Source organism: Musca domestica, unplaced genomic scaffold (assembly GCF_030504385.1).
Source record: "Musca domestica strain aabys unplaced genomic scaffold, Musca_domestica.polishedcontigs.V.1.1 31, whole genome shotgun sequence".
Lineage (NCBI taxonomy): Eukaryota > Metazoa > Arthropoda > Insecta > Diptera > Muscidae > Musca > Musca domestica.
In genome coordinates, this window is record NW_026712309.1 from 1,584,817 (window position 1) to 1,873,174 (window position 288,358).

The 288,358-nt window shown below is 35.7% G+C and overlaps 9 protein-coding genes across 15 annotated transcripts; 5 read left to right on the forward strand and 4 right to left on the reverse strand.

Annotated features, from left to right (window-relative positions):
* Positions 1–1,331: 1,331 nt before the first annotated feature.
* LOC101899502 (RNA-binding protein fusilli) lies at positions 1,332–124,491 on the reverse strand. Of its 4 annotated transcripts, none has more exons than XM_005191417.4 (13): positions 117,244–118,282; positions 89,660–90,136; positions 45,566–46,030; positions 31,208–31,484; positions 31,046–31,135; positions 30,828–30,882; positions 24,644–24,754; positions 21,838–22,108; positions 21,459–21,773; positions 20,323–20,469; positions 20,016–20,256; positions 6,558–6,829; positions 1,332–2,609 (listed from the first exon to the last, which is right to left on the reverse strand). In XM_005191417.4, exons 2-13 carry the CDS (start codon positions 89,786–89,788, stop codon positions 1,845–1,847), a joined length of 3,138 nt encoding a protein of 1,045 aa, XP_005191474.2. In that variant the 5' UTR covers positions 89,789–90,136; positions 117,244–118,282; the 3' UTR covers positions 1,332–1,844. The 4 variants fall into 4 exon arrangements, with proteins under 4 accessions (XP_005191474.2, XP_019895149.2, XP_011295857.2 ...); XM_020039590.2 differs by having other exon boundaries at positions 2,488–2,609; positions 6,554–6,829; positions 117,244–118,436; XM_011297555.3 differs by lacking the exons at positions 1,332–2,609; positions 6,558–6,829; positions 117,244–118,282 and adding an exon at positions 123,920–124,491 and having other exon boundaries at positions 18,858–20,256.
* A 3,185-nt stretch (positions 124,492–127,676) lies between these two features.
* Positions 127,677–135,913, reverse strand: LOC101899327 (mannose-1-phosphate guanyltransferase alpha). Of its 2 annotated transcripts, XM_059125002.1 has the most exons (7): positions 135,819–135,913; positions 133,591–133,680; positions 132,762–133,529; positions 132,230–132,366; positions 132,039–132,159; positions 131,831–131,974; positions 127,677–127,939 (listed from the first exon to the last, which is right to left on the reverse strand). In XM_059125002.1, the coding sequence occupies exons 2-7, from the start codon at positions 133,628–133,630 to the stop codon at positions 127,839–127,841; spliced, it is 1,311 nt and encodes a 436-aa protein (XP_058980985.1). In that variant the 5' UTR covers positions 133,631–133,680; positions 135,819–135,913; the 3' UTR covers positions 127,677–127,838. The 2 variants fall into 2 exon arrangements, with proteins under 2 accessions (XP_058980985.1, XP_005191473.2); XM_005191416.4 differs by lacking the exon at positions 135,819–135,913 and having other exon boundaries at positions 133,591–133,728.
* A 1,178-nt stretch (positions 135,914–137,091) lies between these two features.
* Positions 137,092–143,343, forward strand: LOC101899154 (importin-11). The gene is made up of 3 exons (XM_005191415.4): positions 137,092–137,199; positions 137,331–139,425; positions 141,754–143,343. Exons 2-3 carry the CDS (start codon positions 137,350–137,352, stop codon positions 142,771–142,773), a joined length of 3,096 nt encoding a protein of 1,031 aa, XP_005191472.2. The 5' UTR covers positions 137,092–137,199; positions 137,331–137,349; the 3' UTR covers positions 142,774–143,343.
* A 2,262-nt stretch (positions 143,344–145,605) lies between these two features.
* Positions 145,606–149,615, forward strand: LOC101900697 (protein Cep89 homolog). The gene is made up of 2 exons (XM_020039586.2): positions 145,606–145,936; positions 148,211–149,615. The coding sequence occupies exons 1-2, from the start codon at positions 145,661–145,663 to the stop codon at positions 149,534–149,536; spliced, it is 1,602 nt and encodes a 533-aa protein (XP_019895145.1). The 5' UTR covers positions 145,606–145,660; the 3' UTR covers positions 149,537–149,615.
* A 3,112-nt stretch (positions 149,616–152,727) lies between these two features.
* Positions 152,728–154,114, forward strand: LOC131803593 (protein Cep89 homolog; the record flags this gene model as incomplete). The annotated part of the gene is made up of 1 exon (XM_059124979.1): positions 152,728–154,114. A coding segment is annotated over one exon (1,332 nt), but the record flags the coding sequence as incomplete, so codon positions are not given.
* A 16,456-nt stretch (positions 154,115–170,570) lies between these two features.
* LOC101898979 (PRADC1-like protein) lies at positions 170,571–173,645 on the forward strand. The gene is made up of 3 exons (XM_005191414.4): positions 170,571–170,792; positions 170,871–171,123; positions 172,700–173,645. The coding sequence occupies exons 1-3, from the start codon at positions 170,708–170,710 to the stop codon at positions 172,992–172,994; spliced, it is 633 nt and encodes a 210-aa protein (XP_005191471.1). The 5' UTR covers positions 170,571–170,707; the 3' UTR covers positions 172,995–173,645.
* A 1,997-nt stretch (positions 173,646–175,642) lies between these two features.
* Positions 175,643–176,217, reverse strand: LOC105262461 (uncharacterized). The gene has a single exon (XM_011297553.3). The coding sequence runs from the start codon at positions 176,146–176,148 to the stop codon at positions 175,741–175,743; it is 408 nt and encodes a 135-aa protein (XP_011295855.2). The 5' UTR covers positions 176,149–176,217; the 3' UTR covers positions 175,643–175,740.
* Positions 176,218–182,182: 5,965 nt separating this feature from the next.
* On the forward strand, positions 182,183–185,556 carry LOC131803625 (uncharacterized). The gene is made up of 2 exons (XM_059125047.1): positions 182,183–182,869; positions 185,457–185,556. The coding sequence occupies exons 1-2, from the start codon at positions 182,362–182,364 to the stop codon at positions 185,459–185,461; spliced, it is 513 nt and encodes a 170-aa protein (XP_058981030.1). The 5' UTR covers positions 182,183–182,361; the 3' UTR covers positions 185,462–185,556.
* A 318-nt stretch (positions 185,557–185,874) lies between these two features.
* Positions 185,875–201,528, reverse strand: LOC101900519 (uncharacterized). Of its 3 annotated transcripts, none has more exons than XM_011297551.3 (6): positions 200,752–201,528; positions 190,707–190,763; positions 190,449–190,606; positions 189,942–190,341; positions 186,651–186,803; positions 185,875–186,560 (listed from the first exon to the last, which is right to left on the reverse strand). In XM_011297551.3, the coding sequence occupies exons 1-6, from the start codon at positions 201,268–201,270 to the stop codon at positions 186,087–186,089; spliced, it is 1,761 nt and encodes a 586-aa protein (XP_011295853.2). In that variant the 5' UTR covers positions 201,271–201,528; the 3' UTR covers positions 185,875–186,086. The 3 variants fall into 3 exon arrangements, with proteins under 3 accessions (XP_011295853.2, XP_058980984.1, XP_011295854.2); XM_059125001.1 differs by lacking the exon at positions 200,752–201,528 and adding an exon at positions 191,008–191,326; XM_011297552.3 differs by lacking the exon at positions 200,752–201,528 and having other exon boundaries at positions 190,707–191,001.
* Between the last annotated feature and the right edge of the window lie 86,830 nt (positions 201,529–288,358).

Below are 288,358 nucleotides of genomic sequence, written 5' to 3' on the forward strand. Positions count from 1 at the left end.
TTTAACGATTCCATCTCTACCGTTCTCTTAAAACTCAAATTCTAATAAATTTAGTACCATGTAGTACACATAAGTACGACACTCCATCAGTAATTTTATTTCCAATTTTTAGGATACTTGCTCTGTTGGTTCACCCAAATCCAAATTGTGCAAATTTTAGTACCATTTTGTAAACATAAGTACAAATTGTCATAATTACCTACTCATAAAGACCAATCTTTTTTTTTCAAATTTCAAGATTCCAAATCTACTTGTTCTCCCAAAATTTAAATGTACTAAATTTAGTTCCATATAGTACACATAAGTACGAATTTCCAAAACTTCCGATTAATATGGCCTCCATCTAACAGTACGCCTTGATTTTATCTCAACACTTTTAACTCAATTTCAACCTGTAATTTGCTAATGATATATAACTCCCTTTATCTCTTCAAGCCCTTACCACAATTTTCAGACGACTTTGATTTGATATCGGACGGAAAGGGTAAACCCCACTTTTAGATTGGTACTGTTTAACGGTTAATTAGAAATGTGACATAGTTTAAAACTCGTTTATAAAAAAATATGTGTATATATTTTATTTATTTATTTAAAAAATATATATTTAAAAAACAATCGATTTGACAATAAAAACAATTTTGATACAAATATATAAAAAAACGTTACTAAAAATTAAATTAAAAATTCATTTAATTAAATAAATGACAATCTGTTGTGGTGTCGTGACAAGAGCAAAAAATACAGCAAATAACAATTTTGTTTATTTGAAAAAATTACAATAAAAATTAAATTGATTTATTTGAACAAATGACAAGTTTTGTTGTAATTTACTTTGATTATATTTCTCATTTTTATTTTATATTTTTTTACAATTATTTATGATAAACAAAATTAAATGTGTGTACGTACGTATATGAAGACAGCAAAAATAAAACACTCACAGATATACAAACATAAAAAAAATTATATAAATTTATAAATAATTTTACTATTGACTAGGGTATTTGTTTGTTTGTTTGTGTTGGTTGGTTGTTCAACATTTATTGGTTATAGTTTTTTTTTATATTTCACTAGATATGTATGTAGGTAAGTATGCTTGTGTGTGTGTTTTGGGTGAGGGGAAGAGGAAAAAGATCCTAGAATATTTTTGAAATATTTTGATCTCTCCAGTTCTCTCTTTCTCTCAACTGATGTCAGATTCTGTTTGACTTTGATTTTAATTGCACTGGTTTCCAATGTTTGTTTTAGCAGTTTCTTTGAGGAAGTTTTGGAATAGGGTTTCTTAAATTATTTTTTTTTTTAATTTTTTACTAAAAATTTTATTTTATTTGTTGTTATTGTTTCTCTCTATTATTAAAATAATATCAACATTTATTTATTATTGGTTTATTCTTAAAATCTTAAATACACTTTGTCTGTGGCAAACTTGATTTTGAGGTTAGGTCCCAAGGAAATACGTGCAGGTAAGGGGTGTAATAGGACCCATGAACCTGGTTTCTTTCAGCAGCCTCAAAGTTTGCCCTCGAAATATGAAAAAGTGTCTAATGTTGTGTAGCCTACATTCGAGATTCGTTGAATGTCAAAAATGGTTTATGGTTCAAATTTTTAAAAACCACTTTGGAGAGGAGTAATTTTCTTTTTTAGTGAATCCCTTCTTCTGGCAAGATCAGGAATTGATTATAGCTAGACGAATATAAAATAAATAATTTTAATGTTTTTTAATTTTATTTTTTTTTTTTTTTATAAAAAATGTCCACTTGGTGATTGCTTTAGTTTGTTCGTTTGTTTGTTTTGTTTAATTTTTTCGGAAAATTCTTTAGAATATTCCATTGGCCTCAGGCCTTCTAGGCTGTGTACAATTCCACACAACGATTGGTGGTGACCAGGGATGGTGGGGCAGCAGGTGGTGGTGGCCCCACACCATTACTGGTGCTAGCTGTTTTTGAATTTTTGGTTGTAATTTTGGTTATTTTTACACTGGCTTTAAGGCTGCTGTTGCGTTCTCCGGCTGCCGGTGTGTTTGTATCGATGGCAAGTAATGGCTGATTTTGGACAACTGGCGTTACTGCATTGTGGCTGGGCAATGGTGTGGTTGGGCCATTCACAATGACAGGAGCATTGGCCAATGCAGTAACAACGGGAGCAACAACGGCTGTTGGTGACTGTTGTGACAACGTTGTTTGTGGTACCACTGCTGTTGCTGGTGGTAGTGGTGGCGGCGGTGATCCATAATGTTGATGATGATACGTATTGTTGTTGTGGCTTGAATGTACAGGTGTTGCTGCAGCCGTAATTTTTAATCCCGTTGGCTTATTTTTGTTGTTATTGCTGTGTACATGTGGAGGATTATGATGATGCTGATGATGATTGTGATAGTTATTGGGACTGATTGCACCAGCGGCCACAGCTGTTGCTGGTCCCTGCACCACTGCCGCTGGATATTGTTTTGGTGGCACCAAAGTCATTGGACCACCACCACCTTTACTGGGTGACAGTATAAGGCCGTTGGTGGCATTGGCTGGAATTGCAACATTTGGTGGACTGAGTGGCGATGGTTGTGGATTAGCGTAATTTGTTGGTGGCACAGTGGTTATATAATCGAGAGAATACTGGAAGGAGAGAAAAAGGGAAAATTTGTACTTATTATTTTTGAACAAAATCAATTTGAAAGTAGCAATGAAAACAGTTAAAGGGAACAGGTTAAAGAGTATAAGTCATTTTATTCGACAGATATATGCCCTCAGCTTATGAGGGTATTATAAAATATATTTTGACTTGATGCTTTAAAGTGGAGGAGGAGTGCGCAAAAATTTTCATTTTCGCTTATGCCAGGTTTGGACTACATTAACTACTTCCTCCGCTTTATTTGAAATAGTTCTAAATATTTTTTATTTTATTCCTTATTTATTTATTTATTTATTATTATTATTTTATTTATTTATTTTTTTTTTTTTTTTTTGTGGATAATATTAATATTTTTGTAGGGCGTGGTAGAAAGAGTGAACCGATGAATTAAAATGGATAATACTAATACTGATAAAAATATTGAGATATGCAATAATTACTTATTTCCAATTTTGTGGCATTAATTGGAAATCAACTTTTTTTTGTTTTGGAGCTACCACAAGGAGAGCACCAACATACCGAATGCCCATTTCCCGTTTTTAAAAGCTTCATGGCTATTCAAAATTTTTACTTGTAGTGGAAAAGGTTTCAGTAGGATGAGGCCGATATCTACCATATTCACATCAGATCTTGTATTAGTGTGGAAAGCGTAGGAGTGTGAAAAGCTTAGATTGAATCGGATGGTTATTTCGTATTTTATGAGAACTTGGGTTATTCCAAATGTTGACCCTTTGTGGGGGAGGTACCAGAAGGAGTTGTTCGATATATTCCGTATTCACGCTAGATCTTTCGTTGGTACAACTATTGGGATGTGCCGAGTTTGAATAGATTCGATCATCATTTATAAGATTCGTGGTTATTCAAAGAATGTTGACGTTATGGGAAAGGTACCAGAAGGAGTTGTCCCATATATTCCGTCTTCACACCAGATCTTGTGTTAGTAGAAATATTGCGATGTGCGAAATTTTGATACAATCGGAATCTTATTTCACATTTTATAAGAGTAACGATTATTCAAAATTTTAACCCTTTGAGGGGGAGGTACTTGATGATGTGGACGCTGATACAAATATTAGGATTTGCCAAGAGTTGAACAAAGTTGGATGATCCTTTCTCGTTCTATGAAGTAAATTATTTTCTATGAAATATTGAGCTTTTGTGGGGGAGGTGACAGAAGAAGTGGACTGATATTGCCCATCTCCGACGTCGAGATAAGTTTGCTAGTAAATTAATCCAAGTTTGGATTAAATCGAATCAGATATGGGGGAGGTAGGAAATCTGACATGGAACATTTGGCAGGAAAAAGCAGGTAATGTGTTACTCCAGTTCCATTACGTAACTAGAGCCTAAGACAGAAAATTGTCTGTGCAGGTCCACGTCTCAGTATAGCCCCCATATAACGGTGCCTCTCCATTATTTAGTATTTTGATGATTTTAGCGACATTATTTACCGGAATTGCTTCAAATTTGGAATTTGAAGTTCGTAATGGATATTACAGTCTAAGACAGAAAATTGTCTGTGCAGGTCAACGTCTTCGTATAGCCCCATATAACGGCACCTCCCGATATTCCGTATTTTGATGACTTTAGCTACATTGTTCACCGATTTTTTTTCAAGTTTTGCAATTGAATGTTGCTAATGACAAAACTTGCCTGTGCAGATCCAGGTCGTCGTACGGGCTGAAATATATCGGCTACTTTCGGTATTTTAAAGATTTTAACAGAATTTTTAACGGAATTTATTTATTTGGAAAATAGGTCCGGCCTAACTTACAGTCTTTTACTTGTAAAACATATTATGTAAAAATGAATAATTTGAAGGAAATGACAACTTACGTGTAGCTCTATTAACGTTAACAGAGCTCTGTTATCTTCTATGTTAAATATGTGGTTTGTGTCTTCGTACTTAAATTCGTAATTTATCGTAAGGTTCCATAATGACTGGACCTACCTACATTGTGTCCAGGATGGTAGTATTGAAAATGTGGTATAGCGGTCCACATTTTCATATAGCCCCATAATATGGAACATACCAATATTCGGTGTTTTGATGATTTTAGTCACATTTCTTCACTGAATTCTTTTTAATTTGGTATCGAAGTTTGTAGTGGGTTCTACCTCTAATAGCTGAACATAATTTTTGCAAGTCCACGTATTATTACCGTACCTTCGGATATTTTTTTATTATTTTTTTTTTTATTTTTAGAATTTGGTATTTACAGTTTGTAATGGGTTTAACCTTCTTTGGCATACTATTGTCTATATAGGATCACGGTTTCCTAGAGCCCCCATACAACCGTACCTGTTGTTTTTTACCAAATGGTAGAAGTTATTAAATATATTGATTATTTTTACACTTATTTTTAGTTTAAAAAAAACTCTAGAACGCCTAAAAGTATGCTAAGAAATGCTAGAGATATTTGAGTCACATGGCCAGACTTCCCTAAGGCTAGTATACACATTACGTTACATTCCTATGTAAAGTTACTTTTTCTACATTTCTGTTAGCTACTTTTATACATATAGACCCATTGTTACTTTCATAGGATCACTTTCTGAATCGATTTATGCATGTCTGTCCGTCCGGCCGTTTGTCCATGTATTTTTGTGAAAAATATGCAGTTCGCATTTATTATTCAATTGAAATGAAATTTTCCAAACATTTTTTTTGGCCCTACTGAAATTTGTGCGAATCGGTTCAAATTTAGATAAAGCTCCCATATACATCTTCAATCGATTTCTGGTTCTTCGTGCAACAAATGGCCAATATCATTCCAAATTACTTGAATTTTGACACACCCGACCGAATTCAGTGTAGAAGCAAGTACTGCAAATTTAGTAAAAATCGGTTCAGATATAGCTATAGCTTCCATATATATGTTTGATTTTTAAGTCCTCACATGCGTAATATACACTCCCCAAGAATGATATTTGATACCGGACAGATACTGCTCGAAAATACCACTGTCAAATTTTATCGATTTGGATATAGCTCACATATATATCTTCTACCGATTTCGGGTAATTGTGCTTCAAATGGCCAATATCCTGTATTTTAGTACATTCAACCGAATTCAATCTAGAAACAAGTGCATTGAATTAGGAGAAAATCGGTTCAGATATAGATATAGCTCCCATATATATGTTTCATCAGATTTGGTGTTTAAGTCCCTCACATTCGTAATATGCACCCCACCAAAATTATGTTTGGTATCAGATTTCACATGCAACCCAGCACTACCTCTGCCAAATATCAGTCCAAATGACTTGAATTTTGTTACATCCGACCGAATTCAGTCTAGAAGCAAGTACATCAAATTTGGCGAGAATCGATATCAAATATAGCTATAGCTCCCATATATATGTTTCATCCGATTTGATGTTTAAGTCTCTTACATTCGTAATGTGCATTCGACAACAATGATATTATCTACCAGATATCTTAGAGAGCTCGAAAATTCCTCTGCCAAATTTTACCGAGAACGGCTAAGATTTGGATATAGCTCCCATCATCCCAAATGGAGTGAATTTCGGGACGTACGTTTACATTTTGCGGAACTCGGGTCCGATTTATATTATTTAATATAGTCCTTTTCGAAGTGATATCATGCACTCTATAGTAAACTTTTACGGCTCAAAAGCCAAATGTTGATAGGTGGTATGATCTACTTTAAATAAATTCTTTTGTTACGGGAGCTCTACTAAATATGCATAGTGGTGTAAGATATCATATAATCGGTCCCGCCCGACTCCTGACTTTTCCTTACTGGTAAGTTTAAAAAATCTGGAACGTCTAAAAGCATGCAATGAAAATTCTAAAAATAAACTAGTCACTTTGACTCTAATGTTATACATAATCTATTATATCTATAGTATAATAAGTAATAAGCGCTCATTCTGAAAAGTATACTAAAATATCAATATTTACCTACCATAGGTGGCCCATGATTACCAGGAACATGAGTGGGCGAATGGGTCGGTTGATTGAAGTAAGTTGTTGGTGACACTGGAGGACTTGGATATGGCCAATAGACAACTGGATGGGGATAAAATGCGGCTGCATGTGGTGGTGGTGGGGGAGGAGCTGCGGCTGGATGGGCAGGTCCATGTGGATGATGAGCACGATGGGGCGCAGCTAAGATTGGACCCGGTGGTGGTGGAAATGGACCAAAGTGACCAAATGGAGGTCCCAGAACAGAGGCACCTAATAAAAAATTAAAAACCAATTAATATATGTCCACAAAATTGAATAATAAAAAATTAATAAAAAACAATTTTAATAAATTTTGCAAATATTTTTGCTTTAATACAATTTTTCTTTTAATTTTGGTTAATCTGATATAAAAAAGGAAATCTAAAATAGAAGAATGCGGTAAGTAACAAGTGATATGTTTTTCTTCTTTAGTATAGTTTTATTTGATTTTTTTCAATTTCTTCATCTTTTCTTTAGTTATTCTTTTTTTCTTCTTCAAAAACAAGTTAATTTCGGAAAAGGGTTATGTGTTAGAGCAGATAGAGAGAAAGAGAGAGTAAAGATAGAGTGTTGGATAGACAGAATAATAGGTGTGAATATAGATACAAAGAATAAAATTAAATAAATGTATATAAAAAGCACTCACCGTAGCAAATTTTTATTTTAGAAAACATTTAAATAATTTAATTAAATATTTACCAGTGACCGACCCACCATGATATAGAAGTCTGAATTGCAATTTGCATTGGATTGCATTTCGAGTTTTTTTTTTTTAATTTTATGCCACCAGCACCACCAATAAGAGTAGAATTACAACTGACACACTCTGGACCAGAGAAATACGAACGATGATGAATTTGTTGTTGGTTGTAGTTTTTTGTTTATTTTTTTTTTGTGGAGTAGTAGTAGTAGTGGTAGGAGTAATACTTAGTTTTTAGTAGTAGTAGTTGCTAAAGTTTTCGATCTATCTAACAAATTTAACGGACACAATGGAAAATAACACGCACATACACTAGAAGGAGATAGCTGCCCCGTGATGAAGGATCACCTTTGTTTTAGTTTCACTTGTTTTACTCATTTCCAATAAGCCTTTTTATGTGAAAAGCATCCCTAAACTAGCTGTGATGGGTGCCATTTAAAATATTATTAAAAAAATATTTATAATATTAAACGTTACATGGGTATATAAATAATTCAAAATAGTTCTGAAGAATTTCTTCCTCGGCGAATAATGTAGCCATTAGGGGATCAATAGCAATTTTAACTGAAAGATTTTAAAAATGTACTAGCTGAAATAAAACATATCAAGTTTTTCTGCCTTATTGTTCCATATATACAATCAATAGGTCCGTACGATAACTCAATAATTTGCAAAAATTATACAAATTATTATGGATGTTGTTCCTCAAAGTCTAGTATGTGAGAGCAAGAGCAAATTGTTGTCGTCAATTTTGACAGTTGAGTTACTGAGAGTTTGCAAATGCTGGAAAAGTGATAGTGAAAAATTTTGAAAAATTGGATGTTTTAAATATTTTTTGAAGAATTTTGCATACTTTAAAAAATATGCCTAACAAAATGTCCTTTTTCCCAAAAATATCTAAAAGCTTTCCGTTACTGATATTATTTTACTTGTGATTACTTTTCCTACAAAAATTGTCCAATAATTTCACAGAGTAATTTATTTCTCAGAGGTAACTTTATTCTCGTTTGAAAAATAATTATGTTTGCATTAACTTTTTTCGATAACTTGAACAAAAATAAAACGCCGGACAATTTAAAACACGCTGAAAAAAGTTTTTAGAAGAAGAACATTTTGGTAGAAAGAATTTGCTGTAACAACTGTGAATTTAAAGTAGCTGTGTTCCTGGTCATTTTCCAAATCTGCAAAAACTAATAAAACTCTTCGTCAGAATTACGATAATATGCACAATCATACAATTCTCTCTTGCCACTTTTTGAACCGATTTTCACCAAATTTGAAGTAATTATTTCTAGGATGAATTCAGTCGGAATTGCAAATATTCAATTCATTTTGACTGATATTAGCCTATTGGGACACAAGAAACCTGATATCATATAAAGATATATATGGGAGCTATATCCAAATCTGATCTGATCTCGATAAAATTTGGCAGAGATATATTCGAGCTTTATATGATGCCCGGTATCAAATATTCTTCGTGTGGAGTGCATATTACCTATGTAAGGGTAATCCCAAATCGGATGAAATATATTTATGGAAGCTATATCTATATCAGAACCGATTTTTACCAAATTTGAAGTACTTGTTTCTCTGATGAATTCAGTCGAAATTGCCAAGATTCAGTTCATTTGAACTGATATTGGGCACCAAATTAACCCGAAATCGGTTGAAGATATATGTAGGAGCTGTATCTACATAAACCTATCTGAACCGATTCTTACCAATTTCAATACGGTTCATCCTTGGGACAAACAAATATTATTTGGAAAATTTCATCTCAATCGCATAATAAATGCGACGTGCATTTTGTTAAGACGGACTGACATGCATGAAACGACTCATAAAGTTATTCTATGAAGAGCCTCAAAAGTAACTAACTAAATTTATCATTATCATTTGGGATGCGCGAAGTTTGCAGAAAATCTAAAAAAATTTGACTTTTTACCAGAAAAATTCTTATTCGAAATATTTAAATTTTGAAAGGATGTACGAGAATAACTGGACTCATATTATCCATGATCTCTGCTGACCTGAAGTTAATACAAATACTACCATGAACCGAATTCGGACCATATCGGGTACTCGAGCATGAGATTTCATATGAGATATATGTATGAGCATTTGTTTTTTTTTTTTTTTTTGAAATTTGATCTATGTACGAACATATTGCGTTGTAAAAAAATGGAAGAAAATCCTGTCCCGATTTCAAATATTACGAGGGTTATTAATATCAAATAAATAATGTCCATTGTGGGGAAGGTCCATTTGTATGTTTGTTTGTAATTTATGGACTCGAAAACAGCTAAACAGTTTTTCCTGAAAATTTCCAAGTATACTGCAACATCGCCTGAAAGTAACATAGGCTATATAAATTTTTGAAATTCCACTTGGATCTGGAGATATAGCATCAGAATCGGAAGTACCTCCCAAAAATTTAGATTTTATATGCACATATATATTGATACATTACAGATGCAGTCTCCAAATTTGGAATGCGTAACGGAATTTCAAACAAAAACAAATTTGCCAAATTATATTGAAATCGGTTCAGATTTGGATGTAGATCCCACATATATTTTCGTACGATTTCATATATTTGATACTCCAAACACGATACGCATGTCCGATTTCAATGAAATTCAGTATGAGTGACTAAATTTGGTACAAAAGTAAATTTGTCAAATTTCATTGAAATCGATTTAGATTTGGACATAGCTCCCACATATATTTTCGGCCGATTTCATGTATTTGATGCACAAAACACGATACGTATATCCGAGTACAATGAAATTCGGCGTCAGTGCTGGATATAGCTCCCATATATATTTTCGGATGATTTCATATATTTGATACACCAAACACGATACGCATGTCCGATTTTAATGAAATTCGGTATGAGTGACTAAATTTGGTACAAAAGTAAATTTGTCAAATTTTATTGAAATCGATTCAGATTTGGATATAGCTCCCATATATATTTTCGGCCGATTTCATGTATTTGATGCACAAAACACGATACTTATGTCCAAGTCCAATGAAATTCGGTATGAGTGACTGAATTTGGTACAAAAATAAATTTGTCAAATTATATTAAAATAAAAATTATAAATTAGGTTAACAATAAAAAACTACACAACAATTTAATTGAGGATACGATTATTACGGGAAAGTATGTTGCTACCTCGACTTCTCTAATTGCAATAGAAATTCCACTCAACTTCTAAAGATGGAAGTTTCCTACATGCTTGACATTTGCTATGAAATTAATAAATCCGAAGGATAAACCCTTCGCATATGCGGACAAAATTTGGCATGTTCCTGCTTTTCAAATGGTCAGCTGTTCCTGTCATGTTCACGCGTTGGTAGACCGAGCTATTTGTTTATTTACGCATTAAAGTATTACAATACTTTTTTTATTTTTGAATCTTCTGAATTTGAATTTTCGTTGAATCTTAATTCCAAATGAGGTTGAAAAAAATTTGGATAGAAAATGGCAATTCATAAATGACATATATGAGAATTAGCACCAGTTACCAAATTAACCAAACCAATGTAACGTTTAATATTATAAATATATACTTATTATTAACACTTAACTTACAGTTTCGAAAAAGGAATGTTAACACCAATCTAAAAACACTCAAAAGAGAAAAGAATTCTAAAACTAAAGGTAGAAATGTGGCTTTGATTTTGTTCCAATGACGCGTTTTGTTTTTATGAAGCACCCAAATTTGGTTGTAGAAAAGGCGGCACCAGCCCCCTAAGTCAATTCGAACCATCTCACCAAAATGTAACCATGTAAATTTATAGACAGCCATGGCGTGTAATCGTTATTTTTTTTTTTCATTTTCTTAAAGATATTAATGTGACCGGACGCTACAAGACACACACATACATATACAAAAGTAAATAATCATGATCAATTAAATAGCAAATTAACACCTAAAAGTAGACTAGTAAAATTTTTTGTATTAAAGCCACCAACTGAAACCGGATAATTTTGAGCGGCAACCACCACATTGTTGTTGTTTTTTGGTTTTAGGTTAAAAAATGAAAATTATCACACATTACGACGTTTGCTTTGCAAAATAAGAGTAGAAGAAAAATAAGTAAAAAAAGGACACACACATTTAAATTAAAAAAATGCTAAAAAAAATTAAAGATAATGAAAATGAGATACCCTCCCAACGATACCATTTTTTTAAAAAAATAATAACTATGAAAGAAAGTTATACACAGACACGCAAACAAAACTAAATTTTGAAGAGATTTTTTTGTTGTTTTTTTTAATGAATGTATATTATTTTTGTTGTATATATAGAGTATGTAAAAATGTTTAAAGAAGAAAAAACACTATGCTAGTATTTTGTTTTAAATATATATAAAAAAAATATTAAACTAAATAATAATTGTCAAAAAAATTATTGTTTTTTGTTGTTGTTGTAATTAATAATATCAAATGAAGACTTAATCTAAAAATGGGGTCAACCATAGTTTTCTTAAAGACAAAGATTTAAATATATACCCTCTTCCAAATTCCAATACACAATAAGACCCCAAATACGCTGTTGGGTTTCTTGGGTCAAGCAAAAGGATTTGAGCAAAATTTGCAGGATAATTGCAATACCACTGTGGCTAAAACTAAAAAAGCAATCGATCCTGTTTCAGGGCACAATCCAAACCAATCGCATTTTTTGTGCACTTCCAATGGTGACAGAATATATGAAATACCACCAAATGACACAATAAATATTTGCACATATCAAAAAAAATTATAATATTTTAAAAGCATTTTTACAATTAAATAAATTTAAAAATTTTTATAAAATTTATTTTAGAAAAAATAATAAATATTTTTTTATATTCAAACATTAAATAATTAAGGATAAAATCATTCAACAAAATATCAAAAAAATTGTGCAAATACGGTTTGTGTCTTTAAAAATCAAAAATCTTAAATTAAACACATTTATACCAAAGCCCAAAAATAATAATGCCATTATTGTGTATTAAAATCTAGAAGAAGGAAAATATTTAAAAATAAAAAAATGCATATAAATCTTAATAAACTAAGAAAAACCAAAGTGTTTTTAATTTTTGTTGAACTAAATTCTAATGTTAATTACTCTATTGAAAGCATTTCCGTGCTGTTCCTTTCATAAATTCTTGTTTTTTTAATTTTTTTAGTTCTTATTTTCTAAGATGTACTTTAAGTACAATTAAGTTAACATTTAAGTAAATATGTTTTAATGCCAATGTCTGTAAAACATACATACACATACGCAAGGATTTTTGCGAAAAATAAGAGAATAAAAGAGAGAGCGGCAATATTTTATAAAAACCGAAGCAAATTATTCAGTTTTATAAATTAAAATGTTTTGTCACAAAATCTATTAGCAACAAGTCAAAATGACTCTATAGAGTTTTACGAAATTGTCCTGGAATAGTAAATTGCAAAATATTTCTTATCTGTTTTCACCAATTTTAATATAGATAAATGTAAAATTTTCGGAGAAAGGGATGGTGACAATTTGCACTTCAACTTTGCTGTGCGTCCTTTGAGCTTTTTTAGCAAAAATGAATTTTAAGAGAAAATGCGTCATTCCTAATAAAAGTTCGGTAATAAAATATTTGTTTACTGGTAACAAATATTTTATTACCGAACTTTTATTAGGAATGACGCATTTTCTCTTAAAATTCATTTTTGCTAAAAAAAGCTCAAAGGACGCACAGCAAAGTTGAAGTGCAAATTTAAAATTAATACCTATTTAAGTGTATATTTCAAAAATTAAAGCAAAAATATTTAAAAACTGATTCAAAAACCGAATGATCCAAAAACTGAAAACCCCACGACATCATCTATAAAAGAAAAACAAAATTGGCAAATGGAACACTTAAGCATGACACCGACGATATGCAGATTTATCTTGGAAAAAAGCGATGTATGTTGATTTTTTTAGATTTTTATACACAAATGGGTAAAAATATTTTTATTTTCTTAATTAAAAAAGTAAAAACTGAAAATTCGCAATTCCAAAATATTTTCGAAAATACAATTTATCTTCTCAAATACATTTTCTGTGTATGGGAAATCCAATTAAATATTTTTGTGGAAAATAACTTCAATTCGGACACTGGCTTTTGTATGTCATGATTGATTTTAAGTTTTTACGATTTCCGATTCCTAAAAGAGGGGACTGACAAGTTTCATATTCAAAATGGAGATATTTCGAATTATTATTAGTTGAGTCCGCTATGTGTAAATGTTCGATAGATCTCGTTTTTCCACCTTATAAGATCCATATATCTATGGGTTTTACGTTATTGGTATTGAAGGGATAAAGCAGGCGTAGTGCACGCATATATATTCCCTATACAGAGCAGAACTTATAAGGGCAATAATACGATGGTAACATAACTAAAAATGACCATCTTGGACAAATATGAGAAAATATAGAAAATATATTAGTTGGATTATATTTCAGAAGATATAATCGAAAGCGTCAATATTTTGAAAAATGGTTTGATAGATATAAAGTTAAACGCTGGTCAGGTTCTGGAATCATCCCGTGCAGAGTTTCCGTACGTAGCAACCAGATAGATGGGGAACTATTTTACATGGCTGGTGCGTTAATAAAACGGTTGGAGTTTGCACAAAACTGATGACGAATACTGCGATCAGCATTGAAGTGATATATCAATCTTTATACCAGATCTTACTTAACAATGGTATTACGACTTTTTAAAATATTGACCTTTTGTGAACGAAAACCAGATAGGAAAGCTCAAAAGTCGGGTGGGACCGACTATATGATACCCTACACCACTATGCATATTTAGTAGAGCTCTCGTAAAAGAAAGGTTTATATTGGGAATTTCTGAGCTCTATGATATATCTGGTACAATATATGATTATGGTAGAGTGCATATTCCGAAAATTGGAGATTTAAACACCAAATTGGATGATACATATATATGCTCGGAAGTGCAACTTTTCACTCACTTTGATACACAAGAAACATAAAATCGAACGAAGATATATAGGGAAGCTATATTCAAATCTGATCCGATGTTGATAAAATTTGAATCATGTATTGGTAGGCTGAATCTAATATCTGGTACCAAATATCATTTCTATGGGGTATATATTACGAATGCATGGGAGCTATAGGTATATCTGAAGCGATTTTCACCAAATTTTAAGTATTAACTTCTTGAATGAATTCGCTTGGAAGTGTAACAATGCACTCACTTTGGGAGCTATATCTAAATTTGGACCGATTTTCACCAATTTCAATAGGGTTCGTCCTTGAGCCAAACAAATGTTATTTAGAAAATTTCTTCTCAATCGAATAATAAATTCGACCTACATTTTTTTACAAAAACATGAACTGACGGACGGACGGACATGCATAAAATATTATTCTATGCTGATCACCAAAATTAACTATGGGTCTAACTCGTTTCCTTCTTCATATTACAAACAAATGCACAAAGACATAATACCCTTACCACTATGTGGTGTGGACTGATATTTTGAATTTTGCATGCTATTTGCAAAATTTTGCCCTTTTTGTGCGTGAGACTTTACTTTACTTTTTTCACCCTAGACGAGTGTCAGGCAAATGCAGGCCTCGTGCCTTCAATCATTTTAGAGACATATTTTTTTACACTTTTAGAGAGATCTCATTATTTAAAATATGGAAGGACTACCTCGATATTGTTTATTATCCCACGTGATAAAAGTGTGATTCAAATACCGCGGGCTCACTATTCATATTCATATGTGTTTTATTATTTTTCCAAACCCATTTTTGTAGGAGGTATTAGAAGGATTGGAACGAGATATCCCATTATTACCCTAGATTCTATGTTAACAATAATATTTAAATGGACGAAGTCTAAAGAAATGTTTACCTATGAAGGGGGAAATGTAAGAAGATTGATATATCTCATATTCACTCTTAACCTAACTTTAAAAGAACTCGTCATATGCGAAGTTTGAAGAAAATCAGGGAAATATTTCAAATTTTCATCTTCAAAATGTTGATCTTTGTGCCGACCTATATTGTCGATTTGTTCAGCCTAAGTCTTATGTAATATGGGAACAAGGGAACTGGTGAGGATTGGTGGCTCTTTCCGAAACCTAGGTATTCCTTGCCGTACTGCCTGGTAATCATTACCTTCGTTCTCCACTAATAAACAAACGTTGTTTTTATAAAAACAACAGTAATGGGATTAAGCCTGAGCATTTTGCAACAACAACACTGTTCTATTAATAGAAAACATTTTAAAATTTTTGACATATCAATATTCCCAAGCGTTGATGCATCTACCTATACTCTTTTACCATGAATCTAACATTATGAGTATATGAGGAGAGGGGAATAATAGACCCAGTAAAATACAACTCTGATTCAAGGCGATTTGCATTGTGTAAACACCAGGTAGGAACGGGAAATAGTTATATACTACATAACTGGAGGGCAATTTCGAATGTTCTTCTATTGACAGATACAGCTTTCATACGAAAAAAGAAAATTTTCCTCTAGCCAGCAAACACTTATTAAATCTTTGAGACTAATTTAGAAAACGTAAAAAATATGACAATCCCTTTACTGAACCAATCTTATTGAGTTAGAAATTGTAGTGTATCAACTTTTAATTGGTTGGTATTGGTATTTTCGATAAAATTTACTAATTTTTAATTACCAAACTCTCTGATAAAAGTGGTTCTCTCAACGAGAATTTCATATTTCCCACTTGTACTAGTTATGTCATTTAACAAGTACCGAACACACAACTTTTAATAACTACTTAAATAAGGAGTAAATTAAAGTTATTGACATGTAAACGTGCTATAAGATATTAATGAAATAGACTGAGATCTTCTAACTTTAATCAAGCTATGAAACCCAGCAAAGAAATTGTCACAAAGCTATTTTACAAGTGTCTAACTAAAATGGTGAATTTGAATTAGTGATGACGAGACAAACACATTGAGATAGGAATAGATATAAGACCATTATTTCGAAATAATCAAACACATGGACAATTTTGTGACTAACACCATGAGATAGTTGTTTTTTAATGCATTTTTTTAGGAATGATGGGAAAATTGTGCCATAAACACAATGAAAGCGACAAAATGTTCTAATGATCTAGATTTCCTTGAACATTATGGCGCCGTCGATATATTTACAGCATTATGCGAGTATGTATGTATGTATGAATTTAATTATAATTTTTTTTAAGAAAAGGGTTGGATTTGAGATGTTTAAGTTCAAATTTATTAATGGGCTTATTTTCACAAAGTTTTAAGGATTTCATGTATTCATGAAAAACTAATGGTTCTTTTCATTTTATTTATTTTTTTTTTTAAATACGTTATTTTTTAGAAATCATCTTTTAAGAATTATTATTGATATTGTCATTTTAAATTTAAATGTCATTACTTTGTGAAAATAAACGCAGATTTTGTATTAATTTTAATTAAATTCCATTTCATTAATTCATCTATTCTAACCAAGTATTAGTGGAAGACGAGCAGAAGGAGGAAAAGAGATAGACACAGACATGTTACAGGAAAGGTTTTCAATAGAGAGTTACCACTATTTCTTTTGTTTGTTTATAAAAGATCAATTATATGAAAATGTCAGTTTTCATATTTTTTTCTAAAACTAAGGCAATTAATAAAAAATTTAAACAATAATCATGATTAAAACTAAAAATTTTAAATGAATTGTTGTATTCTTTTTTTAAATGAGTTTTTTTTACAATTTTGAAATAATTATTTGTTTAATTTGACTTTTTTTTCATTTAGCAACACGTGATGCAAAGGCCTCCAATTGTTTTATGATATAGTATGCACGAAAACCATTTTAAATAACCAAGTTTTTAATTTTTTAAGCCAACACCAGACGTTAATCAAACACGGTTTAACATTTATGGGGAGTTTCTATCAATTTAACAATAATAAAAAATAATTTAGTATTTTTAAAAAATACTAAGAATTGCACAATTTTCTGAGTTTTTTTTTTAATATGGAGGGATTTTTAAAAGACTTGAAAAAAATTGTTTGTTAAACAGTATTTGATTAACGTTAGCCTCTTTCTTGTGTAATAGTTTTTAAACCAATATCTTTTTAACCCATTCTTCAATTTTTGTACCCATATGGTCTTAGCTGCCACATACTATGTTGGTTGTTTTTAGAAACAATCATAGTTGAAGGTTAGCTTTCAAACAATGAAAAAAATAGTAGTTGTAACATTTCTTGGTTTTGTAGTTTTAAAAAAAAAGTTTGTGCAAAATATTTATCTTTTTTCTAAGTTTTCTTTTTCTTTTCTAAAAACAAAAATGTTTTACTTAAATCTAATCCAAAAATCTAAGTTAAAAATAATTCAAATATTAAAAAAAATATATTGTTTTTTTTCAAACTTAAAAATTAAGTTAAATATAGTAAAAGGTTAACCCAGGGTTTTAATAAAAGGTTAAAGTGGGAAATTTTAGGGAATGGGGGATAAATGTTTTCAAAATCGTAAAATGTTTTTATAAATAATTTTGAAATATTGCAATCATTTTTGGAGCCCTCTTAAGCTGGCTTGAGGCATACATTTTAAGTATCATGGAAGCACTTATGTATATTTATATATAAATTGTAATGGAATGTATTGAGCAAAGTAATGGAGTTGGGGTTTTTTGTTTGTTTTGAAACAAAAAATATTTAAAAATTGTTTTTTTTTTAAATAATTTTTTTTAAGAACAGCTGCTAAGCAGTCTATAAACTAAGGGATGCTAGACAATTTGTCTCCATCTAAAGTTAAATATTCGATATATGTTTTTTTAAATATATATATTTTTTACATATATATTTAGTCATATAAATTTAAAACCAAGGGGAGCCAAGGATATTGAGCAAATCTTAGTGAGGAAGATAAATTCTCAAACTGGTAATAGAAATCGAATACACTGTGCTGCAAAAAGTAACTCTAAACCTATGGATATTCTAAATTAGTGACATTCGTTTAATAATTTTGAGCAATTTTGGACCAGAACGTCATCTTTCAAAACCTTAAACTGAATTTATTTTATTTTCTGTTTTTTTTTCAGGCTCGCAAAAAATCAGAATTTAAACTGCAAAACAAAATTTGACTGACGGGGAAATTCTCAAAATGTATATACATATATATATATATATATATATATATATATATATATATATATATATATATATATATATATATATATATATATATATATATATATATATATATATATATATATATATATATATATATATATATATATATATATATATATATATATATATATATATATATATATATATATATATATTTTAAATAATATATATGAAATTTTTTTTAAATATATGTATGAAATTTTACGAAAAAAAAACCATAGAAGTTCTCGCAGGGATAATCGGAAATTAAAAACCCTGATTATAGAAATGAAAAATTTTGACCGGAGATCTGGTCAATGCTTTTTGAGAACATGCTACTTTTGGAGGATTTTATTTATTTTATTAATTTTTATTTGTAGCACAGTGTAATTTGCTTTCCATAGGATTTTTCTTCTTGCGGAAGAATCGGAAATTAAAAATCCCGAAATAACCTCCTCTCTAAACCCCCGGATTATAGAAATGATAAATATTACCCGGCGGTCTGGTCAAGGCCCTCTTGGCAGCACTGGCTGCAGCATTGGCCTCATGCTGAAAGGCGTTTTCATAAGAGCGTTTCATCGAATGTGGCAATGAACCAGCAGCAGCTGCTGCAGCATTTACTGCCGCAGCATAACTACCACTACTGGCAGCTGCGGCAGCAGCAGATTGTGGCGTTTGTGGTGGCATCATGCCAGCAGCTGCAGCAAACTGATAACCCTGTTGGGCCTGCATATAGCCCAACGGACTAAAAGTCTGGAAATACGGCCTGGGCATAAAGACAAATTGTGGCTGACCCGCCACTGCGGCAGCAGCAGCTACAGCTGTGTGTGCGCCTGCGCCACTTGGTCCAGCCATGGTAGCAACACCAGGATGCTGCATAAACAAAGGATTTAGATTTGCATACAACTGCTGATGATGCTGTTGCTGCTGCTGTTGTTGTTGTTGTTGCTGCTGGTGCTGATGATGCTGTTCAACAGCGGCCGCAGCAGCAGCTTGTTGGCGTGCCATCAAATTATGCTGGGCAATGAATTGAGCTTGTTGTTGAGCAATTAAGGCTGAATTGTGGGCAGCTGTGGCAGCCGCTGTGGGTGGTGGGGGTAGGGATAAATTAAAGGGGAAAGTCATGGCAGCCTGGGGGCTAACAGCCGAAGCAGTGGCTGTGTGTACCGCCAATTGATTTGGTGGCGAGGCAAGAGAACCCACAGCGGCAACAGCGTTTTGAGCTGCAGCCGCAGCTGCCACGGCCGATTGAGCCAAGGACGGATGTTGGACACTTGTATGGGCTGCGGCGGGTGCAGTCATATATGGTGACATAGCACCAGCTGCTGCCAATGGTACTGGAGGTGCTGCCGTCGGCACCGCCACATGTTGTGGCTGTGCCAATGCTGCCACAGCAGCAGCTACCGAGGGCTGTGATTGCAAGGCATGAGCATGGGAATGAGGATGGGAATGGGCATGGGCATGGACATGAGTATGAGCATGCGTATGAGGACTAATAGCTTGTGCGTTGGCCGGCGGTTGTTGTGCTAACATACCCGGTGATAATAATGATGGCTGCTTGCCACCCGCCAAATGGGGATGTGGATGGGCGGCAGGAACTGGCGATTGTAGTCCCCCGTTAAGGACCATGTTCATGTCATCACCCGAACACTGGAAGACCTCAATGTAACGGTATTTCTTGCCAAACACCATAAATTGATGGTGTTTACGTTGGGCACACAAACGAGCCGATTCCTCGGAGTCCATTTGTATAAATGCTTCACCACTGGGCTGGCCCTGGAAAAGTAAACGACATATTTTAATAAAATCTATTTAAAATTATAAAAATTATTTTAAACATACCTGGGCATTTATCACCATGTGAACACCTTGGAAGATAATATGCTTGGCAAAATCATCCAGGAAATGTAGAATATGTTCCACCAGGGCCTCATAGGGTAAACCACGCAGGCGTATGCAATTCTTGGTGGTGCCAGATGTAATCAAATGCTGAAAAAGGGTATTAAAAAGTGCAACATTAGAATGTGGTGCGGAGGTAATCAAATTCAAAATTAGTTTCGAAGATTATTTTGGTTCCGCATTGGGCGCCATTTTTGTAATTTAAAATCTTTTTCCTTTATTTTAAGAAAATCCAGTGCTCTAATTTTCTTTAGAAATATATGACAGAATAAGGGTCTAATGATTTGTTGGATAAAGAACTTAACATAGGGTATTGAGGAAAACCGAAATATTGGGCGCCATTTTATCTATCTACAGAACTATACTACTCGAGAACAGAGTCCAACGCTTCTTATTATTTATAATTCACCAATGGTCGTCATCTTTTGAGGTATTTGGTTACGAATTAATTTTTTTTGAGTCAAAGGTTGCCGGTTACACTAAGATCTCACGTCCACGGTTTCCACAAACTGGTAATTCTGATAGTTCTCTCTGTGGCGGTAAACTGGTAGCATTACTAGACATACTTTGTAATGACCCTTTGAGAATTTCGGGAATACTGTTAGCGATTTATTTTGAGCGCTCTTGATGAAAACAGATATTAATAAAAATTAAAACATTGGGCGCCATTTTGAGGGGTTCCAATCTTTTCCAATTACAGATATGATATGGTCTTTGAATAAAAATATTTTGTCTTTGAACCTTGTCCCCAAAAATGTATTCACATGAACTTGTCTTCACGGAAAACGTCAATATTTGGACAAGATTTTTTTAAAATTTCTGATGGTATAGCTACATCAATATCAATTAAAATTGTACTAGAAGGAATACTGAGATCTAGGAACTCCTTTCCGAGACCTATCTATGATACCAAGGTTGTCTTTTTCAAGAAATTCAAAAGTAATGCTAAAAAATAGTCATAAAATCGGTTATTGGCCAAAACTGAAACGTTGGGCGCCATTTGATTGAAAGATATTTTTTAAATTAATAATTCTGCCTCCACCGTCCCCTCCCATAGTTAATTTGTTTATCACACTCACCTGTGGCAACAATGACAACTGCATTGGTGGCAATTGAGCAATCAAAGGCGGCTGATGATTTGGTTCATATGTCTTCGGATCCAATGAACGATTAAGAACCTGTTGCACTTCGGCTGTTGTTGATCTAAACAATTCGATGTAGCGTTGACCAATCGATTCACGGTGACGTGACAATGCCTTGGGGGCATCACTTTCATTGGCAAACAGAACAAAAGCATCACCTGTGGCACGGCCATCGGGTTTCTTAACGAAGAGGACACCTTCACTGCTGTCCAAGACATTGCAGGGCTGATCACCGGTTGTAAAGAAATCCAACTGGAAAGAGAAAAAAGTTTTTATAAAAATCTTCAGATATGGAAAATTTTTGCTCAACACTCACCACTTGTTTGGCTGTACAATCATAGGGCAAGCCACGCATGCGTATTATAACCTGGGCACCTTTTGAGAGGAAGGCCTGCGCCTCATTTGAAGCCCCGCCAGCCACCGAGAGAAAATCTTCTCCAGTTGCCCGATAGACTTCGATGTACCGATTGCCTATATGATGTTTGTGACGTTTCAAAGCCATGTCGCGATGTTCCTGGGATATGAAACGTATTAAAGCTTCACCGTTACGTCGACCCAACGGCGATAGGCATAAAGCGACGCCGCCTCTGTAGAAAATAAAAAGAGAGTGATAGATAATATTAGAATAGAATCTTAGATGGTTGGAAAATATTATTTTGATCAATATCATTCTAAATTCTTTAACAATTCGAGTCATTCGTTTGTATTTTGTAATTAAGAATGGTTCTGTTCACTGAAAGGAATGGCTCAACTAGGCAGAATTGTACATCCACTTACACTGGCGAATACCATTTCAGGTTTCACCTTTTTAAAAAGTATTGTCAGAAACTTTAAGATATCACAAAACCTCTATTTTACGCAAATAAATTGTTTTCCTCTTGGGCGCCACTTTTACAATTGCAGCAAAATGCATTCTAGAGAAACTTAAGTGACATAACTGAACGTTTCAAACCCAGATAAATGTTTATACCTCTACCATAGCATGGAGAGGATATTTAGTTTGTTATTCCGTTTGTAACACCTCGAAATATACATTTTCGACCCCACAAAGTATATATAATTCTGATCAGCATAAACTTCTATGTCGATTTAGCGGTGAGCGTCCGTCTGTGGAAATCGCTCTAGCTTTCGAACGAATTGAAGTAGGTTGATAAAATGTTTCTCAAAAGGGTGTTTGGTCAGCAGGACTTTTGGTTTTGAAAATATATCGGAATTGCTTCAAATCTTGTATTTGAATTTACCAATAGGTACTAAAGCCTCTGATAGAAAATTGCCTATTCAGGTCAAGGTTTTCGTATAGCCGGTACCTGCCTATATTAATGGTATTTTAATGTTTTTGCGACATTATTCACAGGTAACTCCCTACATTCTGCATTCTTAAAATTTTAACAGAATTATTAAGGGTAAATCAAAATTCGGCCCGACCGAACATAGTGCCTTTTTACTTGTTTTTATACCCTACACCATACTATGGAGGGTATATTAACATTGTCATTCCGTTCCTCGAAATACTCACGCCAGACCCAACAAATGATATATATTCTTGATAAAGAGTAAAATTCTAAGTCGATTTAGCGATGTCTGTCTGTCTGCCCGTCTGTCTGTTGTAATCACGCTATCTTTCGAATGAATTGAGATAGTTGGCTAAAATGTTGCACACATGTTTATTTTTACAGTAGGCCGGTTAAGTTCGTAAATGGGCCATGTAGGTCCACGATTTCATATAGCCCCCATATAACTGTACCTCCTGATATTCGGTATTTTGATTATTTTAGCGACATTATTCACCTAAATTGTTTCAAATTTGGTATTTAAAGTTCGAAATGGATACTACGATGGATTGTTGCAAATTTGGTATTTAAAGTTCGTTATGGGAACTACAGTCTGTGACAGAAAATTGTCTATGCAGGTCCAGGTCTTCGCACAGCTCCGTATAACGGTATCTCCCTATATACGATATTTTGATGATTTTAGCTACATTATTCACCGTTTTTTTTTGAAGTTTCGAATTTAAATATGGTAATGGCTTATGACAAACAATGCCTATGTAGGTCCACGTCGTATAGTCCAATATATAACGGCTATATTTGGTATTTTTAAAATTTTAACAGAATTTTTTAAGGATTTAATTTTTTGAAAATTTCCAAACTCGTTCCAAATAATGGAGGGTATTTAAAGTTCGGGCCGACCGAACTTAGTGCTTTTTTACTTGTTTCTTTCCAATTATGTCGAGTAAAATAATTCCCTTGTTGGACGCCAAGTTAAGTTCTTTGCTCCATTCGAAATTTTAAATCTAAATATCCTCCAAGATTTCACTAATGACTTGATACTCCAAGTACCTTTCTAATAACCAATCACAAAACAATCAATGCAATTCATCTCAATTACACCACCGAAATCGGAAATCTAAAAAAACCAAGAAAATCAGATTTCTATGCCGATACCAGTGCTGCTGATAAGGTGTCGACTCTAGCCGATGAATGAAAACTGTTCTAATAAAGTCACTTTTTAGAGAGCGAGCTCAAATTTACAACAAACACGTATCATTCGCTTTTCTAATAGACCATGGCATAACGAATGTTCGAATCTAATGTAAAAATCAAAATCGTTTTATCAGTGCGTAATGCGACCCGTGGTGGACTTTTTCGTTGTTTTGGTCATTGCTATTGTTTCAAGGAAAAATAAACACCGAACGGCTGAGAGAGAAAGAAAGAGAGCGGGAGTACACAAAGCTGTGGCGCTACAACGTGAGTAAGGCAAACAAACAAATGCATTCGTTGTTGTTTGAAAACCCAAAATCAATTTTCTTTGGCGATCAGTTTCTGCAGCAGCAGAGACTGCATCCGCAGCCTTTCCATTATCATACAAAATGTAAATTCTACAGTTATACCTAGCGTAGAATACAGTAAATATGTATGGGTAAAAACATGCATCCGTACATATTTACATGAAGAAGTAATGTAAATGAAATGTCAGTCTGATCGTTCGGATTATCAGTGTTTCAACTGAAAAATCTGAATAATTTTTTTTATTATATATCAATCATGCAAAAATTTCATTCGATTTTGTTTTGCAACATCATTCGAATTAATTTGAAAATTTCTTTTGTTGTTGTTACTTACTTGGCAACGTTGAGACCACGAAAGAATTTTGCTATATCCTGATCACTGCTCTGCCAGGGTAAGCCACGAGCTCTTACAATACAATTGCCATCGATTTCATCGTCAATTGAGCTGTAACGAAAAAAATGGGAGGAAAAACAAAGAAAATTAAAATCGGTATTGGTTTTCTATAATTCAATAAAGCTATTCGAATCAAAATATTTTCTATAAAAATAAATGACAGAGATCAAACTTTCATGACCTTTGCTTATAATTTGACATAATATATATTATAATCATTTCAATTTATTTCAATTAATTAATTTGTTGGACTAGAAACAAAAGACCCACACGTGGAAACAGAAAAAAGGGCAGGTCCGAGATTTAATAATTTTAAAAAAAAATCTGGAAATTTGTAGAACCGAAGTTAATTGAAAGTTAAGTGCATCCATGGAATATGTAACATAAATATATAATAAGTAGGAACATATATACAGGGTGAGATAAAAAAAACTGCAACAAAGTCAAAAGCACAATTCTTACTTTTTTTTAAATTTTATTGAATGAAAGCAAAAAATGTCGGAAATAGCATCAAATTTTGGAATAAGTTTAGATTTATTCGAATTGGTCAACTTTGGCACTAATTATGACCTTCAAACGGCCAATGAAACGTCACACGCTGCCCGAATGTTGCTCAACGGTATTTTGGCCCATTTCCGGCGAAGCGCTTGCTTTAGGTGATCGCCATTTTGGTATTTATTAGTGCCAACCTTGCTTTCCAAAATACTCCAGACACAATAGTCCAACGGATTGGTATCCGCAGATTTTGGTGGCCATTGAGCGCTGGAAATGAAGCGAGGAACCTCATTTTGTAACCATTCTTGGGTAGCCATGGTGCTGAGTCCTGTTGGAATGTTCAAGATCTGCGGCCAAAATGTTTGCGTGCCCAAGGCTTTGATACACCCTCCAGAATATTTTCGCGATAATATTCGGCATTTATTCCGATACCACGGTCGATTAATACGGGCGGAGAGCGACCATCGGACCATCGAAAGGTAGGCCCATGAAGACAATTTTCTATCAGAGAAGAAAATACCTATTGTCAACACCAAGTACCAACTTTGAAGTAATTTCGTTTAACAAAATACCGATTATAGAGAAGTTCCGTTATACGAGAGCTATACGAAGACGTGAACCTGTTTTGGCAATTTTTCTGTCGTAGAAGGTAGTAACTACAATAGATAGCTAATATGAAACAATTTCAGTGAAAATTTTGACACAAATGTTCATAATACCGAACATATGGAGGAAAAATCACATGGGGTTTATACTAAAACTATATATATCTCTACAAGGATATTTTCTACATATTCGGAACAAACTGTTTAATTTACTGCAAGTTTGCTTTAAAACTGTCACTAAAAAAAAAACAAAACAAACCTGAATTCTGCTGGCACAGTTATATGGGATCTATACCAATCTGTAAACATATATAGATTGATTTTCAATACCAATAATTCTGGGGACCTAATATGCATGAAATTTTGTCCAAGTACTTCATGTTTTTCCACAGATGGACAGACAGGCATGGAATCTAAAATGATTATCCCGATTACCTTTCATATGACTAAGTTCTGAGACGTTTGTCATTCTGTTGATGCAAACTAAACAAAACAATGAAATAAATATATTATAATCTTAATCTTATCTGCTGAGAAAATTCCAAGCTAAATAGTTGTGCCTATATTCATATAAAAAGATGAAGAAATTTATACTAGACAGCTTACAGAATCGGCACACGAAGATCACAAATAGTGAAAATAAATAAATAGTGGAATGATATAAAATGTAAAAATCCTGTTAACTTCACAATATTCTAGTATTGTTCCATATTTTTTCTTTAAATAAATAATTTGAAATAGTTTCAAATTATTATTACTTTTAATTATTTTTGTTTTTGGTAAATTCTCCTTTAAGCAGGGCTCAAATGGCCCAATAAAGAAAATATTTTTTCAAAATAAACAATAAAAGAAAATATCCAAACAAACCCACACTCACTTCTGCAAATTCCCATTAACTGGCAAAAAAGCTGCACACGAAACAAATTTTTGCTTTGTAAGCTCGATTTGTGGCTGCAATTTTATTGTTTAAAAATGTTTTGTTTTAATTTTATGTGATTGTTGCATTTTTGTTTCTGCTGCTTTCTGCAACGATGTCGTATTCTTAACAAGAATTCAAAATGAATTCCGACATTGTGTCACAAACATTTAGTAAAATTATTTATTTATTTTTTATTATTACTGTTGTTGCTTTGCTGTTGCTTATTTTTAATGGTTGGTGGAAGATATTTTGTTGTTGATTTTTTTTGGTTTGTCTTAGCAGCGTATCCGATAACAAATAATCTGTTTTGGATTGATTATTAACGTGTTGTCGTTGTTATGGTTTTGTGTTCGAATTTTAATTAATTTTTCATGAGCTCTCGAAAATGGAATCTTTAAATCTTCCTCCAAAAATACTACGAACAAATCAAATCTATATCGTCTAGCACCGTTTAAATAAAAATTGCTACTGCCATACCAAGAAGTCATGTTTAAACAGAGAACCAAAATTTTAAATCAATACTGAATTATGGCTCCCTCACAACAATTTGTTCGAATTTCGAAATTCTAGTTCGAGTGGAAATGCTCAACGAGGCAAGAAAATCATACTATACGATTTGTCTTAAGGTGTTTGGTGTGCTCTTTCTCTCTTGCTCTCTTTCAGACACTCTTTGGATTTTCTCTTCAACGTTTTATGAGTATCCGTATCCCTTGGCTGTGAATTGTTTTGAGTGATCTTTAAGTGTCAAATTATTTCAGTTTTATTGTTGTTGTTGCTATTTTCTTTTTTTTTTTTGTTTTTTTTTTTGGGATTATTTGTAGTTCACTGATTTGTTTACATTTTCTGTTTCCAGCGTGATAATGATCGCTTAAAACACACACAAGTGGTTTGTTCGGGGATTTGACTTAGTTTCTAGCGTCCATCTCAGCGGAAAGGGAGACACAGCCAGTCAGTCGGTCACTTCTCCACATGCTACAGCAGAAGGAACTGAAACATGCAGCACACACAAACACATGGAAGACTAGTTGTTGTTGGCTACTTTAACCTCTGGCGTAAGTAGATATCACTTTAGTTCTGAAGATAATCTTGTTGGAAGATACATTTAGAACTGAAGTGTCATTCTTATCAGGTGTCAGTTGTTGGTGTCACGATATTTTTGTGATAAATATTTTTTATGGCATGGCTCATAAATTATAAGACACTGGAGAAATTTTTATTTTGCGGGGTGAAATGTTGGTTTTTGAGTGAATTTTGAGAGAGGGAATAGAAATGTGTTTTAGAAGGGATAATAAATAATTTTTTATGAAATTCTTACCAAGCAAAATAATTTCTAATTCAAATATACAGTTAAACAAATGAGTACAGAGAAATCGGTCTATTGTAGAGAGGCAGAGTCAAACTAACCCATTGGTCTTTCAATGATGTTTCTGTAAGTAATACCAGAAGAAGTGGAGCAATATAGACCATGGGAATATAATAATACCAATTTCTGGACAGAAATATTTGAAAATTATTTCAATTGAACAGTGTTGGATTGTTTCTTCGGGATACCGTAGAATTTTGTTTTTGCAAAATGGTCAGGCTTTATCCCTTTATTGTTGTTGTTTTTTAATAAAACCAACGTTTGTTTATTAGTGGAGAACGATGGTAATGTTTACCAGGGGGTGAGGCAGGGAATATCTAGGTTTCGGAAAGAGCCACCAATCCTCATCAGTTCCCTTGTTTTTGTCTGGGATATTCTCCCCAGAAGATATTTTAAAAATAACTTCTATGACAGAAACATTTTTTACCCATGTGACGAGATCGTAAGCTCAATAGAAGAGGAACCAAAGAATTAAATAAAACTAAAATTCTTTTGGAAAGTCTTCTAAATCTTACAAACGCACTTATAAACATTTACAGAATATCCCAGACAAAAAACAAGGGAACTGATGAGGATGAGGCACTTGGGGGTGGATGAGATATTTGGCTTCAAAAAAAAAAGTATCAATGTGTCCTATAATTGTATGAAAAGTACAAAATAGTACTAATTTCTGTATTGTGTGAAATGTAGGGCTGGAATCCTCAAATTTAATATAGATGTCGCTGTTGGTGTCTGTGGTAAAAGTATGGAGGTAGTTTTGGAAATGTGTACCATAATTGTACAAAAAGTACTTAATAGTACTAAATGTGGTATTGGGCGAAGGAATGGAGCTGGAATCCTGAATTCTGATATAGATGTCACTGTTTGTATCTGGTGGTGGTTTTGCAAACGCATACCATAATTGTTCGAAGAGCACTAAATTTTGAATCACTGTTGGTGCCTAGCATGGAGAGATGAAAATTGTTTACGTTTTTGATAAAATGTTAAATGTTATTGGGTAAAGGGATGGATCTGAAATTCCGAAATTCGATATTGAGGTCACTGTTAATTTCTAGGGTTTGCACATTGAATGTCTGTAAATTTAGTACGATATATGAAGTTTTGGTTAACATTTTTTTGTCAAATTGATCAAGTCGTGCATTGAAAAGGCCTGAAACGAACTGTTGGAACGAATCTAAAATATTAATCTAAATCTAAAATATTAACTTGTTAGTCTCACATAAAACGAATTGAATTCCCGACAAAGTCCAAATTTGACCCGTTATGGAAGGAATAGTCCATCATTGTCCATCTTCACAACAAATCTTGAGATGATAGAAGTATTCGGATGTGCCGAGTTTGAAAGTAATCAGATGCTCATTTGGGATTTAAAGACGATCGAACCCTCATTTCACATTTTATAAGGGTTATAATGTTTAGACATTTTGCCGCTTTGTAGGGGAGGTAATTGTTGGAGTGGATCATTATTGTCCATTTTAGCACCTGACCTAGGACTGGCAAAAATATTGGAATGTACAAAGTTTGCACAAAATCGAATGATCCTTTCTCTTCCTATGAAGTAAATTATTTTCTTTAAAAATGTTTCCGTTTTGTGGTGAGGTATCATCCGCCCATCTCCGAATTTTATCTAAGTTTGACCATAATATTACGATAAAACAAAACCAAATTGGAAACTCCTTCGAGATTTATCGGGTGCACCAGCCAGACAGGCAGACGGACGGACGCACGGACATTTCTATATCGACTCCAAATATCCTGAAACGGATTTATCCAAAGAGATCTTGGGTCTAAAACCGTTATTTCGATGAGGCACGTTTTGGCCGTATCAAATGATATGTAACCTCTGTACCCAATATGACTAAGGGTATAAAAAGATGTAATATAAAACCAAGGAGTACCCGATATAGACCAAACTTAACATGTGAAAATATAAATGTCGTACAAGAATGGATAATTCCTTCTTATTTAGGTCTAGATCTTGATTTTTATTAATAAGAACCTCCTTAAAATGGGGAATTTCTTCAAAATTTTTGGTCTCAAAATTTTGGTAGAGTATCAGAACATGGATAATATTGCCCACATGTTTCTCGTATATTAATTTTTAGGAGAAATGATTGAATATTGATCGGATTATTTCATAATAAAGGTATATCAAAGTCTAAAGTAATCTACCCCGGAAATCTGTGGATGACAGGAAATATTCATAAATTAAGCCCGAAAACATAATATTGAACTGTCATACTAAAACCATAATAATTGTAATGCTATATGGATAAATAAATATATTAAGCTATTCAGGCCCTCTTTCAAAATTAAAATCCTCCACATGTCGCCTGCTTATCAAAAAAATCGATTTTTAACCATTACTTAACAAAATCGTTTTCACGCCTAAAAGTATGCCCAACAGTTTGTTGCTCTCATACAACTTTTTTCCCTTGATTCCAAAGATAGCGCCAGTAACAATGTTTGCTGCCATATCAAGGATATAGTTTCACATATTTAATCCTCGTAGCATAAATTGTGAACCTCAATTAAATGTTACCTGGGCGCTTTTATCAACCGATTTTTCAAACTATTATAAAATTGCACATATCTTCAATCGATAATTATTTATTGTTTAATAATTTTTCTCACTTGTAACAAACAATTCTTAGAATCTACCCATTTAATAAGACAACTTATAATTTTTTAATTTATCACATAAATTCTTCTTAAATTACAGATAATTTTTTTATGACTTACCAAATTCCAGGTTCTAAAATTAAACTAACAGTTTCGCTGGCTGTAAATTTATGACCTGAAATTGTTTCAAAAACAAATAAATATTTATTATCGACAAATATTAAAAACGAATTAAAAAACAGCAGTAGCAGTAATAACAACAAACAAACTTGCATTACATGCAATAAAACAATTAACACAATCTTAGAAGAAGAAAAACAAAAACGAATCAAAATTACCTGATCTGAGTAGATGTTGAATAACTGTGACCATATCACGAGATTCACGAATATAAAAATCCGTTTCTTCGACCGATGTCAGGCTTAGGTCTAAAAGAAGAAAAAAAAAAACAAATTGTTGAATAAAAAGTTCTTTAATTATATTTCCAAAGGTCTTCCTACCGCTCATTATTTCACCAATGCTTTGCACCATTGGCACCACCGGCATTTGCAGCATTTTCTTTACATCCTTCACCGGCACCAGGGCCCGCGATAAATCACCCGACTTGTAGTTGTTGTATTCCTTGCGCAAATCACTGAATTTGTTGTAGTACGAAGGCAATTCAATATCCTTGACACAGGCCTCACGATGCAAACACTGACGCAGGGGCAATTGTCCGTCGGTAATGATTTTAAAATCCGTATCGAACAAGGATAGCGAACGTAGATATTCATCGAACTGTAAAGAGCATAAAAATTAAAATATTAGCAAATATTGTTCAAGTATTTTAAAACTGGTTTCAATATTTTTATTTATTTAGTAAAATGAGGGGATTTTTCTTTCTTTCTTTCTTTAACCCTTTCAGTGTTTTTGTCAAATATATTTGACATTTAAAAGTACTCTCTTTCTTTGCCATTTTTTGTTTTTCTTACGAACCGTTATTTTTGATATTTTTTAATAACAGACACGTTCGCTATTTAAAAATATTGCAGTTCTATTCTATTAGTTTCGTTTTCGAATTTCTGAGCACATTTTAGTAAATTAGTACCGAATTTCAGATTTTTATCTCGACAAAAATTTTCATTGACACTGAAAGGGTTAAAAACTGCGTTTGATTTAGGCTGTTAAAATTTCTGTTATTCAACCAATAGAAATCGTTGTGATTTTCAAGTTTTTTTATTACCAAGGCAGTCGTTATAAATTGGGGTCGGGTAGAGAGTCAGACCTTTGTGTTCTCCCAATTTTGTTTCTCTCTGATAACATTGTAATTCTATGGCTCTGATAGGCCTGATTGGATCTGTTACAGATTACCAGGAAATAAACCTTCCACATGGCCAGCAGGGTCTTCTGAGAGATGACGAAAAGGGTCTCTAAAGTGATGGACAGAATTTAGTGCACAAAGAGAGCCTTTATGGTCAAACTAAATAGGGTATTTAAAGCGGACAAGAGAGGAGTCTTCATAGGCGGCTAGAAGGCCGACGAAAAGACAGAAGATAGAGAATAGATTATATATCAGAAGGATTATATACCAAAAGGAATCCTTATTAGAGGAGTTGAATAAAATTGAACAGGGGAGTGTGATCTGAGTTTTTAATGACGATCGGAAAAGAGCCGAATTAAGCCTTAATAATCAGGAGGAGCTAGATGGAGCCTTTATCGATAAGAAGTATGAATTTTTAAAAAGACCAAAATTGAGTCTTTTTTTGACGACTTTATGAAGAAATGATTCTCTTATAGAAAAGTAGAGGACACCTCACAGAAAATTCTGATTCTAATAGAATACCGTGAGTCTTTCTTCAGGAATATCCTGAGGGCTTCACATTGAGAGCGTGAGGTCTTCTCGATGTAACTGCTTATTTCCGTAGATGGGCTTCACGCTTTTAATACCAGTCTACGAACTCTTTTCAGAGAAGAGCCTGAGGTCTTCTCATAGATGACCCTGAGGTCTTCTCATAGATAACCCTGAGATCTTCTCATAGATAACCCTGAGGTCTTCTCAAAGAAGACCCTGAGGCCTTCTCACAGAAGATCCTGAGGTCTTTTCATAGAAGACCCTGAGGTTTTTCATAGAAGAACCTCAGGACTTCCCATAGAGGACTTTAAGGTCTTCTCATAGCAGACCCTCAGGAATTTTCATAGAAGGACTTTAAGGTCTTCTCATAGCAGAAGCTCAGGTCATCTCATAGAAGACCCTGAGGTCATCTCATAGAAGACCCTGAGGTCTTCTCATAGAAGACCCTCAGAACTTCTCATAGAAGACCCTCAGGACTTCTCATAGAGGACTTTAAGGTTTTGTCATGGCAGAACCTGAGGTCCTCTCCTAGACTTTGAAGTTTTCACATGGAAGACTTCTCATAGAAAACTTTAAAGCCTTCTTATAGAAGACTTTAAGGTCTTCTCATAGAAGACTTTAAGGTCTTCTAATAGAAGACTTTAAGGTCTTCTAATAGAAGACTTTAAGGTCTTCTTAAGGGAAGACTTTAAATATTGCTGTGTAATATAGTTTCATAAAGCGGATTTATAATGCAGATTCCATCTCTGCTCCCATCATACCTCTTCATAATTCGTATTCATAAATACCAAACCGACATGTTATTAGCAAACTGATATTATCTCAAATATTTTCAGCTACATCAAATCACTCAACAGCGATTACTGATTAATTTGTTTACACCTCAAGATGATATTAAATATGTTAAACTCAAAAACAATTTCAAATATGCAATGCAAAAACAAAAACGTACGGCGTTTAATTCCATGTGCGAAGACAGACGCCAATCGTCTAATGCTCATCATGCCTCTGACTAGAATTTCAAAGGCGGCTAAATGAAGCACAAAACCGAATGCTGCAACAACCTTGGCATCATAATTCCATAATGGTTTAGATAAAATCGTAAGCCCACAAATCGAGTGGAGAGCATAAGTGTCTAGGGATGAATAAGTGCTTACCAGCACTCAATGCATAAAAGCATTAATGCAATGCAATTTATGAAAAGTAGGTTTCCTACGTTATAAAGTATCTGTGTTAACGGATACCAAAACAAATCTGTTGATCCATCCTCCCCTTGACTAAAACAAATCTCCAATCAATTAGAAACATTTGTATTTTTTTGTATTTTCGCTTACGAGTATTTGCCAAGATGTTATTTCCCTTGTTGCCAGTTTGCAATAAATTTAGGTAAAGATTTATTTAATCACTTTGCCCAACAAAACAAAGAAAACTTTAGAAAAAAGATGCCTAGCTCTGCAAACAAATAAAAATGTACTTTATTTGTCCGTTTGCAAAGCTGTTTTTTAATTTGTTGACATTTTAAGTGCACTTGCTACGCTTGCGCATCGTTTGAAAGCGTGCACTTATTGTAGGCTTAACATGAAAGGGAAATTAGAAAAAATACAATTTTAAAGTGTTCGTAGAAAATCAAATATGTATAGACAGCTATACGAACATTTTGATGTTATCTCAAGTTATAAGCCAAAAATATGGCTCAAAAACATGAAAATCCCCCTAAAAGACAATCTATCGTTAGGTCTATTAAAAATCGAACACCGTGCCAAATTTAGAACATTAATATATATATTTATAAAATCTTCCTCATATTTTCCATGTTCTCTTCTACTGGCAATTGTTACACTGTGTTATGAATTTGAATTACTGGAAATGTCCAGCAAAGCAACCCCCTCTTTCGCATTTTTATTTTTCATTTTGGAATTAAGATTCCTGTGTATTTTAGGTACATATTGACGTCCACACAACAAGAACTTGAAATGCCACCAATTGGCTAAATTAAATGGAAAATGTGACTATAATATAAGAAATACCTGAAATCATCACCTACCCATATAAAAGATCTATACCAAAAAGTGGACTAAAATGACCCATTTATTCTCTATTAAATTTCAATACGCAGTTCACAATATTTGGGTCTCTTTGAATATGGTCTTAAAAAGTTTGGCCTCTCTGGAATTTCACCTACAAAGCGGATTTTATTAAATCCACTTGGAATTTTCCATAACCCTGACTGGCTATTAGAGTGTAAAATTATAAGAAAATTTACGGCGAATTCGGACACAGTGGTGCTGGATAGCCAATTATGCTTATTTAGGTACCCATTACACTGTGGTTTTTGATATACCCAGAATTTTCAAAAGTTTGAAAAAAAAAAAACGTCAACAGATTTTAATTAATTTTGGGTTCCGAATACAATATATACCTATTCGGGAAGATGTTACACATTTATAGCGCAATTAACATGAAATCGCTTAAAAAAATAAAAATGGCAGTTGTATCTAAATCGGAACCGCTTAACACCAGTATAGTTCAATCCCAGAGCAGCGGGTTCTACGATACCGGTTTTACTCGAAACAACAACATCCCCATTTCGGCCAAGGGCTGTCACCCCAATGAATACATGTCCATGTTTGTTTATTTTTCTGCTGATAAAAATTTTTTTACCGTGCCGGAATCGAAGAAAACTCCGGACTTTGGTTCTGTTCGGTTTGTCAGAACGTAATTCACCACAGATCTGTTTCAGTGCGATGCAATGGATGCAGAGAATGGGTGTACTTCAGAAAATTTTCCGGATTATGTTGGTAACGCGACTACTGCGGAAGAGATTATTCTGCAACGTGCTACAGCAACGTAGTGCCCAGCGAGTCCACATCTCCGTCCTCCTCTTCTGAGTCTTCGTCGGAGTATAGAACTTCACTGCAGTCTTCGAACAGCTACCTATACCGCAGCATCTTATGTCACATGTTGCTGTTCCGACTCCGGATTGTGCATCTTTCTTGCAATTTAATTGCAACGGGCTCTGAGACAAAATGGAGGAGGAATATTTTGATTGCAGCGGTGGAGGAAAGCAAGCTCAATAAAAATTGCAGCCTAAAACATTGTTATGGTTGCAACGTACTGAGGAAGAATCGAACCAGAAGTAGAGGTGGGAGATTAGCGTTCCTGAATTCAGAGAGTTCACCAACCATCGCTACATAGTACTGTTCAACCATTCTGATGCTCGGGCAGGAAAATTGATATCCCGAGACATCATTAGACATGCAGCCACTCGCTATATACCTGTCGAGGTCGAGGAATACCCAAAATAACACACAAATTTTCCAGCAGAGGCAGCGGGACCAACAAATGAGCGTGAGGGTCTCCATCGCTCTAACCCTAAAGATCCCAGAATCAGTGAATTAAAGGTGAAAGTCAATCGGTTGGTTCAGGAGAAAAAGAAGAAAATGTGGCTAGACCATCTGAAGTTTTGCAACATTGAAACTGATATGAGTAAGCTATGGGTGACGGTTAAATCGCTACCGAACCCTAAGAAAAAGGGTGAAAGAATCTCAGTCATTTTTTTTTTTTTTGATACAGTCAGAGATTAGAGAATGTAGAGAGAACTACCCTCCGACCAAGTTTGAAACGTTAGATAATCAACTAAATGTGTGGGCGCCAGTCGCAGGTAGAATTCCTAAACAAGAAATCCGAAATAGAGAGTTCCCCAAGGTGGGGTGATATCTGCGGAACTGTTCAACCTCTCCAAGGTGGGGTGATATCTGCGGAATTCCTCACCCTCCAGTGATCCTTACGTATGCAGATGATTGTATCGAGGGGGTGTTCATGAGGAGCTTGCCGCCTACTCCCACTCGAGGAATATGAAAATATCCTCCACTAAATCAGCGGTCACACTCTTTACATAGTCTCTAGAGAACAGAGCTAAAAGTTCACGTCGAGGGAAATATATTAAAAATCACGAGCGATATCAAGATCCTAGGGGTGCGAACATGGAAACCTTGTCAGCTATGCGGCCATGTGAGGTCTGCTACGCAGTGGAAGAATATTCAGACCTGTCAGAATGCTGTCTTGTGAATTGCAACTGGGTGCCTCCTCATGACACCAGTGGACCATCTACATGAGTCCCGTGCATCAGCATTACCATATGCTTTCGTTGCAGTACCTGCTTGGGTTTTATCTTGAGAGTCATTCAAACCATCATATGTATGTATGATATGGCTTGTCAGGAAGGACATTCATGATCTAGAGAGGGAGGTCTTACGTTACAAGAGAGCATCTAGATCAAGAAGTCCATCAGGCAGGTCTGAGAGGTTTTCATACGAAAGGAGTCATAGATGCCATCAACAATAGTACCATAAATGCCGTTCTCGGAGTCCAGACAAACCAGGGTAGTTTTGGGGCAATTGCATTCAGGATGGTGCAGTCAGTCGCCTCAATTCGTATTGGGCACAAATTGACGAAGTTGTGCTAAACGTCTGCCCGACGTGTGATACCTGCACAATACCTCCTTAATTGATACCTCTTTAATTGCCCTGTCAAATATACCCCAATCACTCCCGAAGACCACGGGTTACAGCCCAAAGTAGCAGAATTTTTGAACCTAGAGTTAGAAACAGATTTGGGCCAAGTAAATGAACTGTGGAAAATTGTCACAATTATGTATGAAATATGAAACCGATTCAGATTTGGATATAGTACCTATATATATGTTCCATCCGCTTTCATATTTAAACTGCTTTGCAACCATAATCTGAATCCAATTACGAAAGTCCCCTCTATCTTTCCTTACTGGTTTCGATTTAAATAGGGAAAATTCTACAAAGTGAAATTTCTCCCAAACTTATCTCTCAATATTAATGCTAGTTATTAATTCCTCCAACCACATTATTTAGTTTGCATTCTCTTTTTTGAATTATTATTGTCGTAGATTTCGAATTGAATATTTGTTATGGCTGGGTGGAAAACGCGTGCCAAGCACACGCAAAGCAATGGATTTTTGCGTGACTAGCTAAAATTGCAATGAATATCACTGAGATTTTGTGTTGAATTATTGTTTTGACGTTATTGGACAAATAACGAAAACAGAAACTCAAGTCGAGCGGCAACACCTCCTTTGCCTCCCAGCCAACTACGGACATACATACCCACACACTTACAACTTAAATGCAGCTATCATAATCGTTTACAACCTCAACAATTCTAGCAGTGTCATCATTATGTCTATATTTACCCATCAGAATATTGTCGTCGTCGTCGTCGTCGACAACAAAACGTCGGACGGCAACAGTAATGGCAACCACACACGTTGATACGATAGCACTTCATATCATTACGCCATACTAGCCGTAATATGGCCATCATGACAAAGGGAAATTTTAAGGGCTGTGTGCCTTTCAACTCCGTTAAAAAATGCATCCTCCTCCCCCCGGCGTATTCACCAAACATTTGACAGCACATCAACCTGTTGCAAAGTCAATAATTTGACAAAGTCACATTCATTGTTTATTATTGGCATGTGAATGGCTATGTTTCGCTACACATTCGTTGTGCCTTAGATTTTCCTGTTTATCTCGTTTGTGGCCGGTCTGATGCGTGAAAAAAACGTCATTACATACTCAACTGTATTTTTGATTTCCTTAAAAAATTACCCGACGACTTGAAAAATTTACTTAATAATTTATTTAATAATTCAAGTTTATTTTTGTCTTAACATTTTGTGAAAATATTTGCCAAGCTTAAACGATTTTATTGCTAACAACGCTGTCTTCCGGAGAAAAGATGCAAATGTGTGTGTGAATTGGGAATTTATAGTTTTTTTAGTATTTATTTAACAAATCAATTAGAAAAATATCAACATCTGACAGCATCATGCATGTTTGAAGAGGCCCATTGTCGGGTACTGTTGGTTGTTGTTATTGTTGGATTGAAATGAATTGTGATAAAAAGTTTCAATTGACGTGTTGATAAGTGATCGTTTCAATAGACAATGGAATTTATAATAAAGGGTAACAAAGAGTTCCAGGAAAATTCAGTGTAAATAGATCTCACTCAGAATTTCCGGACAAAAAGTTTAGTCGAGTGAAATAAAGGTTTGAGCTCGATTATAGAGACTAGCTGCAGCTTGTCTAGAGAGAGAGAGAGAGAAGGAGAGTAGAAACTTGTCAGCTCGCCTAGAGAGACTCATTTTCAGCTCGTCTAGAGAAACACGCTTCAGCTCATCAGAGAGAGAGGTAATTCCTTCAGATACTTTTTTAGCTCAATAGCGATACTCCCAAAAGCTCGTCTGTTAATAAAGGCTTTCTTGCATAGAAACTATAGATTCCCTTCTCGGTAGTCTAGAGGGACATGTTTTAGGTCACAGAGAGACTTTTTTCAGCTTGGCTAGAGAGACTTCCGTCAGACCTTACGGAGCTCCTATCTAACTCTATAAAGAGAATCCATTTCAGATCGTCAAAGGAGACTCGTCTATAAAGTCACGTTTTAACTTGCCAAGAGACTCCGCTTCAGCTCCGTCTACAGAGACTCCCTGTCAGCTCGTCCACAGAGACTCCCTGTCAGCTCGTCTACAGAGACTCCCTGTCAGCTCGTCTATAGAGACTCCCTGTCAGCTCGTCTATGAAGACTCCCTGCCAGCTCGTCTATGAAGACTCCCTGCCAGCTCGTATATAAAGACTCCCTGCCAGCTCGTCTATGAAGACTCCCTGCCAGCTCGTCTATAAAGACTCCCTGCCAGCTCGTCTATAAAGACTCCCTGCCAGCTCGTCTATAAAGACTCCCTGCCAGCTCGTCTTTAAAGACTCTCTGCCAGCTCGTCTATAAAGACTCCCTGCCAGCTTGTCTATAAAGACTCCCTGGCAGCTCGTCTATAAAGACTCCCTGGCAGCTCGTCTATAAAGACTCCCTGGCAGCTCGTCTATAAAGACTCCCTGGCAGCTCGTCTATAAAGACTCCCTGGCAGCTCGTCTATAAAGACTCCCTGGCAGCTCGTCTATAAAGACTCCCTGGCAGCTCGTCTATAAAGACTCCCTGGCAGCTCGTCTATGAGACTTCCTTTCGCTCGTCTATGAGACTTCCTTTCGCTCGTCTATGAGACTCCCTGTCAGCTCGTCTATAGAGACTCCCTGTCAGCTCGTCTATAGAGACTCCCTGTCAGCTCGTCTATAGAGACTCCCTGTCAGCTCGTCTATAGAGACTCCCTGTCAGCTCGTCTATAAAGACTCCCTGTCAGCTCGTCTATAGAGACTCCCTGTCAGCTCGTCCATAGAGACTCCCTGTCAGCTCGTCTATAGAGACTCCCTGTCAGCTCGTCTATAGAGACTCCCTGTCAGCTCGTCTATAGAGACTCCCTGTCAGCTCGTCTAAAGAGACTCCCTGTCAGCTCGTCTATAGAGACTCCCTGTCAGCTCGTCTATAGAGACTCCCTGTCAGCTCGTCTATAGAGACTCCCTGTCAGCTCGTCTATAGAGACTCCCTGTCAGCTTGTCTATAGAGACTCCCTGTCAGCTTGTCTATAGAGACTCCATGTCAGCTTGTCTATAGAGACTCCCTGTCAGCTCGTCTATAGAGACTCCCTGTCAGCTCGTCTATAGAGACTCCCTGTCAGCTCGTCTATAGAGACTCCCTGTCAGCTCGTCTATAGAGACTCCCTGTCAGTTGTCTATAGAGACTTCAGCTGTCTATAGAGACTGCGCTTCAGCTCGTCTATAGAGTCTCCGCTTAGAAAGACTCCCTTTCGCTCGTCTATAGAAAGACTCCCTTTCGCACGTCTATAGAGAGACTCCCTTTCGCTCGTCTATAGAGAGACTCCCTTTCGCTCGTCTATCGAGAGACTCCCTTTCGCTCGTCTATAGAGAGACTCCCTTTCGCTCGTCTATAGAGAGACACCCTTTCGCTCGTCTATAGAGAGACTCCCTTTCACTCGTCTATAGAGAGACTCCCTTTCGCTCGTCTATAGAGAGACTCCCTTTCGCTCGTCTATAGAGAGACTCCCTTTCGCTCGTCTATAGAGAGACACCCTTTCGCTCGTCTATAAAGAGACTCCCTTTCGCTCGTCTATAGAGAGACTCCCTTTCGCTCGTCTATAGAGAGACTCCCTTTCGCTCGTCTATAGAGAGACTCCCTTTCGCTCGTCTATAGAGACTCCCTTTCGTTCGTCTATAGAGACTCCCTTTCGCTCGTCTATAGACACTCCCTTTCGCTCGTCTATAGACACTCCCTTTCGCTCGTCTATAGGACTCCCTTTCACTCTTATATAGTAACCCCCTTTCCAAAATTCTCTTAAGATTTCCTTCGAGTCATCCATCAAAAGTATGCAACTTTTTTTGGGGTTAATCAAATCTTATCAATGTTCTGGCCTTTATTTAACGGCCATTTCAGTCTTCCAGCGTGCCAAATGTTTTACCAAAATGCATGAAAATGGATTAAATCGCATATAGTTGTCAGTTCCTAATACCACCCATTGAAGTTATTTTGTTTCGTTTCGTTTCCGCCTCAAGTACATTTGATACGTCGATAATTACGGTTATAATAATTTTATTTGTCCAACTGCTACCGAGTGCATTGATTAATGTTGGGTGGCGGGAAACCGTAGCAGATAACAGAATTGAACAGGTTTTTCGATGCTGATAATAGATTGGTTATTGGGAAGTTCAGACAAGCAAAATATATGTTTGCACCGACGAGAAAAACCTTACCTGGGCTGAATTACCGTTTTCCAATAAAATAAGAAATTAAATTTCCTAAAATCCAATTTTTTTTAACGAGAACCATTTCAGTTTAGCTGAATTGAGGTTTAACCTTCAATATACATTTTAGAGCTCTAAAATTGATATTTTATCCTCAGTTAGCTAATAACTTGACATTTTACTTGAATTTATATCATCTGAACTTGGATTTTCAGGTTACAAAAATACAGTTCAGGTGGTTTTCACTGAAATAAAACAGCTGATTTATTTTTTTATTATAAATGGACTTATAGGACCGGCTTTAGTTCAGGAGATTCTATTTAGCCTAATGAAAATAAATGCCAGATTTTAACATTTAATTAAAATTCGGCTGATTTAAATCTAGAATTTAATAAATATTTTTATAAATAACTGTCCAGTTATTTCAGCAAAAATGTATGTTACCTCTTAATGAAATTCGCCAATAAGTTTCACTATATGACAGTTTTAGGTTTTTAGCTACCAAATGCAACGATAATCATAAAAATATCACGCCTTGAAATCAAATACTAAACAAATTGGGACAAAAACAAAACAAACCCAAAAAGAAGCTATTCATCGTAAACCGAAAGAAAGCAAAAAAGTCTCATGGACGCCGTCTTATCGCTGGAGATTAGATTAACGAATACAAAAAGCGTGGAGCTCCAGCAAACTATATCCAAAGCATGATTGCATACCCTGTTGGACTTTGAAATCCACAAATAATAGGTAATAGAACACCTCCAAGCAGATTAAATCTAGCCAACTCACGAGAGTTTCAGTTTTACGCCGAGCAAAACAAAACAAAAATACACTATTGATAGTTGGCAATTAGACTGCTCCAGAACTTACCAATAATTGGACGGCTATAATTTCCGGTATAATGGAAAAAAAATCAATTTTGCAAATTAAGAACATCTATTATTCAAATTAAACTAAATCAAGAAACTGGTTCCTGACATATTATCGTAGACATTAAATACAATATTTATATTGATTTTTTTCCTAATTTAAATTGACAATTAAATTGAGTTCCTAGGAAAATAATAACTGAAGTGGATATATAAGGGGAAAAATTAACTTGCAGCATATAAATAATTTAGACAGAAACTCGATATAGATGACAATAGGAAAAGAGACACCCATTTGGTAGGAGTAGGGGTTTTACAAGCGTTGTAAAGAAGGCTAATAGGATTAGAGTTGGTACCCTCAATAGAGTTCGAAAAAAGTTCGTTTTAGATTAGAAGAAAGCCCCCTGTATAAAGACTTGAAGGCAGAGATGGTACGAAGTGTGCCTTTAAAGCAGGACCGGGCAGAGAGTTGCACTTTTATATTCTCCCAACTTTATTACTCTCTGATTACATTGTATTTCAATGGTTCTGGTTGTAAATGTGGAGAAAATAACGCTCACTGAAAGGACAAGTACTCCATTTACCTAGCACTTCTTTATAGGCAACGAGAATAGAGTATTTGTAGAGAACAAAAGAGATCAGAAGAGAGTCTTTTAAATAACCAAAAGTGAGTGTCAATAGACCCTGGCCCTTTTAGGAAGCCAGGAGATTTTAAACGCAAAAAGAAAAGCGTTTATTAGACTATCATATAAAGAACCTGTAGAGTCTTTATCGATGACTTTATATGGGGGTTTTTCCATAAGAGGCTAGGCTTCAGAGACAACCAAAAGTAAGAAGATATAGAAGCCAGAAGGAAGTTTTTGTAGCAGGCAGAAGATAGTTTTTACGGACAACGAGAAAAAGAGAGACAGATAGAATTTTGTATAGACGAGAAGAGTCAAATTATCAAAATAGTTTAAAAGCCAGCATTTATAGACAAGTTGATATTGAATCTTTAAAGACAGGCTGAACGAGAGTCTTTGTAGTCCCTACAAACTAGTCTCTCTAAATGAACTAGAAAAGAGTTTCCCTTGACAAGCTGGAAGGTATTCTCCCTAGACGGGCTAAGGGGAGTCTCTCTCTCTGTACGAAATAAAAGTTAGTCTCTCTTAATGAGCTAAAAGTGAGTCTCTCTAGGCGAGCTGAAAGGGTGTATCTCTAGCTGAGCTGAAAGTGAGTTTCTCTAGTCGAGCTGAGAGGGATTCTCTCAAAACGAGCTAAAATTCTCTTTAGACGAGCTGAATGTGGGTCTCTCTAGACGAACTGAAAGGAGTCCTTCTGGCCGAACTGAAATGTAGTCTTTATTGACGAGTTAGCAGGAATTCTTTATAGACGAGCTAGCAGGATGTCTTTCTAGACGAGCTGAAAGATAGACTCTCTAGACGAACTAGAAAAGAGTTTCCCTAGATGAGCTGGGAGGGATTGTCTCTACACGGACTCAAGGGAAGTCTCTCAAGATGAGCTGCAAGTATGTCTCTCTAAATGAGTTGAATGTGAGTCTCCCTAGACGAAATAAGAGCGAGTCATTATAGACGAGATGGGAGCGAGCCTTTATAGACGAGATGAGAGCGAGACATAATAGATATTATGCTCTCTCTACACGAATTGAAGGGAGTATTATTTGACGAGCTGAAGGGAGTTCTCTAGCCGTGCTAAGAGCAGTCTTTATAGCTAGAGGGGGACATTATGGACAGAGGGGAAATGGTTTTATAGATAACCAGAAAAAATGATTTACAGACAAAAAATGCTATTTTTCGGAAGACAGCAGTCTTCAGAGATGAACAGGAGAAAATGTTTTTGGAAGTCAGAAAAAGATCCTTAGAAGATCAAAAGGGAGTTTTTTGGAAGCTCAGAGAAAAATCTACATATGCGAGCAGTTGCAAGTCTTCAGAGACGGCGGAATGAAATGTATATGGCATCCAGAAGAAGATCTGTAAAGTAGCCTAAGGAAGTCTTTATTGCAGAGGACAAGAAAATAGTCTAAATGGACGACCCGAAGAAAGTCTTCATAGATGAAGGGTAGAAAATATTTTTGGAAGACAGAAGGGTGTCTTTACGAACGAACGTTTAAAAACACTAGAACAACCAGTTAGATTTATGGAAGCTTAAAGGAAAGTCACAATGTGCGAATAGACGCAAGACTTCAGAGACGGCTGAATGAGGGGTCTATAGCATACAAGTCTTAAAGTAGTCAGAAGAAAGTCTTTAGAGCAGACAAGAAGGGAGAATTTATATACGACCTGAAGAGAGTCTTCATAGATGAAGGGTAACAAGTATTTTAGCAATCAACAAGGGAGTCTTGACATACGAACAGTTGGGTGTTTCCTTGAAGTTTTTTTTTTAAACCAGAACAGATAAGAAGTTATCTTTGGTCACCTGGAAGAGAGTTTTAATGGACATCCAGAAAAATGTCTTTATACATAACAAAAAGAGAGTATTTAAAGAGGACAAAATATTGGTCTTTATGGACAAAATAAAAGGTTTTGACATAAAAGACCAGAAGGATGTATTCACAGGGAGAATATGTTTTAGGAAGTTAGAGGGAGCCTTTCTAGACGAAAAAACAAATTGTTTTGTAAAAAAGGGATCACACATTATTTAGATAGGAACTGAAGAGTCTTTATACCAGCCAGAAGAGATTTTATATAGCAGCGATAAAGATTATTTATAGCAGACCTCCGAAAAATCGCTCGAATTTCAATCTTCATTCGAATTCGAGTGGGAGTAATCCTGGGAGTAGAAAACATCGAACATTCTCCCTATTTCGATGTCGCTCGAATGAGAGCAAGCTTTTTTCGCTCGTTTTAGAGTGGGCAAAGTTGCAAAGTGCAAAGTTCGCTCGGAATCAAACGCATTCTACTCATGCCTAACACTCTTTTACGTGTATTTCCTCAATAAACAACGGTAAACGAAATAAAAACAACTACGCCGATGGGTAGACTCTGTATAAATATACCACTCTTCAAGCACTCCCGCTCGAGAGCAAGTTTCACTCCCAAGTGATAACGAAGAAATGTGTGCTATAATTTACAGATAACAAAAAGAGAATACGTATTTAGGAAAGAGTAGTCTAAAATCTTGACTCTAAATACACATTCACGATGAAGTTGTTAAAGATTATCAAAAAGTAAAGTTTATAGGAGACCTGAAGCAGGTCTTTTGGGGCGATCAAAAATAAATGTTTAAAAGGAGAGCTTATATACTGTTCCCTAGACAATACCCTACATATATACTTCACGAAAAGGGTAGACCATCCAAAAGGAAGTATTAGAGTATCCGGAGAAGAATTTCTTGAAGATCAGATAGGAATCTGTTTCAGATGTGAATCTGTTAATTTCAAGGTATTAATAAATAGCCAACAAATTTCTCATTTTTAAAAATTTTCTCTTGAATTATCCCCTCAATAAAAAAAAATTCTATAAAACTGAAATAACCACTCACCTCTTCGATGGCTTCCTGTAGAGGCTTTCCAGCAGCCTGAGCCATGGCAATTGGCAACTGTTCGATGATATCGTTTGTCAGCGTTGCTGTTGGCCCATTTGTGATGTTGTTGTTGATAATTGTATTATTATTATTGATAGTGGCTGTCGCACTGTTGTTGTTATTGTTATTATTAATAGATGGTGTTGATGTTGTTGTACAATTGCTTAGTGAAGTATTTGGCGATGTTGGCGTCGAACTATTATTTGTGATGTTTAGTGAGCTGCTGTTGATACTGTTGCTAGTTGAGTTTAAGTGATTACTGCTGCCGCTGCAGGTGCTATTATTGCCCGAATCCTGAAACGAGGTATTCGCCAATGGCGGCGACGAGGCCGCCGTATGTGATGTATCCGATGATGTTGAGGTTGTACGATCCTTGACAAATGTACCATCGGGACGTACTAATATCTGTTTTGTGCCGATTATCTGTGGAAATAAAAAAATAAAGAAAAATGAGTAGGGTAAAATAAAAATAGTCACAGATATATTTATTTACTCAGATGACAGAAGATAGATTTAGAAAGAAATGTTCATGGACGACCAGAAGCAAGTCTTTAAGTCGAATAGAAGAGAGTATTAACGACGACATAAAATAATCCCTTAAGACAACTAGAAGGGATACATTATAAACAACCAGAAAGAAGTTTATATAAAGACTAGACGGAAGTCTTTAAGACATCTAGAAGAGAGTCTTAATGGACCACTGAGCAAGAGACTCTGTAGAAACCAGAACTTAGTATTTGTATCCGCCTAAAAGGGAGTCTCTTTCGACGCCGTCAATTTGTGACCAGAGAAAATCTTGACTTAAAGATGAGAGAACGAAAGTCTCCCCCTTTTATAGGCGCTTTAATTTATATTGACGATCGTAATAGGAACAATAAAAACTGATCGATGACTTCTAACAGTTCGATCTCAAATTTCCTTTCCTTTCAAATTATACCATTTCCGTTCATTCTATGCATTTGCTTGACAACAGAGCCAATGTCTTTCATTGGTCAATGGTGTGTTGATTTCACCTGTACCTATAATTCGTTTACTTTGCAACATTTTCGCTGGTCAGAAATTTCATTTTTTTCTTTTTTGCCTTTTTATTTTTTTTTCCTTTTCCTAGCATTTCTTTATTTCTTTTCATTGCCATACTTCTGGTGATCATATAATTCTTCGATGAACTCAAGAACGACCACATTGCGACAATAACACATATACGTTGTTTCTTTTGTTTTCTTCACTTTCTATAATGGATTCGTACAGGTTTTAACCCCAAATCCGGGGACACAAATGAAAACGAATCGACGGCATGGTACTCTTCATTTTTTGTCGCCATCGAGTTTTATTTAATTATTTTTCTTTCAAGTAAAGCTTATAAATATTTCATTGCTCGATGTATTTGTTGTTGGAATTTGCAATTGCTTTGTTAATATTTTCGATTCGATTTTATTCTTTTGTCAAACACCAACAACGATGAACGAATATTCTATTGTGATTTTGAATTGGTTATTCGTTATATCTGCATATGTTCTATGGGTGAGAAAAATTCGAGTACTTGATAAGTAATCGATTGAAGGGGTTGAAATGAATAAACTTTGGAGAGGAGTTGAAATAGATTTTCTACAGAAGAAGAGAAAAAAAGTCAAACTCATAATTTTTCCATTTTTTTTTTAATTTAATTGAATGAAAGCAAAAAAGATCGGAAATAGCATAAAATTTTAGAATAAGTTTAGATTTGTTCGAATTGGTCACCTTTGACACGAATTATGGCCTTCAAACGGGCAATGAAACAGTCACACGCTGCAGGAAAGTTGCCGTCATTTTCGTCGAAGCGCTTGCTTGAGATGATCGAGACTCTTGTATTTTTTAGTGCCAACCTTGCATTCCAAAATACTCCAGACACAATAGTGCAACGGATTGGTATCCGGAGATTTTGATGGCCATTGATCGCTGGAAATGAAGCGAGGAACCTCATTTTGTAACCATTCTTGGGTGGCACGTGCTGAGTCCTGTTTGAATGTCCAAGTTCTGCGGACAAAATGTTTGCGTGCCCAAGGCTTTAATACACCCTCCAGAATATTTTCGCGATAATATTCGGCATTTATTCTGATGCCACGGACGATTAATACGAGCGGAGAGCGACCATCAGCTGCTATAACGGCCCACACCCACACCACCACCATGGCCGGCGCTTGAGTTCTGGTGGCCAACCGAAGGTGCACTTTTTCAGCTGACCTCTTTGGCAAGTAAACACGATCATTTTATTTGCTTGCAAACTGCTGAACAACGAAATGCTTTTGTACGCTTGTAAACAATATAATGAGCTATCACTGGAGTCTTAATAGACGAGTTAAAGCGGAGTCTCCATAGACGAGCGAAAGGGAGTCTCCATAGACGAGCGAAAGGGAGTCGCTATAGACGAGCGAAAGGCAGTCGCTATAGACGAGCGAAAAGGAGTCGCTATAGACGAGCGAAAGGGAGTCGCTATAGACGAGCGAAAGGGAGTCGCTATAGACGAGCGAAAGGGAGTCGCTATAGACGAGCGAAAGGGAGTCGCTATAGACGAGCGAAAGGGAGTCGCTATAGACTAACAAAAGGGAGTCTCTATAGACGAACGAAAGGGAGTCGCTATAGACTAACAAAAGGGAGTCTCTATAGACGAACGAAAGGGAGTCTCCGAGCTGAAAGGAGTCACCCCAGACGAGCAGAAAGGAATCTCTATAGGCGTGCGGAAGGGAGTCCTTATAGACGAACGAAAGGGAATCCTTATAGACGAACGAAAGGGAGTCCTTATAGACAAACGAGTGTTTATAGGCGAGCGAAAGAAAGTTTTCATAGGCGACCGAAAGGGAGTTTTCACAGACGATCTGAAGCGAAATCTCCATAGAAAGACGAGCTAAAAGGAGTCACCCCAGACGAGCTGAAAGGAGTCTCTATAGACGCGCGGAAGGGAGTCCTTATAGGCGAGCGAAAGGGATTTTACACATATGAGCTGAAGGCATTCTCCATAGATGAATAGAGAGGAGTCTTTATAGACAAGCGAAATCTCCACGGGCGAATTGAAGTGGAGTCTCCATAGACGAGCTGCAAGGGAGTCTCCATAAACGAACAATGAACGGAGTCGCTACAGATGAGCTGAGGGGTTTTCTCCATACACAAACTGAAGAAAGTCTCCAAAATCGAGCCGAAAGGTGTCTACAGAGAGGAGGTAAAGGGTGTCTTCTTAGACAAGATGAGAAGGAGTAAAAGAGACACCCTGGAGATGTCAATTAATTATTGAAATTTATAATGATTTTATTTGTAGACTTGGGTAAATTCAGTAGTTATTATACCCTACAACACTATGTGTTGGGGGTATTATAAGTTTGATTGGGCCAAAAATTATGTAACACCACGAAATATTGATTTCCCACATAGGAAAGTATATATGGATCTTCCTATCTCGTCGAGCTGAGTCGATCTAGCTATGTATGTCCGTCCGTCCGTCTTTCCGTCTGTCCATCTGTCCATGTTAATTTGTAATCACTCTACAGGTCGCAATTATGGGGTTGAAATGGACCAAAAACTGAAAAAATTCCTGATTTTGCACTTACTCTACAGGTCACAATTATAGACCAATCGACGCGGAATTTCGCATGTAGCTAGAGTTTAGTGCTGGCAAGAAGCCTACCCATTTGGGTGGTCATCGGATAATATTTAGCGGGTAAAATAGACCATATCTTTTTTGTTGAAAAAATTCAAAATTTTTCATTAAACCGCGAATATTTTAAATCCCGGCGAAATCACAAAGCCATGACAAGGTAATTCTGATCTTTACATTGATGTTAAGATCCAACAAAACGGATATATAGCAAAATATGTGCGATATATATGTTTATCAAAGAAGATATGCTTGAAAAATCTCTTATATGTCGAGAACGGCTGAACTGATTTCGACATTTCTCAATAATTCAGAATGGCAGGAAACATAAAACGTCGAAAAAAATCGCATAAAATATCTCTCTAAAGATGAAAATATTGATTTTGTAAAATTTTCTCATATTTTTTTCAATTTTGTCATATTTTTGGCATATTTCCATTTTGAATTAAACATTTGCTAATATTTCTACAGCTAACAAAACTAAGTAGTTAGGATATCTGGATATCATATACAGAACGCATTTATGGCCCGATCCTTACGAAATTTTGCATGGAGATAAGGTGAGGGTTAGAATAAAAGCCTATTCTTTTTGGAGATGATCGCCATATATTTAGGGGTTGAAATGGACCAAAAAACTGCAAAATTGTCAGCAGGTTGTAATTATGGGGGTTACCGGACATTGCAAAAGCCAAGCAGTTTTGGATGGCCATCCAAAAATATTCAATGTGTGAAGGAGTTTGCCAACTTTTATAGACAAAATACGAAAATGTCCATTCCAGTGACTTTTTGGAGAAAGACGCGCTTCTGACTATTTCGTTAACGCTGATTTCGTTGAAGAATATAGTCAAATGTCTGTATCTCATATACCAATAATAAATGTTAATCTTTTGCCACTTCTGAGAGATTATAGGTCTTTGGGAAATATTGGTTCCAGATCTAGGAAGACCATTTAAGTGCAACATCTACCAATAAATTAGAAATGAGCAAATTAGTTTCAGTTGCTATTATTCGAAAATTAGAGAACGAAACCTGATGGGTTTCTTTTATTATTTGTCACAATATCTTGTGGAATTCTTTCGAGTATCTCGCCTATATAAACAGTATCGTTTATTATAGTGTTGTAGGGTATTCAACGGTCGGCCCCGCTCGACTGTAGCCTTTGCTTACTTGTTTTATTTATATTTTTATGTGAAATTAATAAAAAAAACTTAAATAATTATTAATTAAAAATTATTCATTGTAATTAATATTCATATAAAATTTGATATTTAAATTGAAAATGTAATCCTCAAAAAATCAACGGTAGCATGAAGATCCAAAAACCTGTCCGTACAGGGAATGTATTTTTCAAGGCCAAATGATTTACTACTTTCACCTAAATCAGCCCAATCAATTAATTCTCTTTATTTATAACAAGTACCCGTGAGCGACTTTATTGCTGTTGGGTTTCTTTCAAAATTCCTTTTTAGTGAAATAAAGAATCACTCCTTACAAAAATACCTTGTACGGAATTTCGTGCTGAGGTTTCACAGTGACGCATCTTGTCATAAGGCTCTTCAAGATCGAAATAATTCATCGCCGTATTAGAAGGTCCATGAATATTGTAATAATCCCCAATCTTCGTTTGTTTTCAAACCACTGTCCATCTCTGTGACGTTAATCTTCAAAGATCATGATGTTGAACTTGTGTTGGGTTATAAAGCTTTTTATTCAGTTTTTTTTTTACGACTTCAAGCATTAACTTCAACAAGTTCAACTTGAAAATGTTAACAAATGATATTATAACAATGCAAAAACTCACTTAATTGCGTGTTGAATTTATCATTTTTTACGGCTGCCCGTTTTTTTTTTTTTTTTTTTTTGTCAAATGAGAATAGAGTAAAAACCAAATTTGAAGTAACCTTAAGTACCATAAATATCTCACATCAGAATATAAAGTTAAAAAGGTTAAGGGACAAAATCTGATAAGTTTTAAAACCGAAATTTCCTATTTTTAGGTTTTCATATTTGACTTCCTAATATTTGTACAGCTGTCATAGTGAACTGATCTCGTCTATTAGTAAAGCGTAGCTATTAAATAATAACATAATATATCAAAAATAGCTAGTTTGTCATTATTTACTTTATTCCAGAGTTATTAATTGACGAGTTCGAATTCTTACCTACACATTTAAATGAGATCGTTTTACGCTTCAATGAATCCATAGCAAATACGCACATAAACATTTGAATGAATACAATGTAGCTGATATCTCGAGAGCTTTTCAAGATTTTTACTCTTTAACAAAATATTGAAGTCAATTTGGGATACCTCAAAATACTGTTTAACCATTTTTTTTTTTGTGGAACTGGATCTATTTACAGGAAAAGAAGAAGCACGGTGTAGCATTATCACTCTACGGGGTGAGATAAAAAAACCTGCAACAAAGTCAAACGCCATAATTTTTACTTTTTTTACCTTTATTGAATGAAAGCAAAAAATGTCGAAAATAGCATCAAATTTTAGAATAAGTTTACATTTGTTCGAATAGGTCACCTTTGGCACGAATTATGGCCTTCAAATAGCCAATGAAACCGTCACACGCTGTCCGAACGTTGCTCTGCGTATTTTGGGCCATTCCCGGCGAAGCGATTGCATGAGGTGATCGACACTTTGGTATCTTTTAGTACCAACCTTGCTTTCCAAATTATTCCAGACACAAGAGTCCATCCAAAGATTTTGGTGGCCATTGCGCGCTGGAAATGAAGCAAGAGCCTCATTTTGTAATCATTCTGTCCTGTTGAAATGTCCAAGGTCTGCGACCAAAATGTGTGCGTGCTCAAGGCTTTAATACACCCTCCAGAATATTTTCGCGAAAATATTAGGCATTTATTCGGATGCCACGGTCGATTAATACGAGCGGAGAGCGACCGGCGCTTGAGTTCTGGTGGCCAACCGAAGGTGCACATTTTCACCTGAAATCTTTGGCATGTAAACACGATCATTTTGTTTTTTTACAAACTGCTGGACGAACGAATGTTTTCTCATCGAAGAAAACCAAATTCGGCAGTTCACAACTTTCGGCCAAGCTCTTTTGAGTCTATTTCCTTTCTTGCACTTTTTGGAATTTCAATGGCTTTACCCCTAGCTCTCTGAAGTAATTTTGCCAGATTTGGAAGACTTACACAAGGAATCTATCCTCATTAAGACCAGCGAGTTTTTAATAATACAACCTAAACTTTTATCAACCAACTTGGAATGCATTATGTGGGATATTACAGTATTTTAGTAGTTTATGACGTCTTATACATTTTCTACGATTCATACACGTATATTACATTTACAACTTTTCGACAGTAGGAAACCTAAACAAGTAAAAAAGCTGTAAGTTCAGCCGGGCCGAATTTGGCAATTTTCAAAAAACTAATATCTTAAAAATACCGAATGTAGCCGTATATTTGGGTCTATACGACGACGTGGACCTGCATAGGTAACTTTTGTCATAAGCTATAACAATATTCAAATGCGAAACATACAAAAAATATTTTTGTAATGTAGCTAAAATTATCAAAATACCGAATATAGGGAGGTACCATGGGGGTTAGAAAACGTGAACCTGCACAGACAATTTTCTGACATAGGCTGTTGTATCCATTACGAACTTCAAATACAAAATTTGAAATAATTTCGGTACATAGTGTCGCAAAAATCATCAAAATACCGAATATCAGGAGTACCGTTATATGGGGGCTATACGAAGACTTGGACCTGCACAAACAATTTTCTGTTAGAGGCTGTAGTATCCATTACGAATTTCAAATGCCAAATTTGAAATAGTTCCGGTAAATAATGTGGCTAAAATCATCAAAATACCGAATATCGGGGACTACCGTTGTATGGGGGCTATACGAAGACGTGGACCTGTACAGACAATTTTCTGTCGCAGGCTGTAGTATTCATTACGAACTTCAAATACCAAATTTGAAACTATTCCGGTAAATAATGCCGCTAAAATCTTCAAAATACCGAATATCGGGAAGTACCGTTACATGGGGGCTATAGGAAGACGTGGACCTAGAATGACCTATTGTCAATGCCAAAAGTCCAGCAGACATAAAACACATTTGGGTAAATTTTTATCAACTTACTTCATTTCGTTCGGAAGCTAGAGCGATTTCCACAGACGGACAGACATTGCTAAATCGACATAAAATGTTATGCTGATAAAGACTATATATACTTTGTGGGGTCTAAAATGTATATTTCGAGGTGTTACAAACGGAATGACAAACCTAATATACCCTCCATACTATGGTGAGGGTATAAAAAGTATCAAGCAGCCCATCTCTGCTCATGTCAGACGATTTAGCGATACCCGTTTGTCTGTTGTATGCACTCTATTTTTCGAACGAATTAAGATAGAAGGCAACAATTTTGGACACAGGTGTATTGTGCCAGTAAACAAGTTAAGTTCGTAAATGGATCATATCGGTTCACATTTTTGTATAGCCCCCGTATAGCGGCACATCTCAATATACGGCTGATCTTAGGTGCTTTTTTACTTGTTTGTTTCTTTTTTAAGGTGCTTGTATTCTTACGTTGAAAGCATGAATCATTTAGCATCGTAAGTAATATTTGAGATATCTGCTTTTTTGTGCAGTTAAACAAAGTTGTGCCTCCTCACAATGCCTAAACAATGTCATTATTAGTTAATATTAGTTTCTGTCTAGCTAAAAGCTGAACTAGCTGCAGAGATCTTTATCATCTTGACCAGTTTGTACATTCTATGCGTTCCAACTAGACACAATCGTTCTAAAATTGCATCTGTTTTTTTCTTATTTCTTTTATTCTCCTTAACACACACATATTAATCTGAAACAAAATGATTCTTGTTGAAATATTTGTATTTTTAATTTGACTTAAATTCGGTATTGTTGATTTACTACTTCGCCAGGTGAATTCGAGTTTTGCTTCACAAGTCATTAACTTGATTTGTTTTGTTTGTTTGTATTCGCCTTGTGTTAACCAGAAAGCCTATTAACTTGTCTCATAAACGTTTTTTTTTTCTTCAATATTTGCATAAACAAATAAGACAGGTTTTTAAGATGTTTTTTTGTTTGTTTAAATTTTACAAGACTTAAAGTCTTTAAGTATTACAATTGCAGTGAATATGGATTTAGCAAGGTTTGTAAAATTACAAAAAAAATTGGTCGGAAAATTGTGTAAAAAGGATTTTAAAAATTTCGTTATCATTTCCTCTTAGTATAAGCCTTGGAATCGAGCAGATTTTCATACTTATATTCACCTATATTTAAATTCAAAATTCAAATTAGTCTACTTTTTAAAAACCCGATTCTACAAATGAAATAATTTCTTTGCAAGGGGATTTTTTAACCTCCATGAATGCCGTAATAAAGACTTCGTTAAGCACCATGCAATATTGTATTTTATTAACTTCATTTAATTTAATTTATATAAATTTCATTTAATTATTATAAATTCAAACATAAAAAATATCAACTCATCTTGAACGAAACAAGTTTTTGAGTGCCTTCGTTCTTGGTTGAATAATTATAATTTTAAATTAAAAAAAAATTAAGATAAGTTTTAACATATAATTGCTAACAAGTCAAGGAGAAAGTTTAGAATGGCTTAAAAAATATATGAACTGAAAATAAATGTGTTAGTGTCGGGCGTTCCTCTAGTAAAAAGATAATTTGAAGATTCATTACATCCGTCCATTTCACTATAGGAAATAACGAAAGCATTTTCTGATTACTTTATGTTGTGAACCTCTCGGAGGTGAGTTTCAGAGGGTCTCCTGTTTGAAGTCTTCTCTTTTTAGTAGTTCTCCTGAATTTTCCATTTTCCAGTAAATGGGAATATTTTACAGCTTAAAAATAAGGTGAAAATGATGACCCTCCGACTCTTTTCAAACTCTTCACAACCCAATATTTCTATAAATTCTGGTGTGAAAATGGAATACATCGGTCCTCTCCATCAAATACCTCCCCCACAAGGGGTAAACATTTTGAATAAGTACAAGGCTTATAAATAAATATAAAAGAAGAGCCCAATATTTTTACCATATTTTTATTCCGTATGAAGATTGATGGATCAGGCCACTCTTTCTGGTACCTCCCCCACAAAGAGAGAAAATGTTGATAGTCATAACCCTCATAAAATGCAAAATTATAATCTAATTCTTTTCAAACTTGGCACATCACAATATTTTTACCGATTCTAGATCAGGTGTGAGGGTGGTTTAGATCGTACCGCCCCTTCTTGTACCTCCCCCACAATGGATCAAAATTTTGAATTTTGTTGGTCATAAAAAGCGAAATGACTATCCGATTCCTTACTAACTGCACACATTCACAAATTCTGGTGTAAAGATGGAATATATCGATCCACTGCTTTAGATTTTCATCTCTATCACTTCCTCATATACCAAATTTAGTACAATTTAGTATTTTTTAGTACATATTTCCGAAACCATCTCCACATCTCAATACCACCTCACAAAAAGTGACCCTTATACCAAATTTCAGATATCCTGCTTTATCCCTTCTACATATTCCAAGCTTAGTACCATTTAGTACTTTTTGAACTTTTTAGTACATATTTCAAAAACAACCTTTAAATCTCAACTCTACCCACAGTGACCCCAATATCAACATATTAAATTTCCAGCGTTCACCACAATCCAAAATGTACCAAATTTAGTACCATTTAGTTCAGTTCTTACACTTAGTTCACATTTTCAAAAAACCACCCTATATCAACCCTACCTCCCAAACAGGACCAAGTTTCAAGATTATACCTTTATCCTTTAAATTATTCCAAATGTTATAAAATGTAGTGAAATTTAGGACATTTGAAACACTTATTTCCAGAAACACTTTAATTCGTTTATCCTACTCATCATCAAAGATCCTAATTCCAAATTTCAGATTTACAGCTCTATCCCTTCCTCATATAACATATTTAGTAGAATTTAGTACTTTTCGTACTTTAGAGTACATATTTCCAAAAACAACTCTATATCCCAACCCCACATCACAAAATATGACCCCAAATATCAAATTTCCAGATCTAAACCTTCACCAAATGCTAAAGTTAATAACATTTGGAAATTTTCGTACTTTCTGGTACGTTTTTCAAAATCTACCTTCATATATCAACCCCACCTCACAAAAAGATACACTAATACCAAATTTTATATTTCCTTATATTCACCCTAGTTTCCCAACCTTAATTCCCATACCAAATGCCTACATCTTTACTCTAGCCGTTCACATAATACCAAATGGAACCTAACATAGTGTTTTTAGTATTAGTATATTTTAGTACTTTTAGTACACTTAGAGAATTAATAGTACCCTATGTCTGTCTTCATGCTTCAATCTAACTCACTACAATTTTTCAGCTATATCGGTAAAGCCGATCTTGAAATAACTCTGTTATCTTGGAAAATATTTATTTTATTATTTTTTTGGATTGAATACCACTTGAATAAAAAAATAATCCGTTTCATCTCTAGGCGTCTTTTCTCCATAACTGATCCTCCGAACTTTTCCAATATATAGAATGGTAGGTCCAAAATCTTGTTTCATTGATATTTACGTTTTTTACATCTCCCATAATCTTAACTAATTTGGCAATCACATGACATTCTTTCAAACCCTTCTCCATTTGTTTTTTATTCTCTCTTATTTTTTCGATCGACATTGAACAACAAAATATATGCCTACATCCATTCGAAAATATGCAAATTAAAACAACAAAGTTAATATCCATTCCTTTTGTGTGTGTGTGCGTGTCGCCACAAGAAATTCTCCCACCGGTACATCCGTTTTGTGCAAACATTATCATCGCTGTCTGTTTCCTTTTGGAAACATTTAATCGGAAAATTCCAATTGAATTTGCATAACTTTATCTTTGATATTGAAAATCGTCACTATACGAACGAACGAAAGAACGGTTAGAGGGAAGGAGGGGTAACAAACGCATGAATAATTCCGCTAGAATTAACCAGTTGCTGGATGGCAACATCATGTAACGCTATGCTAATTATTCTGATTGTAAGTGGTGATTAAGTGTGGCCGAGAGAGGGAGGGAGACAGAGAGAAAGAGCGATGATTATTTAAATGTTTGTGGCTTCATAACTGGCCAGTCTAGCTGGCAGACCGACAGACAGAATGATTGCGTATGCAATTGACTTGAATTCTTTGAACAAATATTTAAGTATGGAAATTTTATTTTTTATCGGCCTTTTTTTGTGGAAAATTACAACTAAAGTCAATTTCAAGATCATTCACTAATTTCTTCGAAGAAATAACCCTACAAAAAGTCTTAATGGAGAGAAGAGACACAAAACATTACTGCGGGCCTTTTATATATAAGTCTTTAGGCGATAGACAGTTATATGTCTTTTAAGGAGCTGGAAGACCTCCAGTAGGTATATTATAGGTAGAGAACTGTCAAAGGAGTCTTCTGTGTAATGAATAACTTCTTAACATCTGTTATGTCTGGTTTTCTGTGTAAAGAAGACCCACGAAAAGCCCAAAACATTCAAGAGAGTTTTTTTTATATATAATACCTTCGGAATACCTCCTAGGCGAAGAAGGATTTTCTATGTATTGATGACCTCAGGAAGATTTTCCTTGTTAAGAGAGTGCCAGAGAGTTTTTTTAGAACTCCTAAAAGGAGAGGTCTTTAGAGGGTCCTGAGATCCTTCTATCTGTAGAAGACCCCAGACGATATTCCTTGTATAGAAACCTCTAAAGGGTATTTTGATTATAGAAGGCCTTCAAGATTAAGAAACTCCTAGAGGGTTTTGTAAGGGCCCTTGACCTCCAGAATACATCCAGAAGGTCTTTCAGAAATTGTGCCCCAAAGGCCCCATGAAGGTCTGATGTATAGAACACTACCAGAAGGACTTCTGTTTATAGAAGGTTTCCAGAAGGTGCTCTGTCTAGAGAAGACCTCTAAAATGTACTGTGTCTACAGAACACCTCTACAGGGTATTTTTGAAAATCCATACGAAATGGTACGACACAGATCGGTGAGAGCTGGGACTTGAACACATGTCGCTACCGGTGTAGAGTTAATATAAGGTGGAAGTTTTGGTAATTCGCACCTCCAAGAACGCAAAGTTCTAAAATGTACACCTTTTGTTATATGCTATCACAAAGAGCTCGACTTTAGAAATTTTCATACATACAGGGTAAGATAAAAAAACTGCGCAAACACCATAATTTTTTAAAAAATGTAATGAATGAAACCAAAAATTGTCGGAAATAGCATTACATTTTAGAATGAGTTTAGATTTGTTCTCCATTGGCACGAATTAAGGCCTACAAACGGTCAATGAAACAGTCACACGCTGCCCTGCGGTATTTTGGCCAATTCCCGGCGAAGCGCTTGCTTGAGGTGATCGACACTTTGGTATTTTTTAGTGCCAACCTTGCTTTCCAAAATACTCCAGACAAAATAGACCAACGGATTGGTATCCGAAAATTTTGATGGCCATTGTGCGCTGGAAATGAAGCGAGAAACATCATTTTGTACCCATTCTTGTGTGGGGCGTGCTGAGTGCGATGGTGCTGAGTCCTGTTGGAATGTCCAAGGTCTGCGGCCAAAATGTTTTCGTGCTCAAGGCATAAATACACCCTGATGCGGCCCACACCAACACCATGGCCGGCGCTTGAGTTCAGGTGGCCAACCGAAAGTGCACATTTTCAGCTGACCTCTTTGACAAGTAAAAACGGTCATTTTGTTTGTTTACAAACTGCTGGACAACGAATTTTTTCTCATAGGAGAAAACCAAATTCGGCAGTTCACCACTTTCGGAAGCAACTCTTAAGCTATTTTGAGTTTATTTTCTTTCTGTTGCGGTGTAAGTTCTTGCACTTTTTGGAATTTAAATGGCTTTATCCCGAGCTCATTTTTCAATATTTGCCGAATGGAATATTGCGACATGTTCAACTCACGAGCCATTTTTCGTCTACTGCCACGGGGGTGCCGATCAAGTTGCTTCTTTACTTTTCGAACCATTTCTACTGATGTTGCTGTTTTCTTCCGTCCACTTCCTTGACGTCGGGCTACGCTACCAGTATCGCGGTAACGAGCGATGGTACGAGACACAAAATATTTATTCACATTTAAATGCTGGAGTGCTCTAACGATAGCCACTTGTAGCTTTCCAGCCAAATATAAAGAAATCACACTATCACGCTTGAATTCCATCACGAATTCTCACGAATCTGAAAAATTCGCACCAAAATGCTTTTGTACGCTTGTAAACAATATAATGAGCTGTCACTGGAATAATTTTAACAGCTTTCGGACGAGTGGCTTAGAAATGACAGCAGTCTGAAGTTGGTTGCAGTTTTTACATCTCATGCTGTATTTTAATACCCTCCATCATTTTATGGATGGTATATTATCTTTTTCATTCCGTTTGTAACTCCTGGAAATATTCTGGGTCAGCAAAAAATTCTAAGACGATGTAACGATTTGCGTCTGTCTGTTGTAATCACGCTATCTTTCGAACGAATTGAGACAGAAGGCTAAAATGTTGCATACATGCATAGTTTACCTGTAGGCAGGTTAAGTTCGAAAATACGTTTACGTATATCACCCATATAATGGCACCACCCGATATTCGGAGTTCTGATGATTTCAGCAACATTATTCACCGGAATCGTTTCAAATTTCGTATTGGAAGATGTTAATGGGTACTAAAACCTCCCGATTCTCGGTATTTTTAATGATTTTTGCGTCATTATTCATCGGAATTGTAACAAATTTCGTACTAAAAATTCGTAATGGGTACTACAGCCTATGGCAAACATTCTTCGTATATCCCCCATGTAAAGGTACCTCCCGATATTCGATATTTTAATGATTTTAGCGACATTATTTACCGGAACTGTTTCAAATTTCGTATTTGAAGTTCATAATGGGTATTAAATGGGATAATGGGTATTAAAAATTTTCCTCGTATAGTCCCCATATAACGGGTTTCATTTAAATAACAGTTTTCAGTTTTTTTTTGAAAATTCTCAAGTTCCTTGCAAATGATGGAGGGTACTTAGCTGCCTTTTCACTTGTTTTAATATAATCCTTTCCGAAGTTATATCATGTACTCTATAGCATTGGTATTTGCTACGAGACAAATTTGGTGAAAATCGGATCAGAATTGGATATACCTGCAATTTATGAGTTCCCTCTAATTCCAAATTATATCTGCTCTAAAGTCATAATACGCTTTCAAATAATCATTGGTATTATTTAATTCCCATAAATTTCTAATATAGTAACTCATATGCATAGTGGCGTAGTGTCAACCCCGCCCGAATTTTAACCTTTCTTTCCTGGTTTTTAATTGTTATACCTAACTAGTTATAAATAAGCACGGGTTATATCAGAATCTAAATATTGATTAATTGATAATCAGAATATGTCCCTTTTTTATAATCGTTAATTCTAACTGGGTCTTTAAATATGTATTTGAATGGACCTTTCTTGACCCATTTCATAGATTAAAATAATTTCCATACTTAACGAAGCCATTGGTTTCAGATAATAAATAATTAAAGAAGTCATCGATTTGAACTCTTAACTACCGTTTGAGGTATTTAATGCAAGTTTATTTATAATATTATATAATAAAAATACAATGTTAACTATTTTTTCTGCACCCAAATGTACGCTTATCGCGTTTAATGCATCGACGTAATAGTTCAATGATAGCCAGGTATTAGTTGGTTATCTATCTGGCAGAGCCAGTTGTGTTAATTGTTATTGGTTTAACACTAAAATTGGAGAACTTTGTAATGAAACGAATAAAAGAACCACCAACCATGGATTTCAAGTGGTCCCCTTGGCCTATCAACTTTATAAGAAATCACAAAAAAATGCAACAACAAAAATATTGTTAAAAAAAATGCAATTGAAATGTTGAAGAGGTTTTTCATTTGTGGTGGTGCCAAAAAAATATTAGTCAATAAAAACAAAAACAAATGCCATAAAATTTTCAAATCCCATTAAGAAAATCCACAAAGCTTAAGAAATCCAAAAACAAAACTAAATTTGACCAAATGCTTGGATGGCTGGATGTATGGATCGAATACAATGTGCCATTGTCCGTCCGTCCAGCCAACTGCTTAACTTGGATGCACTTGCTGCTCACACGCTGCGTTGTGTGTTTTATAACTGTCCATTTATATGTTTGTTGGCTACTTGGATTGTTTTTTTTTTTTTTTGTATTTTCTGTTTCTTTTGTTGTTGTTGTCGTCGTTGTTTTTTTTTTTTCTTTTTATTTTAAGTATAACACAAACATCACTTATGATAATTACTTTTAATTGTTGCTATTCAAGTCATAACTATATAATAATTAACTACCAATTATTAGCCATTTTCATATCAATTCGAAAAATGGCACACAGATCAGAAATGGAGAAAAATTATCTCAAATATACTCATGTACATGTGTGTGTAAGTGCATACATACATATGTAAATAGCTGGGTATGTTTTTAGTGTGGTCATTTTGCATTTGCTTGTACAATTCACATGTCACAACTAATGCGTTAACATTTTTTTGGTACTTGCAGCGACATGGATGGCGACTAGTTCAATTGGCGTTCACACCATCTGGATAATAACAAAAAAAAAAAAAAAACACGCAAAGAGGAAAATAATTTGCATTTTTTTAAGTTTCACACAGATTGAGATTTTTTGGTATAAATTAGTAACGTACAGTGCCTTGAAAGTAATTCCTTAACAGGGGTACGAATGGGTTCTTTTTATACCCTCCACCTTGTTTGTAACATTTGTAACATCCCTAAATATTCGTCCTAGACTCCATAAGTCTGGGATGGTTGGTATTGAAAATGGTATCGGTCCACGTTTTGGTATTGTCCTCATATAACGGTACCTTTCGATATTCGGTATTTTGATGATTTGTAGGTCATAATGGGTTCTAGCTCGTGTGGCGAAAAATTGTATGTACAGGTTAACGTTTTGGTATAGCCCCCAATAGTAACCCCCCCCCCCCCCCCCCCCGGGAATCCGGTCTTTTCATGATTTTTGCCACATTTATTTTCGCGGATTTGTATAAAAATTGGTATTTGTAGGGTATAACGGGCTTAAGCTTTGTATGTATAGGTCCACGTTTTGGTATAGCCACCATACAGCTGTACCTCCCGATATTCGGTATTTTAATAATTTTAAGAAGATTTTATTTTTTTAAATTTTTATTTAAGAAGATTTGGTAGATGACAATCCTTGAAGTATAAAATTGTCTAAAGAGGTTCCCATTTTGGTACGGCTTTTAAGGGCTTTTTGAAAAGTTGAGCAGTATTACTTGTTAGTACTATAAATTTTAATAATGTCAGCAGGATAAACCATATGTACCATATGTCAAAGTAAAGATATTTTTAGTCCCTAATATCCATGTTTTTAACATATACTACCGCAAGTATAATTTTAAACTATTAAGGAAAGGCCAAAAGTCGGGCGGGCCTACACCACTATTCGAATTTAGTAGAGCTCCCGTACTCTGAATCAATTTTTAACAAATTTACAGAGGCTTTTGCACCTCTAACACCTAATAACATGGCTGCATATTGCATGATATGAATTCGATAAGAATTACATTAAAATATATTTATTGGAGCAGTAGATACACCGGACGGAGTTTCACCAAATGGTAAAATTCGTTGAATATGAAAAAATCTATCTAATTTGTGCTGATATTACACATACAGGACGAGATGAAAAAACTGCAACCCACTTCAGAATGCTGTAATTTCTAATCCACTCGTCCGACAGCTGTTAAAATTATTCCAGTGACAGCTCATTGTTTACAAGCGTACAATTTTGGTAAGAATTTTCCAGAAAAAAAAGTTATTCGTGATGGAATTCAAGCGTGATAGTATGATTTCTTTATATTTGGCTGGAAAACCACAAGTGGCTATGTTTGGAGCACTCCAGCATTTAAATGTGAATAAATCTTTTGCGTCTCGTAACATTGCTCGTTACCGTGATACTGGTAGCGTAGCCCGACGCCAAGGAAGTGGACGGAAGAATACAGCAACATCAGCAGAAATGGTTCGAAAAGTAATAAAGCGACTTGATCGAAACCCGCGTCGCAGTGGCCGAAAAAGTGGCTTATGAGCTTAGCATATCGCAATATTCCTTCGGCAAAAATTGACATTCCAAAATTGTGCAAGAACTTACACCGCAACAGAAAGAAATTAGACTCAAAAGAGCTAAAGAGTTGCTTCCCTTTGCCGAATTTGGTTTTCTCCGATGAGAAAACATTCGTTGTCCAGCAGTTTGTAAACAAACAAAATGATCGTGTTTACTTGCCAAAGAGGTCGGCTGAAAATGTGGAACTTCGGTTGGCCACCAGAACTCAGGCGCCGGCCATGATGATGGTGTGGGCCGCCAGAACAGCCGATGGTCGCTCTCCGCTCGTATTAATCGACCGTGGCATCAGAATAAATGCCGAATATTAGCGAAAATATTCTGGAGTGTGTATTAAAGCCTTGGGCACGTAAACATTTTGGCCGCAGACCTTGGACATTCCAACAGGACTCAGCACCATCGCACTCAGCAAGCGTCATCCAAGAATGATTACAAAATGATGTTCCTCGCTTCATTTCCAGCGCATATGGGCCACCAAAATTTTCTGATACCAATCCGTTAAACTATTGTCTTTGCAGAATTTTAGAAAGCAAGGTTAGCACTAAAAAATACCGATAACCTCAAGCAAGCGCTTCCCCGGGAAGGGGCCAAAACTACTCAGAGCAACATTCGGGCAGCGTGTGACGGTTTCATTGGCCGTGTGAAGGCCATAATTCGTGCCAAAGGTGACCAATTCGAACAAATCTAAACTTATTCTAAAATTTGATGCTATTTCCGATATTTTTTGTTTTAATTCAATAAAATTAAAAAAAATAAATAAAAATTATGGCGTTTGACTTTGTTGTAGGTTTTTTATCTCACCCTGTATTCAGCATTAACTTCATATAATTTTACCTCCCGATATTCGGAGTATTTATGCCTGTTTTCAGACACTATCAAAGCTATGATTTTGACATTGTGGTTTTTGAATACCCATTTTGATGGACCATCGGGGACTTCATCAAAGCTATAATCGGGGATTTTTCAATCAAAGGTATGATCGTTGACTTTTTAATAATTATTTTGAAAGGAATTTCAGATATATAATCTTCCGCAAAATTCATTTTTAAAGGACAATCCAATCTTGGACTTTACTAATTTTTAAAGGACTATCATAACTGTAATCGGGATTTCTTCAATAGACAGTTTTAAAGATTGGAAACGTTTGTTATACAGACGGTTAAGTGCTAGGGGAAGAGCGGGACTGAGACTTTTTATGAAAGAACCATATACCGTAATCTCCTCTCCGCTTGACCGATCGTAATAAGATACTTCAAGCGGATGTTCGGGCGATTGCAGAGTGTCTGAAATGGCTTATTGCCAACACGAGACCGGCTACCATTAACGTCCTGGCGGACAGTAAAATCGCTATAAAAATATAAATTCAAAAACTGTATTGGAATGCATAAATTCAATCAACAACTATTCCCAACACGGCTTAGTACGTATTATATGGGTACCAAGTCATGCGGGAATTAGAGGTAACGTGATAGCGAACTCTCTAGCCAAAACAGGCAGGGAATTTGCAACAGTAACCAATACCGCTAAAGTTAAAGACATGCACAAGAAACGCTCATATATCCCTATGGAACAATGTAGGGAAAACCACAAAGTTCATATGGGGCGACCCCAAAATGAGATAAAAACGAAGAGCCTTTTATTACAAGGTAAGAAAGAGATTAGTGGGGGAACGGGCAACCTTACGGGTCACCTGGGCCTACAAGCTCATTTCTACAAGATAGGATGTGCAGAGAACTGCATTTGCAGATCATCCGGGGAAGATGATGAAACATTGGAACACTTTCCCTGCCGATGCCCAGCATTTGCAAGTATCAAACCCAAATTCTTAGGGAACGACACCAGTCCAGACCTAAATCAGATCATGGTTTATGAAATGAGACAGTTAAGGAATTTTGTTACGGCTACTGAATTTCAAATATAATAAACTGTAAACTGCTCGTCTTCTTTCAACAACCCCCTAGTCTAGAGCGCACAACAAGCCTTTACTGGCTTAAGTGTATGTCGCTCCTCTTTTCAACCTTAACTATTTTTTCCCTTTTCGTGATTTTATATGTATCGGACATTTGATGGCAAATCATCGGAGTTAGTACAGTAAGGACCTCAGGGCATCCTCGATAGATCAATTAGTATTTTTTTATAAATGGTACTATATTGAGGTGAAGGGCTTTACGATACAACCCAGTGTCTTTTATCTTCTTTGCCCTTTCTTTCTTGGACCAAGAGCGGAATTTTACCAAACTAAAGTTATTTTTAATTAATAGCTGAAAGCTATTAAACTGACATGGACAGCTTAATTATAACTTTATTCGGTAGCACTATCGACCAGCTGTCAATCAATAACTTTTACTTTATTTTACATAAATCACCTGAATGCCTTTTCTTCTTCAATTTAAATAAAGCACTTCACAACAAAAAACAATTTTAAACAAAAAAAACTACATAAAAAGTCTTCAAATATGAAAAATTCGCCGGTGTCATGTTAATTGCTACCAAAAGAGAGGGAGAGAGAGACTAGGTCAGCTATGAATTCTGAGAATTTTATAAAGCTATTTTTCGAAAAATTGAATACGATTCAAGTAATTAAGAAATTGCTTCTATTTCCATCGCCATTCTTAATTTCAAGATCTATTTCAGGTGCCACAATAAGTCAATTTATTTTTCTTTTTTGTGGTTTGTTGTTAAAAAATTTTAACAAAACTAGTTTCTTTTGTTTTATGGGTCTAAATCATGTGCCACATAAATGGTATTTAATGGCCAATGTTTTCAAAAAAAAAAAAAACAATAATAAAACAGCTGTACACAGAGGCAATTAGTAATTGAACTCTACCATTGCCTCCCTCCTCCTATTTGTCCCCCCATTGCACCATCAATTTAAATGTTCAAAAGAAAATTAAAACTTCAAAAATAAAAATTGATATTTCAAAATTGCCAAAACTATCACCACTGCTGACAGGGCTATCATCGCATCGCCATTATTATCAACGACATCATCATCATCATTAACCCTTTATAAAACCATAAAAAAAGAGAAACTCTCTTCTTCCCCTGCCCCAACACACTTCCCATTCCATTGCCACCTCACCCCCATCCCCTCCCTTCATGCCAATCAAAATCTTTTGTCTCTTTTTCTCTGTTTTCCATTATAAAATATTATGTTTATTCGTGCCACAGAGTTCGGACATAAAGTTATGATGTTAAAACCGCAAAATATATAAATTTTGACATAAATACACGGTTTGTATGATGTTACACACACACATGCACACACAAATAAATATGACTTTTCCAAACATGTCAAACAAACAAACGAATGAATGGAAATGGAATTGAAAAAAAAAAACATCTCAAAAGCCAAAGCCATTATTAACTCATTTAATGAAGCGATTTATGATAAACATTTTATATTTGTTGATAGTTTGTAATTACACGCACACACACACGCACATGTGTAAGGACCCAACATACCAAAAATACAATAGAGCTTGAGAACAATATTATTAAAATATAATTTTTCAACAATGCTTGAGGAACACTTATGTTCCACAAACATTTCTCAAATCTGTCCCTTGTTGACAAATTAGTTTTGATTTTTTGTGGAAATTGTCAGCAAGAAATTATTTTCTTTGGCAAAAAACAAAATCATGCGAATTTAGGACCCATTTCTGGACCGAACCCTTAAGGTATGGATGAATAATAAATCCGGGAATCTTTCACATAAATTATTCCAATCCCATTTCAGATTGGAAGCATCAAAAAAGTTGAAGGAATTCAATATGTGTGTAGTCTTAGTGGAAGAGATGCAGAAGTTCAAATAAGGGAGAAGAAAGCGTCAGGGTATCAAGGCCACATGAAGGAGTGACTACTGGGATGTCCATCAAGAAAAAAAATGTGAAAAATGATTAAAAATTAAAAAAAAATAATATTATATACTATTACAAAAATAAGCTTATTTTAATATTATTTTTGTAAGCTTATTCTACAATTTCAAGTATAAGCTTATAAATAAGGGTTCCGTTTCGATTATTCTATACTTGTTACACAAACATTTTTCAATGTTTTCTCAAGATTTTCTCAAGCTTAAGGCTTATGTTCATAAGCTTATTGTAATATTATTCTCAAGCCATTTTGGTATGTTGGGGAGGTACACACACACACACATCTACCTGCCAGCAATCAAAATTATATTATGCTTTAATGCCAACACTACATATGAAGACATCACAAGGAAACCGACAAATGAAACATCAGAAATTGTGAGTGGCCTCCACTTCAAGGGGGCCTGTCCAGATGACATAGGGAAAGTCATTTATAAAACAAAAAAACATTCAACAGATTATAAAAAACCATGTTGCTAAACCTTTTAAGCACATCACCCACCACTAGGAATAACTAAAATCTTGAGAAGTTTACGAAAAGCGCTTAATATAACGGGATCATATTCGACCATATATTCGAAATTCGTTCTATATTTAACAAATTTTGAAGTTTGATTATTGTGCAATTTTTACACAATTTAAGAACATTTTCCGAGAAAAGTGTCACTCAGTTTAGATGAATAGTGAATTATCTTAAATGTGACTATAGAGGGTATATACGAGTATCATTTGATACGGTCAAAACGTGCCTAGTCGGAATAACTGTTTTAGACCCTATGTCTCTTTGGACAAATCCATTTCAGGACGAGGTCAAATTTTTGAATAATTATAACTCTTATTAAATGTGATGTAAGTGTTCGATTGTCTTCAAATTACAGACATTAGAATATTTTTATCTGGTGTGAATATGAAATATATCGGTTCACTTCTTCTGGTACCTCCTCCCCCACAAAGGGTCAAAATTTTGAATATTCATGAAGCTCATAAAACACGAAATTAACATCCGATCCCATTCAGACTTGGCACATCTCAATATTTCCATCAACACAAGATCGGTTATAAAGATGGTAGAGATCGGGCCATTTCCTCTGGTACCTCTCACACATAGGTTCAAGATTTTTTTCAAAGAAAACTAGGTAAGCATTCAACTCTCTTCAAATTTCACACACACAAATATTTGTGCTAACGCGAGATCTGTTGTGAAGATGATATATATCTGCCAACCCCTTCTGGTACCTCACCCGCAAAGGGTCACAATTTCCAATACTTATATCTGTCATAACTTGCGTAACAGTTCTTGCTATATCTAAATATTTCTCTTAACCTGAAATTTTACTTATCGAATTTATCGAAATTTATAATTTGGCATAATATTGGATATAAAAGTTCGATTTTCTTCAAATTTTGCACATACCAATATTTTTATCTGTATTAGATCAAGTATAAAAATGGAATATTTCGATCCTCTATATCTGTTACCTCACGCATATTTCCACATTTTCCAAAAATTTGCACATATCGCATATAAAGTATAGGAAGTAGTCGATACAGTCCAAATCTGTCACGTTGTAATATTTATATATGTCTTAGGTCAGATACGAATTGGTCAATAGGTGTCTCACATACTTAATATGCACTCCACAAGAATGATATTTGCTACAGGACATGAGAAATACCTCTGCCGAGTTTTATCGAGATCGATTCAGATTTTTATATATCTTCGATATACATCTTCATCCTATTTTACGGTTATTGTCCACCATACATGTAATATCAGCTTAAATTGAATAGATTTGTTTATATTCAACCGAATTTCACCATTTTTTTACCATGAAACTCGGTCCGGTATATCTATTGCTTCAATAAATTTGTTATAATATAATCGAAGTCATACCACCCGACTATTGACCTTTCCTTACTGGTTTTGTCTTCAGTTTTAAGAACGTTTTTCAAAGGATATTTATTTTTTGGCTTAACTCCAATTTTGTTCTTTCTTACCGATTAAGATATTAACATTGGAAAAAAAATGACAAATGAATGGGAGCAACGAAATCCTTTCACTTTATTGATTTATTAATCACTGTCTTTGGAGATCTAACCCCTTTGGGCTCTGCAGATACCTACGTTAAAGAGTGGTTCTATATTGGCAATTTTTGTAGTTTTAATGCACTGAGAACAAGAAAACAAAAACTGGGAGACAAAATAACAAATAATACGTTTATAAAAAACTCCATCTGAAATCCTCAAAATACCTTAAATTAGGGCCTATATAAAAGTGGATCTATTTTTGCTAAATTTTGCAGGTAGATAGTAATATGTATTATTCGGAAGTGCTATTATATAGGGTCCATACATAATAGTGGACCTATCTTCAGTCAGCTCTGAACTCAAAATGTTAAGTTACTCATGATTGGGTTTAAAATTCTGCTCGAAACCTTCAAAATAATGGAAATTAGGAGGTACAGTAACATGGGACATATACCAAATAGTGGGACAATCATACCAAACATACTGGTGATAATATAAATGTCTGAGCAAAATTTTCAAAGTGATAGAATGCTTCCCTGAATTAATCTCCGTTTTGAGAATATCACCCCACTGTGCGTCGGTGCGGGTAACAACAGAAGATTGGCCATTGGATAAGACTGAATGCTCAAAACCAATAACGAATATCAGGATTTATGGAACTGTAGTTCATATGTTCTCTGGAAAATATTGTGATACAGATGCTCCCATGATTTGGGAATTAACGAGACAAGGACTGTTAAATTTATCGTATGTTCGAAATTAGGCTCAGGGTTTCGAAAAGTATCACTCAGCTTAGATAATTTGTGAATTAATTTAAATTATTTTTATTTATTTATTTTTATGTATTTATTTATTTATTTTTTTTTGTATTTTTAGGACTCACCAACAGTTAAAACTTATCATGACTTTCAATAAATTATTTATCTTACCTGAAAAAGAAAGAAAAACAATTTAGAAAAATTATATTTATTTATTTCAGAATATGCCTTGTTATTTTTATCTGCAAAACATATATGTAACTACATAAATCTCCCCCTCAAGTAATAAATTATTGCAAATAAATTTAAATTGATTTTTGTGACACCAAATATCTATTTCAAATGTCATTCATGACAGGGTGTTAATAATAAAATGAATTTGTTTTACTTATATTATCGCTGTTAATATTGATTATAAATCAAATAATAGATTACAACAAAGGGAAGAGTAAATGTATGTTTCGACTGGAAAATTATTGAAATTTCCAATGAAAAAACTAAATTCAAAATCATATAGGTCTTTTTTTATTGAAATTGAATTAAATTGACCTGAAATTACAAGCGCAAAAAAAGATGGAAGTGAGGGAATTGGAAATGGTGTAATGGCATGCCAAAGTAACCAAATAAATCCCATCGAAGTTAGCCTAGAACCAATCAGATGATATCTATCCGTTTGTGATTTTAAAAAAGGTCAACACTATATGGGTGAGTGACCGAAGAATTGGACCTATATTTTTTTTCTTTTTACAACAGACCTGCATTCAATAGAAAATCTCGATGTTCGAATTTTGAATCAACAGAGATATTCCCTTGATTTTTTTTTTTATAAAATTGGGATTTTTAAAACCCTTCATTTAATTTTGGTAAGGCTACTGACTAGATGAAGGTAGTTCTGGCGAAATCGGGGACTAATTACAGTTATTATGAGATACAGGGTGAGATGAAAAAACTGCAGCCAACCTCAGACTGCTATAATTTCTAAGCCACTCGTCCGATAGCTGTTAAAATCATTCCGATGACAGCTCATTATATTGTTTACCAGCGAACAAAAGCATTTTGGTGAGAATTTTCCAGAAAAAAAGTTATTGGTGATGGAATTTAAACGTGATAATGTGATTTCTTTATATTTGGCTGGAAAACCACAAGTGGCTATCGTTAGAGCACTCCAGCATTTAAATGTGAATAAATCTTTTGTGTCTCGTACCATCGCTCGTTACCGTGATACTGGTAGCGTAGCCTGACGTCAAGGTTGTGGACGGAAGAAAACAGCAACATCAGCAGAAATGGTTCGAAAAGTATAGAAGCGACTTGATCGAAACCCGCGTCGCAGTGGCCTAAAAATGGCTCGTGAGCTGAACATATCGCAATATTCCATTCGGCAAATATTGAAAAATGAGCTCGAGGTAAAGCCATTGAAATTTCAGAAAGTGCAAGAACTTATACCGCCACAGAAAGAAAATAGACTCAAACGAGCAAATAAGTTGTTTCGTTTCGCCGAAAGTGGTAAACTGCCGAATTTGGTTTTCCTTGTCCAGCAGTTTATAAACAAAAACAAAATGATCGTGTTTACTTGCCAAAGAGGTCAGCTAAAAAATGTGCACCTTCGGTTGGCCACCAGGGCTCAAGCGCCAGCCATGCTGATGGTGTGGGCCGCCATAACAGCCGATGGTTGCCCTTTGCTCGTATTAATCGACCGTGGCATTAGAATAAATGTCGAATATTATCGCGAAAATATTCTGGAGGGTGTATTAAAGCCTTGGACACGCAAACATTTTGGCCGCAGACCTTAGACATTCCAACAGCGCCACCCAAGAATGGTTAAAAAATTAGGTTCCTCGCTTCATTTAAAGCGCACAATGGCCACCAAAATATCCGAATACCAATCCGTTGGACTATTGTGTCTGAAGTATATTTTGGAAAGCAAGGTTGGTGCTAAAAAATACCAAAGTTTCGATCACCTCAAGCAAGCTGCGCCGGGAATGGGCCAAAATACCGCAGCAACATTTGGGCAGCGTGTGACGGTTTCATTGGCCATACCATACTTCGTGCCAAAGGTGACCAATTCGAACAAATCTAAACTTATTCTAAAAATTGATGCTATTTCCGACATTTTTACTTTCATTCAAAGAAATTTTTAAAAAATGTTAAAATTACGGCATTTGACTTTGTTGCAGTTTTTTTTATCTCACCCTGTATTTGTAATTTTGCCGAAAACACTATATACTCAAAATGAAGGTATTTCAAGGAACCTAAAACCGAAATTTTCAAAAAGTGTTTGAGAGGGGAGAACTTTTCCCTTTACTTAGGTTATTTTGCGAGGTAAACTTTCAAAAAGGCCGACGGCACATGTTTTCTTTTGTTAGCTGTACTTTCATAATTTTCTGGATTTTTTCCAGTAATTATTGAAAAAATTAATGTTGTCGCCAGAGTTATTTAATGTCTGTAAAGAATTTTAAGACGATTAACCCATCTCCGTCTGTCTGTTTGTCATTCTTTTAATCGAAAGAGATCCTATATCTTTACAATTTCGCTAATGATCATATTATGTCTGAAAGTTTTATGGCATTGAAATTGGGGCATAAACAGCCATGTTTTGCTTTAGACCCCTTATAGTTCGATTTTAGGTGTTTTGAAATTTAGACCACATTCTCCAAAGAAATTAAAAGTAAGTCGGTATTTGGGATTCTAATTAAGAAAGATTTTTGCAACTTTTAGGAATATTTATAAGAAACAGAATAAGATATTCTACAGAGTTGAATATCGTAATCGGTATACTTTAATGTAAGGTCCAAACAGAACATTTCCCAATATTTAAATTTTTTTAGCAGTAGGGTATTAAAAATTGTGCCAGGTGGACTTTGACACCTTTCTTGTTAGCTTTCTTATAAATGTTCCTAAAAGTTGCAAAAGTGGTAAAAATGGTTAATTCTTCAACGTTAGGAAAGAGTCAGAGAAAGAGATTAAAAAATATATTCAAATATCCAAGCTATAGCTCACGTCCACAGTAGCAACTTGCCAAAACTGAAATTTGAAATTTCTTTTCTGTTACTTTTCAACAGCGTTTTTTTCCGTTTTCTATTTCAAAAACACATCATTAGGCGTTTTGATTTCTGATTTTCTTTTAACATCTGTCCCAAAGACAAAAGGGTTATGGATAAGGTTTTGTGTTTCGACAAATGTGGTTGATATTCAACAAACATCAGCAGATTTCGCCTTTTGTACGTTTGTCTGTCCGTCTGCGGCCATAAGGGTCATCTATGGCTAAAAATTTGTTTGGTTAATTAATCTTCTTTTTTGAGATGTTTTTTCGATTTTGTTTTTTTTTTTTTTTTTTTTTTTTTTTTTTTTCTTAACAACAGTGGGGGCATTGTTTGGATTTCCCGTGTTGGCCAAATGTTTGCTGCCATAATTAAGACTGAAACAAATTAAATTTTCATATGCATGTGTGTGCGTGCGTGTGCGTGTGCGTGTGTGTGTGTTTGGTGGTCGTGCCTTCACACTTATAATAGATTTTTAATTTTTTTAATAAGGAATTTTTTGCAAGCTCCGCTTACAAACATATGCAAAGTAATACCAAAAACCAAAAAAAAAACAAATCAAACTTTCAAATGACAAAAAAACAACAGCTACCACGGCTAACCGACTAACACACATAATAACATAATGATAACTTCTGTTGTTTTGTTTTTTGAACAGTTTATGCAAATTTTGAATAATCAATGGAAACATTTTGTCATGGGGGGATTCACCGTCGCGTTTAGGGTCACTGCACGCAATCCACTAAAGCTAGTGTGTGACCAAATGAAAGTTATTAGATGAAAAAAAATATATATATATATATATATTCATAAAAATAGTATTCATAAAAAATAATTTTTTAGTTGATGATAATCAATCTTTTCAAAAATCGGAGACGGGGAGGCATAGGGGAAGAAGACCCATGGAAATGCACATTAATGATGGGTTAAACCAGATGGCTTAACTCCAGCGGCCAGCTGGTGTTAAACATTGTGGGAAGATGTTGAGATTTCCCCCCATCAACATCTGGTCGTAATTATAATGGTAATTATGTTCAATATTAATTAACCTGATTGTGTGGTGTCAAGTCTGGGCTAATGTTTGGTCAGAGTTTTGTTCCACTGCAAAAACTTTGGCCAAAAATTAATCATCTCTTGATGAGAAGTTAAGGAAATGGCAGCTAAAAATAAAAGTTTCAATTTTACTTTGTTGCTATTTTACTTTCTCCATAACCAACCAATTCGGCAAATAACTTTGACATGCCAACAAGGTGAGTGAATTTCTTAATCACGTTTTGTATAGCATCGCCAAGGTCCGAAAGATAAAAATTCTAACAAAACGAACAGAAAAAATGTGAATGCAGTACAGTTAGAATTATCCAAAAAACTAGTCGAATTTAGTAGCTGGTCAAGTATATCCCATAAAATATTTTGACCTAATTTTTGACTAGCTTGGACTTAATGTATTCATTATCGTATCGATTAATATTTTGGTAACACTGGTCGACAAAATTAATTCTTTTTCAATAATTGCAAGAAAAATCCTGCAGATTATGAAAATAGAGATGAAAATAGAAGATACATGAAAGTTTAAATAGCAAAGTAACCAAAATAAAGAGCACAAGAGAATGGGGGCCTCTTCCACATTTTTGGACCTTTTTTGAATTAAGATTCCTTGGAATCCTTTCATTATAGGTGACTTCGGTAATATTACATATAAAAATACAAGAATTCTTTTGGTCGAGCATTTTAACTCTCAAGCGAACTACCAAAGGGGACCTTTTTGGGTCTTTTTTCAAAATGGTGTTAAAAACTTTCCTTTAAAAGGGATCGTAGCAAGTCAAAATATTTATAAAATTCTACTAGTCTAAGTCTTACCTTAACACCAGGATTTCATATTAATATATATATTTTGGGGTTAAAACCGAACCTTATGTAAGTTTATTCTAAATACTTCTACAAAGAATATTTTTAAAAGGTCAACGTCAAGAACAAAAATATTCTCCATCAAATTCTACTATTAGTCACTAAAGGAAATAAATCTCTATTTCCATGGTATATAAAGAAAATATTTGCATCAATGTTGCAATGTTGTAGTTTTTAAGATAACTTTATAGGAAATATTTTACTGTTCATTTAAAATGTTTTCAATTTAAGCCAAATCTCCCATAACACTTAATTTTTTGGGGAAAGTTTCGGAGGAAGAATTATTCCAGGTTAAATTTACTATAAGTCACCAAAGAATAGAAATTTACATTTCCATTATTTTCAAGAAAATATTTGCATCAATGTTGCTAAAGAACACAAAAATTTTACCTAATTTTTTGTTCAAGTTTTTCTCCGTCATTTTTCGAGCTGACGCCTAAAAAATCTTTCTAAGCACTTAACCCCTGGAAGAGAAATGCCTATTTAGGTCCACGATATCCTACAGCCCACATACAACGGTACCTCCCTTTATTCAGTATTTTGATGATTTTAGCGACAATTTTCACCGGAGTTGTTTGAAATCTCGTATTTGAAGTTCCTGATAGGTACTACAGCATGTGACAGAAAATTGTCTATGAAGGTCCAGGTCTTCGTCTAGCCTCCCCATATAGGTATTTTAATGATTTTGGCTACATTATCCACCATAATGGTTTCAAATTTCATATTTCCAGTTCGAAAAGCCTGTGACGGAAAATTGCCTATGCAAGTTCTGGACTTCGCATAGCCCCCATACAGGGTGAGATAAAACATTTTTACTGTTTTTTATATACATTGAACGAAAGCAAAAATGTCGGAAATAGCATTAAATTTTAGAATAAGTTTAGATTTGTTCGAATCGGTCACCTTTGGCACGAATTATGGCCTTCAAACGGCCAATGAAACCGTCAGACGCTGCCCGAATGTTGCTCTGCGGTATTTTGGCCACTTTGGTATTTTTAGTGCCAACCTTGCTTTCCAAAATACTCCAGACACAATAGTCCAACGGATTGGTATCCGGAGATTTTGGTGGCCATTGTGCGCTGGAAATGAAAGGAGAAACCTCATTTTGTAACCATTCTTGGATGGCGCGTGCTGAGTCCTGTTGGAATGTCCAAGGTCTGTGGCCAAAATGTTTGCGTGCTCAAGGTTTTAATACACCCTCCAGAATATTTTCGCGATAATATTCGGCATTTATTATGATGCCACGGTCGATTAATACGAGCGGATAGCGATCATCGGCTGTTATGGCGGCCCACACCATCACCATGGCCGCCGCTTAGGGTGGGGTGGCCAACCGAGGGTGCACATTTTCAGCTGACCTCTTTGGCAAGTAAACACGATCATTATACCCTACACCACATAGTGGTAAGGGTATTATGTCTTTGTGCATTTGTTTGTAACATGGAGAAGGAAACGAGATAGACCCATAGTTACTTTTGAGAACCTTCATAGAATCCCTTTCTGAGTCGATTTATGCATGTCAGTCCGTCTGTCCGTCTGTCCGTCCGTCCGTTCGTCCGTCCGTCCGTCCGTCTGTCCATGTATTCTTGTGAACAAAATGCAGGTCGCATTTATTATCCGATTGAGATGAAATTTTCCAAACAATATTTTTTTGACCCAAGGACGAACCCTATTGAAATTGGTGAGAATCGGATCAAATTTAGATATAGCTCCCATATATATCTTCATCCGATTCCGGGTTAAATGAGCACCAAATGTCCACTATCAGTCCAAATTACCTGAATTTTGGCACACCCAACCGAGTTCGGCCTAGAAGCAAGTATATCAAATTTTATATCAAATTTTTATATCAAATTCCGATTTGATCTTTAAGTCCCTCACATTCCTACTATGCACTCCCCAACCGTGATATTTGGTACCAGGTATTAGATGGAGGACAGAAATAGCTGTTTTAAATTTTATCGACATCGGTTCAGATTTGGATATAGCTTCCATATATATCTTCATCCGATTTCGGGTTAATTGTGCACCAAATGGCCGATATAAGTCCAAATGGACTGAATTTTAGTACATCGGACCAAATTCAGCCTAGAAGCAAGTATATCAAATTTAGTGAAAATCGGTTCAGATATAGATATAGCAACCATATATATGTTTCATCCGATTTAGTGTTTTAGTCCCTTACATTCGTAATATTCACTCCACAACCGTGATATTTGGTACCAGGTATTAGATGGAGCACAGGAATAGCTGTTTTAAATTTTACCGAAATCGGTTCAGATTTGGATATAGCTCCCATATATATCTTCATCCGATTTCAGGTGATTGACCACCAAATGGCCGTAATAGCATCAATTTTGGCAAATCCGACCGAAACCAGCTTAGAAGCAAGTACACCAATTTTAGTAAAAATCGGTTCAGATATAGCTATAGCTCCCATATATATCTTCATCCGATTTCATGTTAATTGTGCATCAAATGGCCAATATCAGCCCAAATGGCATGACTTTTCGTACATAAGACCGAATTCAGTCTAGAAGCTAATACGTCAAATTTGGAGAAACCCGGTTCAGAGATAGCTATAGTTCGTAAAATGCACGATAGAATTAGATAGATTTTGATTTTGTACCAAATATCTCATAAAGCTCTGAAATGCCCTGTATAAACCTTTTTACGAGAGCTCTACTAAATATGCATAGTGGTGTAGGGTATCATATAGTCGGCCCCGCCCGACTTTTGAGCTTTCCTTACTGGTTTTGTTTGTTTACAAACTGCTGGACAACGAAGGTTTTCTCATCGGAGAAAAGCAACTTCGGCAGTTTACCATTTTCAGCCAAGCGAAGCAATTCTTTAGCTCTATTGAGCCTATTTTCTTTCAGTGGCGGTGTAAGTTCTTGCACTTTTTGGAATTCCAATGGCTTTACCTCGAGCTCATTTTTCAATATTTTCGACCTCTGCCACGCGGTTTTCGATCAAGTCGCTTCTTTACTTTTCGAACCATTTCTGCTGATGTTGCTGTTTTCTTCCGTCCACTTCCTTGACGTCGGGCTACGCTACCAGTATCACGGTAACGAGCGATGGTACGACACACAAAAGATTTATTCGCATTTAAATGCTGGAGTGCTCTAACGATATCCACTTGTGGCTTTCCAGCCAAATATAAAGAAATCACACTATCACGCTTGAATTCCATCACAAATAACTTTTTTTCTGGAAAGCTCTCACCAAAATTCTTGTGAACGCTTGTAAACAATATAATGAGCTGTCACTGGAATAATTTTAACAGCTGTCAGACGAGTTGCTTAGAAATGACAACAGTCTGAAATTGGTTATTGATCAGCGTAAAATTCTAAGACGATTTAGCCCTGTTCGTCCGTCCTTCCGCCTGTCCGTCTGTTGTTATCACACTAGAGTCAGAACAAATAATAATAATAATAATATTAGCGACATTATTCACAGGGGCTGTTTCAAAATTGGTATTTGAAGTCCGTAATGGATACTACAGCCTGTGACAGAAAATTGTCTGTACAGTTCCACGTCTTCGTATAGCCCCAATACAACTATATTTCTCCTCCCTATATTTGATATTTTGATGATTTACATTATTCACCGGATTTTTTTCAAGTTTCGTATTTGAATGTTGTAATGGCTTATGACAAGAGTTGCCTCTGCATGTCCACGTCTTCGTATAGCACTGATATAACGGTACCTTCCTATGTTCGGTGTTTTGATGATTTTAGCGACATTATTCACCGGAGTGGTTTCAAATTTCGTATTTAGAGTTCGTAATGGGAACTACAATCTATGACAGAAAGTCGTCTGTACAGTTCCACGTCTTCGTATAGCCCCAATATAACGGTACCTCCCGATATTCGGTATTTTGATGATTTTAGCTACATTACTCTTCGGATTTTTCTTTCAAGTTTTATATTTGAATATTGTAATGGCTTATGACAAAAGTTGCCTATGTAGGCCCACGCCTTTGTATAGACTCCAATATAACGGCTGTATTCGGTATTTTTAAGATTTTAACAGAATTTTTAACGGATTTTATTTTTTGAAAATTTTCCAAACTCGTTCCAAGTGGTGGAGGGCATTCAAAGTTCGGCCCGGTCGAACATTTTACAGTTTTTTTTTCAAGTTCTGTATTTGTAATAATTTTGTAATGGCTTAAACGGTATTTTTAAGACTTTAACAGAATTTTTAACGGATTTTATTTATTTATTTATTATTATTATTATTATTATTATTATTATTATTATTATTATTATTATTATTATTATTATTATTATTATTATTATTATTATTATTATTATTATTATTATTATTATTATTATTATTATATTATTATTATTATTATTATTATTATTATTATTATTATTATTATTATTATTATTATTATTATTATTATTATATTATTATTATTATTATTATTATATTATTATTATTATTATTATTATTATTATTATTATTATTATTATTATTATTATTATTATTATTATTATTATTATTATTATTATTATTATTATTATTATTATTATTATTATTATTATTATTATTATTATTATTATTATTATTATTATTATTATTATTATTATTATTATTATTATTATTATTATTATTATTATTATTATTATTATTATTATTATTATTATTATTATTATTATTATTATTATTATTATTATTATTATTATTATTATTATTATTATTATTATATTATTATTATTATTATTATTATTATTATTATTATTATTATTATTATTATTATTATTATTATTATTATTATTATTATTATTATTATTATTATTATTATTATTATTATTATTATTATTATTATTATTATTATTATTATTATTATTATTATTATTATTATTATTATTATTATTATTATTATTATTATTATTACTATTATTATTATTATTATTTTATTTATTGTTTTTTTTTTTAAGTTTCTAAATTCGTTCCAAATGGTGGAGGGTAAGTTCTGCCGACCAAACTTGCTGCTTTTTTACTTCTTGATTCCTTCTCTTTTTTGAAATTTTCTGTCATCGATATTATTTCAGTTTTCATCAAGATTTAAAATAAACTTTCCGCTTCATTTGTTCTTTTATCAGTTATGTTAATAAGACTAGACAACAAATGCACGAGTACAAACAACAATAAAAAATTAGACATTTTAAGGCTCATTACGTGCATTTCTTTTCAAAAGATTTTGATTTATTTTATTGGCCAAATTATTAATAACAAAAAAACAAAAGTCGACTTTTGCCCATCGTTTAGCGTTGAATCCGAAGAAATTTTATTTGGGGCAAAATTTTCAACGGAACTCCGTCTGGAAAAACCAGTTTGCCGAGACACAGATCAAAAATTTGCTGTTTTATGTTTTTTTTTTTATTATTGTGTTTTTTGCAAAAAATATGTTAAACAGAAAGTCCAGCCAGCCAGGCAGCCAAGCATTCAAACGAACTTAGAGATTGTATTAATTTATATATTTTTTATAGCATATGAAAAAATATTTTGCAGAATGCCTAATGCTGTCATGGCAATTTTTTGCATGGCTTAGTGTTTTTTATAAAATGATGAGCAGCATTTCAGCAACTGCCTTACATTGTTCAAAAAATGCGATTGGTGGTTGGTTCATCGTTGCCACGTACATATATATATATTTTTTTTTGGTATTTAGCTCCGGCCACTTAAGTCATCCGCGCGAATTTACATAAACCCAATGAAATCACCATACCTTTCCCTGACTGAGTGACTGACTGGGCCTTTGCATTTCTGGAAAATTATGCGATATTTGACCTAGAGGGTTAATGTTATACAAAAATATACATATTTTTTGCACGCGAAAAAATTGTTGTTTTTTTTTTTTTTCTTTTTTTATTTGTTTGTCAAACTAACTGAATGTCTATTTGGACAAAGAAAGACAATGAAAGAATGTCTTGCAAATGACTGAGTTTAAATTCAATAATTTTCCCAAGCGAATTAGAATATTGAAATGACTTTGAATAAGGCAAAAAAAAAAGATAATGAAAACCCTTCTGTTAAGTAGTATGTTTTTAGTAATTATTCCTAGGTACTGGTCATGAGGAATGATGAAATCGATTGTTTCTACTTGAAACTATATGAAGAAATGCTTTAAACTGAAAATCTGTTAAAATTCACAACAAATTTATATGATAGCCCAAAATGTCCAGATCAGAACAAAACAAGTAAAAAAGAAGCCGGGTCGAACTTTTAATACCATTCACAATTTCCTAGGAACTTGAAAATAAAAAAAATACCTCGAAAAATATCCTTTAAATTAAACCGTTGTATGGGAGCTATACGAAGGCATGAACATGCATACACCTTTTTTTAAATAAGACCACTAAGACCTTCAAATACAAAATTTGAAATAATTTCGGTAAATCGTGTCGCTAAAATTATCAAAATACTGAATATCGGGAGGCATTTTTTGTCATAGGCTGTAGAATCCAATGAACAATGAAGCGAAAATTATCAAAATACCGAATACTAAATCGACATATAATTTTATGCTGATCAAGAATATATTCATTGTGCGGTCTAAAATTCATGTTTCGAGGTGTTACAAACGGTATGAAAAACTTAATATACCCATCATACTATGGTGGAGGGTATAATAAATCTTCCAATACGAAGACCAAGTGAACTCTGATCACAGTCAGCATAAGTAGTTCCCATACGACCTAGTTTAATTAAAAATTCTCTAAAAAGAACGTATAAACTAGGTCAGAAAAACACGTTCCGTTAAATTTATTTGAGGCGAACCAATGAACATAGTGAACAACTGACTAAAATATCGAATGGACTAAATTGGAGAACTTCTTAAAATTAAAGCAACTACAAGAACCAAAATTAGTGGCAATGTTTCTTTCGTCAAAAGAAAACGATGAAAGAACAACTTAATTAAATAAGGACGATAAACAGTTAACAATAAATTAATGTTATGCGCAAGAAAATCCTCTGGCAATTCCGAAATAATCTGAAGATATTACTGTTATTTTTTACTGGCCTAGACGGAATTAATGTGTTTTATACCCTCCACCGACATAGTATGGAGGAGGATATAATAAAACCGTCAAACCGTTTGTAACTTATCGAAAGCCGAAAAAAATGTAACCGACTTTAGACTTCTGTTATTTGCAAGCCACTCGTCCGACAGATGTTAAAATTATTCCAGTGACAGCTCATTATATTGTTAACAAGCGTACAAAAGCATTTTGGTGAGAATTTTCCAGAAAAACAGTTATTCGCGATGTAATTCAGGCGTGATATTGTAATTTCTTTATATTTGGCCGGAAAACCACAAGTGACCATCGTTAGAGCACTCCAGCATTTAAATGTGAATAAATCTTTTGTGTTTCGTACCATCGTGTGTCTCATACTGGTAGCGTAGCTCGTCGTCAAGGAAGTCGAAAAGTAAAGAGGCGACTTGATCGAAACCCTCGTCGCAGTGGCCGAAAAATGGTTCGTGAGCTGAACATATCGCAAAATTCCATTCGCCAAATATTGAAAACTGAGCTCGGAATAAAGCCATTTTCCAAAGTTCCAAAAAGTGCAAGAACTTACACCGCAACAAAAAGAAAATAGACTCAAAAGAGCTAAAGAGTTACTTCGAAAGTGGTGAACTGTCGAATTTGGTTTTCTCCGATGAGAAAAAAAGTCGTGTTCCAGCAGTTTGTAAACAAACAAATGATCGTGTTTACTTGCCAAAGAGGTCAGCTGAAAATGAGCACCTTCGCTTGGCCACCAGAACTCAAGCGCCGGTCATGGTGATGGTGTGGAGCCGCCATAACAGCCGATGGTCACTCTTCGCTCGTGGCATCAGAATAAATGCAGAATATTATCGCGAAAATATTCTGGGGGTGTATTAAAGCCTTGGAAACGCAAACATTTTGGCCGCACTCAGCACGCGCCCCGCAAGAATGGTTATAAAATAAGGTTCTTCGCTTCATTTCCAATGACCACCAAAACCTCCGGATACCAATCCGTTGGACTATTTTATCTGGAGTATTTTGGAAAGCAAGGTTGGCACTAAAAAATACCAAAGTTTCGATTCATCAAGCGCTTCGCCGGCAATGGGCCAAAATACCGCAGAACAACATTCGGGCAGCGTGTGACGTTTTCATTGGCTATTTGAAGGCCGCAATTCGTGCAAAAGGTGACCAATTCGAACAAATCTAAAGTTAATGCTATTTGCGACAATTTTTGCTTTCATTCAATAAAATTTAAAAAAAAAATGTAAAAATTATGCCGTTTGACTTTGTTGCAGTTTTTTTTATCTCACCCTTTATCACGCACATTTCAACATTTTCTGAAAATTTTCACATATTTCATATAAAGTGAAGGAAGAACAAATACTGTCCAAAATATATCATATTTATTTATATCATATTTATGATATAATATATATGAAAATAAACAAGTAAAAAAGCTGTAAGTTCGGCCGGGCCGAACTTTTAATACCCTCCACCATTCGGTACAAATTTGGCAATTTCCAAAAAAAAAAAATCCGTTTAAAATTCTGTTAAAATCTTAAAAATACCGAATACTTAGACCTCCATAGGCAACTTTTGTCAAAAGGTATTACAATATTTAAATGCGAAACTTGAAGCGAAATCTGTTTATAATGTAGCTAAAATCATCAAAATACCGAATATAGTGGGTACCGTTATATGGGTTCTATACGAAGAACTGTACAGATAATTTTCTGTCTTAGGCTGTAGTATCCACTACGAACTTCAAATACCAAATTGGAAACAATTCCGGTGAATAATGTCGCTAAAATCATCAAAATACCGAATATCGGGAGGTACCCTTATATGGGGGCGATATGATAACTTGGTCCTACATGGCCGATTTACGAACTTAACCTGCCTACTGGCAAAATATACATGTGTGCAAAATTTTAGCCTTCTATCTCAACTTGTTCGAAAGATAGCGTGATTACATCAGACAGACAGACGGGCATGGCTAAATCGTCTTAGAATTTTACGCTGATCAATAGAATATATATACTTTTTTGGGTCTGACATGAGTATTTCGAGCAGTTACAAACGGAATGACAAAATTAATATACCCTGCATAGTATGGTGGAGGGTATAAAAAGGTTGGATTAAGTGAGGAAGGCTCTGATTAAATTGGAGATTTTAGAAATTGCCTCCAAATAAGATCCTACATATCGCATCAATTATTTCAAATAACGTCCTTTATACTTCATCTTTAATAAGGTTCGCAAGGCATATGTGTGGGTGTGTGTTTTTTTTTAATTTTGTTTTTGGTATTGTCAGTAAAAAAGTGGTATTGCCTATAAATGTGTTGATCTAAGAACAAGTAAGCAATGGCTATAGTCGCGCAGGACCAGCCATGTGATACCCTGCAACACTACAATATGTTGCAAGCCTCCTTATGTTCAAATCCATTTTGGAAAAATTCGTTTTGAAATAATGTCATAGAACCCTGCCCGAATGCTACCCTTAGGTTTTTTTACCGGGAGCATTTGTCCAATATTTACGCACTCCGTGGTGTTGTTAGTTATTCAAAACAATTTCATTCGAAAGTCGTGGCCCATTTTAAATCTAAATAGAATCCAATTGTCATTCAAAATGCTATACTTCTTTTCTGCATTAATTATCTTTTCTCGTGTCGATTGGTTTTCAACTGTGACCTGTAGAGCGACTGCAGTCAGGAAATTTTTAATTTTTTGACTCATTTGAACCCCGAACATACATTTTAAAAACAGTATACTATAATCATATATGTATATATGTGTTTATTAAGTACCACGAAATATGTAATTGAAAATAAAAAGAATTATGAGTATATTACTAAACCCTTATTATTTTGCTCTTTATTCAATTCCGGCTAGATTTACTGAAAAGTTTAACAACTTTTATATTAGGCCTTGATAATGTTATGCCAATTTTTGGCAATAAATCCTAATCCCTAACACAACAACAACACAAAAAAACAAACAATGAGATAAAGTTGTTTTGCATTTAATTGCGAATAATTATAACAATATATATTTGACAACATCGTCTCTTTTTAAGATGGGACAATAAAACCGGTCTCACAAAAAAAAAATGATCATAGCAGACCAATACTACAGTTGTTGTTTTAGCCACTGTTTCTGTGTGTGTTTTATCATTGATTTTCGCAATGAAGAAGAAGAAATCGTCGAAATGAAATTTTTCGCCAAACAAAAAAAATAGACCAAAAAATTGTCAATGCCCTCTTAATGGCATCATCGCATATTTGCAACTCGAAACCTCGGTGCAGTGAAACAGAAAGAAAGCGAACAAAAACGAAATCGTTTAAAAAATTAGTGGTAGCCGTAAAACGGAGTTTGTTGTTGTTGCTGTTGTTACCATTTGAAATTGGTTTAATATTTGTTAATTTTTAAACAAATAAATTATTTGTTTTCGTTTAGCGGACAATACAGAAAAGTAAGTCCAGTAAAACAAGTAGGTGAAAACTGGAAACTGGTCAATTCGATATCTTTTTTTTTTTTTGTATTTTGCGGTTAAAAGAAAGTAATATTTATATTTGAAATAATTTATATGATCTCTTAATGGATTAATAATAGTAATTTGCATCCAGACAGTGGAAAAAATGGAAGTGCAGAAATGGACTCGAAACTCAGGGAACTAGAAGAGATTGAATGTTATTTTTCTCAACTCAATTTAAGGCAATTTTAAAAGGAAACAACAGAGTTTTTCGTCACTTTATAGGGTAGGGAAAAGAACTTCTATACTATTGGCTTTTTAATATTTCGTTGTATAGAATCAGTTATTAACTGTGAGTGTATTAAAAGATGTTCTCAACGCATTCAAAACTATATTTTGAAAGAAAAACGGGGTCGTTCTATTCTAAAGTTACGATATGTCGCTGATAACTAGCGCCATCTATAATTCAATTTAAATTGAATTATTCAAGCAATATAAGTTTTAAATATTGACATACAATAGCAACTAATTAAATTTATTTTTTAAAGGTTAACTTGAAAAAGAAGGACGAAAAAATGAGAAATATATATATAAAGCTCTCTAGAGTCACTCTTGTTTGAAAAATTAGTGTGGGACAGAATCGCTCGAAATAGATTACAAAGCAAAAATACTACTTTGTAGGTTCAGATTAAGGACAATGTTTTTCAACGTGTTTGGTTTGGTTTCGTTTACTGCTATGTTTTTGTGAAATTACACATACATACATAGAAATACAACAACGGTATGACAATAATTAAAAGAGTGCTCGGCAAGAGTAGAATCTGCTTGTTTTCGAACTTATTTCTTTAAAACGAGCAAAGCATGCTCGCCCTTATGCGAGGGAAACCGAAAAATTAAGTTTGCTCTTATTATCTTCTCTATTCACAGAAGTGCTCCTGCTCGACTTTGAGCGAGTTTCGCTTTTTACTCGAATTCGAGCTAGTTTTTCAAAGGTCTGGTACATATACTACAAATGCCAGCCTGTCATATGTTTGGTTGGTAGAGATAGGCGACAATGCTCTCCAGATCATTCGGCTAGAGCAGTATCTCCTCAATTTGGACTCCCACAAAATGCACTTTTTCATGCATATTTTTTTTTTAAATCGCCTAGACTGGCTGACCTAGAATCAACGCCCAGACGAAACGGCCGAAGCTAGAATCTTAAATTTTTGCACGAGGGTCAGTCTCGATGCGTAGGCATGTGATAAGGCTGGGTTTTTTTTTTAAATTTGTACTAAAAGAGAACAAAAAGTTATAAAATTTACTAAAAATTGAATTCATTATATTGGACAAACGGAATGAGCTAGAACTTTGATATTCAGAATGAGAGTTACAGATGAAGTGCAGGATAGATGTACCAAAAGTTTATAAAAAGTTCTAAAATAGTACCATTTGATATTATGAGAATCAAGGTTAGAAAGTAAATATAATATATGAAGGTGGTGGTCTCGGACTTTACCAAGCAATCTTAGTGAAGTTCCTTTCTGGAAAGACAAGTGGTCAAAAAATCCAATGTGAACGGCTTAATGGTCTTGCTAAATGCGGAATGGTTGTAAAAAGTGTCAGGTAGTTTTAAGAGACCAATGAGTTTTTATACCCTCAGTTTTATGGCTAGAGAGGGTATATATCATTTGATACAGTCAAAATGTGCATCGTCGAAATAATGATTTTAGACCCTAGGAGTCGATCTAGCGATGTCCGTCCATCTGGCTGTTGCGTACGATAACTCTCGACGGGAGGATACGATTTGGTACAAACTTGGTACGTCGTAATATTATTATCAAACATAAATCGAGTTCGGAGATGGTCCACTACTTCTGGTACCTCCCCCACAAAATGTCAACATTTTCAAAGAAAATAATTTACTGCACAGAAAGAAAAAGCATCATTCGATTTTGCTCCAACTTTACAAATCCTAATATTTGGATCAGTGTTAGGTCAGGTGTGAAAATGAAAATGTTCCACTCCACCAAGTAAATATTTCGGTCCACTCCTTCTGGTACCTCCCCCACAAAAGGTCAACGTTTTGAATATCCATGAAACTCATAAAACGCGAAATTAACACTCGATTCAATTCAGATCTGGCATATTTTAACATTTCTATCAACACAAGATCTGTTATAAAAATGGTAGAGATGGGATTCCGCGTGGTAGCTCCCCCTTAAAGGGTCAACGTTTTGAATAACAAAAACGATCATAAAATCCGAAATAAACATCAGGTTCTCCTCATATTTCACACATCCCATTATTCCTACTAACACAAGATCTGCTGTGAAGATGGAATATATCTGTCCACTCCTTCTTGTACCTTCCCAACAAAGGGTCGAAATTTTGAATATCCATGAACCTCATACAAGGCGAAATTAACATCCGTTACCATTCAGACTTGGTACATCTCAATATTTCTATCAACACAAGATTTGTTATAAATATTGTAAAGACCGGAACAATTCTATCGGTAGCTCCCCCACATAGGGTTCAAGATTTTGAAAAACAAAACGCTCAAAGAAAAAGGAAATACACTTCCAACTCTCTTCAAATTTTACATATACAAACATTTTTGCGGACCCCTTCTGATACCTTACCCAAAAGGTCACATTTTTCAATGCTTTTATTTGTCTCAATTTGCCAAAACAGCCAGCGATTCTCTATAACTTCCAATGTCTAAATATTTCTCTCAACCAGAAACCTAAGATGAATATGGAATTTACGATTTCGCATAAAATTGGATATAAATGTTCGATTTTCTTGTGATTTTGCCCATACCAATGTTATTATCTGTATCAGGTGGAGTATGAAAATGGAATACTTCCGTCGAGTAACTCCTCGAAATACTCATGTCAGGACCAACAAAGTATGTATATTCTTGATCAGCATAAAATTCTAAATCGATTTAGCGATGTCCGTCGTCTGTCTGTCTATCTGTCTGTCCGTCTGCTGTAATCACGCTATCTTTCGAACGAATTGATATAGAAGGCTAAAATTTTGCACACATGTTTATTTTTCCCGAAGGCAAGTTAAGTTCATAAATGGGCCATGTAGGTCCACGTCTTCTTATAGCCCCCATATAACGGTGCCTCCCGATATTCGATAGTTTGATGATTTTAGCGACATTATTCAACGGAATCGTTTCAAATTTGGTATTTGAAGTTCGTAATGGGAACTACAGTTTGTCTATGCAGGTCCACGTCTTCGTATAGGCCCCATTTTTGGTACAATACCCACCGAAATTGTTTGAGATGTCGTATTTGAAGTTCGAAATGGATATTACAGCCTGTGACAGAAAATTGTCTATGCTGGTCCAGGTCTTCGCACAGCTCCGATATAACGGAACCTCCCTATATACGATATTTTGATGAATTTAACGACATTAGTTTCGAATTTGAATATGGTAATGGTATACATCTGTAATGGCAACAATGCATCTGTAGGTCCACGGCGTATAGACCCCAATATAACGGCTATATTTGGGTTTTTTAAAATTTTAACAGAATTTGTTAAGGATTTTATATTTTGAAAATTTCCAAATGGTGGAGGTGCCCGATTCTTATGTGAAACTAAGCAATCTTTTTGGGTATAATTTGTGATTATAAGTTCCAAATTTCAGGTTTTTAAATAGTGCATCATGGTATAAATTGTTACTGTGAACTATTTCCAAAGCCATATTCGTTTCGTCTCTTTCTAAAACAATAAATGCTATGCTATCTCTGGGCCGACCAAAGGCCATTTCATGTTCTCTGCCTAACATATGGGTTCATACATATGTGTCTATGCCTTCACATGTTGTTTTTTAATTAAGACCTTACAATACGAAAAAATGGCGATTTCCTCCATTGTATTGAAGCAAAAGTAGGCGTTTCCTAATGAAACCCAACAAAAAAACTTATAGAAGCAAGACAAAACGAAGAAGAAAAAAAAAACATTTATAAATTAAATATAAACAATACAAATGTACAAAACGAAAACAATAAACAAAAACAACGAAACCAAATACCACAGTAATTTAATAATCAATTAAATTGCCAATCGCTTCCATTCCATTGGATGAAAAGATCAATTGTTTTGCAAATAAATGGAGAATATGTAGCCAAAATGGCTGGCTGACTTGCTTACCTGTCCCGTTGCCGCTTCCAAAATCACATAGACCAGCAATATGATTTCTTTTTCATCCGAGCCCAAACCGGGTCCATTTTGTCCACAGGTTGCCACATAGAATGACACAACGTGGTCGGGAACCTGCATTTTTTCTGCTTTCAAACCGTTTCGATTGAGGGGGTAGAAAATTTGATTTTTGTTGTTGTTTATTTTTAATAAAAATTTACTAACTAAAATTTAAGTAAATTTTGTTGGTGTTGTGTGTACGTGTGTGCGTGTGCTTCTTTAGGATGCCAAAACGTTGCAGTTGTAGAGGACCTTAACGTTGCGGCTGCAGCTGCTATTATTCTTGTTCTGATGATGTTTTTCTTGTGTTTTCCGATAATGATTACAAATCATTTGGACTAAATTTGTTTTTGTAGTTGTTGTGATTGTTTTAAGTGTTAATTTTGTACTAAAAGTACCAATTATGGTTTTGGTACATTATGTCATTATCTGTAAGAAAACAGAAAAAAAATAAATGAAATAAATATATTAATTAAACAAATTATAAGAAAAGAAAAAAATAAATAAATATGTTTAATATAAAATCAATGTTTAATTAAAAAATACATAAGGAAAAATAACAGTTATAATTGAAGAATTTTGGTTGCTTGTCGGCCAGCATTGCAGTCCCAATACCAAAATTTAAATGCCAACTTATTTACCATAACAAAGTATCCCAGTATGACGTAGATCTAACCAAAATAACAAACTACATTCGCATTTGCTGAATTATAAAATATTAATTTTATTGCTTGGGATTAGAGTAAACAAGGTTTCGTTTTTTAGTAAGTTCCAGGTAACAAATTGCCCATATTTCCGGTACTAAATACCGGCGGTCGTGTTTTGAAACAGTATTCTGCTTTGTATTTTCAAACGTTAGTATTAGAATAAAAATATTTAAAATGAGAATCTTTGGATTTTCTGAAGTAAAAATGGTCTCCTTTTTTATTGTTTTTTTTTTTTTTCTTTTTTGTTTTGATTTTTCAATGGAATCGTCTGAAATTCTACGCAAGGAGTTCTTCGTGACTACTTTACTTCCTGTAGGAGAATTGTCTATATAAGTCCACGGTATCGTATAGCCCAAATATAACTATACCTCCCCACATTTTTCAATGGAATTGGCCTTAAATCCACATGGAGTTCCTTCTGAGTATTTTCTATATAATTGCCGCTGGCAGAATTCTGCAGCGTTTTAATATACTTGTAGTAGATAGCGAATAGCCATATGTTTATTTTATTCCTAATTTAGCAGTAAGTCACGCTGTATAGATTTTAAGTATTTTATCAATAAATATGGCCTTAGGCAAAACGGAAAAAAAAAAGTATTTTCTATATAGGTCCACGATATCGTATAGCCCCCATAAAATGATGCCAACCGATATTAGGTATTTTGATGATTTTAGACACATTTTTCAATGCATACGCCATAATTTTCACATTTTTTTTTAATTTTATTGAATGAAAGCAAAAAATGTCGAAAATAGCATCAAATTTAAGAATAAGTTTAGATTTGTTCGAATTGGTCATCTTTGACACGAATTATGGCCTTCAAACGGCCAATGAAACCGTCACACGATCCCCCAATTTCGCTCTGCGATATTTTGGCCCATTCCCGGCGAAACGCTTGCTTGAGGTGATCGACACTTTGGTATTTTTTAGTGCCATCCTTGCTTTCCAAAATTCTCCAGACACAATAGTTCAACGGATTGGTATCCGGAGATTTTGGTGGCCATTGTGCGCTGGAAATGAAGCGAGAACCTCATTTTGTAACCATTCTTGGGTGGGGCGTGCTAGGTCCTGTTGGAATGTCCAAGGTCTGCAGCCAAAATGTTTGCGTGCCAAAGGCAGAATATTTTCGGGATAATATTCGGATTTTTTCTGATGCCACGGTCGATTAATACGAACAGAGAGCGACCACCGGCTGTTGAGGCGGCCCACAACATCACCATGGCCGGCGCTTGAGTTCTAGTGGCCAACCGAAGGTGCACATTATTAGCTGACCTCTTTGACAAGTAAACACAATTATTTTTATACCCTCGACCATTCTGCTTGTAACTCCTCGAAATATTAATAATAGACCCTACAAAGTATATATTTATTTTGGATCAGCGTAAAATTCTAAGACGACCTAATGTCCGTCCGTCTGTCTGTCTGTTGTCTTTCGAACGAATTGAGATAGAAGGCTAAAATTTTGCATAAATGCATAGTTTACCAGTAGGCAGATTAATTTCGTAAATGGGCCATGTCGATCCACATTTTCGTATAGCCCCCACAAAGGGCACCTCCCTATAGTCGGTATTTTGACGATTCCAGTAACATTATTCACCGGAATCGTTTCAAATATCGTATCTTAATTGGTACTTCAACTAAAAAAAATCGTATGCTGGTCCACGTCTTCGTATAGCCCCCACATGACGGTACATCCCGATACTCCGTATTTTCATGATTTTTGCTACATTATTCACCGTAATTGTAACAAATTTCGTATTTGAAGTTCGCAATGGGCACTACAGCCAATGACAAAGAAATTCGAATGCCGGGCCACGTCTTCGTATAGTCCCCATATAAAGGTTCAATTTTTCAAGTTCCTTCGAAATGGTGGTGGGTATTAAAAGTTCGGTCCGGCCAAACTTAGCTGCTTTTTATACTTGTTTTTGTTTACAAACTGCTGGACAACGAGTGTTTTCTCATCGGAAAAAAACAAATTCGGCAGTTTACCACTTTCGGCCAAGCGAAGCAACTCTTTAGCTCTTTTTAGTCTATTTTCTATTCTGTTGCGGTGTAAGTTCTAGCTCTTTTTGGAATTTCAATGGCTTTACTCCGAGCTACTTTATTATTATATATTTGCCGAAAGGAATATTATTATAATATTGCGATATGTTCAGCTCACGAGCCATTTTTCAGCCACTGCGATGCGGATTTCGATCAAGTCGCTTCTTTACTTTTCGAACCATTTCTGCTGATGTTGCTGTTTTCTTCGGTCCACTTCCTTGACGTCGGGCTACGCTACCAGTATCACTGTAACAAGCGATGGTACGAGACACAAAAGATTTATTCACATTTAAATGCTGGAGTGCTCTAACGATAGCCACTTGTGGGTTTCCAGCCAAATATAAAGAAATCACACTACCACGCTTGAATTCCATCACGAATAACTTTTTTTCAGGAAAATTGTCACCAAAATGCTTTTGTACGCTTGTAAACAATATAATGAGCTGTCATTAGAATAATCTTAACAGCTGTCGGACGAGTGGCTTAGAAACGACAGCAGTCTGAAGTTGGTTGCAGTTTTTTCATCTCACCCTGTTTTATATAGTTTTTAGTTTCTATAGTATATTGACTCTTTAAAGCCTAAAAATATTTTTAAGCGCTTAAAAGTAAGCCACAAAAATTCTAAATTTATGGTGAGAAAAATTCACATATGGTTTAAACTTCATGTGTCAACAAGTCTAAATTAAATAATAATATTTATACATAACATGGACGAATTGAATGACAACTATCGAAAATATCGAATGGGAAGACAATTAATATTTTGCTGGCACTTCTCTACCATCCCATGAGTCACAGCACATAGTTGAGAAAACAGCTCGACTTTGAGCCAAAGCTTTATCCATGATTTGAACACATCAAAAATCCAGATTCAAGATAAGAGATATTTAAATGTCTACCTTTGGCATTTTTCATAAGATTTTAATTGTTTAGGCATTTGAATGTACTTGCTCATATTCAACATAGGCCCAATTATAATACATTCTTTCAAATTATTTCAAGTTGCAAATCTAAATGTAACGATGACATTTAAAACTAGCAAAGTAGTTCAGTAAATCATTTTATTTATTTGTTTAAAAAAACACGTGCGAAAATTCAACGATCTGAATGAAACTGTTTGAGTGGTAGTAGACATCAATCTAATCGCTGATGAGGGCGACGATGGTGATTCAACATTGGACGAATAAAAATGTAAAAGTAAATAGCCAAGAAATGCGCAAAGTCATCGTTATATTATAAAAAATAAAGAATAATATTTTAAATTGAAATGTGGATTAGCAGTGTTTGTAATAAAGGAGAATAATGTGGTCATAAAAGCACTTAATTTTTAAAATAATTAAGTGAAGAGAATGGAAAAGGGTATTAGAGAGAGAGGGAAATCTCAGGCTGACATTTGAGAGACATTACCTCTATACAAAGAAAAGAGAAATTGATTACAATTGAAATAGAAAAACTTCATTTTTATTTTTGAGAGAGAGAGAAAGAGAACAAACGAATTCCTAATTCTCATTCCATGAATATATTAATGATATTATTTATAAAATAAATTAAAACAAAAATACTTTTCTCCATTTCCTCATTTATGTTTCAGTGGAAGAGTCTTAATATTAGCTATGCCCAGACAGTAGTTCAAGGAAAAGTCAAATAAAATGCATTCAACATTCAGCCACATAAAACAACTAAACCAGAGCTGTTTTCCGGGGTTAGAAGTTTGTTTATGTTTGCCGCCGCTTAACATTTGACCCCCTCTGACCATTGAACGGTAACATCCGGAAACATATTATACCACACACACACACACACATAAACACAACATGTGTGTGGCATGCCAGCCTTCTCTGTTTCACGAATATGTTGCAACTTAATTACAATGCTTGTTAATTTTGTTTTAAGATTTCTTAACAAAAAAAAAAAACTTTACAAAATTATGAAAGTCTTGTTAAAGTTTCCTTTGTTTTTCCATTGTATTTTTTTATTATTACTTTTTTTTATTTATTTATTTTATTTTTCCTATGTCATAAGAAATGAAAACACGAAAACAATAACAACACACCGAAGATTTAATGTCCATGAATGATTTTTATAAAACACAAAATTGTAATGATGATGAAAACATGCCCAGAGCAGTAGCTGGCTGAAGTAGCAGCAGCAACAGTGAAATCATAAAGATATCTTGATGTACTACATAAAATAAAACGAGGTGGGCGTAATAATTGAGGGAAGAAATTGAAGAATTGATTTGATGATTATGAATATTTTACTCATCAAATTTTGAAAAATAAAGAGAGTATTTTATCTACAACGTTGATATACAGGTTGAGATAAAAAGCTGCAACAAAGTCAAACCATAGACAAATAAAGGTATAGATTAAAAAGGTTTAAAATTTTCCCTTCCGGCAGATGTCACTATTGTTGATCTTGGGCCAATCAAGTCACTCAGAGCTGGTGAAGTCACTCGACTTCGAAAACAATTTATTCATTTTTCTGCTATTTTAGTTATATATTTTTATATTTCACGGCATAGTTATGTAATGTCAATGTAAACAAAGTCACTGTTTCATTTTTACTTGATAAATAATAAAAAATCATAAAAATATTCAATATTTTGTATTTTGAGAGAATTGAGTGAGTCTTCTGAACCTATCTCACAGCATGAACGACATCTATTGAAGCACTTTTTTCAGAGATAACAGATGAGACAACTTTTTAGTCTATACCTAATTTGTCTATGGTCAAACGCCATAATTGTATACCCTCCACCATACTATGGAGGGTATATTAATTTTGTCATTCCGTTTGTAACTCCTCGAAATACTCATGTCAGACCCAACAAAGTATATATATTCTTGTTCAGCGTAAAATTCTAAGACGACTTAGCCATGTCCGTCTGTCTGTCAGTCTGTCTATTGCAATCACGCTATCTTTCGAACGAACTGAGATAGAAGGCTAAAATTTTGCACACATGTATATTTTGCCAGTGGGCAGGGCAAAGTTCGTAAATGGGCCATGTAGGCCCACGTTATAATATAGCCCCCATATAACAGTACCTCCCAATATTCGGTATTTTCACGATTTTAGCGACATTATTCATCGGAATTGTTCCAAAATTGGCATATGAAGTTCGAAATGGATACTACAGCCTAAGGCAGAAAATTGTCTATGCAGGTCCACGTCTTCGTATAGCCCCCATAAAACGGTACCTCCCTATATTCGGTATTTTGATGATTTTAGCGACATTACTCACCGGAATTGTTATACATTATTTGAAGTTCGTAATGGATACTACAGCCTAAGACAGAAAACTGTCTGGTCCACGTCTTCGTATGATCCCCATATAAGGGTACCTCCCTAGCGACATTATTCACCGTTTTTGTCTAAGTTTCGCATTTGATTATTGTAATGTATTGCATTGACCCTAATATAACGGCTACATTCGGTATTTCTAAGATTTTAACGGATTTTATTTTTTTTTTTTTTTTGGGAATTGCCAAATTCGTTCCAAATGGTGGAGGGTATTTTTTTTTAATTTTATTGAATGGAAGCAAAAAATGTCGGAAATAGCATAAATTTTAGAATAAATTTAGATTTGTTCAAATTGGTCACCTTTGGCACGAATTATGGCCAAATTTTGCTCTGCTGTATTTTGGTCCATTTCCGCTTGCTTGATTACCTCAAGCACTTTGGTATCTTTTAGTACCAACCTTGCTTTCTGAAATACTCCAGACACAACAGTCCAACGGATTGGTATCCGGGGATTTTGATGACCATTGTGTGCTGGAAATGAAGCGAGGAACCTCATTCTGTAATCATTCTTGGTTGCACGTGCTGTGTGCGATGGCCCTGAGTCCTGTTGGAATGTCCAAGATCTACGGCCAAAATGTTTGCGTGCCCAAGGCTTTAATACACCCTCCAGAATATTTTCGCCATTATATTCGGCATTTATTGTGATTCCACGGATTAATACGAGCGGTGAGCGACCATCGGCTATTATGGCACCCCACAGCCTCACCATGGCCGGCGCTTGAGTCCTGGTGGCCAACCGAAGGTGCACATTTTCAGCTAACCTCTTTGGCAAGTTTGTTTCTTTACAAACTGCTGGACAACGAATGTTTTCTCATCGGTGAAAACCAAATTCGGCAGTTCACCACTTTCGGCCAAACGAAGCCATTTCAATGGCTTTACCCCGAGCTCATGTTTCAATATTTGTCGAATGGAATATTGCAATATGTTCAGCTCACGAGCCATTTTTCGGCCACTGCTACGCGGGTTTTTTCATCTCACTCTGTGTTTATCCACATTGTAGTTATAATTAAATTTCCGATTCTTTATTAAGAGATTGTCCCCCTGAATAAGCCCTACCACAATTTCCATACCACCCTCCATGATTTTCCCTTACTTTGAATATGTCGCCATCTACATATCTATCGACAATTACCATCAGCACTCATTTGTACCGGTGACGACAATGTCGATGATGGCGATGCCGATGATGATGGTGTTTGGCAAGGTGCCTTAATTATACTTCTGCCAAACGCCATATCTTAGTAAGTATCTGTGTCATTTAGTCAGGCTGATAGTAATTTGTGGTATGTTTTTTTTTTAACAAACCTCGATCTCTCCTCTCAGCACTTTTCCCAGCTCATGATTAAGTAATTTTCGTATTTTTTTTCTTCTTATTGTTCTGGCATCACCTAAATTGGTGTTCGTAGGTAATTAAAATCCCTCCATGTATTTATTTCGAGTAGCAATATAACTCTAGAATCACACTGCCTCTTATTTTTTATTATTTCCATAAACTTGGTTTAGTGGTTGGCTGGCTGGCTGAATGGTTGCCGCTCGATTAACCTAAGCACCTCTAAACTTGACCCTTGACCATTGAACGCTATTGAGACGTCAATAAAACGTCAGTACAAGTACCCGGGGCTGGCCAGCACAGAGCTTTGGTTTTTTTAAACGTTGAGCGTCGTTAATAAATCCAACTTTAAAGAATACAAATATTTACGTATTTTGCATTTGTTTGGATTTTTTTTTTGTTCACCTGACTGTCCACTTAAAGATGTTATTAAATTATTATTTTTTTTTTGTTTTAATTTTTTGTTCGATATTTTTTACGTATAATGCAAAACCGGTATAATATAAGGCTCTAATGAAAATTACACACCACACTGTCATACATACAAATATCTGAATTGCAATAATATCTGAATAATTAGCTGCGGTGTGAGTTAGTGTGTTTGAATGTAACATTTCCCTTGGTCTGAAGAAATTTCTTAACGTATTATCTTAAGAAGTTTTGTATTAATTTTTACAGGGGCTGAAATCAAAGAAAGTAAAAATTGCTTTGGGAGTGTAATTGATTGATATCCCTCAGCAGGGTTTGCAGTCATTAATTTTGAGTTCCTTTCTTTGGAGAAATTGTTAAGCCACCGAGAACATATTAATCATCTCCAAATATTTATGGTGACTAATAATACGTTTACAATTAATCAGCTTTAGTAAGTCCAGTGGATTGATATTACCAAATAAATCTTCATAAAGGAAGTTAATCCCGTAAAAAGCTCCAATGTAAACATACCATAATTATGATTCTGTGTATTTACCACTGAGAATAATTAATAAAACCGTCCCAAAAAAAAAGAAATACACTTTCATCTAACGCTTTAGATTATGGCCTATGTGATCAAGGCTGAAAATAACCAAAATGTGTTATTCAACTACCTGGGCCAAGATAAAACGAAGCGATACGACGCACTGTTGTTCAGTTTCATTACCATGATGCTGTAATAAAATTAGGAATTTATTATGGATCCGTTAGTTTTGCTTGTTCGGTGGATGTGTCATCTTTGGAAAAAATCATATTTTTGGTCAAAAAACACTACGTTATATGAAACAAACAAACAAGCCCTGACAAAGATACTAAAGAGATGGGGAACGAAACCATAAATCAAAGAGCATCCCAGCAAACAAATAAACAGAAATTCGATTAGGCGTGAGCAAAATGAAAAATAGATTAATTAAGAAAAAACCAATAATACGATTTTCGAAGGTTTCTTGATTGATTTTAAATTTATAACAAGTAAAAATCCGCGCCGTGCCAAACATTTAATACCCTCCAGCTTTGGGTAAGAAAAATATGTTCTTTATAAAAGTTCCTGAATTCAAACGTGTTCCACTTTAAACTGCAAATACCAGTAAGACCGTTTGACTAATACTGTTAAACTTTTAAAAAAAAAACATAAAGTGGGAGAGGCCGTTGTATGGCAGCCATACGAAAATAGGAACCTCTATACACAATTTTATACTTCAAGGATTGTCTTTTACCAAGTCTTTTTAAATACCAAATTTGAAACAATTTCGTGGGTAAATGGGATTATCAAAATACCGAATATTAGTGGGTATCGTTATGTGTGCGCTATATGAAAATGTAGACTTTTTAATTCGATGTTCTGCCACTAGAGCTAGAACCCAGTATGCTACTAATACCAATTTTTATATAAATTGGTGAAAATATGTGACAAAAACATCGAAATACAGAATAATTGGAGGTACCGTTATATGGGGAATGTGCCAAAACGTGGATCTACATATACAATGTTTCGCCACCGGAGCTAGAACCCATTATAACCCACAAATACCAATTTTTAGAAAAAATCCGTGAAAAAATGTGGCGAAAATCATCAAAATTCCGAATATCGGGAGGTACCGTTATATGGAGGCTATGCGAAAACGTGAACCTATACATAAAATGTTCCGCCACGGGAGCTATTAAGTACTGCAAATACAAATTTTTAGACAAATCCGAGAAAAATATGGCAATAAATACCCAATATCGGAAGATACCGTTATATGGGGACTATACCAAAATGTGGACTCTACATCAAATAATGTGGGATGTATCGTGATTTCAACAGTGAGACAGACAGACGGACATTGTTAAATCGTCTTAAAATTGTATGCTGATTATGAATTTACATATACTTTATGGGTCTACGATGAATATTTAGGGATGTTACAAATGGGATGACAAAGTTAAGTCCAAGGTGGAGGGTATAAAAAATAACTTCTATCGTTGTATATTATTTCTTATATGAAAATGAAAAGTCCATCAAAAATCTATGATCTCAAAGTCGAAAATCGATTCTACAAAATCAACTACGTTTTTCCAAACCACAAGTCGATAAAGCCGTTGATCTAAAGTAGTTTTATTTATACCTAGCTCTGTTCGCCTGCAACTAGGGAAACATAGTCTTTAATTAGACGCCGATTTTTAGATCTTTCACCTTTTAACCAACAAAAATTTCGACTAGAAAGTAGATTTTCCGTTTTGACTTTTCAAACCAACGCTCAGGTTGTGAGATCTTCAAATTGGAGATCCAAATTTGAAGAGAATTGCTGAATTGTGTGGCAAATTATGACAGATATAAATATTGAAAATGTGACAATTTGTGAGAGAGGTACCAAAAGGGGTAGACTGATATCTATCGAATTGATAGACTGATATCAATCGGCCTTTTATTTCACATTTAATAGGAGTTATAATTGTTCAAAATGTCGACATTTTTAAGGGGAGTCACTTGATATTAATTTCCACAACTCAATTAGCACCCATAAAATATTAGGATTTGCAAAATATAATATATGGATGACCTTTTCTTGTATTATAAGGCATATTATTTTCTGTGAAAATATTGACCTTTTGTGGTTAGGTTGAAAAGAGGGGCGAAACGATGTCCTGTGGACATACATCTAAGCCAGTATAGGCCTGTTGTGCGCTCTAGACTAGGGGGTTGTTGAAAGAAGACTGGCAGTTTACAGTCCATTATATTTGAAATTCAACAGCCTTAACAAAATTCCTCATCTGTATTATTTCATAGACCATGATTTGATTTAGATCTAGAATGAAATCGCTGGACATTGGCAGATAAAGTGCTCCAACGCATTTATAGGGATTTTACTGTCCGTTAAGACGTTTACGGTAGCTGGCCTCGTGGCGGCATTAAGCCAATTCAGGCACTCTGCAATTGCCCGGAACTCCACTTGAAGGATCGTATTATGATCGGGAAAGCGGATAGATATTGTATGGTATGTCACGTGGCCTTCATACCGTATTTGAATATCTACTGGGTGTACATATAAAATACGTACACGTTGCCCAGCATCTATGAACTTGGATGATGATCTTTCTTGGATGTAGCCTTCCCAATTAGGTTTCCTATCTATATTCACACCCAGATATTTAACCAGTTTATGTTTATTGTCTTATTAAGCAAGACTGGTTCATCGAAGACCTCTTTAGAAGCACTTTATATTTGCAGAACATAAAGAAACAGATAGCTATTTCAAAAATTCCTTTAATTTTGCAATTAATACTTATCAAATTAAAAGCCAATCATATCTCTCTCTCTCTCTAATCTAAGACAGCAATTTAAAAAAACGATTCTGTGAGGCACCTAGACTGGATGGACACTAATACCCATAATTCTCACTCTACAATTATAGATATTAAAATTACAGAAAAAATTGATAATAATTTATTGCGACCTCTGCGGCAGAAAGGTTCAATGTAACTGCTGCTACTTCTAATTTAGCTTTAATAAAGTTGATTATAATTTAGAATAAGAAAAAAATATTAAAATAAATAATGGATTTATACAAGTTTTTCTGATATGCTGTTTGCGTTTTCTAAGCCATAGAAATTTTATTTCATTTCGCATATTTTTATTTGCAAACAGCAACTTGATGTGAATGTTTCGCAGCATCAAGTGTTTGCAAGTAAGAGGAGGAGCCATGTTTGTTGCTGTTAAAATGAAAAATGGTTTATGCTATTCATTACACTGGTGAACCAAGTTTTGAGGATCTTAGATTGAAATTTTTTACGAATTTTTCCAAAGCGGATTTGCTACAGCTAGTTTTTTATTGTATATTTTTATTTGACCGATTTTCAGGGTATTGCGAGTTATGTTTGTGTAAAATTATGAAACCCTTCATTTTTGACCAACCGATTTGTGGGTCGAGCATAGCATTAAAGTGTCTTCAGGTTAGAATTTTTTGTCTGGCATAAGTCATCTGCTACCTTTTTCGTAAAAGAACAAAGAAACGTAGACAACAAATGTTCTGAGTCGAAAATATTCTTTGTAAAGGTTTGTAAATTTGATCAGTTGTCTATTAATCAGCTGTTTGTGATGATTGTTACTCTACCTGTGTCACTAGATTGGACCATTCGGCTGGCCTGCGGTCTCAGGATCTTAGTTCTTAGCCGTCCACTCTAGTGCATCAGGACGCACACGAAAAATTTGAATTTAAACAAATAAACAAACCATTTGACTAATATCCACCGAACCTGCTTGGATAATGGAGTATTGGTGTCATTACCCCAGCATTTGCCCGCCCTTCCATGGCCCCAACGGGGTCGAAACTGAACTAAGACAACAAATGTTCTTATTCGCTAATTTTTCTCAGTAAAAGTTTGATCAATAGTTTATTAATCAGCTGTATTGTTAAGGTTGTTACTCTCATCATAAGACGGCGCTCGATTGGACCATCCGGCTGGCCTGCGGTCTCAGGATCTTCGTTCTCAACCATCCAATAGAGTGGAGTCCATAAACTCTCTATGGGGTTTATGTCTGGACTCTGGGCTGATGTATCCATGAGGTGGGGACAATTATATAGCTGCCATGACCGCACTTTATTAGCCTTCTGTTTCGGATCAGTGTCTTGATAAAAATAATAATTTTCGCCAAGGTCGTATCCATGACGTGGGGACAATTATATAGCAGCTATGAGCGCGTCTTTATAAGCCTTTTGTTTCGGATCATTGTCTTGATACAAATAGTGATCTTCGCCATGGCCGAGCTTTTCCTTATGGAGTGGCAAAATTTCTTTAAAAATGTTAAAGTACATAGTCTGATCCATAATACATTCAATAAACTGCAATACACCAGGTCCAGAGGCTGAAAATGAACCCCATATCATTACTGTACCACCACCGTGCTTCACTGTATGCTTCATATTTTTTACAATGAGCGCTTCATTTGGCTTTCTCCATAAATAAGTCTGCCATCTGAACCAAAAAGATTGAATTTGTTTTCGTTCGTGAACAGCACATTCTTTCAAAATGAAAAAGCTTTTGATATTTGCTCCTAATGTCTAGCTCTTCTTTCATTGTAATTCGACTTATGCAGTATATTTCTTATTGTTTGAGGGCAACATACTTTTCCCAAATCTATTCCAGCAATTTTGAGAGCTTCGATGTACTCAAAAATAAATCCTTTGAGATCTGCCGTAAAATATACTTCTCATCACCCAAGGTAAATATTTTTTTTTTTTTGTTATTTACCGTTTTGGCTTATTTTCTACACATCTATCTGTTTTGAACCGTTTTATGATGTACTGAACTGTATATCGGCATCTATTAACAACTGAACTGTATATTGGCATCTATTAACAATTAGCGAGTTCTAGTACCCTATACACTAGCAAAAAGTATAGGTTTCTTCTGGTAGTCAATTTGATAACAATCATATATTGCATGAAAGAAAATTGTTTGCTAAGTTTACGAGTTTCGTTTGGAGCTACTGTATACCCTCCTAAAAATGCAAAATTATCACCATTTTCTTAAATATCCCAATATATTGGCATAAATTTTCAATGGCATTACCACTTCCACTAAATGGCTGCCTTTTCAGTGTTGATTGAATGGGTAACTCCTATGTTTAGTGAACACAGATACAAATTGATTTGGATCTGGCAACGCTTTTCATTTCCTTCATTCATTTAGTTTTCCGGGTCGCACGGTCAGCAAAGGCCTCCAACCTGCCTTATTATAAATCAACATTCAGGCAATAAATTTATTTTTATATATTTTTTAATCCAGGACATATTTTCGGTTAAGTACGGAACGTAATTTATATTTGTATTTTTCAGTTGGAAAGTGCCGCTTCACATTTTGTCTGCCGCCTAAAACCACTACGCAACAAAGTACATATAAACTGGAATTACCCAAGGTGGGATTATATCTCCGGAACTGTTATACCTTTGCCTTTCCGGAATTCCTCGCCCTCCAGACGGCATAGAGATCGTAATGTATGCGGATGATTGTACGAATATGGCGTCCGACCCAGTGGTCGATGACATATGTGAAAGGTTGGATCCCTGTATCGCGAAGCTTGCCGCATACTTCCACGCGAGGAATATGAAAATACACGACACGAATTCAACGGCCACACTATTTACCACATGGTTTGCAGATATGGGAACGCAGTTTAAAGTGCAGGTCGAGGGAAATTTAATACCGACCACGAACTACCCCAAGATTTTAGAGATTTCATTCGACAGCATGTTCAAGTCGACCGCGCAAGCCACAACTAGCTGCGACAAGATGAAAAGTAGGAAGACGGTCCTCAAGGCGCTGGCCGATAGCACTTGGGGTGCGGACAAGGAAACCTTGTTGATATAACGCGGCGCAGTGTGCCTCCTCATGACACCAGTGGATCATCTACATGAGGAGGGGAAAGTTCTTCCCTTACGTCAGCATTATCGCATGCTTTCGTTGCAGTACCTGCATGGGTGTTACCGTGAGAGTCATCCCAATCATCATATAGTGGATAAAACTCCGCCACCCAGGCGTGTCAGGGAGGACATACATGCTATAGAGAGGGAGGTCCAACGCTTTAAGAGGGAATCTTTAGATCAAGAAGCCTATCAGACAGGTCTGAGTGGCATTCATACCGATGCAGTCGCAGATGCTATCAGCAATTACAGGATGACAGCTCGTTAAAGTAGACGAATTTTTAAACCTGTAACCTGAACCAGATTAGCAGAATTCAACCGCTCACTTGCTACAACAACGGAACAAAGTAGCGAACAATTGGGAATGTGTTTGGCGGACAATTCTTTTCTGGATAGGCTTCGCTGAATGATAACTTTTTCCAATATTCGAACGTAAGAGGGCCAATTCAAAAAATGCTTCTCAGCTGATTATATCTCAAAAATTTTCCAATCCTCAGTTCTCCCGAGTATGTGCCTCTCTGACATTGACAAGAAAAAATTGTTACACTGTGTTGTTGCAATTTGTTTTGATTTTGTATTTCTTCACCTCCATAAATTGCATGACTAGAATTATTGATGCGAGAGTGAAGTGAAGGGCAACTTTAACTATGGCATCTTGAACAATTTTTTGAATACCAGCATCCATATTTCCGCCTGAATTAACAGATTCCAAGCTCATTCCACAAAGATAAAAAGATGTAACAATTTGTTGTTAATGAATTATTTTCGCTCGCAATTCGAAAGGAAAATCCCAAAAGCAAAACTTGAAATCCTTGTTTTCTGAAAGATTTATTTAAATACACAATACAAAAGATAAGACACAGGAGTGCACGTTATATTTGTTGTTCTTTGTGAATTTATTACAAATTAAGAAAATTTAATTATGGTAATTAACTTCGATGCCAAGTGGAGATGGAGGGAGAAAAGTCAAGCGATTTTGCTGAAATGAGAGTGGATTTTTTGAAAGATGTCAATACTTGAAGTCTAGTCTTGTTAATATTTCGTGGGGATTGAACCTGTTTTTCAGACTGGAGGAAGGAGCCGGCTCTGCTAGACCGCAAAATGAATATTAAACTTGAAGTTATATATAAAGCAATCATGGAATAGTACTAAAATTAATAAAAGCAATAAATAACAAAGTTCGCTTTACGCCGATGCCCAAAGTAAACGTTTTACGAAGATTCGTCATTTGTGTGACGTATAATCAATGGAATTGACAATCTAAATAACGAGCTTTATAAAAAATAAATATATATAAATAAGGCTTTTACGCTTTAGTCAGAATTACATCAATTTTTATTGTCATAACCTAGATGAACTCCAATAACAGATTTTATTCGCAGAAATTCCCAATAACCTCGACATTAACTTGCTGAAATTGTTTTTAAAAAAGTTCCTACCAAATCGAAATACAACAGAAACTTGCATTTTTTTATGATATATAAATTAACCAGGAACTAAATATTTGAAAAAATACACTTCATATAAAATAAAATATTTCCCCGTGATAATTTTAGTACCACTTAACCTCTGAAGTCACTCGTCATTGTCATTAAGAAGGCGCACTATAAATATCATATTCCTCCACACTTGTAACACTTATAGAGGCAATCGTTGTGTCTCGGGGTCAAGAACCTTGTAAAAAAAATATAAAATAAGAAAAAAAATAACATCAATAAAAGTGAGATTAACAGCCAACAGGTGTGAATGCGTCTAGGCAGTAATTAAAATAAGCCATTCCAAATAATCAGCAGGGGATGACATTTACAGAAAGGTACTAAAAATTATGATTATTATTTATAATTAAAGGTGATCTAAGTGATTTCACACATCTACAATTGCTGGCAGGGTAAGGACTTTCCCTATCATGACAATAGGTCCAGAGATCGCAATTTTGGCTACAGGAAACTGAAACTTTCTACGGCTATAGAAGTATGGAAAAACGACTATTCAGGATAGAGAGGATATTGACAGAAGAGCTTGCGAGCGAACGATGTTCTCCGAAACGCCATGCAGTCTCCTATACCTAGAATTTATTCCGAGAATAGGGGTCCTCATAGCCTTTCGACAGACGGAGAAGGTTGCATCGTACGTAAAGCCCTGAAAGGTATACAACTCTCAAGGCTGAAATTGACGGGCGGACAGAATTATCGAAGAAGCAATTTCGGAATACGAGACAGTTCAGTGGATTCAATATCTCAGTGAAATCCTGGTTAATGATCATATGTTCGAAAGGGTTAAGGTGGACGTGGGTATTATTTGCTGTGACATAAGCCCAGATCTCATCGATAATAGTGGGCTCAAGGCAGTCGGATTTAGTCAAAATACAAATATGTTAGCAGATGTTGTTCGAGGACAATCCGATGCTACTTCTTTTAGCAGTGCTGCCCAAAGTGGTTTAAATTTTTACGCAAAATCCTGAAAGATATAAAGCACTCAAGGCGAAAGGAGTGGATTTAATATCTCATTGAAATCCAGGTTAACAATCATATGTTCGAAAGGGTTAAGGTGGACGTGGGTATTACTCGCTATGACATAATCCCAGATCTCATCGATAATAGTGGGCTCAAGGCAGTCAGTCGTATTTAGCCAAAGTACTAATATGTTCGAGGGCAATCCGATGCTACTTCTTTTAGCAGTGCTGTCCAAAGTGATGTAATTTATACATAAAATCCTGAAAGGTATACAGCTCTCAAGGCGGATTTAAATACCTCATTGAAATTCAGGTTTTCGATCGTATGTTCGGCAGGGTTACGGTGGAAGCAGGTATTACAAAATCCCAGACCTTATCAGTAATAGTGGGTTCAAGGCAGTCGTGAAATCTGCTAATATGTTAGCAACTGTTGTTTGAGGACAACCCGATGCTGCTTCTTTTGGCAGTGCTGTCCAATGTGATGTAATTTATAATACGATGTCGGACTGGAGAAATTTGCCGATAACTTAACTACAGAACGAATTTGTCAGTCTCCGTTGACGGATAAGGAGAAGATGTCGATAGACCTCTTTTAAGAAGATCGAATTTGGGAATGGGAATGACCTGAGGGAATCTTAGATTCTCCGCGGACCAAATTTAACTATGAGAGTGTTGCCCTAAAACAAAAAAAACTTGAAAGGGGAAAAAACCAGAACCAGCGGGCGTGGTTGATCTGCCCACGAGTCACCGTCCGTCGCGATTCAGCGATAGTGGGCAATCTTCTACAGACGTGGGCATCTTGGCATTTCCAGCAGACGTAAGAGCTACAGGCTTCTGGCTAAAACAGTGAGGACTATAATGAGGTGCTCAGGGGATGTTTAAGATCGTCCCAGCCTTCAAAAACAGGATTTGATTCCGGAAACTAGCTCAAATGAAGCAGTAGTTGAAATCCCCACAAATGAGGATGTCAACAAAATCATGGACAAGTTAAGCCAAGGTATTGCAAAGCTCGCAACAAACAGAAAGAACCTATCCCGGCGCAGGACTTAATTTCGGAATAATAAGAACACACATTTAGCCTTTAAGGCAAGAAGAACATCCAGAGCCCTTCATTTACTAATTTAAAAGCAGGAGCCTATCCCGATGCGGACACGTAATTTCACTATAATTCGAAGACGTATTAAGGATTCAAGACAGGAGGATTCTAAAAATATCCAGAGAACTCCTACCACTTCCTCAGCACCAGGAAAGAATATTAGATCGTCGAAAGAGCAAAATGCTATGAAGCCCTCAAAAAAAGAGCTTACCGTCATTCAGTATTACGGGCGAACAATTGTGAGCTCGGAAATTAAACAAAGATTCGTTAAAAACCGAAGATCACGCCAATAAAATGATATTAAATATATCCAGCAAGACGAGGATCCAATATGCTTAACGAACTTCGAAATAAATGGCAACATGAAACGATAACCTTCAAAGGCAAGAAGAAATACTCGTACCGTAGCGTTAGACACTACGCATTTGGAAAGGAAATTTTCCTAAATTCAAATCCTATATGAAATCCTATGCAAAATAGCGAATTTGAATTTGTTAGGCATTTTGAAATTTTGGATGGGAAGCTCAGATACTAAAAATTAAACTTTGACATCGCTTGGCAACAAATCGGATTTGCGTTGCATACATATTTCATCAATCGGAGATGCACAAATAAATACAGTTGATTTAATAATAATTCCAAATTATTAAACAATATAACTAATTAATAAATATTCCATTTGTTTCGGAAGGGTGGTGCAACGATTTTTGTATTAATATCTGATATAAATTATACATTTTGATTTGGCTATTCCCAAACCGCAAATATTTGTATTTTACAATGGAATTTTATAATCCATTTTTGTTTTCGATCATAAAATATAACAATTAAGCTTAGATTATTCATATACGAACGACGCATATTTTAATATTTGCAGTTCCTTGACCCAAATTAGCACTTAGATTTTGAAAACAAGAGAAAGAAAAAAACAAACAATGAAGATGAGGAGATGAATGGAGGTAATATGCCTCGAACCAAAAAAAAACTTCCTTTAACTCTTATAACATGTATTGTCGTTTATCTAGATTTGAGTTTAGTATCTAGGCTTGAGCATTAAACCGATGTTCCTATCTTTCTCGGCAATCAGCTAGTCTAAGTCATCCTAGTCTTCAAAATTGTTAAATATTTGTTTAGTTTGGTGACCTTGAAGTTATGACATCATCTCTCAAATTTCTCAAGTAAAATCATATTTCAATTTTCCTTCCAAGAAGATTATCCCTTTTTATAGCACAAGGACAAAACAAGACCAAATGACCATAACCACAGGCAACAATTTCAGCTACCATCTGACTGCTGAGTGGATGATAAATGTGAGCATCAAAAAAACAACCTTAACGAAAATCAGCCTTGCTTCCATCGCTCCAATACAAATGCGTTTATATCCAAATATATTTAAATATTTATTTTTGAATTACGTTTCAAAGCAATTAAATATGAATTAGTCAAAGCCGCAAGTAACCAAACAAAAAAAAGAAATATTTCAAAAATAATCGTATACATACTACAAATTTTCAAAAAACCAAACAAAACTGGTACGCATTCAACAAAAATGGGATAACGTAACTCCTCAAATGAACTGACTGACTGACCAGTTATGCAGATTTCCAATTAAATTTCTTTTTATAAAAATAAATTAATAATTACTGGGGAAAAAATTATGCCAGCTTTTAATTGCATCAATGACAAGATTCAATTTGCAGTCATTTAAGGCATTTATCGGTAGAAGTTTCTGTAAGTATTTATTTATGGAAAAGCCTATATACAGGGTGAGATAAAAATACTGCAACAAAGTTGAATGCCATAATTTTTACATTAATTTAAATTTTATTGAATGAAAGCAAAAATGTCGGAAATAGCATCAAGTTTTAGAATAAGTGTTTGAATTGGTCACACGCTGCCCGAATTTTGCTCTGCGGTATTTTGGTCCATTCCCGGCGAGATAATCGACACTTTGGTATTTTAGTGCCAATCTTGCTTTCCTAAATACTCCAGACACAATAGTCCAACGGATTGGTATCCGGAGATTTTGGTGGCCATTGAGCGCTTGAAATGAAGCGAGTAACCTCATTTTGTAACCATTCTTGGGTGCTGAGTGCGATAGTACTGAGTCCGGTTGGAATGTCGAAGGTCTGCGTCCAAAATGTTTGCGTGGCCAAGGCTTTAATACACCCTCCGTATGGAAAGGCGGATTCGGTAAACCTTTCATTTCACGTTCGGTCAATCGGAATAAATTGTTCTGGCTTGCGCTTACGTGTGAACAGTACCAACTCTGCCTTTGTTATGTTGACCCCTTAGACATCGCGACAGCTTTGGAAGTGCATTCTGCATAAGCTCTGATACTGTGAACAGGATTTCCCCGTAATTAACAGCAGCATGTCATCAGCATAGGCGAAAACTATGGTACTTATTTTTCCGAAGACCCTTAAAAAAATATTAACCACGGGAAGCCACAGCAGCGGCGATAACAGTCCTCCTTGTGGTCTTCCTCTGGTTACTGATTTCCTAATGAATACCTCATTAATGCTGGAATTAATGATTCTCCTGCTAAGGATTGCATCAATACAGCTCATTAGCGTATCATGAACATTAGCGCTGGCTAAGGCATTATGTATGGATTTGAGTTCCACATTGTTGAAGGCTCCTTCTATGTCAAAAAACAGTTCTTCTTCTCCTATTTTTAGATAAATGACCACCTCTTGAAGAGCAGTTTCAACAGACTCTTTTTATATATACTTACAGCTGCTCACCAGTGAATATTTCAGCTGCGTTATTATATCCAGGTCTATAAGTCTATCAAGGGTATTTGAAAGAAAGTATGATAGGCTAACCAATCTTTGGTTATTTCGAGCAGTGTGACTTGGCTTAGCCGACTTAGGTATATAAGTCACTGTAACCTCTCCCCATAGACGAGGTATGTGTGAGTGACACAAACAAACTTTATGTATCGCTTCCAGGATATCATTTACGATTTATAAGGTTGAAAGGTACCAATCGCCCTCTTGAGTCTGTTCCTGTTAATTAGTCTGTCAAGAAGATTGTCATAGCCCTCTGATCTGAGTGGGATTGAGTTGCTCCAAAAATAGTCTAAAGGCGTTCAGTCGCGCCTTTTAAAATTCCAGACGCAATTTTAGAATCTCAACTGAAATTGAACAAAAACGTTGCGGAACGGGTGAAAAATTCTTTATTGCACTCTACTCTAGCAAAAAATACAATTGAAAACCGCTAGGGACACTCCTGCCAATATACACAGCCGGTATATAGCTGTGGTTTGGCCCATCGTTCCGTATGGAAGTCTTGTCTGGCGGCACTTTATAATAGGTAATGCTAAAAATCGCTCCGGTCGAACTAAAGGTGAAAATTCATAGAAGGATTTTTGACTGGCTTAAGTTATCTGCTGGCTTCTTCGTAAAAAAAGCAAGGGCGCGTAGGGTAAACAAGTAAACATAACGGAGCGAAATTGATCTAAGTCAACCTAAAACTCCTTTGTTCTTTTACGAAAATACCAGCCCATGACTTAAACCGGTCAAAAAAGCCTCTACCTTTATCACATTTACTATACAGTAACAAGCTGCACGACAGACAAGGCTGTCCGAGCAGAATATGCTGCATACTACATGACATGGTCATGCCAGCTTGCTGCACTTTCGAAGAGCTGAATTAAATTTCAACCCTTGAACGGAACAGCGATTACATATCTCTAGCCATGGGGTTTGACAGAAATGAGATATTGATTCCAAGCAAGGAGGTCAGCCGATATATACAGACGCATCAAAGATGAAAGAAGGCACGGGAGCCAAAGTCTTCTGTGAGCAACTAAGAATGGCCTTATCCCATAAGTTGGATGGAAAAGACTCTGTTTTTCAGGTAGAAACGATGATGAAAGCGGCAAAATTGATTAAAATTATAGAGGATGAAATAACTGAACCGGTGATTATTTATGGGGATAGTCAAGCGCCTCGTAAAGCTATTAAATCTTCAACAATTAATTCCCATGGAGTCCTGTGGTACAGAACTGCTCTGAGAAATCTGCACACGACTATCCTGCTTGACTGTGAACAAGCCTTATGGCCTCGTAGTCAACAGGCCTTGAATTTGCCCACACCTAAAACTCCTCTTTGTCATTTGACCAGGGAATTAGCTTCAATTTCAATTGTAGCTACACATCCTCTAAACTAACCTAGATTATTTTTTGCAGGGTTATGTTAAAGTTCGTGTCAATACAGGCGAGCCCAATTCAATTAAGGCATTGCAAGACAACATTGAAGGATTTCTCAGTGGGATAACGGCCGAAATGTTAAAAAGAGTATGCCAAAATTGAACAAACCGGTGAACCATTTGAGGCGTAGTCGACCGCGACTTGCATGAAATAACCTTCAAATATTAAATTGTATGGACCGTACTATCAATTCAAATAAAGATTTCATGCTTTTATCTGAATATTATTTGTTGTTTTTTCTTAAAACTTTCCTGTAGCCCTTAAAAAATCGACCTGTATATCTATCACTTAGAGATATAGATCCGTTTTTAAAATCTGCGTTCAAAGGCAAAAACGAAAATGGGGATAATTTCAACTGAACATGCAGCACCAATTCAATGGCGAGGGAGAATCGATGCCTTTCATCAAAGGCCAATGCAAAAAATGTATGGTATTCCGTAAAAATGTATGGAAGTCCTCGTGAGGGTACTCCGTAAAAATGTATGGAAGTCCTCGTGAGGGCCCTCAATGCTAAGAGATCCCATAGATATCTTGCTTTTAACAACGTTTCAAATATTCCTGAACAGAACACTTCTCACGTTTTCTCTCCGTGTACTCATATCTATTCTCTCCGAATTACTAAAATTCCACAAATTCTTCTTCTTCTTGGCCCAGCAACATCGACGAAACACACAAGATGCCTTTGGAGTTGGTTGTTCAAACCTCCCAACAAGTCAGTCGAATACATAAATCTATTAGGAAATATTCGATAGAAAAGGAAATCGACAATAAACTGCATGCTTGGCGAATACGACAGAGCATGCAACAAATATAACAACAATGACAAACTACTAAAACAAAAAAGAAGACTTCGACTACAACGACGACGACGTCGGATGCAACAATTATCATCAATGTTGTAACAAATGTGACGTTTACATTGTCGTTCATTTATCGTCCAGGTGACTGAGTGTCGAGTGTCAGTCGTTGAGACGTTCTGGCTGGCCATCAGGCATTGTTGGTAGCTTGCATTGTTTTTATGGTGGAGTTGTCATGGATGTATGTATGCGCACATGTTTCATGCAACAGTTGTTGGCTGTTGTTGTTAGGAGCTAAGCTTAACACCACCTCTCTCGGCAACAGCTACGATCGTCTTCGCCAACATCGGCGAACAACATCAACAAACGATAACTCAGTCATGGTTTTATTTTATTATTTTGGTATTATACCGTAAACATTATTTTTGCAAAATTAAAAACAACAACAACAGCTAAACTTAGTTTGTTGTTTTGGCCATTTGTCCAATAATACAATATGTACCCAACACATTGTGGTAAGATAGTCACTGCGTCTATCTCAGCCAATTGACCACCACTACCACCATAAAAACAGACAAATGTGTTGTTCGGATTTTGGCAGCAAACAGCGGTTTAACGAGTTTTCTTCTTCTTCGTAATTTTTTAAGTTTGTTGTTTCTTATTTTTTAACATTTTTGTTGTTAACAAAAAAAAAAAAAAAACACGCCAACAACAAGAGGCCAAACCAAGACATAATAAACAACAGAAATAGAGTAGAGCCCCCTCTCTGGAGACAGGGGGAGGATGCAGAGAACCCAATATGGAAATAAACAACAGAGAGTAAATGAGAGAAACTCTCTGGAGAAATCAAAACAAAAAAAAAAGATGGTTCCACGCATCATCTACCATTAATGTACGTGGTCGCTACTGTCATTCCCCATATGTCGCTCAATTTCTCTCATCCGATCTCTGGTATAAATGATTTTTTTTTTCTGGGTTCTTTGATCACAATCCAGAGCAGCAAAGAGAGCCTGGCTTACATGAGTGAGTATAAGCGCCAAACCGTTGCAGATAATTGCGAATTGTTGGTAAAAACACGAAATGTTAATGATTCTTAACATACAGTTATGTGCAAAAGTATGTGATGATTGGCTTAATTATTAGAAAACCATTAAATATTTAAGTTAGATAAGAAGAAAACTTGAGAGCCACTTGAGGAGAATAACTTATTACTTACAGGGTGAGAGAATAACTTATTACTCAAAGGGAGAGACGAAAAAACTCCAAACCATTTCAGATTGCTGTCATTTCTAAGCCACTCGTCCGACAGCTGTTAAAATTATTCCATGACAGCTCATTATATTGTTTACAAGCGTACAAAAGCATTTTGGTGAGAATTTTGCAGAAAAAAAGTTATTCGTGATGGAATTCAAGCGTGATAGTGTGATTTCCCTATATTTGGCTTGAAAACCAGCATTTAAATGTGAGTAAATCTTTTGTGCCTCGTACCATAGCTCGTTACCGTGATACTTGTAGCGTAGCCTGACGTCAAGGAAGTGGACGGAAGAAAACAGCAACGTCAGCATATATGGTTCGAAAAGTAAAGAAGCGACTTGATCGAAACCCGCGTCGCAGTGGCCTAAACATGGCTCATGTGCTGAACATATCGCAATATTCCATTCGGCAAATATTGAAAAATGAGCTCGGGGTAAAGCCATTGAAATTCCAAAAAGTGCAAGAACTTATACCGCAACAGAAAGAAAATAGAAAACATCCGATGAGAAAACATTCGTTGTCCAGCAGTTTGTAAAAAACAAAATTATCGTGTTTTCTTGCCAAAGAGGTCAGCTGAAAATGTGCACCTTCGGTTGGCCACCAGAACTCAAGCGCCGGCTACGGTGATGGCGTGGGCCGCCATAACAGCCGATTGTCGCTCTCCGCTCGTATTAATCGACCGTGACATCAGAATAAATACCGAATATTACCGAGCCTTGGGCACGCAAGCAATTTGGCCGCAGACATTGGACATTCCAACAGGACTCAGCACCATCGCACTTAGAACGCGCCACCCACGAATGGTTACAAAATGAGGTTCCTTGCTTAATTTCCAGCGCACAATGGCCACCAAAATCCCCGGATACCAATCCATTGGACTATTGTGTCTGGAGTATTTTAGAAAGCAGGATTGGCAATAAAAAATACCAAAGTGTCCATCACCTCAAATAAGCGCTTCGCCGGGAATGAGCCAAAATACCGGGCAACAAAAAACAACATTTTAATTATGGCGTTTGAATTTGTTGCAGTTTTTTTATCTCACCCAAATGCGACCTGCATTTTGTTAACAAAAATACATGGACGGACGGAAGGATGGACAGACAGACGGACTGGTAGACATAAATCGACTCAGAAAGTGATTCTATTAAGATCCTCAAAAGTAACAATTTGTCTACCTCGCTTCCTTCTCCATGTTACAAACAAATGCACAAAGACATGATACCCTTACCACAATGTTGTTTAGGGTAAAAAATACTAAAGAAAATATCCATAACAAGTTAAAAAGCAATAACTTCGGCCGGGCTGAACTTTGAATACCCTCCACCATTTGGAACAAATTTAGAAATTATCAAAAAATAAAATCCGTTAAAAATTCTGTTAAAATCTTAAAAATGGCAAATATAGCCGTTGTATTGGGATCTATACGACGTGAACGCATTGTTTGTCATAAGGCGTTACCATATTCAAATTCGAAACTAGAAATAAACGGTAAATAATGTAGCTAGGGAGGTACCGTTATATCGGAGCTATACGAAGACCTGGACCTGCATAGACAATTTTCTGTCAGAGCATCCATTACGAACTTCAAATACGACATCTCAAACAATTTCGGTGAGTATTGTACCTAAAATCGTCAAAATACCGAATATAGGGAAGTACAAATATATGGGGCCTATACGAAGACCTGGACCTGCATAGACAATTTTCTGTCACAGACAATAGTTCCCATTACGAACTCTAAATAGGTAATTTTAAACTACTCTGGTGAATAATGACGCTAAAATCATCAAAATACCGAATATTGGGAGGTACCGTTATTTGGGGGCTATACAAAGACGTGGTCCTGCATAGACAATTTTATGTCATAAACTTTAGTATCCATTACGAACTTCTAATACCAAATTTGAAACAATTCCGGTGAATAATTTCGGTAAAATCATGAAAATACCGAATATAGGGAGGTACCGTTATATGAGACGCGGACCTGCACAAACAATTTTCTGTCTTAGGCTGTAGTATCTATTATGAACTTCAAATACCAAATTAGAAACAATGCTAAATCATCGAAATATCAAATATAGGGAGGTACCGTTACATGGGGGCTATACGAAGACGTGGACCTGCACAGACAATTTTCTGTCATAGGCTGTAGTATATATTACGAACTTCAAATACCAAATTATAAATAGTTCCAGTGAATAATTTCGGGTAAATCACTAAAATACCGAAAATATGGAGGTACCAACGTTGACCTACATGGCCCATTTACGAATTTTACTTGCATACTCGCAAAATAAACATGTGTGCAAAATTTAAGCCTTCTATCTCAATTCGTTCGAAAGATAGTGTGATTACAACAGACAGACGGACATCGCTAAATCGACTTAGAATTTTACGCTGATCAAGAATATATATACTTAGGGTCTGACATGAGTATTTCGAGGACAAAGTTAATATACCCTCCATAGTATGGTGGAGGGTATAAAAATATGTGTAAATTTTCATTATTAACGTGCATAATTGCTTTTATAAAAGTCGTCATAAAAATGACAAAATTAAGGTAAAAATATTTCAAAATAAACATAAAACTATATCACCTAACCGCACATATTCAATATTCAAAGATTTATAAATACACCCCAACTGTAACCTCAAACATTCAAGATTCCTTTTCTGTTCCCTATTTTGTTTTCTTTGTCGGGAATTTCTATATTTTCGAAGTCTTTGCCGAGTATGTCTAGCTTTTACAAGTCGGTAACATTGTAAACAATATAATATATTGTGATATCTGATTGGGAACATTGTTGATGAAAAGACTTTTGTTTTTGGTATCCCTATGAACATGGTATAATTATTAAAATGTCACTTCAAGTTCTCTCTTTAAATAAAATACGCTCCCCATGCATTTCAAAGCTACACACTCAAACTTTTGACCCCTACTGTTCTTCTTGGCTTGCGGATCGTTCTTCTTCTTCTCTCTTATTTTTACAAAAGAAAATTTTTCTGGTATTCTTAATGTTGGTCGTTACTTTTAACTGTAAATTTCTTTTCACTTCACAGATCATCAACAGTCAAGTCAAAACAGAAGAAGAAAAAAAGCAACAACAAGAAAATCAGGAAAGAGATGACGTTTTGAAACGAAACGTAAGACAATAAATTGTAGAAAAAGAAGAAGTTGGCAGCCCATTCAGGAATAGCAGTTTGGAGTATTTTTAAACTGAGTTTTATTTCTTTTAAATTCGGAGGAAGATGAATGGAATTCGAATGTAGGGGGTAAACAATGCAATAAATTTTTGGGAAATCGTATTTTATTAAATGAGTCTATTTTTTGATATATGTGGCCAGCTATGTGTGTAGAAATGCCTATAGTATCATGTTGGTTGATAGATCAGATTCATAGGTAGATATGTTGGGGGGTAAGTTACGTAGACATGTAAGTAGGCAGTTTTAAGTGGTACTTACTTTAGCACTGCACTTGTTGCACGCATGAAAGCGTTTTGCGTGTTGTTGGATTCAGTTGTTGTTTTTGTTGTTATAGAAAAATAACTTTTGATAAGTTACAGGTGGTTGTGGTGGTGGTTGCTGTTGTAAAATCGTAAATAAAAACACTGAATGTCACTATTTTTGCTGATAAAGGGAAGAAATGTTTTAATTTACGGTTCCCAATGGTTCGACTCTGATTATTTGCCAGATGGAACCTGGGGGGGAAACAATGTTTGTCCAATTTCTATTTTTAGTCTTGTGTTATATTTCTAAGCAGGTTTTTAGTTTTACTGACAAGTTTTTTTTTTCTATTTTTGTTCGTTGTATCCACAATTTTCCTCCAGCTTTTCCACAACTTGGAAAATCAAAAAAAAAACGTACAAGTTTCAAGATTTCCGTTTCTCCAACAGGTTGTAGATAATTACCAATGGCTGGCTGAGTGGATGCCAGGCAGAAATGTTCAAGTAACTGGATGTTTGGCTAGCTAGCTTGGATTTTCCCAATCTGTTTTTTTTCGTTTTTGAGCTAATGGAAACTTTCAATATTGATGCAAGTGTTATCTTTTTTTTCTTAATTTTTTGTTGAGCACAATTCACAAGTTGTTGATATCTGTCCGTCGAAAAAATATTTGTTTTTCTTTCAGGCCTTATTTGTTTATTGCACTTTTTTATCTTAATTTGTTTTAAGATGTCATGGAAGAAAACTAGTATCACTGATTTGTTTTGAGGTTTTTTCTAGGATTTTAATTTTTTATTATTGCAAAAATCAAAAGATATTCCTTAAAAATGTTTGTTTAAAAAATCCGCAACTAATGTTTGGGTAAAGTTTTCAATATTTTGCGCCGTCGCTTTAGTCCGAGGTTATCCGTTTAGTCGCGCTCTCCGTTAGATGGCAAGACAGCAACTGGTGATTTGTGGTTTCCACTGTGTGTACGAAAACCTGAACAATCAACCAACCAAGCGGCCAACTAACGAGCGTTTCGACTTTTGTATTTTGTTATTTTTTCAATTCTTCTCCTTCTTTACTACACCTATGCATATATTTTTTGTTTTTGTGAGTATATCTGGTCCCCAATTTCCAATTTTAACAAAAACAACAACCAAGTCAAACCAAATCGTGTTTCTTTTGTTGATTCTGCTTGTCATTCATTCATTCAGTAACAGAAAAAATACACGTAACTCTTGCCACAACTCATTTAACCAGGTGTTTATTGTAACAGTGTTGGTGTTAAAATTACTCTCTCTCGCAACTCTCTTGATTTTTTTCCAAATACATTATCAAGATATTCCATTAAATACCCATGGTGGAGAAAATTTCTCTCTGCTCTCTTTTAGCAGTTAATATCGTGTTCACCTTTATGGTACTTCCATAATGATCCAGAGAAGAAGAGACAGAGAGAACACAAACCCACCAATACTGCCTCATTTACACCTTTACTCACCTGTATTACCCACACTAACTCTCTCTTGCTCCCTCTCCCATGCACCACTTTACTATATCTCTCAAAATACTGTGGAGCATTGAGATGCCTTCACGCATTACCTTTGCTTCGTAATGAATAACCGACGGCTGAAATGGGTTTTGTTTTTTTCTTTTCCTGTGGCATCTATCTCAGTGTACCGTAAACCACTATCTGAATTAATCTGAGATCCAAGATAAACACCTCCAAAAAAAGAGAAAAGAGATTATTTATGACTTACGAGTTCTATGGATAGATATCTGACCGCCTAACGGACTACTACCTGCAAAAAAGAGTCAACAGTTTTATCGGATTAGCAAGGCTTATCCGAGTATTAATGAATTGTTATGTTTTTGCACAATTTTGATGTTTTGAAGCCGAACAAAATATTACATACATTCCAATGGTTTATATAGCTTCTGAGAATTGCTATTTTTAAATGAAGCATAACTTCCGATTAATCGACTCTTTTTATTAAAAAGTCAAAAAGTGGCAATATTTTCACATTGAAGTGACAATTTAAGCTTTGATTTCTTTTAGTCTTATAGGTAAAAATACATAAAACGTTTTTTTGACTGGCTTAAGTCATCAGCTGTCTTCTTCGTAAAAGTACAAAGAAACGTAGGGAAAAAAATTAAATTATGGGTCGAAATCGAACTACGGCAACATAAAACTCCAGCCGATGACTTAATCCTTGTCAAAAACTTGTTCTCAGCATTCTCACCTTCAGACTCCTAGCTTATTTTTAGGGCAAAACTCATGGTATAAACATTACACGTAACTATAACAAATATATAGAGTTATATAAGCACACTTTTAAACGTTCTCAAACCCTATTGCTATCGATGCACTCATTTTTACTAGGGAGTGAAACGTGCTCTAGAGCTGGATTTCTCGAAGAGAGCGAGTTTTATATGGAGTTTACTACTACTCTTTTGGACGAGCTCCCGTGTCACTCCTGTTTGAAAATTAGAGTGGGAGCCGAATAGCTCGAAATAGAGAGAGAGTTTACTCTAAGAGTTTGTTCGCTAGTTTGTGTCTGCGTGTGTGCATAACAGCAAACCGGGTTTGATGTTGCTGTGTACTGTGGCAGAGGTGGGTGTGATCGTCTTCAATATCAAAGAATAGAGTAGAAATAGTAGCAGTAGAAGCAAGGGGCCGGTGGATTTTGGGTACAAAAGCAACAATACTATCATATGCTTTATTGGATCAGATTAGCGACAATGTTTTTCAACGTGTTTAGTTTTGTTTCCATTGCTGCCGTGGTTTCAGAAACTACACATACATAGAACTACAAAAACGGTATGACAAAAACTAATAGAGTGCTCGGCAAGAGTAAAATTAGCTTGTTTCTTAACAAATTTTGCTCAAAAAAGAGCAAATCGTGCTCTACCTTACTCCAGCAAAATCAGAAAAGAGCATTTGGCTCCTTTTGTTTTTCTTAATCCCACTAGTGCTGCCGAGCGAGTTTCACTGTTCTCTTGAATTCGAGCGAGTTTTTCGGATGTCTGATTGCTATATAAACAATTTAACTCATGCACGTTTCGTGTTTTGTTTCACTGTCAAACCTATTTAGCTTGGTATATAATTTAATTGACTTAAAAAGGTTACATGTCCAGCATTTCACTGGCATCGTCTCCCTTTCGATTGCAAAGAAAGTCATAAAAATTGCATATTTGCTGGGCATTTCGATGTCGGTTGCGATAATTTGCGACATTTTGTTGCTACCAATTTGGGATCTTAATTGTATGACATTTCCACAGGATCGAACAATTCCTCACAAGCATCATTGATTTTTTTTTTTGTGCAAAAAATGTGTTCGCTGCGATGTGACATGTGAAAGCAAAATTAATTGGGCGCCATTTTAATCGGAGTCAATGGTTAATTTCAGGCGCTTTAAGTAAAACGAATATTTTGTTGAAAGTGACTTTGACTGCATTCTATGATGAGATTAATGGGTACCTCTTCAAAATATTTTTTAATCGAAATATTTACCTCGCAGGTTATGAGATAAATGCCTTCTTCCTTAAATTTTCAAATGGTAATAATTTTAAAAATGTTAAAGTATAATAACAAGTAAACCAGTAAAGCTAAGTTTGGCCGGATTGAGCTGTTAGTACTTTCCACCATTTGGAAGGAACTTAAAAATGTCAAAAAAATCCGCTCAAAGAAAAACCTTTAAATGGGGGCTATACGAATACGTGGTCCTGCAAAAGTAATTTTTTGTCAAAGGCTGTAGGATCCATTAGGAACTTTAAATACGAAATTTGAAACAATTCCGGTGAAACATGTTGCTATTATCATCAAACTTGAAGCAATTCCCGTGAATAATGTTGCTAATATCATTAAATTACCGAATATAAGGAGGTGCAGTTATATATGGGGTATATGAAGATGTGGACCTACATAGACAATTTTCCGTCATAGGTTGTAGCACCAATTACGAGCTTCAACTGCGAAATTTGAAACGATACCGTTAAAAAATTATGTTAAAAATCATCAAAATACCGAATATCGTGGGGGTACCGTTGTATAGGGGCTATACGATATCATGGACAATTTTCTTCCAGGGGGTTAAGAACTCAGAGGGAACTCCTTGTGTGGATTTTCAGAAAATTCGAATGAAAATGTGGGCATCTGTGACCGATGTGGGCATCTGTGACCGGCTGATCTGTGCAAAATTTTAGCTTTCTATCTTTATTCGTTTTCGTTGACTCTAGCGTTATTACAACAGACGTCGGACAGGGCTAAATTGCCTTTCAGTTCTCCTACCAGGCGTGTCCCCACCGATGAATAGGGAAGATCGATGATCACACTATTTTTCTCCAACTAGGGCGTCATAGTTACGAACTGATTGGAGCGGAATAGTGTGATCACCCGTCTCTGGGGATCTTCAGATTCCCTGCAGATAAAAAACTGACTATGAGAGTGTTTCCTAAAACAAAAAATAAAACATGGAAGAAGAAGAATAAAAAAGTTACACTGCTGGGCCTAAATAACCTAGGGTGCTTGTGATTCAGCCAAGAGTCACACCTCGCCATTATTAAAAAATTGTGAGCAAATTTCTCCCGGAGATGTGGGGAGTATTGCTACGTTCGACCCAGCCTTCAACGACAAGTAGTACCTCAGACTCCCAATCTGACAGCAGTAGAAAAAATCCTACCGGAGAAGGAAGAAAAAGTGAGCGACAGATTGACGAAGCTCACAACTAATACGAAAATTGTCTGGGGCTCAACGGAATGCTAAGGAAGCAACAGACGAGAAAAAATGCAGAGTCGCAAGGATGCTCCAAAGGGGGCTACGAGTACCCTCTTCCCTTAATGTCAGGAAAGAGGATCAAGTCCCAGAACCTTGCGAACCCGCCGAAAAAGAAAAAGGAGCTTCCCAACTACAAGTACTCCGGGAAAACCCAGTCAAGAACCCCGCAAAGAAGACTGTAATAAAAATTCTTTAATCGAGGGCGACGAAGTTAGCTCAAATTTGGTAGGTAGTTAGATTGCCAGTTTGTGTTCCCAGAGTTTAGAAACCATCCATGCAAGGCACCAAATTTAGGTATAGCTTCATATTTAAAAGGCCAAAATTGTTGAATTTTATAACCACTTTTTCAAAAGGCGATAAGTGTTGGTGAACTTTTCGATACAGACCCAATATAACATTAAATCCTCATATTCGATATTTTATAAGCTTTGACTATGCCTTTTAATATTGTCTTTGTGCATATTTTTGTAACATGCACTTCAGATGAATGATATTTGGTACCGGACATCAGATACTGGTCGAAAATTCCGCTATGATATATTATCGAGATCGGTTCAGATTAGGATATAGCTTCCATATATATGTTTCATCCGATTTGGTTTTGAAGTCCCTCAAGTTCGTACAGCCCAGAAATACCTCAGCCAAACTTTATGGAGATTGGTTCAGGTTTGGATAAAGCTCCCATATATACCTTCAACCGATTTCGTGTTTATTGTGCAAATAAGGGCTAAAATCAGCACAAATGGAGTTAATTTCAGGACGTACATTTTCATTTGGTGGAACTCGGCTCCGATATACATATTTTTAATACAATCCTTTTCCAAGTTATAGCAATGTTATTTGGTATTAAAGATAAAAGTGTATCCGTCAGATTTAGTGAAAATCGATTCAGAATTGGATATATTAGTTCCCTCTGAAACCAAATGATATCTGCTCTAAAGCCAAATGTTGGTAGGTGGTATGATCTACTTGATTGTTACGGGAGCTCTACTAAATACCCGCCGAAATTTAACTTTTCCTTACTGTTTTTTTTTTTTTTTGTTCTTGTTTCAGGAATTGAAATGTGGGAAAATACTACCTTTAATACCGGAAACAATGACTATTAGCACAACAACAATATAACCATTTGTCAAGTCATTTGAAAGAGCTCAAGTAACATTTTTCACTGTTGCATGATGACACAAATTAAATTGAAATCAAACAGTCAGTTACCGGTCTTTTCATACGGCCTATGAAAACAATAACCAAGAGATACCTATATTTTTCAAATATAAACCATTAAGAAAACAACAACATTCTATGGGCCACAATGAGAATGAGAAAACTAAACTACCAACAATGACAGCCAAGTTCTGCTCTCCTCCATAGTACTCAGGAACAGTGAGAGAGTCCAACAGAAAAGGGGAGATCATAACAAAAAGGGACAGCCATTAATGTTGTTTTGTTACCTGAGTACAGAGAAATGATTTTAACACACATACACACACTTTGACAAAGTTAAGAAGAAGCATGCACGAAATGTTGGGAAAACAGACAGACTGATCGAAAACATCATCATCGCCATCAAGAGCGGCAAATGGTTATAATAAAGACAACAACACCAATGTTACATACAAACAAGTGTGGTATGTATGTATTAACTTTTTTAAACTGTTATTAACCCCTCACTTGCAGCACGGCACAATGGTGGCTCACCGTATGACTGGATACCCCCAGACATGCCATCAACAAACCAAGCAACCAACCATCCATAGCCACAAGCACGCAACCTGATGCATTCCCATAATCGTGGAGAACAACCGATATACCCTGCATTCTCATTTGCCATGCTTACTGCCACCGCCACTGCTGCTGCTGACAACAACAAATAATTCGAATTCTCTTTTGGGCTGGCAAAAAGACAAACACAAACAACAAATTAACTGCCTACATTCATACCTGTTCATTTGGTCGTCTCTCCCCTGGGGTGTTTCGTCTTCGGTAATAGCAGATTGTTGACGTTGTTGTTTTTGTTGGCTTATAATTTTGTACAATGACGATCATAAACCTGGGTTGCACTTGTAGATCCTCTTAATTAAAGGTTTCTTAGGAAAAAACCTTAATTCGTTTGTTTTGTTGTTGACTTTTTTTTTACAATTCTTCTTTTCTTTAACTTGTTGTACAATAACAAGTGGATTGGATCTTTTCACTTCTATTTTGGTTGAACACAATTTTCACCACATTTTTGTTTCTTTTTGGCAAACAAATTCCAACACAATTTGGTTTTCTCCTATAGCCACTACAGAATTTATTTCAAATTGATTTTAGTAATCCGATATAATTCTATATATCAAAAACCCGTCAGCATGCAATATTTAAACGTTTTCTCTATTTTTTGTTTTTTTTTTCTGTGTTTCTTCTATACACGATGTTTAGATTTGTTAAAAAGCCCAACACTTGGTGACTTGATAACTCCACGAACTCTCTTCAATAACTGAACACTGAGTGCGAGAGAAATCATTAACCAACCAAATCGTTTAACGTTTACCTTTCAAGCGGCTACTACTACCCACAACAATATCTACCTGTTGAAGTACTCACACACAAACATTGTGAAAACGTATTTGAAAAGCTAGTAGAGACATTGAAAATGTGCGTTATCGAGATAAGAAAATATCAAGAGAGAGAGAGAGAGAGAGACACTAGAGAAGAGTTCCAATTGAACTCTCTCCTTATAATAATGCATTTTTCAATTGCACACTCTCTTCTTATCAACAGGTGTAGTGGGAAATAGGTAAGTGTTGTACAATTTTCGCCGGTGTTTTGTTTATCTCACAAAATATCACAACTAGTGTTGCCAACCTTAGATTTTGATCAAGATAAATTTGTTGTTGTTTCTCATAATGGTATGTTTACATAAGGACTTTTTGCCAGATTAACATTATTAACAACTTGGTAGTTTAAATCTACTGGGCTTATTAAATCCGGTAAACTATAAACATGCTATAAGTCAGGATACAATAATTTCCGTCATTATACTCTCAGCCATATGGCTAGCGAGTGTATATATATCATTAGATACGGCACAAACGTGCCTCATCTAAATAACGGTTTTATATATCATTGGATACGGCATAAATGTGCCTCATTTAAATAACGGTTTTAGACCCTAGGTCTCTTTGGACCAAATCCGTTTCAGGACATTCGGAGTCGATCTTGCGATGCCCGTCCGTCCGTCTGTCTGTCTGGCGCGCGATAACTCTCGAAGGGAGTATACGATTTAATTCAAACTTGGTACATCGTAATATTATTATCAAACTTAGATCCAATTCGGAGATAAGCAATATCGATTCACTCCTTCTGGTACCTCCCACACAAAATGTCGACATTTTCAAAGAAAATAATTTACTGCACAGAAAGTGAAAGGATAATCCGATATTGCTTCATCTTTGCAAATCATAATATTTGCATCAGTGCTAGGTCGGGTGGACAATATCGGTCCGCTCCATGAAGTACCTCCCCCACCAAGGGTCAAAATTTTTAAACAATTATAACTCTTATAAAATGTAATGTAATAATCCGATTGTTTTCATATTTCATATATCCCAATATTTTTATCAACCCAAGATCTGTTGTTAAGATGGGATATATCGGTCCGCTTCTTCTGGTACCTCCCCCAGAAAGGGTCAAAAATTTGAATATCCATGAAGTTTATAAAACGCTAAATTAACTACCGATTCCATTCAGACTTGGTACATCTCAATATTTTCATGAATACAAGATATGTTATAAAGATGGTAGAGATCGGTCCATTCCTTCTGGTACCTCCCACACAAAGAGCCAATGTTTTGAATAACCAAAACGATCGTAAAATCCGAAAGAAGCATCCAGTTCTGTTCAAATTACACACATTAAAATATTTTTATTAACCACTCCTTCTGGTACCTCCTCCACAAAATGTCAACATTTTGAGTGTCCATGAAGCTTATAAAATGCGAAATTATCATCCAATTCCATTCAGACTTGGTACATCTGAATATTTCTACCAACACAGGATCGGTTATAAAGACGCTAGAGATCGGATCATTCCTTCTGGTACCTCCCCCATACAGGGTTAAAGATTTTGAAAATCAAAACGCTCAAAAAAGCGAAGTAAGCATTCAGTTCTCTTCAAATTACACACATCTCAATATTTTTAATAACCCAAGGTCTGGTGTGAAGATGGAATATATCGGTCCGCTTCGTCTGGTACCTCCCCCGCAAAGGGTCAACATTTTGAATATCCATGAAGTTCATAAAACGCGAAATTAACATAGATTCCACCCAAACTTGGCACATTTCAATATTTCTAAAGCACAAGAACTGTTATAAAGTTGTTAGAGATCGAACCATTCCTTCTGGTACCTCCCCCACATAGGGTTAAAGATTTTGAAAATCAAAACGCTCAAAGAAAGCGAACTAAGCATCAAACTCTCTTCAAATTTCACACATACAAACATTTTTGAGAACCCCTTCTGGTACCTATCTAAATATCATCTAAATATTTCTCTTAGCCAGAAATCTGATATGAATATGTTATTTATCGAAATTTATGATTTCGCATAATATCAAGCCTTTAGAGGTTATAAAAGTCAAAAAAACTCATTAACGTCATAAGTCGTTTAAGATTTGATTGGGAAATGGTTGAATTTTGTTTCGAAGTATAAAGTCGACAATATCGCGGCTTGTTTTGCTAATACTTCGAATTAGTCTTTATTCCCGTCGAATTGGTCTTAATTTAATTGTCGGAAATTGTCAGTGTAAGAATTCAATTTGATACAGGATCCATATTGCAGGTGTTGTGAGTGGCTCAAATTTAAAATCGACTGGAGAACAAATTTAACGAAGGTGAATCTTGTTGTTTATGACCTCTCGTTTAAAATGCCATTAATATAGAGTGCATGACTTTTGACTTTAAGAATGCTTTAATATAAATTTGGGTGGACCACCTTAACTGTATCTGACACACATCCAAAAAATACGACCTCTATTTTGATTACAAAAATGGTATAGAGTTTAAAAGTAAAGAGGACATTATGGGATTCAAATGTTAATTGATCTCCTAAAAATATGCAATAAAAGTTAAATATGTATTAAAATGTAATTGCTCTATGACTAATATTTGATCTGTTCCAGATATGGCAGAATGTACAAGTTTTCACAACGTAATAAATGTTAAATGTCAATTTCTTAGCGTATATGTCAAATACTATCCACTGGATTTATGAATACGATTTACGCTATGAAGTTGGCATTTCAAATCGAGTGGATTTTGTAGTCTAAACATATTCTAAGCATAAACAACTAACCGAAGCCTTATTTTGTTCTAAAAACACTCTCACGACCGGATTAATTTTAAACCCGGTTTAGAATCTAAATACTTACGGAAATCATACAGCACTCATATACGTAAACACACATCAGCAAAGCTGAGAAATTCACTATTAAAGTTTCGTTATTTCGTTTAAAACATTTTGGAAACGCCTAAAAGCATGCTATAAAAACTGTGGAAATAATTTTGCGTAGAGCAGTAGGATTCTCTTAACCCGCTTTTGAAAACTCGGTCAAATGTAAAATAAAAACTTTTATAAAGGAAGGAAATTATAAAGAAAATCTTCTTCATTTCAAATTTTCACAGGAGAGCTCATCTCGAAAGAGAAATTAGTAAAACAAGAAATTATATGATTTTTATTGGTAAAGTTTATTATTTGTGTAAAATATTCAATACATTATAAAATTTAATTAAACGAACTATAAAAAAGTGCACAATAAACACAAAACATAAGTGTAAGCGGTATAATGGCAAATAAAAATAATAATAATAGTAGTTGTTGTCTTTTTACAATATAATTTCATTTTTAAAACTACGACTCAGCTCTTTGTGCGGCAAAACAATGCTATTTAAAAGTATCTTTTCCGAAGGAACTTGCACGAAACATCCTGAAAATAAAAAAAAGAAACAAGGAAATAGTCATTTAAGTGGAGAACAATAATAATTAATTAAAAATTATACAACTTTGCATTTTTTTGGGATATTTTACACATATACGAGTTATATGTACTTTATCACTTTTAATGTGTTATTCAATGTATATTACATTACATTCCGATATGCTATAAAATTAACATAAAATTGAAAAAAAGAATAACAAGTATTCAAAATTTAGGGCAACACCCGCATTTAAATTTAATAATTATTATAGGAATTTTTAATACCATATTTTTTATGTATAAACAACTACGCAACAAAAATGTTGATAAAGAACATGTTTAACTTTTCTAACCTTGAATATAGCCATGAAAGAGGATTAATTATTATGAGTTTATATGTGCAGAATATAACTTAGTAATTTCGAATAATCGGCTATATACAATGCTACCACACATATATATTTAGAAAAGTCGAAATTAAATTTCTCTTATTTAAAAAAAAGAACAAAGAAAAGAAAAATGTAACATTTTAGAAGGTACATAATTGTAACTTGGTTGGATTAGGGAAAGTTTAAACATCCAAAAGTTGAGTTGCAGAAAAAATGTGATTATGGCCGTATTCCGAGTACGAGTATGAACCTTTGTCAAACCTGTATATGACAAAAAGATTACATATTTTCAAAATATATGACAGTTTTTCAAAATCGACATATCATCCTATCGGAAGCTGGCAGTCATGCTACTATTTTCAATTTTACCCATTTGGCTAGAAAAACCTTTAAAATGTAGAACTCCTTCGTTTTGTTTTGCCGTAAAATTGGCTACAAGTATAAATAATTCCACGATCATAAGAACAATTTTATGTTAAAAATGGTCGAAAATGGAAATGTATTTCGTCGATCTTGGACATTCTGGAACGGAGCTATATCATATTATCAGCTTTTTATTTAGCCAACGAGATTCCCTTACCAGTAGACGGAGTTTGAGTTGTTACGTTAAAGCTTTGCAATAGCTTCAAATAAGCTTATTGCGACACAAACATGAAAGGAATTTGCCACGACATTCAGAACTATCATGCACAACAGTCCACCTTGGTCACCTCCCTTGAAAACTCGGCTTTACATCAACAAGTTAAAAAGTATCAGTCGGTTTTGCCGACAGATGTATACCCTCAGCCAATGTTCTATTATTTAAATATATTTTAACTTCTTTTATGATTATTCAAATGTTTGAACCTCTATGAAGTAGGTTCCGAAGGAATGGGTCAATATTGTCAATTTCGTATCGAATCTAAATAAATATGATATAAATATTGCGACGTTCCAGGTTTGAACAATATTGGTTATTTCCTTCACTTTATATGAGATATGTTATTATTTTTAGAAAATGTTAAAATGTGCGTGAGGTGCCAGATGTATAGTCAACCTAAGTATTCCATTTTTACAATTCATCCAATACAATAAAAAATATTGGTATGGGCAAAATTACAAGAAAATCGAACGTTTATATCTAATTTTATGCGAAATCATAAATTCCATATACATCTCAGCTTTCTGGTTGAGAGAATATTTAGATATATCAAGTTGTAAAGAATCACCCTTTGTGGTTCCGGTACCATCAGAGGTTCGCAGATATACAGGGTGAGATGAAAAAACTGTAACCATCTTCAGACTGCTGTCATTCCACTCGTCCGACAACTGTTAAAATTATTCCAGTGACAGCTCATTATATTGTTTACAAGCGTACAAAAGCATTTTGGTGAGAATTTTTCAGAAAAATAGTTATTCGTGATAGAATTCAAGCGTGATATGTGATTACTTTATATTTGGCTGGAAAACCATATGTGGCTATCATTAGCATTTAAATGTTAATAAATCCGCGTCGCAGTGGTCGAAAAATGGCTTGTGAGCTGAATATATCGCAATATTCCATTCGGCAAAAATTTAAAAAATGAGCTCGGGGTTAAGCCATTGAAATTCCAAAAAGTGCGAGAACTTTTACCGCAACAGAAAGAAAATGGACTCAAAAGAGCTAAAGAGGTCAGCTGAAATTGTGCACCTTCGGTTGGCCACCAGAACTCAAGCGCCGGCCATGGTGATGGTGTGGGCCGCCATAACAGCCGATGGTCGCTCTTCGCTCGTATTAATCGACCGTGGCATATGCCGAATATTATCGCGAAAATATTCTAGAGGGTGTATTAAAACCTTGGGCAAGCGAACATTTTGGCCGCAGACCTTGGACATTACAACAGGACTCAACACCATCACACTCAGCACGCGCCACCAAAGAATGGTTACAAAATGAGGTTCCTCGCTTCATTGGCAGTGCACAATGGCCACCAAAATTTCCGAATACCAATCCGTTGGAATATTGTGTGTGGAGTATTTTAGAAAGCAAGGTTGGTACTTGAAATACCAAAGTATCGATCACCTCAAGCAAGCGATTCGCCGGGAATGGCCCAAAATACCGCAGAGCAGCGTGCAAAGGTTTCATTGGCCGTTTGAAGGCCAAAATTCGTGCCAAAGGCGGCCACTTCGGACAAATCTAAACTTATTCTAAAATTTGATGCTATTTTCTACATTTTTTGATTTCATTCACTAAAATTAAAAAAAAAATGTAAAATTATAGCGTTTGACTTTGTTGCAGTTTTTTTTTTATCTCACCATATACTTATCAGGTTTCTGGTTGAGAGATTATTTACAGCTAAATAGGGGTTTATAGATATATATCATTTTTACAACAGGTCTTGTGTTAGAAAAACTGTTTCTATGTGTAAAATTCGCTTTCTTTGGGGGAGGTAACAGAAGAAATGGTGCGATCTCTACCATCTTTATAACAGGTCTTGTGTTGATGGAATGCATGTTTGAATAAAATTGGATGCAAATTTCGCGTTTTGTGAGCTTCTTGGATATCCAAAATATTGACCCTTTGTGGGGGAGAAGGAGTGGACCGATACATCCGATGTTCACAGCAGATCTTATGTTAGTAGAAATGATGGAATGTGTGAATTATGAATAGAACCGGATGCTTATTTCGAATTTAATAATCATTTTGGAATGGAATATCAGAAGGAATGGTTCGATCTCTACCATCTTTATAAAAGATCTTGTGCTGATAGCAATATTGAAATGTGTGAAGTCTGAATTGAATTGGATGTTAATGTTTTTATGACCTTTATGGATATTGAAAATGTTGACACTCTTTTGGGGGAGGTAGCAGAAGTAGTGGACCGATATATTCCATCTTCACACCAGTCCTTGGGTTAATAAAAATATTGTGATGTGTGTAATTTGAAGACAATCGTACGTTTACATCACATTTTATAACAGTTATAAATATTTAAAATGTTGATCCTTTGTGGGAGCGGTACTTAATGGAGTGGACTGATATTGTTCATTTTCGCACCTGACGAAGCACTGATGCAAATATTACGATTTGCAAAGTTGGAACAAAATCGGATTATCTTTTTGTGCAGTATTTTTTTTTTAAAATTTCGACCGATATTTCCCTTCTTCGATCTCGATCTAAGTTTGACAATAATATTACGATGTACCAAGTTTGAACCAAATCGGATACTACCAGGCAGCCAGATAGACGGACGGACATCGTTAGATCGACTCTAAATTTTCTGAAACGGATTTGCTCTTAAGAGACATAGGGTCTATAATCGTTATTTCGATGAGACACGTTTTGACCTTATCAAATGATACACATTTTCTAGCTATATGGCTGAGGGTATAAAAAGCTACATATAATACCAAAGCATATTAAATATAAGAAATCTTTGTTGATAGAAAAAATTGTAAAAGCGTTCATTCTTTGCTATAGATTCCACATTACAGAGATTCTTCAATCCGATTTCATAGAAGTTAATTTATATTACTTTATACTATCACTCACCTAAAATGGTTATTGAGGGATTCAATTTACCCTCCTTGTTAAACAATGGTGGATTTTCCATTTTTGCAAATGGTTTATTTGGATCCGGATCGCTGGGTGTACCCTCAACACGTGACCATTGGCCAATTGTTGAACCACGGCCAACTAAAATAAAGATAAAAGAATATGTACACAACAAACTAATTAGCTTCATTCGTATATGACTCACCAATCGAATGTAATATCAAGGTGTGATCTTTAATAATGGCATTTTCCAAAATAATTGATTCACGTATTCTAACACCAGGACCGATTGAAACACCTGGGCCAATTGAAACATTCGGCCCCAACTAAAATAAGAAAAATGTGTTTTATTACACAAATTTTCAATAAAGAAAACTCGTTTTTATCTTATCTTACCACAGCTGTATGATGAACGGTGGCACTGGGATGTATGTGTACATCTGGATATATTGTACATATAAGATTTCCATCACCTTCAGCCTGTTTCACGCCGGCATTTGCCAAACGCTCTGGGTGGGTTTTTCTATATAATTCTGCAAGTAGATAATTGTGTGTTTTAGGTAAGGCATGTTTGGTTTAATAAAAGCTAATATACGTCATTAAGTTAGTAATCAATCAGCTGAAAGACTGTAGAATTGTATTTACTCTATGTAAATACCAGGACAAATCGTAGTTCTCCCAACCATGCCTTGCCTTTTCCTGATAAACAATAATTTGTAACTAACGACGAATCATTGTTCAAAATGAGAATCGAATGTATAAACGGATTCTTTAGGTTAAATGCTTTCGTAGTTGTTCACCCCGACTTACAAATTTTAGGAAGCAAGTTAGAATATTTTTTAATTTGTTGTAATCAATATAGAAGCAGTATCCCCAACTCTCAACATGATATGTTACAAAATTCTTTTTCCTAAATTCAGTGTCTTACCTAAATAATGACGATTAGCATAAATCGCTGAACCAGCTGTCTTCAATTGTGACCACCAATTTGGCACTGGCATTGCATACAACTTATCCGTACCGGCCAATGGTGTCAAGACCTCCTGCTCCCACTGTATGTGACCCTGATCTTTACCATTGCCATTGCTGCCAACAATTCCCACATAATTTGTTCCATTATATTCCTGAACTCTGGAGTGGAATATCTCCGCCAATTTACCAAATATGTCCATGGAACAGACATAGACACCACAATTGATAAATGTCGATACATATGAACTTGGCTTCTCCACATAATGGGAAACTGCACCAGTTTCACGATCAAATACCAAACAACCATAGTGTACAGCTTGCTGACGTGTTGCTTCTGTACTCATAATTGTTACTAAAGCTGAATCCGGACACTGCCGATGAAAGTTGTAAAGCTCCTGCAGTGGGAAATCGGCACAGACATCACCGTTTAGAACAAAGAATGCCTTTGGATTACCAGCCCTGATTTGATCGCGGAAATGATACATGCCTCCCGCCGTACCCAATGAGGTGAACTCTTGTAAGTATCGGATATTTATGCTATACAAGTTCTGCATGTCAGCCACAAAGTTCTCCATTTGGGTTTGTGGATAATAGCCAATGATGAGAATTTCTTTCAGTTCCGGTAGTCGCAAACATGCCTCTATGTGGTGCTGAATAATTGGACGTCCGGCTACTGGAAATAGCGGCTTAGGTGTGTCCAGAGACAAAGGACGAAAACGAGTACCTAAAACAACAAAATATTTGTAATGTATGTCTTTGAGTGTCTGGCACTGGAGAATATTTACCTTTTTGTGGCCCTCCAACGAGTATTACAGCCTTAATCATTTCTATATCTTCTGCCTTCTTTTCTAAGAATAGGGTGAAATATTTGTGCTTCTCAGATACGTGGTATTAAATTAAATATGGCAACACTGAAAAGAAAGACAGCACAGAGAGAAAATCGAAATAAAGATGGAATCAAAAGGGAAAGGCGGACAACACAAAAGGAATCAAAACAAAACGGCCGACAACACAGCAACAGATGTTTATTTATTTGTTTTGATTTGTGACGAGTAGGGATATGTAAGTCGACTAACGATTTATCGGTTTAAAAGCACGGTGCACACTGGCGAATACGTATGACTGTCCTTGTTGTTCTTTAAGCCCGCGTTCACACAAGACAATCGAGTTTGTGCATGGCACAAGGACAGCGTTTTGCAGCAAATTTTGCAAATCAGATTAAATTTGTTTTTTAGGACTAAAAGGTTTTTACCACATTTGGTCAACAAAGCCTTCTCACTTTCTCACTCATCCTTTAAAAACAAATGGGCTCTACATCTTCATCGAGTTGTGCGTCCCCTTTGGAAACATTTAAACCACGAATTTGTAAGAGTGGAAAACTCCCCAAACGGGAGTTTTGAACATACACAAATCAGAGATGGGAACATATTTTCTTTGCAGTGAAATTTGACAAGGTAAATTACAGAAAATGCCGAGATGGGAATGCTTATTTGAAATGACTTTACCTTCTTAATTTTACCATGGTTTATCATTTGTACTGTCTTTTGCAATGTATTTAGAAATTGGATGGGCCTGATAGACGACCATAGAATTGGTCCATGAATTCATGCATCAATTGTAATAATAAAATTTTTTGTCCCCAGCTAAATTGAAGTTAGGTTAGATTAAAGATTTTGCCGGTGAAATACAACAACCACCCCACTCGGAGATCTGCTGGTTCATTGTGTTCATCGTAAAATTTAGAGAAAAATAGATCGAGAGAGACAGAAGAAGAAAAAGATAGAGAGAAATGATATTTGATCCACGAAGAGATTAAGGTGTAGTCTTTAGCCACTTTAGACCATGGTACAATGAAGAGAAGGTAGGCATTTAGCCAGTTTTGTTAAAATTTCCCTGATGTTTATGACTCACTTGGAAAAAGTGACACAAGTGTGGCTTCACCGATTTTTCGATCCCCAGATCGATTGACTCGGATGCACGTCTTGCCAATTCATCTACTTGGAACCACCTGGAACCAAACAAAGCTTAATGCACGAATTAACTTTTTCCAGAGCATTCCTACAATTGCAAACTGCCAAAAATTTAATGGTACATCAATTTATTGCTTTCAGGGCCGGTTGACTATCGACATATACAAAGACCTAAAATGGTAAAGACTAGACAAAATGCATTTTGAGCAAATGGTTTGTGTCTACAATACATAGAGTAACAGCTCATGGCAGAGACATGTTAATATAAAAACCACAGTTACAGAAACGAATAACCAATAAAAATTTGAAAAATCCAAAATTTTGGTTTCGAAATTTTATTCCATAGACCTTTCCAAAAATTTGCATATTGGTTTAGCGGTTGAAATCAGTTAACATTGGTGACTATGTAGTTATGATATCGTAACAACAGAGGTATTTTCACAGGGTTGCCATGTTTTGACTCTGTCTTGTCCTATCTTTACACTTCTATGTCTTTGACATATATAGTCACCGGTCCGGTCCAGTTCACTGTTTCTGTTTACCAGCAGATCTATGACTTTTTTGATCTCTGCCTGGAATACGCAGTAGTAGTTGTTAAGTTTGAATAAGTTTCTGATCTTCAGACTTTCGTAAAAGAATCCCGCACCAGCTCCACTCTCCATCTTTGAAATATCGGTATAGACGGCTATACCATTAAAAGGTGGACTGTTCTAGATGTTCCTGTTAGGTATATGGATAACCAGTGATTCAAAGTTCATCTAGGTGATATGAAGTCACGGGCTTTGACCCGCCTTCTATGTTTGCCATTTAATCTCTACAAATAGATTCAAAGAATTTAAGTTAAGTAGCGTGACCAGTGCAGATTGGGATCTGCTTCTAAATGCACATTTAGTCAGAAGAGATACTGCTCTTTGAGCTTTATCAATGTTTCTCTTGTAAGATGTTTTCCCTAGCGAGTGTCACCAAACGAGCGTTCCATACGTGAGAGTCGGACGGTCAATTGACTCATATATCCATGTTAAAATATGGCGTTCTACCACACAGCTCTTTCCTGTAGAGGGCAATCGCACGCTCCTCGATATTCCTCCTTCTGGCAAATCTCTGGGAGTATCCACTTGAAGTTATATGATATGTTTGGCATCATGGCATGACACATTAATGTTAAATTATAGACTAATGATGCTGATGCTGCTTATATCAAAATTTAGAAACGAAATATTTCAATATCGGTTGCTAACAGATGTTTGAACAACAGTTTTTGAATAGATTTGAATAGGTTTATTGAATATTTTTCGATGTCGTTATGCATGGGACAGTTTTCTATTCCAATGCACCATTTACAGTTTATAAATCTCTTACAGTGGGTAATGCCATGTTTACGTTAGAACTTTTTGTAGGGTTAACCTACTTTGAGAGGATTTATTTGAAGTAAAAGTAATGGATTTAAATCCAAATCCAGTGGGTTAACACTCATATATATAAACGTACTATAATATTTTTAACATTTTTAACTTCTATATATTGACTCATACTCCTGAAACGGCATAGACGACATCTGCTGATTCGAAATTATTCGATGATAAGCGGTGGGAGCATTTCTTCGTCTATATTTTCATTAGTCTATGATTGCGTTATAATAGGTCACCTAGACTTCCTTATCTACTCTCTCACAGTTGTTTCAAAACTTGTACCCTCTTTGGATTTTATCACAAAAAGCTGGGGTATGTCAGGACGGGTTGAATAGATAAATGTAAGATTTATGGACCTATTCATTCAATAAAAGCCGCCTCTTCGCTACACATGCAAGATACAAGATAAGACAAAATCAAAACATAATCGGGGAAAATTATCATCTCAAGGTTGTTTTTTCTTAATATATTGCTCAGTTTCAGATCCTGCAAGAATTACCCAGTTTACATTTTTTTATTTCATACTATTTCAAAATATTCTTGCAGTTCTGGAACATACATATATTTATTTCCGCAACCGCTGCAAATCTGGATTTTAATTGTAACGAAATTTAAAAAATGAATGTCAATGCATATACAAAAAATGTGCAGATTTTGTCGCTTAACGAGCACTATGAGAAAAATTGTATTGGATTTTAACACGAAAATTAAGAACACCTTGAATTTATAACTATACCGATGTGCAATTGGGAAAGAAATAAAGCAAATCTAAAGCTCGTGTAAACATGTTGTCACATAACCGTTTTTTAAGATTACCAGATGAAAATCGATATTTGCACAATAGAAAACATATCGATACTTCTGCCATCGATTGTTTACCAGCTCTGTTGCACTGAACATACCCACTTGTTCGCCGAGTAGCTCTGCATTTTGTCAAGAAATTTGACATTCTCACGATTTTACTTCAATTTTTCATTTTCAATAGCTCAATCAATATAACCGATGTTGAAAAAATGTAAGTCGCCTCCACTGTAATGTCCTTTGTGAAATGTGTGCGAAATATTTGATGTTATAGCCACACCTTCCGGTTATTGATGCATTACGTTCGTCTTTTTTCTTTTCTTCTTTCGTTTGCAAACTTTGTAGCATTTTGCCATCCATCATAATGGAGCAAACACCGCCTCTCTCACCAGAAGTTATGGTATGTCAGGCCTTGCGAGCCGCTACCGATAGCAATCATGAGGTGGTACGCAAAGCTGAGGCCCAGCTGGTAGAATGGGAAACACAGACAGGGTTCTTTCCAACGTTGACACGTTTGTGTCTGGCCGCAGTAGCCGATCCGAATATTATCCAACAGCTGGATGTCAATGTCCGTTGGATGGCTGTGGTTTATTTGAAGAATGGAATAAATAAATACTGGCGCAAGGGAATGCGTCAGGAATTGTCACCGGAGGAAAAACAGCAAATTCGGGATTTGCTATTGATACATTTCTCGAACGAGCCCATTCCCCAGGTTTCATTGCAGATAGCGGTGCTTATGGCTCGTATTGCACGCATAGACTGTCCCCATGACTGGCCACAATTGATGCCTGAGCTGTTGAAGCGTATACAAGCATTCTCCGCCTCGAACACTGCTGGCTGTGAATCACTTAAAAGCGGAGAACAACAACGGGTACTCTTAACGCTGCATCATGTGATTAAAGCGTTGGCATCACGCCGCCTCTGGGCCGAGAAGAGAGTATTCGAAGAACTGACCAGTAACATCTATGAATTTATCTATCAAATGTGGGACACCTATTGCACACTGTTCTTCCATCAGCTGAAAGATGCCCAACCGATGTTGGCCAAGCCCACATTGGAAATTGCCGTGTTGTGCACCCGCATTCTGAGAAAGCTTACCATTTATGGTTATATGAAACCACAAAACTCACCAGTTTGCTTACAGTTCGCGGAGAAACTGTTTGAACGTTTGAAACAATGCCTGAGTGTTCGTTACGAACTGCGCCAATTGAATGCCGATGAAAATTTGGTTAGCTTGCTGGAAAAGTTAATTTTGAAACAGATGAAAACTTTGTTGGAATTCCAAGAGACACATGCCGTGGCCTTTAAGAATTTTGTGCCCATGGCCCTGCAGTTCACCTTTGACCATGTCTTCCATGTTAGTGCTTATCTAATATTCACCGATAATGTCATCAACTTTCGCCAATTTGCCATACACTGTATCAACTTGATGAAAGGACTTATGTCGCCATTCTATTGGCAAAAAATCGATAAATTCTTGGACAACGACAATAGCCAAGATTTGGAAATACGTTCATCCTTGGAGACTTTCTTTACGGAGGAGCGCTTGAGTTATATTTGTGAGAAGATTATAACACATTATTTTATATTAACACAAATCGAATTGGATTTATGGCTGGAGGATCCCGAAGAGTTTGCCCAGGATGATAGTGGTGGTGATACATGGAAATATGCTTTGAGACCTTGTGTTGAGACGCTATTCTCGGTGTGTGTTACCAACTATCAAGCTCAAATGTCAGCAGAAGTTGTGAAGTATGTACAGAAAGCCCAACAGATTCAGTTGACGGCTGACTCCGATCTTAAAGATATTCTGCTCAAAGATGCCATTTACAATGCGGCGGGGCAGGCATCACTACATTTGTTCAATGAACTAGATTTCGATGCATGGTTTAGTGGCCAACTGTTGAATGAATTGAAAATAGAAGCACTTAATTTTCGTATTTTGAGAAGACGTATTATTTGGTTGCTTGGCGAATGGGCTGGTGTTAATTTCTCACGCAATCTACGACCACTGGCCTATGAGGCGTGCTTACATCTGCTACGACCCGCTGAAGATATGTCCATACGTTTGGCAGCCTCCAGTACATTATCGATTCTAATTTCGGACTTTGATTTTGCTCCCGAAGCCTTCCTACCCTATTTGGAGCCATCGTTTAATGCTCTCTTCATTCTGTTGCGTGAAGCCAAAGAATGTGATACCAAAATGAAAGTGTTGGCTATTATGTCATCTCTGGTCGAGAAAATGAGTGACAACATTGAACCCTATGCCGATAGTTTAATATCATATTTACCCCTGCTATGGAAAGAGAGTGAAGACTACAGCATGCTAAGGTGTGCCATTATTTGCACACTACAGCAAATTGTTAAGGCGATACGTGACATACCGGAGAAAATGCGTCCATTTTTGTATAGTTTGATTGCTTTGAGTACCGATCTGCAGGTAAGAAAGGGTGATGGCGATTACGAATTGGGATGACAACAATAACAATGACGTAATCCGACAGAAAATTAACAATATTTGTTCAATGACTAAAGAAAGATGCCATTCCCAAAAACAAGTTTAGTCAAAGCTGCCATGAGCTGGGGACTTAGCAGCATTGAGATTATACCACCTGAATGTTTTTTTTTTTAACCCAATGAGGAAAATATCAGCAAGATTAAATCGATGTGTTAGGAATAAACATATCGGGACAGCAGGTTTAAAATTTCTATTTTATGCTTTTTTTCTCAAATTGTTAGACAAGCATATTAGGTTGTCTATACAGAAAAAAATTACATTTTAGATTTTAGGAGAAAACGAAATTAAGTTACGCGCCCAACTCAAATCGTAACGTCCAGAGAAAGTCCATAGCTTATAGAATTTCGTTTCCATTAATAATAATAACAGAGTTAGTTCGGCGAGCTTTCGAGAACAACGAAACGATCTAGGAATAACATATCTTAGGTATGAAACATAGCAACATAGTGGGGACCGAAGTGGCTGATGAATTGGAAAATTGCTCTGCGGTATTTTGGCCCATTCCTGGCGAAGCGCTTACTTGAGGTGTTGGACTCTTTATTGCCAACCTTGGTTTCCAAAATACTCCAGACACAATATTCCAACGGATTGGTATTCGGAGGAACCTCGTTTTGTAACCATTCTTGGGTGGCGCGTGCCGAGTGCGATGGTGCTGAGTCTAAAATATTTCGCGATAATATTCGGCATTTATTCTGATGCCATGGTCGATTAATATCGGCGGAGATCGACCATTGACTGTTATGGCGGCCCACACCATCACCATGGCCGGCGCTTGAATTCTGGTGGCCAACCGAAGGTGCACATTTTCAGCTGACCTCTTTGGCAAGTAAACACGATCATTTTGTTTGTTTACAATCTACTGGACAATGAATGTTTTCTCATCGGAGTAAACCAAATTCGAAAGTTCACCACTTTCGGCCATGCGAAGCAACTCTTTAGCTCTTTTGAGTCTATTTTCTTTCTGTGGCGGTGTAAGTTCTTGCACTTTTTGGAAATTCAATGGCTTCACCCCGAGCTCATTTTTCAATATCTGCCGAATGGAATATTGCGATATGTTCAGCTCACGAGCCATTTTTTGGCTACTGCGACACGGGTTTCGATCAAGTCGCTTCTTTACTTTTCGAACCATTTCTGCTGATGTTGCTGTTTTCTTCCGACCACTTCCTTGACGTCGGGCTACGCAGCCAGTATCACGCTAACGAGCGATGGTACGAGACACAAAAGATTCATTCACATTTAAATGCTGGAGTGCTCTAACGATAGCCACTAGTGGTTTTCCAGTTAAATATAAAGAAATCACACTATCACGCTTGAATTCCATCACGAATACTTTTTTTCTGAAAAATTCTCACCAAAATGCTTTTGTACGCTTGTTAACAATATAATGAGCTGTCACTGGAATAATTTAAACAGCTGTCGGACGAGTGGCTTTGAAGTGACAGCAGTCTAAAGTTGGTTGCGGTTTTTTCATCTCATCCTGTAGGTTCTATCAACATCCACAAGTTTGTTAAGAACATTCCCTTGCTATGCAGACTACCGTATTAACTATACTTCTCTCTATAACTATTTCTTCTCTTCCTCGCTTCTATATCTTTCCTATATCCAAATTTTCTTATATCTTCCCAGAATGAACACGATGGAACAAAGGTTTCCCATCCTTAAATCATCAAACAAACCTTGGTATCAAAATGTTTGGTTAGAATATTTTCCAAAGAATTCTTATTGTATTGATTGGTTTTTGTTATTTAGACTATGAAAAATTGAGAAAACCACTACTAAAGTGTTGATGACGCAAATTTCAAACATGCCATCATCAAATGTTTTGGTTTAGAGTTTAGTCTATAAATACAGATGAGTCAGCAAATTCAGTCTCGCACAAAGATTTACATCAATAGTTTAGTTATTTGAACACTTACGCACCTCTTTCGTAGAGTGATACTTATTCATTGTGGAAAAATACCCATCAGTAGTGGTCTGGCCTTGCAAATGTCATGAATGTTATCATCAGATCGCAATGGTTTGATTTGAATCAAAAAAAGCAAGGTTCAAATATACTTATCGAAGTTCAAATCAATCGATGAAAATCTTTCAACACTGCTGTAGCTCCTTATGGTACATGAGAGTAGGGATATTACCCTACACAGCGCCTTCTCCCATAATATTCGTCGATATTGCTTTTCGAATTCTTTTTCTATTGTCCTTTAGCTCTGAATCTAACCAAATAATTCTTCATTTCATTTTACTTTCCAGGAACCCTCTCACATTTATCTCATCGAAGAAGGCCTATCCCTATGGGTAGCTGTTGTCGAAAATTCCACAAGCATTTCGGCACCACTCATCGATCTATGTCGAAATATAATGCCAATAATTGAAATGTCATCGGAAAATCTTCGAACTGTATTGGTGTTAATACAGGCCTATATATTGCTCGATGCCAATGCCTATTTGGAACGATATGGACGTTCATTTGTTGACTTTTGTAATCGTATGTTTGACGACATACGTCCCGAGGGTATAATACTTATGGTAAAAGTATTAGAAATCTGCTTAAAAACGGACACAACAAATGGCCTGGAACTGGTGAGACCAGTTCTGCCCTATATCTTTCGACAAGTGTATAGCAATAAAGACTTCCCCATGCTTATGGGCATGTACCTGACAATGGTAGCCCGTGTCTTGCTCATAAGTCAACAAGTTTTCATGGAAGTCATACAGGAGTTGCAGCAACCAAATGCCTTGGAAACCATTCTAGATGTGTGGATCACGAAAATGCCTTTGGTCACCGAGTTAGAGAAAATCAAGCTATTCTCCCTGGCCTTTTTATCGATATTTTCCAATAATCCCATACTGTTGGAACGTTTTCCCGCCATTATGCAGAATATTGGTGATGCTCTGTTCGAGGTGATGCGTGAAGATGACGATGGTCAGCAGTCACTGACCGATGATCCCAATGCCCCACAAGAAAATAAACCCATTAAATATTGTGATTCGTTGGTGTTTGCCGATGAATATGATTTGGATACCAGTAGTTACTGTACTATGGATGATTTTGATTATAAAACCTATCACTATGATCGTTGTCGGCAGTTGTCTCTAAAGGATCCCGTACATAAGATTGCTTTACCGCAATACATCGAATGGCAGTTGGGAAATTTACGCACCCAACTTGGAGATGAAGGCTATCAGCAGTTAATGCGCACGGTTTATCCAGCCGTTTTGGAAAGATTTTCTCAATTTGTTAATTTACAAATCAATTTTCCCATAAACTAGCAGCACTGAACTCTGGGGTGTTCATTATATTTTACAACCGAGAAAACACCACCACGACACTCCCCACTAAAAATTTTAAGGTCTTCGTCGTGTACAAGAAAGCTACAAACTAAGGGAATCTATACAGTTTCTAATGGTAGCTATGTTAAAGCGTTTGTCTGAGATAGTCATTGGCAAGTTGATTCTAACACCATCTGTTGGTTAATGTATAAGTTACTATTCTAATCAGTTTTTGATACCAATGTAAATTATTTTATGTCATTTTAATTATTATTTTTTAATGCTATAATTTTTTTTTTAAATAATATTACTTACTATATTTGTAGAGTATGTATGTATTTAACAAGATTATGTTTTGATGATGATGATTTTTATAAAAATAAAAAAAAACACAAACAAGGAAAAACCATAAAACGAAAATAATGAATGAAAACAAAAATAACAAGAAAAAAAGGAGTTTTAAAATGTTCTCCTTACACTGCACTTCTAAAATCTAAAATCGAAATTAATTCTTTTTTAAAAAAACAAAATTGTTTTGTTATAATGGATAAATAAAACAATAAAAACAAACTAATTATTGAGTAATGATTTGGAGAGATTTAAGAGTATGGTTTAAACAAAAACCTAAATCAAGACAATAAAAGAAAAATGTCTAATAGAATGGCATAAAATTATAGATACACTGTGCTGCCGCCAATCGGTAGGTGAACATTTTCAGGCATGGTAATAATCTTATGACAGTAGATAGTTGTAGGTTGTCAAGATGAATCTTTATATATAACATTGTTGAAGACAAAAGGATCCTAAGTAACATATGTATGAGAATTGCAGATTTCGATCACTTCTAAAATCGTTGGCGTTAAAAAAGCTATATCTGTTCATGTTTTCGTAGAGGTTGGAATTGTTTTTAGATGTTGGAGATGTGACTGATCAAAAATCAATCCTAATGGAGACTCAAAGGAGAATAAGTCTAAATTAAGACTAACTGAATTAAAATATAAGTACAGGGTGAGAAGTAATAAAACTGCAACCAACTTCAGATTGCTGTCATTTCTAAGCCACTCGTCCGAAAGTTGTAAAAATTATTCCAGTGACAGCTCATTATATTATTTACATGCGTATAAAATTTGGTACGAATTTGGTTTTCTCCGATGAGAAAACATTCGTTGTCCAGTAGTTTGTAACAAACAAAATGATCGTGTTTTCTTGCCAAAGAGGTCAGCTGAACCTTCGGTTGGCCACCAGAAGTCAAGCGCCGGGCAAGGTGATGGTGTGGGCCGCCATAACAGCCGATGGTCGCTCTTCGCTAGTATTAATCGACCGTGGCATCAGAATAAATGCCGAATATTATCGCGAAAATATTCTGGAGGGTGTATTAAAGCCTTTGGCACGCAAACATTTTGGCCGCAGACCTGTTGGAGTGTACAACCAACAGGATCAGCACCATCCTCGCTTCATTTCCAGCGCACAATGACAACCAAAATCTCCGAATACCAATCCGTTGGACTACTGTATCTGGAGTATTTTTGAAAGCACGGCTGACACTAAAAAATACCAAAGTGTCGATCACCTCAAGCAAGCGTTTCGACGGGAATGGGCCAAAATACCGCAGATCAATATTTGAGCAGCGGGCATTTTAAGGCTATAATTCGTGCCAAAGGTGACCAATTCGAACAAATCTAAACTTATTCTAAAATTTGATGCTATTTCCGACATTTTTTGCTTTCATTCAATAAAATTTTAAAAAAATGTAAAGATTATGACGTTTGGCTTTGTTGAGTTTTTTTATCCCACCCTGTAGGTCCACTATATGGTATAGCCCACATACAACCCCCCGATATTCGATATTTTGACGATATTAGGGACATTATTCGCCGAAGCTGTTTCAAATTTCGTATTTAGAATTCGTAATGGGCTCTACAGACTTTTACAAAATATTGCGTATCCAGACCCACGTCTTCGTATAGCCTCCATATAACGGTACCTCCCATTGATTTTTTTAGCGACATTATTCACCGGAGCTGTTTATTATTAGAGTTCGTAATGGGAACTACAGTCTATGCCAATCTATGCAGGACCACGTATTCGTATAGACCCCAATATAACGACTATATTCGGTATTTTTAAGATTTTAACAGAAATTTTAACGGATTTAATTTATTTTTTTTTTCGAAAATTTTCAAATTTTTTTTCCAAATGGTGAAGGATATTCAAAGAATTAAAAATTAAATTAAAATAAAAATTTCAAACAATCTTCGGAGACCTACTGGTCCATTGTGTTCATCCTAAATCATGTTTTAGTAGAGTTAAGGTTCGAATAATTCCAAATAAAAGTCAATTAACTAATACGTTCAGAATTCTTTAAACATCTAAACAAATTCAAGGCAAATTAGAAGTTTTAACTTGCCGCTGTTCGCATGTGTCTACTTTTGGTTAAATTTAAACCGTACCAGGCAAACCTCTTCCCCACAGTAGCAACCCTTGTCCTAACATTTAGTTTAGGGATGTCAAGTGACGAAACCATTTCGATTTCAGAGGTAAATACCCCTTTTGTGACAATGTTAGGTGCTAACCAAAAGGATAATTAAGGAATTTTCCACAATTGTTCATACTTTTTTCTCGAATCCTAATTAACATATCAGACAAGGGGAATAGTTCCTGTATTTTCTATTCTACTTCCAAACAGAAGAAAATTACCTTTTTTCCCCAATGACATCCCTATTTTCCGTTAACGCGCCAATATCTAGTCGAATCCATTGCCATGACAACGTTGAATTTTAGAACTTTTAATCCACCACCCTTCCTGACACAATCAGTTTATATAGACAACAATAAAGGAAAACATATTTATAAATAAAAAATATAAAATCTTTTGCTTAAATATAGAATGTCAACAAATACCACACGCCGTAATGTTATCATAACCGATTTGGATCAATCGGATAATGAACAGCGACAAATGGAGGAGAATCATCGTAAAGCTGTTTACAAGAAACGCTCAAGAGAAAAACAATTACAAACATTGTCAGGAAATTTTACACGACGCTCCCAGAGTGCTGAATGCAAGCCACAGGAAAGACTGACGACAGCAGGAAAGGAAAACACCGGAGGTGGTGATAGGCCAAATAAAAATGTGAAACATGTTAGCTATTTTCATGATTTGGTAAGTTACGAGCACACTTATGAAGTGTTTGGCATCTGCTCCAGCCATGGTTTTTCCCAGGGAGTTGCAATGGTTTCAGTGTTCATTACATTGAGTGGACAACCTATAATATTTTTTGATTCGTGGAGATTTGTATAGACCCTCTGCTGTGTTTTAATAAAACAGTCAAAAGAAGACAAGATAGATACAAGGTCCATATAATGATTTACATGGAATCTCATTCTAAGTCGATTTTTACATGTCCATCCGTCTCTCCATATAATGTTGTAAACAAAGTACAGTAATTATTGCCCAATTAGGATGAAACTTTGCACAGTTCTTTTGTTTTGCTTAAAGGCGAACTCTTTTGAACATGATTTCCTGTTTTTTATAAACCTAATGTGTAATATCAGCCAAAATAGGATGCATTTTGGTGTATATGATCGAATTTTGCTTGGATGCTAGTATGTCAAAGGGAGTTATACTGGATTTTCAAGCAAGACTGATATTGTAGATTGATTTTACCTGGTACATGTTTTTGTATGATGAGTGCTTAAGAAAAACAACATTCCAAATGTTGTTGAAGATGGCCAATTTGATCAATTCGTATCTGACCTAAGACTGATAAAAATATTACAACGTGCCAGATTTGGACAATATCGTCTACTTCCATTATTTTTTTGAGATATTTTCCAAAGTTTTGGGAAATGTGGAAATATGCATGAGTTACCAGATATAGGAGACCGATATAGGAAATAGAACATTTGTATCCAATTTTATACGATATCATAAATTCCGATTAATTATGTATTCATATCAGATTTCTAGCTAAGGGAAATATTTATGTAGAGAAAGTTGTATAGAATCACCGACTTATTTCACAATTATGCAAATATAAATATTAGAAATTGTGACCCTTTGTGGTTGAAGTAACTGAAGGGGTTGGGAGATATCTATCATCTTCACAACAGATTTTGCGTTAGAAAATATGTTTGGATGTGTGAAATTTGAATAGAGTTGGGTGCTTATTTCGCATTTTGTGTTTCAAAATGTTGAACCCTTTGTGGGGGAAGTATCACAAAGAGTGCGTCGATATATCCCACAACAGATCTTGTGTTAGTAAAAATAATTTCTTGTGTGAAACTTGAAGAGAATCTGATGCTTATTTTCGGATATTGTCACCCTTTTGTTTATTAAAAATGTTTACCCCTGGTGTTGGAGGTACCAGAAGAAATGGTCCGATCTCTGCCATCTTTGAAACAGATCTTGCGTTGATAAAAATATTGAGATGAGAATGAAATCGGATGGAAATTTTACGTTTTTTGAGCTTCATGGATGTTCAAAATTTTGAATCTTTGTGGGGGGAGGCACCAGAAGGACTGGGCCGATACATCCCAACCTCACAGCAGATCTTGTGCTAGTAGAAATAATGGCATGTGTAAAATTTGAAGAGAACCGGATGCTTATTTTGGATTTAATAATTGTTTTTGTTATTCAAAACTTTGACCGTTTGTGGGGGAGGTACCAGAAGGAATGATTTGATCTCTACAATCTTTATAACTTTATAACCATCTTCTGTTGATAGAAATATTGAGCTGTGCCAAGTCTGAATAGAATAGGATATTAATTTCGCGTCTTATTAGCTTCATAAATATTCAAAATTTTGGTCGTTTGTGGAGGAGGTATATTCCATCTTCACACCAGACCTCGGGTTAATAAACATTGTGATGTATGTAATTTGTAGATAATCGGACTCTTACATCACATTTTATAAGGGATATATTTATTCAAAATTTCGACCTTTTTTGGGGGAGGTACCAGAAGGAATGGACCGAAGCTTATCTCCGAATCCAATCTATGTTTTATAATAATATTAGGATGTACCAAGTTTGCACCAAATCGGATACTCCCTTCGAGAGTTATCGTGCGCACAGGCCAGCCAGACAGACGGACATCGCTAGATCAACTTCAAATGTCCTGAAACGGATTTGGTCCAAAGAGACCTAGGGTCTAAAACCATTATGTTGATTAGGGACGTTTTCGAATTCGTTTTCGTATAGTCCATGGCCCATATAAGGTCGGCCAAGAAGACCTTATATAGACCTTGGTATTGTTATACAATAACATGCTCTTATTTTTCATACTGTGGGATGTATTCCGCTAAGCGTCGTATTAAAGGCTACCGTTTAAATGTTGAACCAAAGTTTTACATTAAGATCCATTTGAAGAAATATTTAGCAAGATTTAGAATGTTGTACATTCTCTCAATTCAAATAATATCCTCCTTTTTTCAAGCTCCAGTCAAAGGATCAACAAATGGAAAAACTCCTTCAACGTTTGGCAACAGTGCATAAATTTAATGAACAATTTGCCGATGAAAATCAACGTCTTCTCAACGAGGCCAAAACGCTGCAACAACACATATCCCATTTACAACAACAAATAGCCAATTGTGACAAATGTCAACGTCTGGAAAACGATCTGAGGAAAAGTGAAGAGGATAATCGTTTATTGTCTGCCGATGTAAATATGATGAAGACCCTAGTCTACCGTTTAAATGTACAAATTGAACGTTATCAAGATGCACTGCGCCAAACGAAATTAGCTTCCGAGGAAACTGCAAAGACTGTAACCACCTCCGATCCAACGAAATCTTCTTCCATTTCTCAGTGGCAAGAGGAGCCAATACGCAATCATACATTGGCGCCTCTTTTACAGTCGTATGATGAAATGATACGAGACAAAGAAGATTTAATCCAGCAATATACTCAAGAATTTGAACACTTTACCGGCGAATTGAAAACCGTTTTGGAGGAGAATAATCGGCTACAGCAACAGGTGGACTCGCTTAAAAGAGATGGCGGCAATTGGCGTGAAGAACGTGCACGACTTCAGGCCCAGCTAGATATTTGCCGGCAAAAGGCTGAAGCCCAAACGCGCAAAACCGATTTGGCCAAAGAGAAACTTGTGGAAGTAATGCATTGTTATGAGCAGAAAATACAAACATTGGTCCTGGACATGGAACATTTACAAAATGCCTACACAAGATGTAAAGCCGAATTGGTGTCTCTAAAAAGTATAGCTGCCCTTCCCCAAGATACCATTGCAAATTCCCTCAAAGAATGCAAAGAACTCTTGGAACAACTACGACAACAACACAGTAAAGAGAAATATTCGCTGGAGCGAACAATTGGTGAGTTAACCGAACGACATGCTGGCGTCGATCATCAAGTGCAAAAACTGAGAGATGAAAATTCAAAATTAAAACAAGAACTGGAACAACACTCAGCTCAGACGGAAGAGTTGCGCAAACGCAATGTTTCACTTCAACGCAGCACGGAGAAAGTGAAAAGATCACGTGATCGTCTGCGAGCACGTCTGCGTATAGCGTTACAGTGGGCTCAAAAACTGGAAGAGGGTCAGGCAAATTTGCAAAGTACATGGGATGCTCTCAAACGTTTGGAAACCATTGTCAAACACAAAGAGTCTCAAGTTCGGGGGTTACACGCACGCCATCTGCAAGAGATCGATAAAATGGAAAAGAAATTGGCACAAAAGGAGGAAACGATACGCACTATTTTAAGAGATCGTCTTAATGTAAATTCAACGGAACAGCGATAGCAATAGTTCCTGTTTCATGGAACATATTATATATAATTCTAGTCAATTGTTAGTTTATGTTTATAACGTTTTTCAGTTTTTTAATTAAAAAAAATATATAAAATGCTTAGAATGATGATGTAATACGATTATATAAAATATATAATTATATAAAATCTGAAAGTTTCTATATTAAATATTTTTTGGGAGACTTTAACATTTAGAAACCGCAATATCAAATTTCAGCTGATTTGGAGGAAATTGGGACAAAACCTCCGAAATGCCAAAAAACAGTAGGTGCCGTTAATTGGGCGCTATGATATGGAGTTTCCACTGCACTTGCCTCAGTCTCCATTCTTTGTTCGACCCATGCACAGTGGTACGAAGCCAATAAAAAAATCCTGAATACAATAAAATTTACCTTTATCACTGCAAATATTCTGTTAACATATCAAATTTTAAAATTCCAACAAATTTTTATTAGCTTTTAAGCCGCAACCCAAAGCAGAGATTGTTGATTTATTTTCTTATGATTTTGGAGAAACTTGAAGTACTCATTGCAGTATAGTCAGTTATTTATCTATCATTTTTATTTTGAATGTTAAGGTGAGAATAAAACGGATTTTTGAGTGGCTTAAGTCATCGTCTGGCTTCTTCGAAAAAAAGGAGAGTAGGGCCAAAATCGAACTAATTCAACCTGAATCTCCTTTGTTCTTCTAAGAAGAAGCCAGTCTACGACTTAAGTCAGTCAAAGAAGCGTTTTATTCTCACCTTAACATTCAAAATAAAAATGATAGATAAATAACTGACTGTACTGCAAAGAGTACTTCAAGTTTCGTAGAGGAAACAAGTAAAAAACATTAAATTCGGCCGGGCCGAACTTTTAATACCCTCCATCATTGGGTAAAGAAAACATTTTTATATAAAAGTATCTGAATTCAAACGTGTTCCATGCTGTTAAACTTTTCAAAAAACATAAAGTGGGTTAGGCCTTTATATGGACGCCATACCAAATCGGAAACCTCTATAGACAGTTTTATACTTCAATGATTGTAATCTACCAAATCTTCTTAAATAACAAATTTGAATCAATTTAGTGGGTAAATGTGACTAGGATTATCAAAATACCGAATATCAGTTGAAATCGTGGACCTAAATATTCAAAGTTCTGCCGCCGTTATGAACAAAAATACCAATTTTTAGGCAAATCCGTGGAAAAATGTGGCAAACATTATCGAAATATCGAATATCGGGAGGTACCGTTATATGGGGGCTATACCGAAAAGTGGACCTATATATATTATGTTCCGCAAATGGCACTAGAACCCATTACAAACTATAAATAATAATTTTAGACAAATCCGTGAAAAATTTTTGTAAAAATCATCAAAATACCGAATATTGGGAGGTACCGTTATATGGGGGACATGCCGAATCGTGGATCTATACATATTATGTTCCACCACTGGCGCTAAAACCCATTACAAACTACAAACACTAATTTTTAGACAAATCCGTCGAAAAATGTGGCGAAAATCTTCAAAATACAGAATATCGGGAGGTACGGTTATATGGCGGCTATACCAAAACGAACCTATACCAAATATGAACCGAAATTTTTGAAGCTCTACGTGAAGTAATGTAGGCTGTATCGTGATTTCAACAGACAGACAGACGGACATCGTTCAATCGACTTAGAATTTTATGCTGATCATGAATATGTATACTTTATGGAGTCTACGACAAATATTTAGGGATGTTACAAACGGAACGACGAAGATAATATACCCTATTTTTCAAGGAGTAAGGTATAAAACCTGTAAGAATCTACTACTTTTTCATTTTTTTTTCGATATCATAATTGGGAAATCCGTTATCGTAGTAAAAATTCAAATTCAAATTTTTATTGAGTTTTTTTTTTTTAACACGAAAATTTACAATTTTGAAGTGAAGAAAGAAATACTTAAAACTATAATGTTTTGTTTTAATGACTAAAGCGTATTTTCAGCGTCTGGCTTTACAAAAATTGATAATTAGTGTTTACCATGGTACAATGATATCAAGGTAGGGCAAAGTTAAAAAATCAAAGAAAATACAACTCTCTACGTACGGCTAATAATGTCACACGATGACAAACGTCAGTAGCCATAGACACAAAACTTGTTATGAAAAGAATTTTTTGTTTTGTTATTGTTATTTTTAATGAAATTTGTTATTTTTAACGGAAGATATTCATTCATGAAAACGCGATATTTGTAAAATTAATTGTTTTGTGAAGTTAAATAAAACGTTATGGTTAATTCAAGAGCGTTGTGTTTTTTTTTTAATAGGAAGGAAATTTTTTTTTTTGACCAGCCCCACTCCTATTGAATTATTTTTTTACGAATTCTGGTAAAATTCCCAAGAACGTGTTCTTAACAGGCATTCAAAAACCACAAAATATGTGATACGTGGAAAAGAAGGGCCCACTTGTGTTATATTAAGATGACTGTTTCAAGATGAATCTGTCCATATTTAGGCGTGCTCGTCAGTCTGTCTGGCTCGTGCGCGCGATAACTCTTGAAGGGAGTATCCGATTCGACCCAAAGTTAGTACATCGTAATATTATTGTCAAACTACTTTGGAGAGGCAATATTAGAGTCAATGTTATGCCAGGGGTGAAAATATGCAATATCGGCCCCAACAAATGGTCCACATTTTGAATATTTATAATTTTAATAAAATACCAAATAAGCATCCAATTTTCTTGAAATTTCTCATATCCCAACATTTATACCAGCATGTTTTATAATAATATTAGGATGTACCAAGTTTGCACCAAATCGGATACTCCCTTCGAGAGTTATCGTGCGCACAGGCCAGCCAGACAGACGGACATCGCTAGATCAACTTCAAATGTCCTGAAACGGATTTGGTCCAAAGAGACCTAGGGTCTAAAACCATTATGTTGATTAGGGACGTTTTCGAATTCGTTTTCGTATAGTCCATGGCCCATATAAGGTCGGCCAAGAAGACCTTATATAGACCTTGGTATTGTTATACAATAACATGCTCTTATTTTTCATACTGTGGGATGTATTCCGCTAAGCGTCGTATTAAAGGCTACCGTTTAAATGTTGAACCAAAGTTTTACATTAAGATCCATTTGAAGAAATATTTAGCAAGATTTAGAATGTTGTACATTCTCTCAATTCAAATAATATCCTCCTTTTTTACAGCTCCAGTCAAAGGATCAACAAATGGAAAAACTCCTTCAACGTTTGGCAACAGTGCATAAATTTAATGAACAATTTGCCGATGAAAATCAACGTCTTCTCAACGAGGCCAAAACGCTGCAACAACACATATCCCATTTACAACAACAAATAGCCAATTGTGACAAATGTCAACGTCTGGAAAACGATCTGAGGAAAAGTGAAGAGGATAATCGTTTATTGTCTGCCGATGTAAATATGATGAAGACCCTAGTCTACCGTTTAAATGTACAAATTGAACGTTATCAAGATGCACTGCGCCAAACGAAATTAGCTTCCGAGGAAACTGCAAAGACTGTAACCACCTCCGATCCAACGAAATCTTCTTCCATTTCTCAGTGGCAAGAGGAGCCAATACGCAATCATACATTGGCGCCTCTTTTACAGTCGTATGATGAAATGATACGAGACAAAGAAGATTTAATCCAGCAATATACTCAAGAATTTGAACACTTTACCGGCGAATTGAAAACCGTTTTGGAGGAGAATAATCGGCTACAGCAACAGGTGGACTCGCTTAAAAGAGATGGCGGCAATTGGCGTGAAGAACGTGCACGACTTCAGGCCCAGCTAGATATTTGCCGGCAAAAGGCTGAAGCCCAAACGCGCAAAACCGATTTGGCCAAAGAGAAACTTGTGGAAGTAATGCATTGTTATGAGCAGAAAATACAAACATTGGTCCTGGACATGGAACATTTACAAAATGCCTACACAAGATGTAAAGCCGAATTGGTGTCTCTAAAAAGTATAGCTGCCCTTCCCCAAGATACCATTGCAAATTCCCTCAAAGAATGCAAAGAACTCTTGGAACAACTACGACAACAACACAGTAAAGAGAAATATTCGCTGGAGCGAACAATTGGTGAGTTAACCGAACGACATGCTGGCGTCGATCATCAAGTGCAAAAACTGAGAGATGAAAATTCAAAATTAAAACAAGAACTGGAACAACACTCAGCTCAGACGGAAGAGTTGCGCAAACGCAATGTTTCACTTCAACGCAGCACGGAGAAAGTGAAAAGATCACGTGATCGTCTGCGAGCACGTCTGCGTATAGCGTTACAGTGGGCTCAAAAACTGGAAGAGGGTCAGGCAAATTTGCAAAGTACATGGGATGCTCTCAAACGTTTGGAAACCATTGTCAAACACAAAGAGTCTCAAGTTCGGGGGTTACACGCACGCCATCTGCAAGAGATCGATAAAATGGAAAAGAAATTGGCACAAAAGGAGGAAACGATACGCACTATTTTAAGAGATCGTCTTAATGTAAATTCAACGGAACAGCGATAGCAATAGTTCCTGTTTCATGGAACATATTATATATAATTCTAGTCAATTGTTAGTTTATGTTTATAACGTTTTTCAGTTTTTTAATTAAAAAAATATATAAAATGCTTAGAATGATGATGTAATACGATTATATAAAATATATAATTATATAAAATCTGAAAGTTTCTATATTAAATATTTTTTGGGAGACTTTAACATTTAGAAACCGCAATATCAAATTTCAGCTGATTTGGAGGAAATTGGGACAAAACCTCCGAAATGCCAAAAAACAGTAGGTGCCGTTAATTGGGCGCTATGATATGGAGTTTCCACTGCACTTGCCTCAGTCTCCATTCTTTGTTCGACCCATGCACAGTGGTACGAAGCCAATAAAAAAATCCTGAATACAATAAAATTTACCTTTATCACTGCAAATATTCTGTTAACATATCAAATTTTAAAATTCCAACAAATTTTTATTAGCTTTTAAGCCGCAACCCAAAGCAGAGATTGTTGATTTATTTTCTTATGATTTTGGAGAAACTTGAAGTACTCATTGCAGTATAGTCAGTTATTTATCTATCATTTTTATTTTGAATGTTAAGGTGAGAATAAAACGGATTTTTGAGTGGCTTAAGTCATCGTCTGGCTTCTTCGAAAAAAAGGAGAGTAGGGCCAAAATCGAACTAATTCAACCTGAATCTCCTTTGTTCTTCTAAGAAGAAGCCAGTCTACGACTTAAGTCAGTCAAAGAAGCGTTTTATTCTCACCTTAACATTCAAAATAAAAATGATAGATAAATAACTGACTGTACTGCAAAGAGTACTTCAAGTTTCGTAGAGGAAACAAGTAAAAAACATTAAATTCGGCCGGGCCGAACTTTTAATACCCTCCATCATTGGGTAAAGAAAACATTTTTATATAAAAGTATCTGAATTCAAACGTGTTCCATGCTGTTAAACTTTTCAAAAAACATAAAGTGGGTTAGGCCTTTATATGGACGCCATACCAAATCGGAAACCTCTATAGACAGTTTTATACTTCAATGATTGTAATCTACCAAATCTTCTTAAATAACAAATTTGAATCAATTTAGTGGGTAAATGTGACTAGGATTATCAAAATACCGAATATCAGTTGAAATCGTGGACCTAAATATTCAAAGTTCTGCCGCCGTTATGAACAAAAATACCAATTTTTAGGCAAATCCGTGGAAAAATGTGGCAAACATTATCGAAATATCGAATATCGGGAGGTACCGTTATATGGGGGCTATACCGAAAAGTGGACCTATATATATTATGTTCCGCAAATGGCACTAGAACCCATTACAAACTATAAATAATAATTTTAGACAAATCCGTGAAAAATTTTTGTAAAAATCATCAAAATACCGAATATTGGGAGGTACCGTTATATGGGGGACATGCCGAATCGTGGATCTATACATATTATGTTCCACCACTGGCGCTAAAACCCATTACAAACTACAAACACTAATTTTTAGACAAATCCGTCGAAAAATGTGGCGAAAATCTTCAAAATACAGAATATCGGGAGGTACGGTTATATGGCGGCTATACCAAAACGAACCTATACCAAATATGAACCGAAATTTTTGAAGCTCTACGTGAAGTAATGTAGGCTGTATCGTGATTTCAACAGACAGACAGACGGACATCGTTCAATCGACTTAGAATTTTATGCTGATCATGAATATGTATACTTTATGGAGTCTACGACAAATATTTAGGGATGTTACAAACGGAACGACGAAGATAATATACCCTATTTTTCAAGGAGTAAGGTATAAAACCTGTAAGAATCTACTACTTTTTCATTTTTTTTTTCGATATCATAATTGGGAAATCCGTTATCGTAGTAAAAATTCAAATTCAAATTTTTATTGAGTTTTTTTTTTTTAACACGAAAATTTACAATTTTGAAGTGAAGAAAGAAATACTTAAAACTATAATGTTTTGTTTTAATGACTAAAGCGTATTTTCAGCGTCTGGCTTTACAAAAATTGATAATTAGTGTTTACCATGGTACAATGATATCAAGGTAGGGCAAAGTTAAAAAATCAAAGAAAATACAACTCTCTACGTACGGCTAATAATGTCACACGATGACAAACGTCAGTAGCCATAGACACAAAACTTGTTATGAAAAGAATTTTTTGTTTTGTTATTGTTATTTTTAATGAAATTTGTTATTTTTAACGGAAGATATTCATTCATGAAAACGCGATATTTGTAAAATTAATTGTTTTGTGAAGTTAAATAAAACGTTATGGTTAATTCAAGAGCGTTGTGTTTTTTTTTAATAGGAAGGAAAATTTTTTTTTTGACCAGCCCCACTCCTATTGAATTATTTTTTTACGAATTCTGGTAAAATTCCCAAGAACGTGTTCTTAACAGGCATTCAAAAACCACAAAATATGTGATACGTGGAAAAGAAGGGCCCACTTGTGTTATATTAAGATGACTGTTTCAAGATGAATCTGTCCATATTTAGGCGTGCTCGTCAGTCTGTCTGGCTCGTGCGCGCGATAACTCTTGAAGGGAGTATCCGATTCGACCCAAAGTTAGTACATCGTAATATTATTGTCAAACTACTTTGGAGAGGCAATATTAGAGTCAATGTTATGCCAGGGGTGAAAATATGCAATATCGGCCCCAACAAATGGTCCACATTTTGAATATTTATAATTTTAATAAAATACCAAATAAGCATCCAATTTTCTTGAAATTTCTCATATCCCAACATTTATACCAGCATAGGATCCTGCGTGAAGATGGCAGATATCGATCCACTCCTTCTGTTACCTCCCCCACAAAGGGGTCAACATATTGAATACCAATGAAGCTCATAAAACGGGAAATTCGCATCCGATTATTTTCAAATTTGGCACATCTCAATATCTATTACCTATTAAACTAATAATCACCGATATTTATATTAAATTATGCATACATTTGTTTTTATAGATTTATTTCAAAGAATAAAAAATTACAGATATATAAATAGTTCATATTTATGTTCCATATGCTCTATGTCCGACTCGTTTTATCTAATTACAAACGTGTATATATTGACATTGTTAATTAAATTTTAGTCTATTATAATATTAACAGTTATAGTATCTAATCTATGGAGTATTTAACAGATAATCAATTACATATATTTTCAGTTAAAGTTGAATTTTTAATAGCTTTTTTTGTCCCGAAATTCGCTGCTTAGCCTTTTGTATTTTTAACCCCACATTCAAATGCTTAATGCGAAAATAAATACGACATTTGAAAAAATATTGCTTTACTTTGTAATCAATGTCCACATTTTCGCTCATTTCACACATTCGGCTGTGCAATTTATCTCTGTGATCAATTCTGTCGCCGTTTAAACTGTGAAAAATTGATTCCAGTTGAAGTATTTTCAGCAAAAAATCTTTGGAGGGCTTTTTTAGAAAACCTTTTGATACTTGATCCACCCAAGTAAATGTTTTTTCTTCGCATAGATGCTCTGGGATGTTTAGCTTTCGGATCATATATCCCGCTATATACTCCAGCGCATCATCTTTCAGGGTTCCGATATCCGGAAAATCTTTTATTTCTATTTCTTCTAAATATTCGTTTACTTGGTTTTCATTATTTTGTTCGAAGGGGAATTCTTCAGTTGCTATAGGTGCATGTAAGGAAGATACCCATGGCGTAGGATCATTATTTACATTTCCTGTGTTATCCATTAATTCCGTGTTTCTAGCTAGATAAATAAGATAAGAATGGTAAGTGATACTTAATATTCTGCTAAACATGTACATTAACACAAACCTAGAATATATTTTCTCATTCTGTATTTAAAATCCTTGGGAGTCGGGTGGTCGTTTAGTCCCCCTTTACTCCTTAGTGCTCCGAAAAAGTTCTCCAAGACATCCTGATTTAATCGGTTTGTTAATATATATCTCACGCCGAATTTTTCTTGAAGATATTCATAAAGCATACATAGAGCATTATTTGTCATCATGATACCTTTTTGAAAAACACACAGACTTTTTTTCCCTGGAATCATGGGTTCAGAAACAGCTTCTGTCATTCTCCTCAGTACTTCGTTCTGCCTCTCTTTCGATATTCCGTATGGTTCCTATTAAAGTGTTTTTACGAAAAAATCATGTTATAAGAACATTAAAAAATAAGAAAAAAAGCAGATAAGTTTGGCCTGGCCGAACTTTTAATTCCCTCCACCATTTTGCCAAAAATTAAAAAAAAAAACTAATATACGAGGGTACTCTTGTATGGGTGCTATACTTAGACGTGGACCTGCATAAGTAATTTTCTTTATAGGTAGTAGTTACCATTTCGAATTTCAAATGCCAATTGTAAACTATTCTGGTGAATAATGTCGCTAAAATCATCCCAATTCCGAATATCGGGAGATACCGTTGTATGGGGCCATACGAAAACGTGGAATTTGCAATACCAAAGTCCTGCAGACATTATATACACTGAGCAAAATTGCATCAACTTACTTCATTTCAATCGGAAGCTTGAGTGATTTCTACAGACGGACGGACAGAGGGATGGACATCAACATAGAATTTTATGATGATAATATATATATATATATATATATATATATATATATATATATATATATATATATATATATATATATATATATATATATATATATATATATATATATATATATATATATATATATATATATATATATATATATATATATATATATAAATTAATTCAATGTTAATTTATTTATTTTTTTAAAAATTTGTGATTGCTGCTTACTGCAAGCAATCACGTCTTTATTGGTTAAGGTTCCGGACTACAAAGTAAAGTATGAAATAAAACTACCCTAACTTATACTTTGGATTCATGCACCCAGATGATACTGGACACCTGCTCGTGTTGGCGATGGAATGTTGCTGTCTGCCTGTTGGATGTTGTTGTCAGTGTTTCGGTGGGAACTGCAGTGTCAGCAAAATGACACGCTTATACTTTGGTTGATGAATTCTTTGGGTTGCTAATGTTGAATTTGAATATGTCTGGTGTTAACTCCTCCCCTCTTAAATACAATCGTCCCGATTGTTCAAAATGAATGAATATTGTAAATGCTGGATGTTTTAGTTTCTTTCGAAGTTGTAGGTAAATTTACTTCCGCAATCTCTATTTCATCTCCTGGGGCATCTTCGATTTTCAGATTATTATTTTCGGAGTTTTTTGCATTTTTTCTTCTCAGTGATATTATTGTTATAGTTGTAAGGATTATTGCAGAAACACAACCGATGCCGACTGCTAAGGTACCTTTGGTTTCCATAGATCGTATTCGTTCGATGTTCTTTACGTTCAACTGTTTAAGCAGCTCCAATGATATTACTTCTTCTAATTTGTCTTTTGGACCTTTTGGTTGCAAAAAGGCGGGAAGAGGTTTATTGGCACTTATTCCTCTTGAACTGTAACTGTGGCCATCGATTCTTATAGTGACGTTGAAATGTTTGATGAGATAAGTCCCGTTTAAAAAAATCTGCTCGTTGTCTACACTGATAGCGCCTTGATATTGGTTCAGCAAGAGCAAGTCCGATCCGATCTCTTCAATTGTTGGTATGTGTTCGTTGTTTATTTGGGTGCATTTCCCTACTCTACTTTTGAACAAATTAGTTATACAATTATCATTTCTTAATGAAATAAGCTTATCTCTATTACAAATTGTTATGTCGTAATTACTTTTACATTCTGTTTTTATTCCAAATAATTCTTTATTACATTCCAAAATTTTTTCGTATTCAATTTTATCAATTACATCTCCAGTTTTTATAGGTTTTATGAAATATACTTTACAAACTTCTTCTTGAGTTACAGGGATACTAAGGATGTACAAAATTTCTCGTTTATTTGTAACAATTTTTACGGATCCAAAAGTTAATAGTTCATCTATCGAATAAGTAGGAATATTATATTTTTCAAAAACAGTGTTTATTTGATCGATTTCGATTTTAGAAAGCAGAAATGAATTGACGATATTAGCTTTAGCCCACTGTATTGCAAACTCTACGTTTTGTAACTCTTTTTCAATAAAATTAAGTTTTCTTTCGATTTTGAATACTACTTCATCGTTCCACCCTTCCCTTTTTATTATTTCATTCGTCTTATTAGTTATTTCGGTTATTCTTTCCGAAATTAATTGGTTTATTATCAGCTGTCTATTGTTATTTTCCAAAATATTGCCAATTTTCTGTTCTAGGATCTGAAAATCATGACTATCTGGACTGCCTGCAATCCACTTCCAAGCACTTCCTATGAAGTCTATCGATCTTTTCTCTCTGTGCGGCATCAGACGGTCTAATAGTCCATTGATGTCAATTAATTGTTGCTTCATAAATGGACGGAGAGGATGGTCTAGTTTCACGAATTTGTCTAGAATGTGTTCGGTTTCACGAGTGAGGTTTTCATACTGTTCAAGATCTATTGAATGAATTACTTTAAATGTCCCGTTCTGTTTCCTTGCTATTCCATTATGAATTGAAATGAGTCTTGCGTTCGAGTAGTCGAGGATGCTGAAGTCAGCCAGGGCGTTTCCAGGAAACAATCTGTAAAATTTAGGATTTTATTAATTTCTAATATGGCTTTTGTGAATAGCCCTTCCGCTTTCGGTCAAAACGGTGGTATTCCGGTTTTCCTTAACTATTTCCTCTTTGTAACGGTCGCTTAGTTTCGTTCCTAACCTTTTGTTGTTGCTTACATAAATTAATTGTCCGGGAATATAATCCTTAACTGGTCGTTTCTTTTTGTTATGATACGTCAAGTCGTTGGCCTGTTTCTGTCTGAGTTTGTCAACAATATTCCGTCTGGTAGTCTCTATGTCTTGTGGAGAAAAGTCAATTGTGCGTCCAAAATACAAATCAACAGGTCTTCTATTCACCGTGGAGTGAATCGAGTGATTGTATTCATTAACAGCCCTCTCCAGTAATTCCTCAAAATTCCTGGATGTTCCATCACTTTTCAAACATCTCATTATCTCAGCGAGGGTAGAATGAAAGCGTTCTATCTGTCCGTTAGCCTCGCTCCTGTAGGATGGGGTCGTAAAAATATTTATTCCTAATTCGTCCTTCATCATGAATAATATCGAACTGGAATTTAGAGACGGTTCGTTGTCCATTACCACATTCTTCGGAACTCCGTAAGAGAATAATAATTCCCTCAGTGGTCTTCTAATAGCCTCAGTAGATCTTCCGTCTAGTATTTTCACTTTAACGTACTTTGAGAATTTGTCAATGGAGGTCAGAACTAATTTCCTATCTGTAGAGAATATATCAATATGAATAGTATGACCTGGGTAATTTGGAATAGGCGTCTCACAAAGGTAAGGTTCATTGGGATGTCTCTCGTATTTGTTTTTCTTACACGTCGTGCACAGTTTTATAATTCGCTTTATTTTTCCCGACATCCCCGGAAAATAATAATTTTCCAAAATCTGTGTTTTGTTCTCTCTGTCGTTCCTATGGGCTCTATTGTGGGTATCAATAATTATTCTTTCCTGGCCATTTTCTGATAATATATCTTCTACTACCTTCTGAGTAAACCTGCATTTGTACTGGCTAAAATGGAGTGGATAAATGTTCTGAATTTTTCCCATTATTTGTTCGGGTGCCTTGATTCCGTTAATTACAGACGGGTTCAAATACCTCTTCAAGATTGTTTGAAGTTTTCGTTCGTCATAATGTGGTTCAGTAATTGTGTGTCGGTGGATGCTTGGGAAAACAACATTGAACTGGTACGTTGATGTGTCATCCACACTTATGAGAAGCTGGTTCTTGAAAACATTAATGGGTGACTCAACACTGGGTATAAGGGTCTCTGGTGAGCTCTCCGCACTATGCTGTGTGGGAGTCAGTGAATTAATCGGAGTAATAGCATTATTGTCCTTCTGTACCGTTCTAGACAGAGCATCTGCTACGACATTCTGTCTTCCGGGTTTGTACCGCAATTCGTAATTATATTCCTCCAGAGTACATTTCCAGCGTTTCATCTTCGCATTGCTATTTTTGTTACTAATGGCGTAAGTGAGGGGTTGGTGGTCGGTATAAATTATAACTTTCTTCGATCCGTATAGATAATTCCTCAAGGTAGTGAGGGCCCATATGATGGCCAACATTTCCCTCTCATTTGTGGCGTAATGCTCCTCTGTTTCATCCAGAGTTCTTGAAATGAATGCAATTGGTCTTCCCTTTTGACTCAACACTGCTCCAAGAGCGACACTGGAGGCATCCGTCGTTAGGTCAAAATCTTCTCTGAAATCTGGATACGCAAGTATCACATCGTTTGAAACCAATGCATTTCTTAGCTCGTTGAAAGCTTCTACGGCGGAAACATCTAATGTCACCGGAATTTGACTGGAAGCTGTCTTTGGAATTCTGCCTTCCTCCCCTCTGAGGAGCGATGTCAGCGGCTTTGCTACATCGGCATATCCCCTTACGAACCTTCGATAGTAGCCCGAGAGGCCAAGGAAAGAACGAAGTTCCTTAAGTGTCTTAGGAATCGGGAAATTAAGAATGGCTTCCACTTTCTTTGGGTTGGTTTTTATACCATCCCTCGACACAATAAATCCCAAAAATTCCACTTCTTGTTTAAAGAATGAACACTTGTCCAACTGGATCTTCATATTAGCGGACTCTAGTGTTTGGAAAACTTTCTTTATGTTCTCGGCGTGTGACTTCTCGTCCTTGCCAAAGATGATAATATCATCGATGTAAACAAAACAGATTTTTCCAATCAATTCTCTGAGTATATCGTCCAGCGTTCGCTGAAATATTGCTGGCGCGTTCCTCAGGCCAAATGGCAGTCTCGTGAACTCGTACTTGCCATTGTTGATTGAGAATGCGGTTTTCTGTCTATCCTCCTCCCGTAGGGGTATTTGATGGAAACCGCTTTTAAGATCAATGACCGTAAAATATTGATTCCCCCCTAGGTTAGATAGGACTTCCGTCACCTCGGGAATCGGATATTTATCCGGTATGGTGACGGCGTTGAGCTTTCTAAAGTCAACGACCAAACGATATTTTTTTCGACCAGAACTGTCCTCCTTTTTGGGCACTACCCAAATAGGGGAGTTGTACGGGGATCTGGATGGTCTTATGATGCCATCCCGAAGGAGACGACGAATCTCTTCCTCCACGACATCTTTTAATGCCATTGGGTAAGGATAACTTCGCGTATAGATTGGAGATTCGTTTACAGTTCGGATTTCTCCAACCACAACAGAGGTGTATGTTAATCTCTCATCCGGATCTGAGAACAGGTTCCGGTGCTGCCTTGCAATATTATTGAGAGAACTCCTCTGACTTAATGATAGATGATCAGCCTCCAGCTCCAGACTATTAACATTCTGGGATATTCTCTGTCTAATGGCAATTTTCTTGCCACCTCTTACTTGGAAATAATCTTCGGAAGTATGAATTACTGCCGATAATTCCTTCAAGCTGTCATTCCCCAAAATCCCGTCGAAAGATACCAAACCAGGTAGAAGGAAGAATTTTAGTGGGACGTCATTGACGCCGAACATGTTAAGAAGAGTGTGGTGTGAAATTTCCACATCGCCGCCTACAGATTTTACGCTAAACCTATTGTCATTCAACTTGGGTCTCAGGACCAAAGTTGGTCTTATATAATTTTTACTGCTTCCTGTATCCAATAAAAAGTCTAATGTCTTCCCGTCCCTCGTTTTGACTTGAAAGTATGGCAACGAGGAACAGTTTAATCTAAAAAATTCATATCTATGAAGTTGGCTGGAATGTCATCGGGGTTACGTTCCTGGTAATCGTCCGGTATTATATCCTGTTGTCCGTAATTCCCTGTGTCATTTTCGTCTACTGGCTGATAGTCACTGTTGTCTCGGTAATCGTCGATATTTGGGGATTGGTTCTCAATATCTGGGTATTGATTATCCACGTTTACATGAAAATTACGCTGAATCTTATTCATAGGAGTCTGTACCGAAAACTGGGCAGGTCTTTTAAAATTCTGGTTCTGTTGGGGTCTTACTTGTATTGACCTGTCAATATCCATGGGTTCTGGCTTACTCTGGTTATTGTAAAATTGTGAGGGAAATTGCCTAAATTGGTTCTGAGGAAAATTCTGGGTTCCCGTATAAGGACGAGTGATTTGGTGTCCTCCCATCTGATTTCGTTGAAAGAATTGCTGAGGACGATGAGCAAATGGTTGTCCCCCAAACTGAGGACGCTGATTCTGCATATTCAAATTGTTCGGAAATGGAAAAGCTGGGGATACTCTAGGCCTATGAGTCGGAATATTTGCCAATTCTGGGTAAAATTTCGAACCAGTTGACATCCTCAATGGTTCCTGTCTATGGCCTCCCTTCTGGGCATAATCTCTCCGAAATGCCATATTGTCTAGCTTCAAACAAAGATGTAGAGCCTCTGGTAGAGATGTAGGACCCTTGACACTGAGCAGCCTAGGAAGGTCGCCGTTCAGGCCTCTTATGAAGGTATCAAGTGCCTTCTCTCGATATGTATTCGTCATGGCTCTGAGACTACCGTCGTCCAATTCCAGGCAGGAAACCTTATCCAAAATTAGAGATAGTGTTTGATAGACGTCCTGATAGAACTCTGTGACACCTCTGTGCCCCTGACACAAAACATTCATTTGGTACTCTAGTGTACCTATATCTCGTTTATCCGCGTAGTGCACCATCAGACATTTGCGTATTTTGGCCCAATCCAATGGAGTCCTATAGGATTCTAAAGCAGTATCGGCCTCACCTATAATTTTCGTACGAATTGTATGCAAAATTGCGTAGTATTTCCCGGTACCACGAAGTGATGAGTATAAATCAATCACCCTTTCGACTGATTTCCTCCAAGAGCTGAATTCTCCGGGTTTTCCCGAAAATTCCCTCAAGGATTTCACTATATCTGGAACTTTGTCCAGTTCCTCCAGTCTCGAGGAGACTGTTCCTACCGGTATGTCACTACCATCGTCAAACGTTTCGTCTCGTCCGGCCAAAAGGTTTGTAATCATTCGTGTGATTTCATTTCTTTGTCTGTCCGTGAGTGCTGAACTACCTGATGTAAGGGTGTTTGCCCTTGTTTGAGTCTCCATGTTATTTGAAGATGGATTTATCGTAATTCTATTTAATTTTGCGGCAATATCATCCACTGATTCTAACATTTTTTCTCTTTATCAAAAGGAAAGGTGGAGCTATCAAAGTTACATTATTTATCAGTATTGGGAACAAAAAAAAAAAAATTTCATAGGTAACAAATAACTATAACTATAAAATGTTAGGAACTAAATTTGTTCTTAATTTGAATTCTTAAAGTTATTCTTACAATAGCAGCATCATTAGAGTCTGGAGTAGCATCCTTCTAGTACAGATGAGATGAGATGAGATGATCGTTTTTCTTAGTCCTTTCAAAGTTTTCAAAGTTTTGTTGTGTCCGATTTTTTTCACTATTTATAAATTGTTAAAATATTTAATATTGTTCAAACAATTTTTTTTATTTTAATTTTTATTTCTGTCTTAACTTTATTTTTATTTATATTCATTCAAACTTATTTAAATTGCTTTATTTTTTATCTCTTTTTTTTTATAATTTCTCACAATTGTTTCTCTTTTATTTCTCACTTCATTTAATTTACTTTGCATTTAAGTTTTCACAAGTTTTTTTTTTTTTTTTTTTTTTTTTTTTTTTTTTTTTTTTTTTAAGTTTTCATTTTGTAATTATCATTTTAATTTCCTTTATTTTGATACTTTTTTTTTATTTTTTTTTAAATTCTCACTTTTTATTTAATTTAATTTACTTTGTTTTTTAATTTTTCAGGAGTTTTTTTTATTTTCTTTAATAGTTTTTCATTTTTCACAATTCTTGTATCAATGTTTTTATTTTACTTTCACTTCTTTTAAAATTTTTATTTGTAAACTACCGTAATCTAGTGATCCGCGTCGCGGGCTTTAGGGGCTGTAACATAACGTTACGTCCTTTTCACAATTAAGTTACTGGGGCGCCACCTGAAGGCTTGACTTTTGTCGGAAATCCTTTCTTCGGGTTTCGAGTACCTGTTTAAAAACAGGTCCCTGCTCGGGCGCCAATTAATTCAATGTTAATTTATTTATTTTTTTAAAAATTTGTGATTGCTGCTTACTGCAAGCAATCACGTCTTTATTGGTTAAGGTTCCGGACTACAAAGTAAAGTATGAAATAAAACTACCCTAACTTATACTTTGGATTCATGCACCCAGATGATACTGGACACCTGCTCGTGTTGGCGATGGAATGTTGCTGTCTGCCTGTTGGATGTTGTTGTCAGTGTTTCGGTGGGAACTGCAGTGTCAGCAAAATGACACGCTTATACTTTGGTTGATGAATTCTTTGGGTTGCTAATGTTGAATTTGAATATGTCTGGTGTTAACTTATATATACTTTGTGGGGTGGGTAAAATTTATATTTTAAGGTGTTACAAAGGGAATGACAAACTTAATATACCCTCTATACTATGGTGAAGGGTATAAAAACGAAATTTGTTAAGTACCTTTCCTGGGTAATTGAACGTATTAATTTTGGAATTTAGTATATCAAACCAGTCATTTGCCAGCTGAATAAATTCGGATGTTATGTGTGGTTGGTACATCTCATGACCATGGGCATCACATCGTAATATTGCATTTGCTGTTGTATTGGATAAAAGTTGTGCCGCCAATTTGACTTTTTGTCTTCCTTTAATTAAATAAATGTATTCATATGTTCATCGGCTTGCTATTGAAATGTAAAACCTATCAAAACTCACTTAGGTGACTATAACCTTTGTAAAAAATGAAATGTATAAAATTATATCCTATGTGAAAAATAACTCAATTAATCGAAATCAAGCCCATTCGAAGGTCCCAAACTGTCTGAAACTGGATTTGTCACGACATCTATGGGGAAGTAAAATGTGCCACTGCGTTGGCAAATATATAAATATTTTGCTTCGTACGAGATTTAGAATGTTGACCATGTATCGGAAAATACCAGAAGGACGTTTAGCAACTAATTTATTTTATTATTTGCAAAGATTGGAACAGGTATGGATATAATGCAAGTTATTTTCATACAATGTGGGACCTTTGAGCAAGGGTAATGAATCTACGTTCGGTAAAAACATTACGATGTGAGAAGTTTAGACTAAATGGTGGACTATGTAGAATTTTCCTCGTTCGTGCATGGGGTCTGAAAGAGTTAACCGACATATACCATCCTTACTGCAACGATTTATTAACAATAGAGACTGGAGTACGGATTATTGTTATTGTAATGCATATGACGGAAATAAACTGACCGGGTCCATTCACCGTTAAATGTTCATTATTTATTTTGAATGTAATTGATGTGTCGCTGCTGGACGTGTGCTTTAACAAATCCACAATTGTTCTGCTAGTAATTACGTGTCCTTTATAATTCAATCCTGTATCTAGATAATGATTCCGCAACAACTTCAGTAAATGGGGAGCGTCTGCAAATGCAAAAATTTTGTTCCCTTTGTTGACAGGGTTTGGAATCCATGGCTTATCTTAAATAAAATTAATATTAATTGTAAAAGGAAGACAGTGAAGTCAATATATTACCATGGGAAATGCCTAATGTTTTCCATAACTTTTGATTTGTTGGGCCCATATCACATAAAATCGCAACAACAGTATAACCAGCGCCGTTGAGTTTTTCGATTATTTTAAACAATGTAACCTTGTCCATTTCCCGGTCAAATTCGAAGAATATGGGTTGCTTCCACGATGTAAGCAAACCCCGAACCATTACTACCTGTGCATAGTTTGCAGGATTTCTCACTTGATCTTTGGCAGGGTCATATTCGTATGATTCAACTACCTTCATCTCATCAAATATAAGGACACATATCCTGTCTTCTTCAGAGAGGTCCTCTTTATGTTTCATTAAATCAAGAGCGGGCGACATAATTCCTTCATTTACTTGAACTTTCCGAGCCCAAGTTTTTAATGTGGAAACGCTTGGTAAAGGATATCCTTTGTTGTAAAGGTGCTTATATGCTCTTGGGCCGGCGGCATGAAGGCATGTTGCCTGGGAAATGTCTTCCCATTTCCATTGCGAAGAGCTTGGACAAATAATTCTTCTTATTTGACCCTCTGTAAATATTTTTCGGAAATGAGCAATACATCTTTCCGATTCCGCGAGTTTAATCTGTAGTTCGCTATTTTCATAACGTAGATTTCTAATTAGTTCTTCGTTTTCTTCGTTCTTTTTACGCATTTCTTTATATAATTCTATGGGCCTAAGTAAAATTGTATAAAATAATTTCATGGTAATTGATTTATCTCCAAATTATAGATTAACATACTACAATATTACAAAAGTTGGTCCTACTAGAAAGCACAGATCTATCTTTTGTCTGCAGGCAGGTCAAGTTCTAACGTCTTCGTATCCCCATTATTTCATGTGAGCGGTATTATCCGACGGATTTTTTTTTAATTTCTTCCAAATGGTAAAGGATATTTTTACTTGTTGAAATTTACCTCGCAGAAAAGATAATTAGAGGAGAAATGTCCCCCTTTACCGCTTTTCTAAAATTTTCAAATTAGAACTCTTAATAATCCGTTGATTTTTAGGCACGAGAATTATTTTGGCCGAAAATAAGGTCCTTTTTTTAAATTTGGTAAAAACTGCATTTAAATTGCATTGTAGCATGTCAAAATATAATGTATATCTGTCTAAAATTACACCATAGGTCTGATAAGATAGTAAATGTCTAAATTTGGTCTAAACACCAAGATTTCATATATATTTTATGTAATACCCAGACAAAATAGCTCTGTTTTACAGTCCTCTAATAAAGACATATGAATTTGGCAAAAACAACAATCTTATAAAGCCTGACTGTTCTCAAAGTGAAATGACCTATGAATTTCGGATGATATTTCGCAGTTAACCTTAACGAATTTTTCTTTGCCAACTGTTTTCCCTTCTAATTGTAAGAGTAATTGTTGCTTGTACTATAGCACTTCATTGAAATAATTAATATTGATCTCAATTTGCGCCAAATAAATATATGTTATATTCAAATAATGAAAACCTCACTCGGTTTGTGCTGCTGAATCTATCATTTGATCATTATATTCCATCCAAACAAATCTGAACTTAAACACAATTAAAATAATACATTTTTATGTATAAGTTTTGCTCTCCTTTTTATCTTTTTCCATCTATGGTGCACGCCAGACAGAGAAAAGACGGATGAACATGACAAGTTCGACTATAAATTTCTGAAATGTGTGCAAAGAAACACATTTTCTGAAATTTTTGGATCCATATCGGGAAATATGGATCAATATTCTTTCTTTTTCTACACCATAGAGTGGTATATATTACAATTAAGAACTACAGGAAGTGATATCTCAGAGGAACTTACTCTGTATGTGTGTCCATTTTTTCCGGAAATTGTGTCGAGTTCAGCATAGGACTTCTAAAAAGTATGAAGGGTTATATCTACATCATTGAAATTGATATTTAAGAAACTTACTCCGTGTATGGTACGATATTGCCTTGACTTTTAGTAATTTTTGAAAAATACTTCCTAAAAGCAAATCGTTATTTCTTTTTTGGCACAATAATTACGCCTACTCACTCGGAAATGTTTGTCAAGGAAATAGACGGAACAGCGTTTGGCATTAAAGAACATCTTGTGTTCCGTTGTATCACGTCCGCTGGTAGGAAATGGTCTTCACAAATACGATCTTTTGGCTTAAATGCAACGCCACAAGCTGCAGACCATTTCAATCTTCGTTTGATATCAATAGGCACTTTAAAAAAATGTTTTGTTTGTTCACAAACTAACTTTTTACACACTGCACAATTTCTCATTTTTTTTATTTGAAATAAATAAGTTATGTTTAACAAACTTAAACTTTCGCGAAAATTGAATACAAAATTTGAAAATTATGACGTTTTTGAAAAATTAATTTTGATTTTGAAGTATCGAATTTGTCACATCAGTCACAAAAATATCAACTCTGCTTTGACAATATAGGCCATAATTTAAAAAAAATTGTACTCAGCTGTGAGCACTGCCCTACCTTGATATCATTGTACCATGGTGTTTACTAAAAAAAAAAACTTTTACATTTGGTCGGTTCCAGAACTGCAAGAATGTAAAAGTTTTTAATACGATAACGGATTTTCCCTTTATGATATCCAAGAAAATTGCAAAAGAAGTAGATTCTTGCAGCTGCTGGAACAGAGCAATTCTTGAATTTCTGGAACAGACCAATTCTTGCTGTTCTGATACGGGGCAAATTTGTTTCACCATATTTCCATTTCTCTGTTTCAGAACTGAAAAGAATCTAAAAATGCTTATTTAAATAACCGATTTTTCCCTTATGACATCAAAAACATATCGCGAAACTACTAGACTCTTGCACGTTCTGAAACAGAACACATATTTTCTCTGAAGATACATGTTCTAGTTCCGAGAGTTCATTAACTGAATAATTCCATTGAACCTCAATCAGCTGTTTTATTTAGTTTTTTTTAAGAGACATGGATATTTCTCGACATAATCTATAGATTAAACATTAAACAATGTTTTCATCCACAACTACCCACAATTAAGAAACAAAAATTAATGTTGAAATGGAAAAAACCTGCGGTAAATTTATTTTTTGCCTGGCTATGTTGATGCTGGCCTTAGGCCAGCAATTAGTCTCTGGCATGTTGGGTATGTATTGTAATTGATAAATAAAATCAAGGTACAAGATTAGATTTTGCGTTCTAACTGAATGGTGATATCTTGCAGGTGATTCACATCATCCACCGCTGAATGATATTGTCACAACACAGGATATTATAGCCGGTGATGTTTTCTTTGAAATAACTGAACCCTATTCGCTGGAATACACCTACCGTCTGAGGCCATCAAAGGATTTTGGCACATCGTTTTCTCAGCGTTTGGAAGGAGTAGCTTTGGTGCCGACCATACCATCAGATGGCTGCACGAAAATTGAAAATAAACGTGCATTGCGTGGAAATGTTGCACTCATCGATAGGGGGTAAGTATTTCAGGTGATGGTGATATGAATGGATTATAAGTTTATTCAGTCAAATTTAGGATTTATGTATTATAGATTGATCTGTAATAAGAAAAGCATATAATCTATTGTCTTAAACGTAATAACCGGACACACATTTACCTTTTCCATGTGGAAACAATGAAAATCGTCACAAATCAATGGGAAAAAGAATATCGTCATCCACTTAACTCAAACCTTTAATCCATCGTGCTCAACCTGGAAACCTGCTTGGTGGCAATAAGGAAGTGGAATGGGAGGGGTTTCGTAAGAATGTCTCGCAAAATGTAACAAGAGGTATTTGACAAAGTTAAAAACTGTAATTGGATCTATGCCCAATACAAACAGGACATCAGAAGAATAGGAAATTTGCGTATTTTTTCTACAATGATTGGTAATAATACCAACAGGTATTGCGTTTTCCACTTGGTACTTGTGAACAAGAACCCTATATAGCTTAACGAAACCACATAACCGTAATTTTTTAGTTTACTTTTTGACTTTTGTAGTGGGTCCAAACTAAGAGTTGAACTCATGCGCACATCCTCATATCAGCCCTACGGCATCTTCGGCATAGGAAACTACTTTAGATATCACATAGTACCAAGGGCAATTGTTTCTGTCGTCGCTAATTGCCCCTGTTTTGGACAACCTCCGGTGTTCCTCAGAGCTTTCTAGGGCTAGATGGCCCTAATTCTTCGTACCCCATCGATCCAATTAATACATTTGGGGACAATTAAAGAAATATTTAGTTTGCTGTTGTTGTAACAGCTCATACTGCTATGTTCCGCCAACAACGAGACTGAAGTTAGGTGAGTAGGTTTGGTTGCACAGCGAAATAGTTGCCGCGTGTCATGTGGTCTTGGCCACAAGCTGGGCAGGTGTTCTGCACATCGCTGTCGATTCGGTCCCAATAGGAATTGAGGCGGCTGCACTATCCGGATCTTAATTGAGCCAAACATGGTGCTCAAGAAACATTTTGTGCTTCCTGTTGTCTAAGTTTTAAGTCTTCTATGACGGACAACCTAATGTAAGTTCCCCGTAGAAAAGCTAATATCGAATCTGAAGTATTCTGCAGAATCTACCCTAGGAAAACATAAAGCAGTTTTTGATCATATCTCCTTCTCAGCGAAATTTTAAATTTTAAATGTAGCGAAAAATCTGATAACACAGTGAGGCCTAATGATTCCCTTTTCATCACGTATTTTCAAATTGAACGGAACATAGAGTTGATAAGGAATTCTTCTATTTGAATTCCCATACCACATTCTTATCTCTAAGTCTTTATGTAATCTAAAAAGAAAAGTCTCATTTGGAGTTGTATGGATCGGATTATGATGTCACAAGGGTCAACAGACTAAGGAAATATGATATAATTATTGAAAAGAGATATCTCATTTTCTGATGTAAAACTACATGTTAATGAAAAAATCGAAGTATTTAACTATTCTCCAATTGCTAGACAAGTCGTACAACTATCCCATTCATATTTTTATTTAATAATTCATTGTTTATTAATTTCTAACATATTTTTTTTTAATTTTTTTTTTTTTTACAGAGAATGTTCATTTCTAACGAAAACGATAAATGCCGAAATGGCCGGAGCAATGGCAGCAATTATTACAGAATTCAATAGTGAATCCAGTGAATTTGACTATTACATAGAAATGATACATGACAAAACCGATAGAGATACACAAATACCAGCTGGTTATTTACTTGGTAGAAATGGTGTAGTTATCAAGAATACCCTACAACGTCTAAAACGATCATATGCCCGTATAAATTTACCTGTTAATTTAACTTTTGTACCACCATCTAAAATCAATCATCCACCCTGGTTGGGTTGGTGAGGAAGGCGCTAGTTGGCAATTTGAAGAACTGGATTGGTAATGGAAAGTGAGAGCAAATAGAAAATATATAAGAAAGGCCTGCGATACAACTGTAAAGTACAAGAGATGTGTGAAAAAAGAATGACGATTTTTTCGCTTCAATACACTGTGTTACTTTAAACCAAAGTGCATTCTATAACTAATGTCCAAAATTGATAAGACGTCAAATATCAGCATCTTGTTATTTTTTAGTTGATTTTACAAAACTTCTATAGCAAAAGGGGGAAAAACTAAATGATTTATGAAGTAGTTATTTTTTCCATAATTTGTTTTATATAACTTTTTGAAAAGTAATACTATTTTTTTCTAAACATGTAACCAAAAGAGTGAGATTTTTTTGTTACAAGAGAAAATATTGCAGCTAATATTGATATTATAAAAGATATTTTTGATTTTTCTTACCTAAAACAAAATATTTTCAAATTTGTAGCATTCTTCGACACTGTGTAAATGACATTTGTTTTGAATTTCCATTACAATTTTAATGATCGACCCAAAAATGGCTTTATTGTTCCTTTTATTTATTTTTTAATATCGATTCTTGTCAATGTTTTAGTTCAAATTATTTTATTTAAAATGTACATAATAAAACAATAATTTTAAAGATGATAATGAATGGGATTTTGAATGTTTAAAGACTTTTAGAATTGAAGCACAAAACTTGTAATTTTGGAATATTAGTTAGGAGACAAATTCCTTGCAGGAATTGCCAGTATTTTCCTCCGAGCCATTCAAGGCTTCAGGCAAACTTAAAGTCTGCATCGAAAGCATTTTGTAACCCTCATCAAATAGGATACGAATAGAAATAGACTGGCGTAGACCGACCTCTGCAAAAGATGCGAAGATACCACCGGCCAAAACCGGTATATCCATTTTCCATCGACAAGATGCGATCGAACAAGATCTTGTGGTGAATATCACATTCAGTTCTGCTTTCGTCTTCGGGAGGTTTTTTTAAGTCCTAAATTGGTTCCGCAAAACAGCCGATCTCGAGTAATATTCATGTCCACGTGTGTTAAAATCCAAGACGAACTTCGGGTAGAAAACCGAAGTGCTCTCAGAATATGTACTTGGATGCGCTTTGTGGTGACAGTTTACTTCAATTTCAAATCAGTTAGGAAAAGTCAAAAGTCGGGCGGGGTCGAATAAATGATACCCTACACCAATATGCATATTTAGTAGAGCTCCCGTAACAAAAGAATTTATTGGTAGTGGATACCACCTCTCGATAATTGGCTTTAGAGCAGTTATGGTTTGGTTTCAGAAGGAACTAACATATGGTAGGCATATGCATTTTAATCTTTTATGATAAATAACATTGCTATAGAGTGCATGATATCACTTCGAGAAGAATTATATTAAAATATATATATATCGGAGCCGAGTTCCACAAAATGGAAACGTGCGTCCCGAAATTCACTCCATTTGGCTGATTTATGCCATAATTTGCAGAGTAAACCTGAAATTGGAATAAGGATATATATGTGAGCTGTAGCCAAATCTTAGCCGCTCTCGATAAAATTTGGCAAAAGTATTTCCGAGCTCTATAAGATAACGAATGCATATTACGAATGGGAGGGACTTAAACACCAAATCCGATGAAACATATCCGAAACGATTTTCTCCGATGTCCGATGTACTTACTTCTAGACTGAATTCGGTCGGATGTACCAAAATTCAGGTCTTTTGGACTGATATTTTCTATTTGGTGAACAATTAACCCGAATTCGGTAGAGGATATATATGGGTGCTACATCTAAATCTTAACCGATTTTGACAAACTTTGATACACTTATTTCAGAGCTGTATCTGATATCTAATATCAAAGGTTATTGTTGTGGAGTGCATATTACGCTTGTGAGGGACTTTAAACCCCAAATCGGATAAAACATATATATGGGAGCTATAGCTATATCTGAACCGATTTACACTAAATTTAAAGAACTGGTTTCTGGGTTGAATTCAGTTGTAATTACCAAAATTCAGTCCATTTGGGCTGATTTTAGCAATTTGGTGCACAATAAACCTGATATCGGATAAGATATATATGGGAGCTATATCATAATCTGAATCGATCTCAATAAAATTTGACAGAAGTATTTTCGAGCAGTGTCTGATGTCCGGTACCAAATATCATTCTTGTGGAGTGCATATTACGCATATGAGGGATTTTAAACGCCAAATCCGATAAAACATATATATGGGAGCTACAGCTATATCTGAACCGATTTGATGTACTTGCTTCTAAACTGAATTCGGTCGGATGTGCCAAAATTCAGGTCATTTGGACTTACATGGCCATTTGGTGAGATATATGGGAGCTATATCTAAATCTAATCCGATTATCCCCAATTTTAATAGGGTTCGTCCTTGGGCCAAACAAATATTCAGGGCTGTCACAGAAACCATGTTGTCGTTTTTGTAAACCAATTTTGGTTTCATTTGGTGTCATGAAACCAAGTTGGTTTTGTCAATTTCGAATGGAAATAAAACAAATGGAAAATTTCGTATCAATGGGATAATAAGTGCTACCTGCAATTTGTTCACATAAATACATGGACAAACGCACTAAATCGACTCAGAATGTGATTCTATGAAGATCCTCAAAATTAACTGGAACATGGACACATTTTATTTATTTATTCCAAATCACATCAATTTTATTTCCCACAATTTTCAATATAAGTTTACATAAGACATTTACATATTAACGGCGACGACGACGTCTCGAGCTTCTACGGACTGGTTGACTGCGTGAACGACTACGAGAGCGGCTGCTAGATGCACGACGTCGTCTTCGACCTCTTCGTGCGGGAGGATCATCGGCATCGGTTGTGATTTTATCCACACTTTTTGTTTTGGGTACAACAACTTCCACGTTTTCAGCAACCATATCGGATGTTTCCTCGGGAACGAAGTAGTGATCATTTCTTTTTCCAATATACCCATATCGGACGCCAGCTTCCAGCGCAGATTTTGCTTTGTTCATAAAGGCCACATTAAGGGGTTGATCGACATTTAGAGCAATTTGTTCAACCACTTTTGTTAATTGTGCCGGCTGCTGCATATCGTCTAAAATGTTTAATAACTGCTGGCCTTTAATCACGGGTGCCATTTTTTCCAAAAAAGAAAAAAAATAAATTAAAAATTACACAAAATATAAACCAAATATATGGGGTAAAAAAACTGAATGAGAATGAAAAATTTTCCTATGACAGTCAATAAGTTTTCCAAGGCCTGTTGGTATTAAATTCTTTTTTCAGTTTTTATTGGAATTTGAACAATACAGTAGATTTTAATATATTGCGGGACCGTATTTCACGTCCAAGTATATTTGTTATAAAATAGGATTGTCTTTCATCGGCAATCACCCCTCAACTAATGGATAATTTCCTTGCGGAATTGTTAGAATTTCCCACTGAGCCACTTTAGTCTTCAGGTAATCTTGAAGTCTTTTTGGGAATTTTCTTTAAGTGCAAACTTAGATGGAAGAGAGTGAAGATAAATTAACGTACAGGTGTTTAATCAGCACACTCTTCTTGGAAGAAACCCGCAGACCAAATATAGGGATCAGGTCTGTATGATTGCTGTGGTCCGAGAACTCAAAACGGTTTATGAAATTAAAACTTTTATTTATGAAGAAATTATTTTTCGTTTCATTTTCTTTTTCATTTTTAGAGTAAGAATGCAGTCCCTGGATGACAACAATCTGTTAATTCCGTTGAAAATTATGTTTGAAATCATTTAATATGGGAAGGTACAATTATCTATGTACCACAATCTAAACTACAATTTGGACATATATGGGCAGTACTTTACAAGGATGTTTTCTGTCCACTGGGAACACAAACTGCCGATTTTATTTCTGAATCTTATCTCTATCCCTATACTCAATACCAAATGTAGTACCAATCAGTATTTTGCTTACAATTATCGTTCACATTTTCGAAACCACCAGGTTTCAGGCTACACATGAACAGCTACCCCAATACCAAATTTAAGATTTCACGCACTATCCTCTCACCCAATACCAAATTAAAGAGAGTACTATTTAATACTTTAATTTTGAGAAAATGTTATTACTTTTCGTATTTTTTTAGTACGAATTTCCAAAAATCCAGCCTCATTACACCCCTGAGCACAAAGACTACCCTCGTGCAAGATTCTAGCTTTAGGCGTTTCGTCTACGCCTTGATTCTAGGTCAGTCAGTCAGTTTTTCCACTACACTTTTTTGTGTATATAGATTTTGTACCATATCCATTCAACAGTCATCCTAATTCCAAATTTCAGGATTTCAGCCCTATCGGTTCATACAAATTCGAATTGTACCAAATAAAGTACACATAAGTACGAAATTTTCAAAACTTCCTACATATCCCAATCCTACAACCCACAGTTATCCCAATTCCAAAGTTCAACATTCCATCCTTATCGGTTCACCTGAATACAAATTTACCACGATATAGCACAGATAAGTACGAATTTCCAAAACTTCCTACATAACCCAATCCTACACTCCAACAGCAATCTTAATTCCAAATTTCAGGACGCCAGCTCTATTGGTTCACCCAAATTTTAATTGTACCAAATTTAGTACCGTATAGCAAAGATAAGTACGAATTTTCCGAACTTCTTACAAAACCAAATCCTATACCCAAAAGTAAATCCACCAGTAATGTTAATTTTAAATCTAAGGGTGCAAGTACATAAAAGGCTTGAAGTCAAGGCTAGGCATATTAATGTCAAGTTATAATGGATAATGACGGCAGGATTTTAGTGCGGCTCTGTACTCCCTTTATGAAATGTTACAAAATAGGTCTAGCCATGACTTCAAGCTTCTTATGTACTTGTAGCTTAAATTGTACCAAATTTAGTACAATTATGCACACATTTACATAACTACCTACATCATACAGTCCAATAGATATCTTAATTTCAAATTTTAGGATACCAGCTCTATTGGTTCACCCAAATCCAAATTTTACCAAATTTAGTACCATTTAGTACAAATAAATACAAAATTTCCAAAACTACATACACGCTTCAGTCCTACAATGCAAAAGCAATCTCATTTTCAAATTTAGGGATTCCGACTTTATTGGTTCTCCCAAAATTAAAATTGTACCGAATTTAGTACCATTTGGCACACATATGTACGAATTTCTTAGACTACCTACATTTCTCAGTCCATGGTAGGACTAAGAAGGTGAAGTCATGTAACAATTTGTTCAAATTTATACATTTGACAACATCTCATTGTCAAAATTTATATTAATAAATCCATTGTATACACAAAAAATCAGAGATGGGAACTGTTTTTTATGTATTGAAATTTGACAAGGTAAATAACAGAAAATGCAGAGCTGGGAATGCTAATTTGAAATGAGGTTACCTTTATTTCATTTTACCATGCTCCATCTATTCCTCAAAATTCAAATTGTACTAACTTTAGTACCGTTCAGTGCTTTTCGTAAACATGAAACACAATTCCAAAGCTACCTCCTCAAATTTGATTCCCATTTCAATTTTTTAGGTCTAACCCATGGTAGAATTAAGTCATGTAAGCATATGTTTACAATTTTTTCAACATTATTTAGTTGACAACATCTCGATGTCAACATTTATATTTTTAAATCTATTGCATATACAGAAATCAGAGATTGGAAACCTATTTTTCATTAAGTGACATTTGACAAGGCAAATTATAGAAAATGCAGAGATGAATATGCGTATTTGAAAAGGCTTTACCTCCTTAATTTTGCTATTGTCCAATCGTTCAAATGATACGTAAAATTAGTACTTTTCGTACACTTATAGTGCGAACTACCAAAAACCCTTTATTACATCTATCATACACTCCATTAGTGATTCTCATTCCAAATTTAAGAATTCTACCTTCAAATTTAAGAATTCACTTCACCCATCTCGGATTTCTGTATATACAGAGTGAGATAAAAAGCTGCAACAAAGTCAAACGCCATAGTGTATAATTTTTTTTTAATTTTATCTGATAAAAGCAAAAATGTCGGAAATTGCATCAAATTTTAGAATAAGTTTAGATTTGTTCGAATTGGTTACCTTGGCTTGAATTATGCCCTCCAAACGGCCAATGAAACCGTCACACACTGCCCGAATGTTTCTCTGCGGTATTTTGGCTCATTCCCGGCGAAGCGCTTGCTTGAGGTAACCGACGCTTTGGTATTTTTTAGTGGGAACCTTGCTTTCCAAAATACTCCAGACACAATAGTCCAACGGATTGGTATTCGAAAATTTTTGGTGACCATTGTGCACTGGAAATGAAGCGAGGAACCTCGTTTTGTAACCATTCTTGAGTGGCGCGTGCTGAGTGCGATGGTGCTGAGTCCTGTTGGAATGTCCAAGGTCTTCGGTCAAAATGTTTGCATGCCCAAGACTTTAATACACCCTCAAGAATATTTTCGCGATAATACTCGGCATTTATTCTGATGCCACGTTCGATTGTATAAAGTATATATATTCATAATCAACATAAAATTCTAAGTCGATTTAACGATGTCCGTCTGTCTGTCTGTCTGTCCGTCCGTCTGTCTGTTGAAATCACGATACAGCCCAGAGCGCCAAAATTTAGCAGAGCTATTTGCATTGTGTCTAGGATGGTTGGTATTGAAAATGAGATATATCGGTCCACGTTCTGGCATAGTCCCCATATAACGGTACCTCCTGATATTCGGTATTTTGATGATTTATGACACATTTTTTCACGGATTTTTCTGAAAATTGGTATTTGTAGGTCATAACGGGTCCCTGAGCGTGTGGCAAAACATTGCATGTATAGGTCCACGTTGTGGTATAGCCCCCATATAAAGGTACCTCCCGATATTCGTTATTTTAGTTTTATTTTGCCACATTTTTTTAACGGATTTGTCTAAAAATTGGTATTTGTGAGTCGTAATGGTTTCCAGCTCCGGTGGCGAAACATTGCATGTATGGGTCCATGATTTGGTATAGCCCCCATATAACGGTACCTCCCGATATTCGGTAATTTGATGGTTTTTGCCACATTTTTTCACTGATTTGTCTAAAAATTGGTATTTGTGGATCATAATGGGTCCTAGTTCGTGTGGCGAAACATTGTAATTATAGGTCCTCGTTTTGGTATAGCCCCCATATAAAGGTACCTCCCCATAATTGGCATTTTAATGGTTTTTGCCACATTTCTTCTAATATTTCTTTTACCCTAAGGTATGCTTCCGCCGTTCGCGGAAGCATAGCTGAGTGCTACCGGACGCGTCCACGGGTTGCGGATAGTGGGACGCCCGGTAGATATATCGGGTAGCTGCGAATCAAATAAGCAGTCGCGGACAGCTCAGCGGTTTCTAGGGGGAGAGTCTCGGACTAAATACCCGAGTGCCCGTGATCCCTGGTCTCGACGAGGCGGCACTGGCGCCCCTAAACTATCCAGTCAACGGCCTGGTCCACCGCAACGGACCCCCTAATGCTGGGGTGTTACGTAAACCGTGCCCATCAGTATTCCAAGGTTTGCAGTCAGGGTACCGACTGTATTAGAACGGTTGCCTCGTCGATACCTGGGCGCCTCGACGAGTAACAGGCTTAGCTGCCAAGTCCTTACCATGATATGGAGGCTATGTCATGGCGGACCTCGTCACCTCCAATGTCCCGATAACCTATGGAGAAAATAACTAAACAAAAAGCAACAACAAAAACACAAACACTAACCGACAACCAATCAACCACCTCTTCGGAGGTGTCGACCCAGGACATGGCCATGGACAAGATTTTAACTTCGGGCGGGGACGTGACTCTGGAAACGTACAGAGACGTAGTATGTGAAAGCATACAGCGACAGAGTGAACAGCTGTCCGCCCTTCTAGAGAAGACCACTCTAAGGCTCAGCCAAGAGAGTGTGCCCTCCGGTTTTGGGAATGACTCACCCCTCTCCGATGAGGAACTTGACGTCACCGTCATACCCTCATCCTTGAGGGGTGAGACAGCTACAAAAACTATAGAGAGCACTCAATCTGCTGCCATGGGGGGGTCAACTCTTGTGGAAGGGGTTACATCGGTATCTACCGATGCGACCAACCTCCGGATCGAGGATGGCGTCGTGGAAAGGGACACTGAAGTTCCAACCAACCGCGATGCCTCCGGATCGAAGGAGGTAAAAATAAGGAAGGGTTACAAACGGTCGGTGAGGTACTGTAAGAGCTTCATCGGTCGCGAACCCTTACAAATTACAGAGAGGGAAAAAGCCCTGATTAGGGTGAACATGAAGGCAATAAGGAAGTTCGAGAAGAACCATCCGGAAGTGCCTAAATGTACACTCGAAAAGGACCTTGCCTCTCTCTTTACAGCCCCCACTAACAAGGTAAATCCGTCTGAGGATAAGCCAACTAGTGGGGCTGGGGTGAAGGGCAACACCTCTCCCGGCGGTGGAAAGACAGCTTCGGCTGTTGCACCACCAACGGAATCAAGTGTAGCCCCCACCACTTCTAACTCAGGAAAACGGAGGAACAAAAGGAAGGACGCCCCTAACGGAAATTCTGCCCCAGTGGAACCAAAGGAGGCCAAATCCTCTTCTCGGGTAACGATGAAGAGAGGACGGTCAACGGAGGAACCACATCCCGAGGCAAAGAAACCGTTAACGGGCAAACTTCCTCCTCCGCCAACTGCGGCTTCTACGCCAGCAACTGTAGCTGGTAGGGAGGTAGTGGCAAGGCCGGTGCAAGCAGCCTTAGTGGACCCTAGGTCTGCTAATGCGAAGCCTGCTACCACCAACCCACAGCCTTCAAGCCAGCCATCAAGAAAGAGGAAACACTCCCAAACCCTGTACCCGGACAATCTCCGTGTAGCGGTCATCGACCGAGCTGAGCCGGAAGGCAAAATCAGTGAAAGTCGGTGGCTTCTCATTGAGGACCGTCTGAGGGAACAGGTTTTCCTGGGGGAGGATCCTTCCAAGTTACAGTTTGGCAGTGCAACCGTCTACAAGGGAGTGAAGGTCATCTGCTGCGAAAATGAGGAGTCAAAGAACTTCCTCGTGACCGCAGTAGCTGGCCTTCAGGAACTTTGGGATGGAAGTGCACTTGCTGCTGTATCCCTGAAGGATATCCCCTGCAGGAGGATTTTAACAGCATGGGTGCCGCCGCCCTCTGTGGACCCGGCGCGCGTGCTGATAATATTGGGGAAGCAGAATCCCAATCTCTGCACGGACGGCTGGCGCTTAGTTGGCTCAAGTACGGAGGGAGGGGGCCTGGTCATAAAGGTCTCTGTTGATACTGCTGGCCAGGAATACCTTCAGGCTCGTGGAGGGAAGTTGCACTTCGGCACAGGATGGATTCGGTTCCGTCTAACGCCGCCGTCGCAGTAGGAGAAACGAAGCCACAGCTGCTTAGCATTGTGCAGATTAACCTGCATCACTGCAAGGCAGCTGGGGCTGAGCTTCTCCTATCCCTCTCCAAGCTTGAAGTTGACATAGCCCTGGTCCAGGAACCTTACATTTTTAAGAATAAGGTAACTGGGCTAGGGAGTGAGCGGTACATCACCTATGCCACCTCCAATGGGGAAAAGGTTAGAACGTGTATCGTCGCAAAGAAAAACTTAAACTTAATCTTCCTTAACAATTTCAGCGGAGGAGACGCCACGGCGGTCAGACTGGAGACTAGGACGGGCAAAACACTATTCCTCGTCTCCCTGTACCTTCCCTTCGAGCACCCCGACCCACCGGGCCAAGTGGTAGAGGAGCTGGTCTCAGTACTGGGTGGAAAAGGCGGACTCATCATTGGATGTGATGCAAACGCTCACCACTCTCAATGGGGCAGTAGTAACACCAATGCCAGAGGTGAGTACATTTTTGATTTTATCTTATCTCATAATCTCAAAATCTGTAACCGGGGAAAGGAGGCGACTTTTTGTATTAAGAATAGAGAGGAGGTCATAGATCTCACTCTCACTAACATGGATGAATCACTTATACTGAACTGGAAAGTTTCGACTGAGTGTTCCTTCTCGGATCACCGGAAAATAACATTCCAAATTTCGGTAGAGGGATTGAATCAAAAACCGCATAGGAACCCGAGAAGGGCTCGATGGAATCAATTTGCGGAGCATACCGCACGGATGCTTAAGTCCACTGGTGATTTTCCAGTGGCCTCGGCATCGGATGTGGACGACTCCGTCAAGTTGTTAACAAAGATCCTGATCGGCAGCTATGAAAGAGCCTGTCCGCTAACCTTCCCGGGTAAAAGGCACCAGCCTGTCTGGTGGTCGAAAGACCTAGCTCAGCTCAGGAAGACTAGCAGACGCTTATACAATAAGGCCAACAAGACCAAACTGGGTACGGACTGGGAAGCTTATAAACTAGCCTTCAATAAGTACAACAGTGAGATCAAGAAGGCCAAGAGACGGTCTTGGGTGTGTTTCACCGAGTCCATAGATGATGTCAACGCAGCCTCCAGATTCCGTAGAGTACTTTCAAAGGACCCAAAATCCATTGGAAGTATAAAGCGGGCTGATGGTAGCTGGACTGACTCAGGTCTAGAGACTCTCAATCTATTAGCCAGTACTCACTTTCCGAACTGCTCTGATGCGGTATTTGACCGATTGGCAACACGGTCTAGTCAGCATAGTGGGACGGAAGATGTGAATCTGACTAATAGTATTGTTAACACCCCCAAGATTTTGTGGGCCATTAACTCATTCAAACCTTTTAAGTCACCGGGTCCAGATGGCATTATCCCCGCCATGCTACAGCATGCGTCGGCGGAGATAATACCAGTCCTGGAGGTGATATTTAAGGCTTGTTTGCGTCTTTCTCACATCCCACTACTGTGGAGGGAAGTTACAGTCACTTACATTCCCAAAGCTGGGAAGCCAAGTCATGTTCTTCCAAAAGACTACAGGCCTATTAGTCTCTCGTCGTTTCTATTGAAAACGCTAGAGAGATTAATAGACATAGAGATCAGATCTCTAATACCCCTGACCTCTTTAAGCACTGCTCAGCACGCCTATATGAAAGGCAAATCTGTTGAGTCAGCGCAGCACGACGTCGTGGGTTATATAGAGAAGAACCTGAACAGCTCATGTTTCACGTTGGCGGCCTTCCTCGATATCGAGGGGGCCTTCAATAATGTTACATTAGAGGCAATTCACAGTTCTCTCGAAAGACTTAGTGTGCCACCACTTCTCGTCGACTGGATTGATGTTATGCTCAGCAGCAGAATCATCAACTCTAGCATCGGGGAGTGCTCTGTTAGGAAAACGGTCACTAGGGGTACTCCACAAGGAGGCGTTTTGTCACCACTGCTTTGGCTTCTGGTGGAGTCAACCCTTCGGGCACTCTGTCATTCTTAAGTATGTGGAAAACGTAAGTAATCAGGCTATAGCTAGTGACTATATACTCCCTAGGCTCAGCTTTGATCTACTTGACATCCGTATACCAAACAGGGATATCTGGTCCCGTGGCACTCCACCTTTCGACGGTATAGCGGTCTATACTGATGGTTCAAAGATGGAAAGTGGAACGGGTGCTGGAGTCTACTGTGAAAGCCTAAGTATCCGAAGATCCTTCAGGCTAAACAGCGATTGCAGCGTTTTTCAGGCAGAAATTTTTGCTGTCAGAATGGCCATAGAACTGTTGAATAATAGAATTAACGAACGGGATGGACCGGTGACTATATATGTCGATAGTCAAGCGGCCCTAAAAGCTCTAAATTCTTTCACAATCAAGTCTATGACTGTTCTGGAGTGCAAGAATGCCCTGGAAAAGTTTAAGTCAGCTGTCAAGCTCTGTTGGGTCCCTGGGCACTGCAACATATCTGGCAATGAATCTGCCGATGAATTGGCCAGACGCGGATCTGAGTCAGTAGATCTAGAGATCGAGAGCTCAGTGAAGCCACCTTTATGCCACTTCTTTCAAGTTCTGCATAAACACTATCTTGGAAGATTTCAACAGAACTGGCTATCTGGAAGGGGATGCATCATCTCCAAAAAGATTTGGCCGGTGAACTCCGAACGGAGATCACGGTCACTCTTGTCCATGACGAAGTTGGACTTGAAGCTTGTGGTGGGCCTAATTACAGGTCATTGCAACATAAAGGCCATGACTTCAAAATGGGGGGGTGACGACACTGAATACTGCAGGCTATGTCAGGACGAGGAAGAAACAGAAACGGTGGAACACTTACTCTGTCATTGTCCTACCCTCATCGGAGTAAGACATAGGCTTCTGGGTAAGCACTTACTGCCTGACCTGTCATACCTCTCCGAAACAGAACCAGCAGTCATTCTTCAATTAGCCAGAAGACTAAAATGGCTAAGGACGACACGTTGATTACACCGTGGACGCAAACCCACTAGCTTCTCTAATTCTTCTAAATCCTATATTCTACACTAACTATCTTTCTTACCTCACTTCCACTTCTTTCTAGACTAGGATGATCACAATGGGCCAATAGGTCTCCGAGTGGAGTGGTTGTTGTTTTTACGCAACCACACATCCTTTAACCTAACCTAACCTAACCTACCCTAAGGTGGAGGGTATTAAAAGTTTGGCCCAGCCGAACTTAATGGTTTTTTACTTGTTTTATCTTAAAAAGATTTTTAAATATTGCTGAAATTAATTGTCATACATTTTTAATTTCCCTCATCTGGTAAAATAGATTTGAAGGAAATGAATTTTTTTGGGAATATAGGACAATTGCCGTAAACGAAAAAGTGTTAAGAAGTTGCAGGTATTCAATTATTATTACGCACATACATATGTAAAGCTTATCCAAACAGTTTCCCACAAAGTACGCGTGCCTCGCGGAAATTGAAGGATGTATAATATCCTGAACAACAAAAATATGCATGTGCGCACTTTTTTCAATTTGTATTTCTTTTATTTGTACTTAACATATTTGTATTGTAAAATATATCACTTTGCTTTACTAAACATACATACATATACATATATACAATGAGAGGAAATGTGTTTAGCAAAACATAATACTTATTCTATTCCGAAATAACAAAATAAACACAGTTTTTATGAAAAAGAAAGCGCAATCCATTCATCTCTAAAACATTCCCAAGAGACTCAAATTGAAACACATTCCCATCGTTAGCACCACAATTGATAACACCAATATGGCAAAACATAGATAATTCGATTGTATTGGCATCCGGAATAGTTTCGCAGACATATCCAGCGTTGAGGCAAACATTAGCATCGAGTTGAGATCATCTGTTGAGGTATTGTGATATAGGAATGGTCGGACACGCAGAAAATGTCCATTGCCTTTGACCGTTTGACAGGCATGTGTCAGCGACGAGGCCATAAAGAATGGCATTAGGCCCAGCAGCAGCCACAGCACCACATTTATAAAATTCAAAATAACAATTTTCAATGCTGAATAATGGAAATCGAAATCTTTGAACATAAAAATGAAACCGGCAAAGGCATATGCCAAATTCATGACAATGAAAAAGCACACCGGTATGGAGACATGGTTGTTGAGGCGATCCAATAGTTTACGAAATTCCAGAATTTCCTGCAAAGAATAAGAAATTATTAATATTATTTATCAGTTGCTCATTAAGCCCTTTTGAGGTGAGAGACATTTTCCTCTTTAATTACTTACTCTCATCCAATCCAGAGAGTCTATTGAATGCAGCAGCAACTTTTGTGATAGAGTCATCAAATGGATTTTCAGCAGATAACACTCGATACAGTAGCTACTCAATATGATGATCTCTATAATATCTTGAGCAGCAATTGTGAGTAAGAGAAGTATCTAAAATTGAGAAAAATACATTAACATGACTTTAATATGGGATAATTGGGAATAAATTTGCAAACAAGCTGTCTATACATAGGGTCCCTATTTATTTTGCCAAAAAGTCAAATAAACAAAACAAGTTCTTACAATTTTCTAAAGCTGCGTTTTTTGTCTGGAATACCAAGAAATATATAATATTTTCTAGAGGTTGTTTAACTTTGATTTATATGAAAATATGGTCCTGGCGTCTTATAGTACGTTTATATATATGAGGGTTAACCCACTAGATTTGGATTTAAATTGTCATATCCATTACTTTTACTTCAAATAAATCATCTCAAAGAAGGTTAACCCTACAAAAAGTTCTAACGTAAACATGGCATTATAGTAATACAGTCCTACATAATGCTTGATTATGCTAAGAAGAAGATTATTTTTGTAATCAAGGCCATTATTACAACACGGGCATGATGTGGAAAACATTATCAATATTTATGTTTTTACAGTGTGAGGTGAAGAAACTGCAACCAATTTCAGACTGCTGTCACTAAGCCACTCGTCCGACAGCTGTTAAAATTATTCCAGTGACAGCTCATTATATTGTTTACAAGCGTTCAAAAGCATTTTCCAGAAAAAAAGTTATTCGTGATGGAATTCAAGCGTGATAGTGTGATTTCTTTATATTTGGCTGGAAAACCACAAGGGGCTATAGTTAGAGCACTCCAACATTTAAATGTGAATAAATCTTTGATACTGGTAGCGTAGCCCGACGCCAAGGAAGTGGACGGAAGAAAACAACAACATCAGCAGATATGGTTTGAAAAGTAAAGAAGCGATTTGATCAATTTGGTGCACAAAAAACTAGAAATCGGATAAAGTACATATGGGAGCTATATCCAAATCTGAACCGATTTTGACAAAATCTTAAACACTTATTTCTGAGCTGTATATATCTGGTACCAAAGATTGTTTTTGTGGATGACATATTACGGGTGCGAGTTATAGCTATATCTGAACCGATTTTCACAAAATCTGAAGTACCTGTTTCTAGGATGAATTTAGTTTATTTGGGCTAATATTAGCCATTTGATGAACCTGATATCGGATAGAGCTATTACAATCTCGGATCAGATATAAAATTTGACAGAGGTATTTTTGAGCTTTATAAGTCATATGCTACCAAATATAATTCTTGTTTCTAGACTAAATTTGGTCGGATGTGCCATAATTCAGGTAATTTGGACGGATATTGGTCATTTGGTGTACAATTAACCCAAAATCGGTGGAGCTATATCTAAATTTGAACCCATTCTCACCAATTTCAATAGGGTTCGCCATTGAGACAAACAAATGTTGTTTGAAAAATTTCATCTCAATCGGATAATTAATGCGACCTGCATTTTGTTCACAAGAATACATGGACGGACGAACGGACATATAGACGGACGGACATGCATAAATCGATTCAGAAAGTGATTATATGAAGATCCTCAAAAGTAACTATGGGTCTATTTCGCTTCCTTCTCCATGTTACAAAGAAATGCACAAAGGCATAATACCCTTACCATTATGTGGTGTAGGGTATAGAAATGTGCCTCAAATGGTCCATGTGCTCTTCCAACATTTCGGTCGATGTCTCACAAATAAATGCTTGAATGTTGTCTTCCAGTTGAAGCTGGCTAGTCTGTATGGACATAAGATTTAACATAGCTCCATTAAAAATTAAAGACCAAGCTAAAGATCTTTGACAGTGAAACAAAACACAAAATGTGCGTGGGATGGTTAAACCAGTGTTGCCAAAAAGATAATAGGTAAAAATCTTCCATTTTATCGGTCCACGTATAGGTATAGCCCCAATTAACAGTATTAACATTTTTTGCCTCCAAATGAATTGTAATTTGTTATTTCTGACACTTGGTGATTTCTTTAATTCCTAAATTTAAATTTTAGCGATTTTGAGAATAGCCGATTTAGCTATTCTAATGCAAGCCACACACGTTTCAACTGGTTGTACAACTGGGAGAGGTTGTATTCAAGATTGTATCGTTTGTGGCCCGGTTGTAGGAAGTTGTGTCTCGTTTGTATGAAAAATCAAAAATTTTTTATATTTGGCATGTTGTACCAACCGATTGTAACGTTTGTGGGCATGTCGCATACAATTTCATTTTGTTTTTATTTCTGAAGAGGCAACACCATTGTTTCACACATGAAAATAATATGAAATCCAATTAAATGTTCTATTTTAAAGTATATATAAAATGGAATTTCAATTTATAAAATGGAATTTCAAAAATTTATTATAAATAAAAGCTATTGAGTCAATTATAGAGCATGCATTAACTCAAATAAGCTCTATGAAAAGTGAAGTTGTACTATAAGTTGTATCGTTTGTGACAGAAACACACAATTTGAGTACTCTCGAAGTTGTACAACCAGTTGTATTGTGTGTGGCTTGCATAAGGCTGTAAAAAATCCCGGCCGAGTTCAACGTAGTTTTTACTTGTGTTTTTTTTATTGGCTGAATGAATAGAACTCTCAATTTTCTGATTCGTAGTTGAAAATTCAATTGTGTCACCGTTATAAGAACGTTAAAAATATTACAAATACATCAAGAACTTATTAAGCCTAATTTATTCTTTGTTTGCCGACGCTGTGCCTTGAACTCAAAACCTTTGATTTTGTAGACGGATACGCATACTCAATGCCGCTGTTATTCATTACTTCTTTCGCTATGTACATTTTTTAGAGAATATCCCATTATTTTTCAGCTTCTAATAAAACAAAAGATAGTTTGTTTAAGTTACCTTGCAATGTGTTACAAATGTTTCGCCAAAACCAACTGACATTGCCCCTTCAATGTTGTCTTGTAGGGTATATACATAGGAATTTTTTTATCACTCTATAAATTCTAAAATAAACATACATAAATCTGCTACTGATAAAATATTTCCCTATAAAATTATTTACTAGCATTGAATTTATTTGCCCACCTGGCAAAATTTACGTTTGCAGCAGAGCGGAGCCGGGTCGAGAGTAATTTATTATCTCATAAATAAATGTTAATTAAAAGGGCCGCTCACTCGATCTTTGTTATCAGTTTGCTTACTTTAAACCAACTACACAAACAACACACACACACATGCAAGTACATACCTTTACAGATAGCCCCAGATCAGTTTCCATGTGAGACAACCACTTGACCTTGATAATGGTGGGCTGCATCACCACCACCGGAACGACGTATGCATAGAGGCAGCCAAAAATGATGAAAGCCAAGGCAATGTGCAGCCAAAGGATGCGACACAAACGTTTCGGTTGCATTGACATGAGAAATGTGCGTTCGATTAGATTCTGCAGTTGTTCCTGGTCAATGAACTTGCAGCATATGATGGCCGACACATAACCGGCCAAATCCAGCAAAAATGGTATGACATAGCCAAAAATCAATTCACCAATTGTTTGTGAGGCATTGTAATCCGGCTGAGATGCCAGAGAGGCATTTTCATCGGTTAAATGAAGACTCTTGAGATTTGTTGAAAAGCCACGATCACCGCTGATGCAATTGAAACGGAAGATAAAAATAACTGTGTCAGGGCATTCCAAGAAAACGAAACAACGGACAACAAAGAAAGCAATGAGCAATTCCATCATTTAACTTACCGATACGATGACAAATACTGGAGAAAATAACCGAATATCAGGACGACCACCAGGCTGAGACACTGAAAATAACTTAAAAATGAACGACATTTGGTGGTGTCCGTCGATATGGGATTTAGACCAACCAGCGATAAAATGATCATGTAGGGGCGTAAGAACTGCAGCCGGTGGGGAGCGGAGCATTTCGATGAATCAACAATAAAACAAAAGAGAATTATTACAATGCACAGACAAACGAGAAATTCACATGAAACTTACCGTCCGCTTACAATAGTCCAGTATGGCCGAGGTCGGTTCATTCTGATAGTCTTCATTCTGTGGCAAATTCCAACGATTTATAAAACAAAAAGAACTATTAGCTGCTTCATTCTGGTACATTTCCACAGAGCGGGGGTGATAATGTGTTTATTTGTTATTGTAGAGTTATAATGTTGTTAGGAAGATACTATGTACATGTGATGGCGTTAATCGCTTATGATAAACTGTTGTATTTATTTTTACAACACCGTGAACAATAACAAATGCTGCTTCTTTCTTCAAGTTATACTAAATCACTCACTAAATACATTGTTTTTTGTTTACATCGATCGATCGGTCGATCGCCAGAGTTATTGCGCGCCCTAACAAACGATGATAAAAAATCGAAAGAGCGCCTCAATGAATCTGTACAAGAGACGAAGTTAATTTGCGGAGAGACCGAGAAACAGCCGTCGTCGTAATTGCTTTGTCAAATTTTCTGCTTGAGCGAAATCCAAACGGTTAATAATTCTATTGATATTATATTTTTGGAGTCTGCTACTGTAAAAGGTAGCGGCACAACTGAGATACTCCCGCATTTGAATCATATGCTGCGACGTCGTCGTTGTCGGCGCCGTCATTGACGACGCAATGCAGTCAGCGAACCAAAACAATTTGGTAGTTCAGAGATCACTCATTAAAATTTATAAGAGAAGTGGTTGTTGGTAGTGGTCGACTTGGAAATGTAGTAGGCGTAAACCAGTAAGGAAAGGTCAAAAGTAGGGTGGGGCCTACTATATGATACCCTACACCACTATGCGTATTTAGTAGAGCTCCCGTAACAAAAAAGTTTATTTTGAGAATTTACATGAAGTCGATCATGCCAACTATGAATCTTATTTGATCATGGCTTTAAGAATTCACAATTTGGGAACTATATCTAACACAGAATCGATTTTCACCGAATTTGTCGGAGGCTTTTGCACCTCTAGTGCCAAATAACATTGCTCTATAGTGCATGATATGACTTCGATAAGAATTATATTAAAAAATATTTATTAGATCAATAGATTTACCGGACCAAGTTTCACCAAATGAAAAATTCGGTGGAATATGAAAAAATCTATCCAATTTGGGCTGATATTATTGGTATTTTCGAGCAGAATCTGATGTCCAGTATCAAATATCATTGTTTTGAAATGTATATTACGCATGTGAGGGACTTAAACGCCAAATCGGATGTAACATATTTTAAATATTTGTTTCTAGGATAACAGTCGGAATTGCCAAAATTCAATCCATTAGGGCGAATATTAGCCATTTGGTGCACAATAAACCTGATATAGGAAAAATATATAAACGTAGGCTGAATCCTAATCTGATCCGATCTCGATAAAATTTGACAGAAATATTTTTGAGCTACATAAGCATATTTTGCATGTGAGGGACTTAAAAGACCAAACTGGATGAAACATATATATGGGAGCTATAACTATATCTGAACCGGTTTCTACCAATTGCCAAAATTCAGGTCATTTGGACTGCTATTAGCCATTTGGTGCACAAGAAACCCTAATATAAATATATATATGGGAGCTATATCCAAATCTGAACCGATCTTCACAAAATTTTTAACACTTTTTTCTGAGTTGCATCTGTTATCTGAAACCAAAGATTATTGTTGTGGAGTGTATATTACGAATGTGAGGGACTTAAAACCAAATCTGATGAAACAAATATATGGGAGCTATAACTATATCTGAACTTGCTTCTAGACTTAATTTGGTCGAATGTGCCAAAATTCATGGCATTTGGATTAGTATTGGTCATTTGGTGCACAATTAACCCGAAATCGGTTGAAGACATACAGGAGAAGATGATAAAACTGCAACCAACTTCTGACTGCTGTCATTTTCAAGACACTCGTTCGGCACCTGTTAAAATTATTCCAGTGACAGCTGAATACACTGTTTACCAGCGTACAAAGGATTTTGGTCAGAATTTTCCAGAAAAAAAGTTATTCGTGATGGAATTCAAGCGTGGAATTGTGATTTCTTTATATTTGGCTGGAAAACCACAAGTGGCGATCGTTAGAGCACTCCAACATTTAAATGTGAATAAATCTTTAAATGAAATAAATCGTTGGACTATTGTGTCTGGAGTATTTTGGAAAGCAAAGTTGACTCTAAAAATACCAAAGTGTCGATCACCTCAAGCAAGCGCTTCGCCGGGAATGGACCAAAATAGAGCAACATTCGGGCAGAGTATGACGGTTTCATTGGCTGGTTAAAGGCCATAATTCGTGCCAAAGGTGACCAATCGAACAAATCTAAACTTATTCAAAAATGTCATGCTATTTCCGACATTTTTTGCTTTCATTCAATAAAACTAAAAGAAAAATGAAAAAATTATGGTGTTTGATTTTGTGGCAGTTTTGAATTGATTCTCACAAATTTCAATAGGATTCGTCCTTGGGCCAAACAAATATTGTTTGGAAAATTTCACCTCAATTGGATAATAAATGCGACTTGCATTTTGTTCACAAGAATACATAGACAGACGGACGGTCGAATGGACTGACATGCATAAATCGATACAATGAAAAATTTGATAGAACTAAAAACTTAAAATTTGATATGAGAATGAAGGTTGAAAAGTAAGTTTGATATATGTTGGTGTTATTGGAAATGTATACTGGGTGTGCGAACTGTACTAAACTGGCACTAAATTTGAAATTTGGTTTAGGGTGAACGAATGAAGTTGGAATTTTTAAATTTTTTATTGGGGTCCCTTTTGGTTTTGGTTTGTGATAAAGAAGTGGTTTTGGAAATGGGTGGTAAAGGTGCTCGAAAAGTACAAAATATTACTATATTTGGTACAATTTGGTATTGGGTGAACAGATAGTGTTTGAATTCTAAAATATAGTATTAGGGTCGATGTTCATGTGTAGCTTGGACATTTTGAAATGTGTACTATAATTTTACGAAAAGTACTGAATGCTACATTATTTGGTAATGGTTGAAGGAATAGAGACACAATTCTGAAATTTGATATTTAGATTATTGAAAATTTGAAGATGGTTTGAAAATGCATCCTATATTTGCACGAAAAGTACTAAATGATACTATATTTGGTATTGGTTGAGAGAATAGAGCTGGAATACTAAAATTTTATATTGAAGCCTCTGTTGGTATCTGGAGTTGATTTTGAAAATGTGTACTATAATTGTGCGAAAAGTACTAAATGGTAATACGACTTATATTTTTACGAAAAGTACTCAATGGTACTATATTTGGTATTGGGTGAAGGATGGGACTGAAATCCTCAATGCAAATTTTCAAATTTGATATTTACGTAACTATTGGTATCTGAGCTTGAGATTGGGAGCTAGGTTTGGGTATGCGAACCATAATTGTACGAAAAGTACTAGAAGTTACTAAATGTTGTATTGGATGAAGGGATAAAGTTGAAATTCTGAATTAAGGTCTCTGCTGGTATCCAGTGGTGGATCTGCATATGATACTACACATTTCCTTGTTCGAAAAATGCTAAATGGTTCTTATTTTCGATAACTGTGGCTGTCTAGGATGGAGAGGTGTAGATTGTTTTAGGTATGTGTAGTAAATGTTACTTAATTAGTTATTGGGTGAAGGAATAGGGCTGATATTGATATTGAGATCTCTGGAATTGAGATATGGAGGTGCTTTTTGAAATGTGTGCTATAATTGTACGAAAAGTACTAAATTTTGTATTGGGTGAAGGAATAGAACTGAATTCCTGGAATTTGAAACTGCGATAACTGTTTGTGTCTTGGATTGAGAATAAGTACGCAAAATAATAAATGTTAATATATTTGGAATTATGTGAAGAGATAGATACATAATTCCGAAATTTGATATTTACATTACTCTTGGTATCTGTGTTTGAGATTTGACAGTGGTTTGGAAATGTGTACTATAGTTGTACGAAAAGTACTGAATGGTACTCCATTTGTTATTGGGTGAAGGGATAGAGATACAATTCTAAATATTCATATTTAGATTACTAATGGTATCTGTGGTTAAGTCTTGGCAGTGGTTTTGAAAAGAGTATATTTGTACAAAAAGTACTGAGTGGTACTAAATTTAGTATTGAGTGAAGGGATAGAGATAAAATTTGATAAAGATAAAGATGAATTTGAATTTGATATTTGGATTACCGATGTGGTTTAGAAATGCTTAAATCCTGAAATTTGATATTGCGATCATTGTTGGTGTCTAGGATTGAGAGGTGAAACGGTTCTTCAAATGAGTATTAAAATTATACGAAAAGTATTGAATGTTACTAAATTTGGTTTTAGGTCAAGGGATAGAACCGAAATTCTGAAATTTTATATTGTTTTCTAGGGTTTACATATAGAGACGTTGACATAGTTTTGGACAGAAAAATTGGATGTTGGTCCAATATTGTTTACTATTTAACAAATAAAGGAATAATGCTGACGACTCTTCAATAATCCAGCTAGTGTAGTGTATCGCTTGTTCTATGAACCCCTCAGCGAAGCATTTTATAGCTGTCAACAATTGGATATTCTTTGTAGAGTAAATTTTGCATGTTAAGCGACCATAAAACTCATAATTGATAAGAAATATTTCTTATCTTCCACGAGAGCACAATGCGTTATATGAATTATACTGGATAATATTCTGATAAAAAACAACGCCTGTGTTGTGTTTCGTTATGTGAATGACCCCCCCGCTTTAGATAAAATCGACAGAGAGTTCATTATTACAATTAATAATGATAAATTTCCATTATAAAAATGTTTGATTTTACTAATTGTGTGCTGATGGTTAATGGGAAAATATTTTGAAAAAATATCATGTAAAATAACATAATAAAATAGGCACTGAATGAATTCAAATCTATATATGGACACTTGTATATAAATTAATCTAAGTGACGAGCCCATTTGTTGTGTTATATTCAGAATACATTTTGTTGTTTGTTAAAATACTTATAGACTGTGATAAACAACAAATATCTCCAGTGTATAATTAATACTAATTAAATCGATACGGAAAATTTCTACTAGATTTTATCTAGCATTTTTAAATGTTGTTTTTGTTGCTAATATCTTGATGTTGCTTATACAGTGATCATGGTTAAAACCACAAATATCAAACTGGGATTCAATGTAAAATCTTATATAGTGGGGTTTTGACCAAATAACATTGGATTGCAAATTCGCTGAAACTTTAATGTTTTTAAAAACCGTAGACTTTTTAGATGGTAAGAACATATTGAATAAATTTGTCAAGCAGAGGTGGACCATTGTGGGAGCCGAAACAATGGAAAGGTTATCAAGAAGTTAACAATTCCACTAGAACCTGTCTGATAAATAGTGTATTACATTATGTGGTTTCAACATATATCAGATATCAGAGTCATTCAAAATTAGGACCATCGAATGAAGTTGTACTGATATTTTGTTCCATATATCTATATATATAAATGTAAGTTGTGTTAGTTACTACGCTTATAACTTAAGAACCGCTGGACTGATTTTAACGAATCACACAAATTTGGAATTGTCTCCTCTCCGAAAAGGATAATATCCAAAAAATCGCGTAAAAATGTGATATATTAGAATTTTCATTTTGACTTTTGAAATGTACAATAGTAATGTTTTATTTTGCATGATTTTTTCCATTTTGACTTACTTTTTTCTAATGTACATTTGTAGTGTTTTTTATATTTTATTTTTGAATTCGAATATTAATACCAATTTATTTAATTGACTTGATTTCTTAAGAACTGAAATCGATGGAGGGTTACGTGGAAGTGTAGTACCGAATTATGTGGTGGCGAAACGGAATAGATGATATCGAAATAATTTAACGCGGTCACACGAAAGTTAAAAGATAATTACTTTTTCAAAATCGCTAGAAAAAATCATGAAAAAGAATTCTCAAAAATTCTCAAATCGGGAAAAGATCGAAAAAAATTACAATGGAATCGAATTACAAAATAATAGTACATTCTATTGTCAAACTTTGTAAGGATCTTTAAAATGAAATAAGTGTTAAATAGGATGTTAACTGACATATACCCTTCAACTCGAGGGCCTACATCGTGGTTCAGCTGGAAAATGCGCAGACATTTAAACAAACAAAAATGACCGAAAAAGACTAATGGGGCTCATTTCAAAGCATGGACCTTCTTCTTTCATGTGACAATAATCCGTCCAATGAGAGCTCAAAATGCAAAATTCTTTGAGAGTACAATCAGTAAAATACCAAATTTAAAGTGTGCAAAATAGTAGAGCGAATGGGACTTTTAGTATGAAAAGGATTTATATCCTTCCAGAAATTCTTTCAAAACATTCAAGATTACTTAAATCGCTTTTGCAGGTCTTGATATCGATCATGACTCACGGATAAGGGTACAACCCGATTTCATATTTATATAACCATCTATGATTTAAGCTATTTTTGGGGTCTTGGCCACTTTTTCATTTTTTTGGCCCTTATTTGAAATTTTCAAAGTTGGTCTTGACCACCTTCATCAATTGATTTAGCTAAAAAATTTTATTTATACTACCCTGTGGTAGGGCACCATCATACAGATAATTGTCACACAGGAAAGTTTGGAGTATCCCCAAGTCCACTTTCACATCTAATGTGTGGTCAGAAAAGAAAATTTTGTATTCTATTGAATTTTTAACCCCCAAGAGAATATTGGTTAGGTATAACCCTCATATGAATGTATCCCTGATTCCAGTTATGACTGTGGTCTTGGCAACGTTTTTCAACTGATTTGGCTATTATTTGGCATCTTGGCTTTTCTGTTTCGAGGGTCTTGACCACATTTTCCAATCGATTTTGCTGTATTTAGGCTACTTTGTGAGTAGAGAACCATTGTACAGAAAAATGTCAACATACGTAAATATTTTGGTACAGTCCCCAGGGCCGCCGATCTATTGTGATTTTTACCGATTGGCGGACGACAACACGGGAATTGTTTAATCGTCATTTACTATGAACAAGAACATAGACTTTTTGGGGACGCTAATGCGCAATTTGAGGTGCTAAGGCGTAATTAACTTATTATTATTATTTTGCCCTCCTTCCATAGGTATTTATTTCTATTTAGTCGGATCAATATTTATATTAAAATTTGTTCACCTTTAAAATTTGCATTACAGACTAGAACTACGGGCCGGCAACGCGGACCGGGCCAGCTAGTAATTAAATAAAGTAAATAAAAAGCAAAAAGGATGCATTAAAAATAGCGGCTAAAATCAAAATACCGAATATCAGGAGGTACCATTATATTGTCCCCAATACGATATCGTGAACCGATATTAGCCCATCTTTAAAGTTGACCTGTCTGCATGCAATAAACTGATCCGTCTTTCTCTGTTGGTGTCTGGATTTTAATTGTACGAAAAGTACTATCTTTGGTATTTTGTGAAGGAAGGAGACATCAAATGTTTTTGTCCAAAAATATTTCAACGTTTCCATATTTAGAACCCTAGAAACCAACATTGAACTCAATATCACCCAATACTAAATATAGTAACATTTAATACACATATCCAAAACAATCTACATCTCTCCATCCCAGACACCAAAAGTGATCTAAATTTAGTACCATTTAGACGTATAAATACAAATATCGTACAAATATAGGACGCAATTCCAAACAATCGCCAAATCCCAAACACATATACCATCAGTAATCTAAATATAAAATTTCAAAATTTTATATCTACCCAATTCTAAATTTAGTATCATATGGTACAATTCGTATTATTTTATTTCTTATTTGCAAAACCGCTCCATATCTCAATCTAACACACAAAGAGCTATCGCAGTATAAAATTTTAGTATTTCAGCTCTATTACTAGCCCCAGCACCAAATGTAGTACGATTTAGTACTTTTAGTACAAATATGAGATGCATTTCCAAACAATCGAAAAATCTCTCACACAAATACAATCAGTAATCTAAAAATCAAATTTCAGAATTTTATATATATCCCTTTATCCACTACCAAATATAGTACCATTCATTACATTTCATACAATTATAGTACTTATTTTGAAACCGTTCCATATCTCCATATCCAAGAGCTATCGCAATATCAAATTGCAGGAGCTTTATTTCTTCGCCCATTATTAAATATAGTACTATTTAGTACATTTCGTACAATTATAGCACAGATTTCCGAAACCACCTCCATATCTTAATCCAAGAAACAAATAGAGATCTCACTATTAAATTTCAGAATTTTAACTCTATCCCTTCCCCCAATACTAATTTAGTGCTATTCGTGCAAATATAGGACACATTTCCAAACCATAGTCAAACTTAAATACAGATATCATCAATAATTGAAAGTTTTGCCTCTAATGCCAAATGTATTATCATTTAGTACTTTTTCGTATAATTTAAGAACTTATTTGCAAAACCGTTCAGCAGTTATAGCAATAACAAATTTCAGAATTTCAGCTCTATTCCTTCACCCAATACCAAAGATAGTACTTTTCGTACAATTATAGTACTCATTTACAAACCCACCTCCATATCTCAATTCCAGACACCAACAGAGAAAAAAAGCTAACATTTTGCACAGATCAATTTATTGCATGCAGACAGGTCAACTTCAAAGATCCGCTAATATCGGTTCACGATATCGTATTGGGGACAATATAATGGTACCTCCTGATATTCGGTATTTTATTGATTTTAGCCACTATTTTTAATGGATTTGTCTGGAATCTGTTGAGTGAATTTCTCAATAGGCACTTATGAACCGGACAAAAATTTGTGTAAATAGGTCTGCTATTGCCTATAGCCCCATAAAATGGTACCTCCAGATATTCGGTATTTTGATAATTTTAGCCACATTTTCCAATGGATTGTTTGGAATTCGATACGTGAAATTCTTATTACGTACTTATAACTCTGATATAAAATTGTGTAACTAGACCTACGGTTGCATATAAAATTGCTCCCAGATATTCGGTATTTTCAGGAAAGGAAGGGAAGGAATTTTAATATTTTTCTCACAAAAGTTTGGCGATTATTGTGGGCGTATTTCTTTTCCTAAGCTTAAACTTCAATTGACATTTCCCGCCTATCGGATTATATTTTTAACCAGTAGATCTGTTACAAAATCGGATAAAAATTATGTATTTGGATCATCGCCAAAAAAATGTAAAAAGAAACAGCTAAGTTCGGCCGGGTCAAACTTTTTATATCCTCCAACATTTGGAACGAATTTAAAGTTAAAAAATAATAAAATTCGCTAAGAATTCTAAATTCTAACAATACCGAATATAGCCGTTATATTGGGGTCTATACGAAGATGTGGACCTACCTGCATAGGCAACTCTAAATGCGACATTTGAAACAACTCCGGTGAATAATTTCCCTAAAATCGTCAGAATATCGAATATCGGAGGGACCGTTGTATGTGGGCTATACGATATCGTAGACCTATATAGACATGTGCACAGGAAGAACTTCTAGGATGGATTTTAGACAATTCCAATCTAAAATCGTCGAAATATCGAATACAGGGAGGAACCGTTGTATGGGGGGTATACGATAGCGCGGACATATATAAGCATTTCTCTTTCCGGACGTAAAGACAAACTCATTAAGCAATTTGGCTACAATCATCAAAATGCCGAATATCGGGGGGCTGATATATGGGGCTATATAATATCGTGGACGTATATAGCCTATCTTCGAACTTCACATCGTCTTAGAATTTTACGCTGATCAAGATTATATATACAGTGTTATGTCTAAAATTAATATATCGATGAGTTATGGCGGAGGGTATAAATATGGATAGAATTCTATTTTCATTTTTGTTTACAATGTTTTCTAAGATGGATTATTTATTTTTAGACAAGTTGATAATAAAAAATGAAACATCTGTTACCACTCTTATCACAAAACGACTTATTTAATTTGTTGCATTCAAATTATTTAAAACAAAGGGCGTAATGATGAATGTTGATGAAATGGCTAGATGATTTGCCTCATTTACAGCACGCTTTTTTACTTACTAAAATCTCAGTCATACTGACAGCCACAATGGAAGACCCTGTTGTCAGGGGATGATAAAATGAACCGCCACGTGAGAGTGGTGGCCGGCTAATTGCATCTGTGCTGGTGTGACGACCCAAAACCGTAGTTATTCCCAAGGTCTCACGACCCTCCGAAGTACTAGTACTCAGACTTGTGTAGGCAACAGGTTTTGTAGAGCAGGCAGGTCCATCGGAATCAGAACTTTTCGCCTCATCTTCACTTTTCAATGACATCGATTGGATGCTATCACTTGATTCACTATCACTTTCTTTTGACGCACCCATCTGTTGCTGTGCATATCCATTTTCTTTATCACCATTGGTTTCTTTGTTTTCCTTCGATTCCTCGGTTTTAGTATTTTGACCATTAGGGCTATTGCCATTATATGGTGGTATTGTGGATAAATCGGGTTGTTCCATCAAAGCTATATGGCCATCCCAATCGGTGAGCACTGCGTCGGCACTTACAATTGTTTTGTTTACCTTTGGTGACGTCATTTTTGCACTGTTTTGAAAGGCTTTTCCAATGGATTCTAAGAGATATTATCTTAACCAAAATATTCTACAAATTCCGTATATTTTCTCAAAGTTAATCCATTTTGCCTTGATTTTTATCTAAATTCTTTACTATATATTTTGTTGTGGTCGGAACATGTATACAAGTATATGCAATATTCGTTTCGAGAATTATATTTAAATTATGATGGCCGTATCTCTTCGCGTCGTTTGTATTTAAATGCCGGACGTTGACTAAACTGCATCTGTTTTGTTTGCTCTGTCCAGAGTATTGCGTTGTAGTGGTGATAACTCAACGTTTTCTTATCAGAAAATTACCAAATCTGCTCCATGAAATGCATTCTCCTGAGATCAGCTCTCTCGCTATGTTGCCAGTACACTATATTGAGATTGGCAGGGATGGGAATTAAAGAACATATATTGTATATTCATTATTTCCATAGAAAATAAAATGGTCGAATTTTTTTGAAAACCAAAATATCTTCTTCAAGAGGGAAGTCTGGGATGTTTTTTGTAGAAAACTCGATAGTCTTCCTTGAGAAGATGTAAATTTCTTCCATATGAAGACCAGAAGGTCTTAGTAGAGAATACCAGCTAGTCTTCTAATTGAAGACCAGTAGGTTTTCTTATATAAGGCAAGTGAAGAAGAGGTGATGGTCTTCTTCCATAGAAGAGCAGAAGATCTTTCTCTGTAGAATACCAGAAGACAATAAGGTGTTCTTATAGAAGACCACAAGGTCTTCTTCCACAGAAGACCACAAGATCTTCTTCCATAGAAAACCACAAGATCTTCTTCCATAGAAGACAACAAGGTCTTCTTCGATAGAAGAGAAGAAGGTCTTCTTCGATAGAAGAGCAGAAGGTCTTCTTCGATAGAACAGCAGAACGTCTTTTTCGATAGAAGAGCAGAAGTTCTTCTTCTATAGAAGATAAGAAGGTCTTCTTCTATAGAAGATAAGGAGGTCTTCTTCGATAGAAGACCAGAAAAACTTCTTATAGAAGAAAAGCAGGTCTTCCTATAGAGGACCAGAAGGTCCTCCTATAGAAGACCAGAAAGTCTTCCTATAGAAGACCAGAAGGTCTTCTTCGATAGAAGACCAGAAGGTCTTCTTCGATAGAAGACCAGAAGGTCTTCTTCGATAGAAGACCAGAAGGTCTTCTTCGATAGAAGACCAGAATGTCTTCTTCGATAGAAGACCAGAAGGTCTTCTTCGATAGAAGACCAGAAGGTCTTCTTCGATAGAAGACCAGAAGGTCTTCTTCGATAGAAGAGCAGGAGGTCTTCTTCGATAGAAGACCAGAAGGTCTTCTTATAGAAGAGCTGAAGGTCTTCCTATAGAAGAGCTGAAGGTCTTCCTATAGAAGAGCTGAAGGTCTTCCTATCGAAGAGCTGAAGGTCTTCCTATCGAAGAGCTGAAGGTCTTCCTATCGAAGAGCTGAAGGTCTTCCTATCGAAGAGCTGAAGGTCTTCCTATCGAAGAGCTGAAGGTCTTCCTATCGAAGAGCTGAAGGTCTTCCTATCGATGAGCTGAAGGTCTTCCTATCGAAGAGCTGAAGGTCTTCCTATCGAAGAGCTGAAGGTCTTCCTATCGAAGAGCTGAAGGTCTTCCTATCGAAGAGCTGAAGGTCTTCCTATCGAAGAGATGAAGGTCTTCCTATCGAAGAGATGAAGGTCTTCCTATCGAAGAGCTGAAGGTCTTCCTATCGAAGAGCTGAAGGTCTTCCTATCGAAGAGCTGAAGGTCTTCCTATCGAAGAGCTGAAGGTCTTCCTATCGAAGAGCTGAAGGTCTTCCTATCGAAGAGCTGAAGGTCTTCCTATCGAAGAGCTGAAGGTCTTCCAATAGAAGAGCTGAAGGTCTTCCTATAGAAGAGCTGAAGGTCTTCCTAGATCAGAAGGTCTTCCTATAGAAGACCAGAAGGTCTTCCTAGATCAGAAGGTCTTCCTATAGAAGACCAGAATGTCGTCCTATAGAAGAGCAGAAGGCCTTCTTTCTGAGAAGAGCAGAAGGTATCCTTCTGAAACTTTTTATAGAAAACCAAAAGTTCCTTCCGGTCCTTATAAACGACAAGAAGTTCTTGTTATAGAAGGAAACGTAACGTACACATTACCTGCAACCTGCTCTTCAAATCGAATTTCAAATAATTGATATCTACCAAAAACTTTATAAACTGCCTCACCAAACCACTGCTCTCTTACTTTAATCCTCTCCATCCCCTCTTCAACATCAGCTAAGAAATTAAATACACAATCAACTGTTCGTAACTCAACAATTGTTATTGAACAATATTAGAGACAGAGTGCATTTGGAGTATCGAATGATTGCACGTATCCGTAGCAATGTATAGGACATCAATCTATCTGCAACAGCTATGGATACGTGTCCCATAACCATCCCCTCCCCTCTGATCATAACACAATCGATAATAAAGTTTATCAATAAATCGGTTAAGAATAAACGATTTTCTCTCAACAACAATGGCCATTGAAAAGGAATAAGCAGCAATAGCCGAAGAAGACGAAGAGGCAAAAGCTGATGAAGAAAAGCTCCTAATTGAAAAGGTTTTTGAAGTGAGCCAATGTTAAGACGATCCAAACAAATAACCAATTGTACAAATACTTCTCGAAGCAAAACGAATGCAACGGAAGAAGTTTCGTATTGTCTGGATGTGATGCAAAGTGACTTAAGTCTTTTTTAATGGAACATAGTAGTATTTTTAAATCGAAATAATATCACAATTCTATTTCTCTTCGATTCCGAGGTAGATCAATTTTTAAATCAGAGCCTTCTGCAGTGTATATAAAAATATGGAGAATATAGTTACGAAAACTTTATGTTACGAAATATGATGCCGCTGTTGTGCAAAATTGTTGATTTATCTATTTTCAAAATTGATTTGAAAACCGTCCTGGTGACATTGCCTTTATTCTTAAAATGAAGTTATTGCATTTCGCATTTCACCAACAAATATAGATGTTGTCAGATAACAAAGCTAAAGTCTACTTGAAATCTCTTTATTTTACTCGCCATTTGATTTTCTGTTTGCGAAATGGAATTGCCCAGAAATAAATCGACCTAAATCAACTGGCAAAAATTTGTGTGGTTTGTTGTTGCTGTATTTAAGTAAATTAATCAAAAAATCTACTTTAGTTTTATTATTGGCTAAGCAAAGTGGGTGGGAAATCCAAAGGAAATATTTCAGCCAAACACTGTGGTATGGCATTGATTTAATGAATGATACATTATACCCAGCAACACTATGTTTTGAATGTATTATAAATTTTATAAGGGATTAGAGGATGGGTCGAGATAGAAACCTACCAATTCGGATGGTCATCGGTTAATTTTGAGCGCCTGAAATGGAAAATGCCAAGGGTTCTGCTCAACCACGAATGTTTTTAATGCTTTAAGTCAGATCCCGGCGATTATTATTTTGAGTTGCCATTAGCACAATAGGAGACGTAAATATAGGACAGGTATAGGAAATTACATATGATTTTGTGGCTCCCTTTAGTAAGACATTATTTAAAAATAAAATAAAACATTATAGTTCTCATTATAAGCTTTCTTAAAAATAATTGTAAGTAAAGATCAAGTTAGTCAGCCTTTTGCAGGGTAAGTCCGAAGCACATTGTTAAAAATCTTTTTCTTTCCTGATCAAAATGTTAGGACTTGCAAACAGTTAGAGATTTTTTCTGGTAACATCTTAAGTTGGGCAGGTAACATATTAATCTGTCTATCAATTCGTAATTTCAAAAGAAACGATTGTGGACGATATTAAGTTCAAAGACTTTTTGGATTTTTTCTTAAATTTTTGCGACATCATAATTTTTTATACCCTCTTACATACATAGTATGGAGGGTATATTAAGTTCGTCATTCCATGTGTAACTTATCGAAATAATAATTTTAGACCTAACAAAGAACATATTCTAGATCAGCGTAAAATTCTAAGACGATTTGTCCCTGTCCGTCCGCCGGTCCGTCTAGAGTCAAAACGAACTAACATTTTGCACATATCAGCCTTTTGTCTGCTGGCAGGTCAAGTTCGAAAATGGCTTATATTGGTCCACGATATCGTGTAGCCCCCATATAACGATACCTCCAATATTCGATATTTTTTCATTTTAGCCACACATTTCATTGGAATTGTGAGTACTTTAACCTCCCGGTACCTCCCGATGTTCGGCATTTTGAGGATTTTAGCCAAATTTTTCATTGAAGAATTGAGAATTGTGTATATAGGTTCACGATAATTGGTAATCGGTAATTGAATGACTGTAGCAAAATTTTTCAATGGAATTGTGTGAGACTGCACACAAGGAGTTCTCTCTGAGTACTTTACCACCTGGAAGGGAATTGTCTACATGGATCTACAGGTCACAACGAATTGACACGGAATTTTACATAAGGTTAGGGCAGAAGTGTTTTATTCAGGATGACCTTTAAATTATATTAGCGGGTAAAATGGACCAAAACATTTGTGTAAAATTGATAGGTGTCCTATCAACAAGACATAGAGTGTAAATATAAGGAGAATATTTCCTGTAGAAAGCAAAGGTAATATTTGTGCAGGGCGGTATGACACTATTTAAAATAATCGACTAAAATGTGTTTGGACTTAAGGAGGTTCTCCAATATATTATAGTGTTGTAGATTGAAAATGAGCTATATTAGTCCATGTTTAGGTATAACCTCCATATAACAGCATCTCCTAGTTTTCGGTATTTTGAAGGTTTCTGCCACAATTTCCAACCAAATTAGATAAAACTTGGAATTGAGATTCTCGTTAGGTCTGTTCCCTATTTAAAAATTCGATTCAGATCCACTAATTGGTATAGCACCCATATAACGGTATAGTATGGTGGATGATATAAGAGGCAGCTATATTGGAATCAAGAAAGAAGTTAGCAACGTCATCTTCACTTCCACTTACTCGGAAACTGTGAATAAGATCAGACCTGCAATGAGGTTTTTTCCAAGAATCCGGGAGCAGAGAGTGAGCAAGAGAGAGAGAGAGAGAGGCAAAAAGTTATCTAAATCTTGAAAAAGATGAACCCAAAAAAAAATGAGCGTGAATATTCTGCAATAAATTTTCGGATAGGCGAAGATAATGGTAACTAAGGAGATTAAAAGTTTTTCCTGAAAGAGCCAATATATATATATATATATATATATATATATATATATATATATATATATATATATATATATATATATATATATATATATATATATATATATATAAGTGATAAATGATAAGACTGTTTAGCATCAATGCCTAAACTACGTGTTTTATTAAACAGGTAATTTAGTAATCACACAATGCATAATTTGTTCAGTTTGAGAAAATTGTGTAATTAAAACTTCATAAATCGTACTAAATTTTTATATTATTCAATTTTCTCCTTTTTTCCAGGAAATAATAGGAACAGGTTTAGCTTTTACACGAAAAATATCTTTAACATTTTTTTAAGTCTACTGACGATATTGCTAAAACCATTGCACAATGGACCCATATCCAATATTTCGATTCAAAAAATTCATCCATAGAAACCAACAGCGACCTCAATACCAAATTTCAGAATTTCATCTCTTTCCTCCACGCAATACCACACTTTTTAACACTTAATAGGCATATCCAAAAGTGATCCAATATTACAATTATACTACGCATTTGCAAATCCTCCACCAGATATCCACAGAGACCTCAATATCAAATTTCAGTATTCCAGCTCTATATAATTACTTAATAGCAAATTTAGTAACATTTAGTACCTTTCGTATAATTTTAGTACTTATTTGCAAAATCATTCCATTTTCAATCCCTACAACCAATACCCAATTTAATACCACTTAGTACTTTTCCCACATTTATACCACACATTTCCAATATCATCTCCATATTTTAACCACAAACCCCAACAGTGACATCTATATCAAATTTCGGGATTTCATTTTTATTCCTTCACCCGATATCAACATTTATTACTATTTAGTACTTTTTGTGCAATTATAGTAAATATATCCAAAACCACCTCCATATCTCAATCCCAGATACCAACAGAGATCTCAATATCATATTTCGGTATTTCCATTACCCAATTTAGTAATTTTCTTGCGAATATTGGACGCATTTCCAAAAAAAAAAAAAAAAAAAAAAAAAATGCGAAGATACCATCTGGAATCTAAAAATCAAATTTCGAAATTCATTATCTATATTCTCAATCAATACCAAATATAGTACATAATGTCTAAATTGCAGCTTCATCCGTTCAGCCTAATCCAAATTGTTCCAAATTTAGTTCCATTTAGTGCAGTTAGTTACATTTAGTACACATTAGCAAAACCTTCATATATATTAAACATACTTTTCAACCTTAATTCTCATACCAGATTTCAAATATTTAACTCAATCCTTGTGAACAAAATGTAGGTCGCATTTATTGTCCGAATTTTGAATTTTGGCAATTACGATTGAATTTATCCTAAAAACCAGTACTTCGAATTTGGTGTAAATCGGTTCAGATATAGCTATAACTCCCGTATATATGAAATCGACAACAATTTGGTACCAGATATTTATAGAGCTCGTAAATACTTCTACCAAGTTTTATAAAGATTGGTTCAGATTTGTATATAGCTTCCATATACTATACATATACATTTTTTTATTTTATTGAATGAAAGCAAAGAATGTCGGAAAAAGCATCAAATTTTAGAATAAGTTCAGATTTTTTCGAATTGGTCACCTTTGGCACCAATATGGCCTTCAAACGGCCCATGAAACCGTCACACTCTGCCTGAATGTTGCTCTGCGGTATTTTGGCTCATTCCCGGCGAATGTTTGCTTGAGGTGATATTTTTTAGTGCCAACCTTGCTTTCCAAAATACTCCAGATACAATAGTCCAACGAATTGGTATCCGGAGATTTTGGTGGCCATTGTGCGTTGGAAATAAAGCGAGGAACCTGATTTTGTAACCACGTTTTCAGGTGCGAAGGTGCACGTTTTCAGCTGACCTCTTGGCAGGTAAACATGAAAATATTGTTTGTTTACAAACTGCTGGACAACGAATGTTTTCTCATCGGAGAAAACCAAATTCGGCAGTTCACCACTTTCGGCCAAGCGAAGCAACTCTTTAGCTCTTTTGAGTCTATTTTCTTTCTGTTGCGGTGTAAGTTTTGCACTTTTTGGAATTTCAATGGCTTTACCCCGAGCTAATTTTTCAATATATGCCGAATGGAATATTGCGATATGTTCAGCTCATGAGTCATTTTTCGGTCACTGCGCCGCCACTTTTCGAACCATTTCTGCTGATGTTGCTGTTTTCTTTTGTCCACTTTCTTGAGGTCGGGCTACGCTACCTGTATCACGGTAACGAGCGATAGTACGAGACACAAAAGATTTATTTACATTTAAATGCTGCAGTGATCTAGCGGTAGCCACTTGTGGTTTTCCATTCAAATATAAAGAAATCAGACTATCACGCTTAAATTCCATCATGAATAACTTTTTTCTGTTAAATTCTCCCCAAAATGCTTTTGTATATTGTAAACAGTATAATGAGCTGTCACTGGGATAATTCTAAAAGCTGTCGGACGATTGGCTTAGAAATGACAGCAGTCTGAAATTGGTTGCAGTTTTTTCATCTCACCCGGAATAGCCATATTATTTGGTATAAAAGATAGAAATATCTGCGTCAAATTTAGTGAAAATCGATTCAGAATTGGACATGCCTTCCATATATTAGTTCCATCTGAAACCAAAATGTATCTACTCTGAAGCCAAAGGTGGTATGATTTACTTCAAATAAATTATTTTGTTACGGGAGCTCGTCTAAACATGCATAGTGGTGTAGAGTATCATATAGTTGGCCCCGTCCGACTTTTGACTTTTCCTTACTGGCATTGATTCTGAAAGTCAATTTCAATCGATAACCAAAAATGCGTTATTTTTCAAACTGCTAATATATTGCGCAAGTTTGTCTTAGAAATGTGTGTTTGACCTTTTCCAACCCCGTTTTTATTCTCTTAGAATGCCATACATAACCACCTTGTAAAATGGTTTCATGTTTCCAACAATATTGTAATTAGTAACTTTACATAGTTTGAATACAAAAGTACATTGGTCTCAATAAAAAATGCCAAATCACTTCGTCCCATTTCACACCCCTAACCAGAATTTTTTATTTTCGATTTTCATAACTAACAATTCCTTGAGAACACCTTGTTCGACAAAAGTCCGTCAACTTCCGCCGACACTAGGCACGCATACACGTCGGACTTTATTGCACATAACTTCCATAGGAGTCAAACAATCACACACACACACACACCGAAATAATGTGTGTGCATGTTGTCATTAAGTACGTGACGTGACATAAAATACAAGCAGTTCAATGGGAACGAAAACGGAAATACAAGTTTAGTTGCAAATAATGTCATGATTTCCTTAGTCCGACACTCGTCCTCTCACACCGGACGCACGGGAACATTCATTCATAAACATGCACGTTCCTGTACTTAGAGCTATACAATTCAAAATGGTCAATGGCATGAATTTAACAGCCGTCCAACAAATCAAAGAAAAGGGGTAAAATATTTCAAAATCCGGATTGGAAGACTTCATCGGAGAATAACAAAAAAGGTTAGCATTGTTAAAAGTCAATCTCTGTGTAAATATTCTTGAATAGTCGTTAACAATAAAAAACTGAAAAAAGTGATTTCCTTGAGGAGTAAGTGAAATATAAGGTGAGTACCGTTTTTTATGGGGTCATGTATGAAATGGTCGTATCCGTTTTATGTTTCAATTGTTGCAATAACAATGTAATAAGCAAACGAGTTTTGGGTGAGAATCATGTTCGAATGGTCTTAATGAAATAAGCAATTGCATAACAATGATGACAATTGGCCACCGAGATTTTGTGATTTAACACCATGGTTATGCTAGCTTTAGGGCTACACGAAAGCTAATGGCTCAAAATTAAATTCACAAGGCTATCGAGGGCATGGATCAAATACTTTGCGATTTGGTACCTTAAAATGTTATGAAAACTATATATCCTCTTAAGTATTCTCACGCACTTCATTTTAACTTGGGGCGATTAGTTTACATCGCCGTAGGTTTACAAATCTATTTTAGGATAAACTAGGAAGAATTGCACTTTGGGCGAGATTGCATTCAGCTTGCAGTTCACACATGTAGTTGGAGGATATAAGCTGCCGCGCTTTGCATAATTAATGCTATTTATATATTAAAAACAGTAAGGGTTGTAATTTAATGACCTTCAGATTAGTAAGGTAAAGTAGTATTAAGTAGAGCTTCCGTAAGAAAAGAGTTTATATTTAGAATTTATGGGAAGTACATCATACCAACTATGATCATTATTTATCGGAGGCTTTTGTGCATCTAGTACCATATAACAATGCTGCATAGTGCATGATGTAACTTCGATAAGTATTATATTAAACAAGTAAAAAAGCAGTAAGTTCGAACAGGCCGAACTTTGAATTTGGGACAAATTAGGGAACTTAAAAAAATCCATTAAAAGTTCTGTTAAAATCTTAAGAATATCGAATATCGAAAGGTGCCGATATATGGGGGATATACGATATTGTGAACTTCTATGGACCGATGTAGCCCATTTTCGAACTTGACCTGCCTGCAGACAAAAGACAGATCTGTCCAAAATTTTTGCTTCGACATGGCTAAATCGTCTTTGAATTTTACGCTGATCAAGAATTTATATACTTTGTTGGGTCTAAAATTATTATTTCGATGAGTTACAAACGAAATGACGAAGTTTATATACCCACAATGGAGCAATAGATATACCGCATCGAGTTTCTCCAAATGGTAAAATTCGGTTGAATCTAAAAAAATCTATCCAATTTTGGCTGATATTACATATATGGTGGACAATAACCGTAAAATCGTACGAAGATGTATATAAAAATCTGAACCGATGTCGATAAAATTTGGCAGAGGTATTTTCGAGCTGTATCTGAAGTCCGGTCTCAAATATCATTGCAGTGGAGTGCATATTATGCAGTTTAATAAATACTATACCTGAACCTATTTTCAAAAAAAATTGAAGTATTTGCTTCTAGTCTGAATTCCGACGGAAGTGCCAAAAATTCAGCCTATTTGGACTGATATTAGTCATTTAGTGCACAATAAACCAGATATCGGATAAATACATATGTGGGAGCTATATCAAAATCTGATCCGATCTCGATAAAATTATACAGAGGCATTTCTGGGCAGTATCTGATATCTAGTACCAAATGTCATTCTTATGGAGAGTACATTACGAATGTAAGGGATTAAACACCAAATCGGATAAAACATTTATATGGGAGCTATAGCTATACCTGAACCGATTTTCACAAAATTTTATATACTTGCATCTCGACGGTTGGATGTCCGAAAATTCAAGTTATTAGAATCTATTTTGGCCACTTGTTGCACAATAAATTCAAAATTGGTAGCGTAGGCCGACGCTGGTGGTTACTGGTAGCGTAGGCTGACGTCAAGGAAATGGACGAAAGAAAACAGCAACATCAGGAGAAATGGTTCGAAAAGTAAAGAAGCAACTTGATCGAAATCCGCGTCGCAGTGGCCGAAAAATGACTCGTGATCTGAAAATATCGCAATATTCCATTCGACAAAAATTGAAAAATGAGCTCGGGGTAAAGCCATTGAAATTCAAAAAAGTGCAAGTACTTACAGAAAGAAAATAAAAAATAAAGAGATCTAAAGTGTAGCAAACTTGGCCCAAAAACGGTGAACTGCCGAATTTGGTTTTCTCGGATGAGAAAACATTCGTTGTTCAGCACTTTGTAAACAAACAAAATTATCGTGTTTACTTGCCAAAGAGGTCAGCTGAAAATGTGATGAAGGTGTGGGCCGCCATAACAGCCGATGGTCGCTCCGTTCGTATTAATCGACCGTGGCATCAGAATAAATACCGAATGCCGGATGTATTAAAGCCTTGGGCACGCAAACATTTTGGCCGCAGACCTTGGACATTCCAACAGTACTCAGCACCATCACACACAGCACGCGCCGCCCAAGAATGGTTACAAAAAGAGGTTCCATGCTTCATTTCCAGAGCACAATGGCCACCAAAATCTCCGGATACCAATCCGTTGGACTATTGTGTCTGGAGTATTTTGGAAAGCAAGGTTGGCACTAAAAAATACCAAAGTGTCGATCACCTCAAGCAAGCGCTTCGCCGGGAACAGGCCAAAATACAATAGAGCAACATTCGGGCAGCGTGCGATGGTTTCATTGGCCGTTTGAAGGCCATAATTCGTGCCAAAGTTGACCAATTCGAACAAATCTAAACTTATTCTAAAATTTGATATTTCCGACATTTTTTGCTTTCATTCAAAAAATGTAAAAATTATAGCGTTTGACTTTGTTGCAGTTTTTTTTTATCTCACTCTGTAATGTGCAGGAATATATATATAATAATATATATTGGAAATTCCCCCATAAAGGGTCAGAAGCTTGAAATATCATAACGCAAGTCTATATATTATAAACAAAAAGACATGGGCTGGGGGTATACATCTGTCGGCAAAACCGACATTATACCTTAATACATAAATAGTGATTTTAATTTTAAGACGCTGCAACATAACACACATCCGTATGTATACATGTACTGATGTATATATTCGGATGTATGAATGCATTTCTCATGGATGAGTTTTAATTCTTAAGTTAAAAGTTATCGCCTCGACGAATAGCACGTATGAGTATTTGAGAACGCCTCAAAGTATGCTATGAATACAACAATGTTGGCTGTTGCCATTTCAATTGTACAATGATGGGCATTTTGTTGTGCAGCTGTTGCTGGCACACAACGAGTGCAATAAAAACAATAGGGTAGAACGAAAATGCATTTAAATATTGTATTTAAATAATTAAATAAATTTCTATTCGTAAAAAAATATTATTGCAAGAGACTGATATTCTGTTTCTAGAAATAACATTTAAATAACTCCTCCCAGCTGGAATCATTTTTGTATAGCAACTATATTTTAAAATTTTGCTCATTTTTTATACTTTATCTATTGTAGACACACCCCATTGTGGGATAGACATCAAAAAGTACCTGACAGCTTGGCTTACATTTCTTGGCATGCATTTCAATGTTTCGACATTTTCGGTAAATTAAATTTTTTCTGTGCAACAGCCCTCCATGGACTCATGTTCGGTAAGTATGTTAGTCAAATAGACACAATAACATCAACGTTAGCAGCATAACCACCATTAATGTTTAACAGCAACTACAGCAAAAAACGGCGACAATCCCATGAGAATGAAGACTTCTTAGCATTTGTATTTTTTTCGTCCTTTTATTCAATTGTTGTAGACATTTGCTGTAGATTGAGTGGAAAAAACCCAAAGTCGTTTGATTGTTGATTTCCGCTAGACCGCCAGGGTGTTTGTTGTAGGTGGTGGCATGTTTTATTCCAAGGATTGTCCATTGATGGTAGTTGAAGATATAAACGAGAGTTCCTTCATGGATATTCATGCACTTTTATTACCACTTGCACCACATTGTTCCGAACTCATGACGAAGTCTTGTTGTAAGAAAATTGAAAACTTCTGCAATTGGCAATAAAGTCTATTGTGTTGGCTATTCTCAAACTCGAGAGCTTGAGTACTTTTGTGCGGATTTAAAGTCAAACTATTCCGGGGCAAGTTTTTTGTTTGTTTATTTGTTTGATTTGTTTCAAAGTTTGGTGATAGATAACTGAGGTGAATCGGTTTTGTTTAGAAGGGATAAATTTGGATACGAGAGCTGTTCTTCATCATTACCGATTCCTTCAGGAAAGAATAATTTATGTTTAGTTTTTTTGGTTTTAGAAATTTTATTCTGGACGATTATTATATGGGCTTAACTAATATTCGATATTCTTTTTATACTTTGCTTAATTGAATATGTTTTTAGATTTTTCAAATTTCACGACTTTTTTTTGGAGGTTTCTCTAAATAGATAGATAGGAAAACCCCCTTAGGTCCAAATCCATTTTGGTCCATTTCGTTTTTGAAATAATGCCACACAGTCCTCTAAATATACCTTTGGTTTTTGACCGGTGGCATTAGCCTTATATTAAAAAAAAATTAATTAATTAATAAATAAAAAATAAAAAAATGCAAAGTTGTGGTCCATTTTAAAAACCAAACATTATTCTTTGGCAATCCAAAATGCTAGGCTTCTGCCCTATCCTACACATTAACCCATGCTAAATTCCGTATCAATTGGTCTTCTATTGAGTGTTAAGCGACTGCCAAAATCAAGAAAATGTTAAGTTTATGATCATTTCAATCCCAAAATATTTAGTGAACATCTTCTCTAAAAATAGGCTTCTATTCTGGTCCTAACCACAACACCATTTTGTGAGGATCGGGTTGTCATAGATATACGGACGGACACACATATCTATCTAGATCCAGTCAGCTCGGAGAGATAGGGAGAAATCGCCACTCTATCATTCGTTTGGTTGGTTCCGATTGCTGACAATGCTCTTGCAGCTGTTGGTTGAGAAAATATCCATAAAATAAAAAATAAAATTACGGGATAACAAAAGCTAAAACACTCATTCGATAAGAGCAGAATTTGGACGATTTCGAGAGTATTGTACTCCCACTTGAAAAAATGCACAGCCTAACCGAGTGGCATAGAAAAATAGATCATTAAAGCACAAAAATGTACGTTAGAGTTACTCTATTAAAATCTCCATCTGTTTTTATACCCCACACCTCACTGTCAGGGTATTATTTACATATGTGCATTTGTTTGTAATATGGACAAGGAAGCGATGATCTGCATAGAATCGCATTCTGAATTGATTTATGCATGCCGAATTGGATAGATTTTTTCATATTCAACCGAAATTTTTCATCTGGTGAAAATTGGCCCGGTGTATTACTCCAATAAATATTTTTATATCCTTAAATATTCGTCGTAGACCCCATAAAGTATATTTATACATAATCAGCATAAAATTCTAAGTCGATTTAACGATGTCCGTCTGTCGGTCCGTCTGCCTGTCTGTCTGTTGAAATCATATATAATCATACAGTTCACATTATTTGACGTAGCGCTTTAAAATTTGGCAGAAAAATTTGTATTGTGTCTAGGATGGTTGGTATTGAAAATGAGATATATCGATCCACGTTCTGGTATAGTCCCCATATAACGTTACCTCCCGATATTCGGTATTTTGATGAATTATGCCACATTTTTCACGGATTTGTCTAAAAATTGGTATTTGTAGTTCATGATGGTTTCTAGCTCCGGTGGCGGAACATTGTACATATAGCTCCACGTTTTGGTATAGCCGCCATATAACGGTACCTCCCGATTTTCGGGTTTTGATGACTTTTGAAACATTTTCCAGGCATTTGTCTAATAATTGTTATTTGTAGTTCATTATGGGTTCTAGCTCCGGTGGCGGAACATTGTATATATAGGTTCACGTTTTGGTATACCCGATATTCGGTATTCTGATGATTTATGCCACATTTTTCAATGGATTTGTCTAAAAATTGGAATTTGTATGTCATAATAATTCCAGCTCCGGTGGCGAAACATTGTATGTATAGGTCTAAGTTTTCGTATAGCCCCCACTTTCCGATATCGGTAGTTCCCGATATTCGGTATTTTTTATGGTTATTGCCACATTTTCCACGGATTTGTCTAAAACTTGGAATTTGTTGGTCATAATGGGCTTTAGCTCCGGTGGCGGAACATGGTGTATATATTTCCACGTTTTCGTGTAGCCCCCACATAATGGTACCTCCGGGTATTCAGTAATTTGATGATTTTTGCAACATTTTTTTGTTTAAAAATTGGTACTTCTAATTCAGGTATTTAAGAAGATTTGGTAGGGACCAATCCTTGAAGTTAAAAACTGTTTATGGAGGTTCCCGTTTTGTTATGACCCCCATATAACAGCCTCACCCACTTTATGGTATTGGTATTTGTAGTTTAAAGTAGTACACGTTTGAATTCAGATACTTTTACATATAAAAGTGTTCTTTTAAAAGTGGAGGGTATTAAAAGTTCGGCCAGGCCGAACTTAATGTTTTTTTCTTTTTATAATATAATTCTTATCACAATCATATCATGCACTATGCAGCAATGCTATTAGGTACTAGAAAATCCGAAAATTTTGTTGAAAATCGCTTCAAAGTACCAAATACCAAATTTAAAACGAGCTCTAAATACAGTTTCAAAATGTGGCCCAAATACTAAATATCTGAAAACACGAACCTATATAGACAGCTCTGCTAAGTACTCAAGCACTACAAGGATCTAGGATACGGTTGCAAGAGATCTTAATAAGTACTCAAGCACCACAGGATATTCAGGGATATGATTGCAAGAGACCGTAATAAGTGCTCAAGCACTACAGGATATTAAAGGATACGGTTGCGAAAGACCTTAATAAGTACACAAGCATTACAAGGATCTAGGATACGTTTGCAAGAGACCTTAATAAGTACCCAAGCACTACAGGATGTTCAAGGATATGCTGAGGGTACTACCGGGATTCAAGGACTAGAGACCTGTATAAGTACTCTAGGGAAGGATGTCCAGGATAGATTTCTAGATAAACGATTACCGGTTTGGTGTTGAGAAGTTCACGGTCTGGCACTGACAATTCTTTCGAAAGCGTGATTCCAACGGACAGACAGATAAACTTCGCTAAATCGACTTAGAATTTTATGCTGATCAAGAATATGTATACATTGTAGGGTCTAACACGAGGAGTTACAAAGTTAATCGAGTTCCAGTTCATAGTTTAGTACACCAGTCCCTAAACGTATGAGTGATTCCAGAAATTGCACGTACTCATACGCAGGGTTTTCATACAAACAACCTAGTTCGTTCGATCGAAGTAGATTGGCACAAATCTACTGCATAGAATGGTGGAGGCATGGTAGAAGAATACATATAGATGAACTGTCAAACTAATTTTGAAATTGAAAGTTTTGAATAAAAATTATTCAAATTTGTAACAATTCTTAAAAATGCATATCATAACAACCTCCGATCGGTGTCGAATAAGAAAACTTATAAAAATATGCTAATTTTTGAAAAAAAGAACATTTTAAAAATGTTGACGTATCAATGTTCCGTTCATGCATCTCCCTGTATTCTTCTACCATGGGTGGGGGTATCAAAATGTTCGGTACCCCTCAAAATTATGCCATAAAAATGTGAAATACAAATGTGTCACTTTACATATAACCCGATGTGTAAACTGGCCTTGATCTGTCCTCTACCAGCTTTTTTGATTACTATTGCGGAAATAAGTTCAAAATTCAACACAATGTTCTCACTGACCTTCAACTGCCCCTGCAGCACATTACCTAAGGCAAAATACATTTATAATATTTCCTTAAGTTATTAAATTTCCTCAACCTTGTCCGCGAAAACCGGTTCATTTCATTTGTCTTCTTGCACCGATTTGAAGGCTGTTAGCATTCACCTTCTGCAAATGTTGCTTCTGCTGCTGCAGCAACCTTGACTGATTTAAATGATTTTTTCTCTGTGTTTTCATTCTTCACATTTCATTTTAATTTTTTTGTTTTTCGTGCACTTCGAACGAAATGGCTTCAATGCCAACAGCAGCAACAACAACAACAACATCACCACCATTCTTATTTCAGCTCCTTTACAAAGATTAACAACTTTTCATATAAAATATCAAGTGGACTACTACAACTACAACTGCCTCTGCCGCGCTGCTGATGTTGTTGGCCGGCCAAACGTTTTAAGAGCCCTCAATAACGACTACTCGCCGCACAAATGGACGGAACTTGAAGTGCCATTACCAGTTTTCTCTCCCCCTCTCTCTGTTCTGTTGTTTTTCCTCGAGGCTCACAAAGGAGGCTGGCTAAAATTGTTGAATTGTTTGTGCAAGAGTGGCCAAGTGTGTGTGTGTGAGTGTATAGGTTTGTGCATCCGGCGCTCTGGCGGCGCCCCAGTAAGTGAGCGTTTGTTAAGCATAATTGCTACTTTACTCAGCTGTGTCCTTCAATTAAAATTAATATTGATCTTAATATGTATTGGTTTTTATTGTCTTTATATTATCCGGCATTTGTGAATGTTGGGTTGCCAACTGCATAACTGGATGAGGAGAACAATAATAGGAGTTTATCCGCAAATATTAAAGGGTGCAACAATTTTAAAATGAAAAGTTGTTTTAATTTGCAAACAAAGTATTAACAATATTTAGTAACAAAAAGAGGTCAATCAATGCAGATGGAGTTATGCTAGGAAATGAAACACACAGTAATCAAGGTCACTGCCAATTTGTTATTTTTACAAATTTCAATACAACAAGTTTTTTAGGTCACCCTATTATTATTTTTAACTATAATAATAACTATTGTTATTGTTATTGTTATTGTAGTTTTATCGATTTATCTTTCTTTCGCCAAAGAAAGTACTATTCGAATAAATAGGTATTGTCCGAAAAAGGATAAGAAATTTTATTGAAGGATTTTATATAATTAATTAAATTTCATATAATTATGAAAAAAGTTCATTCAAAAATAACTGGACAATTGAAATTTGTTGCAAAATATAGGAAGGTAAAAGCGAACAACAAAAACATCAATAACAACAACTGATACAGCAGCACATGAGGGCAGCATCAACCAACAAGCCAAGACACGTTAGTAGTGTCAGTAAAATTCTGATACCGACAGAATAACGTTTACTGGGTAGAGGGTAAATATTTCTCATATACTTGGTGTTGCTGGTCACATATACTGATCCTTTGGTTTCGCGATAGGAAGTCCTTTCCTTTGGTTTCGCGATAGGGCCTGACCAAAAAGTAGCCGAACGGTAATTCCTTGTATGTATTCTCGATTCATCTTAAATAAATCAGAGTTCCCGATTATCTTCAAACCGTCAATAACCTGGATATTTGAAATGAATACTATCGCTTTATAAGGTTTAGTTCAGTGGGTAATTAAGCAGACTTTGGCGACAACTATGAACCAGTAGCTCAGCCGTTGATATTTTTCCTATCGAATACCGACTGAAAGCTTTCTCAAAGATTTAAATTGGTATAGACTAGATAAAATGCATTCTAAGAAAATAGATTGTGGCTATACTATCCAGGATAACAGCTCATGACAGAGGCATCTATATTAGTAAACGAGTAAAGTAATTGACTGACTGTTAAGTCAGTCAGTAGACGAAATGGCTGAAGCTAGAATATTTAGAGTTTGAGACGAGTTTTTGGAATATCGTACTAGAATGGTACGAAAAGTATTAAAAGGTTCTAAATGTGGTACTCTTTGTATTTGAGGAAGCAGTAGAGCTTGAACTTTTAAATTTGGAATGAGGGTCACTGGCGGAGTGTAAGATAGATGTACTAAAAAGTTTTTGGAAATTCACACTATAAGTGTACGAAAAGTACTCAAATGTACTACATTTGGTACCATTTCATATCATGTGAACGGTTAGAGCTAAAAACTCAAATTGTACTTAATTTGGAGGAACGGATGGAGCTGGAATCCTAAAATTTTGAATTAACTTTACTCGCGGATTGTAGGATTGGGATATGAAGGAAGCTTTCGAAATGTGTACTTATGTGCACGAAAAGTACTAAATGGTACTAAATTGGTAATTGGTACAATTTCAATTTGGGTGTACCGGAATTCTGAAATTTGGAAATAAGATTTCTATTTCATTCCAGGATTGAGGATTATCGGAAGTTATGTAAGTTTATACTTATAATTGTACCGAATTTGGTACAATTTAAATTTTTGGAGAACCAATAGAGTTGGAATTATGAAAATAAGATTTTATGGGACTCTTTGATGTGGGTTCTAATAAAAATTTGTACTTAAGTGTATCAAATGGTACCAAATTTGGTACAATTTGGATTTGAGTTAACCAACAGAGCTGGTATTCTGAAATTTAGATATAAGATTACTGACGGAGTTAAAGGATTGGGATGTGTAGGTAGTTTTGGAAATTTGTCATATAAGTGCTAAAATTAAATTTTGGTACAATTTGGATTTAGATGAAGCTATGGAGCTGGAATCCGGAAAATTTGGAATTAAGATTGTTATTGGAGTGTAGGATTGGGGCACGTAAGTAGTTTTGGAAATTCGTACTTATATGTACTATATGCCACAAAATTTTACAAAATGTACAAATTGCATTTAGACGCAACGATAGGGATGGAATACTGAACTTTGGAATTGGGATTGCTGTGGGAGTGTAGGATTGGTGAATGTAGGAAGTTTTAGAAATTCATACTTATCTGTACTATATGTAGTAAGTTTGGTACAATTTGTACTTAGATTAACCGATAGGGATGGAATCCTCAAGTTGCCAATTAGAGCTACTGTGGGAGTGTAGAATTATGGTATAGAAATTTATGCTTATGTATACTTAATAGCACTTAATTTGGATTTGGGTTAACCGATAGGGCCGAAATCCTGATATGGGGAAAACGATTTCTGTTGGATTGTATTATGCAGTTTGTTATGGAAATGTGTACTAATGGTAATAAAATTATACAAATTGGAATTGTGGTGAACTGAGAGCAGTAATTCTGAAATTTGGAAATTACATTTATATGGAATTGTAGGATTGGGGTATGTAGAAAGTCTGGAAATTCGTACTGACTGACTGACTGACTTAATGATTCACCAACGTCCAGACGAAAAGGATGAAGCTAGAATTATAAAATTTTGTACGAGAGACTTCACTACGAGTCTTGGTGCATAGGAGTGTGGCTCTTTGAAATTCGTACTAAAATGTTACAAAAAGTACTAAACATTTAACCTTTGTATTGGGCAAACGATATGAGCTAGAATTCTGAAATTTGGAATGACTTATTGATGGAGTGCAGGATAGATGTACCAGGGGGTAGATAGAGTTTAGGGCGGGGAAGAAGCCTACTAATTTGGGTGGTCATCGGATAATATTTAGCGGGTAAAATAGACCATATCTTTTGTGTTGAAAAAAATCGAACATTTTTTCATTAAACCATGAATATTTTAAATCCCGGCGAAATCACAAAGCCATCACAAGGTTACTTCTGACCTTTACATTGATGTTATTATCCAACAAATCGGATATATAGCAAAATATGTGCGATATATATGTCTATCAAAGAAAATATGCTTGAAAGATCTCTTATATGTGGAGAACGGCTGAACTGATTTCGACAGTTCTCATTAATACAGAATGGCCTCTTGCAGTAAAGAAAAAACGTCTAAAAAAATCGCATAATAATATCTCTCTAAAGATGAAAATATTGATTTTGTAAAATTTTCTCAAATTTTTCAATTTTGTCATATTTTTGGCATATTTTCATTTTGAATTAAAAATTTGGTAATATTTCTAAAGATAACAAAACTAAGTAGTTAGGATATGAGGATATCATATACAGATCTCATTTATGGCCCGATCCTTACGAAATTTTGCATTAGGATAAGATGAAGGTCAGAATAGAAGCCTACTCATTTTGGAGATGATCGCCACATATTTAGGGGTTGAAATGGACCAAAAAACTGCAAAATTGTCGGCAGGTCGTAATTATCGCCCGATCCTCACGCACATTTGAATGGGGGTTACCGCACATTGCAATATTCAATGTGTGAAGGAGTTTGCAACTTTTATAGACAAAATACGAAAATCATTCCAGTGACTTTTTGGAGAATTCACAAATACAGGAAAGACACACTTCCGACTATTTCGTTAACGCTGATTTCGTTGAAGAATATAGTCAAATGTCTGTATCTCATATAGATGCGTTTCAGTCAAAAACCAATAATAAATGTTAATCTTTTGCCACTTCTGAGAGGTTATAGGTCTTTGGGAAATATTGATTCCAGATCTAGGAAGACCATTTACGTGCAACATCTACCAATAAATTGGAAATTAGCAAATTAGTTCAAGTTGCTATTATTCGAAAATTAGAGAACGAAACCTGATGGTTTTCTTTTATTATTTGTCACAATATCTTGTGGAATTCGGTCGAGTATTTCGCCTATATAAACTGTATGGTTTATTATAGTGTTGTAGGGTATTCAACAGTCGGCCCCGCTTGACTGTAGTCTTTGTTTACTTGTTTTTATTATTATTAGGCATGAAATGTGTTCACATTGTCCTGCGGTGAAATTTTAAATCACAAAAGTGTATACCTATTGCATATCAAAAAATGGAATTAAATCAGAAAATGTCATATCGAATTTGACACTAGTATTACTAAAGAGTCAAATCAGCTGGAGTTTGTTGCAAATCTGGAGGTTGGGAGATTTCAGGTGGATAGTATTCGGTTTGAATATCAAAAATTCAAAAGGGTTTTGGGTCTCCAGGCCAAACTATTTTTACGGACTATTATATAGCTTTGACCGTACACAAAGCGCCTCAAATATTTTGCTCTACACTTCGCAAAATGAGAAGAGAAAACTTTTTATTTTGATACAGGCTTATGGGTTATATGCAGCATTATTTGTAAAATATATAGTCATGTCGGTCTACTTTTTGGTTTAGCCCGCACATAAGTGTATACACCGATTTCAAGTATTAATTTAAATGTTAGCCATATTTTTCATACTTACTTTGGAAAATATTGGTAATTTGAGTTCTTAGTAAAAAGAAACCATCTTTGCAAAAAATTAATCAATATAAGCCCAAGTTTTGGTATAACCCTCGTATGAAGATATCCCCTGATTTCAGATATTTACGGGGCCTTGGTCACAATTTTCAATTGATTTGCCCCTTATTTGGCATCTTGGATTTTAAGGAGGTAGAAAACCTCTTCGCTGAAAATTTTCAATGTAGTTCCATTTTTCAGAGTAGCGCCCATATAAAGGTATCTCCGGATCTTTCCTATTTGGAGGGTCTTGAACGTATTTTCCAATGCATTCGGCTAACAATTTATATAAGGGCCACTTTGGGGGTATAGAACCATTTTACAGAATAATTTTAAAATTGGTATATATTTTGGTATAGTCTTCATAAAATGGTACCTCCCAGGTCCGCTAATATGAGGCAGATCTTTAAATTATTATGCCTAAAAATGTGCATTAAAGTCTAAAACTACGGGCCTGCAATGCGGACCGGCAATCAAAATATCAAAATTTTCCGAAAGTGTATTGAAAATTAGTTCTAAAACGTTAAAACAAAAATGATAAAAATCTGTGTCCATCTGCATATACGGGCTATACCGAAGAGCGGACCCACATGGTCAATTTTTAAATCCAATGACGCATGAAGTAATCCAAAGCTCTATCTTATATGCTGGAACAACTTCAACTCTTCCTATTGAAGTAAAAAAATCATTAGATGGCCCTCCTAATGGGCCGGTTCTAACAAAATTGAAAATGGAGGTGGAGTTATGGTCAGAATAGAAGCCTATTTCTTTTGGAGATTATAGCATTATATTTAGAAAAATTTCATGATTTTGCAGTTGCTCTACAGGTTACAATTATAGACCAATCGAAGCGGAAGTTAGCTAGAGCTTAGGGCTGAGCAGAAGTCTTCCAGTTTGGTTGGTTATCGGGTAATATTTAGTGGGTGAAATAGACCATAACATTTGTGTTAAATAAAAGTCAAATATTCCATTAAACCGCGAACATTTTCAATCCCGGCGAAACATAAATAGACAAAAAGGTCAATTCTGACCGCTACGTAGATGCCGATAGAAAATATATCGAATGTTTATAACGAAATATATACAATGTGCATATTCAAAGGAAAGGGGTGTTAGTTGCAATGCTTATCGTCCGATCCTCACGAAAACTTTTATAAGCCTCAAAAGGGCTAGGCCTATTGTCTTTTAAAGGTGTCCGAAATACATTTAGGTTGGACCAACAACTAAAAATGTTTCTGATTTTGCAGCCATTGTAAAGGTCACATATAAAAACCAAAGGACACGAAATCTCGCATGAAGTTAGAGTTTAGGACAGAGGGTAGAATGGACCACTACTTTTGTGTGAAAAAATACCAACATTTCCATTCTACCGAAACGCTGAAAATATACTATAGGCGAAATCCAAAATATACAAATGGCGAACTTCTGGATTTTTTCTGCTGATTTCGTTGACGAATATAGCCAAATATCGTAGCAAATCATACAGATGAGTCTACATTTGGAGATTCAGAGGTGCCTCTTGCATTTGGAGATGATCGCAAAATATTTAGGTGTTCAAATGAACCAAAAACAGAAAAAAATTCCTGATCAAACAATTGAAATCCATCCACACGGAATTTTGCATGAGAAGAGAGTTAAGGACAGGGAAGAAGTCTAGCATTTTGGATGACCATTGGATTATATTTCACAACAAGTAACAACACAGCGGAGTGCGTAAATATTGGGCAAATGTCCCTGGTCAAAAAGCTAAGGGTAATATCTGGGCAATGCTCTATGACATAATTTCAAAAGCGAAATCTTCCAAAATGGATTTGGACATACGGGGGCTTCCAACATATGGTAGTGTTGGAGGGTATCACATTGTCGGCACTGTACGACTACAGCATTTGCTTACTTCTTTATTTTTAAAAGACAGTTTGAGCTTATACTTTTTAGGCTTCCTTTTGCTTTGAAAGAAAAAGTATTATGCTTAAACTTCAACACAATTTCAAATAACCCATTTATTCTTCAGCGATCAGTTTTTTATGCAACATTTCAGAAAAGTTTCCTCCAAGACCGGGCTTGTTCGCACTAACTTATGCCGCTGCCAGCAATGCATAACAAAACGCTTCCTCTCTAAGACTCTGCCGGTGTCACGTACCATTTAATGTGAGTTGAACAAATTAAAATCTTTGTAATGTCCTAAGCCATGCACTCTGTGCCGCGAACAATGATGCCTCCTCACCCAATTGGAGGCCACCAAGGGCACGAAATAAACATCATAATCAACACTAATTCCAGGAACAGGAGCGCTGCACAGAAAACCACCGTGAAAGTTTTACATTAATGTTGACATTAAGTGGCCGCAGCATGTCTTTGTCGCTACTCGCCCGATGTCTAAGCGGCCAGCAGCCTTACAGGATGGAAGATTCATTTAATGTCGTCGTGGTCTGTCTGTCTGTTTATAACTTTATTTTCCATAAAGCCAACCAAAGACATTCGAACACTTACACAGCGAACCAAGACGACGAGGTTATGAGAATAGCTGTGAAGGTGACAACACCAGCAGAAGTGACACTAACTTTGTTTGTGGGTGTGGTTGTGTATCGGGGCGTGGGTGTGTTGAGGTGTAAGTTCAAAGGTTTGCTTTATTAAATCATTTGCTTAGCACCTCAAAAGTCCTAAGGTGCCTGTGGTTGGAGAAACATTTAAAGTAAGGAAGATGAGAATAGTATTTAGGTCATGGTAGATTTTTTGTGGTGTAACTGTTATGCATATCTTTAGGGAGTTTTCACCTGGGGGCATAATTATTCAATTATCACCCATATAATTGTTGAGTTGTGTGTTTTGATTTTGAAACGATTTTGAATAAATCATATTAATACATTGCATAAATACTTTATTAGACTAACTGACCGGTATATTATTATACATAGTAGGAATGACTGGTTTGGTAAGCTATCATTTGTGAAGTGGTACTCTACCCATATATAAAAAACTCATCCAAGAATAGTGTGTTTTAGGCTGTCATTCTGTCAATTGAAGGGAATTGGACATTGATTTCAGAGTTTACGAGAGTTATTACTTAAAACTAGGAAGTACCTGCTACTTCGTCGGCGACAAGTCCACCTAAAAATTTTAGATTCACTCTAAAAGTTCGTAGAAGCCTTTTTATACCCTACAGGGCATTCTATCTTTGTGCATTTGTTTGTAACATGGAGAAGGAAGCGAAATAAACCCATAGTTACTGTTGAGGATCTTCATAGAATCACCGTCCATGTATTCTTATGAGCAAAATGCAGGTTGCATTTATTATGCGATTGAGATAAAATGTTGCAAATAATATTTGTTTGGCCCAAGGAAGAACGCTATTGAAGTTGGTAGTAATCGGATCAGATTTAGATATAGCTCCCATATATCTAAATGACCTGTATTTTGGTACCGAATTCTGTCTAGAAGCAAATAAATCAAATCTGGAGAAAATCGGCTCCGATATAGCTATGACTCGTATATAAATGTTTCATCCGATTTGGGGTTTTAAGTCCCTCACATATACACTTCAGATGAATGATATTTGGTACCGGATGAATGATATTTGGTATCGGAAATTTTGCCGAGATCGGTTAAGATTTTGGTGCTTCCTCCACAAAGGGTCAAATTTTTGAATAATTATAACAGAGCAGTGTTGGCTTTTTTGTTCGGGATACCATAGTATTTTGTTGTTGCAAAATGGTCAGGCTTTATCCCTTTATAGTTGTTTTTTATAAAAACAACGTTTGTTTATTAGTGGAGAACGATGGTAATGTTTACCAAGGGGTAAGGCAGGGAATACCAAGGTTTCGGAAAGAGCCAACAATCCTCATCAGTTCCCTTGTTTTTATACCCTCCACCATACTATGTAGGGTATATTAATTTTGTCATTCCGTTTGTATCTCCTCGAAATACTCATGTCAGACCCAACCAAGTATATATATTCTTGATCAGCGTAAAATTCTAAGACGATTTAGCCATGTCCGTCCGTCTGTCTGTCAGTCTGTCTGTCTGTTGTAATCACGCTATATTTCGAACAAATTGAGATAGAAGGCTAAAATTTTGCACACATGTATTTTTTGCCAGGCATGTTAAGTTCGTAAATGGGCCATGTAGGTCCAAGTTATCATATAGCCCCCATATAACGGTACCTCCCGATATTCGGTATTTTGATGATTTTAGCGACATTATTCACCGGAATTGTTTCAAATTTGGCATTTGCAGTTCGAAATAGATACTACAGCCTACGACAGAAAATTATCTATGCAGGTCCACGTTTTCGTATAGCCCCCATTATAACGGTACCCCCCGATATTCGGTATTTTGATAATTTTAGCGACATTATTTACCGGAGTCATTCCAAATTTGGTATTTGAAGTTCCTAATAGATACTACAGCACAAAACAGAAAATGGGCACTGTAGGTTCACGTCTTCGTATAGCCCCCATATACCCTATCCCCCGATATTCGGTATTTTGATGATTTTAGCGACATTATTTACCGGGATTGTTTCAAATTTCGCATGTGAAGTTCGTAATGGATACTTCAGCCCATACCAGAAAATTGTCTGTGCAGGTCCACATCTTCGTATAGCCCCCATATAACAGTACCCCCTATATTCGGTATTTTAATGATTTTAGCTACATTATAAACAGATTTGTCTTCAAGTATCGCATTTCAATATTGTGACGCTTATGACAAAGCAGGTCCACGTCGTCGTATAGGCATTCGGTATTTTTAAGATTTTAACAGAATTGTTAACGGATTTTTTTTTGGATATTGCCAAATTTGTACCAAATGGTGGAGGATATTAAATGTTCGGCCCGGCCGAACTTACAGTTTTTTACTTGTTTTGTCTGTGATATTCTCCCCAGAAGTTATTTTAAAAATAATTTCTATGACAAAAAAGTTAGTAAGAATCGGATTGTCTTAAAATTTCACACATTCCAATATTTTTATAAACTCAAGATCTGGTGTTGAGATGGAATACATCGGTCCACTCCTTCTGGTACAACCCCCACCCCCCAAAAAAAAAGGTTGAAATTTTGACCTTTGGAACATCTGAAAATTTCTATCAACACAGTATCTGTTTTAAAACGTTAGAGATCGGACTATTCCTTCTGGAACCGCTCCAGCAAAGGGGTCAAAATTTTGAATATCCATGAAGGTCATCAAACGCGAAAACAGCATCAGATTCTCTTTATATTTCACACATCCCATTACTTCTAGTAACACAAGATATGTTGTGAAGATGGGATATATTGGTCCACTCCTTCCGGTACCTCCCCAACAAAGGTGCAAAATTTTGAATGTCCATGAAGTTCATAAAAAGCGAGATTTACATCCGATTCCATTCCAGACTTGGTACATCTCAATATTTCCATCAATACAAGATACCTTGTAAAGATGGTAGAGATCAGACCATTTTTTTTTGTTACCCGTCCCACATAGGGTTCAAGATTTTGTAAAACAAAACGCTCAAAGAAAACGAAATGAGCATCCAACTCTCTTCAAATTTTACACATACAAAAATTTTTGCTAACACAAGATCTGTTGTGAAGTTGATATATATCTGTGAACCTCTTCTGGTACCTCACCCACAAAGGGTTTTAATTTTTAATAATGTTATCTGTCAAAACATGCGAATCAAGTCAGCGATTCATTCCTACTTGCTATGCCCAAATATTTCTCTCAATAAGAAGCCTGATATGAATATGAAAATTATCGGATTTTATTTTGCATACAAATGGACATAAATATCCTTTCTTGTAATTTGCCCAGTATTTATACCCTACAACACTATGTGTTGGAGGTATTATAAGTTTGATTGGGCCAAAAATTATGTAACACCACGAAATATTGGTTTCCCACATAGGAAAGTATATATGGATCTTCCTATCTCGCCGAGCTGAGTCGATCTAGCTATGTATGTCCGTCCGTCCGTCTGTCCATGTTAATTTGTAATCACTCTACAGGTCGCAATTATGGCCCGATCTTCACGGAATTGAAAATGGAGGTGAGGTTAAGGTCAGAATAGAACCCTATTTCTTTTGGAGATGATCGCATAATATTTAGGGGTTGAAATGGACCAAAAACTGAAAAAAATCCTGATTTTGCAGTTGCTCTACAGGTCGCAATTATAGACTAATCAAAGCGGGAGTTAGCATGGGGCAAGAGCTTAGGGCTGGGCAGAAGCCTTTCAGTTTTGATGGTCATCGGGTAATACTTAATAGGCCACAACATTTGTGTTAAATAAAAGTCAAATTGTCCATTAAACCGCGAATATTTTTAGTCCCGGCTAAATCACAAATAGACGCACAGGTCAATTCTGAACGTTAGGAAATATATCGGATATACTATATATCTCAAGAATGGCTGGACCGATTTTGACAAATTTTGTCAATTCAGTATGCCCTCTTGACATAAAAGTATAAAATCTGAAAAAAAATCCCAGAAAAATATGCCTATAATGATGTCAATATAGATGTTGTAGTATTTTGTGAATTTTTTTTTATTTTTTTTTTTCATTTTTTTGTCGCATGCGATTTTTTCAATTTGACTTATAATATTTTGTAATATTTTTTCACCTTACAATACAGGTTGGGGATTTATATAAGTATTGCAAATATCGTCCGATCCTCACGAAAATTTTTACAAGGGTAGGGTTGGGCTCAGAAGGGCTAGGCCTATTGTTTTCAAAGATGTCCGCAATAAATTAGGGGTTGAAATGGACCAACAACTAAAGTTTTCCTGATTTTGCAGCCGTTATAAATGTCACAAATAGAAACCAAAGGACACGAAATCTCGCATAAAGTTAGAGTTTAGGACAGCGGGTACAATGGACCACTAATTTTGTGTAAAAATACAAGCATTACTTACAGGCGATATCCGAAATACACAAAAGGCGAACTTCTGTTTTTATACCCTACAACACTATGTGTTGGGGGTATTATAAGTTTGATTGGGCCAAAAATTATGTAACACCTCGAAATATTGGTTTCCCACATAGGAAAGTATATATGGATCTTCCTAGCTCGCCGAGCTGAGTCGATCTAGCTATGTATGTCCGTCCGTCCGTCTGTCCGTCTGTCCGTCTGTCTGTCTGTCCGTCTGTCCATGTTAATTTGTAATCACTCTACAGGTCGCAATTATGGCCCGATCTTCACGAAATTTAGAATGTAGGTGGGGCTTGGACCAGAATAGAACCCTATTGCTTTTGGAGATTTCGCATGTAGATAGAGTTTACGGCGGGGAAGAAGCCTACTAATTTGGGTGGTCATCGGATAATATTTAGCGGGTAAAATAGACCATATCTTTTGTGTTGAAAAAATTCAAAATTTTTCATTAAACCGCGAATAATTTAAATACCGGCGAAACCACAAAGCCACGACAAGGTTACTTCTGATCTTTACATTGATGTTAACATCCAACAAATCGGATACATAGCAAAATATGTGCGATATATATGTTTATCAAAGAAGATATGCTTGAAATATCTCTTATATGTCGAGAACGGCTGAACAGATTTCGACAGTTCTCATTAATTCAGAATGGCCTCTTGGCAGGAATGAAAAAACGTCTAAAAAATCGCATAAAAATGTCTCTCTAAAGATGAAAATATTGGTTTTGTAACATTTTCTCATATTTCTTCAATTTTGTCATATTTTTGGCATATTTTCATTTTGAATTAAACATTTGGTAATATTTCTACAGCTAACAAAACTAAGTAGTTAGGATATCAGGATATCATATACAGATCGTATTTATGGCCCGATCCTTACGAAATTTTGCATGGGGATAAGATGAGGGACAGAATAGAAGCCTACTCTTTTTGGAGATGATCGCCATATATTTAGGGGTTGAAATGGACCAAAAAAATGCAAAATTGTCAACAGGTCGTAATTATCGCCCGATCCTCACGCACATTTGAATGGGGGTTACCGAACATTGCAAAAGCCAAGCAATTTCGGATGGCCATCCAGAAATATTCAATGTGTGAAATAGTTTGCCAACTTTTGTAGACAAAATACGAAAATGTACATTCCAGTGACTTCTGGGAGAATTCACAAATACAGGAAAGACGCACTTCTGACTATTTTGGTAACGCTGATTTCGTTGAAGAATATAGTCAAATGCCTGTATCTCATATAGATGCGTTTCAGTCAAACACCAATAATAAATGTTAAATGTTTGCTTACTTGTTTATGTTGATTTCGTTGACGAATATCGCCAAATATCGTAGACAAGAAAATCATATAGATGAGTCTAAATTTGGAGATACAGAGGGACTTCTTGCTTTTGGAGATGATCGCAAAATATTTAGGGGTTCGAATTAACCAAAAAAAAAGAAATGTTTTTCCGATCACACAATTAAAGCCAATCGACACTCCTGTGAAGAGCGTTAAGGACAGGGAAGAATTCTAGCATTTTGGATGACCATTGGATTATATTTATCTGTAAAATGGACTACAATAACTAACAGCCCGACGGAGTGCATAAATGTTGGACAAATGTCCCTAGTCAAAATCCTAATTTCAAAAGCGAAATCATCCAATATGGATTTGGACATAAGGGGGCTTCTAACATATTGTAGTGTTGTAAGGTATAACATAGTCGGCCCGCACGACTATAGCCTTTGCTTAATTGTTTTTATTTGCATTAGATGAAGTATAAAAATGGAATATTTCGGTGGACTCTATCTGGTACATCACGCATATTTTAACATTTTCTAAAAATTATTACATATTATTAATCCATACTGGGAACGTCACAATATTTATATCATATTTTTAGGTACGATACGAAATGGACAATATTGGCCCATTCCTTTAAACTTGCTCCATAGAGGGTCATATTTTAAATAATAGTAAGACTAGTCAAAATATATTTACATAATCGAACATAGGCTGAGGGTATATATCAGGGATGGAAAATCAAAAATTTCAAAAGGTACTAAAATGGTACTTTTTTAAATAAAATGGTACTTTTCTATAATTTTTTTTAGAGTTACAAAAAACGTTTTATTCAGTAAACAAAACAAACATAACAAATTCATTCACCTATGTATTTAGGTACATATGTATCATGGTAGAAGAATATAGGTAGACGCGTCGACACAGCTGCTGGGACAATGAACTGCCAAACCAATTTTGGAATTGAAAATGTTGAATGAAAAATTATTTAAATTTGTAAAAATTGTTGAAAAACGCGAATTATAATAGCCTCCGAATATAAAAATCCACTTATATTTGAAAAAACATTTAAATTTTTTTTGACATATCAATGCTCCCAAGCGTTGATGCATCTACCTGTATTCTTCTGCCATGATATGTATATACCTTCCAGGAACATAAAATGTGAGATCATTTTTCTTATATAACATTCGGAATTTTGTAAAGTTATTTTTATGATTAATTTCTTATTTCTCAAGGAAGTTGTCTGGAATTTTGTAATCAAAACAGCAAGAATTATTCGATTTAAGAAGATCTTTCGACCTTATGAGATTAGAAAGACTTTCTAGCTGTAGACGATTTCTTTCTTTAGTCTTAGTGGTATTTTGAATTGAAAATATTCGTTCAACATTCACTGAAGAATGGGGAATTGATTATATACTAAAGGCAATTCATGATATATCTGGGAACATTAATTCCCCCCATTCGTTTTTAATAACACTAACATTAAGCCAAAAATCACTAATATTACCATCTTTACATTTTTTAAGTTTAGGATAATCAGATAATGCTCTAAATTGGGAGTTAATGTTTTCAAAATTTTGTTCTTCCTTGGGAAATGTATTGACTATTTAAATGATTGTTTCCACTTTTTGAAAAATTCCGTGTTTGCCTCAGCCAAAACACATGATTGTCATGGTTTTAACTAAAGATGGTAACATTTAGATTTACAAAATATCATATATCGATATCACTTATATCCATACATTTGCAATGATAAACAAAGTTAGTGCCAATGGTGTCGTAAGAATTTGAATGAAGCAACGCGATCTTATTTAAACGTCGATTTACGCTAATTGCATTATAATGGAGACACCTTATGTGAAATGGTACTGAATTTCCCGCGGGAGTACTTAGGTACTTTTTGAAGTGAAATGGTACTAAAAAAAGTACCATTGTACTGAATTTTCCATCCCTGGTATATATCTGTCGGCAATAACGACTGATACTTTTTAACTTTTTTTAAATGGCATTTTGGCTGGACCAAAAATTGTGTGTATGTATAAAAGTATTTGTCATAACGGCATTAGAAAGACGGAGAACGGAGGCTGTCTTCGAAAATATTAATATGGCTCTTCGCTTCTTGACTTACTCTGAGGGCTACATATTAACTTCATTTCAATGCAAATGTTTAATTTGTCTTATTCTCAATAAAAACTGCAATGACTCAAAGGCTTTAATTTGCAATCTCATCAAATTGCTTGGGTAAACATTTAGGCAACTCATTTTTCCCTTCTCTCACTCCCTCCGATAATTATTCACTTGTTTACTGATTATGTATAAGCCCGGCCAGTAACAAGAATATCATCATCAACAGCAGCAGCAGCAACAACAAGAACAACAACGATTACCCTCAACTGAAAATCAGCAACATTATTACTTCATCAACGAATTGCTTACACAATGAGAGTTCATTTCCCCATTCATGACATGTCGAACCGGCAGTCAACAGCCAACTGTCGGCCGGGAGGTACTTTATGAAATTTACACATTCACGATGTGTTTACACTGTGGACCATATGGTGTTTACCGCTATATTGAGGATATGATGAACAAAAAAATGGACGAACATTCGCAGGCCCATCATAAAAAGGCATAAGATAGCAGAATAGTGCACCCGTTGCCACATGGTAACTAGGAACAGCTGTACACTCCCCGTCTCTTCACCTCCCTCATGTGCTTTTTGGCATTTCATAAAAACATTATAATTGCAAAGTTTTTACAAAAGTACAACTTGGCTACTCTCACACACACACAAACACCCCGACACACTCGATTTTTTTTTTGCTGTTGATCGGCAAAAATTTTCTTAATTGTTTGCTGATTTCGATGCATTCGCCAGTCGCAGTCTCGGTTAATTCAATTTTAATTGAATTAATTGCAACAGCACCAAAAACAGAGGAGAGAGCGAGTAAAAAATTGGCTCTACCAAGCATTGTAGTTGTCGCACCAGTCTGTAAGGTTGTTGATGGTAGGTACCAAACTAAAATGTCGAGGTAGGCAATGTTGTCCTGTTCGAAATGCATAATCAATGAAACGAATCCGAAAAACAGCGAAACGCATCATCAATTCGACAATATAGCGCTGGGATAAGCCTACCCAAACGGAGGTATGCGTGGGATGGGCCAGAGGAGCCAGGAGATATTGACAGCATATGCTAGCCAGGATGCAAGTGTTTGTGCGAACACTCACGTACACACACACACACATCCACACAATCATGTACTTGCAGTAAATATTATACCATGAACGCACTAGTGCTACAGCGTGCATCGAATTGGTGTTTGTTGTTCAGCACAGTTGCGGTGGAAAATGTTATGGAAGTGCCAATCCACATACATTGTGAGATCAACTACTCTCTCAGATTATTCCTGTAAAGTCGTGTCGAACGATAGATATATTGACGCCTCGTATAAGCTACTAACTTAACCACTCTGTGGAGAAAAGAATACATTTTAGTAGAAACTTCAAAAATACCCGAAAATTTTTAGGTATATGGGAACTATACCTTAAAGTGATGCAATGTATTTAATTTTCAATACCAAACATCCTAAGGAAAATGTCATGGCTACAACTTTTTAAGGTGGAGGCTGTAAAAATTGACGAACTGTAGCAAAACAAGTTAAAAAGTATCAGTCGGTTTTACCGGCAGATGTATACCCTCAGCCTATGTCAGTTTGTTAAAATATTTTAAGAAATACGTTATTTTCATTGAAAGTGTTGAACCTTCAAGGAGGAGATACCAAAGAAGTGGACCAATATTATCCACTTCTCATCTGATACATATTATTAAGTCCGATTAGGACTATATCGACTACTTCATTCACTGAGATATGTGATATTTATACCCTACAATACTATGTGTTGGGGTATTATAAGTTTGATTGGGCCAAAATTATATAACACCTCGAAATATTGGTTTCCCACATAGGAAAGTATATATGGATCTTCCTAGCTCGCCGAGCTGAGTAGATCTAGCTATGTATGTCCGTCCGTCTGTCCATCTGTCCATGTTAATTTGTAATCACTCTACAGATCGCAATTATGGCCCGATCTTCACGAAATTTGGAATGGAGGTGGGGCTTTAGCCAGAATAGAACCCTATTGTTTTTGGGGATGAGCATAATATTTAGGGGTTGAAATGAACCAAAAACTGAAAAATATCCTGATTTTGCAGTTGCTCTACAGGTCACAATTATGGACCAATCGACTCGGCTAAGGGCAGTCTTCCAATTTTGATGGTCATCGGGTAATATTTTGATGGTGAAATAGACCATAACATTTGTGTTAATACAAGTCGAATTTTCCATTAAACCGCAAAAGCACAAATAGATGAACAGGTCATTTCTGACCATTACGTATATGCGAAATATATACAATGTACATATACGAAGTACGGGGATGTTAGCTAGAATGCTTATATCTCAAGAATGGATTTTGACAAATTTTGTCAATTCAGAATGCCCTCTTAACATAAAAGAATAAAATTTGTGACATTTGTGAAATTTTTTTGTTTTTTCATAATTTTTATCGCATGCGATTTTTTCAATTTGACTTATAATATTGAAGTATACATTTTGTAATATTTTTTCACCTTACAACACAGGTTGGGGTTATTATATACAGATTGGAATTGTCGTCCGATCCTCACGAAAAAATTTTTGCAGGGATAAAGTTAGGCTATTATTTTCAAAGATGTCCGAAATATATTTAGGGGTTGAAATGGACCAACAACTAAAAATGTTCCTGATTTTGCAGCCGTTGTAAATGTCACATATCTAAAGGACGCGAAATCTCGCATGAAGTTAGAGTTTAGAACAGCGGGGAGAATGGACTACTCGTGTGAAAAAATACCAAAATTTCCATTCTACCGAAACGCTGAAAATAATTTACAGGCGATATCCAAAATACACGAAAAGGCGAACTTCTGGATTTTTATACCCTACACCACATAGTGGTAAGGGTATTATGTCTTTGTGCATTTGTTTGTAACATGGAGAAGGAAACGAGATAGACCCATAGTTACTTTTGAGAACCTTCATAGAATCACTTTCTGAGTCGATTTATGCATGTCAGTCCGTCTGTCCGTCTGTCCGTCTGTCCGTCCGTCCGTCTGTCCATGTATTCTTGTGAACAAAATGCAGGTCGCATTTATTATCCGATTGAGATGAAATTTTCCAAACAATATTTTTTTGGCCCAAGGACGAACCCTATTGAAATTGGTGAGAATCGGATCAAATTTAGATATAGCTCCCATATATATCTTTATCCGATTTCGGGTTAAATGTGCACCAAATATCCACTATCAGTCCAAATTACCTGAATTTTGGCACACCCAACCGAGTTCGGCCTAGAAGCAAGTATATCAAATTTGGAGAAAATCGGTTCAGATATAGCTATAGCTCCCATATATATCTTTCATCCGATTTGATCTTTAAGTCCCTCACATTCCTACTATGCACTCCACAACCGTGATATTTGGTACCAGGTATTAGATGGAGCACAGAAATAGCTGTTTTAAATTTTATCGAAATCGGTTCAGATTTGGATATAGCTCCCATATATATCTTATATATCTTAATTGACCACCAAATGACCAATATCAGCCCAAATGGCCCGAATTTTGGCACATGTGACCGAGATTAGCCTTAAAGCAAATACAACAAATTTGGAGAAAATCGGTTCAGAAACAGCTATAGCTCCCATATATATATATTCATCCGATTTCTGGTTAAATGTGCACCAAATGTCCACTATCAGTCCAAATTACCTGAATTTTGGCACACCCAACCGAGTTCGGCCTAGAAGCAAGTATATCAAATTTGGAGAAAATCGGTTCAGATATAGCTATAGCTCCCATATATATCTTTCATCCGATTTGGTGTTTAAGCCTCTCATATTCGTAATATGCACTCCACAAGAATGATAATTGGTACCAGATATAAGATACAGCCTAGAAATAGCTGTTTGTAATTATATCGAAATCGGTTCAGATTTGGATATAGCTCCCATATATATCTTCATCCGATTTCGGGTTAATTGTGCACCAAATGGCCGATATAAGTCCAAATAGACTGAATTTTAGTACATCGGACCAAATTCAGCCTAGAAGCAAGTATATCAAATTTACTGAAAATCGGTTCAGATATAGATATAGCAACCATATATATGTTTCATCCGATTTAGAGTTTTAGTCCCATACATTCGTAATATTCACTCCACAACCGTGATATTTGGTACCAGGTATTAGATGGAGCACAGAAATAGCTGTTTTAAATTTTATCGAAATCGGTTCAGATTTGTATATAGCTCTCATATATATCTTCATCCGATTTCGGGTTAAATGTGCACTAAATGGTCAATATCAGCCCAAATCACCAGTCTAGAAGATAATACGTAAAATTTGGAGAAACCCGGTTCAGAGATAGCTATAGTTCGTAAAATGCACGATAGAATTAGATAGATTTTGATTTTGTACCAAATATCTCATAGAGCTCTGAAATGCCCTGTATAAACCTTTTTACGAGAGCTCTACTAAATATGCATAGTGGTGTAGGGTATCATATAGTCGGCCCCGCCCGACTTTTGAGCTTTCCTTACTGGTTTATGCTGATTTCGTTGACGAATGTGGCTAAATATTGTAGACAAGAAATTCATATAGATGAGTCTAAATTTGCAGATACAGAGGGGCCTCTTGCTTTTGGAGATGATCGCAAAATATTTAGGCTTTCAACTGAACCAAAAACAGAAAACATTTCCTAGTCACATAATTGAAACCAATCGACACGCCTAAGAAGAGAGTTAAGGACAGGGATGGATGGATGATCATTGGATTATATTCTATATATTATATAAACCACAACAACTAACAGCACGACGGAGTGCGTAAATATTGGGCAAATGTCCCTGCTAAAAATACTAAGGGTAGTATCTGGGCAGTGCTCGTGATATAATTTCAAAAGCGAAATCTTTCAAAATGGATTTGGACATAAGGAGGCTTCTAATATATTGTAGAGTTGTTGGGTATCACATGGTCGGCCCCGCACGATTATAGCCGTTGCTTACTTGTTTTTTTTTTTTTTTTTTTTTTTTTTTGGAAAATGTAGAAACATGTGCCATGTACCAAATATATTAGACCAACCTTTTGTGGGCTGGTACAAGAAGGAGTGAGCCAATTAATTCCATATTCACATCAGACCTTTGATTGAGAAAAATATGCAATGTGCGAAACAAGTTGGCGATTCTTTTCAAATTTGGTATTGAAAAGAGAACCGGATGCATATTTCAGATTTAATAATCGATTTGGTTATTCAAAACTTTTACCCTTTATGGGGGATGTACCCGAAGAAATGGTCCGATCTTTTCCATCTTTATAACAGATTTTGTGTTAATGGAAATATTGAAATGTGCAACGTGTGAATGGAATCGGTTGTCAATTTCGCGTTTTTGAGCCTCATGTATATTGAAAATTTTGACACTTTTGGGGGAGGTACAAAAAAGATTGGACCGATGTCTATCATCTTCACAACAAATCTTGTGTTGATAGGAATATTAAGGAGTGCCAAGTTTGAAATGAATCAGATGACTACTACGCGTTTTACGAAATTCATGGTTATTTAAAATTTTGACCTGTTGTGGGGGAGGAACCAGAAGGAGTTAACCGATAAACCTCTTCTTAACACCAGGTTTTGTGTAAATAAAAATACTGAGATGTGTGAAATTTAAAGGAAATTGAAATCCATTTTTACATTTTATAGGAGTTATAATTAATCAAAATTTTGACCCTTTGTGGGGGAGGTACATAATGGAGTGGGCTAATATTATCTATGTTCGCACCTGGGCTAGCACTGAAAAAATTGGGATTGGCAAAGTTTGTACAAAATCGAATTATCTATCTTTTTCTATGACGTAAATTATTTTCTTTGAACCTTTTGATCTTTTGTGAAGAAGTGAATCTCCTAACTCGATCTTAGTTTGACAATTATACTATCATGTAATAAGTTTGGACCAAATCGGATACTCCCTTCGACAGGCAGGTAGACAGACGGACGGACGGACACCTCTAGATCGACTCTAAATGTCCTAAAACGGATTTTGTCCAAAAAGACTTAGGATCTAAAACCGTTATTTTGATGAGACAGGTTTTGGCCTTATCAGGTGACACCGTTATCAAAGTAAAGAAATATAAATGCCTCTGTCAAAATTATATAAATAGATATATGTGCGAACTTTGAAGAAAACTTCGGCATATTTCAATTATTCAAAAATTTTACCCGTTGCAAGGGAGGTATCAAAAGAGTGATCCATTCTATTCTATCTTTATACCAGGTCTTGTTTTGGTACGATTTAAAGGATATGGATTCTTGCCAAATTTGTTTAAAACCCAGCTTACTATGGATTTCTATTCGATCAGCACGTCCATTGTCCTGGTAAAGTAAAGAAGAGTGAATTAAATTGTAATGCTATTTATAGACCTATTGAGCCTCATTTCCTTCAATAGTAATATAATCAGGTATCCAGCAAAACCAGAGAATAGTGGACAGGTTTTCCAGAGTCAATCTTTAATTCAGGGCTGCATCAGAGTTCATTATGGAAGAGTCAATATGAGCTATCACATAGGTAGTCGACGGTTCAATTATTTTCTCTTTCAGAGTTTTAATCAGTTCTTCGGTCTTCATGATACATATATTTAAAAGCATTCCACTTTGAATCCATTTGGAAGGAATAGGCCATTCTTGGTTACTCATAGAAGACTACGGCTCTCGTCTCTTCTTCCATTTTTGATCTGTGGGTGTAGCTGGGTAGACTGATTAGAGGTTTTGTTTCATTCTTCTCTGTTTAGAATCAGTGTTTCTTTTTTGTCAAACTTCATGGTTGGAGATAGGAAATCGCTGTTAAGTTCATGAGGATTGAAATTTACATCGGCTCTTAACACTTTTTTCAGCCTGGTATTATATGGAAAGTTCGAGGACAAGTTTCGAGCGATTCACCTTATATTTTAAAGCCCACTACCAGACAAGACATCCATAAAAAGGGATGGGCTAAGCCGCAGCTTTTACAGTAAGTGTTCCAGAGTCCCAAGCTCGTTCACTCACAAGCTACCTTTCAGTTTCTGATGAGAGAATCCTCCAAGGTTGTTAAAGTGAGATCATCGTAAGATTTCTTGTTTAATGTTAATGACGCCCTTATAAACAGAGGCACTGCCAAACTATTTATCTCCCTGGTTTTCCATGACAGAAAGTCCTCCTAAGGTTTTCTTCGAAAAGAAACCATTCCATTTCCATTCTCGGTGAAATATGACAATCATCAATGAACGAAGTTCACCCGTACGTGCCAACGGAGCCGCCCTCTCTTTTGGTTTATTACTCTTTGGACCAGTGAGTTTCGAAGTAGATTTTCTTTATCTTTTTTTACCCTCCACCCTCTACATGGTATGAAGGGTATATTACGTTCGTCATTGCGTTTGTAACTCATCGAAACAAAGCGTAAAATTAAGCTACATAGTAAGCTACAATTTGGACACAGATCAGACTTTTGTGTGCAGGCTTGTCAAGTTCAAAGATGGGCACACGATATTGTTTGGGCCCCATATAACGGTACCTCCCTATATTCGGTATTCTGATGATTTTAGGCACATTTTTAAATGAAGTTGTCTGAAAATCAACTCTAGATGTTCTTTGTGGGTACTTTACCCTCTGGTAGAGAATTTTATATATAGGTCCATGATGTCGTATATCCCCCTATACAACGGTATTCGGTATTTTGATGGATTTTGCAACCTTTTTTCACGGATTTGTCTGAAAATTGGTATTTGTTGGTCATAATGGGTACCTGCTCCGGTGGCGAATCAGACGGACATCGTTAAATCGACTTAGAATTTTATGCTGATTATGAATATATATACTTTATGGGGTCTAAGACGAATATTTAAGGATGTTACAAACGGAATGACAAAGTTAATATACCCTCCTTTTCAAGGTGGAGGGTATAATGAAAGGTCCTCGTTTTGGTATAGCCCCCACATAATGGTACCACCCTTTATTCGGTATTTTCATGATTTTAGCTACATTATTTACCGATTTTTTTTTAAGTTTCACATTGAATATTGTAATGGCTTATGACAAAAGTTGTCTATACAGGTCCTCGTCCTCGTATAGACCCTAATTACGGCTACTTTTGGTATTTTTAAGATTTTAGCAAACTTCATTCACCGGAATGGTTTCAAATTTGATGATATTAGCGACATTATTCTACGGAATTGTTTCAAATTTAGTATTTGAAGTTCAGAATCGATACTATGGCTATGACAAAAATTACTTATGCAAGACCTGGTATTCGTATATCCCCCATATAACGGTTTTCATTTAGGTGGTATTTATCGAAGGATTCTTTTAAAATTATTCAAGATCCTTCAAAATGGTGGACGGTATTAAAAGTTCGGCCCGGAATTTAGCTTTTTTTTAGTGTTCTTCTTCCGTTTTCCTTTTTAGTTTCCACGCTGTCTGAGGTGAGACAAGAATTCGCAGTGAACTGGAAATAAAATGGTATAGAATTAAAAGATAATTCTTTTTTTAACCTATTAACTTTATGCCACTCTATCATCAGTTTTTTTAGGTTTCTGTTAGCTTTTATCGCTTCCACATAAATTTTAAGAGTTTCTATGGCCGTTATTTCTGTCCGAAGTATTTTTAGTCCGTCGATCGTCGACATTATGTTTCGCTCCATTTTGGAGTGGGCTGAGATACGTCTTCGTTTCTATCGCCATGTAACTTGAAATTTTTTTCTGTCAAGTCGGGTTATTTCTCAAAGAAAATAATCTTTTAATATACTTATTAACCAATAATATCCTGCGCATCAATATACCTTCGCCAATGACTGTTACGGCCGTCTCACACTCAAGATGATGATAACTGATTTGTCCGGCTGTAAGCGAGTATTAGCACCTCAATCGAGCACGTACTGTTTATGTGCGGCCAATGCGAAAATGCTGTCAAGTTTTACAATTACTCGACTTGACTTTATGTGAACAATATGCCACCGATGGTGTCCTGTCGTTTTGTGCACACAAACACACGCGGAGGCAGTAAACGACGACAGCCTGCAGTTGCTTGTAATAACGAATGTAATTGCTGCTGTTGCTACTGCTCCTGGTCCAACTACCAATCGCCTATCGAATATCGAAGTGCGATGAAAATGTCGAATATGGAGCACACACACACACAAACACGACATCATCATCATCAATGGGAAATGGCAAACAGTGCAAATTGAATTTTAATTAATTTGTTGTTCTTGTTGTTGGCGCTGCTAGTAAGTTGGCTGTATGACTGACTGGATGGCCCGATAGCTGCCTTCCCAGGAAGAGAGCAATGTGCGTTAATTAGGATAGTAAATGCAGAAGAGTACATGAAACAAATAATGTCACACGGCGGCGACGACTGTGGCGATGCCCACCACCACGATGGTGTCAGGTGCCAAGGAAACTACTTAACAGTCAACCTCTGACCTGTACAACAAACATAGCAACAGCAACAACGAGATCAACTCAAAAGATGAACTGTAGTTAATGGATCATCAGACTTTGGAATATAAATAATAAACAACTGTTGTCCTGGTCGGGACAGTGGCACAGATTTAAAAATAAAACCAATCAATTTTCAGGCCAATGGTGTTAATTAGAAGAGGAACTATTGATATAAATTGGGTACGAATTAGGAGGCAGTAGTTTTGTCACTTTGATTTTATTACACACACACACACATGAAATGCATTTTGATGTTGCACTTCATCTCACATGTTCTCTGAGAGGAAGTGTGTTTACACTACGAGTAAGAAAAATGATGAACGAGAATTTTACTTTTTTAATAACTTTCAGACCCTATCAAAAAGTGCTCAAAAAGAAATTTATAACAACAATTTTAAACGTACATGACGGTTTTTAGATGTTTTATTTATGTCAGACAGTAAGAAGGAATATCCATTTACAGGGTGAGATAAAAAACCTGCAACAAAGTCAAACGCCATAAAATGTACATTTTTTTAAATTTTATTGAATGAAAGCAAAGCATGCCGGAAATAGCATCAAGTTTTAGAATAAGTTTAGATTTGTTTGAATTGGTCACCTTTGGCACGAATTATGACCTTCAAACGGCCAATGAAACCGTCACACGCTGCCCGAATGTTGATCTGCGGTATTTTGTCACATTCCCGGCGAAGCGTTTGCTTGAGGTGATCGACACTTTGGTATTTTTTAGTGCCAACCTTGCTTTCCAAAGATACTCCAAACACAATAGTTCAACGGATTGGTATCCGGAGATTTTGGTGGCCATTGTGCGCTGGAAATGAAGCGAGGAACCTTATGTGGTAAACATATTTGTGTGGTGCGTGCTGAGTGCGATGCAGTTAAGTCCTGTTGGAATGTCCAAGGTCTGCGGCCAAAATGTGTGCGTGCCCAAGGCTTTTATACACCCTCCAGAATATTTTTGCGACAATATTCGGCATTTATCCTGATGCCACGGTCGATTAATACAAGCGGAGAGCGACCATAGGCTGTTATGGCGGCCCACTCCAACACCATGGCCGGCGCTTGAGTTGTGGTGGCCAACCGAAGGTGCACATTTTCAGCTGACCTCTTTGGCAAGTAAACACGATCATTTTGTTTATTTACAAACTGCTGGACAACAAATGTTTTCTTATCGGAGAAAACCAAATACGGCATTTCACCACTTTCAGCCAAGCGAAATTACTATTTAGCTCTTTTGAGTTTATTTTCTTTCCGTTGCGGTGTAAGTTCTTGCACTTTTTGAAATTTCAATGACTTTACCCCGAGCTAATTTTTCAATATTTGCCGAATGGAATATTGCAATATGTGCGATATTTTCTGCCACTGTGACGCGGGTTTTGATCAAGTTGCTTCTTTACTTTTCCAACCATTTCTGCTGATGCTGATGTTTTCCGCCGTCCATTTCCTTGACGTCGGGCTACGCTACCAGTAACACGGTAACGAGCGAAATGCTGGAGTGCTCTAACGCGCTTGAATTTCATCACGAATAGCTTTTGTTCTTTAAAATTCTCAGGAAAATGCTTTTAAAAGCTTATAAACAATATAATGAGCTGTGACTGGAATAATTTTAACAGCTATCGGACGAGTGTTTCTGTGCTGACAGCAGTCTGAAGTTGGTTGCATTTTTTTCATCTCACGCTATATATGGAAGCTACATCCAAATCTGGACCGAGAGGTAGAAGTTTCTCCTAGATGTATCTGATATCTGGTACCAAAAACGTCGAATATATATATGGAATCTGAACCGATATTGATGAAATATGACAGAGGTTTAGAGGGTATATCTGCTTTATATATTTTTTTCTGGGTTTTTTTTATAACTTTTTTTATGACTTGCTAATTATGAGCAATTTGTGTTTTGATTTTGTAATAATTACAATTGCAATTATAAAAACCATTGAAAATTATGTCTTTGGAAAAAATTTGGAAATTTTCAACAATTGATTAATAGACTAAATAAATTTGAAATCGTTCGTTTAAAAGTCCGGGAAAATAATTGCAAACAAATCGTATATATTATTAAGCAAGCCTGAAAAACTTAAAAGGATACTTCCCGAACATTTTGGAGGATATCTGAACAAAATGGCGGATATTGCCTTGTCACTTAAAGAGATATCTGAAGAACTATAACTGCAACTAAAACTTTCTACGAGAATTCATCATGAAAGAGGCTATTGGCTAAAATCAGATTTGGTATTCTGATGATTTTCGCGGAATCGCCTAAATGTTGGTATGTATAGTCTGTAATGAGACCTATCTGTTGCGACAATAGGCATGAAAGATTGAAAGACGAAATTTGAAAACATTTTTTTTCCAAATTTTGACAAAAATACAAAAAAAAAAAAAAAAAACAATATTTGGAGACACCGCCTTTTGGGGGATTTAAGAAAACCAATCTATAACTTTATTATTTTTTCTTTAAATTTTCAAGATTGTCTTAATTCTGCATAAAACATTTTTATGGTCGATCTAGATTAATTCCTTCTGGTAAGAACACCACCTTGGGCACAGCCGGAATTAAAGGTAGTGTTGGACCGGAAGGAATAAAATGCAAAATGCTAGGCTTATCTCCAAATTCGTTCAAAGATTAGAGCTATTACAACAGGTAGATAGACATCGCTAAATTGGCTTAGAATTTTAAGTTGATTGAAAATATATATATTTTACAGGGTTCAACGCGATTATTTTAAGGTATTACAAATGAAATAACAAATGTTCTATTCCAGAGTTAAATAAATGCAAAAGTTTTTACTACGACATCGAAAAAATTGCAAAACTATTGGATTCTTGCAGGTTCTGGAACAGAGGGGTATAAAAATTTTTGTGTGATATTCGGTAAAAATTACCGAAATTATTTTTAAGCGCTATCTTTTTTTAATTTAAATTTCTAGAAATTTTGGTTGATTTAATTTGAAGATTGTTTCAAATTGGTTAATTAGCTTTTTAGATTAAACTGTTGGATTTGATACGAAGCTTATCACTTATACAGCTACTTCGTCAGAAGAAAGTGCAACTTAAAATTTAGATTCGTTCCAACAGTTTGTGTTAGAAGACAGAAAAATGGCAATCTGTTCAGTTTTGACATTTTATAATCAGAACCTCATACTAAATTTTCAGACTTTCACTGTTTCATATATCATAAAGTATATATCCATGATCAGCATAAAATTCTAACTTGATTGTATGTTTTGTATAGCCCCTGTATAACGCTACCTGCCGATACTCGGTATTTTGATGATTTTTCCAACATTTTTCCACGGATTTGTTTAAAAATTAGTATTTTTATGTCATAATGGGTTCTAGCTTCGGTAGCTGAACATTGAATATTTAGGTCCACGTTTTTCTATAGCGCATATATAACGATACCCACCAATTTAGGGAATTTGATATCCTCCATTTACTTACGAAAATGTTTTAAATTTGGTGTTTAAGAAGATTAATTAGATTACAATCCTTGAAGTATAAAATTGTCTATGAAGGTTCCCCTCTGGTAGAGCCCCCATATAACGGACTCATCCACTTTATGGTTTCTTTGAAAAGTTTAACAGCATTATCCAAACGTCCTTACTGGTATTTGTAGTTTATAGTAGAACACGTTTGAATTTAGATACTTTTCATTTTGAATACTACCGAAAAGCAAAAAAAAAAAGAAAAAAACTATATTTTCATAATAAAAATTGGTGTCGTAGAAACCAGCAGTGGCCTCCATATCAAATTTATTTATTTATTTATTTATTTCATCCATTTCTGTAATACAAAGCCTATAAGACCATATACAAGTATTACTAGTTACAAAATTAAACCTGAGCTTATAGTAATAATACAACTCTTTCATATATACTAAAATACATAATTTTTTACTTGGCTCCCCAGCCATCTATTATTAAGAAAAGAAAAATATATATAAATGTCCTAGACAACAATAACTCTAGATTAGTCCATCATTTTAATTCATTGCCAAATGAAGTCGCAATTTCCTTTTAAATACATTATTAGTATGCGATAATATTCTAAGTTAATGTGGAAGCACATTCCAAACGCGTGCAATCCGAACTACAAAGGACCGCGCATAAATATTCCTACATATCCTAGGTATAATCAATTGAGGGTTTCTGGTTGAATGTGAAAAGGAAAAAAAATCTTGCTAATGATGCAGGCTCACCATTTTTAACTACATTATAAAATCCAACCAGGATACGATAAGATATGAAATTGTTAAAGGAACAACCCAGAAAACACTGAACATAATCAGAAATATGACTTCTTAAAGGAATCTTATAGACAAAGCGTACAATTGAATTTACAATTTTCCGCAACCGAGAGAGATGTCCACCAATGCAACCTGACACAATCTCAATACCATATAAAAAGGTAGACATAAGCAATGCATGAACTACCTGTTTCTTAACATGAAGAGGCATATACAAATTTGATGTGTATATTCTTCTAAATAAAAAACAAATTTTGCCAGATAAAATATCAATGTGATTACTAAACGATAGTTCATTATCAATAGTAACACCCAGAACTTTATGGTGTTCAACAAAACCAATAATAGTATTGCCTAAAACAATGTTTAAGTTCGATGATGCATTTTTGGACATGCCAAACAACAGTGCTTTGACTTAGATGAGTTAACTGTTAGATGATTTGCTGATGCCCAAATTGAAAATTGATGGAGGCACATGTTGATAGTATTTTCTAACAAAGATAAATTATCTCCTCGACCAGTAAATAATAAGAATATATCATCGGCAAACAGAAATGTTGTGCAACATTCCACGTCAATGCAAGCACGTAAGTCATTTACGTATAGGATAAATAATAGCGGTCCCAATACGGAACCCTGCGGTACACCACTGTAAAGGGAAAGCAAATTTGATTTAAAGTTATTTACAGAAACAAACTGAGTCCTATCCTTAAGGTATGAGAGTATCAGCTTACATGCAGTCAATGAAAAATTAAAAGTGTGTCTTAACTTGTTAATCAAGAGTGAAAAATTTATTAAATTGAAAGCTTTTGAAATATCAAGAGATATCAAAACATTAACTTTGCCTTCGTTAAGATTCAAACGGATTAAATCTGTGGCTCTCAATAGTAAATGTGTAGTACTGTGACCCCGTCTGAAGGCATATTGTGTTTCACAAATTAAACTGCTTGTATGTTCTAATATTTGGTTCTTTAAAATAACTTCTACAATTTTCGAAATGGCTGGAAGTATTGATATTGGGCGGAGGTCTTCCGGACCCTGAACATTTTTTGATTTTGGAATGGGCACAACACGCACAGTTTTCCAATCTTGTGGAAATGAAGAACTAGTTAAAATGTAGTTCACTAAATGCAGAACAAGGTCAGAAAGATATGGAAAAACCAATTTAAGAAAGTATATTGGAATTTCATCTACACCAACCGACTTGCATTTGATCTTGCTCAAGACTTCATGGACCTCAATTTCCGAAACACAGCGAAAGGAAAAGGATGAATCTGTGTCAGTAAATTGAGAGAAGTCAACTTCATTATCCTGCACAGAATTATTTAATTCCAATCCATCCATTTTCTAAACGGCAAATTAAGAACCGTTTAGTACTTTTCGAACAATCATAGTACGCATTCCCAAATCCACTGTACTTTTCGTACAGTTACAGTACGCATGTTCAAAACCACCTTTCCACCCTGTTGGTGTCTAGGGTGGAGAGAGTCGAATCCGAGAGAATCGAGACCGAATTTCAGAATTCCGACTCAAACCCAAAACGTAACGGCTCAGTTTGTGGCATTTTGTACTTTAGTACGCATTTCGGAAACAGTGACATTTATATCAAATTTGAGTATTGCAGCCCCGCATCTTCACCCAATACCCAATTTAGTACTTTTCGAACAACTATACTACGAGTTTCCAAACCCACCTCCAAATATTAACATCATATGCTAACAGTAATGTAAATATCAAATTTCAGAAAATCCAGTACTTTTCGTACTTTTATAGTACATATTTCCGAAACCGACTCCATATATTCAGGCTACGCTTCCAGAAACACCTCCTTACATCACCAAACTTCAAGATTTTATCAATATCCACACACAATCCATACACAATCCAAATTATATCAAATTTAGTACATATAAGTACACATTTCTAAAGCTTTCTACATACCCCAATCCTACACTTCCACAGCAATATGATTTCCGAATTTCAGGATTCCACCCGCATCAGTCCGCTTAAATACAAATTGTACCAAATGTAGTACCAATTTGTATATATGAGCGCAAATTTCGAAAACTGCCTCCAAAGCCCAATCCTAAATTCCAACAGTAGTCTGAATTTCAAATTTCAGGACTTCAGCTCTAACGATGCAACCAAATTCAAATTATACCAAATTTAGAACATTCCTACATAGCCAAATTCTATACTCCCACAGTAATACAAATTACAAATTTAAGGACTCCACCCGTATCGGTTCGCCCAAATACAAATTGTACCAAATTTAGTACCAATTTGTACACATGAGTACACATTTCGAAGATTATCTCTATATTTTAATACTACTCTCTTAGAGTAGCCTTATTACCTTATCGATCTACTCCTCAACCTTGATTTTCATTCCAAATGTTCAGCTTTTGGGTAACAAGTATAGCACATTTTAGTACTTTTCGTACAGTTATAGTGCGAACTTCCAAAAACCTTTTTGTACTTTTATAAATTGTCATTGTTATAAATTCATGAATGACCTTCTTTCCAAATTTAGTTCCTGGCAAGATTCTAGCTTTAGCAGTTAAGATCCGCGTTGTATAATCCCAATGGTTTTCCAATAACTTCTTTGAAATCTTCAGTATTTATAACCAATTCAAAATATCAGATACCACTATATGGACCAACCAGTGGAGCTCAGACGGCAAATTACTATTATATTGATTAAAACGCATGTATAATATCTCAAACCTGTTGGTCATATCATACAAGGTGACGCAAAAGTAATCCTCCTCCTATCAATTACAGCCAAAAACATTGTAAGTTGTACATGCATATGTACTTGACAAACATTCCGATGTTTTTGTCTGTAATTAAGACATTAGGGGCCAATTTTAAAATTTATAGCATTTTCTTATAGGAGGATTACTTTTGCGCCACCAGTATGTATGATTGTGTCAAAGAGTGGAAAAATACGGAACCTTTTTTATAAATGCCAAATTTCAGCTAATTTGTCAAAATTGTGGTTGAAGCATAAAAATACCGACAATTAAGAGCACCCTCAAATTGGGTCTACCTACCGTTGGCTGATAAAGCCAATTTTTAATACCTTGTTTTCAAAATTTTAAATTATCCCGCCTCTATAATAATTAAAAGCAATGTGATAATTGCCCGATCTTTTTGTATATAGGATGGATTGAGTTTCTTTTTTCAATATCCTACCAATATGTCGCTGCCGCCACTGTAAACTTTAGTGCGTATTTTTCAATCGATTTAATTTGTAATTCATGGAAAATGTACAATTTTTATTTTGTTGGGGGCGGTTGTGTGGCATTGCCACAATGATTTATCGGCGCATAATGCAATTAATATTTAATAGAGGTACTCATTTTCACTTTAGCGCTGTAACGAAAAATGAGATGAGCGGTGGTAGGTAGTGGATGAGGGGTGAGGTGTAAAATTTTGCAAACGACAGCATTGTGGACGATACTAATAATTTACATTTTTACCAACCGATGGTAATTTGAACTAATTATTTTTGTAAAAATAATTACACACATACACACACATAAACACACATATTGGGTTAAGTGCATACGTTTGCGTGTCTAGTGTGTGTGTTTGTGGGAGTGTGTAAATGTTCAATTTACTGCCAGTTGTAAATGTAATTTTCATTGAACTTTTAAAGATATAATTGAGTGTAATTGCCATTTAAATAAGTTTTAAAACAAATTTGCAACAAAAATGCTTTGGAGTCGGCCGATCAAAGATAAATGAATTTGGCCATAATAGATAATTTGATTACATTTGCCCGTCGATTTTCATAGACAAAGGAAATGTGTAAATTTTGAATAAATGCAGATGCTTTTAAAGCAGTATTGGGAAGATTCTGTGGAGCTGTGAAGGCGATGAAAAATAAATAAATGTGAGGAAGGAAAATGTTTAAAGAAATAACAGAGGAAACTGCAACGAAATTTTATTTTTTCATCAGCCTTAAACAGACGACTGACCGCAAACAACTCACCGGCCTTACGCAGGCGTCTGTTTTCTATCGTGACGTGATTAAATTCGGCTAGTTCGGTCAGTGAAAAGTGGTGGACACATAGAAAAGCTGTAAACGAATAGCATCCTGCAATTGATGAGTAAAGTGGTTGGTGGTTATAAAGAGACCCAGTGTTTTGTGCGGGTATTTTCAAGAATCTTTGTATTGTATAGGCGAGTTTCGAAGCCCCTTATATTCCGAGTCAATAATTTTCGTACTTCGTACACCGATCCCGAGCTGCAATAGGTCTTTGTCCCCCACTCATATTCCTGACCAGGTGTCATTCCTGACCAGGTATCATAAAGAGACTCAGTGTTTTGTGCTGGTATTTTCAAGAATCGGTCCTTGAATTTATCGTTTGTATAGACGAGTTTCGAAGCCCCCTATATTCCGAGTGAAGAATTTTCGTACTTCGTACACCGATCCCGAGCTGCAATAGGTCTTTGTTCCCCACTCATATTCCTGACCAGGTGTCATTCTGCCCGGAAGGGTGTTTCCAACACCACATACGTTTAAACGCCGCTAATACGCTACGTCTACGTCTACAAATAGTTGCCGAGTTCCATCCAAGGTCCCGACGCCAAGCGTCCGTTACAGTTTTTAGGCACATCAGCCATAAAAGTTTTATAAAATCGTACGATTAATTAATCTAAAAATGTATTTTAAAAGGTGAACGATTTGTGAAAAAATTTTTATGAATTGAAAACTGCTTTTTCACTATTGGTATTCGTGTGATTAGCCGGTTCCAAGGTGATCGGAAGCTCGTGGATGAGTTGTAGAGAATCAGGGTTTTCGTGGTGTTCGGGAGTTGACGTCCAGGTCTTGTGAGCCGGAACGTGGTTTCATGGTGTAAAGACAGGTTTCCCGGCATGGCTTGCATAGCTCGTCGGGGACCAAGGTTTCTTCGACTCGAAACCTGGGAAATTAGTTGATACGCGTGACAGAGAATCAGGATTTAGTCTTCAGGATTCAGGATGGTTTATTCAAGACTACTGGATGAGTTTTATACGAGAGACCTTGTTAAGTACTCAAGCAGGACCAATGAGGGAGTGCAAGGCTACAATATATCTCGTAGGTATGACTAATGGGATAATCAACGATACGGTTGCCAGAGACCTTAGTTAGTACTCAAGCAGACTACAGGAATACTCAAGTATACGGTTGTAAGGACCGTACAAGACGTACAAAGGATTTCGAAGGATTTCCACAGGATTCTTCAACAATGTCTACAGGATATGCAAGGATGTTTACAGGATACGCCAGGATGTTCTAGGATGCCCAAGGATTCCACTGAGAGTTGTATCACTTATCGAGGTCGATTTTGCTTCTTCACTGATCTAGTGTTGACTGTCACAATTCTGCCGTATTCCGGCCTTTTATAGCCAACTCCTCTACGTGTTCCCTGTGGACGGAACGGAAACTTCTTTGTTTTTATAGTTATGGGCAACACTTCAATATTGTAATTTGTGTAGGCAATATTGACTGGAAGGAAGGATTTTCGCAGCCATATTGGTACAATCGTTCGGGTAGGAAAATCACTGTAGACATATTCGGGAGAAGACGTTAAGGTCGTCTAATATTATTCGGGTTCGGGAACTTATCTCCAGGCCTTATTAGATGGATAAACTGTTTGTGTTACGTGTTCCCAAACCTTCGCTGATAGAAGAGAAGTTGGTCCTCCCTTTTCATTCGTCGTTAACAAATAACTCGTCAATACAGGGTGAGATAAAAAAACTGCAACAAAGTCAAACTCCATAATTTTTCAATTTTTTTTTATTTTATTGAATACTAGCTGAACCCGGTTCGCTTCGCTACCCCTTTTGATTTTATATGCATTCAAAATTTTATTTACGAATATATGTTGGTTAAAAAAAAAAAACAAATTTAAAAATTTAAAAAAAATTATTGCACTACTTTAATGCATAAATAACCATAACCATTAGAAAAGCAGTAACATGACATACATACACGAAGGGTTTGTCCTCCGGATTTATTTTTTTCATAGCAAATACCAAGCGTGCAGTAAACTGCAATCTTTTGAAGTTGAGTGGCATTTCTATTGCAATTAGTGAATTTGAGATAGCAACATACTTCGCCGTAATAAGCGTATTTCAAATTAATTGTTGTGTTGTTTTTTAGTGTTAGCCTAAGGCGTTGTGGGTCAATGGTTCTTATTAAAATCATATCCCAATCTGATCCGATTTAAATATAATTTTAAAAAAATTACTTTTACACCAAATTCCGCCACATCTTTCATATTTCATTGAAATTGGTGCGTCTAATATCGGCCGAGAATATATATGGGAGCTATATCCAAATCTTAACTAATTTCCAATTAATTTGTCACATTTATTATTGTAACCAAATTCCGCCACACATTCTGAATTTCATTGGTATCGGTCATATATATCATGTTTGGTGCATAACATATATGAAATTGGCCGAAATGTATGTATATGTTAGCTATATCCAAACCTCAACAGATTTCAATATAATTTGGCAATTTTTTCTGGTGCCAGATTTTATCTCTCTCACTTTGGGTGCATCAAATATGTGAAATCGGCTGAGTATATATATGGGAGCAATAATCAAATCTGAGCGTATTTGAATATAATTTGTCAATTTTATTTTTGTACCAAATTTAGCCACTCATGACGAATTTCATTGAAGTCGGAAATACGTATCGTGTTTTGTGCTTCAAATATGTGAAATCGGCGGAAAATATATATGGGAGCTATATCCAAATCTGAACCGATTTTAATATACTTTGACTAATTTATTTTCTAATCAAAATCCCGTTACATATTCCAAATTTCTTTGGAATCGAACATACATATCGTGTATGGTGCATAAAATACATAAAATCGGTCGAAAATATATATGAGAGCCATATCCAAATCTGAACCGATTTTAATATAATTTGACAAATGTATATTTGTTTTAATTTCCGCTACACATTCCAAATTTCATTGAAATTAGAGATACATAGCGTGTTTGGTGCATCAAACACATGAAATCGGTCGAAAATATATATGGGAGCTATATCCAAATCTGAACCGATCAATATAATTTGACAAATTTATTTTCGGATTAAATCCCGTCACACATTCCAAATTTCATTGGAATCGAACTTTCATATTGTGTTTGAGGCATCAAATGAACGAAATCGGTTGAAAATATATATGGGAGCTATATCCAAATCTGAACCGATTACAATATAATTTGCCAAACTTATTTTTGTTCCAAATTCCGTTACGTATTCCAAATTTGGAGACTGTATCTTCAACCAATCAATAGATATGTGCATATAAAATCTAAATTTTTGGGAGGTACCTCCGATTCTGATGCTATATCTCCAGTTCCAAGCGGAAATTCAAAAATGTATATAGTCTATGTTACTTTCAGGCGGTGTTGTAGTATATATGGAAATTTTCAGGAAAATCTATTCAGCGGTTTTCGAGTCCATAAATTACAAACAAACAAACATTTTCCTCTTTTATAGATATAGAAAAGGAAAAATGTCGGAAATAGCATCAAATTTAAGAATAAGTTTAGATTAGTTCGAATTGGTCACCTTTGGCACGAATTACGGCCTATGAAACCGTCACACGTTGACCGAATGTTGCTCCGCCGTATTTTGGTCCATTTCCGGCGGGGCGCTTGCTTGAGCTGATCGACATTTTGGTATTCTTTAGTGCCAACCTTGCTTTCCAAAATAATCCAGACACAATAGTCCAACGGATTGGTATCTGGAGATTTTAGTGGCCATTGTGTCCAGCCCACAATGTTAGTGGCTCACAATGTTAGTGCCAATATCCAATGAAGCGAGGAACCTCATTTTGTAACTTTTCTTGGGAGGCGCGTGCTGAGTGCGATGGTGCTGAGTCCTGTTGGAGTGTCCAAGGGCTGCGGCCAAAATGTTTGCGTGCCCAAGGCTTTAATGCACCCTCCAGAATATTTTCGCGATAATGTTCTGGCGGCCCACACCATCACCATTGCCGACGCTTGAGTTCTGGTGGCCAACCGAAGGTGCAGACCTCTATGGCAAGTAAACACGATCATTTTGTTTGCTTACAAACTGGAAGATCTTGCAGTTTCTGGAATTTCAATGGCTTTTCCCCGAGCTAATTTTTCTATATTTGCGAATGGAATATTGCGATATGTTCAGCTCACGAGCCATTTTTCGACCACTGCGACGCGGTATTCGATTAAGTCGCTTCATTACTTTTTGAACCATTTCTACTGATATTGCGGTTTTCTTCCGTCCACTTCCTTGACGTCGGGCTACACTACCAGTATCACGGTAACGAGCGATGGTACGAGACACAAAAGATGTATTCACATTTAAATGCTGGAGTGCTCTAACGAAAGCCACTTGCGGTTTTCCAGCCAAATATAAAGAAATCGCACTATCACGCTTGAATTCCATTACGAATAATTTTTTTCTGGAAAATGCTAAAATGCTTTTGTACGCTTGTAAACAATATAACAGCTGTCGGACGTGTGGCTTAGAAACGACAGCAGTCTGAAATTGGTTGCAATTTTTCATCTCACTTTGTAATTTTATTTGTATTCCAAAATGTCCACTTGAAATTAAAAATTTAAAATTGGTGATTTGAAGGTAAAAATGGCATTTTACTAGCCTGGAAATTCGAATTATAAATGGACACAAAATTATTATTATATTTTAGAACAATCCCAAAACCTCCAACTCCGAATAGATGTTCGTAATGTTAACATGTCAAAACCAATTTCTTCAATTTTCTACGAAAATCGACTTTAATCAACTCATTCCTGTTTTGAATTCTTCTAGAAATTTTTTGCAATCATCAATTAAATTCCTGGGTACTTATTTGTTCATTTGCTTTCTATAACTTTTTTAATCTGATAAAAGCCAAGAATGCAATGAAAAGGAGGATTGCACAGTTTAATGCACAATCCAATCCCATTCAATCCGAATGCCATATGAATAGTCATGAATGAAAGTGTTCGACTAATCCCTGGTGTATTAGCACTCCAAAACAAAATGGCCAAAAACCGAAACAAAAGCGAACAAACAAAACAAAACAAAACATCAAACGACGAAGTGTGAACAAAACAGAAAAGACAACATCGCCAAGCAAAAACATTTGCAACTGAAGCTAACGCTTCGGCTTGCTGTCCATCCTGCTGGCTGTTGCAGCTGCAGCTGTTGGGTGGGGAATAACAATAATCACTATCCCCGTTGACAATAAATGCAATAATAAAAGTAACAATAAACATTAAAGAGAATGTGGCAATAATTGCAATGAATACCCAAGTGGTGGGGATGTTGGGATTTCATGTCGGAGTTGTATTCCCGTGAGTTGGATGGTTGTAGGAGGGGATGCACTGGGATATGCCACACAATTGTAATTAGCTAAAGTGGTTTTTAAATTGTTCCACTGATTCTTTCTTTAGCAATGCTAAAGAAGGAGTTAAAAAATTTAAGTTGGAGCATTTTGATGGAGAATTTAAAAAAGGGAGAATAATTAGAATTCAGTTTTAAAATTAACAGTTATTTTATCCTACAACACTATGTGTTAGGGGTATTATAAGTTTGATTGGGCCAAAAATTATGTAACGCCTCGAAATATTGGTTTCCAAAATAGGAAAGTATATATGGATCTTCCTATCTCGCCGAGCTGAGTCGATCTAGCTATGCTAATTTGTAATCACTCTACAGGCCGCAATTATGGTTCGAACTTCACGAAATTTAGAATGGAGGTGGGGCTAGGACCCTATTGCTTTTGGAGATGATCGCATAATACTTAGGGGTTGAAAACCAAAAACTGAAAAATTTCCTGATTTTGCATTTGCTCTACAGGTCACAACTATAGACCAATCGAAGCGAAAGTTAGCATGGGGCCAGAGCTTAGGGCTGGGCAGAAGATTTCCAATTTTGATGTTCATCGGGTAATATTTAGTGGGTGAAATGGACCATAACATTTGTGTTAAATAATAGTCAAATTTTCCATTAAACCGCGAATATTTTTAATCCCGATGAAATCACAAATAGACGAACGGGTCGATTATGACCGTTACGTCGATAATAAATATATCGGATATATATAGCGAAATATATACAATGTATGTATACAGAGGAAGGGAATGTTACCGATTTTGACAAATTTTGTCAATTCAGAATGCCCTCTTGGCATAAAAGTATAAAATCTAAAAAAATTTCATAAAAAGATGTCAATAATGATGTTAATATAGATTTTTTAGTATTTTCTGACATATTTTTATTTTCTCATATTTTTTATCGCATGCGATTTTTTTTCAATTTGACTTAAAATATTGAAGTGTTCATTTTGTAATATTTTTTCACCTTACAACACAATTTGGGGTTATTATTTACAAATTCAAATAATCATCCGATCCGATTTTCACAAGGGTAGGGTTGGGCTCATTTAGGGGTTGAAATGGACCAACGACTAAAAATGCTCCTGATTTTGCAGCCGTTATAAAGGTCACAAATATAAAGCAAAGGACACGAAATTTTGCATGAAGTAAGAGTTTAGGACAGCAAGTAGAATGGACCACTACTTTTGTGTGAAAAAATACCAACATTTCCATTCTACCGAAACGCTGAAAATATACTTACAGGCGAAATCCAAAATATACAAATGGCGAACTTCTGGATTTTTTCTGCTGATTTCGTTGACGAATATAGCCAAATATCGTAGACCAGCAATTCATATAGAAGAGTTTAAATTTGGACATAAAGAGGGGCCTCTTGCTTTTGGAGATGATCGCAAAATATTTAGAGATTCAAATGAACTAAAAACAGAAAAAAATTCCTGAACACACAATTCAAGTCAATCTACACACCTGAGAAAAGAGTTCAGGACAGGGATGAATTCTAGCATTTTGAATGACCATTGCATATATTTAGCTGTAAAATAGACCACAACAACTAACAGCACGACGGGGTGCGTAAATATTGGGCAAATGTCCCTGGTCAAAATTCTAAGGGTAATATCTGGACAGTGCTCCGTGACATAATTTCAAAATCGAAATGGATTTGAACATAAAGGGGCTTCTAACATATTGTAGTGTTGTAGGGTATCACATTGTCGGTCCCGCGCGGTTATAGCCTTTGCTTACTTATTTTTTGGATTATAATGCTCATATTTACATAAAATACGTGAAGAATATATATACTGAATGTTTCATATATCAATTTTAAGTTATTGAGGCGTTATCGGCGTAAAATTCTACGATGATTTGGCCTCGTTCGTCTATCCATCCCTCTGTTGTAATCACACTAAAGTCAACGATTTGTGATAGGAAGCTATGACTTTACATCCATCTTTGCCTGCAGACAGGTCGACCTTGAAATTAGATTATATCGATGCAAGATATAGTATTGTTCCACAACGGTACCTCCGGATATTCGGCACTTAAATGATTTCAATCGGATAACTCAATGCTCTCGTTAGATATATGTTTGCGTCATTTTGGCAGATAGTTGCCTGTATAGTTCCATGTTTTCTTATCTTCGTACCCATTGCCGTAATAGTAGCAGCAACAACTAAAAGGGGGATAATGTGAGGAATTGAAACACACTATAGTGGGGATTTTTTCTGCCACACAAATACTAGCTTCATTATCAATTTTTCAAGTTTTTTTTTCGCAGGTGTAATGTTCCATGACTGGCTTTCACGATAACTTTATAAGGGATTAACCAGTTTCGTCCAAACTTTACGCTTCCTAATACAATTGCAATTTCCAAGGTGGCAATATGAACCCAAGAATGGAAGAAGTAAAAAAGGAGTTAAGTTCAGCTGGGACAATCTTTTTTAACCCTCCAACATTTGGAACATTATTCATGTAAAAATATTTCTGTAAATGTCGAAATTCCAGTATTCGAAGGATATGCTTTACTTATGTTATTAAAGGTAGTTAAAATACATTACATGTTACTACCGAATTTTATACCATTACGTTAGAAAATGAGCCTAAAATGATAAAAATATCGAATATGGCAATGTGCTACAAGACAAGTAAAAAAGTATCCGTCGGTTTTGCCAACAGATGTATACCCTCAGCCAATGTTCGATTATTTTAAAATATTTGTACTTCTGTTATGAATTTTCAAATAAAAATTTTGTCCCTTTGTGGATGAGGTAACAGAAGGGGTTCGCAGATATATATCATCTTCACAGCAGATCTTGTGTAGCAAAAATGTTTGTATGTGTGAAATTTGAAGAGCGTTGGATGCTTATTTCGCTTTCTTTGAGCGTTTTGTTTTTCAAAATTTTGAACCCTATATGGGGCAGGTAGCAAAAGAAATGGTCCGATCTCTACCATTTTTATAACAGATCTTGTGTTGATGGAAATATTGAGATGTACCATGTCTGGAATGGAATTGGACGTTGACTTCGCTTTTTTTGAACTTCATGGATATTCAAAATTTTGAGCGTTTGATATATTCCGTCTTACTGCCAGATTTTGTCCATTTTCAAACCTGACCTAGCACTGACTCAAATATTAGGATATGCAAAGTTGGAGAAAAGCCGGATTATCTTTTCTCTTTCTGTGCAAAAAATAAATATTTTTTTGAAAATTTCGACCTTTTGTGGGGGAGGTACCAGAAGGAGTGGACCGATACTTTCCATCTCAACACCAGACCTTGGTTTAATAAAAATATTGGGATGTGGGAAATTTGAAGACAATCGGACTCTTACATCACATTTTATAAGAGTTGTAATTATTCAAAATTTTGGCCATTTGTGGGGGAGGTATTTGATGGGGTGGACCAATATTTTCCATTTTCACACCTGACATAGCACTGACGCTAATATTAGGATTTGCAAGGTTGGAGCAAAATCGAATAGTGCTTTCTCTTTCTGTGCAAAAAATATATATTTTTGAAAATTTCGACCTTTTGTGGGGGAGGTACCAGAAGGAGTGGACCGATATTGCCCATCTCCGAACTCGATCTAAGTTTGACAAAATTATTACGATGTACCAAGTTTGGACCAAATCGGATGCTCCCTTCGAGAGTTATCATGCGAACCAGCCAGCCAGACAGACATATAGATGGACGGACGGACATCGCTAGATCGACTCCAAATGTTCGGAAATGGATTTGGTCAAAAGAGACCTAGGGTCTAAAACCGTTATTTCGACTAGGCACGTTTTGACCTATCAAATTGTACATACCCTCTGTAGCCATATGGCTGAGGGTATAAAAAGGTGGTCCTTTATCGGCAATTTTCTGTCAAAGATATTAGAATCCATTATGAACTCCAATCACAGAATTATAAACTCCAAATAACGAATTTTTAACTATTCCGCTAGAAACTTTGGCTAAAGTCGTCCAAATGGCGATGGGAGTATTAGATTTGTTTAAGACTTCGTTTATTGTAATATTTATATCAGACTAGAGAAAACAAAGGTCATACCAGATAACCATGGGACTTTTTTGAGGAAACTCTATTGGGGAAAAATTATTTCAAATTTGGGAGAAGCAGCATACAAATTCTGTTTGGATATATCTTTTTGAGTTGGCTTTTATAAAGTTGAGTGGCTGTTAATTTATTTTCACTGAAGTTTCGGCTAGTTGTTCCACACAAGTCTTCGGATCGTTGTTCCACAGGTGTTTAAGCTAGTTCTTCGACCGTATTTTAAACATTTCTAGTGACTTAGAGATAAACTGTGGTGGTAGGTAATCAGGTGGCCTAGTCATTAGTGACAGCTACACCCGAACCAATTCCTTTTGGACGATCTTTTCCAGTTTTCCGCACCCCAATATTCCAACAGTGAGCCGCCAAGTTCGAATAGATATTCAACGAATACCCGATTCATTTTAAACTAGCTGGACATATCCACCGGAAACACGTACGGCTATATCACTAGTTCCCGATTCATATAATACGAGGTGGGTACCATCCATCAAAGTGCCCGATTAACTTCAAACTTCTTACATCCTACGGCAATCCACGAAAGTTTCCAATTTCCTTCAAGCCGTCAACCTCTCGATAGTCGTTAACAACTTGGAAATCTGAAAACTCATCAGCATTCGGCGATCATCCATCAGAGTCCACGTCTATAATCTGAACATTATCTTTGATTACGTACACTTCGTCTATAACCAAACTCAATATTATAATTCTTTGTTTCGTCAACTCGTCAAAACCTGACGATCATCCATCATAAATTTCAATTATATACAAATCGTCAATAATTTGAATCACCAAGTATTCCAGACTGTCTAGGAGTCGTCGTAAACGTCGAATTTCCGATCTTCAGTTACAACTGAATATCTATATATTGAATTCCTTTTTTTGTTGTTATTTCCGGATATTTGGAACCCATCTTGTCATGTCCATCTTGATTTTCACTTGATTCAAACTAAGTAACATCATTGGTCAACTCCTTATGGAACGTGCAGTAACAAACGTTCAAAGCGGTATTTCGATGCAGCTGTCAGGGCTGAAGTTTGGCAAGTGGAAACTACGCCATTACTAACAAGTAAAAAGCAGTAAGTTCAGCCGGGCCGAACTTTGAATACCCTCCACCATTTGGAATGAATTTGGAATATTTCAAAAAATAAAATCCTTAAAAAATTCTGTTAAAATTTTAAAAATGCCGTAATATTAGGGTCTATACGACGTGGACCCCAACATACATAGGCATTGTTTGTCATAAGCTATTACCATATTCTAATTCGAATCTTGAAATAAACGGTGAATAATGTAGCTAAAATCATCAAAATATCGTATATAAGGAGGTGCCGTTATATTGGAGCTGTGCGAAGACCTGGACCAGCATAGACAATTTTCTATCACAGGCTGTAGCATCCATTACGAACTTCAAATACCACATCTCAAACAATTTCGGTGGGTATTGTACCTAAAATCGTCAAAATACCGAATATAGGGAGGTACTGATATATGGGGCCTATACGAAGACCTGGACCCGCACATACAATTTTCTGTCACAGACTGTAGTATCCATAACGAACTTCAAATACCAATTTTTTTTTTTTCATAGAAAATTTTCTGTCACAGGCTGTAGTTCCCATTACGAACTCTAAATACGTAATTTGAAACAATTCCGGTAAATAATGTCGCTAAAATCATCAAAATACCGAATATTGGGAGGTACAGTTATATGGGGGCTATACGAAGACGTGGACCTGCACAGATAATTTTCTGTCTTAGGCTGTAGTATCCATTACGAACTTCAAATACAAAATTTGAAATAATTCCGGTGAATAATGTCGCTAAAATCATCAAAATGCCGAATATCAGGAGGTACGTAATATGGGGGCTATATGAAAACGTGGACCTACATGGCCCACTTACGAACTTAACCTGCCTACTGGAAAAAGAAACATGTGTGCAAAATTTTAGCCTTCTATCTCAATTCGTTCGAAAAATAGCGTGATTACAACAGACAGACATACAGACCGACAGACAAATAGACAGACGGACATACTTAAATCGACTTTTAGGCTAATCAAGAATATATATACTTTGTTGGGTCTGACATGAGTATTTTGAGGAGTTACAAACGGAATGACAAAGTTAATATATGTACCCTCCATAGTATGGTGAAGGATATAAAAATGGGACGAGACACTCTTCCAAACGCACAAAAAGACGTAAATCTCGCAGTAATAGTACACAAAATCGAAGAATTTTTGGCTCATATACAGAAATTTGTGGAAATATTCGAGCTATTGGAAAAAGTTATTGATGAATGGGAAGAATAAAATTTGTCGTCGAACCTTGTTATTTTTATACCCCCATCCATACGGGTTTAGACCCTAAAGTCCCTTGATCCAAATCCATTTCAGGATATTTGACGCCGATGTTGGTGTGTCCGTACGACTATCTGTCTGTAAGTGTCCGATTTAATCCAAACTTGGTGCATCGTAATATTATTATGGGTTATATCGGTCCACACCCTCTAGTTTCTCCCCCACAAAAAGGTCAATATTTTCACAAAAGAGTGTTTTCCTTATAGAACAGGGTAGAATCATCCAGTTTTGATTAAACTTTGTAAATTCTAATATTTTTATCTAATCTAGCTCAGGTTCGAAGATGAAATGTGTCTGACCACTCCTTATGGTCCCTCCCCTCTTAAGGGGTCAAATTTTTGAATAACCATGAAGGTCATAAAACGCGAAATAAACATCCGATTCCTTTCAAGCTTGGTACATCCCAATATTTCTATCAACACACGATCAGATGTGAAGATGGATTATATCGGCCTACTCTTTCTAGTACCTCCTACACAAAGTAATCAAAATTTTAATAACAAAACAATCATAAAATTCGAAACAATCATTCGATTCTCTTCAGTTTTAAAATATCCCAAAATTATTACTTAAGAAAGCTCCAGTGTAAAGATGTTAGACATTGCCCCACCCCTTCTGGTACATCCCCCACAACGGGGCACAATTTTCAATACGTATATCTCTTCTTACTTACGAAACAGATAAGCGATTCATCTCAAACTTGGTATATCTAAAAACTTCATCCATCCAGAGATCTGATGTGGATATGGAATTCATCGGGCCACCATTTCAGGCACCTCTCCCACTAAAGTTGTGCCAATGTAGTTCCATCGAACGAACTAGTTCCTTATCTAGTCCCGGGGACTCCGGTTTCTGTATGAAAACGTTGCGTATGAGTGAATTTATGAAATCACTCATACTTTTAGGAACTGGTGTACTGAACTGGAACTAAATTGCCACAACTCTATCTTCCACAAAAGGTTAACATTTTGACTGACAATTATTACCATAAAATTGAAAATATGTAAATGTTCGATTTTCTTTAAATCTGGTATGTCGCGAACCCTTCAACATTTTCCGGAAATTATCACATATATCATATAAAGTGAAGGAAGTAGTCGTGTCAGACTTATGTCAGACGCAACTCAAAATATATTTTAATAAAGCGGCATAGGCTGAGGGCATACATCTGACGGCAAACCCGGCTGATACTTTTTAACTTTTTCTATGCGATCCAATGTTGGATTACAGATAGTTGAAAAGTCAAATTTGCTGCAAAATTTTCAAGTTTGGCGGACTTAGTTCTAGAAACATAGCCTATTGTACAAAAAAGACGTGACTTCTTCCTATGATCTATGCTAACTATCCATTTTTGATTCAACACCTCAAAAGTGATATTTGAGAGACTATTACGGCAGAAACTGTGAGATTAGGTCGTGTACAATTTCATAAAACGGAGCATGTTGCTGTAATCTTGTTGGCCATTTGTCACAATACCTGGCAAAGAGCACACTCTCTTCTCTTTATTATGAAATAAACATACAATAATTTATCTCAACAATTTAACTTTTCTTTCAAGAAAGAGAAAAATGAGAACTTTGGTACATATAATTAATATCTGAACTTATACGACTACATTTACACTTTTCATTGTGTTTCTTTTTTCATATTTTACACTTTAATGGTATTCATTTCTTAACCCCAATATTCAATGCACCACCAACTCATTAAAGAATTACTTTATTCTTTGGGCTACCTATTTTCTTTTCCTCCTTTCCTCTTCTTCTCCTTCTCGTTTTTACAACGTCATTATTATTTTTCTTTTCGCAATTCAGAGATATAAAATCCAATGACCTTTCACATTCGCCTTCACTTTCAATTTGTTAAGAACAACATCAACAACAAGTTTATACGTCATTTACCTTTGTTGCTGTACTGCTACTGCTACTTCTTGATATTGTTGTTGTTGTTGCAGCTTAAGTATCATCTTGAATAATTTATTCACGCTGCATCACCGAACTGCATGTACACGCAGACACTCATACGCTCTTGCATCAGGTGTTTAAATCGCTATCCGCTCTCACTAACTTCTCACACACACATATCCAACGTCACGGCGGACATCAAATAACTGTACGATGTAAGAAGGCCTCAAGACGAGAACAGGACAGAACAGAGAGCAGAAGAGCAAAACAGAACCGAATCATTTGTAAATGTTGAAATTTGCATTGTTTTAATAGTGCCCAAAGCTTTCTGCTTTTATAATTGCTGCAGAAGTTTCCTAAGTGGACAAGGAAAGTGTCTTTGTGCAAAAACCGAATGTGTGTATGCATGTGCTTAGTACATATCATCATGCCGAATGTCCTTGAGGATGAGTGTGTGCAGGCATATGGGTTATTACACATATATTTAAAAAAAATGTTGAGCTCACGAGCCATTTTTCGGCCACTGCAGGTTTCGATCAAGTCGCTTCTTTACTTTTCGCACCAATTCTGCTGATGTTGCTGTTTTCTTCCGTCCACTTCCTTGACGTCGGGCTACGCTACCAGTATCACGGTAACGAGCGATGGTACGAGACACAAAATATTTATTCACATTTAAATGCTGGAGAGCTCTAACGATAGCCACTTGTGGTTTTTCAGCCAAATATAAAGAAATCCCACTATCGCGCTTGAATTCCATCACGAATAATTTTTTTTTGGAAAATTCACACCAAAATGCTTTAGTACGCTTGTAAACAATATAATGAGCTTTCACTGGAATAATTTTAACAGCTGTCGGACGAGTGGCTTAGAAATTACAGCAGTCTGAAGTTGGTTGCAGATTTTCATCTCACCATGTATATATCCGATATATTTACTATCGGCAGCTACGTAACGGTCAGGATTCATCTGTTCGTCTATTTGTGAATTCGCCGGGATTAAAAATATTCTCCATTTCGTGAAGATCGGGCCATAATTGCGACTTGTAGAGTGATTACAAATTAACATGGACATACATAGCTAGATCGACTCAGCTCGGCGAGATAAGAAGATCCATATATACTTTCCTATGTGGGAAACCAATATTTCGAGGCGTTATATAATTTTTGGCCCAATCAAACTTATAATACCCCCAACACATAGTTTGGTTTCAAAATTTAATTCCATAGGCCTTGTCCTATTTGTCTAGTCCTATCTTTGTACTTCTATGTCATCGTATGCGTATTTAGTGGAGCTCCCGTGGACTGCATATTACGCATGTGAGTGACTTTAAAACCTAATCGGATTAAAAATATATATGAGAGCTATATATCTCAGATGAATTTTAGATTTTGATTATTGTAAAATGTTGATCAAAATTTGGTGTTGAAATCTAAAATATGGGTGAACTATTTTTTCCAGCTCCCTTTCCCTCCAACTTTAAAAACAAGTAAAAAAGCAGTAAGTTCGGCCGGGCCGAACTTTAAATACCCTCCACCATTTGGAAAGAATTGGAAAATTTTCAAAAAAAAAAAAAAAAAAAGACATTAAAAACCTTTAAAATGCCTAAAATCAGTAGTTGCGATATATGGGGGAGATACGATATTGTGGACCTATATAGACGTATCTATTTCTAGGGGTAAAGGGGCTATATGATATCGTTTGCCTATATAGATAATTCTCTTACAGAAGATAAAGTGCTCTTGTGTGGATTTTCAGACAATTCCATTGAAAAATGTTTTTAAAATCGACAAAATACCGAATATAGGGGGTTACCGTTAATTGGTGCTATACGATATCGTGGACCGATATAGCCCATCTTCGAACTTGACCTGTCTGCAGACAAAAGAGAGATCTGTGCAAAATTTTAGTTTCCTATCTTAATTCGTTTTGACTGTAGCGTGATTACAACAGACGGACAGGGCTAAATCTTCTTAAAATTTTACGCTGATCAACAATATATATATTTTGTTGGGTCTAAAATGATTATTTTGATGAGTTACAAACGGAATGACGAACTTAATATACCCTCCATGCTATGTATGGTGGAGGGTATAATAAATCTTGGATCTCGATTTACCAAATTTAGACGGGTGCTGAAATCAGTAGCTCCTAGCTGAGAGAATGCCTTCTGCCAGATGTTTTTGGTGTTTCGTTCGACCCTTGCGACGAATTTTTGGTATTTACAGTTCAAGAGTTAAAACAAAACTAAACAAAGATATAAAAGTATTTTCTCATGCACTATTGAATCCCAATCGAAAAATCATCTTATTATCAAGCCAAAATCATGCATATGTCGTAGGGTCTTTAAACCCCAAAAATGTGTTTTCATCCGCTGACATAAATTATCATCAGGGTAATTTATTGGAATGTTTAACACACATATGACTATAGCTTATTTCAAATTTTCATTTATAAGTATTTCATCCATTAAATGCATATATCATTCATGTACTCGCTCATATCCCCCTTGACAGCAGCGTGTTGATGCGTTTCACACCGGTACACAGAAAATGTTATCCACTTGAAATAGGCTCGAGGTGAGAATTTTTTCACCAACGGCCATGATTTTTCGTCGTAATTATCGTGAAGGAAACATGAAATGTTTGCACAGTTAGTACCGAGTAGTGTGTTCCTTGACTTTGCCATTGATGATAGGTAAATATCCTTGACAAGTGCGGCAGTTTACTTTAACACACACAGAGACAAACACGAGCACACACATTTGCCGCTGGCTACAGCAGGAAGTTTAGATGATTTGATGTAGTCATTTGAGAAAATTGTAGAAAATGTTTTTAAATTGGAATATGTTGGGTACATTTAGGGGACACTTATGAGGCATCGGTAATATCATAAGAAGTATGACCTGAAGAGACATTGAAAAAAGTATATATAAGCACCAACTTTGGGAAATAAAAAAGGGGTCAATATGAAAAAAGGGAGGAAATCATATTCGGTGTAGAAAAACATAGAATGCCAATCAAATTTTCATAGATCTTTATAATACAAGAATATTGCTATAGAGGCGTTCCTTTTCCAGAGTCAGGCTTATAAAGGATCTCCTAAGTGGGGTTTAGTTGGAATTAGCTTTAAACGTTACCTTATTTTAATTGGTGTTTAAATTCGCCTATATAAATATTATTCCACATTTTGAAAGAGACTTTATATACTTCGAGTGAAAGCCTTGATATCGAAGACTCCTATGGTATTACGATGCGGACCTCGAAATATTTATCTTCGTTAACAATTGCTTTTTACTGTGCAAAATGTCTGCGAGTATTAAACGGATAGGCTTATTTATGTTGTGATATTATTTTGGAGAAGTAACATAGTGGCTTTCCTTCTATTTAAATATCTCCAAACAAGTTAGAGACCTTCAGTCGGTATACCAATCCCTCAGCATTTGATCATATATTTCCATATACTCTTTTGGGAGACATAGTATAAGGTTCAGTCTATATAAAAGATTTAAAAGAGCTTCATGTAAACGTTTTAGACCTTTTGGTTGGGAATTTCGAGAAACCGTGGGCTAATACTTTCCATATCCGCATATGACCTAAGTCTAATATAAATATAACTACGAACAGAATTTGGGCTTTATCGAATTTTGGAACTTTTGCACCAGAAAGAAACGACCGATTTATTCCATTTATATGCTTGCTGTATCGCAGGTTAAAAAAATCTGACATGTGATTTCGTGCAGCGTGAGATAAAAAACTGAATCAAAGTCAAAAGCCACAATTTTTACAGTTTTTTTCTTTAATTCTATTTAATGAAAGCAAAAATTTCGGATATAGCATTAAATTTTAGAATAAGTTTAGATTTGTTCGAATTGGTCACCTTTGGCACGAATTATGGCCTTCAATCGACTGTCACACGCTGCCGAATGTTGCTCCGTGGCATTTTGGTCCATTCCTGGCGAAGTGCTTGCTTAAAGTGATCGACACTTTGGTATTTTTTAGTGACAACCTTGCTGTATTATCGACAGACACAATTGTCCAAAGGATTGGTATCCGGATATTTAAGTGACCATTGTGCGGTGGAAATGAAGCGAGGAACCTCATTTTGTAACCATTCTTGAATGGCGCGTGCTGAGTGCGATGGTGCTGAGTCCTGTTGTTGACGTCGGGCTACGCTACCAATATCACGGTAACGAGTAATGGTACAAGACACAAAAGACTTATCCACATTTAAATGCTGGAGTGCTCTAACGATAGCCAGTTGTGGTTTTCCAGCCAAATACAAAGAAATCACACGACCACGCTTGAATTTCATCACGAATAACTTTTTTTTCTGGAAAATTCTCACCAAAATACTTTTGTACGCTTGTAAACAATATAATGACCTTTCACTGGCTAGGCTATAGTTCTGCCGACTATTTTGTCCATTTTGTTCTTGCAAAAGGTTTTTTTTTTTGACCGAAGGCGCGGCATCTTGGGACATTTCGTCGTGCTAATGGACATTTAAAAGAATATTTCAAAATTTATATTTTTGTATATATTTTCCTATATCTCCGAAATCACCATCAATGTAAAGGTCTTTACCGGATACTCAAAATTAAAATAAAACGTGGCTACAATCATCAAAATACTGAATATCGGGGATACCGTTATATGGGCCGATATAGCCCATCTTAAAATTTGACTAGTGTGCAGACAAAAGACTGATCTATGCCAAATTTAAGCTTCCTATTTTAATTAGTTTTATCTCTCGTGTGATTACAACAGGCAGACGGACGAACAGGGCTAAACCGTATTTGAATTTTACCCTGATCAAAAATATATATAATTTGTTCGGCCTGAACCTTGGACCTGGGAGGTACCGTTATATGGGACCATACTAAAATATATGCCTATGTTGAAAATTTTCTGTAAGATGGTTCGCTATCCCCAAATTAGTCTATATACAATTCATTGGCAAAATAGATTGGAAATTGTGGTCCGTCGAAATAGGTAAAATCAGAAGGTACCTTTATATGGACGCTACTCCAAAACATTGACCTACATTGAAAATTTTCTGTAAAGAAGTTTTCTACCCCCTTAGAAAGCAATATTGCAAATAAGGGCCAAATCAATTGAAAATTTGTCCAAATCCCGAAAATTGGTGAAATCGGGAGAAAAGCTTCATATGAAGGTTAATCCAAAATGTGGATCTATATCGATAATTTTTTGCAAAGATAGTTTTTTCTTACTAAAAACTCAAATTACCAAAATTTGCCGTAGTTAGTATATAAAATAATGCAAAAATATAAAATTAAAAAGGGGGAAAACGTGGGCCGACATGACCCATATTTTGTACAAATGCTTCTACATGTAACCCAACGGCCTATATCAATTTTTTAAGCTCTATCTTAAACGTTGCTTACATTTGAGTTTCTTTTTGCATGGTTAAGCCTATTTATAATGAGAATTAAAAAAGGTTGACATGAGAACCCAATCTTTTTGGGACTTTTGATCATCTAACCGAAAACTATCACCTCCACTTGGAATTTCCCACGTCCCAGACTATGAACCGAAAATTGTCGCGTAGTGTAGCTGAGTATTTTCTATTATATGTATTTAAAACCTCCTCCACATGAAGGGAGGCTACATGCTAAATTTTCCAGTTAAAACTCCTACACTCATTATCAATTGGGCGCCATTTATCAATTAAGTATTTTTCTTCCACTTAGTACCGTTTCTCACCCGAGATTGACAAAATAGCATTTCATTTTCTGATTTAATCTTAATTAATAAATGTGAAGATACATACAACCAAAAAATAACTTTACAGATCAAGTCCCAAATCTCTCTATTTTCTCTATTGTTTTTATCACCTATATCGAATCTCTCCATTAGATTTCAATGGTTTCAATCCTGAACTAAAATTTTCAAATTCCTTATTCCCCATATAAACATAAATCGCTTCCAAATTTCCCCATATTTTATTGCATTTTATGATTGTCCCATATGTTACCAGTTTAATAATTGCAAATTATATTTTAAAATGGAAAAAGTTTTTCATTGGTGGTCATTGTGTTGAAATGGATAAAGTTCTGTTGTTGTTTTATTTCGTTTATTTTTGTGTTGTTGCTGTTGTGTGCTTGCACCACACATATTTGTTAGACTAAAACTTTACAAAAATAATGTATTATTTATAATAAGAAACACACAATACTGTGTGGACATGTTAATTGGTTCGGTATTTGCCAGAGAATTTATGTAATGTAATGTAAAAAAAAACTGAACCTAATAGCTTTTGTGGAATTAAACAAATTTGTGAGAAAAAAAAAAAAACAAATGTTGAATGAATGAGGAGAGAAATAAGTTTCAGAGATATATGTTTGTTATGATAATATGTTTGATGGAATAACTCAAAGGATCTAGACATTGGGATTTGGGAGAAATGGAGTTACTTCTTCCGATATATTAAAATGTTAAAAAATTCATTATTGAAAGAAATTGTGAAATTGATTTGATTTTAAAAATTTCTGCAGTTACGGCTAGATTACACATGATGTTGCAGTCATATGTAAATGCCTTTTTCGCATTTATCTGTAGCATTTTTTATAGCATACTTTTAGACGCTCCACAGAAATTTAAATTAAAAACAAGTAAAATAGTATCAGTCGGTTTTACCGACCGATGTATATTCCCAGCCTTCAGTTATGATTATTCAAACTGTTTACTCTTTATGGGGAAGGTTCCGAAGTAGTCGGCCAATTTTGACCAATTCTTATCAGACCTAAGTCTGATATAAATATTACAAGGTGTCAGATTTGCACTATATCAACTTCTTTTTATACTTCATATGAAATATGTGCAAATTTTTGGAAAATATGGAAATATGCGTGAGGTAACAGATACAGCGGATCTAATACAGAACTGTAAAGAAAATCGAACATTTACAGGGTGAGATCAAAAAAAATTGCAACCAACTTCAGATTGCTGTCATTCCACTCGTCCGACAGCTGTTAAAATTATTCCAATGACAGCTCATTATATTTTGCACAAGCGTACAAAAGCATTTTAGTGAGAATTTTTTAGAAAAAAAAATTATTCATGATGGAATTCAAGCGTGATAGTGTGATTTCTTTATATTTGGTGGAAAACAACAAGTGGCTATCGTTAGAGCACTCCAGAATTGAAATGTGAACAAATCTTTTGTGACTCCTACCATCGCTCGTTATCGTGATGCTGGTGGCGTAGCCTGACGTCAAGTACGTCAAACAGCAATATCAGCAGAAATGGTTCGAAAAGTAAAGAAGCGACTTGATCAAAACCCGCGTCGCAGTGGCTGAAAAATTCACGAGCCATATCGCAATATTCCATTCGGCAAATATTGAAAAATGAACTCGGGTTAAAGCCATTGAAATTCCAAAAAGAGCAAGAACTTACACCGCAAACAGAAAGAAAGAAGACTCAAAAGAGCTAAAGAGTTTCTTCGCTTGGTCGAAAGTGGTGAACTGCCGAATTTGGTTTTCTCTGATAGAAAACATTCTTTGTCCAGCAGTTTGTAAACAAACAAAATGATCGTGTTTACTTGCCAAAGAGGTCAGCTGAAAATGGGCACCTTTAGTTGGCCACCAGAACTCAAGCGCCAGCCATGGTGATGGTGTGGGCCGCCATAACAGCCGATGGTCGCTCGTATTAATCGACAGTTGCATTAGAATAAATGCCGAATATTATCGCGAAAATATTCTGGACGGTGTATTAAAGCCTAGGTTACGCAAACATTTTGGCCGTAGACCTTGGACATTCAACAGGACGCAGCACCACACACTCAGCACGTGCCGCCTAAGAATGGTTATAAAATGATGTTCCTCGCTTCATTTCCAGTGGCACAATGGCCACCAAAATCTCCGGGTACAAATTCCATTGGACTATTGTGTCTGGAGTATTGTGGAAACCAAGGTTGAGGTACTAAAAAATACCAAAGTGTCGATCACCTCAAGCGAGCGCTTTGCCGGGAATGGGCCAAAATATCGCAGAGCAACATTCTGGCAGCGTGTGTTTGTTGTTTCATTGGCCGTTTGAAGACCATAATTTGTGCCAAAGGTGACCAATTCGAACAAATCTAAACTTGTTCTTAAATTTGATGCTATTTCCGACATTTTTTGCTATAAATAGAGTATAAAATATAAAAAGTCAAATTTCATATGACTTACAAAAATGTGTAATCGAGTTTATCTTTCTTTTTAACTAAAATTTGATATTTGCAATCCACTTTTTACTAATGTCAAAAACTTTCCTACTTTCATAGGTAAATTGTAAAATTTCCAACATTTCAAATTCTTTAAATTATTCCCATTATTTGCAGTTCCACATATATTCAATATATGTACATATATAAAATACAAATTTGATTCCATTATATTCTTATTGCTGACGTTGATTCTTAATCTCCATTATCATCTTAAAATGTAGAACACAGATAAATGAAATCGTAAGCTCAGATAACATCATTTATTATTCTCCCCCCATAAACTAAGTATAATAAGCTTATTACGATTTTGAAGCTTGAATGATAGCTGCATCATTGCAATCCTGCTAAAAGAAGTAGAAGAAGAAGAAGAGAAGAAAAAACAAAAAGAATCCTTATGCATATTTACATGAACATAAACATATTGTAAGGTAAAAGCAACAGTTTTCTATTGTCGTAATAAAATATGAGGCGTTTGTAAAGGCCTAGATGTGGAGGGCTCTTTAGACTTTGGTCGTATGTAGAAATTTTATTGCAGCAAAAATATGTTGACTTGTTTAACAACTTGTGTTTAGTAATGAACTATAAAGCACTAGCACTGCACTTTAGAGTGCTATCTGGAGATAGTTAAACCAAGTATATTTTTAACCCTTCCCTCTTGGATTTCCGTGTGTTTTGTAGGAGCTTTTCTTGATACTTCTCTAAATTATTTCTTTAAACATAGAACGGTTTCGAAGATAGACAAAATTTTCCTACTTCTTCTAGCACCCCTAGCACAAAAAAATGAACACTACAATATTGGACCACTACATCTGATTCCATCCCTCAATATGTTTAATAAATCAAATACTTTATACATCGTACTGAGGGGGATATTAGTAAAACCATTGCAAAACGGATTCACATTCAATTTTTATACCCTACACCACAATGTGGTCAGGATATTGCATTTGTTTGTAACATGGAGAAGGAAGCGAGATAGACCCATAGTTACTTTTGAGGGTCTCCATAGAATCACTTTCTGAGTTTATATATGCATGTCAGTCCGTCTGTCCATGTATTCTTGTGAACAAACTGCAGGTCGCATTTATTATCCGATTAAGATGAAATTTTGCACAAATCATTTGTTTGGCTCAAGGACGAACCCTATTGAAATTGGAGATAATGGGTAAAAAATTAGATATAACTCCCATATATATCTTCGTCCGATTTGCCTTTTATTGTGCACCAAACGTGTAATATCAGCCCGAATAGTATGGACTTTTGCACATACAACCAAATTAGGCGTGAAAATAAGTATGCCAAATTTGATCGAAATCGGTTCAGATATAGCTATAGCTCCCATATATATTGTTCATCCGATTTGTTATTTTTGTCCTCCGCAGCCGTAATATGCATTCTGTAACAACAATATTTGGGGAAATATATCAAATGCAGCTCAGAATTACATTTGCTAAATTTGATCGAGATCGGTTCAGATATAGCTATAGCTCCCATATATATTGTTCATCCGATTTGTTGTATTTGTTACCCACAGCCATAATATGCACTCCGTAACAACGATATTCGGGGAAATATATCAAATACAGTTCAGAAATATCTTTGCCAAATTTTATTGAGATCGGTTCAGATTTGGATATTGCTTCCATATCTATCTTTATCCGATTTCAGATTAATTTTTGCACCAAATGGGCAATGCAAGTCCGAATTTAAAAGATACAAATGCTTCGACACATTTAGTCCTTTGAACTTTAAATTATAATTATAATCATGGCGTGTATGATTAAATTCTCCCATAAAAAGTTTTAATTGTTATGTGGAGCTCTACTAAATTAGCAAATGTAGCTAAATTCATCAAAATATCGTATATAGGGAGGTACCGTTATACCGGAGCTGTGCGAAGACCTGGCCCAGCATAGACAATTTTCTGTCACAGGCTATAGCATCCATTACTCACGTCAAATACGATATCTCAAACAATTTCGGTGAGTATTGTACCTAAACTCGTCAAAATACCGAATATAGGGAGGTACTGATATATGGGGCCTTTACGAAGACCTGGACCTGCATAGGCAAATTTCTGTCACAGACTGTAGTTCCCATTACGAACTCTTAATACGTAAATTGAAACAATTCCGGTGAATAATGACGCTAAAATCATCAAAATACCGAATTTTGGGAGGTACCGTTATATGGGGGCTATACGAAGACGTGGACCTGCACAGACAATTTTCTGTCACAGGCTGTAGTATCCATTACGAATCTCAAATACCAAATTTGAAACAATTCCGGTTAAATAATGTCGCTAAAATCATCAAAATACCGAATATCGGGAGGTACCGTTATATGGGGGCTATACGAAGACGTGGACCTGCACAGACAATTTTCTGTCATAGGGTGTAGTATTCATTTCGAACTTCAAATACCAAAGTTGAAACAATTCCGGTGAATAATGTCGCTAAAATCATCAAAATACCGAATATCGGGAGGTACCGTTATATGGGGGCTATATGAAAACTTCATGGCCCATTTACGAACTTAACCTGCCTACTGGAAAAATAAACACGTGTGCAAAATTTTAGCCTTCTATCTCAATTCGTTCGAAAGATAGCGTGATTACAACAGACAGACAGACGGACATGGCTAAATCGACTTACAATTTTACGCTGATCAAGAATATATATGTTGAGTCTGACATGAGTATTTCCAGGAGTTACAAACGGATTGACAAAGTTAATATACCCTCCATAGTATGGTGGAGGGTATAACAACTGCAGTACACATTTTCCATGTTATCTTGATATGTGAACAGTTATCAAATACAAGTATACATTTGGTACCATTTAGTACAGTTCACATACTTACTGTTTAACATTGATTCTTATTCTATGTTCACACAATACCAAATAGTACCATTTTTGTCAAAAGTCGGGCGAGGCCGACTATATAATACCCTACATCACAATGCACAAAAGAATTTATTTTAAGAAGATCATACCACCTATCAACATTTGGCATTAGATCAGTTATAGTTTGGTTTCAGAGGGAACTAATCGATTTCACTAAATTTGACGGAGAAATTTCAATCTTTCATGCCAAATAACATTGCTATAGAGTGCATGATATCACTTCGAGAAAGATTATTTAAAAAAATATATATATCGGAGCCGAGACTCCGTACGAAGAAACGTAAGTCCCCAAATTCACTCCATTTGGGCTGATATTAGCCATTATTTCCACAATAAACCAGAAATCGGATTAAGGAGCAATATCCTAATCTTAGCCGAACTCGATAAAATTTGGCAAAGGTATTTCCGAGCTCTGAAAGACATCTGGAGCCAAATATCATTGTTGTCGAATTCATATTGCAAATGTGAGGGATTTAAACACCAAATCGGATGGAACATATGTATGGGAGCTATATCTATATCTGGACCGATTTTGCTTTGATGTACTTGCTTCTAAACTGAACTCGGTCGGATGTGCCAAAATTAGCCGAAAACCAGTTAAATATATATGGAAGCTATATCTAAATCTGATCTGATTATTACCAGTTTTGTATTTGCAAATTATGGACAGGCAAAGCCAGATCGATTCAGCTCAGGATATGAAGGTCGATGCAATCCATGGTGAGTCTAGGACCAATGTTTCTAGATGTTTTACACTGTTGGACTAAATCAAAGTAGTAATACCCTCTCTTCTGTGCTTTTCATTGTTTTTAGCGGAAGAATAACAAAATGGAAAAACAACAAGTACGTAAAGGCTATAGTTGTGATACCGCGATAAATCTAAACCGATTTCTATAAAATTTAGCAAAGGTATTTCTGAGCTATATTTGATTTATTTTCTCAAATATTGTTGTTACAGAGTGCAGGCTGAATTTGTTCCTATGTGCAAAATTATGTACTCTTTAGGCTGACATTACACGTTTGGTGCACTATGCGACCCTAATTTTGTTTGCAAAAATGCATGGACAGGCGGACGGACGGACATGCATAAATCGATTCAGAATGTGATTCTATGTAGATCATCGAAAGAACTACAGGGTGAGATAAAAATCTTCAACAAAGTCAAACGTCATAATTTTTATTATTTTTTTTTTAATTTTATTGAATGAAAGCAAAAATGTCGGAATTAGCATCAAATTTTAGAATAAATTTAGATTTGTTCGAATTGGTCACATTTGGCACGAATTATGGCCTTCAAACGGCCAATGAAACCGTCACATGCTGCCCGAATGTTGCTCTGCAGTATTTTGGCACATTCCCGAATTTTTTTAGTGCCGAACATGTTTTCCAAAATACTCCAGAAACAATAGTCTAACGGATTGGTATCTGGAGATTTTGGTGGCCATTGTGCACTGGAAATTTTGCCATTCTTGGGTGGCGCGTGCTGAGTGCGATGGTGCTGAGTCCGGTTGGAATGTCAAAGGTCTGCGGCCAAAATGTTTGAGAGCCCAAGGCTTTATTGCACACTCCAGAATATTTTCGCGATGATATTCGGCATTTTTTCTGATGCCACTGCCATCCATCGGCTGTTATGGCGGCCCACACTATCACCATGGCCGGCGCTTGAGTTCCGATGGCCAACCGAGGGTGCACATTTTTAGCTGACCTCCTTGACAAGTAAACACCACTATTTTGTTTTCTCATCGGAGAAAACCAAATTCAGCAGTTCACCACTTTCGGCCAAGCGAAACAACTCTGATGGTACGAGACACAAAAGATTTATTCACATTTTAATGCTGGAGTGCTCTAACGATAGCCAATTGTACTTTTCCAGCCAAATTTATAGAAATCACACTATCACGCTTGAATTCCATCACGAATAACTTTTTGTCTGGCAAATTCTCACCAAAATTCTCTTAAACTATATAATGAGCTGCCACCGGAATAGTTTTAACAGCTGTTGGACGACTGGCTTAGAAATGACAGCAGTCTGATATTGGTTGCAGTTTTTTCATCTCACCCTGTACAGGTTACGAAAATTTCATTTAACACTAAGATAGTATTAGAAAGGTTTATTTTTTTACCCTCCACCTTGAAAGGAAGGTATATATTAACTTTGTCATTCCGTTTGTAACATCCCTAAATATTCGTATTAGACCCCATGTAGTATATATCATTTTTAGATTAAATGAAACCTTTTGCAATTCAAATGAAACTTCTTGCAGCGGAAATGAAACCTTTTGCAGTGGAATAGAAACCCTTTGCAGTGGAAATCAAACCTTTTGTAGTGGAAATGAAACCTTTTGCAACCGAAATGAAACCATTTGCAACCGAAATGAAACTTTTTGCAAATCAAATGAAACTTTTAAATTTATAGAAGGAAAAATAACAAAACATTTTTATTTTTAGTAGTTTTTAAATCAAATCAATTAATTATAACTAATATATTGACAAAGAGGATTTTTTATTGATTATAAATATTTACATTTATTTATATTATTTCTTAAATTTTCAATTATTGTAATAACAAATAGTTCTTTATTGATTTGATATAAAATGCTTCCATATTATTAAATTCCAAATGCTTAACGCTAAAAGAGAATATTAAACCAATTTTGGCCTTTATTGGTATGGCCAGGACTGAAATGTGAAATCAAGCTTTACCACTATTAATCTTACCTAATAAAGGATTCCCGCTTCGCAGCTTTATTGATTATGGAGATAGAGCAGTCGTGATTTCAATAGACAGATAAGTGGAAATCATTAAATCAACTATGATCATGATTGTATATACTTTATGGGGTCTACGACGAATATTTAGAGGTGTGCAAACCGAATGACAAATTTAATATATCCTCCTTTCCATGGAGGAGATAATAAAAAGGTACCTAATTCGGGTCCTTTGAAAAAAATGCCTTGAAAAACTTGTTTCAATCTTTCTGCATCTACACTTGAGTTTTACGGAAGCTTTAAGAAAATTTTTTATAAAAATATAGATATTAATAATCAATAAAAATTCCTCTTTAACTATATATTAGTTATAATTAGTTGATTTAATTTCAAACCTACTAAAAATAAAAATGTTTTGTTATTTTTCCTTCTAAAAATCTAAAAGTTTCATTTGATTTGCAAAAAGTTTCATTTCGGTTGCAAAATGTTTCATTCCCGCTGCAAAAGGTTTCATTTCCACTGCAAAAGGTTTCATTTCCACTGCAAATGGTTTCAATTCCACTGCAAAAGGTTTCATTTGAATTGCAAAAGGTTTCATTTAATCTGAAAATGCTATATATGTGCATAATTAGCAATTAAGTCGATTTAAAGGTGCCCGTCTGTCTGTTGAAATGACGATATAGCCCACATTTTGTATTTGTATTGTGTCTAGGATGGTTGGTATTGAAAATGTTAGTTTACCTTTTGGAATAGCCGACATATCACTGTACCTCCCGAGATTCGGTGTTTTGATGATTTAAGCCACATTTTTCCAAGGATTTGTCTAAAAATTGGTATTTGTAGTTCGTAATGGGTTCTAGATCCGGTGGCAGAACATTGTATATTAAGGTTCACGTTTTCGTATAGCGGTATTCGGTATTTTGGTAATCCAAGTCATATTTAACCACGAAATTGTTTCAAATTTGGCATTTAAGAAGATTTGGTAGATGACAGTCCGTGAAGTATAAAATTGTCTATAGAGGTTCCCGTTTTGGTATGGCCCCATATAACGGCCTCACCTATTTTATGGTTTTTTGAAAAGATTAACAGCATTATCCAAACGACCTTACTGATATTTTTAGTTTAAAGTGGAACACATTTGAATTTAAATTACTTAATATAAAAATGTTTTCTTTACCCAAAGGCGGAGGTTATAAAAAGTTCGGCCCGGCCGAACGTAATATTTTTTTACTTCCTTTTTTATCGGATTGAATTTTACTTTTAATTCTGCACAACTTTGTCAATGTTCCTCCTAAAGGCCTCTTAGTGATTTTTAAATATTTTAAAAGAGCACCTGTTCTACCCATTACCTACATTTTCTTCATATTTTATGAGTTAGATTCACTTCACTTTCATGGTTCTATCATCTACCTACTACTCGGTATAATAACTGGAAGCCATATGCATATGGATGAATACACACATACAAACATTCATTGGAACCTACACACGTGTGTGTGTGTGTGGGCATATGTGTGAATGCATGTACGTATGTATGAGAGCTAACAAGCAAATAATATATCATAGAATGTAAAAATGTTTCATTTTTTATCTGCAATCTCTTTCCATTCAGCCATTACAATGTTGTTGTTGCTGATGTTGTACTGTTGTTGTAGTTGTACTTGTATCTCCACTTTCTAGCTGGTGTCGGAAAAAATATAAAAGAATAGAAAATGACATAATCTTCTTGGTTGTTGGCATTGTTGTTGGATTTCATTTTTTCGAAATTATGGAACAAAAAAAGTGAAATAAGATTGTTGAATATTCTTTGCCTTTTGTTTGTTTTGGATATGAGGATGACTTGTGTCGGCATATTGTGTGTGTATTAAGGTGTGCGAATGGCTGAAGCCTTGAACGTAGCAGAATTAGAACATTACTTGCGTGAAAATATGGGTTATATGGCGGGTAATGAAGTTTTAAGGAAAATATATAGGTGAGTTGTTAATATTGTGAGTTTATATGAAGGAACTTTGTTAAATATTGGTTAATTTTTTCTAAATTTAATGTGGGAAGCCACGCATTTCAACGCACGGAAGGAAATTCTTCTATAATTTTTTGAGATTCTTCCTGATTCGTTCTTCTTAGATTCGTTCCAACAGTTGATGTTAGGCCTTCTTAGCACTTAAAATACACAATTTGTTCAGTTTGACATTTTTTTTATCAAAACCTCATATATTCTACTAAAATTTAGGCTTTCAAGGCTTTATATTTTTTTATACCCTACCCCAAATAGTGGTAAGGGTATTATGTCTTTGTGAATTCGTTTGTAACCTGAAGAAGGAAGCGAGATACACCCATAGTTACTTTTGAGGATCTTCATAGAATCACTTTCTGAGTTGATTTATTCATGTCAGTCCGTCTGTCCGTCTGTCCATGTATTCTTGTTAACAAAATGCAGGTCGCATTTATTATCCGATTGAGATGAAATTTTCCCAACAACATTTTTTCGACCCAAGGACGAACCCTATTGAAATTGGAGATAATCGGTAAAAATTTAGATAAAGCTCCTATATATATCTTCGTCCGATTTGCCATTTATTGTGCACCAAACGTGTAATATCAGCCCGAATAGAATGGAATTTTGCACATACGACGAAATAAAGCCTGAAAATAAGTATGCCAAATTTGATCGAAATCGGTTCAGATATAGCTATAGCTCCCATGTATATTGTTCATCCGATTTGTCATTTTTGTCCTCCGCAGCCGTAATATGCATTCTGTAACAACAATATTTGGGGACATATATAAAATGCAGCTCAGAAATACCTTTGCTAAATTTTATCGAGATCGGTTCAGATTTGGATATAGCTCCCATATATAACTTCGTCCGATTTACCTTTTATTGTACACCAAACGTCTAATATTTGCCCAAATGGGATGGAATTTGGCACATGCGACCGAATTGAGTCTAAAAGCTAGTATGCCAAATTTGGTGAAAATCGGTTCAGATATAGCCATAGCTCCCATATATATTGTTCATCCGATTTGTTGTATTTGTTACCCACAGCCGTAATATGCACGCCGTAAAACGATATTCAGGGAAATATATCAAATACAACTCAGAAATATCTTTCCCAAATTTTATCGAGATCGGTTCAGATTGGATATAGCTCCCATATATAGCTTTATCCCATTTCCAATTATTTTTGCACCAAATGGGCAATACAAGTCCGAATTTAAAAGATACAAATGCTTCGGCATATTTAGTCCTTTGAACTTTAAATAATAATTATAATCTACTAAATTGGCAAAGTGGTGTAGGGTATCATAAAGTCGGCCCCGTCCGACTTTAGAACTTTCTTTACTGGTTTAGGTTTTTCATTTTTCGGAAAGAATAATAGGATAATGTTTACCTTTTCCAAAAAAATCTTCAAAATCTTTCAGTTCGCTGTTTACCAAGGAAGATATTAGTAAAACCATTACATAATGAACTCACATCCAATTATTCTGTCCAAAACTATTTCAACGTCTTCATATTTAAAGCCAAGACACCAACAGTGACCTCAATATCAAATTTGAGGATTTCAGACATATATCCTAAATCCAATAGCAAATTTGGTACTGTTTACTGCTTTTCGTACCCTATCCCTTCACCCAAAAACAAATGTAGTACTTTTCGTACAGATATAGAACACATTTCCTAACGACCGCCAAAATTCAAACATATATACCATCAGTAATCTTAATATCAAATTTCAGAATTTATATTCCTTCGCCCAATACCAAATATAGTACCATTTAATACTTTTCGTACAATCATAGTACATATTTTCGAAACCACCTCCATGTGTCTAGGATACACATGAATTCCAGTTTTCAAGCACTATCTGTTCAACCAATTCCCATTTGTACCAAATACAGGGTGAGATAAAACAAACTGCAACAAAGTCAAAACTGCAACCAATTTCAGACTGTTGTCATTTCTAAGCCACTCGTCCGACAGCTGTTAAAATTATACCAGTGACAGCTCATTATATTGTTTACAAGCGTACAAACGAATTTTGGTGAGAATTTTCCAGAAACAAAATTATTTGTGATGGAATTCAAGCGTGATAGTGTGATTTCATTATATTTGGCTGGAAAACCGCAAGTGGCTACCGTTAGAGCACTCCAGCATTTAAATGTGAGTAAATCTTTTGTGTCTCGTACCATCGCTCGTTACCGTGATACTGGTAGCGTAGCGGGACGTCACGGAAGTTGACGGAAGAAAAATGCAAAAGCAGCAGAATGGTTCGAAAAGTAAAGAAGCGACTTAATCGAAACCCGCTTCGCAGTGAGCTCGTGAGTTGAACATATCGCAATATTCCATTCGGCAAATATTGAAAATGAGTTTGGGGTAAAGCCATTGAAATTCAAAAAAGTGAAAGAACTTACACCGCAACAGAAAGAAAATAAACTCAAAATAGCTGAGGAGTTGCTTCACTTGGCCGATATTGGTGAACTGCCGAATTTGGTTTTCTCCGATGAGAAAACATTCGTTGTCCAGCAGTTTGTAAACAAACAATATGATCGTGTTTACTTGCCAAAGAGGTCAGCTGAAAATGTGCACCTACGGTTGACTACCAGAACTCAAGCGTCAGCCATGGTGATGGTGTGGGCCACCATAACATTCGATGGTCGCTCGACGCTCGAATTAATCCACCGTGGCATCAGAATAAATGCCGAATATCGCGAAAATATTCTAAGCCTTGGGCACGCAAACATTTTGGCCGCAGACTTTGGGGATTCCAACAGGACTCAGCATCATCGCACTCAGCACTCTCCACCCAAGAATGGTTACAAAATGAGGTTCCTCGCTTCATTTCCAGCGCACAATGGCCACCAAAATCTCCGGATATCAATCCGTTGGACTATTGTGTCTGGAGTATTTTGGAAAGCAAGGTTGGCACTAAAAGATACCAAAGTGTCGATCACCTCAAGCAAGCGCTTCGTAGGAATGGGCCAAAATACCTTAGATCAACATTCGGGCAGCGTGTGACTGTTTCATTGGCCGTTTGAAGGCCATAATTCGTGTCAAAGGTGACCAATTCGAAAAAACCTAAACTTATTCTAAAATTTGATGTTATTTCGACTGTCATTCAACAAAATTAAAAAAAAATGTAGAAATTATGGCATTGGACTTTGTTGCGTTTTTTATCTCACCCTGTTTATGGGAGCTGTATCCAAATCTGAACCGATGTCAATATAATTTGGCAAATTTTTATTTGTTCCGACTTACCTAAAAATTGTCACCGTTACACGTTCCAAATTTCTTTGAAATAAGAGTTACATAGCATGGTTGGTGCATCAAAATCATAAAATCAGACGAAAACATATATGGGAGCTATATCCAAATCTGAACCGATTTCAATATTATTTGGCGATTAAAATTTTAAACCAAATTCCATCACACATTCATCAAATATATGAAATCGGTCGAAAATGTATATGGGTGCTATATCCAAACCTGAACCTGAAGGTAAATTTATTTTTGTTTCAAATTCCGTTACACATTCTAAATTTGGAGACTGTATCTGTAATCGATCAATATATATTTGCTTATAAAATCTAATTTTTTTTGGAGGTACCTCCGATTCTGATGCTATAAATCTCCAGTTCAAAAATGTGTATAGCCTATATAGTATATTTGGAAATTTTCAAGAAAATCTATTCAGCACTTTTCGAGTCCATAAATTACAAAAAGTAATACCTGTTATAAGTCCTTGAGTCTGTAAAATCGATCATTCTCTTTTGAAATTAACTTTATATGTTCCAAAAGATTTAAAATGTATAGTTTATGGGTAAAAGGTCTCTATTGCCAAATAGTAGAGTAACTTTTAATGGTTTTTAACTGTGCTAGAGGATGTTCCAGGTTATTTCAGTGTTGAGAGTACTATCCATCCAATTATAAATATCCGGCCAGCTGGATGTTTGGGACATTAACTGCTTATATTCATTCTGACTATTTCACACCACTACACCACACGCTCAACAGCGACCCCACCATATCAAAAACTTCTCGATAAATGTTAAACTGTTAAAATTCTCGGTATATGTTAAACTGTTAAAAATCAATACAATACTTAATATTTTCATTATAATTCCTTATGACTAATATATGTATTTGCGTATTGTATAAATCATCCAAATTTATATTAGCATATCTTCTGTATATATATCACATACTCACTCAACACATATCGTTATCACCAAATGCACATAATTTTTTTCAGGATTACAAAAGCTTACCTGTCTCGCAAGAATTGTACATCATGCTTTAAAAATGCTGTGTTAGTATCAGTGTCGAAGGACAAAAAATACGAAATAAAAGTTCCAAATTGTTCCTATCATTGAGCGTGTACCGACATCGTTCTGATTACGTATATCTTCAAGTGTTATTGTATGCGTGTGTGTGTTGTTTGCCACAAACCACTTCCACGAAGGATTTAAGACAATCGTTGATGTTGCTGATGAAAAAAAGTTGCAAGTACCAATAATTCACAGCAAAGCGGGCTTGAGACACCGCGGGATATAATGAGGATGTGTTGAATAAAATAATCTTCGTCTTTTGTATAGACATTCAATTGCCTCTAAAATCTCTACAAAAAATTAATAAGGTTTTAATGGATATTCATCTATCCATCGGTACCAAAGCGTAAAATTCTGAGTCCGTGTTGATCACTCTAATTATTGAAAAGATGACTAAAATTTGCATAATGATTATATTACGTGATCAAGTTTTATGATATTGAAAATTTGATATATTGGTTTATGTTTTGGTTTATTATGTTGATAATCTCTATTTATAAAAATGTCAAATAATTGAATAACTGATTGTCTGACTTCACGATTCATCAACGCCCAGACGAGACTGCTGAAGCTAGAATCTTAAAAAATTGGGTGAGGGTCACGCTGGGATCAGATAAGGCTGTATTTGAGGAAACAGTTGAGCTACAACTTTGAGCCATCAGGGTCACTGATGGAGTGTATGTACCAAAGGGTTTTTGGAAATTCGCACTATAAGTGTAGAAAAAGTACTAAAATGTACTAGATTTCGTACCATTTCGTATTATGTGAGGTGAAAACTTAAAATTTGGAATGAGAATCAAGGTTAAGAAGTTGAGTCGATGTAAGGAGGTAGTTTTGGAATTGCATTTTCATGTATAATGAAAAGTACTAAACGGTACTACATTTAGTACAATTTGAATTGTACTTACGTGCACGAAAAGTACTAAATGTTACTAAATTTGGTAGAATTTAAATTTTGGGAGAACCAATAGAGTTGGAATCCTGAAATTCGGAAATAAGATTACTGTTACATTCTAGGACTGAGGGATGTAGATATTTTTGAAAATTCACACTTATGTGTACTAAATGGTACTAAATTTGGTACACCTTGCATTTTGGGAGAACCAATAGAGTTGGAATCCTGTAATTTGAAAATAAGATATCTATTGGATAGTATAAAGTAGATAGTTATGAAAATTTGTAGTTCTAAATGTTACTAAATTTGGTACAATTTGGATTTGAGTGAACCAACAGAGCTTGTCTTGAAAATAAAACAAGTTAAAAAGTATCAGTCGATTTTGCCTACAGATGTAAACCCTCAGCCGATGTTTGCATATATAAATATATTTTGAGTTCTGTTATAATTATTAATTAAAGAGTCACAAGTTTTAACAGATTAAAAATTGTGACTCTTTGTGGGTGTGGTACCAGGAAGGGTTCGCAGATATCTATCACCTTGTTTGCGTTTGTATATGTGAAATTTGGAGAAAGTTGGATGTATTTTGCGAGCATTTTTGAGCATTTTGTTTTTCAAAATCTTGAACCCTATGAGGCAGAGGTATCAAAAGAAATGGTCCGATCTCTACCATCTTTACAACAGATCTCTTGTTGAGGTAAATATTGGGATGTGCTAAGTCTAAATGGAATCGGATGTTAATTTCGCGTTTTATGAGATATTCAATATTTGAAATTTAAAGAGAATCGTCCTTGATAGAGTGGACCGAGATTATCCATTTTTGCACCTGACCTAGAACGGATGCAAATATTAGGTTTTGCAAAGTTGGAGCAAAATCGGATTATCCTTTCTCTTTCTGTGCAGAAAATATATATTTTACAATTTCGGGGGAGGTATCCGAAAGAGTGGACTATACATTCCATTTTAACAACAGACCTTGGGTTAACGAAAATGTTGGGATGTGTTAAATTTGTAGACAATCGGACACATACATCACATGTTATAAGATTTGTAATTATTGAAAATTTTGGCTCTTTGTGGGGAGGTACTTGATTGAGTGGACCGATATCGTCCATTTCGTACCTGACCTAGAACTGATACAAATATTAGGATATGCATAGTTGAAGCAACATCATATAATCTTTTCTCTTTCCGCGCAGAAAACATATTTTTTGACAATTTCGACCTTTTGTGAGGGAGTGGACCGATATTGCCCATCTTCGAACTAGAACTAAAAGACAAAAATATTACGATGTACCAAGTTTGGACCAAATCGGATAATCCCTTCGAGAGTTGTAGTGCGCACCAGCCAGACAGACGGACGGACGGACATCGCTAGATCGACCCCAAATGTCCTGAATCGGAGTTGGTCCAAAGAGTCCTAGGATTTAAAGCCGACATTTCGACTCGGCACGTTTTGGCCGTATCAAATGATATATACACGCTCTAGCCATATGGCTGAGGGTATAATTACTGTCGTAGTGTAGGATTGGGAAATGTAGGAAGTTTTGAAAATTTGTACTTATTTGTACTATATTGTACTAAATTCGGTACAATTTGGGTTTAGATAAACCGATAGAGCTGCATTCCTGAAATATACATTTAAGATTACTTTTGGAGTGTAGCTTTGGGTCATATAGGGAGTTTTGGAAATTCGTGCTTATCTGTACTATTTGGTACTGAATTTGGTACAATTTGTATTGAGGCGATCCGATAAGGATGAAGTGCTAGGTGAACCGATAGATGTGGAATCCTGAAATTTGGAATTAAGTTTACTATTGGAGTGTAGGATTGGGTTATATAGGATGTTTTGGATATTCGTACTTATCTGTACTATATGGTACTAAATTTGATACAATTTGTATTTAGACAAACCAATAAGGATGGTATGCTAAACTTTGGAATTTGTTGTGGGAGTGTAGGATTATGTTACGTAGGAAGCTTTGGAAATTCTGGAATACTGAAATTTGGAAATAACATTTCTATGGAATGAAATAATTTAGGTATGAAGGAGTTTTGGAAATTTTGGGTGTAAGATTGAGATCAATTTTTGTGTAAGAATTACACATAAATTCACTTAATATATATCCATTTTTCCGCATAGGAAGTAGTGTTTATTTGCTAGGTTTTGATATTTTGAGGTTTTAGTTACATCTTAAAATGGAATTATCTATAGTAAATAAATGGTTGTTAATAGAAATTTCTATTTCGTACCTAGTTTTTTTCTGTGCGTATCCCAAAAATGTCAAATGTTTGGCGAACTAAATATATTTCCATTGTATTGTAGGGAACACAAATCATTCCATTCAAATCAAAATCATAAAATAACACAATTCGCAACAACTCATATATGTTTTTTTCGGTACGATGAAGAGAAAAAAACTCATAACACATTCTGCTGAGGAATTTGGTTAAATGTACCTCGGATTACCAACATTATGCAGCGTCATCATCGTTTAGCTACTACCTACCTCTCTTTCGGCCCACAGACAAATTAAATCTCTCTTCAGAGTATATTTTCTGTGATTTTTTTTTGCATTTTCATTTGTAGGATTTTGTTTTCAATTTTTGTTTTATATTTGTT

What these genes read in the sequence shown, in the direction of transcription:
- LOC101899502 (XM_011297555.3), bottom strand. Translation starts at nt 89,788, where the DNA reads ATGCAGGTTCCCGACCACGTTGTGTCATTCTATGTGGCAACCTGTGGA. An exon ending in CGTGGTCTCAACGTTGCCAA is followed by an intron (nt 22,109 to 24,643) that starts GTAAGTAACAAC and finishes TATTTTCTACAG; the next exon opens with AGGCGGCGTCGCTTTATGCC. An exon ending in AGTTGTCATTGTTGCCACAG is followed by an intron (nt 20,470 to 21,458) that starts GTGAGTGTGATA and finishes ACCCTTTTTCAG; the next exon opens with CATTTGATTACATCTGGCAC.
- LOC101898979 (XM_005191414.4), top strand. Translation starts at nt 170,708, where the DNA reads ATGGAAAAAACCTGCGGTAAATTTATTTTTTGCCTGGCTATGTTGATG. An exon ending in ATTAGTCTCTGGCATGTTGG is followed by an intron (nt 170,793 to 170,870) that starts GTATGTATTGTA and finishes GATATCTTGCAG; the next exon opens with GTGATTCACATCATCCACCG. An exon ending in GTTGCACTCATCGATAGGGG is followed by an intron (nt 171,124 to 172,699) that starts GTAAGTATTTCA and finishes TTTTTTTTACAG; the next exon opens with AGAATGTTCATTTCTAACGA.
- LOC101900519 (XM_011297551.3), bottom strand. Translation starts at nt 201,270, where the DNA reads ATGACGTCACCAAAGGTAAACAAAACAATTGTAAGTGCCGACGCAGTG. An exon ending in TGGACTATTGTAAGCGGACG is followed by an intron (nt 190,607 to 190,706) that starts GTAAGTTTCATG and finishes CACCGGCTGCAG; the next exon opens with TTCTTACGCCCCTACATGAT. An exon ending in CAGTATTTGTCATCGTATCG is followed by an intron (nt 190,342 to 190,448) that starts GTAAGTTAAATG and finishes CAATTGCATCAG; the next exon opens with CGGTGATCGTGGCTTTTCAA.
- LOC101900697 (XM_020039586.2), top strand. Translation starts at nt 145,661, where the DNA reads ATGTCAACAAATACCACACGCCGTAATGTTATCATAACCGATTTGGAT. An exon ending in TTAGCTATTTTCATGATTTG is followed by an intron (nt 145,937 to 148,210) that starts GTAAGTTACGAG and finishes CCTTTTTTCAAG; the next exon opens with CTCCAGTCAAAGGATCAACA.
- LOC101899327 (XM_059125002.1), bottom strand. Translation starts at nt 133,630, where the DNA reads ATGATTAAGGCTGTAATACTCGTTGGAGGGCCACAAAAAG. An exon ending in TGCTAATCGTCATTATTTAG is followed by an intron (nt 132,367 to 132,761) that starts GTAAGACACTGA and finishes ATCTACTTGCAG; the next exon opens with AATTATATAGAAAAACCCAC. An exon ending in CTTGATATTACATTCGATTG is followed by an intron (nt 131,975 to 132,038) that starts GTGAGTCATATA and finishes TCTTTATTTTAG; the next exon opens with TTGGCCGTGGTTCAACAATT.
- LOC105262461 (XM_011297553.3), bottom strand. Translation starts at nt 176,148, where the DNA reads ATGGCACCCGTGATTAAAGGCCAGCAGTTATTAAACATTTTAGACGAT.
- LOC101899154 (XM_005191415.4), top strand. Translation starts at nt 137,350, where the DNA reads ATGGAGCAAACACCGCCTCTCTCACCAGAAGTTATGGTATGTCAGGCC. An exon ending in CTTTGAGTACCGATCTGCAG is followed by an intron (nt 139,426 to 141,753) that starts GTAAGAAAGGGT and finishes TTTACTTTCCAG; the next exon opens with GAACCCTCTCACATTTATCT.
- LOC131803625 (XM_059125047.1), top strand. Translation starts at nt 182,362, where the DNA reads ATGGATTCGGTTCCGTCTAACGCCGCCGTCGCAGTAGGAGAAACGAAG.